General features: G+C 38.8%; 5 protein-coding genes, 1 non-coding gene and 1 pseudogene across 38 annotated transcripts in view; 3 read left to right on the forward strand and 4 right to left on the reverse strand.

The window, feature by feature from the left end:
- Positions 1 to 22,907: 22,907 nt before the first annotated feature.
- On the reverse strand, positions 22,908 to 183,889 carry RGS22 (regulator of G protein signaling 22). Of its 30 annotated transcripts, XR_010127331.1 has the most exons (30): positions 175,108 to 183,889; positions 174,585 to 174,613; positions 162,635 to 162,697; positions 149,348 to 149,569; positions 141,442 to 141,527; positions 140,661 to 140,829; positions 135,439 to 135,568; positions 132,713 to 133,340; positions 131,078 to 131,239; positions 123,322 to 123,387; positions 121,290 to 121,464; positions 116,841 to 116,974; positions 111,177 to 111,291; positions 109,341 to 109,466; positions 108,310 to 108,411; positions 77,725 to 77,919; positions 75,362 to 75,454; positions 73,234 to 73,406; positions 71,453 to 71,615; positions 68,526 to 68,684; positions 65,728 to 65,796; positions 56,779 to 56,940; positions 49,038 to 49,217; positions 44,787 to 44,945; positions 36,120 to 36,215; positions 33,669 to 33,762; positions 33,471 to 33,551; positions 33,177 to 33,226; positions 31,861 to 31,974; positions 22,934 to 23,064 (listed from the first exon to the last, which is right to left on the reverse strand). XR_010127331.1 is itself a non-coding variant. In XM_054497618.2 (29 exons), exons 1-28 carry the CDS (start codon positions 175,130 to 175,132, stop codon positions 33,222 to 33,224), a joined length of 3,825 nt encoding a protein of 1,274 aa, XP_054353593.2. In that variant the 5' UTR covers positions 175,133 to 183,889; the 3' UTR covers positions 26,477 to 31,974; positions 33,177 to 33,221. The 30 variants fall into 30 exon arrangements, 28 of the variants coding, with proteins under 28 accessions (XP_054353593.2, XP_054353592.2, XP_063525486.1 ...); XR_008504061.2 differs by lacking the exon at positions 123,322 to 123,387 and having other exon boundaries at positions 22,908 to 23,064; XM_054497618.2 differs by lacking the exon at positions 22,934 to 23,064 and having other exon boundaries at positions 26,477 to 31,974; positions 140,697 to 140,829.
- LOC129043320 (small nucleolar RNA SNORD77) lies at positions 73,915 to 73,981 on the forward strand. Its single transcript, XR_008504412.1, has one exon. It is a non-coding gene; the product is annotated as a small nucleolar RNA SNORD77 (small nucleolar RNA).
- An 18,696-nt stretch (positions 183,890 to 202,585) lies between the features above and the next one.
- FBXO43 (F-box protein 43) lies at positions 202,586 to 214,863 on the reverse strand. Of its 2 annotated transcripts, XM_054497636.2 has the most exons (6): positions 214,071 to 214,863; positions 209,700 to 211,185; positions 208,527 to 208,655; positions 206,603 to 206,705; positions 203,186 to 203,389; positions 202,586 to 203,075 (listed from the first exon to the last, which is right to left on the reverse strand). In XM_054497636.2, exons 1-6 carry the CDS (start codon positions 214,153 to 214,155, stop codon positions 202,827 to 202,829), a joined length of 2,256 nt encoding a protein of 751 aa, XP_054353611.1. In that variant the 5' UTR covers positions 214,156 to 214,863; the 3' UTR covers positions 202,586 to 202,826. The 2 variants fall into 2 exon arrangements, with proteins under 2 accessions (XP_054353611.1, XP_054353612.1); XM_054497637.2 differs by lacking the exon at positions 208,527 to 208,655.
- Positions 214,864 to 217,569: 2,706 nt separating this feature from the next.
- Positions 217,570 to 223,102, forward strand: POLR2K (RNA polymerase II, I and III subunit K). Of its 2 annotated transcripts, none has more exons than XM_054497639.2 (4): positions 217,570 to 217,649; positions 220,446 to 220,515; positions 220,921 to 221,013; positions 222,389 to 223,102. In XM_054497639.2, the coding sequence occupies exons 2-4, from the start codon at positions 220,455 to 220,457 to the stop codon at positions 222,409 to 222,411; spliced, it is 177 nt and encodes a 58-aa protein (XP_054353614.1). In that variant the 5' UTR covers positions 217,570 to 217,649; positions 220,446 to 220,454; the 3' UTR covers positions 222,412 to 223,102. The 2 variants fall into 2 exon arrangements, with proteins under 2 accessions (XP_054353614.1, XP_054353613.1); XM_054497638.1 differs by lacking the exon at positions 217,570 to 217,649 and adding an exon at positions 219,705 to 219,807.
- A 3,968-nt stretch (positions 223,103 to 227,070) lies between these two features.
- Positions 227,071 to 288,358, forward strand: part of SPAG1 (sperm associated antigen 1) — a 76,611-nt gene continuing 15,323 nt past the window's right edge. Inside the window, exons 1-14 of the mRNA XM_054497641.2 lie at positions 227,071 to 227,172; positions 231,305 to 231,446; positions 234,944 to 235,103; positions 246,966 to 247,091; positions 252,496 to 252,557; positions 253,077 to 253,183; positions 253,748 to 253,853; positions 256,231 to 256,361; positions 260,499 to 260,605; positions 263,232 to 263,391; positions 274,205 to 274,576; positions 274,967 to 275,066; positions 281,390 to 281,542; positions 286,278 to 286,444. Of these exons, the coding sequence (XP_054353616.2) occupies positions 231,307 to 231,446; positions 234,944 to 235,103; positions 246,966 to 247,091; positions 252,496 to 252,557; positions 253,077 to 253,183; positions 253,748 to 253,853; positions 256,231 to 256,361; positions 260,499 to 260,605; positions 263,232 to 263,391; positions 274,205 to 274,576; positions 274,967 to 275,066; positions 281,390 to 281,542; positions 286,278 to 286,444 (1,891 nt within the window). The 5' untranslated portion in view covers positions 227,071 to 227,172; positions 231,305 to 231,306. The remainder of the gene's footprint in view (positions 227,173 to 231,304; positions 231,447 to 234,943; positions 235,104 to 246,965; positions 247,092 to 252,495; positions 252,558 to 253,076; positions 253,184 to 253,747; positions 253,854 to 256,230; positions 256,362 to 260,498; positions 260,606 to 263,231; positions 263,392 to 274,204; positions 274,577 to 274,966; positions 275,067 to 281,389; positions 281,543 to 286,277; positions 286,445 to 288,358) is intronic.
- On the reverse strand, positions 233,852 to 234,606 carry LOC129042036 (ubiquitin-fold modifier 1-like; annotated as a pseudogene).
- Positions 253,403 to 288,358, reverse strand: part of RNF19A (ring finger protein 19A, RBR E3 ubiquitin protein ligase) — a 117,145-nt gene continuing 82,189 nt past the window's right edge. Inside the window, exons 11-13 of one of the 2 annotated variants that reach the window (XR_008504062.2) lie at positions 282,967 to 283,063; positions 256,192 to 256,346; positions 253,403 to 253,519 (exon numbers count right to left, since the gene is read on the reverse strand). Coding sequence is in view for 1 of the 2 variants with exons in the window: in XM_054497649.2 (XP_054353624.1) it covers positions 256,340 to 256,346; positions 282,967 to 283,063 (104 nt within the window). In the remaining variant the exon portion in view is untranslated. Of the gene's footprint in view, positions 253,520 to 256,191; positions 256,347 to 282,966; positions 283,064 to 288,358 lie in introns of those variants that run through there. The other variant, XM_054497649.2, reaches the window with a different exon arrangement.

Genomic DNA, 288,358 nt, shown 5'->3' on the forward strand with positions numbered 1-288,358 from the left:
ATGGTGGATACAAACAAGAACTCAGAAACAGCTTTTGTAACTTTTGGACCAACTGCACATGAATCAGTTTGTTGATGGCTATAATGATTACACAGTGGTCTTTGCTGAATTACATCTGAATTAAAACAGTCATTTTCTCTTAGGCTAAAATGTAATAATGAAGACTTATCAACAAGAATAGCCATTCTCCAAACACATACACCCACACACAGACTTATAAAAGTTTTTACACAGTATGTTACATTTTGTTGATATATCAAATTATTTGTCTTAACAGCAGTAATGCATAAGCTCTTGCACGCTAGCACATTCTTCCTGTATGACAATGTGTTTGTTTCTTGTTTGTTCTGTCATTTGTCTCATTTCACATTCTAGTTAATGACATGATTGCTCTTCTGTGTGCAAGAATTTTTTCTGAGAAGAGATAATTGCCTCAATTTGAAAAAAATATATATTTCTGGCAGGATGGGATCTTCAAACACATATGGCGTAAAAGGACTATGCCCATACTAGTCTTAATGGACAAAAAAAAATCCTTCAATTAAAATCACAATCCATTAAGTGCATTCTCCTTTTCTGCCAACAAGCCTTAAAATGAATAGTACACACAATGAAAAATGTACACTGATTTTTTGTAACAATTCATTTAAAATCCTCAGATAAAATAAGTGTTACCACTATGTTATAAAGTGTTTTTCTTATGAGCCAAATTAATTATTCTTTTAAAGAAATGTAAGCTATTTTCTTCTTTTCATGATAAACAGGAAAGTTCAGTAAATAGGTACTACTTTAACTTAGAAAGATACATAAAAGCTGAAACAGATTTGATTGAAAATACATAATCTCAGTATAACTTGTGATGAGAATTGAATATGTGGGTTAATATTTCTTTGTAAGATGTATATGTAAATAACAAGTAAGGAGATTCAACTAAGAACTATTCAGTTGGTGCCATTACCTTTAATGGCAAGACTATGACTACTTTTGCACCAACCTAATACAATGATAAGGAATAGAGTATCCCACATCTATAGTACAGGGTGACTCAATGGCAGCAGTACTGTGTTTAAACCCTAGAAAACAGTCAACAGAAGTAAGAAGAAACAGCCATTGCCACGATTTTCTGGTAAATAATTATAAAATTTCAGTCTCATTAAATTATTCAGTGTCCAATAAGTGCTAAGGATATAAGTAAGACATGTAAACAAAAAGTGCAATACTGTTGTTTAGTACCAAAGCAGATATATGTGTACCATGGCAAGACAAAAGGGAAAAAGATCAACTCGGTTAGAGAAGAAAAGGGAAGGGGTCAGGGACAGCTTTACAAAGGAAACAATTTTCAAGTTGGACTTTTGAAAAAATGGATAGGAGCTCTGCAGGTTAAAGAGGGAAGGAATTCCCAGACAGATGAACCAGTTATGAAACTGCCATAACCCACTTGTGAGCTGTAAGTAATTTATTTTATAATAGTACAGTGGTTCCCAAAGTATGGCCTGTAAACCTCTTATTCAGGGGTTCAATGAGATCAAAACTATTTTCTTTTTTTTCTCAAGTCAGGGTTTTGCCATGTGACCAAAGCTGGTCTTGAATCCTGGGCTCAAGCCCAGACTATTCTCAAGCTCAGCCTATTCCAGCTATTGTCAAACTCTTCCAAAAAACTGAAGATGAGAGAACACTTCCAAAGTCTTTTACGAGGCCATCATTATCCTGATACCAAAGCCAGACAAAGGCACCACAAGAATAGAAAACAATAGGCCAATATCCTTAATGAATATAGATGCAAAAATTATCAAAAATACTAGCAAATCAGGTTTAATTTAAAAGCATATTAAAATAATCCTATACCATGATCAAGTGGGATTTATCCCTGGGATATAAGGATCCACCTGCCTCAGGCTCTCAGCACTGGAATTACAGGCGTGAGCCACCATGCCCAGCCAAAACTATTTTCATAATAATACTAAAATATTACTAACAGTGTCTTGCACTGTCACCCAGGCTGGAGTGTAGTGGCACGATCATAGCTCACTATAACCTTGAACTCTTAGGATCATCCTCCTGCCTCAGCCTTCTAAGCAGTTGGGACTACAAGTGTGTGTCACCACACATTGTGAATTTTTTATTTTTTAGTGATGGGGTCTCACTATGTTGCCCAGGCTGATCTCAGACTCCTGGCCTAAAGCAATCCTCCCACCTTGGACTCTCAAAGTGCTGGGATTACAGGTGTGAGCCACTATGGCCATCCCCAGTGCACAAGTCTTTAACCTGCTTGGTTAGTTTTATTCCTAAATATTTTATTATTTTTGATGCTATTTTTTGTTAATGGGATTATTTTCTTAATTTCCTTTAGGGACAGTTTTTTGTCAGCATATAGAGGGGCAATTGATTTTTGTGTGTTGATTTTGTATCTCATAACTTTGTCAATTTCATTTATTAGCTCTAATAGTTTTTGTTTGTTTGTTTGTTTTGCTGTGTGAAGTGTTCAGGGTTTTCTACATAGAAGATCATGTAAACATATAACTTCACTTCTTTCCTTCTTGGATGCCTTTTATTTCTTTTTCTTGCCTAATTGTTCTGGCTAGATCTTCCAATATTATGTTGAATGGAAGTGGTGGAGAATGGGCATCCTTGCCTTGTTCCTGATCGTAGAAGGAAAGCTTTCAGTTTTTCCCTGTGAAGTATAATGTTAGTTGTGGGTTTGTCATATTTGATCTTTATTATATTGAGGTACCTTCCTTCTGTACCTAGTTTATTGCATATTTTTTACATGAAAGGGTGTCGAATTGTGTCAAGTGTTTTTTCTGCATCTATTGAGATGCTCATGTGATTTTTAGCCTTCATTCTATTAATGTGGTATATCACATTTGTTGATTTGCATATGTTGAACTATCCTTATATCCCAGGGATAAATCCCACTTGATCATGGTGTAGGATTATTTTAATATGCTGTCAAATCTGGTTTGCTAGTATTTTGTTGAGAATTTTTGCATCTATGTTCATTAAGGATATTGGCCTATCGTTTTCTATTCTTGTGGTGCCTCTGTCTGGCTTTGGTGTCAGGATAATGACAGCCTCATAAAACAGTTTGGAAGTGTTCCCCCAGTTTCAGTTTTTTGGATGAGTCTGACAATAGCTGGAATTAATTCTTATTTAAATGCTTGGTAGAATCACCAGTGAAGGCATAAGGTCCCAGGCTTTTTTTGCTACTGTTAGGAGGTTTTGATTATGGATTCAGTCTCCTTGTTATTAGTCTGTTCAGGTTTTCTATTTCTTCATGATTCAGTCTTCTTGGATTGTGTGTTTCTAACTTCAGGAGGCCGAGGTGGGTGGATTGCTTGAGCTCAGGAGTTCAAGATCTGCCTGGGCAATATGGTGAAACCCCATCTCTACAAAAAACTATATATATAAAAATTAGCTGGGTATGGTGGCACGTGCCTGTAGTCCCAGCTACTTGGGAGGCTGAGGTGGGAGGATTGCTTGAGCCTGTGAGGTGGAGGTTGCAGTGAGCCTTGATTTTACCACTCCAGCCTGGGTAAGACAGCAAGAATCTGTTTCAAAAAAAGTAAAAAAAAAAAGTGTGTTTTTAGGAATTTATCCATTTCTTCTAGGTTGTACAATTTGTTGGTGTATAATTATTCATACTAGTACTTATAATCCTTTTTATTTCTGTGGCATTAGTTGTAATGTCTCCTAAAATTCATATGGAACAACAAAAGACCTAGAGTAGTCAAAGGAATCTTGAGAGAGAAGAACAAAGCTGGAGGCATATTTCCTGATTTCAAAATATATTACAAAATAATTTAAAAAGTATGCTACTGGCATAAAGACAGACATTTAGACCAATGGAACATAATAGCCCAAAAAGAAACACACACATATATGGTCAATAGGTTGACAAAGGTGCCAAGAATACACACTGGGAAAAGAACAGTTTCTTCAATAAATGGTGTTGGCAAAAATGGATATCCCAATGTAAAAGAATGAATCAGACCCCTATCTTACACCATACACAAAAATCAACCCAAAATGGACTGAATTAAATTGATTTAAATTTCTTTAAAAGAATAATTAATTTGGCTTCTAAGAATTTTACAGTTTCAGTTTAAGTTTACAGTTTTTAGTTTACAGTTTCAGGTCTTATATTTAAAGATTAAACATAAGAAACTGAAGCCGTAAAATTCCTAGAAGAAAACATAGGGGGAATATTTATTGATAATGGTTTTGGCCATTATTTCTTGGACATGACGCCAAAAGCACAGGCAACAAATGCAAAAACAGACAAGTGAAACTACATCAAACTAAAACACTTTTACACCACAAAGGAAATAATCAACAGAACAAAAAGGCTACCTATAGAATGGGAGAAAATATTTGCAAGCCATATATCTTGTAATGAGCCAACATTCAAAACATATAAGAAATTCCTGCAACTTGGCCAGGTGTGGTGGCTCAGGCCTGTAATCCCGGCAATTTGAGAGGCCGAGGCAGGCGGATCACGAGGTCAGGAGATTGAGACCATCCTGCCAACGTGGTGAAACCCTCCCTCTATTAAAAATAAAAATTAAAAAAAACCTCAAAAATTAGCTGGGCATGGTGGCACTTGCCTATACTCCCAGCTACTCAGAAGGCTGAGGCAGGAGGATCGCTTGAGCCAGGGAGTTGGAGGTTGCAGTAAACTCAGATCACGCCACTGCACTCCAGCCTGGAGAGAGAGCGAGACTCTGTCTAAAAAAAAAAAAAAAAAGAAAGAAAAGAAAAAAGAAAAAAGAAACTCCCGCAACTCAAAAGAAAATTTGAAACTCAAACTGATTTTAAAACAGGCAGGGGGAGGAGCCAAGATGGCCGAATAGGAACAGCTCTGGTCTACAGCTCCCAGTGCCAGCAACGCAGAAGACGGGTGATTTCTGCATTTCCATCTGAGGTACCGGGTTCACCTCACTAGGGAGTGCCAGACAGTGGGCGCAGGTCAGTGGGTGAGCGCACCGTGCGCCAGCCTAAGCAGGGGCAAGGCATTGCCTCACTCGGGAAGCGCAAGGGGTCAGGGAGTTCCCTTTCCAGGGGTGACAGACTGCACCTGGAAAATCGGGCCACTCCCACCCAAATACTGTGCTTTTCCCACGGGCTTAGGAAACGGCACACCAGGAGATTATAGCCCACACCTGGCTCAGAGGGTCCTACTCCCACAGAGTCTCGCTGATTGCTAGCACAGCAGTCTGAGATCAAACAGCAAGTCGGCAGCGAGGCTGGGGGAGGGGCACCCGCCATTGCCCAGGCTCGCTTAGGTAAACAAAGCAGCCAGGAAGCTCGAACTGGGTGGAGCCCACCACAGCTCAAGGAGGCCTGCCTGCCTCTATAGGCTCCACTTCTGGGGGCAGGGCACAAACAAACAAAAAGATAGGAGTAACCTCTGCAGACTTAAATGTCTCTGTCTGACAGCTTTGAGGAGAGCAGTGGTTCTCCCAGCACGCAGCTGGAGATCTGAGAACGGGCAGACTGCCTCCTCAAGTGGGTCCCTGACCCCTGACCCCTGAGCAGCCTAACTGGGAGGCATCCCCCAGCAGGGGCAGACTGACACCTCACACGGCTGGGTACTCCAACAGACCTGCAGCTGAGGGTCCTGTCTGTTAGAAGGAAAACTAACAAACAGAAAGGACATCCACACCAAAAACCCATCTGTACATCACCATCATCAAAGACCAAAAGTAGATAAAACCACAAAGATGGGGAAAAAACAGAGCAGAAAAACTAGAAACTCTAAAAAGCAGAGCGCCTCTCCTCCTCCAAAGGAACGCAGTTCCTCACCAGCAATGGAACAAAGCTGGACGGAGAATGACTTTGACGAGCTGAGAGAAGAAGGCTTCAGACGATCAAATTACTCCAAGCTACGGGAGGATATTCAAACCAAAGGCCAAGAAGTTGAAAACTTTGAAAAAAATTTAGAAGAATGTATAACTAGAATAACCAATACAGAGAAGTGCTTAAAGGAGCTGATGGAGCTGAAAACCAAGGCTTGAGAACTACGTGAAGAATGCAGAAGCCTCAGGAGCCGATGCGATCAACTGGAAGAAAGGGTATCAGCCATGGAAGATGAAATGAATGAAATGAAGCGAGAAGGGAAGTTTAGAGAAAAAAGAATAAAAAGAAATGAGCAAAGCCTCCAAGAAACATGGGACTATGTGAAAAGACCAAATCTACGTCTGATTGGTGTACCTGAAAGAGATGGGGAGAATGGAACCAAATTGGAAAACACTCTGCAGGATACTATCCAGGAGAACTTCCCCAATCTAGCAAGGCAGGCCAACATTCAGATTCAGGAAATACAGAGAACACCACAAAGATACTCCTTGAGAAGAGCAACTCCAAGACACATAATTGTCAGATTCACCAAAGTTGAAATGAAAGAAAAAATGTTAAGGGCAGCCAGAGAGAAAGGTCGGGTTACCCTCAAAGGGAAGCCCATCAGACTAACAGCGGATCTCTCGGCAGAAACTCTACAAGCCAGAAGAGAGTGGGGGCCAATATTCAACATTCTTAAAGAAAATAATTTTCAACCCAGAATTTCATATCCAGCCAAACTAAGCTTCATCAGTGAAGGAGAAATAAAATACTTTACAGACAAGCAAATGCTGAGAGATTTTGTCACCACCAGGCCTGCCCTAAAAGAGCTCCTGAAGGAAGCACTAAACATGGAAAGGAACAACCAGTACCAGCCGCTGCAAAATCATGCCAAAATGTAAAGACCATCGAGACTAGGAAGAGACTGCATCAACTAACGAGCAAAATAACCAGCTAACATCATAATGACAGGATCAAATTCACACATAACAATATTAACTTTAAATGTAAATGGACTAAATGCTCCAATTAAAAGACACAGACTGGCAAATTGGATAAAGAGTGAAGACCCATCAGTGTGCTGTATTCAGGAAACCCATCTCACGTGCAGAGACACACATAGGCTCAAAATAAAAGGATGGAGGAAGATCTACCAAGCAAATGGAAAACAAAAAAAGGCAGGGGTTGCAATCCTAGTCTCTGATAAAACAGACTTTAAACCAACAAAGATCAAAAGAGACAAAGAAGGCCATTACATAATGGTAAAGGGATCAATTCAACAAGAAGAGCTAACCATCCTAAATATATATGCATCCAATACGGGAGCACCCAGATTCATAAAGCAAGTCCTGAGTGACCTACAAAGAGACTTGGACTCCCACACATTAATAATAGGAGACTTCAACACCCCACTGTCAACATTAGACAGATCAACGAGACAGAAAGTCAACAAGGATACCCAGGAATTGAACTCAGCTCTGCACCAAGCAGACCTAATAGACATCTACAGAACTCTCCACCCCAAATCAGCAGAATATACATTTTTTTCAGCACCACACCACACTTATTCCAAAATTGACCACATACTTGGAAGTAAAGCTCTCCTCAGCAAATGTAAAAGAACAGAAATTATAACAAACTATCTCACAGATCACGGTGCAATCAAGCTAGAACTCAGGATTAAGAATCTCACTCAAAACCGCTCAACTACATGGAAACTGAACAACCTGCTCCTGAATGACTACTGGGTACATAACGAAATGAAGGCAGAAATAAAGATGTTCTTTAAAACCAACGAGAACCAAGACACAACATACCAGAATCTCTGGGATGCATTCAAAGCAGTGTGTAGAGGGAAATTTATAGCACTAAATGCCCACAAGAGAAAGCAGGAAAGATCCAAAATTGACACCCTAACATCACAATTAAAAGAACTAGAAAAGCAAGAGCAAATGCATTCAAAAGCTGGCAGAAGGCAAGAAATAACTAAAATCAGAGCAGAACTAAAGGAAATAGAGACACAAAAAACCCTTCAAAAAATAAATGAATCCAGGAGCTGGTTTTTTGAAAAGATCAACAAAATTGATAGACCGCTAGCAAGACTAATAAAGAAGAAAAGAGAGAAGAATCAAATAGATGCAATAAAAAATGATAAGGGGGATATCACCACTGATCCCACACAAATACAAACTACCATCAGAGAATACTACAAACAACTCTACGCAAATAAACTAGAAAATCTAGAAGAAATAGATAAATTCTTCGACACATACACTCTCCCAAGACTAAACCAGGAAGAAGTTGAATCTCTGAATAGACCAATAACAAGAGCTGAAATTGTGGCAATAATCAGTAGCTTACCAACCAAAAAGAGTCCAGGACCAGATGGATTCACAGCCGAATTCTACCAGAGGTACAAGGAGGAACTGGTACCATTCCTTCTGAAACTATTCCAACCAATAGAAAAAGAGGGAATCCTCCCTAACTCATTTTATGAGGCCAGCATCATTCTGATACCAAAGCCGGGCAGAGACACAACCAAAAAAGAGAATTTTAGACCAATATCCTTGATGAACATTGATGCAAAAATCCCCAATAAAATACTGGCAAACCGAATCCAGCAGCACGTCAAAAAGCTTATCCACCATGATCAAGTGGGCTTCATCCCTGGGATGCAAGGCTAGTTCAGTATACGCAAATCAATAAATGTAATCCAGCATATAAACAGAACCAAAGACAAAAACCACATGATTATCTCAATAGATGCAGAAAAGGCCTTTGACAAAATTCAACAACCCTTTATGCTAAAAACTCTCAATAAATTAGGTATTGATGGGACGTATCTCAAAATAATAAGAGCTATCTATGACAAACCCACACCCAATATCATACTGAATGGGCAAAAACTGGAAGCATTCCCTTTGAAAACTGGCACAAGACAGGGATGCCCTCTCTCACCACTCCTATTCAATATAGTGTTGGAAGTTCTGGTCAGGGCAATCAGGCAGGAGAAGGAAATAATGGGTATTCAATTAGGAAAAGAGGAAGTCAAATTGTCCCTGTTTGCAGATGACATGATTGTATATCTAGAAAACCCCACTGTCTCAGCCCAAAATCTCCTTAAGCTGATAAGCAACTTCAGCAAAGTCTCAGGATACAAAATCAATGTACAAAAATCACAAACATTCTTATACACCAACAACAGACAAACAGAGAGCCAAATCATGAGTGAACTCCCATTCACAATTGCTTCAAAGAGAATAAAATACCTAGGAATCCAACTTACAAGGGATCTGAAGGACCTCTTCAAGGAGAACTACAAACCACTGCTCAAGGAAATAAAAGAGGATACAAACAAATGGAAGAACATTCCATGCTCATGGGTAGGAAGAATCAATATCGTGAAAATGGCCATACTGCCCAAGGTAATTTACAGATTCAATGCCATCCCCATCAAGCTGCCAATGACTTTCTACACAGAATTGGAAAAAACTACTTTAAAGTTCATATGGAACCAAAAAAGAGCCCGCATTGCCAAGTCAATCCTAAGCCAAAAGAACAAAGCTGGAGGCATCATGCTACCTGACTTCAAACTATACTACAAGGCTACAGTAACCAAAACAGCATGGTACTGGTACCAAAACAGAGATATAGATCAATGGAACAGAACAGAGCCCTCAGAAATAATGCCGCATATCTACAACTATCTGATCTTTGACAAACCTGAGAAAAACAAGCAATGGGGAAAGGATTCCCTATTTAATAAGTGCTGCTGGGAAAACTGGCCTAGCCATATGTAGAAGGCTGAAACTGGATCCCTTCCTTACACCCTACACAAAAATCAATTCAAGATGGATTAAAGACTTAAATGTTAGACCTGAAACCATAAAAACCCTAGAAGAAAACCTAGGCATTACCATTCAGGACATAGGCATGGGCAAGGACTTCATGTCTAAAACACCAAAAGCAATGGCAACAAAAGCCAAAATTGACAAATGGGATCTAATTAAACTCAAGAGCTTCTGCACAGCAAAAGAAACTACCATCAGAGTGAACAGGCAACCTACAAAATGGGAGAAAATTTTCGCAACCTACTCATCTGACAAAGGGCTAATATCCAGAATCTACAATGAACTCCAACAAATTTACAAGAAAAAAACAAACAACCCCATCAAAAAGTGGGCGAAGGACATGAACAGACACTTCTCAAAAGAAGACATTTATGCAGCCAAAAAACACATGAAAAAATGCTCACCATCACTGGCCATCAGAGAAATGCAAATCAAAACCACAATGAGATACCATCTCACACCAGTTAGAATGGCAATCATTAAAAAGTCAGGAAACAACAGGTGCTGGAGAGGATGTGGAGAAATAGGAACACTTTTACACTGTTGGTGGGACTGTAAACTAGTTTAACCCTTGTGGAAGTCAGTGTGGCGATTCCTCAGGGATCTAGAACTAGAAATACCATTTGACCCAGCCATCCCATTACTGAGTATATACCCAAAGGACTATAAATCATGCTTCTGTAAAGACACATGCACACGTATGTTTATTGCGGTATTATTCACAATAGCAAAGACTCGGAACCAACCCAAATGTCCGACAATGTAGACTGGATTAAGAAAATGTGGCACATATACACCATGGAATACTATGCAGCCATAAAAAGTGATGAGTTCATGTCCTTTGTAGGGACATGGATGAAATTGGAAATCATCATTCTCAGTAAACTATCACAAGAACAAAAAACCAAATGCCGCATATTCTCACTCATAGGTGGGAATTGAACAAGGAGAATACATGGACACAGGAAGGGGAACATCACACTCTGGGGACTGTTGTGATGGGGGAGAGGGGGGAGGGATAGCACTGGGAGATATACCTAATGCTAGATGACGAGTTAGTGGGTGCAGCGCACCAGCATGGCACATGTATACATATGTAACTAACCTGCACATTGCGCACATGTACTCTAAAACCTAAAGTATAATAATAATAAATAAATTTAAAAAAAAAATGGGCAAAGGGCTCGAATAGACATTTTTCTAAAGAAGGCATATCAATGGTCAACAGTTATCTTAAAAAGGATCTCAATATCACTAATCACCAGGGAAATGCAAATAAAAACTAAAGTGAGATATCATTTTATACCTGTTGAGGATGGCTATTATAAAAAAAAAACCACAAAAGATAATAAACATTGGCGAGGATGTGGAGAAATTGGAACCCTTGTTCACTACTTGTGGGAATGTCAAATGGTATACATTATGGAAAACAATATGGAGGTTCCTCAAAAAATTAAAAATGGAACTACCATATGATCCAGCAATCCTACTTGTGGGCATATATCTAAAATAATTGAAACCAATATCTTCAAGAGATATCTGCATTCCCATGTTCATTGTAGCATTACTCACAATAGCTAAGATATGAAAACAACTCAAATGTTCATCAACAGATGAACGGATAAAGAAAAGGAGGCCGGGCTGGGCGCAGTGGCTCATGCCTGTAATCCCAGCACTTTAGGAGGCCGAGGTGGGCGGATCACGAGGTCAGGAGATCGAGACCATCCTGGCTAACATGGTGAAACCCTATCTCTACTAAAAATACAAAAACAAACAAACAAAAAATTAGCTGGGCATGGTGGCGGGCCACCTGTAGTCCCAGCTACTTGGGAGGCTGAGGTGAGAGAATGGCGTGAACCCAGGAGGCAGAGCTTGCAGTGAGCCAAGATTATGCCACTGCACTCCAGCCTGGGCGACAGACGGAGACTCAGTCTCGACAAAGAAAAAAAGAAAAAAAAAAAAAAAAACCCGAAAAGAAAAGAAAAAAAAGGAGGCCAGCCACAGCAGCTCATGCCTGTGATCCCAGCACTTTGGGAGGCCAAGGCATGAAGATCATGACTCCAGGAGTTTGAGACTATCCTGGGCAAGAAAGAGAGACCCCATCTCTACAAAAAACACAACAATTAGCCAGGTGTGGTGGTATACGCCTGTAGTCCAAGCTATTCAGTCGGCTGAGGCAGGAGGACTGCTTGAGCCCAGGAGTTTGAGGCTGGGTGAGCTATGATTGTGCCATTGCACTCCTGCCTGGGCAACAGAGAGAGACCCTATCTCAAAAAAAAAAAAAAAAAAAAAAAAGAAAAGAAAGGAAGGAAAAAAGAAAAAGAAAATGTGGCTTATTTAGACAATGGAATATTATTTAGCCTTAAAATAGAAGAAAATCCTGCCACATATGTCAACATGGGTGAAAAGAAAGAAAGAAAGAAAGAGAGAGAGAGAGAGAGAGAGAGAGAGAGAAAGAAAGAGAAAATGTGGCTTATTTAAACAATGGAATATTATTTAGCCTTAAAATAGAAGAAAATCCTGCCACATATGTCAACATGGATGAACCTGGAGGACATTCTGCTAAGTGGAATAGCCAATCACAGGACAAGTACTGCGTGATTCTGTTTATATGTGGTATCTAAAATAGTCAAGCTCATGGGAGCAGAGACTAGAGTGGTGGTTTCCTGCTGCCAGGGGGAGGGATAAATGGAGAGTTGTTCAATGGGTATAAAGTTTTAGTTATGCGAGATGAGTAAGTTCTAGGGATTTACTGCACAATATAGTACCTCTAGTTAACAGTATTGCGCACTTAAAATTTTAAGAAGGTAGATCTCATATTATATATATATAAAAGAAACCAGGATACTTTTAGAGGTGGTGGCTGCTATGTCTATACCTTTATTGTGATGATAGTTTTATGGGTGTGTGCATATGTCCTAACTCATGAAATTGCATACATTAAATATGTACAGTTTTTTTTGTTTATTTTATACCCCAATAAAGCTCTTTTTTAAGCAGAGTCCTCATTTGTATAATGATGAGCAACAGATAAAGATTTTTTTAAAGCAAGGAAAAAAAAGCAAAAAAGACCTCAGATTTGAGGTCTGCCAGTTTCACTTAAGAATGTCTAAAAAATTTAACTTTATTAAATGTTGACCCTTGAGGACTTATCTTTTTAATATTCTGTGTGGTGAAATGGAAGCACACAGAAAGTATGTCTGCCACATACCAAAGTACAATGGTTATCTCCAGAAAAAGCACTTGTACAATTGTTTGAGTTGTCAGCTGGCCTAGCCATTTGTCTCACGGAACACCATTTTCACTTTAAGGACTTACATATGAATTATAGTTATTCAGACTTGGGTATTTGGCAGACACTTTCTCAAAAATGTACAAAGTGAGACTATCACTTCAGGAAAAACAACTGACGGTATTTTTCCCAGTGATAAAATACAAGGTTATAAGTGAAAATCAGAATTTTGGAAAACATATCTACCATTGTGAATCTGATAGCTTCCCAATACTCAAAGATTTTTCTGATGATATTGGTGGTGATATTAGCTAATGATTTTTTGATAGTGTACAATGAAACATCAACATTTGGAATACCTGCATAACTCAATGAACCTTTTATTTTCCCCAAAAGACCAATGATGTTACAAAATCATACATGAATAAAAGATGCATTCGAAGAATAAAACAGACTAATGGATTTTCATACGGCAGCGTATGGAAATTACTAATTACGGTTTCAGTTTCCACACTGCAACTAACCTTTAAAAATCGACCTCTTTTTCAAGTGTTGGTATAAAGAAGAATGTCCATTATTATATGAGAAGGCTATTAAAATATTCCTCTTTTTTCCAACTACATTTGTGTGAGGTCAGATTTTCTTCACACAGTGTGACCAAAACAAGATGTCATAAGATTGAAAGTAGAAGCAGATCATTTTTGTTGACTGAACATTGAAGAGATTTGCAAAGAGGTATAGCACATACAATTATGTATAGTACATAACACTCGATAATGATAATAAACAACTATGTTACTGGCTTATGTATTTACTAAACTTTTAATCATTATTTTAGAGTATACTCCTACTTATATAAATATTTTAAAGTTACCTGTGAAACTGCCTCAGGCAGGTCCTTCAGGAGGTATTCCAGAAAAATACATTGTTATAGAAGATGACAGCTCCATGCATATTGCTGCCCGTTAAGACCTTTCAGTAGGACAAGATGTGAAGGTGGACAGGGGTGATACTGATGATCCTGACCCTGTGTAGGATTAGGTAATGTGTGTGTATTACTTGGTTTTTAACAGTAACATTTTAAAAGCAATATATATATATTTTTTTCTATATATATATACACCCATATATATAGAAAAAAGCTTACAGAATGAGGATATAAATAAGATATTTTTGTATAGCTTATGATGTGTTTGTATTTTAAGCTAAGTGTTATTACAGAAGAGTCAAAACGTTTTTAAAAAATTAAAAGTTTATAAGGTAAAAAAGTTACGCTAAGGCTGGGTGCAGTGGCCCATGCCTTTAATCCCAGCAACTCGAGAGGCTGAGGTGGGGGGATTGCTTGAGGCCAGGAGTTCAAGCCTGCAGTGAGACATGATCACACCACTGCACTCTAGCCTGAGTGACCGGGTGAGACACCAACTCAAAAAAAAAAAAAAAAAGAGAAAAGTTACAGTAAGCTAAAGATACTTTACTATTGAAGAAACTTTTTTTGTAAATTTAGTATAGCCTAAGTGTACAGTGTTTATAAAATGTACAGTAGTGTACAGTAATATCCCAGGCCTTCACATTCACTCACCACTCACTGACTCACACCCAGAGCAACTTCCAGTCCTGGAAGCTCCACTCATGGTAAGTGTCCTACATAGGTGTACCATTTTATTTCTTTTATGCCATATCTGTACCATTTCTGGTTTAGATCCACAAATACTTACCACTGTGTTACAACTGCCTACAGTATTCAGTACAGTAACACGTTGTACAGACTTGTAGCCTAGAGCAATAGGCTATACCATATACCCTAGGCATGTAGTAGGCTATACCTTCTAGGTTTGCATAAGTACATTTTGTGATGTTTGCACAATGACAAAATCACCTAAGGATTCATTCTCAAAATATATCTCTATTGTTAAGTGACACAAGACTGTATTTGCCTGTCTTCTTTCACTTAGCATAATGTTTTTTGAGGTTCACATATGTTGTATCATGTATCAGGAGTTTGTCATTTTTATTGCAGAATGGTATTCTCTTCTATACATGTGCAACATTCTGTTTATCTATTCACCAGTTGATCGACATTTGTGTAGTATACATGTTTTAACTATTAAGAATAATGCTGTTTTAAACATCAACATACAAATCTTTGTGTTTCATTTTAAAAAATGAAAATACGTTTTCATTTTTTTTGGATAGATTCCCAGGAGCGGAATTGCTAAGTACTATGGTAAATATATATTTAACTTATAAAAAAACTGCCAACTTTTCCAAATGGCTGTTATATTCCCACTATAAATGTATGAGAGTTCCAGTTTCTCCACATCCTTGTCAACACTTGTTATCATCTTTTTCATTATAGCCATTCTAGTGAGTGTGAGGCGGTATTTCATTGTAGTTTTCATTTGCATTTCCCTAATGACTAATGATGTTGAGTATCTTTCCATGTACTTATTGGCTATTCATGTATGTTGTTTAGTGAAACATTTAGTCAAATATTTTGCTCATTTTTAAATTTTTTTTTTCTTATTGAATTGTAAAAGTTCTTTATATAGTCTAGATACAAGTTATTTGGGAGATATATAATTTGGCCATATGTTCTCCAAGTCTGTGGTTTGTCTTTTCATCTACTTAATGAAAACAAATTATCTTTTAAAGCACAAAAATTTTTAAATTTTATAAAGTATAATTTATCAATTTATTTTTATTGATATTTTAGTTGATTTGGTATCAAGAAAAATTTGTCTTCTCAAGGTCACAAAGATTTTTCTCCTGCATTCTTTTAAAATTTTTATCTCTTACATTTAGGTGTATGATCTATTCTGGGGAAAATTTTGTGTTTGATGTAAGATAATTTCCTCACTGAATTGCCTTGGTGCTCTTGTTGAAAAATCAGTTGACAATAATCATATGGACTTATTTATAAACTCTTAATTTTTTTCACATTGATCTGTATGTCTGTTTGATGTCAATACCACACTGTCTTGATTACCAAAATATTTTGAAATTGAGAAGTGTAAGTCCTCCAACTTTGTTCTTATCAAAATCATTTTGCCATGTATCCTTTGCTTTTCCTAAGCTAAATTTTAGGATCAGCTTGTCAATTTCTACAAAAAACCTAGGGAATTTTGATAGGGATTGTGTTGAATCCATTGATGTATTTCAGGAGAATTGACAGCTTAACAATATTCAGTCTTCCAGCTCATGATATGAAATGTATTTCCATTTATTTAGGTCTTCTTTAATATTTATCAGCAAAGTTTTGTAGTTTTCAGTATGCAAGTCTTGCACTTCCTTTGTTAAATTCACTCTTAAGTAATTCAATTTCATGCTATCGTGAATAGAATTGTATTCAGTGCACCCATTTTTGTTTCCTTATTGCTAGTATATGGAAATACAATATTGATTTTTTAATGCTGATCAATAATTCTGTGACCTTCTTGAATTTATTTATTAGGTCTAGCAGTTTTTGTGGATTCCTTGGAATTTCCTACATACAGAACCATGTCATCTTTACATCATCTGCAAATAAAGATAGTTTTACTTCTTTCTTTCCAATCTGTGTGCTTTTTCTTTTTCTTGCCTGATTGCACTGGCTAGAATCTCCAGCACAATGATAAATAGAAGTGGCAAGAGGGAATATCCTTGCATTGATTCCAATCTTAGGGGGAAGATTTTGGTCTTCCATCATTAAATATAAATGTTAGCTGTGGTTTTTTTGTAGAGGCCTTTTATTAGGTTGAATTATTTCAAGGTTTATTAATAAGCATTAGTTTTTTTTCAAATACTTCTTTGTCTATTGAAAGGATCATGTGCCTTTTGTCCTTTATTAGTATAGTGGTTTACATTAAATGATTTTTGGATATTAAACTGACCTTGTATCCAATTTGCTTTAAGGTTCTTGGATGTGACTAGTGTTTTACTTTAATTTGGGAATGTTTTTGGCCATTATATCTTCAAATATTTTTATTGCACATTTCTTTCCTGCCCCCATGCTGTGGCTCCTTTTGTGCAACACATTCTATGCTTGATGGTGTCCCTTGGTTCTCTGAAGTTCTGTTCATTTATTTTCATTCTTTTTTCTTTCTGTTATTCAGATTGGGTAATCTCTATTCATCTATCTCTAAGTTCTTTTTGCCAGCCCACATCTGCTGTTGTACTTATATGATGAATTTTTCATTTCAGTTATAGTATTTTACAACTTCAGAATTTCCATTTAAAAAAACTTCTTTTTACTGTTATTTGTTGTTTAATGAACTCTTGCCACCACGTTTTCTTTTATTTAAGTATGATTTCCTTTAGTTATTTAAACATATTTATAATAGCTGATTTGAGGTCTGTCTATAAGATCTAATATGAGGGCCCCCTGAGACAGTTTCTATTGCCTGCTTTTCTTCCTTTCATATTTATTTGCATGTCTTGTGTTTATTTTTTGTTTAAAACTGGACATTTTAAGCCAGGTATGGTGGCTCACACCTGTAATTACAGCACTTTGGGAGGCTGAGGTGAGAGGATCACTTGAGCCCTGAAGTTCAAGACCAGCCTGAGCAACACAGGGAGACCCCATCTCTACAAAAAAAAATTAAAAATAAAAATTAGCTGGGGGTGGTGGCATACACCTGTGGTCCCAGCTACTCAGGAGGCTGAGGTAGAAAGATTGCTTAAGCCTGGGAGGTCAAGGTTACAATGAGCTGTGATTGCACTGTTGTATTCCAATCTGGGTGACAGAGCAAGGCTCTATCTGAGAAAACAAACAAACAAAGAACAAGAACAACAAACTGGACATTTAAGATAATATGTTATAGCATTTCTGGATTCTGATTCACTTCCAATCCTGGGTAGTTATTGTAGTTTTGTTATTTATTTCAGTGACTTGCCTAGACTAATTCTATAGTCTGTCTTCCCTACATTGTGTAGCAACTTATGTCTTTGCTCAGTTGTTTTTTTCATTTTTTAATGTTTAAGTCTTGTTTCCTAGGGATCACCTCTGGGTTAGCACAGCTTAGTGGTCAGACAATGATTAGTCAGAATTTACACTTAAACACCCTGAGCTGGAGCTTCTGGGGCAGTGAACACGTGGAGGTGTTGCAAGTCTGGCATATCCAGTGAGGCCATAGAAGCTCCCCGTCCCTTCCCACACTCCTTGCTAGATCCATCTCTTTTAGAATTTAAGAAATGAGAGAATCTAACATGAATGATTCCATCTTGTTTCTAACCTCACAGGCTAAGTTGGTTTTTGGATTATTCTAGTGTGAAGACCATAAGAGAAATTTAAACTTTGAGGCAAGGAAAACTGACTACCCTCCTTGTTCAGAGACTGAAGCCACATTCATAAAACAAGGTTAGAATTATGGTAGGATCCTGAAATTTGCTAAAGAATAGGCATAGTTAAACAATAACCTGCCATAGCTTAGCTTGCTTTTCTACAGGTTGCTTACTGCCGTAGAGTCATATAACTGGAGGTCACAAGATTTGTAACTTCCTCAAATGCTCCTATAGGTAACATCACTATGTGAAACCTAAAGAACTACTCTTTGAGATATTTTTCAGATTTAGCATTTGGGCAGACCAAGAGATGAGTCCTGAGATCCCTTCTTGGTAACTGACTCAGCTGCGCAAAGACAGTTTAAACACTCCTCTAATTTCATCCCCAGCCAATCAATTGTTTAGTTCCCCAGACCCCTGCCGACCAGAGCACCCTTAAAAACCCTAGCCTTTGAATTCTTGGGCAGGCAGATTTGAGAAATGTCTTCTTTTCCCCTTGCTTGGCTGGCCCTATGATTATTAACTCTTTCTTTGCTGCAACACTTGCTGTTCTCAGTGAATTGGATTCTTTTCAGGGAAGCAGACAAGAATAACTCACTCGGCTGTGACATGAGGAAATGCAAACTAACAAGAAAATGGTGAAACATTCAATCTCTTGGTATTGTTATCTGTAATAACTGAAATGAAAAGAAAAGAGAGTGAACATATTTGGGATGATGGAGGACCCATAGCTCACTACTGAACAATCATCTATGGCTTTATGTGATCTAGACACCCAGGAGGTTAATCATGAGCGAGAAGCCTGGCTGCTGGATTGGATAAAAGCCGCTGTAAAGTATGTCTACCCTTTAGGGAGGAGGATTGCCCAACCCCCGTAAATGCCAAGTAGAACACCCTAGTTGAAATAGCTGATATTCTCATATGAAAGCTATGTGGCACTGGCTTTATAATGACCAGGATATTCACCTGCTGAAAATGTCCATTACTCAAGTCATAGTAAATGCTATAACTAAGGGGCTGCTTTTGCATGGATAGCCTATGTGATCTTACTGCTGCAAAACTGAGCAACAGACTAGGAAGCCTTATTGAATTTGCTGGCGCAGTTTCCCCTCAATGGTCTTACAGATGCTAATTAAAACATTAGATTAATTAACAAAAGAATGAGAAAAGGCAGAGGCGAAAGTCAAAGGACTCTTCTAAACTAACAAGGTGGAAATTTTTAAATGGTTTTTAAGAAACAGGTGAATATAGTAAATATTGATGGGTACAAAACAAAGACGAGAAAGAAAGGGGAGAGCCAAGAGACCTGTCCAGTCAGAGTGGAAATCTTTAAGTGGTTGTTACAATATTGCATGAATAAAATGAACATTGATAGGGTTAAAACGAAGGTCTCACTACAATGTTATGGAAGGTTGGTCAGGCTAAAGGAATGTCCGGCTGGTTCCCTAACATTAAAGAGTCTCAAAGAAGTCCACTCTATTATCACATATGAAGAAATTTTAAAAGGCAGAGGGCAAAGATGACGAGGAGAAACTTGACCCAAAATGGCTTAGGGCAATGCTTAAGCAGATAAGTCAATATGAAGACACAAAGATCAGGGTCTCCTGGCTCAAACCCCTGCTGGGGACCCAAAGCCTTTTGCCCATGAGTGGGAAAATAGGTCAGGGGGTGAAGAAGAGAAGTTTCTGGGACTCCTTGATATGGGAGCCCCACATACTATGGTACTGAAACCCATTTGTGAAGCCCTAATACAAGCTACAATTAGATTGAGAGGCTGGACAACCAAAATGAGTGACTGAGGCATAAGTCTCAAATCACTGAAGTTCACTGAGCCAGCTTGAGGGTGCACCCGGGAAAACGTGAGTCAGACACATCTGTGGCTCTTTTCTCCAAAGAGGTTCTCAGGAACTTCAGTATTTATACATTTTCCTTAAAAATAGTGCCTTGTAAATTTACATTTTAGGTAAGTTAAGGTGAACATTTGAAGAAAAAGAGAGGAAGTAGCTGTCTCAGGGAGGGATAAAGGATTGAGTAATCTCATCTTGTTTTTGTTCTGTACCTGGAAAGATAAGCTAGTAATGAACATTATCAGTGTGGATTCTGATAAACTAAGTTTAGCCTAAAGCTGCCTCCTAGCATACTTTAAGCTCAGCCTAAAGTTTCTTCGTACATAGTAAACTGAAACCTTAACTGCATGAGTACACAGACTAACCTACTCTTGTGCCAAACACTGAGTTTTCACTGATTAATGGTGGCCAACTGTTCAAACCATGTTCGAGTAAGGCAAACACTGAGCTGTAACCAATCCAGTGGTTTCTGTACCTCACTTATGTTTTCAGTAGGTCACCTGCCTTTTTCTGTCAATACATCTTCCATCATATGGCTGTTTCTCTGAGCCTACTTGGATTCAGGAGGCTGCCTGATTCGTGAATCATTCTTTGCACAATTAAACTTCTTTAAATTTAATTTGTCTAAGGTTTTTCTTTTAACAAGTCTTCTGAAAGGTTTGATTTCTGTCTAGCCCTTAGGAAAGAAGGTGGTTAGCAAGGGAAGGGATAGAATTAGGTGTGTCTGTGAACTCAACTTCCAAGATTTCTCTGACGTTCCTGTGGCCAGGAAGAGGTCCATTCAGTCAGTTAGGGGCTTAGAATTTTATTTCTCATGATGTAGAATCATAAGGGTTGATAGGATTCAGGTGCAAGTTTGGATGAAAATTGGAATGTTCAAACAGGTTTTATGTAAGGAAGTTGTCTCCTGTACCTGAATGTTATATGAAAATGGGTATTATGTCATACTGGGGAACATTTCCCTTACCTAGTATTGTAAATCCAAAACCTGCTGAAGTTCCAATGAAGGCTATGGTTAGGAATGAAAGGGTTGATGAGCTGAAGGTGAAAGTTTGGATAAAAACTAGTGTGTCTGAACAGGCTTTATGTGAAGTTATTGCAAGAGTGGATTTCTGATAAACCCTTTCTGAAAAGGGTTTGAACCCCTTTTCTCTCTCTGGCATATGCTCTCTCACCATGTGATGCCTTCTGCCAACGTTATGATGCAGCAAAAAGACCCCTCCAAGATGAGGCCCCTCAGTCTTGGACTTCCCACTCTGCAGAATCATGAGCCAAATAAATCTGTGTTCATTATAAGTTACCCAGTCTGTGGTATTCCATTATACCAGCACAAAATCAACTAAGACAGAGGATATTGACACAAATCAGAGGAGAGAATAGAAACAATATGATTATGATGCTTTGAAAAAGAATGAGTGGGCAACAAACACAGTAATCACAATTCATCTTCTGGGTAGGAAGTGTGAAGACACGATGTTAGACACTGAATCTACTCCATGGGAAAAACTCCCTGTCCCTAGTCCTCTGAGGCCCTTGGCTTTACCTTCAGGGAAAATTTTTATCTATTATTCTCTAAGCCAAGTTTGAGGTTAGCATTGGAGAGTGGGCCTCTTTGGGGACTGTACAAATTTCATTACTTGCTTTTTAATGATGCAAATTTGGGGACCTTGTGATTATTTTAGAGACTGAAAAATTACAGATACTTTTATGCCAGGTTTGTGGTTTTGCTGGGAATACAATTCTATCAAAATTTTAGTAAGCTTCAAGTCTATTTACTACCAGTCAGTTCCATGTCAAAATCTCTTCTGGACATAGTTCTTAAGCCTGCAAAGTCTCTTATTTTATTTATTCACGTTTGTGTTTAGCTCAGTTCCCTCTCTATTATTTAATGGTAGCTATTTTAAGGTCATCTAAAACAACAGGCTAGATTAGGAGGGCAACACCTTTACTTTGACCTTTATTACTGGGCTACCATTGTCCAGATGAAAGGTCTTACTGAGAAACTTTTGTAAAGGGCAACGACCAAAGGCTCAGCTTTACAGGGAATAGTTGCAATTGACTTTCCCAACTTTGAGGCTTCTAATTATTAGATTTTACATCAGTTTTAACTGCAAGCCACAGTCAGAGAATGTGCCTCCCTTAGTTGAGTTGTATTCTCTTCCATTTCTACTTGTAAACTAGTTAATGCTTGACTGATTTATCTTCATGATATGTTGCTAAAAGCAGAAAGGGGCAACCAACACACAAACACACACCAACATTCTTTTTTTTAACCTCTTCCTTTACAAAGGTATGGGCTTAGTAGTCACATGGTCTGCCTTCCAAATTATCACAAGTAACAGTTTTACCAAATATTTTGTCATAGTATTACAAAAGTCACCACCTTCACCTTTTTTTAATATTTATTTTTAGAGATAGGATCTCACTTTGTCACCCAGGTTAGAGTGCAGTGGCACAACCACAATTCACTGCAGTCTCGACCTCCCAGGCTCAAGCAATCCTCCCACCTCAGCCACTTAAAGTAGCTGGGATTACAGGTGGTGCACTACCATGCCTGGCTAGTTTTTTTTTATTTTTTGTAGAGATGGGTCTCACTATGTTGTCCAGGCTGGTCTTGAATTCCTAGGCTCAAGCAATCCTCCTGCCTCAGCCTCCCAAAGTGCTGGGATTAAAGGCATGAGCCATGACACCCCGTCTGGTCACCACCTTTCTAGCTTGCGATTATCTGTTGCCTTGCTGCCCACTGACTGACTGCTTAATCGATGCCACATATTTTAGGTTTTTGTTATGGTAGTTCCCTACTCCTGGAGGCAATTTTTGCATAGTTAAAGTACAGGATAAGCTGCTATAACAAAAGGCACAAGAATAAAGTGACTCAGACAAGAGAGGGATTTGTTTTTATCTCACATAGCAGTCCAGTGTGAGGCAGCTCTCTTTCATGAGGTCTTCCAGAGACCCAGGCTCCATAATTCCATAGGTGCTCCATCTACTCCATCTACACAGTGAAAGGTTGCCAGCCAGCATCATAACTACGACCCAGCTTACAGAAAGGGAAAAGAGAGAAAATGGTTGGCGATCATTTTCATTTACTTAAAAGTCTTGAACGGATATCATACACTTCTCTTCACAACTCCTTAGTCTGAACTTGGTTACATGGCTGTATCTACCTGTGAGGTAGACTGGGAAATGATAGTTAACTCCAGTTAGGTCACCTTGGGCACAACTAAAACTTGTGATTCCATTACTAAAAGGAGTAAGAGTAGAATATATGTTTGGAAACACATTTTCTGTCACTGTTACAATGGGGGTAAGGAGGGAGAGTACCACTTACTATTATCATGTACTGTTGAATTTTTTTTTCTAGAACAGTAACTATTTTAGAGCCAGGCAACACCCTAAGTATTTGACTCTGTAAAAGGAAATAGTATAGAAGTTGAATGCTTTTTTTTTTTTTTGAGACAGAGTCTTGCTCTGTCGCCAGGCTGGAGTACAGTGGCCCAATCTCGGCTCACTGCAACCTCCGCCTCCCGGGTTCAAGCGATTCTCCTGCCTCAGCCTCCTGAGTAGCTGGAACTACAGGCATGTACCATCTTGCCTGGCTAATTTTTGTATTTTTAGTAGAGACGGGGTTTCACCATGTTGGCCAGGATGGTTTCAATCTCCTGACCTCGTGATCCGCCCTCCTCGGCCTCCCAAAGTGCTGGGATTACAGGCGTGAGCCACCGTGCCCAACCGAATTATTCTTCTCAGAAAAATTTGATCTAAGGCTCTAATTCAAAATATAAAAATAAGTGCTCATTGAAAAATAGACCAAAACTCTATAGACAGTTATACATTAAAAAGCTTTAACGTTATAAACTCATAGAATCACATAATATTAGAGCTAAAAAAGGACCCTGAGTTCTTTATAAAAAAAATAAAATAAACTATGGCTTAAAGGGGTTAAATAAATGGCCCCAAATCAGAAAGGCAGCAACAGATCCAGGACCAGAATCAAGTTCTTCTTTTCTTTTGTCTTTTTTCTCTTCTTTTCTTTTTTCTTTTCTGAGACAGGGTCTTGCTCTGTCATCCAGGCTGGAGTGCAGTGGCGTGATCATAGCTCACGGTAACCCTGAACTCCTGGGCTTAAGTGATCCTCCCACCTCAGCCTCCAGAGTAGCTAGGACTTTAGGTACTCAACACTGCTCTTAGCTAATTTTTAAATTTTTTGTAGAGACACCATCTCACTATGATGCCTAGGCTAGTCTCAAACTCCTGGGCTCAAGCGATCCTCCCACCTGGGCCTCCCAAAGTGCTGGGATTACAGGTGTGAGCCATGGTGCCTGGTTCAGAACCAAATTCTACTGAATCATTGGATATATAGCATCTATTTTTTGAGGCAGAAATTTCACTGTAATTTTAAACAGTATGCCAATTTAAAAAGAAAATGCAATTTTTCCAGATTATGTACTATTAAGTAATTTTCAATTATATGACAAATGATGAACATATACATTTAAGAAATATAACATAAATCGGTCAGGCATGGTGGCTCACGCCTGTAATCCCAGCACTTTGGGAGGCCGAGGTGGGCAGATCATGAGGTCAGAAGATTGAAACCATCCTGGCTAACACGGTGAAACCCCATCTCTACTAAAAATACAAAAAATTAGCCTGACACGGTGGCATGCGCCTGTAATCCCAGCTACTCAGGAGGCTGAGGCAGGAGAATCGCTTGAACCCAGGAAGCGGAGGTTGCAGTGAGCCAAGATGATGCCACTGCCCTCCAGCCTGGGGAACAGAGTGAGACTCCATCTCAAAAAAAAAAAAAAAAAGAAAAGAAAAGAAAAAGAAATATAACATAAATTAATTTATGCCTTTAATACTAAATTTGCTTATTTTAAAAAATTATACACAAGCTGAATCTGATCCAACTGGCCACATTACTTTTGGATTATTTCACTATTGTATTTATTTCAAAATATACTTATTTCACTGATGTTTGGTTGGTTTAAAAAACTTTTAAAAATATACTTATTTACTTCAAATAATAATGTAAACACACAAAGTATGAGCTCAATTTACCCTGTTTTGAAGAGTATAAGTTGATACAGTATACCAGTACTTTCTGGGGTTGTTTTGTTGTTGTTGTTGTTGTTGTTGCTGTTTTGATAGGGTTTCCAGGCTGCAGTGCAGTGCATGATCATGGCTCACTGTAACCTCAACCCCCCATGCTCAAGCAATCCTCTCACTGCAGCCTCCTGAGTAACTGGGACTACAGGCATGTGCCACCATGCCAGGTAACTTTTTGTATTTTTTCTAGAGAAGGGGTTTCACCATGTTTCCCCGGTTGGTCTCAAACTCCTGGGCTCAAGCAATCCACCCGCCTTAGCTTCCCAAAGTGCTGAGATTACAGGTGTGGGCCACTGCACCCAGCCTTGTCTGTTTTTAAATCCTAGGAATATTCCAAAAGGGAGCTGTCTTTCTTCAAGAGAATTCATAATATTAAGCAGCACATCATATGCAAAAATATGGCACTATTATAATTTATTTACTTATATCTTTATACACACCCAAATCAGATTTAAGGGCACTTTTAAGATTACCTAAAATATAGTTTATGTTACAATAAGTGTAAATAGAAAACTTATTTTAAGTTTTATTAGTTTAACAAACATTGGCTGAGCATGTTAGGCATTATGTTTTCAAATACGATGTAAAAGAAAATAAATTATTCAAGTGGCTTTAGTATAGATATTCACTAAAAGAAATTAGTCATCACTGATTTAGAAAACACTGTTGGTAGTTTTATGGAGCTAGCAGGTATGATACTTTTAAAAGTATATGCTATAGAATTAGAATTTAAAGGTTCCATTGTCATCAGAGATTTCAAAAAATACAACATAAAAATGTCCAAAAGTCCAAAGCAGTGGTTTTCAACTAGGGATGATATAGCAAAATATCTAAATATATTTTGAGTTGCCACATATGAAGAGGTGCTACTGACATAATGGGTAAGAGGTCGGGGACATTGTTAAACATCCTACAATGCACAGCACAGCCCTCCACAATAAATAGTTATCTGGCCAAAAATGTCACTAGTGCTGAGATTGAGAAATGCCAGCCTAAAGTGATTTAATGTGACTTAATAAGCATTAATTTATTATCTGAGAGACATGACAAACACATAGGTATATTTTCACAGATATGAAAAATAATGTAGATAGGACAAAAGTTTTACACTTCACATAAAATTCCGTATTACTATATATTTATAATTATAAAGACTACTAATGGTACATTTTTATGAATAGCATTACATTGAACTTTCTTAGATGAGCAGTGATTTCTACCTTGCTGGAATTTTATAGTGGAGCTATTTCCTTCATCTTTTTCGACAAATATTTAACATACATCTATTTTTAAAATGTTCTATATAAGGTGATGGAATGGAAAGCCAAATAACAACAGTATTAGGGTATACACACATATAATTTAAAAATTACAATCATTGTGACTAACACTATATTACAGAACAGTGAACAAGACAGTGATAGAACAGAAGAGGATAACTTCTGTAGTTATTTGGGGCATCTGTAGTAAGGGAAGAATACCAAAGACAGCTTCCCAGAAGAACAAATGCCTGATCTGAATGTTTGTCTCAGAAGATAGTGTGTCCGGAATTGGTTCCTTCTGGTGGGTTCTTGGTCTTGCTGACTTCAAGAATCAAGCCGCGGACACTTACGGTGTTACATTTCTTAAAGATGGTATGTCTGGAGTTTGTTCCTTCAGATGTTCATATGTGTCCAGAGTTTCTTCCTTCTGGTGGGTTCGTGGTCTTGCTGACTTCAGGAGTGAAGCTGCAGACCTTTGCAGTGAGTGTTATAGCTCTTAAAGGTGGCAGGAGTTGTTTGTTCCTCCTGGTGGGTTTGTGGTCTCGCTGACTTAGGAATGAAGGTATAGACCCTCGTGGTGAGTGTTACAGCTCATAAAGGTAGTGTGGACTCAAAGAGTGAGCAGCAGTAACATTTGTTGTGAAGAGTGAAAGAACAAACCTTCCACGGCACGGAAGGGGACCCGAGAGGGTTGCCACTGCTGGCTCGGATGACCAGCTTTTATTCCCTTATTTGGTCCTGCCCACATCCTGCTGATTGGTCCATTTTACAGAGAGCTGATTGGTCCATTTTACAGAGTGCTGATTGGTCCATTTTACAGAGTGCTGATTGGTGCGTTTACAATCCTTTAGCTAGACACAAAGCGCTGATTGGTGCGTTTTTACAGAGTGCTGATTGGTGCGTTGACAATCCTTTAGCTAGACACAGAGCGCTGATTGGTACATTTTTACAGAGTGCTGATTGGTGCATTTACAATCCTTTAGCTAGACAGAAAAGTTCTCCAAGTCCCCACTCAACCCAGGAAGTCCAGCTGGCTTCACCTCTCAATAGGGGGGCCTTATATGTATATCTTGCCAAATAAAGAACTTCTATTTTACTAATAACAGGTTTACCAATCATCTCAATGAAGTATTTAGAGAAGGGAATTTCATAAGGTTTACATTTTAGAAAGATCACTCAGGATGGTTGTAAAGTGGCCAGGCAGGAGAAAGAGATACTAATTAGGACCCATATCCAAGGTAATAAGGCTCTGGAATAAGACAGTCATCCAATAATGAAGGGGAAAAAGGAGGAGATGCGTTGAAGAAATGTTAAGAAAAACTGGTAGAACTACAGATGATACTTCATGGGCACATTAATATAAGGAAATTGCCTCTGGTGGCAAAAACTAGGATAAGCCCATGCTGTGGGATGCTTTCAGGGTAGGCTAAAAAGGAATATGTAAATACTTATAATACAAAATTACCATTAATTTAATATGCATATATAACACAAAACTTTTAATTACTAAATTAACCTTTTTTTCTTTTTTTTGGAGACAGGGTCTCGCTCTGTCACCCAGGCTGGTGGGCAGTGGCATGATTGTAGTTCACTGTAACCTCAAACTCCTGGGCTCAAGTGAGTCTCCTGCCTCAGCCTCTCAAGTAGCTGGGACTACACACATGCACCACCACACCCAGCTAATATTTTTATTTTTTTGTAGATATAGGTTCTTACTATGTTGTCCAGGCTGGTCTTAAACTCCTAGCTTCAGGCAATCCTCCTGTCTTAGCCCCACAAAGCACTGGGATTATAGGCATAAGCCACAATGCCTGGCCTCTTAATTTTATCTTAAGCACAAAACTGACTACAAAATACTTTAAAAATAGAGGTATCAAACTTCAGGGCCCAAGTAAAGAATGTGGAGGTCATCATTACCATCTTCACAACAAGAAAAAATGCTGAAGAAACTGAAAATCAACAACTCTTCTTGGAACCATCAAAGAATTATGGTAATAGAGCAAACGGCAGCCACTAAAACTGGAGAGATAGACAGGCAGATACAGACAATCACAGCTTAGTGGGAGCAGAAGCCTGAAGCTGCAGCCACTATCTGGAAGAATACTTGAAACTGTAATTAACAAATTTCTGGAGGTTTAGTGTCAACTAACTTGAGAATTAAATACTCTGAGGAGGTCCAGTCTTAGGGGCGCACCCACACTTTCTTGAGTTTTACATGAGGCCCATCAGGTTCTCCTGTGAAGACCAGAGAAAAACCCCATCTGCTCTGGTAGGGGGAGGAGTAAAGTCACCATTTTGAAACACACCAAGAGTTTTCTATTCTTAGCAAGCCCTGCCTCAAGGGAAACTATTTTACCAGAACCTAACAGAAGGGGGTTTTACCAAAGCCCTAACAACCTGGGGGAAGAGAAATAAATACCCAACTTAGTTTCAATAAAACACTGAGAACCTAATCATGGGACTATAAAATGCTTTCCCCTCCTCCCGCCCTACCCACGACATCAATAGGTCTGTATAATAACAGAGATTTTAGCTAAGAGAACTTCAAGTCTCAGGCACTGTGTCAAGGAGTCTCACGAAAAGCCCAAAACAACAGGAGAGAGAAAAACAAAGGCATAGAGGAAATTTCAGCCTCTAATGCCACAGCTACAGCAAACAGTAAATACAGCCTAACTCCCAGCCAGAAAAACATGAAATTTTACACTAAAGACCTATTGACCTCATTTCCATTTATCTAATACATCATATCTTGCTTCCAAGAAGAAATTACAAGGCATGCAAAAAGGCAAAAAACAGTTGGAAGAGACAAAGCAAGCATCAGAACCAGACTCAGATAAGACAGAGATGTTGGAATTATCAGATCGGAAAGTTAAAATGAGTACGATTAATATGCTATAAGCTCTAATTTAAAAATTAGATAACATACAAGAACAGATGGGCAGTGTAAGCACAGAAAGGGAAAGTCTAAGAAAAAAATCAAATGGAAATGCTAGAAGTAAAAAACACTGTAATGTAAATGAAGAATGCTATTGATGGGGTCATCAACAGACTACATACAGCTAAGGAAAGAATCACTGCACTTGAAGAGAGATCAATAGAAACTTCTAGAACTGAAATGCAAAGAGAAAATAGAATGAAGAAGACAGAACAGAATATCCAAGAACTGTGGGACAAAAAAAGGGGTAAATATATATAATAGGAATACCAGAAGGAAAAGAAAGAGAGAAAGGAAGAGAAGAAATATTTGAAGTAATAATGACTAAGGATTTTCCAAAATTAATGATAGATATCAAACCATAGATCCAGGAAATTTTGAGAACACCAAGTAGGATAATGCCAAAAAAATCTATACCTAGGAATAGCATATTTGTGTCTGCAGAAAACCAAAGACAAAGAGAAAATCTTCAAAGAAGCCAGAGGGTAGCAGTGGAAACAATTACCTATAGAGGAGCAAAGATAAGAATTACACCTGACTCATCTTCAGAAACCATGCAAGCAAGAGGAGAGTAGAGTGAATTATTTTAAGTGTTAAAAGGAAAAAAAAAAACCCCACTAACCTAGAATTCTGTATTCTATGAAATTATCATTTAAAAGTAAAGGAGAAATAAAGACTTTTAAGGCAAACAAAATCAAAGGAATTTGTTTCCAGTAGACCTGCCTTGCAAGGAATGTTAAAAGTAGTTCTTCAGAGAGAAGGAAAATTATATAGGTCAGAAACGCAGACCTATAAAAAGAAAGAAAAAGCATCAGAGAAGGAATAAAGGAAAAAGGTAAAATAATGTTTTTTTTTTCATTCTTAACTGATTTAACAGATAACAGTTTGTTCAAAATGGTGATAGCAACAATGTGTTTAGTGAGTATAGCTTATGGATAAGAGAAATGAATGACAACATTGTGATAAGGGAGAGGAGGGAGGGATTGGGAACACTCTGTTATAAGGTACTTGCACTACTCATGAAGCACTATCATGTCATTTGAAGGTGGACTTTTATTAGTAGTAAATATATATTGCAAACTCTAGGGCAATGAATAAGAAAAATTTAAAAAGTATAATTGATATGCTAAGAGAGGAGAAAAAATGGAATCACATAAAATGCTCAATTAAAACCAGAGAAGGCAGCACAAGAGCAGAAGTCAGAAGAAAAGGAAACTTCATGGCCACTACACCACAGGGTATGTGGCACTGTAGGAGCACAGGAAACTACAGGGTTCCCATGATCAGAAAAAAAAAAACAACGAACTATTGAAAACCCACTGCTTTAGAAGAAAAAATGATCTCTGAAGTAGATCTCCTAATAGTTTACCCATTTAAAATATCTAACTCTTCAGAGAATCTGGAGTGGCAGTTTCTACTTTGAAAATGCTTTCTGGGATTATACAAAACTGGAAGTCCAGTGCTTCCAATCTGGTGATCTAGGTCATATCCTCAGAGCTCTCTTGAGTCATGAGGCCCCCAGATGATTCTCCCAGATCATTTCTTACACACTCTCCTTTTCCTCCAGGAAAAGCATAGGAGGGTATATGTCTGGGTTCTCTTTGCCACAAGTATAGTTCCAGTTAATAAGGTGGATTTTACCTTTTGACACTCTTTTCTTGCTACCCTAACAGTTTATTTCAAATAGTAGTTTATGGAACATTGCATCAGAATCACTTCAGGTGTCTGTTAAAGAGTGAGATTCCTGGGTCCAGCCCAAGAACTACTGAATGCGACACTCAGGGAGGGGGCTCAGGAATGTGCATTGCTAGCAAATGTCACAAGTGAGTCTTAAGCACACTAAAGTCTGAGAACCACTGCTTTAATATATAGTTCCTGGCAGGGCATGGTGGCACATGCCTGTAATCCCAGCACTTTCAGAGGCCAAGGCAGGCAGATCCCTTGACATCAGGAGTCTGAGACCAGCCTGGCCAACATGGCAAAACCCTGTCTCTACTAAAATACAAAAATTAGCCAGGCGTGGTGGCACAAGCCTGTAGTCCCAGCTCCTCGGGAGACTGAGGCAGGAGAATCGCTTGAACCCAGGGGACAGAGGTTGTGGTGAGCCATGATCATGCTAATGTACTCCAGCCTGGGCGACAGAGTGAGACTCCATCTCAAATAATAATAATAATAATAATAATAATAATAATAATAGTAATAATAATAATATAGTTCCTTTTATGTTTTGGGTCAATTTACCACTTGGAATATTTGTCCCCTAATCACCTGCTGAATACATCTGTTAACCAAATACAGCACATGCTCAACGAATATTTGTTGAAAGATGACTTGAGGAACATAGCATTATACTTCCTTAACGACTGTGATAAGCAAAACATTTTGGTTCTTCAAACCTAGATAGTAGTTGTTTTATTCTAAATAAATTAAACAATTCTTATAGTCTTGTATGTCATGTGTACAGAATAGCTATAATTTTAAAACTGCGAGAGTAAGACAAGCCAAATTTTCTTTATTTATTTCCCACCTGGATAATCCAGAATCAAACTTTATTTAGATGTTAGGCTTGCTCTGATACAGACCTTCAAAAAAACAAATCACTGGAGCTTCTCATGTCAGCAAAATCTGGTTTAAAGAATTCCTACAAAGGAAAAATAAATGGATGAAAATATAAACATCTATAGAAAATATAAATGCAAATATAAATGCAAAACAACAAAAAACTTATACAGAGTTGTTGATATGGTTTGGCTGTGTCCCCACCCAAATCTCATCTTGTAGTTCCCATAATTCCCACAAGTCATGGGAGGGACCCAGTGGGAGGTAACTGAATCACGGGGGTGGTTACCCTCAGGCTGTTCTCATGACAGTGAGTGAGTTCTCATGAGATCTGATGGTTTTATAAGGGGCTTTTTCCCCTTTTGCTTGGCACTCCTCTCTCCTGCTGCCTCTTGAAGAAGGACATGTTTGCTTCCCCTTCAGCCATGATTGTAAGTTTCCTGAGGCTTCCCCAGCCACATGGAACTGTGAGTCAATTAAACCTCTTTCCTTTATAAATTACCCAATCTCGGGTATTTCTTCATAGCAGCATGAGAACGGACTAATACAGTTGTCATAAGGATCAAAATGTGAGCAGGAGTGTCAGCAAATGTTAGAGGGACTATGAGGCTGGCCTGAGGGGTGGAGAAATGGGCAAAAGAGTGTAGAGGCTAGGGTAAACTAGAAGGGAAAAAAATGAGTAGGCTAAGAACATTAAGGCCTACTCATCAAACCTCCCAAGAACCAGAAAACTAAGGATGTTAAGAAACCAAAAAGCTAATCTACAAGCAAAAGATAAAAGAAACAGGACTTTTAACTGGGTTCTTCAAGTATTAGGTCAATGAATTACACATTGTACTACATTATACTACTAGACTACTTTGTAAGGCTTTGCTAAACTCTAACACTAGTATCCAATCAAAACTATAATCACCTCAGAATCTGCGTGAGAGAAGGGCCCTCAATTTTTAGTTCTTTTTTTTTTTTTAATTTTAAGTTCCTTCTAATATTCCCAGCTTAGAAAATCTTGGGAAAACTGAGCTATAGCCCATTCTTCCATAGATGTTCTTTACAGAAGAAAACAGACAAGGAGTAAATAAAAGCAATACATGATCACTCTCCAGAGGCCTTACTTCTTAGGAGACTGTGCCATTCAAAAGGGAGGCAAGGCTCTCCTCCTCATCGATTTATTAGTGGGACATGTTATATGTGTGGTATGCTGTGTGTGTGCATGCGTGCATGTACATGAATGAGTGTATTATGAGGACATGTGTGGGACCAACCAACATTCAGACTATCACGTACCTTGAACCTATCAGCAGCAGGATGTGAACACTCACATGAATGCTGTCACTCTGGAAAAGACATGAAGTTTTAGGTATATATGTTAGTCTTTCCTCCTTAGCAGAGGAGAGGAACAGAGACAGAGAGAAGCAGGACTCACACACACGGAGAAATTCTCCTAAGTTGGGGGGCAGAACAGGGTGGAGGGGTTGGTCCTCACCCCTTCCTCCCTGTACATTCTGAATGGCCAAGTGAGAGGCCGAACTCCAACAAAAAGAAAGAAAGAACTGAAGACAGACTACACTGGGAACTCACTCTGGCTGCTGTGGGCAGACATATTCTTTTTCAAAGACATAGTTGAAGCACTAGCCTTAAAATTTGTGAGAGGTTGCAAGCCTGCACGAAAATAAAAGAGATAAGAAAAACAGTAAAGTAAATATTGGCAAAGTCTTCTAAAATTAATCTGTGATAAAAGATAAAAAAGTAAACTTGTAGGCAAAAAGCAAAAATTACCTGCAAACAACTTTTTTTCTAGTTCTTCTTGGATCTTAAGAAGAATTCTCTCCTGTTCTAAGGCTTCTATATACTTTGAGTAGCACCAGGTTGGCTAAGAAAAGCAATTTTCAAAGTTAATTCTGAAATGTTTGCTTTAGGAAATAAACTGAAGGTAAGATGTCTTCTATCAGCCTCTTCATTTAAATTTGTATTAAAGTATAACACACATAAAGAAAAGTGCACATCACAAGTTTATAATAATATGAATTTTTACCAACTGAACATACCCAGGTCACCTTTTAACTGGGTACCACAAATTATTATCAACCTACCTTAGTCCATTTTCATACAAATATTTATGATAAAGTAAGTGTATTTTCTTCCATAGCCTTGACAAAATGTTTAAATTCCCTGGTTTGCAGGGAGGAGGTGGGGTGGGAACGTGAGGGTGGTCATATTCTATTTCTCAGTGAATCAATGTCAACAAAAGCTTTATAGATATCTTGACAGCTATTCAGTCATCTTTATATATTCAATTTGATTGTAAATTTAGTACTTAGGAAAGATCTTTATATATTCAATTTGACTGTAAATCAAGTTTAAGGGGAGAGCAACTTTGCATTTGGATTCATCATAATTCTTCAATGTGCAAAATCTATCTAAAACAAATGCATATACAGTTAGCCCTTCACATCCACAGGTTCTGCATCTGCAGATTCAACCCAATTGCAGATCAAAAATATTTTAAAAAATCAACAAAAAATAATACAAATAAAATATACAGTATAACTATTTACATAGCATTTACTTACGCTATAGCATAATACTTAGGTAATATATGTAATCTAGAGATGATTCAAAATATATGGGAGGATGTGGATAGGTTATATGCAAATACCATGTTGTTTTATATCAGGGACTTGAGCATTTCCAGATTTTGGTATCTGCAGGTAGTCTTGGAACCACCCCACAGTGGATACTGAGGAACGACTGTATAGGGCATCTACATTTACAAAATGTCAGTGTATTATTACTTTACAAATTGCTAAAGTAATTCAACATGTATACTTTAAACAGAAATCATAATAAGCTGCATTTATATTTATAAAATATCTTTGGTTTCTAAAAGTTTTTTAGTTTCCTACAAAAATCTTGAATATGACAAGATAGCATCATCATCACCACCATCATCATCATCATCCCTTTCTCTCTCTCTCTTTTTAACCAATAAGGTAAGAGGCTCAAAGGAAATTATGTGATTATATCCAGGTTTCAAGATAATACTCACTTGTGATAAAACAAAGATTAGAAGCCTGTTACCTCACACCTGTAATCCTAGCACTTTGGAAGGCTAAAGTGGGAGGTTTGCGCAAGCCCAGGAGTTTGAGACCAGCCTGGGCAACATGGTGAAACCTCATCTCTATAAAAAATACAAAAAATTAGCCAGGCATGGTGGTGTGCACCTGTAGTCCCAGCTACTTGGGAGGCTGAAGTGGGAGGATTCCTTGAGCCTAGGAAGTTGAGGCTACAAAGAGCCCTTGCACCCTTTAACCTGCAAAGAGTTATCGTACCACTGCACTCCAGCCTGGGTGACAGAGCAAGACCCTGTCTCAAAAAAAAAAAAAAAAAAAAAAAAAAAAAGAAGCAGCCTGATATCTCTAACTGGATGTTTCCCCCTTTCACACTGTGTTTCTAAAATTTAATGCTAGTCATTTGCTAATGAATGGTATTATTTGCTAGGTATCATATGCTTTTAGATATCTCTTTCAGTATACAGTTCCACAAAATTGGATATTTCTCTTCTCTCAATAATAGCTTCATAGTTAGCCAGTTATCTTAGCTGGGTAACTGAACTTATTTGACATTCCTAAATGCCAAAAAGATTGTTTCTTGAGTTAGTATTACCCTAAGATACAAATGCTTTCAATACAAGTCATCAAAAATAGACATAAGTTAAACATATGAAATTTCAGGGAAGTAACAGTAATGTACTAGTTATAAATGTAAATGTAAACACAGAAACCATAATGTATTGGTGGGTGGTCATGTATGGTTAATTTTATGACTACTTCAAAAAATTAAATATTTGAGACTAAGCATTTGACATTCTTCTGTCATTTTTTAACCCAAGAATACAACATCCTATATATATTCCATCTTGTTCTCTCTATTATACTGTATCTGTCTTATTTTCTTTTCCAACAAGATGATCACTTCAACTTCTGCAATTTAAGTCTTCCTCCTGTATCTCAAGAAGTTATTTTTCTTTATTAAACTATCTGGGATTGGCTGAAATTTTAATGCTCTCTGAAGGCTCAAAGAAACTCCCTTCAATCTCTCCTACTATTATAATTGTAGGCTTATTTTCAAACAAACACATTTCTAGTACTGTACAATGACTGAGTTACTGCATTCCACTATCCAGTGCTCTAGCGGGGAAATGAGGTCTGCACCATCTTGCATGCTTACCTGTCGGCCATATGGTTGGAGGCCTAGGAAGGAATCACTGAGTAAAGCAGTTTTGATAGCAGGCACTGAAGTATTTGCATATTGTTTGATTCCATCCTGTAATTATATTAAATTAAATTATTCCCCAGAAAAGATAATGCTATGTTAATATAAACTTATGGCTAAGGAGTTATAACATCATACGACATAATATTTCATAGTGAGTGCTGCACTTGAGGTTTCATCAAGTCAATATCACTAATGTGACAGAGTCTCCTGCTTTGATCTCTAATCTTATTTCATACTAATATAAAAATACTTTAAAATAAATGAGAGAAATGATTAAGCTGAATGTAAAAATCATTCCCAAATTCTGGAATCCAAGAAAAACCACTATAAACATTTTCATGAACATCCATCCACATTTCTCACTAGGGAAAATGCATAGATTCACAATTTTAATCTTTATATTTTATTATATAAATTTTATACAAATAGAATCTAACTATATTTGCTCCTTTTAAATCTGCCTTTTCATGTAGAATATGTTGTGAAAATGTGAATAAATATACAGCTGGAATGTATGCTGGGCCTTTGTATTTTTTACCATTGTTTATCTGCTGTAGAACAGTGTCTGCCACATAGTATGCACTCAAATATTTGTTGAATGATGAAATTAATAAATTACGTCACCATTTTCAGTGGATGAATGATCTTATGCACTAAAAGGTTTGCTGAATGATAAAATGAATAAATGTTATCATCACTTTCAACAGATAATATTCTAGAAAAAGGATGTACCATAGATAATTTAATTAACAACACTCATTAGAAATTTAGGTCATTTTCTTACTCAGCAACAGAAAGTCAAAAACCACATGTTCTCACTTATAAGTGGGAGCTAAATGATGGGTACACACAGACATATAGAGGAACAGACACTGGTGACTCCAAAAGTTGGGAGGGTGGGAGGCCAGTGAACGATGAAATACAACCTGTTGGGTACAACATACACTATTTGGGTGATGAGTATACTTCAAAGCCAGACTTTACCACACACAACATACCCATGTAACACAACTGCACTTGTACTCCTAAATCTATACAAATAAAAAATTAATTAAATTTCCTTAAAAAAAGAAAAAACACTTACCCAAACTTAAGAGGAAAACACATTTGAAGTAATTATAACAAAAAAGAACCATGTATAATTGTATTTCAATTAATACAAATCTTTAAGAAAAACAAATAAGCCAACAGATGAGTAAAGAAGAGACACAACAGAAACTTCCCCAAAGAGGAAATGCTACTGCTTAACAAAAATGGACAATTTTTTCAATATCCCTACTAATTAAAGCCATGAAAATAAGAACATTTCGTGCCTTTCAAATTAGTCTTTAAAAATGATAAAACAAGAGTTTCAACATATGAATTTTGAGGAACACAAACATGTAGTCTATACCAACTACTTTTCATTTCTAGAACTTCATTATCCAAAACAGAAGCTCTGTTCCCATTAAATAATAACTCTTTACTGCCTTCTCTCCCCAGTCCCTGGCAACCTCTATTCTTTCTGTTTCTATGAATTTGACTATTATAGATACCTCATCTGGCAAGATGGCTGAATAGGAACAGCTCCCGTCTGCAGCTCCCAGCAAGACCAACACAGAAGGAGGGTGATTTCTGAATTTCCTCCTGAGGTACTGGTTCATCTCATTGGGACTGGTTAGACAGCGAGTACAGCCCACAGAGCATGAGCAGAAGCAGGGTGGGGTGTTGCCTCACGCAGGAAGTGCAAGGGGTTGGGGAACTCTCTCCCCTAGCCAAGGGAAGCCATGAGGGACTGTGCCGTGAGGAACAATGCACTCCAGCCCAGATACTATGCTTTTCCCACGGTCTTCACAACCTGCAGGCCAGGAGATTCCCTCGGGTGCCTATGCCACCAGTGCCCTGGGTTTCAAGCACAAAACTGGGCAGCTGTTTGGGCAGACACCGAGCTAGCTCCAGGAGTTTTTTTTTCTTTTTTTGTACCCCAGTGGAGCCTGGAACCCCAGCGAGACAGAACCATTCACTCCCCTGGAAAGGGGGCTGAAGCCATGGAGCCAAGTGGTCTCGCTCAGTGGGTCCCATCTCCAAGTAGCCCAGAAAGCTAAGATCCACTGGCTTGAAATTCTCACTGCCAGCACAGCAGTCTGAAGTTGACCTGGGACACTCGAGCTTGGTAGGGGGAGGGGCGTCTTTCATTACTGAGGCTTGAGTAGGCGGTTCTCCCCTCACAGTGTTAAGGAAACCTCTGGGAAGTTTGAATGGGGTGGAACTCACTGCAGTGTGGCAAAGCAGCTGTGGCCAGACTGCCTCTCTAGATTCCTCCTCACTGGGCAGAGCATCTCTGAAAGACAGCCAGCAGCCCCAGTCAGGGGCTTATAGATCAAACTCCCAACTCCCTGGGACAGAGCACCTGGGGGACAGGGTGGCTGTGGGTGCAGCTTCAGCAGACTTAAACATTCCTGCCTGCCAGCTCTGAAGAGAGCAAAAGATCTCCCAGCACAGTTCTCGAGCTCTGCTAAGGGACAGACTGCCTTCTCAAGTGGGTCCCTGACCCCAGTGCTTCCTGACTGGAGGTACCTCCCAGCAGGGGTCGACAGACACTTCATACAGGAGAGATCCAAGTGGCATCAGGCGAGTGCCCCTCTGAGACAAAGCTTCCAGAGGAAGGAGCAGGCAGCAATCTTTGCTGTTCTGCAGCCTCTGCCAGTGATAACCCAGGCAAACAGGGTCTGGAGTGGACCTCCAGCAAACTCCAGCAGACCTGCAGAAGAGGGGCCTGACTGTTGAAGTAAAACTAACAAACAGAAAGCAATAACATCAACATCAACAAAAAGGGCACCCACAGAAAAACTCCATCAAAAGGCCATCAGCATCAAAGATGAAAAGTAGATAAATCCATGAAGATGCAGAAAAACCAGCACAAAAAGGCTGAAAATTCCAAAAATCAGAATGCCTCTTCTCCTCCAAAGGATTGCAGCTCCTCTACAGCAAGGGCACAAAACTGGATGAAGAATGAGTTTGATGAATTGACAGAAATAGGCTTCAGAAGGTGGGTAATAACAAACTCTTCTGAGTTAAAGGAGGATCTTCTAACCCAATGCAAGGAAGCTAAGAACCTTGACAAAAGGTTACAGCAACTGCTAACTAGAATACCAGTTTAAAGAAGAACATGAATGACCTAATGGAGCTGAAAAACACGGCACAAGAACTTCGTGAAGCATACACAAATATCAATAGCTAGACTGATCAAGTGGAAGAAAGGATATCAGAGATTGAAGATCAACTTAATGAAAACTCGTGAAGACAAGATTAGAGAAAAAGAATGAAAAGGAATGAACAAAGCCTCCAAGAAATATGGGACAATGTGAGAAGACCAAACCTACAATTGATTGGTGTACCTGAAAGTGGTGGGGAGAATGGAACCAAGTTGGAAAACACACTTCAAGATATTATCCAGGAGAACTTCCCCAACCTAGCAAGACAGGCCAACATTCAAATTCAGGAAATACAGAGAACGCCACTAAGATACTCCTCGAGAAGAGCAACCCTAAGATACATAATCATCAGATTCTCCAAGGTTGAAATGAAGGAAAAAATGTTAGGGGCAGCCAGAGACAAAGGTCAGGTTACCTATAAAGGGAAGCCCATCAGACTAACAGCGGATCTCTCGGCAGAAACCCCATAGGGTAAGCCAGGAGAGAGTGGGGGCCAATATTCAACAACCTTAAAGAAAAGAATTTTCAACTCACAATTTCATATCCAACCAAACTAAGCTTCATAAGTGAAGAAGAAATAATCCTTTACACACAAGCAAATGCTGAGGGATTGTGTCATCACCAGGCTTGCCTTACAGGAGCTCCTGAAGGAAGCACTAAATATGGAAAGGAAAAACTGGCAACAGCCACTACAAAAACATACCAAAATAGACCAATGACACTAGGAAGAAACTGCATCAAGTAATGTGCAAAATAATCAGCTAGCATCATGATGACAGGATCAAAATCACACGTAACAATATTAACCTTATGTAAATAGGCTAAATGCCCCAATTAAAAGACACAAACTGGCAAATTGGATAAAGAGTCAAGACCCATCGGTGTGCTGTATCCAGGAGACCCATCTCATGTGCATAGGCTCAAAATAAACAAATGGAGGAATATTTACCAAGCAAATGGAAAGCAAAAAAAAAAAGCAGGGGTTGCAATCCTAGTCTCTGATAAAACAGACTTTAAACCAACAAAGATCAAAAAAGACAAAGAAGGGCATTACATAATGGTAAAGGGATCAATGCAACAAGAAGAGCTAACTATCCTAAATATCCTAAATATATGTGCACCCAATACAGGAGATTCATAAAGCAAGTTCTTAGAGACCTACAAAGAGACTTAGACTCCCATACAATAATACTGGGAGACTTTAACACCTCCCTGTCAATATTAGACAGATCAATAAGACAGAAAATTAACAAGGATATTCAGGATTGAACTCCACTCTGGACCAAGTGGACCTAATAGACATCTACAGAACTCTCCACCCCAAATCAACAGAATATACATTCTTCTCAGCATCAGGTAGCACTTATTCTAAAATCAACAACATAATTGGAAGTAAAACACTCCTCAGCAAATGCAAAATAACAGAAATCATAACGAACAGTCTCTCGGACCACAGTACAATCAAATTAGAACTCAGGATTAAGAAACTCATTTGAAACTGCACAACTACATGGAAACTGAACAACCTGCTCCTGAATGACTATTGGGTAAATAACAAAATTAAGGCAGAAATAAATAAGTTCTTTGAAACCAATGAGAACAAAGACACAATGTACCAGAATCTCAGGGACACAGCTAAAGCAGTGTTAAGAGGGAAATTTACAGCACTAAATCCCCACATCAGAAAATGGGAAACATCTAAAATCGACACCCTAACATCACAATTAAAAGAACTATACCCTTTCAGCAGTCAATTACACATTTAAATGTATAGTTTCATGAAGCAACCCAAAACTTTGGTGATGGGCTGGGGTTGGGGAGGGGTGATTTTATCCAACAAGACCAATATTACAACAGCATAAGCAACAGTGAGATAGAAATGTTTAGATTTAAATGTTTGGTTAAATAACCCATGGCCATAACCCTTCCATGGAACATTTTCTAGTCATAAAATGCTACGCTCACAAAGAATGTTTAATGTAGACAATGTTTATGATACAATAGTAATGAGAAAAAAAGGATTAAAACTGCATATAACAAATGGATATAAGGCCAGATGCAGTGGCTCATGCCTGTAATCCCAACACTTTGGGAGGCCGAGGCGGGTGGATCACTTGAGGTCAGGAGTTCGAGACCAGCCTGGCCAACATGGTGAAACCCCATCTCTACTAAAAATACAAAAATTAGCCAGGTGTGGCAACAGGTGCCTGTAATCTCAGTTACTTGGGAGTCTGAGGCAGGAGAATTGCTTGAACCTGAGAGGCAGAGGTTGCAGTGAGCTGAGATCATGCCACTGCACTCCAGCCTGGATGACAGAGCAAGACCCTGTCAAAAAAAAAAAAAAAAAAAAAAAGTGGATATAATTATGTAAAACAAAAATAAAACCCTATGCACTAAAAAAAGTCTTAAAGGCCTGGCACAGTGGCTCACACCTGTAATTCCAGCACTTTGGGAGGCCAAGGTGGGCGGATTACTTGAGGTCAAGAGTTTGAGATGCCTGGCCAACATGGTGAAACCCTGCCTCTACAAAAAACACAAAAATTAGCCAGGCATGGTGGCATGCACCTGTAATCCCAGCTACTCCGGAGGCTGAGGCAGAAGAATTGCTTGATCATGGGAGGTGGAAGTTGCAGTGAGCCAAGATCACGCCACGGCAGTCTAGCCTGGGCAATAGAGCAAGACACCATCTCAAAAAAAAAAAAGCCCCAAAGAAAAGACATTAAAATGTAGTCACTATGCATAGATGGTATTAATAAAATAATAATAATAATATATTGGCATTAGATTAGAAACTTGTAATATTAAGATTTTTCTATGTTGTTGAACCGGAATCTGATAAATCTGTTTGCAGTGGTGACAGAATTTTAAAAGTACCTATTATTTTCTTATTACTAATAATCCTGAATTAACCTGGTGATATTATCAACAACACAGTTCACTCTTGCTTTAATAATGGAAATCCTGTATTTTATTTCTCAATTTCCTGTGTAGCTGGCTAGGGTTATGCTATACTCTGTAAAGGACAAGATATTTTGCCAGTGTGGCACAAATTTGAGAAGACCCAAGGCCTAGCATTTCATAGGATGAACTTGTCCTTGACTTTTTATATCCAGATGATAGTGTATATTGCCATTAAAATAATTAGATGACCAAAAAAAAAGAAATTTGGGTCATTTTCAACTTTTTACTATTATAAGTGATGCTGTGTATATACATCTTTGTGCATGTTTATGATTCTCTTATTTATTTATTTATTTTTAAATTATTTGTAGAGATGAGGTCTTGCTATGTTGCCCAGGCTGGTCTCCAACCCCTGGGCTCAAGCGATCCTCCTTCCCTGGCTTGCCAAAGTGCTGGGATTACAGGTGGGAGCTACCACACCCAGCTGATTCTCTCCTTTAGAATAAATTTCTAGAAGTGTATTTGCTGATTAAAAAGAATGAACATGGCCAGGTGCCGTGGCTCAAACCTGTAATCCAAGCACTTTGGGAGGCTGAGGTGGGTGGATCACTGGAGGTCAAGAGTTCGCGACCAGCATGGCCAACATGGTGAAACCCTGTCTCTACTAAAAATACAAAAATTAGCCTGGCATGGTGGCGTGTGCCTGTAGTCCCAGCTACTCAGGAGGCTGAGGCACAAGAATCACTTCCACCTGGGAAGCAGAGGTTGCAACGAGCTGAGATTGCACCACTGCACTCCAGCCTGGGTGACACAGCGAGACTCCATCTCAAGAAATAAAATAAAAAGAATGAACATGCTTTTTATGGCAGACTAAGCAGACTAATACAATATGATACCATTTATGTAAGTTAAAAAACATAAAAAATAGTACTTTGTATTGTTTATGAATGCATCCACATGCATGAAACACTGTCTTTTGTTTGTTTGTTTGTTTTTGAGACGGAGTCTGGCTCTGTCGCCCAGGCTGGAGTGCAGTGGCGTGATCTCGGCTCACTGCAAGCTCCGCCTCCCAGGTTCACGCCATTCTCCTGCCTCAGCCTCCCAAGTAGCTGGGACTACAGGCGCGTGCCACCACGCCTGGCTAATTTTTTGTATTTTTAATAGAGACGGGGTTTCACCGTGTTAGCCAGGATGGTCTCGATCTCCTGACTTCGTGATCCACCCGCCTCGGCCTCCCAAAGTGCTGGGATTACAGGCATGAGCTACCATGCCCGGCCGAAATACTGTCTTTAAAAAGAGCTGGACAAATATATCCCAAACTTAATGACTGCTTCTAGGTATAGGGAGGGTTATAGAACTCAGGGCTGAGGTTACTAGATCTTACTCTATTTGCAATGTTTTATTTCTAATGGGAAAAAGAAAAATAAGGCAAAATGTTAAAAGTGTTTATTTTGGCCTGCACAAATAAACGTGAATGTTCATTATATTACTTTTGTGAATGTTCATTATATTACATTTATTTTTAAAAATGAAATAGGCATAAGCTTATAAATAAGATGAAACATGTTATTTGGGAGCAATTACCCCTTCTTAATTAAAACATAAATATAAGGAGAGAAAGAGACCAATGAATGAATGAATGAATGGACAGATAGTAGACAAATACAGAGGCTAGCCAGTTTGTGACTTGTTTACATATTTCACAATGTATCATTCTGTAATTTTTCTTTTTTTTTTTTTAGACGGAATCTCACTCTGTCACCCAGGCTGGAGTGCAGTGGCATAATCTTGGCTCACTGCAACCTCTGCCTCCAGAGTTCAAGCAAATCTCCTGCCTCAGCCTCCCAAGTAGCTGGGGCTACAGGCGCACGTCGCCATGCCCGGTTAATTTTTTTTTTTTTTTGTATTTTAGTAGAGACGGGGTTTCACTGTGTTGCCCAGGCTGGCTGCGAACTCCTGAGCTCAGGCAATCCGCCCATCTTGGCCTCCCAAAGTGCTGGGATTACAGGCGTGAGGCACCGTACCTGGCCCATTCTGTAATTTTAATATTGAAAATGTTGCCCCAGCCAGTACATAATATTTGTTCATTCATTTCCTGATTTATTCAATAAACAACATTAATAATTAAGCATGTGCTGGACACTAGTGTAAGTGCTTATAAAACATGGATAAGGCAGATACTATCATTGAGGATCTTAGTCCAGTGAAGATGACAGACGTAAAAACTTAATCACAAGACTATATAAAGCATGCTCTACAAGGTGGAGGAACGTTATTGCAGCAGACGCAAGTTGCTTGCGTTGCCACAGAGAGTCAAGGAAGTCTTCACTTAGAAGAGATGACATTTGAAATGAATTTAGAGGAATTCCAAAAGTCTGAAGCCTCTGACTGAAGGCTTAAAATCCACTAATATCTGTATTCCATAACTTCTCTATATATATCCCCAGACAAAATTATTCTATAATTCACACATATCACATACCTTTTAAAAGTCTGATAAAACCCAAAATGAGTCTTGTCTCACCTTTCCAGATTTTTCGTCTTCTAGGACTGCCAATTTTTTTTTCTGTTTATTATATTCTTGTCTTCTTTCTAAAACACTCATAATATTTTCATCTGTTAAATTCTTCCTAAACTCACAGAACTGAGGCCAGAATTTAAACAGAACCCCAAAAATTGTCATCTGTATAAAAAAAAGTCTCAGATTACAATTTTATACAAAGGTACCAATTTAAACTCTATTCACCATAATAACAGATTAACTATTCTATCTTTAATATATACCATGTTTGCTCCAACTTATTGTCTCCGGACATCTTGGTATAGTTTTGCTCAGCACATGCTTATCATCAATGGTTTTTATTACCAATGAGAAGTCTTTCTTTAAAAAAAAAAAATACACTAAATACACTTAAAAGTCACTTTATTCTTTATGTTTCCCTAACCAATTGATTGTATTAATAAAGAATCCATTAGGTCTTTTAAAATAAGAAATTTATGTTTTCTTTTAAAACATATACTAGTTGATCTGCCATACACTCTGCTGTTTTATGCAAGTATTCCAAATATCCAGTTCATCAAGGAAACTCCCTCCTCCCTCTTTTCTTTCTTTTAGAGAAAGGAAATACCATTTTGCCTCTGGAAAAGCTCTTAAACAAAGCTGCAGATCTAAGAATAAATCTTGAGTAAATTTTAAATGATATAATCTCTTACTTTTATGTGAGAGCAAGAAAAGTAACATTTAAAAAGCAGAATGGTATCCTGGACAAATGCTTTCTATAAGGACACTTTAAGTGATTAATTGTGATATTTATAGAGATAAGAATAGTTGCTCTAATTCTCATGCCAAGTTTTTCCATTAGTTCCAGAGGCATACATTACTTCCAAGAAGGTAGGACTTGCCACATAAGATCAAGTCCAACATCTTATTGCTAGGAATGGCCTTTACCTAATACCCTGGAAAAAAATGAACCATCCCATTAGGCTCCAAGCCAACTCATAGGGGAAAAGAGGAATCTTTAAAAAGTAAATGCTGCAGTGATCAACAGAGACCTGAAATGGCATATTTCATTACTCCTCTTTTCCATACATGAATGCTATTAGTAATACTAAAATTATTCACTCCTTTTAAAATACAGTTTTGTTATTGAATTCTATAGCCTCTTGGGAGTGTAAATGTAAAATCTAGAGATACTTTATTTGATGAAATGCAGGCTTTTAAGACATTTTCATTTACATTTACCTGCCATACATTTAATTAAGTAATCCCCTGTTCCAATGTTAAGGGATCATGGCAGTTTTTATTATGAACTGAAGCTTAAATACTCCTCCTCCTCTATTAATCATACTTCTCAGTTATCTTTCCAAAACCTGAGTCAGTCCCAGTTCTTGAATATATATATTTCCATTTAGAAGGCTTTCTAAGTAAAAGTCACCCAATTAAGACACAATTTTTCAATAGATGGCATAAAACTACTCTATTGTTAAAAGTTGCAATTGAGATTGTAGGTTAATATATATTGTTAATTAAAATTACCCTGTACCTCTCTAATCTTAAAGATAACCAAATTGTGGGTAAGAAAATGTTTTAATAAATATAGAGCTACTTTACTCACTGCCAGTAGATAAATAATGGCTTTAGTATGAGCAAAAGGGGCCAGTGAAAATTTGGCTGAGTGATGCAAACTTTGAGGCTATTGGGAGTGGGAGTGAGGGACAGACAGAGGCTACACTGATACAATGCTAAAACTGTCAGCAGTTTTAAATTTACTATTCAGCCCTTCTGCTCAACTTTGCTCTCATTTCCAATTTGATCTTACTCCTTTCTGTCATGATATATTTCTTCTCACATCATTCATTTATGTGTCCAAAAAATGCCTTCTCTATGCCTGGCATTTGGACTGCAAAGATAAATAAGAACCATTCCCTGCCCTCAAAGAGGTTACAGTCTAATGGGAAAGTCAGACATGAGAATAATCACTTTCAATTTAGTGTGGTAAGTGTTACGACAGAGGTAAAAACAAGGGAGAGAAGATGATACTGCAAAAAGCTCAGGAGAGAAAGCAGTAAGGGCCACTTATGAAACTACAATTAGTTCAATTAGACTAGGGCAGAGACAGCAGGGAGTGGTAAAAGATGTAGCTAGAGAGATATCTAGGAGTATAGACTTCATTCTGAGGGCAGTGGGAAGTATCTGAAATATTTTTAAAATGATTATTTGTAGAGACAGGATCTCACTATATTGCCCAGGCTGGTCTTGAACTCCTGGCCTTAAGCAATTCTCCTGCCTTGGCCTCCCAAAGCGCTGGGATTACTTACAGGTGTGAGCCAGTGTGCTCGGCCGGAATTGAAATATTTTGTTCTTGCGATAGTTTACTGAGAATGATGATTTCCAATATGACGAGTTGGTGGGTGCAGTGCACCAGCATGGCACATGTATACATATGTAACTTACCTGCACATTGCGCACATGTACCATAGAGCCTAAAGTATAATAACAATAATAATAATAATAATAATAATAAAAAGAAAAAAAACTACTTTATACTCTTAAAAATTTAAAAAAAGAAGAAATAAAAAAAAAGAAATATTTTAAGCAGAGAAGTGACATGATCAGATATACGTTAAAAAAGGATTGCTCTGTCTGCCCTGAGTTGGATGGTTTGGAGAGAACCCAGAGGCAGGGAGTTTCTGTAATACGTTATGAGTCATGTTGCAGATCTAAAGTGAGGTAGTTGAGTGGAGGTGTGGATAGAATGACAGATAACGAGGAGACAACTAGGTAAGTTTTAGGAACGGATTAGATACGGAGGTAAGGAAATGAAATAGAGGGAAGACATGGAGATGGCCAACCAGATCTGTGGCTTGTATCCTAGGGTAGGAGGCAATGCCATTCTCTAAACTTCCTTGGGAAAACAGGAATAACAACAGATTCAGTGTGATGAGGCCCCTAAATAAAGATTATTTATTTTCAGATGCTCTAACGTCCATATTTAAGATATATCTAGGACTCCCTTTTAGAAAATCAGGTAGAAGTCATAGGCTAGAGGACTCCAGTAAAATTCTTTGGTTATAATCCCCGAAGAGTATACCAGAACTGAACGGTATTGGCAGCTCCAGACATTTACCGTCAGACTCAAGGCCTTTGATATCGATGGGTAAGTCCTGGCCTGGTTACTAGGAAACCCAGGATAGGCTAAGCTATCTCTAAGATCTTTTCATTAACAGATGTTACCATTCTGACACCATGTTTCTCTATAGCACATCCTCAATCATTCCTCTATATTTCTGCCTATTTTAATGCATAATTTGGATTGTGAGTCCACTTTTAGTTCCTTAGAGGACTTAGAACACAGCTGGCTCACAAATGAATCTAAGAATAATCGACTTTTTCCATGCTCAAGGGCAATAATACCCTAAATCTCTGTTTCATATCACTTCATTCATGACATGGCCTTCCCTATTACCCCTATTATAATTTATTTTTCTTAATCATTTTTTAGGAACAACATCACTAAAAGGCTTTTTAAAATGCAAATAAATTATATTCACCAAGTCACTGTTTTCTATTATTTATCTTAAAAAGAAGTAACTTGAGCAGGTTAACAGGAACAATTTTCCTTTCATGAGTTTGTATACTTTATGTTGGTAGAGTACTTAAATCTCCTCTCACTTATTTTATGAGCTATGTGAATATTCCAATCTTTAAAAATACACAAATCTTGGGACACACATATTTTACACATTTTTGTGGTAGCAGATATTTTAAAAGGAAATATGAATGGTGGAAAAGAAAGGAGGAATTAGCTGGAGTTTAACAAGTTAAAAACAAAAATGGTAACCATGGAAAGCCAAAAGGTAATATTTAATTTTATTTACTGTATATGATCACGAAAAAAATTGCATTTAAGTTACTAGCTTTTTACATTTCAGTTGCATACGCAAAGATTATTTAAATTAAATAGAATAAGTCCCAGTATTGGGAGGACTGGAACCTTGTCAAATATGAATAAAGTACAAGCTTTAAAAGGATATCTATCTTTTTAATTTTTATTTACTTTTTTTTAGTTTGTTTTTTTTTTTAAGAGACGGGGTTTTGCTATGTTGCCCAGGCTGGTCTCAAACTCCTGAGCTCAAACAATCTGCCTGCCTCAGCCTCCCAAAGTGCTGGGATTACAGGCATGAGCCACCACGCCTGGCCCAAAAGGATATCTATCTTTAAAAGGATTGTCAACCTATTTTAAAATATGCTTAGCCACATGCCCTGATCTCTTACCTGTGCCTCTCTAAATACATATGGTCCTAACTCCTTCCGGTGTTCAATAATCTTCTGGGCTTGCTCTACTGGAATGTCAATTTGTAAAGCTGGTGGAATACTGGAATTAATAAAGCAGTTGATAATAGTTGTAATCTTCTTCTGGATGACAGACTCATCACAGTGAGAATGGCACAAGTCCTCAACAGAAGGAAAGACAGAATGGTATATAATTAATGCATTACTAGAACACTTACTAGAACTGCATCAATATGTTTCAATTAATATACACATTTCAACTTTAGGTCAAGAAAGCAGTGGGATATTTCAAAGCTGTCTTTAAAAAATTATAGATTTTCTTTCTCTTGGATTTGAGGAACCTAAGACTTTGATATATCTACATTACATAAATACAGATTTCATATAATCCTGATCACTTATTCCTCTAGGCAAAGGAATGACATTAGTATCTACTTTGACTCAACCATATAATGAGGGCCTGTTATACACCAGACACTGAGCTCAGCCTCAAGACACAGCCCCTACCCTTTTAAGGTTCAATCTCCACTGGAGGAGAAGTGTGAGAACATGTTGCTCCAATTTTGGATAGTTAATAAATGTTATGATAGAGGTATACATAGTATCCTAGGAGAACATTGAGAATAGGCACCTAACTCTGCCTACAGGTGGATATAAAAGCTTTCCCGTCCAGTCCTGCCTCTACGCCAAGGTGATTTAGGCTCAAAAAGGTAGTGGGCATGCTGGTTGTCAACAGGTGTGCCATTCTATATTTTTTATTATCTATGTTGTGTAGTTACCCTATCGTATTATCCTCTTTACAGATAACCTAAAATTAATGATCATACATTAAAATGAGCCATTTAAAAAACTGTCAACATTTATTTTAGACACAGGGGGTACCTGTGCAAGTTTGTTATACAGGAATATTGCGTGATGCTGAGGTTTGGGGTACAGATTCTGTCACTTAGGTAGTGAGCGTAGTACCCAACAGGTAGGTTTTCAACCCACCCTCCCCTCACTACCTGTTCTAGTAGTCAGCAGTGTCTATTATTCCCATATTTATGTCCATGTGTGCCCAATGTTGAGCTCCCACTTATAAGTGAGAACATGTGGTTTTTGGTTTTCTTTTCCTGCATTAATTCTCTTAGGATAATGGCCTCCAGCTCCACCCACACTGCTGCAAATGACATGATTTCATTTTTTATGGCTATGTAGTATTCCATGGTGTATATGTACCACATTTTCTTTATCCAATCTACTACTGATGGGCACCTGGGTTGATTCCATGTCTTTGCTATTGTGAATAGTGCAGTGATGAACATATGTGTACATTTATCTTTTTGGCAGAATTATTTATTCTCCTTGGGGTATACATCCAGTAATGGGATGGCTGGGTCAAATGGTAGCTCTGTTTTAATTTCTTTGAGAAATCTCCAGACTGCTTTCCACAGTGGCTGGACTAATTCACATTCCCATCAATAGTGTGTAAGTGCCCCATTTTCTCTGCAGCCTCACCAAGCAGCTGTTATTTTCTGACTGTTTAATAATAGCCATTCTGATTGGTGTGAGATGGTATCTCACTATGGTTTTGATTTGCATTTCTCTGATGATTAGTGATGCTGAGTATTTCTTCATGTTTCTTGGCCATTTATATACCTTTTGAGAAGTATCTGTTCATGTCCTTTGCCCAAAATGAGCTAGTTTTAAAGTGACAGGTGTAGGACTATCATTTTTTTTAAATAAAGAGGTAGTTTAGCTTGAATTATGGCATTTCTCTGTCAAAGACATTATTTTCCAAATCATCAGAAAGCAAACAAATTTGGAAACTTCTCACTTTAGGCCCAGAAATGAACCAACATTTATTAAGTACCCAGTATATGCTGGGCATTGTAATAGCTCTACTATGGATGTTACAAAAGAAATAAAAATTCTGATGTCTTTCATGTAAAACTTTATATATAATTTGGTATAAGTTAAGTGTGAAAAAAGCTTAATATAATGTTACATTGTGACAATTAGCACTTCATACTCAATTTAGCATCACCTTAGAATAAAGCCTATTTAGGCCAGGTGTGGTGGCTTATGCCTGTAATCCCAACAATTTGGGAGGCCGAGGCGGGCAGATGGCTTGAGCCCAGGAGTTTGAGACCATCCTGGGCAACATGGTGAAACTCTGTCTCTACAAAAATATACAAAATATTAGCTGGGTGTGGTGGTGCATGCCTGTAGTCCCAGCTACTGGGGAGGCTTAGGTGGGAGGATCACCTGAGCCCAGGGAGGTCGATGCTGCAGTGGGCCATTATCACATCACTGCACTCCAGCCTGGGCAACAGAGTAAGATGGTGTCTCAAAAAAAGAAAAGAAAAGAAAAAGCCTATTTTATATTATTCAATTAGCCTCCTAACTATGGAATATAAGGCTTGTGAAATAAAACAAATTTGTGAAGCTATACAATTATAATTTTGAGTAAAAGGACAGCATTTGGACAGAATTATAACTGATTTTTTTTCTAATTGTTCTGCCCTGTTGTGCCATTAGCTTAGTTAACTCTTGCCTATTATTAAGGTCTCAGTTTAAGCATACTTTCCTCTAGTAAGCTTTCTGTGACTCTCAGTCCAGGAGAGATGTCCATCTCAGGTACTCCCATAGCACACTGTGCTTCTTCCTTTGTTGCACTAATCACACTCTTATAATTGCCTTGTCTACCACTCATTTGTCATTCTTCTGATACTATGTGCTCTAACAGGGTAGACTGTTTTGATCACAGTTGTATCCTCAAGATTTGGCCTGCCCCTTGGTAGGTGCTTAATAAATATTTGTTGCATAAATAAATCCTTCCAGTCTTTTCTTTATGGACACACACACACACACACACACACACACACACACTTTAGATTAAACCATACTGATTTTTAGTAGCTAGTTTTTAAAAAAGATCAATGAGCAGAACATCTTTTCCCATCATTGATTATTCTCCTGGAACATTTTTAATGGCTAGAGAATGTTCTACTATATAGATATATCATAATTTAGTAACCAATGTCCTTGTTGTACAACTGGGTTCTTTCCAACTTTTCACAATCCCGAGTAATGTTTGACTAAGATTACTCCAGCCATCTCTTTGTATATTACCACAATGAATACTGAGAAGCAGCACAGCTTAGTGGTTAAGGGCATGGGCTTTAGCAATAGAATGACCTGATTCAAAGTCTAGCTCTACCAGTTAATTAGCTGTGTGATGTCGGGAATTTCTTAGCCTTTCTGTGCATTAGTTTCATCTGTGAAGTGATGAGAATGACATCCTTGACCTCATGGGATTCTTGTGAGAATAAATTCATTATTACATGAAAAGCATTAAGACAATATCTGGCACATAGTAAACACTTAATAAGAGTAAGCCCTATAAGAGCTAGCTCGGTTAGACTTTATCAAGTGGAATAAATGCCTTCCAACTGGCAAACTCCCTCATGGTCCAATGCAAGTATCATCACTCTTGCTGAGTCCTCCCTGACCTATTGTCCCCGCACCCCATCATTCTCTCCTCTGTGCTAAAACTATACCTAGCCAGAGCATGGATCAGAATCAACATTATTTCCTAATATTTGTTCTCATGGATGTCTTCCTGCCTGAAAGAGGGCAGTGTGTTGTATTCACCTTTTTATGCCTACAATTTAGCATAATAACATTTGATACTTAATAAATGTTTGTTATATAAACAAATTTACTCCTACCTAGTATTGTAAGTCTGTCATGCTATATTGTAGAAAAGATATTAAAATGGAGACCAAGGGCAGCCTTAAAGGAGAAAGTCATAAAACTAAGGGTTCACTGTGTATAAGTCTATAGTTGGTTTTTAAAATACCTATTTTACAAAGTTTATCTCATTACCTCTTGTCCTAGCAAGGTTAGACTTGTTCATATTCATATTAGCTTAAAGATAGTTCCACCTACCCATAATAAAAAATTATCTATTGTGGAAAACACACTCTACCTCCTTTCTAATTCTCAAAAAAATTATTTTAATATTGCTCATGTGAAAGATTGTGAAAAAACTTCTCTCAATTTTTTTTTTACCAGCCTGGGCATCATAGGGAGACCCCATCCCTACAAAAAAATTAAAAATTAGCCAGGCATGGTGGTGCATGCCTGTACTCCCAGCTACTTGGGAGGCTGAGGTGGGAAGATCACTTGAGCCCAGCAGGTCAAGGCTGCAGTGAGCTGTCATTGTGCTACTGTACTCCAGCCTGGGCAACAAAATGAGACCCCGTCTCAAAAAAAAATTGTTTTTTAATGTTATAGTCTCAGCTGAGAATAGTACAAAAACTGTTGATAACAGAAAAGGGTAGAAAACAGTTTTACTGTATGTTGGAAAAGCTTGGAAATAAATTTTATTGAGCAACTACTAACTATATGTTGAGCAACTGTATTAGTGTCACATAATACATAGTTATAGGCCATTTGAAAGCATTATGCTCCTAAATTGTTAATTTTTATTCCTCACGTTTACAATGGGATGGAATAGACTGCTTGCAAGGAAATGAGCCTGCTACCTTTGGGAGCATTTAAGCAAAGACTAAAATACCTTTCAGTATTTCTAGACAACATTTCTTTATTCAAGTCTAGACAACATAACATGGAAAGTCCCTTCCTCCTCTTCAATGCAAAGATTCTGTATGATTAAACACTTAACCCTGAAAATAAACTGTCTTTGTACCTAGCCATTTCTCTTTTACTTACTTTGTTAAGAATTTGGCTATTCTTTTTCATCTCTAATTCTTTGTAATTCCTTTCTCTTATCTGTTGGTTTATTTATCCATAATCCAGTATCTTTGATTACTATTACTATAAATATGACTGGGAGGGATTCTTACAAAGAGATCTTGGTTGTATGGATACACCAAATATAGACATTGTTAGGAAAAAATATGTACAGTACATTTAAGAGATAATTGATGTGTAGAAATATAGTTAAAACTCTCTTCAGGAAGGTTCTCATTAAATCATATGTATGTTAACACCTGAAAAAAACCTAATACAGGTTGAGTATCCCTTACCTGAAATGCTTAGGACCAGAAGTGTTTTAGATTTTGGATTCTTTTTTTTTTTTTTTAATTAGGTATTTATTGATCATTCTTGGGTGTTTCTCGGAGAGGGGGATATGGCAGGGTCATAGGATAATAGTGGAGAGAAGGTCAGGAGATAAACACATGAACAAAGGTCTCTGGTTTTCCTAGGCAGAGGTCCCTGTGGCCGTCTGCAGTGTTTGTGTCCCTGGGTACTTGAGATTAGGGAGTGGTGATGACTCTTAAAGAGCATGCTGCCTTCAAGCATCTGTTTAACAAAGCACATCTTGCACCGCCCTTAATCCATTTAACCCTGAGTTAACACAGCACATGTTTCAGATAGCACGGGGCTGGGGGAAAGGCCATAGATCAACAGCATCCCAAGGCAGAAGAATTTCTCCTAGTCAGAAAAAAATGGAGTCTCCTATGCCCACCTCTTTCTACTCAGACACAGCAACAATCTGATCTCTCCTTCCTTTCCCCACACTTCCCCCCCTTCTTTTCAACAAAACCGCCATCGTCCTCATGGCCTGCTCCCGATGGTCGCTGTCTCTTCGGAGCTGTTGGGTACACCTCCCAGACAGGGCAGTCGGGCAGAGGCGCTCCTCACCTCCCAGACAGGGCGGCCGGGCAGAGGCGCTCCTCACTTCCCAGATGGGGCGGCTGGGCAGAGGCGCTCCTCACTTCCCAGACAATGGGCGGCCGGGTAGAGGCGCTCCTCACCTCCCAGGCAGGGCGGCCAGGCAGAGGTGCTCCTCACTTCCCAGACGGGGCAGCTGGGCAGAGGTCCTCCTCACTTCCCAGACGGGGCAGCCGGGCAGAGGCGCTCCTCACCCCCCAGACGGGGCAGCCGGGCAGAGGCGCTCCTCACCTCCCAGACAGGGCGGCCGGGCAGAGGCACTCCTCACTTCCTCCCAGACGGGGCGGCCGGGCAGAGACGCTCCTCACCTCCCAGACGGGGCGGCCGGGCAGAGGCGCTCCTCACTTCCCAGACGGGGTGGCCGGGCAGAGGCGCTCCTCACCTCCCAGACGGGGCCGCTGGGCAGAGGCGCTCCTCACTTCCTCCCAGATGGGGTGGCAGCCAGGCAGAGGCGCTCCTCACCTCCCAGACGGGGCAGCCGGGCAGAGGTGCTCCTCACATCCCAGACGGGGCGGCCGGGCAGAGGTGCTCCTCACATCCCAGACGGGGCGGCCGGGCAGAGGCGCTCCTCACTTCCTCCCAGACGGGGCAGCCGCCAGGCAGAGGCGCTCCTCACTTCCCAGACGGGGCAGCCGGGCAGAGGCGCTCCTCACCTCCTCCCAGACGGGGCGGCCGGGCAGAGGCGCTCCTCACCTCCCAGACGGGGCGGCCGGGCAGAGGTCATCACTTCCCAGACAGGGCGGCTGGGCAGAGGCGCTCCTCACTTCCTCCCAGACGGGGCGGCCGGGCAGAGGCGCTCCTCACTTCCTCCCAGACGGGGTGGCCGGGCAGAGGCGCTCCTCACTTCCCAGACGGGGTGGCCAGGCAGATGTGCTCCTCATCTCCCAGACGGGGCGGCCGGGCAGAGGTGCTCCTCACTTCCCAGACGGGGTGGCCAGGCAGATGTGCTCCTCATCTCCCAGACGGGGCGGCCGGGCAGAGGCGCTCCTCACTTTCCAGACGGGGTGGCCAGGTAGAGGCGCTCTTCACTTCCTCCCAGACGGGGTGGCGGCGGGGCAGAGGCGCTCCTCACCTCCCAGACGGGCCGGCCGGGCAGAGGTGCTCCTCACCTCCCAGACGGGGCGACCGGACAGAGGCGCTCCTCACATCCCAGACGATGGGCGGCGGGGCAGAGACGCTCCTCACTTCCTAGACGGGGTGGCGGCGGGGCAGAGGCTGTAATCTTAGCACTTTAGGAGGCCAAGGCAGGCGGCTGGGAGGTGGAGGCTGTAGTGAGCCGAGATCACGCCACTGCACTCCAGCCTGAGCACCATTGAGCATCGAGTGAGCGAGACTCCGTCCGCAATCCCAGCACCCCGGGAGGCCGAGGCAGGCAGACCACTCGAGGCCAGGAGCCGGATACCAGCCCGGTCAACACGGCGAAACCCCCGTCTCCACCAAAAATACAAAGACCAGTCAGGCGTGGCGGCGCGCGCCCGCAATCCCAGGCCCGAATCACAGGAGCCCGAGGCAGGGAGGTTGCAGCGAGCCGAGATCACGGCAGCACAGTCCAGCCCAGGCAACAGAAGGAGACCGAAAAAAGAAGGAGAGGGAGACCGAAGTGAGAGGGCAGAGGGGAGAGGGGAGATGAGATTTTGGATTCTTTTTTGGTTTTGGAATATTTGTATTATACCTACTGGTTGAGCATTCCAAATCCAAAAATCCAAAATCTGAAATACTCCAAGGAGCATTTACTTTAAGTATCACGTTGGCACTCAAAAAGTTTCAGATTTTGGAGCATTTCAGGTTTCAGATTTTCAGACTTGGAGTGCCCAACCTGTGTTATCATTCCAGGGCTCACTTTCACTCTTCACTGTATAATAATAAATGTGTCTAGAGATTGGACAATAAACATCTCAATATTTATATACTGGTAGGAAGAAGATAGCAAAATTGGGATATTTATACAAATCTTGTGCCTAAAGTTAGTTAAAAATCTGACATTTTAATGCATTTCCTCCTCAAAACAGGTGGTTTTCTCCAGCACCCAATACAATACCTTATATTTTTGTACTTCTTGCCAAAAGAGTAAACCATTTTCCAATAAATCTCCTTTTAGAGCCACAAAACGTTGAAATTGTCTTGAAGTAACTGGATTCAATAATGCTTTGCGAAAAGCAATGATTTTACAAGATGAAGAGATCCACTTACTCTCCACAGGCTGTCCAAAACAGAGAATATAGGTAATTAGCTCATTAATTAAGCTAACAATTACCAACTTCTATCTCCTATAATTTTGGCTGTTGAAATGCGTGGCACGGCTATAATAGAATTTTGCAACATTTTCATCTGTTCCTTTCTCTTTTGTCTCCTTTATATTTTTATGGCTTCATTTTTAGGAGGTAGAGTGAAAAAGAAATGAATAGATGATTTAGACCATATGACTACAATGTTTAAAAATGTTAACAGTTATTACAGCTTGAGATTATGGTGAAAAACTACTTTTTAGTGCATTGTATGAGTTCTGTGCTTAAACAGAACAAAGTAATCATAATGTTATGATTATATGTTATTACATTATTTATTTTATTATTATATATTATATATTAATATATAATTCTCCTGCCTTTTAAAAAGTAAAAGTAGTTAAACATTTAATATATTTCTCATTTTTTAAGAAAAAATTATCAGTTGATTCTATAAGTTAAATAATTTACTATAGAGCTTCACTATAATTTTATCCTGAAAATATTATATTTTTAGAAGAGACATCTTTATATTAATAAATTGTGATTTAAAATAATGATAACAATGATTATTAATAAATTATTTTAATAAAATTCCTTTGACTGATGGTTTACTTTACATAACATAAAAGCTAGAAGCACCCATGGCATTTTAGTAACACCTAAAGGTATTTTTATCAACATTTATTTTATATCTTTACAATTTGGAAATATAAAATATCTACTTTTTAAAATTTTGCCCATTTAAAATCACATATTCAACCCCATTTAGCCTTCCAGATTGAAAACATAAGAAATCGATTTTATTGAATTCACTAAATAGATTTTAATGTTTAAGTTCCCCAAAGCTGATTTTTAGCTTACAACCATGTAAGGAAGTATCATTCCAAAGACAATGATTTAGATGGATTTAGCAACACATAAAATAAATTCCTTGAAACAAATATGTGACCATCAATTTAAGTGTTTAGAGAGTTATACTTTTAAAAAGTGCCATGGTAACACAAAGGAAGGAGTAACTAATTCTGCCTGGAGGAGTAAAACCTTTACAGAGAAGGGCCTTGAGGATGACATCTGAGTTGGAAACTGAAAAGTGAAGGCAACTCCAGGCAGTCTAGATGAATGGTGGTGCCATTAACCCAGATAAAGTGAACAGATGTCCATCACTATCTTAGTGAGACACATGTCATGTTCTGTGGACAAAAAGTTAAGACCCTCACCATATGGTCCATATTAAAATTATAGCCCTATAAATAGGAACAACTATGTATTAGACTGGGATGTTTATTTAAAACCCACTCAGCAAATAATATTTTAAGATCTGCTTAAGATACTAAAACTTAGAAATTTAAAACCTGTAATTTAAACAAAATAATAAAATATATGTAATAAAGAATTATATAAAAATAATTCCATTCTACGTAATATTTCAATCAAAAGTATAGCAAAAAACAAACATTAAAAAAGTTTATTTCTTTTCAAGAGGAAAATACACAAAAGAGCATATTAACAGTTACATATATTCCTCCAATATTCAAATAAACATCTATTTTTGTTAGTTAGCAGAGGGTCACCTAGGTCTAGTTGGACATTTTGTTAGGACCTGCAGAAGGATAAACACACATAAACTTATAAACTCAAAAGGAAGACTATGTTTATCATGCTTGTTACAAAGTAAAATAGGCCATTTCTAGCCAGGTATTATATTGTAGTGGTTTTAAGTCACCAAAATGATAGTTATCTTAATTCTTTTAAAGCTAAAATTCTATCTTTTTGCTTTTAATATTTTTATTTCTATTTCAATTTGATTTGATTTTTTATGTGTGCTCCTGCTCGGCAAAGTGCCCTTGTAAGGATGCCTGAGAGCAGCGTACAGTTATGATTAAAATGCAGTTCTAAATAGAAGGGATAATGTGCCAGGCGTGGTGGCTCACGCCTGTAATCCTAGCAGTTTGGGAGGTCAAGACAGGTGGATTGCCTGAGCTCAGGAGTTCAAGACCAGCCTGGGCAACATGGCAAAACCCCATCTACACCAAAAATGCAAAAAATAAGCCGGGTGTGGTGGTGCATGCCTGTAATCCCAACTACTGGGGAGTTTGAGGCATGAGACTTGCTTGAACCTGGGAGGCAGAGGTTACAGTGAGTTGAGGTTGTCCCACTTCATTACAGCCTGAGCAACAGAGCGAGACTCTGTCTCTAGATAGATAGATAGATAGATAGATAGATAGATAGATAGATAGACAGACAGATAGACAGATAAATGAAAGTCATAATGTAAGACGATTTAACCTGCTGATTCTGCTGCATGCTGCTCATTTTTTGTGTAATTTACTCTCAATAATAAACTATCATATATTGGAATGCACAGCTTGTCTCAGTAAATCCATGACATGCAGAATAAAGAAAAATACACACTTAAGGCAATCACACACTTCTAAGGTTGAGCAGGTCAAGGATTTCTTTAAGAATAGAGCTCTTTATTCAGGAGGCGAAGGCAGGAGGATCACTGGAACCCAGGAGTTAGATGTGATAATGAGCTATGATCATACTACTGCACGCTAGCTTGGGCAACACAGCAACACCCTAATAATAAAAATATTTTTTTAAAAAAGAACAGAGTTCTGAATTCCAAGGGCCGACGGGAAGCCTCTAGCAGGGGACTCTGGCCTTGTAGAGGAACCCTGTTTCCCGTTTTTTCCCCCTGCCTTTCCACCCAATAAAACCCATCTTTATTCACCCTTTAAACCGTCTCCAAGCCTAAATTTTCCTGGCTGTGGGATGGACAAGAACCCAGTCTTTAACTGAATGAAGGAAAAGTCCTGCAACATTCTTGGCATGCAACATGGGGGCTCTTGAAGAGATGTATCAGAATTCCACAATGCATCTGGTTCTTGGGCAAGTCACTGAAACGTGGGTCAGATGTTGAAAGCTGCTGTACTATGATGTGAAAATAAAGCCCACCACAGCTCAACAAGGCCTACTGCCTCTAGACTCCATCTCTGTGGGCAGGGCATAACTGAACAAAAGGCAGCAGACAACTTCTGCAGACTTAAACATCTGAAGAGAGCAGTGCTTCTCCCAGCACGGCGTTTGAGCTCTGAGAATGGACAGACTGCCTCCTCAAGTGGGTCACTGACCCCTATGTAGCCTAATTGGGAGTCACCTCCCAGTAGGGGCTGACAGACACCTCATATAGGCAGCTGCCCCTCTGGGACGAAGCTTCCAGAGGAAGGATCAGGCAGCAATATTTCCTGTTCTGCAGCCTCCGCTGGTGATACCCAGGCAAACAGGGTCTGGAGTGGAACTCCAACAAACTCCAACAGACCTGCAGCTGAGGGACCTGACTATTAGAAGGAAAACTAACAAAGAGAAAGGAATAGCATCAACATCAACAAAAAGGTCACCTACACCAAAACCCCATCTGTAGGTCACCAACATCAAAGACCAAAGGTAGATAAAACCACAAAGATGGGGAGAAACCAGAGCAGAAAAGCTGAAAATTCTAAAAATCACAGCACCTCTTCTCCTCCAAAGGATCGCAGCTCCTCACCAGCAACGGAACAAAGCAGGATGGACAATGACTTTGACAAGCTGACAGAAGTAGGCTTCAGAAGGTCGGTAACAACAAATCTCTCTGAGCTAAAGGAAGATGTTGGAACCCATCGCAAGGAAGCTAAAAACCTTGAAAAAAGATTAGACGAATGGCTAACTAGAATAAACAGTGTAGAGAAGATCTTAAATGACCTGATGGAGCTGAAAAACACAGCACGAGAACTTCGTGACACATGCACAAGCTTCAATAGCCAATTTGATCAAATGGAAGAAGGGTATCAGTGATTAAAGATCAAATTAATGAAATAAAGCGAGAAGACAAGGTTAGAGAAAAAAGAGTAAAAAGAAATGAACAAAGCCTCCAAGAAATACGGGACTATGTGAAAAGACCAAATCTACATTCGATTGGTGTACCTGAAAGTGATGGGGAGAATGGAACCAAGTTGGAAAACACTCTTCAGGATATTATCCAGGAGAACTTCCCCAACCCAGTAAGGCAGGCCAACATTCAAATTCAGGAAATACAGAATACACCAGAAACATACTCCTCGAGAACAGCAACCCCAAGATATAATTGTCAGATTCACAAAAGTTGAAATGAAGGAAAAAGTGTTAAGGGCAGCCAGAGAGAAAGGTCGAGTTACCCACAAAGGGAAGCCCATCAGACTAACAGCGGATCTCTTGGCAGAAACCCTACAAGCCAGAAAAGAGTGGGGGCCAATATTCAACATCCTTAAAGAAAAGAATTTTCAACCCAGAATTTCATATCCAGCCAAACTAAGCGTCATAAGTGAAGGAGAAATAAAATCCTTTACAGACAAGCAAATGCTGAGAGATTTTGTCACCACCAGGCCTGCCTGACAAGAGCTCCTGAAGGGAGCACTAAACATGGAAAGAAACAACCAGTACCAGCCACCACGAAAACATGCCAAAAGTAAAGACCATTGATGCTATGAAGAAACTGGCATCAATTAACAGGCAAAATAACCAGTGAACATCATAATGACAGGATCAAATTCATATATAACAATATTAACCTTAAATGTAAACAGGCTAAATGCCCCAATTAAAAGACACAAACAGGCAAATTGGATACAGTCAAGACCCATCAGTGTGCTGTATTCAGGAGACCCATCTCACATGCAAAGACAAACATAGGCTAAAAATAAAGGGATGGAGGAAGATCTACCAAGCAAATATAAAGCAAAAAAAAGCAGGGGTTGCAATCCTAGTCTCTGATAAAACAGACTTTAAACCAACAAAGATGAAAAGAGACAAAGAAGGCCATTACATAATGGTAAAGGGATCAATGCAACAAGAAGAGCTAACTATCCTAAATATATATGCACCCAATACAGGAGCACCCAGATTCATAAAGCAAGTCCTTAGAGACCTACAAAGAGACTTAGACTCCCACACAATAATAATGGGAGACTTTAACACCCCACTATGAATATTAGAGAGATCAATGAGACAGAAAATTAACAAGGATATCCGGACCTGAACTCAGCTCTGCAACAAACAGACCTAATAGATATCTACAGAACTCTTCACTCCAAATCAACAGAATATACATTCTTCTCAGTACCACATCACACTTATTCTAAAATTAACCACATAATTGGAAGTAAAGCACTCCTCAGCAAATGTAAAAGAAAAGAAATCACAACAAACTGTCTCTTGGACCACAGTGCAATCAAACTAGAACTCAGGATTAAGAAACTCACTCAAAACTGCACAACTACATGGAAACTGAACAACTTGCTCCTGAATGACTACTGGGTAAATAACGAAATGAAGGCAGAAATAAAGATGATCTTTGAAACCAATGAGAACAAAGACACAATGTACCAGAACCTCTGGGACACATTTAAAGCAGTGTGTAGAGGGAAATTTACAGCACTAAATGCCTACAAGAGAAATCAGGAAAGATCTAAAATTGACACCCTAACATCACAATGAAAAGAACTAGAGAAGCAAGAGCAAACACATTCAAAAGCTAGCAGAAGGCAAGAAACAACTAAAATCAGAGCAGAACTGAAAGAGATAGAGACACAAAAAACTCTTCAAAAAATCAATGAATCCAAGAGCTAGTTTTTTGAAAAGATCAACAAAATTGACAGACTGCTAGAAAGACTAACAAAGAAAAGAGAGAAGAGTCAAATAGATGCAATAAAAAATGATAAAGGGGATATCACCACTGATCCCACAGAAATACAAACCACCATGAAAGCATACTATAAACGCCTCTACACAGATGAACTAGGAAATCTAGAAGAAATGGATACATTCCTGGACACATACACTCTCCCAAGACTAAACCAGGAAGAAGTTGAATCTCTGAATAGACCAATAACAGGCTATGAAATTGAGGCAATAATTAATAACCTACCAACCAAAAAAAGTCCAGGACCAGACGGATTCACAGCTGAATTCTATCAGAGGTACAAAGAGGAGTTGGTACCATTCCTTCTGAAACTATTCCAATCAATAGAAAAAGAGGGAATCCTCCCTAACTCATTTTATGAGGCCAGCATCATCCTGATACCAAAGCCTGGCAGACACACAACAAAAAAAGAGAATTTTAGACCAATATCCCTGATAAACATTGATGCGAAAATCCTCAATAAAATACTGGCAAATCAAATCCAGCAGCACATCAGAAAGCTTATCCACCACGATCAAGTCTGCTTCATCCCTGGGATGCAAGGCTGGTTCAACAAACACAAATCAATAAACATAATCCATCACATAAACAGAAGCAATGACAAAAACCAGATGATTATCTCAATAGATGCAGAAAAGGCCTTCAACAAATTCAACAGCCATTCATGCTAAAAACTCTCAATAAACTAGGTATTGATGGAACATATCTCAAAATAATAAGAGCTATTTATGACAAACCCACAGCCAATATCATACTGAATGGGCAAAAACTGGAAGCATTCCCTTTGAAAATCGGCACAAGACAAGGATGCCCTCTCTCACCACTCTTATTTAACGTAGTGTTGGAAGTTCTGACCAGGGCAATCAGGCAAGAGAAAGAAATAAAGGGTATTCAATTAGGAAAAGAGGAAGTCAAATTATCCCTGTTTGCAGATGACATGATTGTATATTTAGAAAACTCCATCATCTCAGCCCAAAATCTCCTTAAGCTGATAAGCAACTTCAGCAAAGTCTCAGGACACAAAATCAATTGCAAAAATCACAAGCATTCCTATGCAATATTAACAGACAAACAGAGCACCAAATCATGAGTGAATTCCCATTCACAATTGCTACACAGAGAATAAAATACCTAGGAATCCAACTTACAAGGGATCTGAAGGACCTCTTCAAGGAGAACTACAAACCACTGCTCAACGAAATAAAAGAGGACACAAACAAATGGAAGAACTTTCCATGCTCATGGATAGGAGGAATCAATATTGTGAAAATGGCCGTACTGCCCAAAGTAATTTATAGTTTCAATGCCATCCCCATCAAGCTACCAATGACTTTCTTCACAGAATTAGAAAAAAAACTACTTTAAATTTCATATGGAACCAAAAAAGAGCCCTCATTGCCAAGACAATCCTAAGCAAAAAGAACAAAGCTGGAGGCATCATGCTACCTGACTTCAAACTATACTACAAGGCTACAGTAACCAAAACAGCATGGTACTGGTACCAAAACAGATATATAAACCAATGGAACAGAACAGAGACCTCAGAAATAACACCACACATCTACAACCATTTGATCTTTGACAAACCTGACAAATACAAGAAATGGGGAAAGGATTCCCTATTTAATAAATGGTGTTGGGAAAACTGGCTAGCCATATGTAGAAAGCTGAAACTGGATCCCTTCCTTACACCTTATACAAAAATTAATTCAAGATGGATTAAAGACTTAAATGTTAGACCTAAAACCATAAAAACCCTAGAAGAAAACCTAGGCAATACCATTCAGGATATAGGCATGGGCAAGGACTTCATGACTAAACCACCAAAAGCAATGGCAACAAAAGCCAAAATAGACAAATGGGATCTAATTAAACTAATGAGTTTCTGCACAGCAAAAGAAACTACCATCAGAGTGAACAGGCAACCTACAAAGTGGGAGAAAATTTTTACAATCTATCCATCTGACAAAGGGTTAATATCCAGAATCTACGAAGAACTCAAACAAATTTACAAGAAAAAAACAACCCCATCAAAAAGTGGGCAAAGGATATGAGCAGACACTTCTCAAAACAAGACATCTATGCAGCCAACAGACATGAAAATATGCTCATCATCACTGGTCATCAAAGAAATGCAAATCAAAACCACAATGAGATACCATCTCACGCCAGCTGGAATGGCAATTATTAAAAAGTCAGGAAACAACAGATGCTGGAGAGGACATGGAGAAAAAGGAACGCTTTTACACTGCTGGTGAGAGGGTAAATTGGTTAAACCATTGTGGAAGACAGTGTGGCGATTCCTCAAGGATCTAGAACTAGAATTACCATTTGACTCAGCAATCCCATTACTGGGTATATACCGAAAGGATTATAAATCATGCTGCTATAAAGACACATGCACACGTATGTTTATTGCAGCACTATTCACAATAGCAAAGACTTGGAACTAACCCAAATGTCCATCAATGATAGACTGGATTAAGAAAATGTGGCACATATACAACATGGAATACTATGCAGCCATAAAAAAGGATGAGTTCATGTCCTTTGCAGGGACATGGATGAAGCTGGAAACCATCATTCTCAGCAAACTATCACAAGGACAGAAAACCAAACACTGCATGTTCTCACTCATAGGTAGGAATTGAACAATGGGATCACTGGGACACAGGGTGGGGAACACCACACACTGGGGCCTGTTGGGGGGTGGGGGGCTGGGGGAGGGGTAGCATTAGGAGAAATAACTAATGTAAATGATGAGTTGATGGGTGCAGCAAACCAACATGGCACATGTATACCTATGTATCAAACCTGCATGTTGTGCACATGTACCCTAGAACTTAAAGTATATATATAAAAAAAGAACAGAGTTCTGATAGAGTCACATTTTCCTCCAAATTAAAAACAGTATCAGTGCTCAGTTGTCAGTTTAGAAAACAGTGTGTCTTCAGTGAGGATTTCTGAACAAGAAGGGAAAAGAAAAACAATACTTTGACAGAGCAAAACTTACAAGAGGAAGAATATAACAAACATTACTTGCCTTCCAGACCCCGATTTTCTTTTCAGGCTTCTGTAGTAAGAGCTCTTCTGCTATGTCTTTCATCTGTAACTGAAAGCAAAACCAATTGTTTTATCCCAGTTATTCAGACTAAAGGTTTGAAATCATTTACTAATTAAGTAGCTAAAAAAATGAGATAAAGGTTAACTTGGACAAGAGATAGTGAACTTAGGAGAAAGAGGATCAAACTTAAAAACGGAAGCCCTGTGGTCAGGTACCAAATTTTTCTGAACACTCTATCTTCTGTAAAATAGAGATAATACTACCCGATTGTTATTGCCCAAATGATGATAGTTTCACTTGAGCTCACATGGGAACTGAAGCTGGAAAGACAATTATGACTTCTCAGACTTTTTAGCTATTTTCTAGCCATATACTTTCACAACTAATTTTAAAAGAGTACTAAAAGTTACTCAACACAGAAATATAGTAGATATTTCTTGGGGTTATTGCCTATTCATATCATTTCCCCTTTCTTGGGAACCACTCATAACAAATCTGTGCTATTGACTCTATCTCCCTGTCCATAGCAGATAGATCCAGAAGTAGATCTAGAGAAATAAGGAATAGAGTCACTAAGGCTAAGTCTTTATTGATAGACAGAGCCAGGAGGAAAGATCCGAGAATTCTTGCTGGGTTCCTAGGGCTGTCCTGGCCTACATCTTTTCTAAAGCTTGGATGTCAACTCTTAAGTGTGTGAGATGCCCCAGCAGCATTTTAGAATCAATCCTCACCCCTCCTTTTTGTCTTTGGTTCAAGGTTGCCAAAATCAGTTTATTTTGCTGGCCACCCAAAGAATGCTAAGTCAAGAAATGACTATGCATTACAATAAAATTACAGTGATAAACATAATGAGGAAACATGGTAAATGATATTAGCAAGCCAGATGCCCTTTTACTTGGCTTTGGATAGAGAATTGGAGTTAGCCTGAAGAAACAGAATGAGATTTGAGTTTTCCCAAAGCTTATTTCCAGAAACATTTTGCCTAAAGTCAATCCTTCTTCTTCATACTATAAATTCTGTCTTCCCAGCTGTACTGTGTTTTCCATAAGGTGCTCAGCTCAAATGACTAAGGATATTTCCAAATAGGTAGGCTACAAAGTGTTTGAGAAACTGAATATAGAACGAAGCTTTTCAGGTTCTTCCTGATTAGTATTAATGGCACGTGGCTTTGCATACTAAAGTCCAAAATTGCATGTTTTCTGACCCCTGTGTTATTTTTATAAAGATTGAGTTTGCCTGAAACCTAAAAACAAGGTGTGCTAATGACATTTTAAATTATCAAAGAAATACTTCTTATAAAATAAAAACAAGACAAAGCAAAGACAAACCCACTTTACAAAATAAAAAGTAAAAATCCTCACTCCCCAAACCCATTCCCAGGAGGCAGATCTTTTTAGGTGTTTTTCTACCATAAGCATAAACATAAACAGATGGATGGATGGATGGATATATATGCATAGACAGAGATGTAAGTAAATGTAATGGGATTATCTTCTATACATTGTTCTGCATCCTGCTTGTTTTGTTCAATAAATGACATCTTTCATATAGTACATGTGGAAATCTCATTTTTATTTTTTAATCTCATTTTTTAAGGAAATCTGCATATTTTTCCATAGTACAGAATTATCATAACTTATCTAATTCTTCTCCCATTTGATATTGCAATGAATATCCTTGTATAACCTTGTCCACTTGTGTGAAGACTTAATAATATTAAAGATAACACCTATATTAATAGATAACATTTGAGTGTTTGCCATGTGCCAGGCACCATTCTAAGAAACTAAGCACATGTTAATTTCACTTCATTTTTCAGAACAACCTTACTAAGTAATTACTATGACCAACTCAATTTTTCAAATGAGGAAACAATTTATGAAACTTAAAGGTGGTACAACTAATATGTGGCAGTGTTGAGATTAAAACTTGGCAGTCATAGCTGGGCACTGTGGCACTTTCCTATAGTCCCAGCAACTCAGAGGCTGAGGCAGGAAGATTGATTGAGCCGCAGTGGTTCAAAGCTGTAGTGCACTACGATTGTGCTTGTGAATAGCCACTGCACTCTAGTTTGGACACTGAGAAAAAAGGGTGACCCCTGACTCTCAAATAAACAAAAAACCAAAAACTTGGGAATTTTGACTCCATGCTTTTTTTTAAAAAAAAAATTATTATTATTATTATTTTAGAGACAGGGTTTCACTCTGTCACCCAGTCTAGAGTGCACTGATGTGATCATAGCTCACTGTAACCTCAATCTCCTAGACTTGAGCAATCCTCCTGCTTCAGCCTTCCAAGTAGCTGGGACTACAGGTGCATGCCACCACATGTGGCTGACTCCATGCTTCAAACCACTCCCAACAGAAGTACAATGACTAAGGCCTGGCATGGCATCTCACACCTGTAATCCCAGCACTTTGGGAGGCCAAGACAGGAGGACTGCTTGAGCCTAGGAGTTTGAGACCAGCCTGGGCACATAGCAAGACTCCATCTCTTCAAAAAAAATTTTTTTTTAATTAACTGGGCATGGTGGTGCATGCCTGTAGTCTCAGTTACTTGGGAGGCTGAGGTGGGAGTATTGCTTGAGCACAGGAGTTCGAGGCTGCAGTGAGCTAGGATCACACCACTGCACTTCAGACTGGGTGACAGAGAGAGCCCATTCCTTAAAAAAAAAAAAAAAAAAAAAAAAGTACAATGGCTGTGTCACCAGGTATGCACATTTGAAGTTTTGAGAGGTACTGACAACTGCTATCAAAAGATTATACTAATTTATATACCTTTATCTTTTGACGTGCTGCAAACTGTTCACTTGCAAGAAACAATGGCAGCCATACATTTTCTAGCCTATTTTGCACATGCTTCTGGATTTCAACTAGAACAGGTGCATCAAGCTGCTCATGAAGAATCTTCCCCCAGCCACCACTTAAATGCATTACCTAAGAAAATTAAAATGGAAACAGAAACTATTGTGCTTTCTAAAAGAAACACTAATAGTCATTAATTCATTCATTCACTACAAAACCATTTGCTGCACCCTGAGGGGCGCCAATTTTCATTTTCTGTATAACATCTCCTGGCTATACTGAGCAATAATTCCCCTAAAATCAGACAGACAATTGTGGTTTATGTGGTGGTTGTTTCAGATGTATGATTTGTGCTTACTTATGATATATCAAAAAGAACACAGAAGTGGGATTTTTATCCCGCGTGACCACAGCAATGGCATTTTTTTCCCTCCATGGACTCAGTATCTCCAATTGAAAAATGAGGACATTAGTCTATTAGTTTTCTAATATCCTATGAATCTGTGATTCTAGTCATATTGATCCATTTAAGAATTTTCTTCTGTGGATGAGGAAAATGTGTTAATTAGTTAAAAGACAACCTTGACTCAGATATTATAAATATGTATATTACCAACAAATGTTGGGTTGGAGATAGGATGATGGCAGCTGTAGTGCACTATGCACCCAGAACAGTGCAGCTGTAGTGACAGCAATGTAGGGCTTTTCCAACAACCTCTAAGCAGAAAACAGAGGCAACAGGAAGCAGAAAAAGGTCATGTTTTACAGATAATAAGTACCATTTGTAAAATACAACTTCTTTGTGATCTAAATTTTCCTTCTGCTTAATTATTGGCTTCAACAAGCTACTAATGGCTTTTTCCTGCCATAACTCATTCTGGTTTCTACCTGTTTCTGTGTACATACCACTCAAAATTTCTGGATTGCTCAGTGGAACAACTGCCCTCTTCTTTGTTCTCCTTTGAGCAATAATATTAATATAATACCACTACTAATACTATTGTTTTATATAAAAACAAAAAGGAAATCCTCTTCTTAGTCCTCCTTTAATAATATCAATTAAATAATATCAATACTAATATTTTTCTGTATAAAAACAAAAAAGAAAAAGAAAAAAAAAGACTACCTTGCTAATCAAAGAGAAAATTGGCTGCACAACTGAAATCTGGACTAGCACGATCTTTATAAAACAATGTGACGCAGACATCCTTAAGTATAAAATACATTTTAAAAGTAATGACAAAGACAAAGAAGGATCATTGGGGAAAATCCTCTGTAGTAAGCACATCCATTTGCTATGATAGCAATGGGTGACTTTCACTGACTTAGATTCTCAGCATGTTGTGTGTACTATGGAGGATTCACACAGTAGCATGAGATATCATGAAACCTCACGCAATGTAGCACAAGCCAAATAGAAAACAAATGCTTTCCATGTGTTTATTTCATACTTGTGCTTATTGAGACACCCAACCACTTTTCTAATGTGTCCCAGATTTGTATCTCAGGGAACTAAGGACAAAGCATTTTTGTCAAAGTTGCTTAATTCCAGAATTCCTGCTCCCTCTTGCTCCCAAAGACTTTTGCCAATTTCTCCTGCACCCCAAAGATCTAGCTTTTAAATTTGGTATGCCTTACTTGTGAGCCTCTCTGAGTTTTTCTTTAATTTACTGAATTTAGCATTAATCTGAAATTTGTATTTTATTAATATATACCATTAGAATATGCATTCTTGTAAACTACCAAACCAAAAAAATCATAAACTATACATTACATCTTTAGGTTATGAATGTAATATTAACAAACTTCAAGCTAAATAAATTATAATAATTATTTATATTTCAAAAGTATAAAAATTGAGTCATATTTCATGAGTAGTGTTACATGAACACAAACCTACTGCTGAATCCCAATTATATATATATATACATATATATATATTTTTTTTTTTTTGAGACACGGTCTCACTCACTGTTGTCCAGGCTGAAGTGCAGGGGCACAATCTCCACTCACTGCAACCTCTGCCTCCTGGGTTTAAGGGATTCTCCTGCCTTAGCCTCCCGAGTAGCTGGGATTACAGGTGTGTGCCACCACACCCGGCTAAATTTTGTATTTTTAGTAGAGACAGGATTTCACCATGGCCAGGCTGGTCTTGAACTCCTGACCTCAAACAATCTACCTGTCTTGGCCTCCCAAAGTGCTGGATTACAGGTGTGAGCCACCACGCCCAGCCCAATCTTATATTCTTGCTGTCAATCTAATGATACTGTAGTTATTTAGTTATTAATAAATTGTGATTAAGGCCATAGGACTTTGGTCCAACAAATGTTCAAACTGTCCTGGTCAATAAAAATAGTTTCTGGGGAAAATACAATTGTAAGGAGGATTTTCTATTCTTTCTTTTATAATATTTGCTCAAGGTTCCATAGTAAAGAGGATTTTCAAAGATCGATTATATTTGGAGTAATATCAGTTCACAGAAGAACAGAAAAGTGGTAGAGATTTAGCTTAATGGTTGATAACAGCTGTTTTCCTACATGTTGACAGGTGCAGGGAGCTTGTCCATCTTCTTCACCACTTTATCTTGAGCACCTAGAACAGTCTGGCATAGTGAAGGCACTCAAATTTGTTGAATGAGTCAATGAGTAGGTGAATAAAAGTTATTTTATTCTATAAACTACTTTTTAGAGTAACACATTTTTATACTATATAGTATTTGAGTATTAAAGACATTTAATTTATAGATGCTCATAAATACCTAAATAAATATCAAAGGTCTTTAACACATTAGTCATAAGCAAAAGAAAAGAAAATAAGAGACTTTCAGGTTGTTGGCAAAAATAGAAATAAAATACCGGTTTTCAAACATCAATTTAAAAAATAGGTTTGCATGTTGATACCTGGTTCTGCTGATACAGAGAAGCTGGACTGTTGGGTCCAAAGAAATATTTTTTATTAAGGTATTTGTTTTTAATGTATATAGATTTTGCCTTCCTTTGATTTCGATCTCTGTAAGTTATTCTCCGGAACTGCTCAATGTCTGTCCAGCACATAAGATCCATGCTAAAATGAAAACAAAAACAATGTATAGCTCTTCATATTTCTTCCTCTAAATTCTAGTAAACACTCGATTGTTGTTTTGACAGAACTTAGAAAGTGGCTATCTTGACTAGTAGCATTAGATCATGGAAATAACGAACCCAATATTGTATCTCTGATCCCTTTCTAGGCTAGTTCGCTTGACTCTATTACACTCCTAATCCTGGCTAAATATATGAATGATGACAAAGGATTTTTGTGATCAGAAAAAAAAATCTATCACCATTATTGGTAGGATCTCAGAGTTCTTTCACTAATTTCATCAATTTCAAAAATGAGAAAATTTCCACATATGTCATGTCATTTGACAAAAGGTCAAATTTAGAATAATCCTCATCTTGATGGGTACCAAAAAATAGAAAGCTTGAATAAGGGCCAGGAACAATGGCTCATACCTGTAATCCCAGCACTTTGGGAGGCCAAGGCAGGCAGGCAGATCACTTTAGGTCACGAGTTTGAGACCAGCCTGGCCAACATGGCAAAATCCCATCTCTACTAAAAATACAAAAATTAGCTGAGTGTGGCGGCACATGCCTGTAATTCCAGCTACTGCAGAGGCTGAGGCATGAGAATCACTTGAACCCAGGAGACGGAGCCTGCAGTGAGCTGGGATCATGCCACTTCAGCCTGGGCGACAGAGTGAGACCTTGTCTCAAAAAAGAAAAAAAAAAAAAGAATGAATAAGACCTACTATTTGATAGCACAATAGGATGACTATAGTCAATAATAACTGTACATTTTAAAATAAAGTATAACTGGATTGTTTATAACTCAAAGGATAAATGCTTGAGGGAATGGATACCCCATTCTCCATGATGTGCTTATTTCACACTACATGCCTGTATCAGAACATCTCATGTACCCCATAAATATATACATGGGGTATATATATATACCCCATAAATATATATACCCCATAAATATATACCCCATAAATATATACTATGTAGCCACAAAATTAAAAAAATTAATAAATAAAAAATAAAAAGATAGAAAAATCCTCATTACAATGAAGGGAAACCATATACAGTGAAATTTGGCTCCCAGATCTAACCAGTTTCTGTTAACTAGGGAGAATATTAATAGGAAAAAAATATATTGAACACTTCAGTTTATGTTAGATAAATATGTTATAAGGTTCCAAGATTCTGGGTAAAACTACAATGTTTCATTTATAAATCGGTTAATAAAAATTATAAAATATTATAATTTCAATATCTCAGTGAAATATAAAAAGGACACATTCCAGAAATAGTAATTAAAATACCAGCCTAGAGAAATATAAAAGAAAGAAACAGTAGAAAAGAGAAAAAATAAAGCACACTGGTATTTTAACTTAGCCAATGCTAAAAGTATCAACATTGTGTAACCACTTAAAAGAGCAATGTGGAGGTTGCTACAATCAAAATGTACTCCATCTTTAAAAAGTTACCCATACAGATTTCAGATAATCATGTTTGTCAGTTTTTATTGACATGAGTAAAATCTGTTACAGCACCAAATCACTTTTATAATATGTTGAATCAAAACTAGTAGCTTAGAAAAATGTTTTCAGTGAGAAATACTTGGTTATGTCCCTCACCTTGAAGAATGAGTCTCAAGAAACTGACGGAAATGTTCAAACTCCAGTTTGTTGTTAAGCAGATCACTAAACTTAAAATGCTTGTATTCTGCAGGAACATTATCCCAATATTCTGTTCGTTTAGAGACGTTAGAGAGTGATAAAATGCCAGTTCCAATTTCACAAGTGGTGTCCTAGTGAAATAGTACTTTTCAGAAAAAATCTCTTAAACACAACAAGTTGTTTACAATTTTAAGTAGAGAAACTGAAAGAAAAATCAACCATTAGGCCAAAGCCATTTAATAATTCAATGGCAGAGTGGGAAAAGACTTTAGAATCTGGTAAAGAATCTGGTTCAGATTCTAACAACCTGGATAAAGAATCTGGTTCAGATTCTAACATATCAAATTCTGTTCTGTTTATTTTCATTCCATTCCCTTCTTTTCATAAATATTTACTATACAAAGCACTTGCTTGTAAATTATTAACTTTAATAGATTTTTCTAAGTATAGAAGTAAAATGTCTTTTGTAATAAGAAAATAAAAATCATACATAATACTACCATTCAAAGATAACCACCATTAACACTTTTTAATGTATCCTTCCAGTCTTACTTATAGATATACATGTAGTTTACAAAAAATGAAGAAAAGCATAAAAATAAAAATTAAAAATAAAAACAAATAAAAAGTGAAGCTTAGATACTATGATGGTTGCATAGTTCAGCAGATTGAATTCATGAAGAGATTTACAGTGTCTGATGTAGTTTCAAAATATAAAGATAGGATTATGCACCTATTTATAGTTTTGTGACCTGGTTCTTTTTCTTAACAATGTATCATAAACATAAGACATTCTTTTATAACATAATTTTTAGAAGTTATAGAGTAATACAAGCTACTTATCTAATAATACATCCTTCAAATATAATATTAAAATATAATATAAGTATAATCACCTTCATATAAAAGTTAATTTTTAGGTAATTTTATGACCTCTGATGTTTTGTGAACAGTTTACAAGCACGAAAGGGCAAAGGGGAAAAGAGGCTTATTCTTTGTAAGGCCCTTCCTTATATAATTCCTTACATAACTAATTCATCTCCCTATTTGTTTTTGTAAAGGATCCATGAGATAAGCCACCAATGTTTTAAAAATTAATTCTCCTTATGTAGAAGGATTGTGGATAGTGTTATAAAGTTTAGTTCATAGAGTTTACAATACAACCTTACATCATGCTACCTTTATGGATTTTTATGTATCCTTTGCAAGCTAGTAGTAGTGTATCAAATAGAGAACTTCTGGATAACAATAAAAATTTCAGATATGTACAAAGAAGAAAGTTTAAAAAAAAATCACCTGAAACCTTACCACTCAGAGTTAACTATCTTTAATATTTTGGTGAGTGTCTTTTCAGATATTTCTTTTTATACATATGGATACATGCAGAAATACATATATAATTTTACATAAACAGGATCATACCATACCAGTGTTTCTGTTCCAAAAATTTTAATATATCTTAAACACTTTCCAGGTCAATTAACTGTCATTTTTATGTAGATGCACAAATTTAATTTTATGGCTTTAAGGATTTATTATGTTTACTTAGCCAATCCAAAAGATTCAACTTTATGAATCAAAATAACACTTTAATATCCCAATCAATCCTATGATCTTTTTACCGTCTTCCTCAATTCCTTCCCATACTTTTTCTTTATTGTTTTCCCTATTGCTGTCACGCAACAGTTTCTTTTCTGTTTAGAAAACTTAATTTAACTGTTTTGTAACCTGACAACAAATAGAAAGAGCAGCTGCCATATAGAAAATAACTGATAACATTCAAAGAAATATAACACAGTTGAAGGCTCCAATGTCTGGTCTTAGCCAAGGCAAATGAGTGGCCTGGCTCCCTATCAAATACCTCATCTGCTTTGTTTTTCTGGCTCCCTTGTCAAATATGTCAATAAAATGTAACACCTGTCAAATGCAGCATGCTAAGCAAAGGAACAGCAGAAAAATGAAACTGCCTATCCTCTACTCTATAATATACGATCTCCTCACTCTACAATCTCCCCCGCCCAATACATAAAGTGGCAACCCTCTCCAGGATAAAAAGTTTGTTTTTCTAAGTAGAAACTTGCCTTACCTCAGCTTTCTTGGAAAATGTCTCTTTATGCAAAGCCTGTAGCTTTCTGAAGTATGTGGAGTCTAACTGTCGAGTTTCTTCCACCAGCTCCACCTAAAAAAAATAAATAAAGCTTGTGACATCAAGAGAATGTATAATTTGCTAGTAACAGTGGGCTGAAAAACAAATACAGTTGCCAATAAAGGAAATTATTTTCAAAGCAAAAGCAGGAAGATAACATAGTTTAAAAGATTAGCTACAGCAGGGTCACACTTCAAAAAGATGCAATAAAAAATGCATACATTTCTATGTAATGATATAGTGCCACCAAAGATCATTCTTCCTTTCTGGAGGAATGTAAACTTACAAACGATGCAAATATATTAGTCACATTTCCAGCTTCTATTCAATATAACTTGATAATAGTCATGAAAGCAGATGCCACTAGCTTTAGGAACCAAATAATTCACAGAACAAGAAATGACGAGACTCCATGTTGTTATTAGTATGTGAGCAAAGGCTTTAATGCTGTAGTAAGAGAGGAGACGGTCAATCATCAAATAAAACCTCATAGCAGTTCTCTGTCTTCAGAGTCTGTAATGTACTATTTCATATAGTCAGGAGAACAAGACCATTTTCTATTTCTCTATTGCAGGGGAAAACCAGCTTGGCTGAAGAGCTGCCTGAGAACTTTCTGTATTTAATAGCTAGCTTTGGTAGTCTGCTGGGTTATTCTTTTCGGGAAAGAGTCTACAGAATACAGTCAGCTGATCTTTTAGATAAGTCCTCATACTTCCAGAAGGAAGTTTCTGGAACTAAGAGAGATTTATTTTTCCTCCTACTAAAAACTGTACAATTTGTTTCATCCATTTTATAAGAATCATGACTAATGCCGAAACTTTTTGGTTTAGGGAAGTTAGTTATAATTCCAAACCTTTTTTTTTTTTTTTAAACCATTGCATCCTCTATGGCATACACTATATTTAAAATAATGACTAGAGAGAATTTTTTAAAACTTCATCTGATATCCAAATTTTCCTACTGTAATAAATGCATTTTTATAATAAAAAGGATACTAGGCTAATTTTTCAGGACAAAGAGAAATCTAATTACTTTGGTCATTGAACTTAGTAAATCATAACAGTTGTTTCAGTCACAATCCAATAAGGTAACTCTATCCAAGGTGTTTTGGTATTAATTTTGTATGACGATCTAAGAAGTTGTTCAGGAGATATGAACAAAGAATAACAATGCAAAGGCAGCAGAGTTCCACCTGAAATTACCTCAGGTACAAAGTACATGCATTAACTTAATATAAAAAGTATACATAGATGGTTTTGATTTGTGATTCAAAGTAAATATTTAAATAAATTGCCTCCACCCATTAATAAAATAGTGAAAATATTCAAGCATTGAGGCTTAAAATGACCTCTTTCAGGATGACAAAAGACGTGCTGAAACTTGTATCCAGTCAAGCAGTCTGACCTGATGAACATCTGGGGGTACTTTAAAATAGAAGTACCGAAGTCAGAGGATCTGCTTTCCACAATACATATGAAACGTTTATGTTTTCCATAGATGTAATATTAACTGAAACTCATCTAGCATAAAATGAAATAGGCTTTTCTGTTAATCAAAATTCAGGCCACTGCTGAAAAGTAGCAAGAAGGGCATATTTACTTATTCACAGGAAACCAAAACTCAGATTTCTCCACTCTGACATACTTGTACGGAGAGCAAAAAATGACATAAAGTCTTTCGTTAGGCAACAATCAGAAAACTGGCAAAAAAAAAAAATCAAGTGATGCCACTGCACTCCAGCCTGGGCGACAGAGCGAGACTCTGTCTCAAAAAAAAAAAAAAAAAAAAATCGAGCGGGTTAACACTTTCCCTGCCCAAATTTTGAGGCCACCCAAATCTTAACTCTAAATCTTAGGGCCACGTGAGACCTTTTTCAGTTTTTCTGTTGCAAGTTAACAGTGCTGCTTATCATCAGCAGTAAACCTAACAATTTTTATTTTTATTTTTATTATTTTATTTTATTTTTTTATTTTATTTTTTTTTTAGACCGAGTTTTGCTCTTGGCATCCAGGCTGGAGTGCAATGGTGCGATCTTGGCTCACTGCAACCTCTGCCTCCCAGGTTCAAGCAATTCTTCTGCCTCAGACTCTCAAGTAGCTGGGATTACAGGCACCCACCACCATGCCTGGCTAATTTTTGTATTTTTAGTAGAGATGGGTTTTCAGCACATTGGCTAGGCTGGTCTTGAACTCCTGACCTCAGGTGATCCACCCGCCTCGGCCTCCCAAAGTGCTGGGATAACAGGCATGAGCATTGCAGTAAACCTGAATGGTTTCACACTCAATTTATTGGTGGCACGGTACCTTTTTATAAGCAATTTTGTCCGATTTTACCATCTTTGTCCATGGCTCAAGAAGGAGGAGAAGGATATATTCCTCTGCTGTGTCAAAAAGGTCTTCAAATGGTGGCTGTATTTTCATATAAATTTCTTTTTTCTTTTCCTGTTGGAGTCCAATGTCAAGAGTGGCAGAAGGAGCAACGTATGTGGCAAAAAGATACTGAAGGAGAAGAGGGAAGACGGGAGAGGATGTTGAGAGAAGCCACAATGGTTAGCAGACACCTCAACATAGGCATTTTTTAAAAACTAAGAGAAGGCAAATAAGCCCACATGATATTTTTCTTGAAAATACGGGTAAAACTACTTAACATGAAGCAATGCATCTATTCGAAAGACTTTGTTTTTCCTTTTGTTTTCTAATTTCTTCATCAGTAATTAGTCAATTTTTCTCAGATTACAAAAATCTGAGGAAGCACTAAATATTATTATGGTAAATTTGAGTTTATGTGCCTCTTTTTTTTCCTTTATGTTCACAACATTTCTAACACATTTGTGTTACTTTCCAAAGTGGCTTGAAATACTTTTTTTTGGAAACAAGAGGCAAGAATACACTAGGACTAAAAAGCTGGCTGTTAGTCTTCTGGAGACCCAACAGACTACCTGCCCTACCAAATTGAGCTGCAGAGTTCTTAAGAATGTTGCTAATTATCCCTTTCTGCCATTAAGTCTTTCCATCTGGTATCCAATGCTGTGGAAGACATAAAGAAAAGCATAAGAGCGAATGGAGGCCAGGTGCAGTGGCTCACACCTGTAATCCCAGCACTTTGGGAGGCCAAGGCGGGTGGATCACTTGAGGTCAGGAGTTCAAGATGAGCCTGGCCAAGATGGTGAACCCCCGTCTCTACTAAAAATACAAAAACTAGCCAGGCGTGGTGGTACACATCTGTAATCACAGCTACTTAGGAGGTTGAGGCAGAAGTAATTGCTTGAACCCGGGTGGCAGAGATTGCGGTGGGCCAAGATCAAGATCATGCCACTGCACTCCAGCCTGGGTGACAAAGTGAGACTCCATCTCAAAAAAAAAAAAAAAAAGTGAATGGAAAGATATACATAGAACCTCCAGCAAACCTGCCACAAATATCTGTTCCATTCTACTAATTGTCATGTCTCTCAATAATAGTTACATATATCTGAGAAGCAATTTAATAACAATTTGTTTAAAAAATGTTTGCATACTGGATATGTCATGCCCTGACATTTGAAATCAAGTTTTACTAAAAATCTCTAGTTAACTTATACTTTATTTCAATTTTATTTCACATACTTAGAATTTGAACCTGATAATATCTCGATCAACTCAGAATAGACAGATACAGATATAAATTTGTACCAAACAGCAAGTAATAGTCTTGTTTAAAATAATCTTTTAAAATACTTAAAGGGTCCATGTTAACAACATAAGCATTTACTGAGTACTCCATCCACTGCATCTTAGACACTTGGCTAGGTGCTATGTATGCAAAGATTAATGAACAAGAGTCAATGCCTATTCTGAAGAAGTCAATTTTGGTGGTGACATGGAGATAAATATCAATGGTTATAATACAGGATGGTAAGTGCTATAAGAGAGGTATGTATTATAAATAAGATCTTTAATAATTCTTTTAAGCTCATCTCCCATTAATCATCTTTCAAATTTTACATTCAAATACAAAGTTCCTATAATTTCCCTAAGTCTTGCTATTTTGCCATTTCATACCATTGCACATATTGTTCCTTCTATCTTGGATGTCTACACTACCCCACATACCTTGTCTGCTTGATAAACTAATTTAGAGTTTAAAACCAACATGAGGCCAGGCACAGTGGCTCACACCTGTAATCCCAGCCCTTTGGGAGGCCGAGGCGGGCAGATCATGAGGTCAAGAGATCCAGACCATCCTGGCCAACATGGTGAAACCCCATCTCTACCAAAAATACAAAAATTAGCTGGGCATGGTGGTGGGCGCCTGTAGTCCCAGCTACTCAGGAGGCTGAGGCATGAAAATCGCTTGAACCCAGGAGGCGGAGGTTGCAGTGAGCCAAGACCGTGCCACTGCACTGCAGCCTGGCAACAGAGTGAGACTCCATCTAAAAAAATTAAAAACCAACATGGATTTCCCCTCCTCTAGGAAGCTTTCACTCACATTCTCCCCCAACAATCACAATTTCTGCTGCTATGCCTGTCACTCTATAATGCAGTTATGTATTTATGTGTCTTCTCTTCTAGACGGAGATCCTTGAGGGCAAAGACTGTAGCTTATTCACTGGTGTATCTCCAATTCCTAGAACTGTTCTTGGCAGACAGTAGATGCCATAAACATTTATTAAATTTTCCAAATCCCTAGAAAAGACTCATTTATGTATTGGACTAGGGAAGGAAAGAAGTCTAGAAACTCTTCAGAGAGAAGATAATTCTTTTTTTTTAAAAAAGAGATGGGGTCTTGCTATGTTGTTCAAGCTAATCTCGAACTCCTGGGCTCAAGCAATCTGCCCATCTTGACATCCCAAAGTGCTGGAATTAACAGGTGTGAGCCACCATGCCTGGCCTCCAGAAGATAATTGTTAAGCTGAATCTCTAAAGATAAGTTGGAGTCAATAATCAGACAATAGAGGAGGGTTGATGAAAGATGGCCCAAGCAGAAGCAAAACACAGGTCAATGCATGGAGGCCTATGGGAGCTTTAAAACCTATGAAGAGATTTTAGGGTTCAAGCAGGTAACACTGGCTAAAGGAAAGAGGTGAATAAGAGAACATACTTTAAAGGGAGGCAGAGACCAGAGCATGAATATGATCTTTTATCCTTTGTTAAGGAATTTGAATTTTTACCTAAAGATATAATGGGGAATCTTTGAAGGATTTTAACTGAGGAGTGACATCATTGGATATGATAGTTTGAGTAAGATCAATATTTGAGGCAGTTTGGAAGTTATTTCAATAGTTAGACAAGAAATTATATGCCACCTTCACCTCTTGCTTGCTTTTTTGCAGTAGCCTTTTAACTGGTCTTCCCAGACTCCTCTTGGCTTTCTTGCAGTCTATTCTTACAACAGCAGACAGAAATATCCTTTTGTGCAGCACTCCTCTGCTCCAACTCTCTAGCAGCCTCCCATCTCACACATAATAAAAGTCAAAATCCTTATAATTACCTATAAACGGAGTTTTTGGAAGTCTCGCAATGATGAGGAGACAAGGATTATAGTTCAGGACCTGTCAGTGGGGAAGTCCCTGTAAACATCCTAAGCTCTCAAAACACCCTGAGAGCAGGAATGGACTAGATATTGACTCCAGCCTCGAGTTTTTAATGTGCCAAAAGAAAATAACTGCCAACATATAATTCTATGTCTAGCAAAAACACCCTTCCAAAATAAAAACAAAATAAAGATGTTATAAATCAACAGACAAAAACAGAGACTTCATCACCAGCAGACCTGTACTAAATGAAATATTAAATGGAGGCTCTAGACAAAAGCAGGATGGACTAGAAAACAATGGAAAGTACAAATATGTGGGTAACTATCAATAAATACTTATTGCAAAATAAAATGATAATAATGAATAAAGTCAGAAGAAATAGTAAAAGAGCCTGAGAAATAGAAGTCAGAGAGATAAGAGGTAAACCAAGTCAGAGTAATGCTACAGAAGCCAAATGAAGAGTTAGCTTAAAGACAGGAGACAGCAAAAAACGGTGTTAATAATATATATTATATACATATATATATGTAAAGACATTAAAGCAACAAAAGAATCAAAGGTGCTGGTTAAAGTGCAATTGAAATGACCTACTGTGAGGTCTATGACACGCAGGAAAGCAAACGAGGTAAGCAAACGCAGGAAAGCAAACGCAGGAAAGCAAAATCAGGGTAGTGATACAGTAATTTGCAGGGTAGAGTATCAAAGAACCAGTGATTAAGATAAGGGAGAAGGGCATGTAGAGTAGTTAAAAGGGAATACTAAAGTTCAGAATATAATAGGCATTCAATAGATATTTGCTGAGTATATAAATGAGAGATGAGTGGCTTAAAGTGAAACAGTGATTTGAAAGGGAAATTTCACAGGTCAAGAATTTAAAGCTGGCAGGGTGTAGTAGCTCATTCCTGTAGTCTCAACATTTTGGGAGGCCAAGGTGGGAGAATCACTTGAGGCCAGGAGTTCGAAATTACAATGAAATATGATGGTGCCACCATACTCCAGACTGGGTGACAAGAGTGAGGAGAGAGACAGAGAGGGAGAGACAGTGAGAGACAGAGAGAAAGAAAAGAAACAGAGAGAGAGAGAGAGAGAGAGTTTTTGAAAGTAAACTAATTAAAATAATGTCTTAGGTAAATTATGAAACTAAAGATTAAAATTATCAAATTAACAACATTTAAAAATGTAGGATTTGCTCCAATAATTCCAAATTCACTTCAAAGAAAAGAAAATTTAACAGCCTAAATTACTTACATTAAAAATCAGTTGTCAGGCTAAATTAGGGCAGAAATACTTTTTTTGAAATTTTTTTTTTTTTTTTTTGCAATTCAAAACTATAGTTTAAAAAGATCTGATGTGCTACATATCAAATTCTCATATGTTGAGCATTCTGGTTGGTAAAAGAAAAGTTCTCATATAGAAATCAGGATAATGCCTTTGATTTTTTTTAATTTTTTTTGAGACGGACTCTCGCTTTATCGCCCAGGCTGGAGTGCAGTGGTGTGATCTTGGCTCACCGCAAGCTCCACCTCTTGGGTTCACGCCATTCTCCTGCCTTAGCCTCCCAGACAGCTGGGACTACAGGTGCCCGTCACCACGCCCAGCTAATTTTTTGTATTTTTAGTAGAGATGGGGTTTCACCACGTTAGCCAGGATGGTCTCAAAATCCTGACCTCGTGATCCGCCCGCCTCGGCCTCCCAAAGTGCTTGGATTACAGGCGTAAGCCATCGCGCCTGGCCTGATTTCTTTTTTTAAATGAAAACAGAGAAGAGGGTAAAGTAGGAAAGAAGTTGAAATGGTGGCTAGGATAACAATGACAGCTGTTAGGATTGTCAGCTTCTGGTGGATGCCTAAATCTATTTCCCTTCTCTTTTACTCTCAGTCTTACCTTTACTCTTTAAGATTTAGTGCTACCCTCAGTTCCATGAGATAATCTACCTGTGATTTAGATAGTCTACTACTATATCTATACTATGGTGGACACTTCATGATGCCCTGTTGAAGCTAAGTTTCTGTATATGATTGTATCCAACTGCCTTGGGCTTTTTACCTTCTTAAATTTTGCTTTATGATTTTCTTCAAAATAAGTTTCTCTTTATTTTACCACTTACCATATTAGTAGAACAACTTCCTCTCTCTGGCCATACTTTTCATCTATTTGTATCTCCTCACCAAGTTTTTCTTCATCTTCAGCACAATCTGAAGGTTATTCTTGTCCTCTAAATAAATCATGCACCAGCTGCTTTATCTTACTTTCTTAGACAATTGGGACTGAGAACTGTCCATTATTTCAACTATACTCTTACCAACATCCATAATTCCTCCCCACTCTATCCTCAAGTTCCTAATAAAAACATAATGACTGACTCCATTACAAATAGACTTCAAAAAAAACTTAGCTGCAATCAAAAAGTTGGTTACATTTTTGCTTATTTCTAATCAATGCCATTTCCCATTTTAAAACTGCCATCCTCTTTAATGCTCCCAACTGTATTCTTACACTTCTTCACTTTCAGTAGACTTTATCTTCCACGTGACCGGGGAAAACCATGGGTATAAATGCCCTGAACTTTCCTCTCAAGAGCTCTCTTCTAAATCTTTTTGTTTCTCTGATGTCTCAAAGACATCTTTCCAATCCTAAGCCATTCAGGTGTGCTTGACCATGTTCCTCCAGAGCCTGTTAACACCAATTATTTTCTTAGTGCCTTGTTTCTTTAATCTACCTCTCCACTGATTCCATTTCCTTCTTTATGCTACAAAGTTGTTGAAATCTAGTGCCTCTCTCATTCTAAAATGTTTTTCCTGACTCTGTTTTGCCCCCTACTTCTTACCCTACTTCTCTCTTCCCTCTCTCTACAAGTCTCCATAGTCACTCCTCAATCTATGGAAGTCTGGCTTCCATGCCAATGACAATGATCTCAAAGATCACTAAAAACCACATAATCGCCAATTCAATAGCTTCTTTCCTTAATCTTCATTCAACCTGATCCCTTATGCAGCTTTAATAATGCTTATTATCTCCTCTCTCCTTGACTCTCTTTCCTCTGACTTCGCCAACCCTTTCTCTTGATTCTATGCCAATTTCCGCTTCTTCTCAGGCTCTTTGCTGATTCCTTTTCCTCCATTCCTCCCTTAAAAGATGACACTCACTAAAGTTCTATGCTCAACTACACCTTCTCAGTTCATGCCCCTGCAGTTTCTCACATGAGCCAAGCACTCCCTCACAGGACTTCTGTACTCTGCACTCTATCCCTTCTATGCTCTCTACCCTCATCTTCTTTTCCTCTTTCACTGAGCTTCTATTCATCCTAAAGACTCAGCTTCCTTGGCTCCTGAAGTCTGGCTTAAGAATCCATCCTGTGTGTTCCCATGGACCCTGTACTTTTATGTTTTTCCCATTGGACCCTACATTCTACAAAGACAGAGGCTGGGTCTACTTTGTTTATTACTGTATCCCTAGCATCTGGCATAATGAGAAATTTAGAATGAGTGGATGAATGGAAGACTTCATCTAGCCCCAAAAATTTAACAGTCAATCATTGCGGAAGAACTCCATATATTAATACTAATAGCTTTAGACCTGATTTCTTTCCTGAACTCAAAACCTTTGCTTCTAGCAGCCTACTTTGTTATAGCTACATGAATATCTTCCAGACCCTCAATGACTCAATAATATAGCAAATTATCCTTTCCTAACTTCTAAAGCCTCTCCCTTCCTCCTGTGTTTCCAGTTTTCTTTTCTCTTTTTTTTTTTCTTTTCTTTTCTTTTCTTTCTTTCTTCTTGAGATGTCGCCCAGGCTGGAGTGCAGTGGCATGATCTCAACTCACTGCAACCTCTGCCTGCCAGGTTCAAGCAATTCTTGTGCGTCAGCCTCCTGAGTAGCTGGGACCACAGGCACGCACCACTACGCCAGGCTAATTTTTGTATTTTTAGTAGAGACAGGGTTTCACCATGTCAGCCAGGCTGGTCTTGAACTCCTGATCTCAAGTAATCTGCCTGCCTTGGCCTCCCAAAGTTCTGGGATTACAAGCGTGAGCCACCATGCCTGGCCTCCAGTTTTCATTAATAATATACCATTCATAGTATAATTTTGGACTGTTCCCTGCACTCCCCTTTTTTATTCTCAAATGCAAATCCTATGAATTTAATCTCTCCAATGAAACAAGGAGAAACTAACAAAAGCAAATATAAAAATATCAGGAGGTAGTAAGTAGCATAACTTCCATCTCAAGAAACATCATAAAACTCAGTTTTCTGACCAAGCAAGGCCAGACCTTTCCCAGGTTACTGTCTGCTACCTTTCTTCCTGACCTCACACTCATATTTTGCTCTAGCCATGGGGATTCACGCATATTATTTAGCTACAGAGTCTGCAGTCTCTAGGAGCTATATAATTGGGACAGTCATGTGTCCCTACTCTGGTCTAAGCCTACTGTCTTGGCATAATTATTAATAGTTTCATTCTCAAAAGCATCTGGGTTTAGATGATAAATTATATGGTTCCTCTATATTTGATTGTCATCAGTTAGATAAATTCTGAAATTTCTCTAAAACAAGACTCCTAGAAACACTTGACACATATTTAAAGCTGAAAATAACGCAAAGAAAAGCAGAAGATGTTCTGTGATAAGAAACAGACATTTGTCTAATTCTCAATCATATTAATTGAATAGCTATACTCGAATGCCAACATCTCAAACCAATAATATACAATTTAGAACTTGGGTTGACGCTTCATAGACTTCCCTGTTAAAAATAAATAAACTAGAGAGGAGAGGGGAGGAAAAAAGAAATGAACTAAATGATTGCACCTAAATGTAGGTATTAATTTGCCCTTCCACTTTTTTTCTTTTGCTTCCTCACCACATTTATTGAATTGTCACCCAAACAATTTCTCTTTGTTCAAGAATATCAACCCCCATCTGACAACCAGCATAATCCTTAAGAATAATACACTCTCCTGCTGGGTGCGGTGGCTCACACCTGTAATCCCAGCACTTTGGGAGGCCGAGGCAGGCGGATCACGAGGTCAGGAGATCGAGACCATCCTGGCTAACACGGTGAAACCCTGTCTCTACTAAAAATACAAAAAATTAGCCGGGCACGGTGACGGGTGCCTGTAGTCCCAGCTGCTCAGGAGGCTGAGGTAGGAGAATGGCGTGAACCCGGGAGGTGGAGCTTGCAGTGAGCCGAGATCGGGCCACTGCATTCCAGCCTGGGTGACAGAGCGAGACTCGGTCTCAAAAAAAAAGTAAATTAATAATAATATACCTAATGTTAAATGACGAGTTACTGGGTTCAGCACACCAACATGGCACATGTATACATATGTAACTAACCTGCACATTGTGCATATGTACCCTAAAACTTAAAGTATAATTAAAATAATAATAATAATAATAATAATAATACACTCTCCCTACATTCCTGATTCCTTACCAGTCTTTTTTTTTTTTTTTTTTTTTAAACAGGGGCTTGCTCTGTCACCCACGCTGAAGGGCAGTGGCATGATCTTGGCTCACTGAAACCTCTGCCTCCTGGGCTCAAGCAATCCTCTTGTCAACTTTCATCACCATGCTCCACTAATTTTTAAAAAATATTTTGTAGAGACGAGGTCTCATTATATTGCCCAGGCTGGTCTCAAACTCCTAGGCTCAAGTGATCCTTCCCTCTTGGCCTCCCAAAGTACTGGGATTATAAGCATGAGCCACCATGCCCAGTCCTTTATTGAAAAATCACAGAACTGGAAGCATTAAAAAGGGGCTTGTGAGGTCATCCAATCCACGGCATCCCAAGCCTACATTACACACATTTGTTGTCTTTCGTTGAAGTTGTCTCTGCTGTTCCTCACCTCCCCAGGATGGTAGGGACACAGGTGGTTAAGGGAGTAAGGATGAGAAAACTGAATTCAGTTTGTCAATTCTTTATTAGCCCATACAGTAAAATTATAGTACATTTAAACTGAATTATGGTACTAAAATCTGAAGATGTCTTTCTAATAATCCAAGGCAATCTGTAAGTGGATAACTAACAACTGAGTATATATATATATATATATATATATATATATATATATATATATAGCAAATACAAGATATTGTAATTTATATTTAAAACAAAAGTTTAAAAAGCTAAACAACACACTTAAAATCTTTATAAAGATTATAAAATCATTTTAAGTTGATATAAATTGACAAGATGAAACGTAAAGATTATACTATATGATATATAAATACTATAGTCTGATTATGGGTTAGAAACATTGTTTAAATATCCAAATCATTTGCTTTTTTACTGGCCACCCAGTTCTTCCTTTCTAGCCACAGAGTAAATAACAATGTAGCTCATGTTAGAGAAGAAAATGCTCCCTTCATATTCCAGTCAGCTACTCTGATTCACATTCAAGCAGAGATTCACTCACACACAGCTGTGGCCAACATGAGTCCAATTTAAACATTAACCTATGATGCTTTAACAACCCAGCAGGAAAGTTTTTGGGAAGGGATACAAGCACTGCCTGTCTGTGATCAAACTGCCTGGCACTGCACACAACATGGCTCTAAGCCTCATCTCTCCTGGAGACACTCAAAGGTTATGTAATCAGGAAATGCACAATGTGCTGCTTGCCCCGCACCTCTCTACACCTGTGCCTGTGACTCACTTTCTTGGCATCTGTATCAAAAAAAAAAAAAAAAAAGCAATGCCCGCCTCTAAAAAATCTTTTACAGTCTTGAAATTCTGGGAGTTAATTTTCTAGCCTAACTGAACTGTTAATATTTCTCGAGAGTTAACAAGACTAGCAAGAAAAATGATGTAGGATGGATACCATGAGACAGAAGGAAGAGCTGAATTGGAGAGCAGAAAAAAGAATGGAGAAAAAAATTAGAATAAATGAAGACACACACAAAAAAAAGGGCAGGGGAAGAAAAACCATATTTTGATTAATGTTTTGCTTTCTAAATAGCGTTAAAATGAAGAACAATGTTTAATTTATTTTTAATACATATTAGTTTGCTGACATTATTGGGGGAAAAAGTGAACAAATATTCCTGTTTGCATCTTCAAGGAAATCTCAGCTGCTTCATTAATTAGAGACAATATCCTCTATATAATACCTACATTGTACTATTTATATATGAGATAGCTCAAACGATTTAAAATATGACATTTCCCACTGCAATTTATATTTTTCCAACAGTATGATATTTTTCATGCAAGATTTCCGCACCACTTAATAGTTTCCAAAATCATTTTGAAATTGTGTGTTAATAAGCATATTCTTGGACAGAAGTGAATCCCCATCTCCTTTCAAATGTATCATAATGCATGCCAGGCTTACTTTTCCCACATTAATGTTTTCTTATTGAATGATAAGGTCTAGATAAACATACCTGAGAAATGAAAACTGTGTGTTTATTGAACTTATTCTTGTTTTTAACAATGTCAAAAGCAAAAAAAAAATGGAAATATTTTCCACAACTGTCTGTACTATTTGGATTTCTCTTTGTATCAAAGGCTAAATGATGACAGCTATGGGATTAGATTCCAATTAGCATACTGCAGAAGCACCCAGCAAAGTATTCTCACTGTGCCAAAGGTGAGCACAGACTTTGGGAAGGCATCTTTTCCATAAGTAGGGGCCATTTGATGAGCTACAGCTTGACACTTATCTGCGTTCCAATGAAAACAAGAACAATTTCTCTGCAGCCTTAAAAGGCAAAGTCAGAAATAATACCAAATGTTATAACATGTGTTGATTTGTTATGTTACATTTCAGCTGTTAGTTATGTTAATGGAACAGTTTCACATACTTTGTTTTGATGTATTTATTTTAATGATCATGTGTATGTATCTTGCTATGATTGCCTGGTAACACTGATTACCTGATGTTCTGCTGTCACCACCAGGCCAGGACTGGAAGTAAGAAAGTGAAATGTAAAACTTTGGAACTGTATGACTTAAAATGAGTCCGTCAGTACATAAAGAATAAAATGTATTCAAAACCTATATACTATGAGATCTTAATACTATTTGACAGCACATCTCGTAGAGCATATCACCAGATTAACTAAAATTGATGACATTTTAAAAGTAGACTTCCAATATGGTATTCCAGAGATTAGGAGAAAACATTCATGCTTCAGCATTTTGTATCACTAATAAGTCCATTTTTTTTAGACCCATTACTTGACTACAAAAGTAAAAGAGGGAATTCTAATCATGTAATTAGTAAGGCAGCAGAAGGCATTTTAATATGTATCTTTCACATTCTTCTCATAATTTTCCAAGATGCTCACCAAGACAGTATAAGAACTATAAAACCATCTGCTGTTGCAAAAAAGTTCTTTTTTTTTTTTTTTTTTAAGACGGAGTTTCGCTCTTGTTGTCCAGGCTGGAGTACAATGGTGCAATCTCGGCTCACCGCAACCTCCACTTCCCAGGTTCAAGTGATTCTCCTGCCTCAGCCTCCCGAGTAGCTGGAATTACAGGCACCTGCCACCACGCTCAGCTAATTTTGTATTTTTAGTAGCGATGAAGTTTCCCCATGTTGGTCAGGCTGGTCTCTAACTCCCGACCTCAGGTGATCCACCCGCCTCGGCCTCCCAAAGTGCTGGGATTACAGGCGTGAGCCACCGCGCCCAGCCGCAATTTTCTTCTCCTTACCATCAGGTAGCACTAAGGTTCTGCCTGATGGACTGACAGGGTGGTATCAGCAAAGACCTAGCCAGCCCCTGGGAAAAAGAGATATTCCACAAAAGTCATGGCACTATTTCATACACTCTAAAGACAAAAGAAGAAAAAGCCTTTGGCTACTGAAATATACAAAGCTTTTTCATAAGCTCCTTCATGAAGTTCACAGTAAACTGTGCAGGACCTGGTGATTCTGGAGGAGGGATTATGTGCCTTCTTTGGTAAGTGTAAGTGAGTGGTTCATAAGCAGTCTCCAAAAGGTGGAAGAAACTTTTTAAAGGTGAAGAGTCAGGATCTCCAGCTGTAACATTAGAGAAGAAATGGAGAGGATTCACAGTGATGCTTTTCTTGTTATTACTTCTCTTCCTCCCTTATAAGCAATGGTCTACTGGAGCCAGCTTGTACCAGCTCACAAGAGCCGATTCATAAACATTCAGGAATTTTGTGAGTCAGTTGTTAAACTCTGTCATTACCAAAAATTAAATCACATAAACTTACAATTAAAGAAATTATGATTCAAGTCCAAAGGCCTCAGGAAAAAAAGAAGTTATATTAAAAACAAAAATAATGACTACTCAAAACTCATTACTTCCTGTTGATTTTACTGTTTTGCTATTAATATTACCCATGGTCTTGAGGTGTATCTGTATGGGGGAAATATTATATGATGGGGTGCTACTGCACATCTCTTCCCAACTCTGCATTCAGTGACGTCATGTTGGCAGCTTGAAATCATCCATGGTGAGAGTATTTATACCCAGAGATCAGCAAATGCTACAAATCAGGGCTGCCTTTTCCCCTAGAGATCTGGTTGTTAAACATTTCTCATCATAGCACTGATTATAAGGCAAATATACTTCTCTTCCTATCACGATCACTAAAGAAAGAGAAATAAAGTAGGAAAAAATAAATGACACCAGCTACTTCAAATATTTACTGGCAGCAAAGCTACATATCAGTATATACCAAGTCACACCAGAATATGCCAATTTGTAACACAGTTTACTTACATACTCTGTTTAACAGACATCCATTTAAAAAAATATACAGTAAAGGCCCTGTTAATAGTTAGAGTAAAGCTGAACCAGAAGAGGAGGGTCAACAGCTTTTCTTTAAAATTGTTTGTTTACATTCTGAATAGTCCTTATTTAGAAAGGGTCAAAACTAAGCTTCAAATATTAAATTTATCTTCAGTCTGATAAATTAATCTGAAGAGGTAAGAGTTTAGTGGGGAAAATCTTATTAGCTTGGCCTGATGAGAAAGTACAAGGAACATATTTGAAGAAGAAACATTAAAGCATTATGAGAAATAGAAATGGTACTAATGGATCTTGATTCAGTGTCTGGACCCCAAAGAGACCAAAATCACTTCACAGATCATCTTAAACATAACAGAACAGATGTCCACTAAACTGTAACAACAACAAAGAAACCATATTGCTGTACGTGATGACAAATAGCAAAGTAACATGGGATCTGCTCAACTGGGCTCAATAACTCTATGCTTGGACTTTATATAAAACAATGAGATGAACTGTCCTCCAAGAAGCTAAGGGTGAAAAATAAAAAAAAGAGTCCCCAGAGGTATTTATAAAAGAAATACAAATGCTGTGATACAGGATACTTTCAGAAATCACAAAATATTTACTTCAGCAAAAAGAGAAGTCTGTTTTCATAACCATTCACAGCTCTAGCAGGCATAGAACATTATTATCTGAGTTCATATGAGGCAGAAAAAGAAAATAACAAGCAAGTTCAAGCAATCCAATCTTTTTTTCTGCAAAAGGAGGAAAAAATGATGATTTTTAATGACCTCTCATATCCCACTAGGAGCTCAAAAACATTACTGAGGAGCTATGCCGAGAGGGAATAAATTACAGATGGAGCTTTCCACAGATGGATTTTCATGTGAAGGACCTTGGGTTTTTAAAATAGGAATCTTAAAGATGGGATCTAGGGATTGCAACATCTTGATACCAAGAGGCAAACTACCACAGAGATCAACACAAGATGGACTTGTACGAAAAAAGATAATGATGACAAACTAGAATTTTTGCCAATTGCTCAGATCCTACTAAAGAGAATTCAAAGCAAATGAGAGCCTAAGAAAATGCCAATAGGATAAAACAGTAAAACAATTTGAATCATTTGGGACAGAATAAAAAATCAGAAGGGGAAAATAGAATGTGTTAAGAAAAGATGAGAACAAACCAGGGACAAAAAAGGCTAGGTTTTTAAGATAGAGTTGGGTCATTGCTTAAGACATTTTAAGTAAAATCAATTGAGTGCATGATGAAATAAAATAAACAAGCACACAGAAAAAAAATGTTATTACTATGCAGTTTAAGGCAATCTAAGGAACAAATAAAGGTTTTATTTTATAAATTTTTGGATTTGTTTTTCAAAAAATCTTTGACAAAAGCAAGATATACATTTAAACTAATGGAATTATTTAACTTCTATTAATAAATAACTTCTTGGAAATCAGTGAACAAAAAAAAATTCAATTTACTTTATTTATTTATTTATTTATTTTGAAATAGGGTCTCACTATGTTACCCAGGCTGGAGTGCAGTGGCGCAGTCTCAGCTGACTGCAACCTCCTAGGCTCAAGCCTAGCCTCCTGAGTAGCTGGGACTACAGGTGCACACCACCACACCAGGCTAATTTTTGTATTTTTTTTGTAGAGATAGGGTTTTGCTATGCTGCCCAGGCTGGTCTCGAACTCCTAGGCTCAAGTGATCTACCTGCCTTGGCTTCCCAAAATGCTGAGATAAATAATTCAATTTTAAAAACATGATTATATTAAAATTTCTGGTTTGGGAAAAAAAACAAACCTGTTTCACCAGTATGATAATCTATGCTAACAAAGCTCACAAGACTGATACATGAAACCAGAATATCAAGTGATTGCTGTACAATGAAAAATGAGAAAATCAACCATCATTAAGGTTGTAGGTCTATGTTTACCAGCACACCATCTTGGAAAACAAGTTTACATAGTCAGAATAAGTGAAGGTAACTGTATGAACCCTATGAATATTCCCTCCATCAAGATCTATCAGGCTGACTAGATGCAAGGAGCAGACAGCTTAGGACAGCACTTCAAGGGCATGTCAAGGTCTGCTTCTGAGACACTACACCTTCTGGGATGCCACTGCCAAACAATATCTCTTCATGAGTGAAACATTCTTTTTCTTTTTTTCTTTTTTAAGAACTAGGGTCTCACTCTGTTGCTAATGCCGGACTGCAACTGGAATACACTGGTGCACTCATAGCTCACTGCAGCCTCCAATTCCTGAGCTCAAGTGATCTTCCTGTTTCAGCCTCCCAAGTAGCTAGGACTACAAGCATGGGCCACCATACCTGGCTCATCTTTTAAATTTTTTATAGAAATAGGGTCTCACCACATTGTTCATGCTGATCCTGAACTCCTGGGGTCAAGTGATCTTCCCAGCTCAGCCTCCCAAATGCTGGGATTATAGGTGCGAGCCACTGTGCTTGGCCTGGAAAATTCTTTCTTTATATGTGCTGGCATCTTCATTACAAATCTTGCAGGCCTGTGAAGCCCTTTTGTCTCTAGACAGCTGCTCATATCTGTTCTGATTTATTACACATTCATTTTCTAGTTTAAATTTCAAAAAGCAACCATATTTTTAGGTTCCTTGGGTGAAGTGGGAGGGGACAGGGAGATTTCATTGCTGCTCTAATGCAATTTATTAACAGCTCCCTTTTTGTTGTTGTTTTTTGGTTTTTTCCAAGAAAGAGTCTTGCTTTGTCACCCAGGCTGGATTGCAGTGGTATGATCTTGGCTCACTGCAACCTCCACCTCCCAGGTTCAAGCAATTCTCCTGCCTAGCCCGCTGAGTAGCTGGGATTATAGGCATGCGCCACCACGCCAGGTTAATTTTTGTATTTTTAGTAGAGATGGGTTTCACTATGTTGGCTAGGCTGTTCTCGAACTCCCGACCTTGTGATCCACCCACCTTGGCCTTCCAAAGTGCTGGGATTACAGGCGTGAGCCACCACGCCCAGCCAAGAGCAAACTGGAAAGACAGAATGTTGATCATTGCTGAAGCTTAGTGAAGGTATATGGGGGCTCATTAAACTGTTTTCAGATAAAATTTTTCTTAAAAAAATAAAAACACTCGGCTGGCTGTCATTTCCAAATAATCGATGACTATCTTTAATTAGGTTTATAATATGTTGCTACAAATATAAACATGCCAATGAGTTCATGAATTTTTTCAATACCTATCACAGCACCTTTTATATGGCACCTTCAGTCATGAGCAAACAAGGTAAACAGAGCAGACTGTCTTCATGGACCTACAGTCTCATGAAGAAAAAAAATATTAAAGGTGATGTTTGACATTTAATGTTCATAAAGATAGTTTAAGATATTAAAATGAAAGATTAAACAAGGTGATAAACAGATACTCTCTTTTCTAGAGATAATAATAAGAAAGCAATGGCTTAGAAGTTAAGAGTACAGGGTCTGGAGTCAGAATACTTGGTACTAATTCCAAGTTCACCAATTGCTAAATGGATGGCATTAGGAAAGCATTCAACTTCCCTAAGTCTCAGTTTCCAAATCTGTAAAATAAAGATACTAATCTACCTCTTAGGATTGTCTAGAATTAAATAAAATTATCCTTATAAAGTTATTACCACAGAACCTAACAGAAACATTAACGAAATGTCAGGCATAATAGATAATGGTGTTTCAGAGAAGTTCAGGTGTTGGCCCTTCTGGAAACAAGAGGATTAAAAGAGGATCTATAAATAAATAAATAAATAAATAAAAGAGGATCTTTGGAGATCCTTTTTTGGTCCATAATCCTATAGTATTCAAAAATCTTAAGACTCTATGCATAACTGGTGTAAACATCAGGAAGTGAGGAAATGAGTGGGTAGCTACAAGCCAGAAAGCTGGCTGCTGTGCTTGTTCTTCCTGAACCCACTTCACTAGCAAACATGACAAAATGCAATGCAACACGAGAACCCTGCTGATTCTGTGCTCAGTGATTCACAGTGTACATGAATCCAAGCCTGACCGCTAATTGGGACACCCTCTCTCTGGTAACAAAAACAAATAATGTAACAAAGCCTGAATAGTAATTGCCCAGCACTCCAGAAACAATCTAATTGTGAAGACACCAAAATTTACCATAAAGCTATAAAGAGGTACATGATTTTCCACATTCAATCACCAGCCAACCTCACCCCTCACCCATGCCCATTCATCTTTTAGAAAACAGAGTTTGATTCTTAATGCTGCTGCTGAATAGAGAAATAATGAGCTCTGTTAGTGCACCTGAAAATACACCATCAGCCTAGAGAAGGAGAACTTAGCTCATGACACTTTAATGAAAATGTCAGGACCACCCTGAAGTATTTAGGTCCTGTAAATGCCAAGTAAAGAGAGGAGCTAAACAATTAAGGTAATGGATGACAGTGAGCAAAGGAAAAATAAAGCTGATTATCAGAGAAAAATCTTCAACACTGCCCCTCTTATGCCATGAAGTTTTTTCAACGGAATTTGTGATTACACCCAAGGTTTTGGGTGTTACCTCAGACTTCAATGGAAAACACTGTAAGAACAATCCAAATTTTATGGCGGAGGAGCTACATGGTCTTAACTGGTTTTTTCTCTCTCAATCTTTCTAGGGTTCTCTGGAAAAGTAGGCAAAAGAAAGCACATTCTTGACCCTTGATAGAAAGAATGCTTGGGGAGCTGCACCTGTGCTTTGTTCACCAAGGTGTTCCCAGCACCAATCACAGCCTAAGGTAGTAGGTGTTTGGTAAATGTTTGTGGAAATAGCAATAACATGTTTAGGCTAGGAAAAATGTGTTCTCCTAACTGCTAGTCTAACTGCTATTCAGTTTATATTGATTTACTGGTTTGTACACTATAAAAGCAGGAGCAAAGGGGATAAATACATAGACATACTCAGAGAACCTTAAGGCAGGGCTACAATGCACAACCTAGTATGAACATCATTTGGATCCACACTGTGTCTCAGATCACCTAATAGGAGACTGAAATGACCTAGGGCCAGAGAGGATAACGATAGCAATAAATAATTACTGAATAATTTAATGAATTCTGCATTACAATTACATCACAACTTATGGGCTTCCTAAAAACACCAATGCACAACATGGATCTGGTGACATTTACTGACTCAGCTTTTGTGTTTTCTTTTTCTCTTGTGAAATTTTGCAAACACAAGAGTAAACATGCAACAGTACTAATAGTAGAAGTCACCTGGACTGACTTATTTGTCACGGGACCCATCAAGTGACTTCTTCATAGAAATGGGAGAAACAACAGGAGTCTCTCACTGGAGCATTACAGCAGAGTATTTTCAAGCTGTCATATCATTGGGTGGAGACGTCAGGAGCAGGACTTGCAAATGTTAAAATTTCATTTGGCTGTGGCTGAAGATACTAGAAAGATGTAAAATTGATTCTGAAGTTGTTAATCTGAATAAAATAGGACAGTGTCCTAAGAAGCATAAGACTAAAGGACAGCAGCTTTTGGCTCAAAAATGAGAAAAAAGGAAACAGTTCCCTCATTCCTGCAGGTATTTGAAAAGAAGCCAATGACTTAAAAAGTAAAACAAAACAATAACCAACTGTTTTCTGCCAGTAAAGTGAGAAATTATTTCATTATCAGTTAAGATGCTATTACCTGGTTGGGCATGGTGGCTCATGCCTGTAATCCCAACACTTTGGGAGGCTGAGGTGGGAGGATTGCTTGAGTACAAGAGTTCAAGACAAGCCTGGGCAACATGTGAGACCCTGTCTCTACAAAACATTAGCTGGGGCTGGTGGTGTGTCTGTAGTATCAGCTACTAGGGGAATCATAGGGGGCACCGAGGTGGTAGGATCACATTGAGCCCAGGAGGTTGAGGATGCAGTAAGCCGTGATCGTAAGCCACTGCTCTCCAGCTTGGGTGACAGAGCAAGATGACCTTGTCTCAAAAAAAAAAAAGAGAGAGACATTATTATCTGTTTTAAATACGACTGAAGTGCTTCGTAATTATCTCCTTCCCCCACTAGAGAGTGAGCCTTCTAAGTCAAGAACTTTGTCCTAATCATCTTTCTATCCACAGAACATTACTTGGCACATAGCAGGCTTCTCAGTGAATGTTCATTAATAAGTAACTGAATATTATAAAGGAGATTCTTAAAAGGTTGTGATTCAATGTAGTATTTTTATTTCATTTTATTTATTTATTTATTTTGAGATGGAGTCTCACTCTGTTGCCCAGGCTGGAGTGCATTGGCATGATCTCAGCTCACTGCAACCTCCATCTCCTGGGTTCAAGTGATTCTCCTGTCTCAGCCTCCTGAGTAACTGGGAATACAGGCATGCACCACCACATCCGGCTAATTTTTGTATTTTTAGTAGAGATGGGGTTTCACCATGTTGGCCAGGCTGGTCTCGAACTCCTGACCTCAGTTGATCCACCTACCTCAGCCTCCCAAAGTACTGGGATTATAGGCATGAGCCATCACGCCTGGCCTAATGTAGTATATTTTAATTTAAGTTATATTGTGGAACTGTTCCTCCACCCTAGTTTCTTCAAATTCCCATTTTCCTTCCTCATTATCCAGGTAATTGATAGAACCTTAAATATTGACCCTAATAATACTGTTTATTCCATTGAGTGCTCTGTACTATATGACAAAATACTTCCACCTGTATATGATCTTGTAAAATACATATTAAAAATAAATTTTTATAAATATATATATAGTCTTTTTTCACTCTGCATTTCACCTTGTGTATAACCCTTCATAGACCTTGGTAGATGTGGGGGGTCTTAATGTCACTTTTCGCCTCTAACTGCCCAGGGCCTTGTCTGTGCCTTGTGGCTCTTATAACCCACACTTCTTGGTTTATCCATGACAGTCCCATTGTCAGCTCATGCTTATCACTCTGGTTCTCAGTACACTTCTTAACCATGGTCCCTGGTGATGTCCCTTACTATCTCGGCCATGCACTTAAAAGCACATTTGTTATATTTTATCCAGCATTTCTAGGTATTTTTTAGATGAAGAGTTTTCAGGTAATCTAGGCTGCCAAGATACCAGAAAAGGAAATCTCTGCAAGAAGCAGTCGCATGTTCCCTTATTTAATACCCATAGTAAGCACCAGAAAAGCAAGCTTCTTTATACCTACCAAACCTAGGAGACAAAAAAAAAAAAAAAAAAAAGGAAAAAAAAAGCCTTGCTTCTATTGTCCTAGCCTCTTTGTAAAAGAAAGAAAACAACATATCTCCTGAGAATTTGGTATCGTGAGTTTACCATTATGTGGGCTTCATGTTCAAGTTTATACTTGGCTAATTTCTCATCTTGGAAATGATTACAAAATGTGCCTACCAGAAACAGCATAGATAAAAAACCCCACTGAAAAGCTCATAATTCAAAATTACAAAACACGCCAGAAAAGAATCCACCATGTCAGCAGAACTAATAAATAGCAGAATTAGTTCTTCCAAGAACTACAAATTACAGAATTATTGAATACTATAGCAGCCAGGCCCCCATGAAAACAGTATCTCCTGGTATTCATACCCTTTCATAATCCTCTCCCACCAAGTATGGGCATAACATGTGGCTGCTTCTAATCAAGAGAATATAGCAATGGTGATGATTTGTACGTGATTACATGTATGTGGTTACATTACATAAGATAGCAATGCCTGTCTTGCTAAGAAATTCTCCCCTTTGCTGGCTTAGAGAAGCAAACTGCCACACTGTGGGCTGCCATATGGAGAGAGCCATATGACACAGAACTGAGGGTGGCCTCTAGCTGACTGCCAACAAAAATCTGAGGCCATCAGTCTAACAATGTGTTACCCTGATGTCCAATCCAATTCTGATGCTAGAAACTGAATATTGCTAACAACCATGTGAACACTGAAGCAGATCCTTCCCCAGTCGAGCCCCAGATGAGACACTAGCCCTGGCTGAGACCTTACAGAAAACCCAACAAAGTTGTGCCCAGAATCCTGACCTACATAAACTATGAGATAATAATGTGTGTTGCTTTAAGTCACAAATTTTGTGATAATACTGTTATGACAGAAGAGATAACTAATGCAGCTACAAACTATAACACATGTTTAAAATGATTAGAGACATCAAAAAAGAAACTGTGGCAGGCCAAGCATGGTGGCTCATGCCTGTAATCCCAGCACTTTGGGAGACTGAGGCACACAGATCACCTGAGGTCAGGAGTTCAAGACCAGCCTGACCAGCATGGTGAAACCCCGTCTCTACTAAAAATACAAAACATTAGCCAGGCGTGGTGGTGCACACCTGTAATCCCAGCTACTTGGGAGGCTGAAGCAGGAGAATCATTTGAACTGGGGAGGCAGACGTTGCAGTGAGCCAAGATCATGCCATTGGACTCCAGCCTGGGCAACAAGGCGAAACTCCGTCTCAAGAAAAGAAAAAAAGAAACTATGGCATGTGTATACCTATGTAAAAAACCTGCATGCTCTGCACATGTATCCCAGGACTTAAAGTAAAATAAAAATGTTTTTAAAAGAAATTTTAAAATGAGGAAAAAGACCAAAAGCCCCAGGAAATTTTGTAAAACACAAATATAATGTTTAATAATACAAAAACATAATCTTAAAATGATTTAACTCAATGGGTAAGTTAAATAGCAGAATGAAATCTGAAGAATATATGAACTGAAAAACAGTACAAAGAAAATTGATCTATTTCAATCTAAAACATACATCACAGATATTCAAAGGTGGAAAAACCTGAAAGAGGGGTTAAGAGTGACATGAAATATACAGTCATGTGCTGCATAAAACTGTTTCAATCAATGGTGGACCACGTATACAATGGTGGTCTCATAACATAATGGAGCTGGAAAATTCCTATTGCCTAGTAACACTGTAGCACATATATTACTCACATGTCTGTGGTGATGCTGGTGTAAACAAACCTATTGCACTGCCAGTTGTATAAAGGTATAGCACACACAATTATGTATAGTACAAAATACCTGATAGTGATAATAAATGATCATATTACCGGTTCATGTATTTGCTACACTATATTTTTTATCATTTTTTTAGAATGTACTCCTTCTACTTATTAAAAAAGTTAACTGTAAAACAGACTCAGGCAGGTGCTTCAGGAGGAATCCCAGAAGAAGGCATTGTTATCATAGGAGATGACAGCTCCATGCATGTTACTGCCCCTGAAAACCTTCCAGTGGTAAACACACTGAGGTGAAATACAGAATGCCAAAGTCAAAGAAAAGACTGCAAAAGTAAACATGAGAAAAAACATCCTCCTACAAAGGAGCAACAGCATACTCTTCAATAATAGCAATGGAAGGCAGAAAACAATAAAACAGTATTTTCAAAGTGGTGAGAAGAAACTGTCAACCTAGAATTCTATATTCAGCTAAATCATCAATAAGAGAATAAAACAGACATTTTCAAACAAATAGGGTCTACCACTAGTAGGCCCTAATGGAAAAACTACTAAAGGATAGTCTTCAGGAATTAAACTGAAAGGAAGGAATATGACACAAAAAGCAATAGCAAGCAAGAAATTTGTGAATAAACTGACATAAACATTGACAGTATTAAAAAAGTAATGATGACTAGTAGGAGGGTAAAAGCCAAAATTAACAAAAATACTGTACAAAAATTATATGTAAAATGGGCAAGGTATGGTAGAATTAAAGTGTTCTAAGATCCTCGATTTATTTGAGAGAAGGATGAAGATAATGATTAATTTTAGACTTCACGGATTTCAGTATACATGTCAAAACTGTAAGGGTAAAAAGAGAAATATAATATGTAACTTCCAAACCAGTAGAGGGAAACAAAATTTAAAACATTATCACTATCCATATTTTACAGAACATGAAACCAAGACCTATTAAAACTAACTGACTTAACAAAGTTTACCCAGCTAGTAACTAGGAGAATGTAAATAATTCATGTCTTTCAATGCTACGTTCTGTGATTTTTTTTTTTGCCTTCTACGTCATATAGCCTCTGATCTAGGTGATATATTAAAATAACAGTGTGTTACCCTGACGTCCAATCCAATAAGACAAAAATCTCACACTGCTGAAAGAATTTCTTTATATTAAATAGCACTTTGCAGTAAAAGTGCTGTGGATTTACCTAGGAATTCTCTTATTTCTCATTTCCATTTCATTCTTACCTACCCTCTTCATTCGTTAATTACTACATTTTCCATATAATTCTTCTCCTAGACTCTAAGTTTTTTCCTTCTTCCCATTTTTTATTTTTAAAATTTGGTGTGTGTGTGTGTGTGTGTGTGTACTTAAACATGTTTAATATTTTTGTTTCATACGTTTACTTATTTTTATTTAAATATCATTATGTATGCTATGGAGAGTGATAGATTCTAAATGCATAATTTTTGTTAGGATATAGCTTATTTGAAAGATTTCACAAGTTACAAAAGACAGTAGTCCTCAGGTCTGTTTCATTCTCTAGTAGCGTTCTCTCACTGAAGCAAGTATGTAATGTCAAAAAAACTGTAGAACTCTCAGCAGAAACGCTATAAGCCAGAAGAGAGTGGGGGCCAATATTCAACATTCTTAAGGAAAAGAATTTTCAACCCAGAATTTCATATCCAGCCAAACTAAGCTTCATAAGTGAAGGAGAAATAAAATACTTTACAGATGAGCAAATGCTGAGAGATTTTGTCACCACCAGGCCTGCCTTACAAGAGCTCCTGAAGGAAGCACTAAACATGAAAAGGAACAACCGGTACCAGCCACTGCAAAAACATACCAAATTGCAAAGACCATCGATGCTAGGAAGAAACTGTATCAATTAATGGGCAAAATAACCAGCGAACATCATAATGACAGGATCAAATTCACATATAACAATATTAACCTTAAATGTAAATGGGCTAAATGTCCCAATTAAAAGACACAGACTGGCAAATTGGATAGAGTCAACACCCATCAGTGTGCTGTATTCAGGAGACCCATCTCACGTGTGGAGACACATATAGGCTCAAAATAAAGGGATGGAGGAAGATCTACCAAGCAAATGGAAAGCAAAAAAAAGGAGGGGTTGCAATCCTAGTCTCTGATAAAACAGACTTTAAACCAACAAAGATCAAAAGAGACAAAGAAGGCCATTACATAATGGCAAAGGGATCAATGCAACAAGAAGAGCTAACTATCCTAAATATATATGCACCCAATACAGGAGCACCTAGATTCATAAAGCAAGTCCTTAGAGACCTACAAAGAGACTTAGACTCCCACACAATAATAATGGGAGACTTTAACACCCCACTGTCAATATTAGACAGATCAATGAGACAGAAGGTTAACAAAGATATTCAGGGCTTGAACTCAGCTCTGCACTAAGCGGACCTAATAGACATCTACAGAACTCTCCACCCCAAATCAACAGAATATACATTCTTCTCAGTACCACATCACACTTATTCTAAAATTGACCACATAATTGGAAGTAAAACACTCCTCAGCAAATGTAAAAGACCAGAAATCACAACAAACTATCTCTCAGACCACAGTGCAATCAAATTAGAACTCAGGATTAAGAAACTCACTCAAAACCACACAACTACATGGAAACGGAACAACCTGCTCCTGAATGACTACTGGGTAAATAACGAAATGAAGGCAGAAATAAAGATGTTCTTTGAAACCAATGAGAACAGAGACACAATGTACTAGAATCTCTGGGACACATTTAAAGCAGTGTGTAGAGGGAAATTTATAGCACTAAATGCCCACAAGATAAATCAGGAAAGATCTAAAATTGACACCCTAACATCACAATTAAAAGAACTAGAGAAGCAAGAGCAAACAAATCCAAAAGCTAGCAGAAGACAAGAAATAATTAAGATCAGAGCAGAACTGAAGGAGACAGAGACACAAAAAACCCTTCAAAAAAATCAATGAATCCAGGAGCTGGTTTTTTGAAAAGATCAACAAAATTGATAGACTGCTAGCAAGACTAATAAAGAAGAAAAGAGAGAAGAATCAAATAGATGCAATTACAAATGATAAAGGAGGTATCACCACTGATCCCACAGAAATACAAACTACCATCAGAGAATACTATAAACGCCTCTATGCAAATAAACTAGAAAATCCAGAAGAAATGGATAAATTCTGGACACATACACCCTCCCAAGACTAAACCAGGAAGAAGCTGAATCTCTGAATAGACCAATAACAGGCTCTGAAATTGAGGCAGTAATTAATAGCCTACCAACCAAAAAAAAAAAGAGTCCAGGACGACATGGATTCACAGCCGAATTCTACCAGAGGTACAAAGAGGAGCTGGTACCATTTCTTTTGAAACTGTTCCAAACAATAGAAACAGAGGGAATCTTCCCAAAAAAAGAATTTTAGACCAGTATCTCTGACATCAATGCGAAAATCCTCAATAAAATACTGGCAAACCGAATCCAGCAGCACATCAAAAAGCTTATCCACTACGATCAAGTTGGCTTTTCATCCATGGCATGCAAGACTGGTTCAATATATGCAAATCAATAAATGTAATCCAGCATATAAACAGAACCAATGACAAAAACCAGATGATTATCTCAATAGATGCAGAAAAGGCCTTCGACAAAATTCAACAGCCATTCATGCTAAAAACTCTCAATAAACTAGGTATTGATGGAATGTATCTCAAAATAATAAGAGCTATTTATGACAAACCCACAGCCAATATTATACTGTATGGGCAAAAACTGGAAGCATTCCCTTTGAAAACCAGCACAAGACAAGGATGCCCTCTCGCACCACTCCTATTCAACATAGTGTTGGAAGTTCTGGCCAGGGCAATCAGGCAAGAGAAAGAAATAAAGGGTATTCAATTAGGAAAAGAGGAAGTGAAATTGTCCCTGTTTGCAGATGACATGATTGTATATCTAGAAAACCCCACTGTCTCAGCCCAAAATCTGCTTAAGCTGATAAGCAACTTCAGCAGTCTCAGGATAAAAAATCAATGTGCAAAAATCACAAGCATCCGTATACACCAACAACAGACAAACGGAGAGCCAAATCATGAGTGAATTCCCATTCACAATTGCTACTAAGAGAATAAAATGCCTAGGAATCCAACTTACAAGGGATGTGAAGGACCTCTACAAGGAGAACTATAAACCACTGCTCAACGAAATAAAAGAGGACACAAACAAATGGAAAAACATTCTATGCTCATGGATAGGAAGAATCAATATCGTGAAAATGGCCATATTGTCCAAGGTAATTTATAGATTCAATGCCATCCCCATCAAGCTACCAATGGCTTCACAGAATTGGAAAAAATTACTTTAAAGTTCATATGGAATCAAAAAAGAGCCCGCATTTCCAAGACAATCCTAAGCAAAAAGAACAAAGCTGGAGGCATCACACTACCCGACTTCAAACTACACTCCAAGTCTACAGTACTATGGTACTGGTATCAAAACAGATATATAGACCAATGGAACAGAACAGAGGCCTCAGAAATAACACCACATATCTAGAACCATCTGATCTTTGACAAACCTGACAAAAACAAGAAATGGGGAAAGGATTCCCTATTTAATAAATGGTGCTGGGAAAACTGGCTAGCCATATATAAAAAGCTGAAACTGAATCCCCTCCTTATACCTTACACAAAAATTAATTCAAGATGGATTAAAGACTTAAATGTTAGACCTAAAACCATAAAAACCCTAGAAGAAAACATACGCAATACCATTCAGGACATAGGCATGGTCAAGGACTTCATGTCTAAAACACCAAAAGCAATGACAACAAAAGCCAAAATAGACAAATGGGATCTAATTAAACTAAAGAGCTTCTGCACGGCAAAAGAAACTACCAACAGAGTGAATAGGCAACCTACAGAATGGGAGAAAAATTTTGCAATCTACCCATCTGACAAAGGGCTAATATCCAGAATCTACGAAGAGCTCAAACAAATTTACAAGAAAAAAACAAACAACCCCATCAAAAAGTGGGCAAAGAATATGAACAGAAACTTCTCACAAGAAGACATCTATGCAGCCAACAGACACATGAAAATATGCTCATCGTCACTGGTCATCAGAGAAATGCAAATCAAAACCACAATGAGATACCATCTCACGCCAGTTAGAATGGCGATCATTAAAAAGCCAGGAAACAACAGATGCTGGAGAGGATGTGGAGAAATAAAAATGCTTTTACACTGTTGGTGGGAGTATAAATTAGTTCAACCATTGTGGAGGACAGTGTGGCGATTCCTCAAAGATCTAGAACTAGACATACCATTGACCCAGCGATCCCATTACTGGGTACATACCCAATAGATTTTAAATCATGCTACTATAAAGACACATGCACACTTATGTTTATTGTGGCACTATTCACAATAGCAAAAACTTGGAACCAACCCAAATGTCCATCAATGATAGACTGGATTAAGAAAATGTGGCACATATACACCATGGAATACTATGCAGCCATAAAAAAGGATGAGTTCATGTCCTTTGCAGGGACATGGATGAAGCTAGAAACCATCATTCTCAGCAAACTATCACAAGGACAGAAAACCAAACACTGCATGTTCTCACTCATAGGTGGGAATTGAACAATGAGAACACTTGGACACAGGGCGGGGAACATCACTGTGGCCTGTTGCGGGGTGGGGGGCTGGGGGTGGATAGCATTAGGAGAAATACCTAATGTAAATGACGAGTTGATGGGTGCAGCAAACCAACATGGCATATGTAGACCTATGTAACAAACCTGCATGTTGTGCACGTGTACCCTAGAACTTAAAATATAATAACAATTTTAAAAAAGAAAAAATATAATTGAAATAAAAGAAAAATCTCCAAATTAAAAAAAAAAAAACTGTAGAATGATCTATAGTAACAATCTAGTCTCCAAATCTTAGCAGTGGTATATGGTAACTTGGCAAGCTGTTGCTAGGGTCAAAGATGTCTCTACAATATGGTGATGATTCCCTTTCTCCTTGCCAACACCATTTAAATTGGTTTCCAACTGTGTACTATTCTATCTTGAAGCCATGTGGTGAAATCTTCAGGGTGCACCCAAGACAGTATTTCAAACTCTTGTACTCTTTAGTCATGCTAATCACTGTTACTAATATACCCTTCCCCATCTAGTCTGAATAAAGATATTTCTGCAATATTTCATGGGGCAATAAAACTTCAGGGTTTATGTACAGAAAATCATGTAAGTCTCTTGAAATCAAATCTCAGTCTCCTAGCACACAACTTGGCAGATATTTGAAAACAATATAAAATCAAGTTCATAGAAACTTTATTTATTTATTTTGAGTCAGCGTCTTGTTCTGCCACCCAGACTGGAGTGTGGTGGCATAATCATAGCTTACTGCACCCTTGAACTCCTGGGCTCAAGCGATCCTCCCACCTCAGCCTCTCCAGTATCTGCGACTACAGGTGCACATCACTATGCCTGGCTAATTTTTAAATTTTTTATAGAGATGCGGTCTCACTTTGTTGTCCAGGCTGGCCTTGAACTCCTGGGCTCAAGCAATCCTCCTGCCTCGGCCTGCCAAAGTACTGGGATTACAGGCATGAGCCACCACGCCTGGCCCATAGCAATTTTAACATAGTCCAGCTTATTGTATTCTGCCATTGGCATTATCAATCCAACGATCTAAATTGTAAATTTACCCCTGAAGAGAGTCACATATCTATTATAAAGAAACAAATAGCATTTCATACCATAAAATGAATCTCTAGGATTATAGTATTACAGGCAGTTCTTCTATCTGAAGTCACAGAAACCTGGGATAATTATAAACCTAAACCAATTTAGACAATTGCTTCTCTAACCAAAAAAATAAAGTTGGGTGTGGTGGCGCATGCCTGTAATCCCAGCACTTAGGCTGAGGCAGCAGGATCACTCGAGCCCAGGAGTTCAAGGCTGCAGTGAGCTATGATCCCTCCACTGCACTCCGGCCTGCGTGACAGGGCAAGATCCTGTCTCTAAAAATGTAAATAAATAAAAAAGTAAGACAAAGTAAAATAACTACAGATGCAAAGAGCAAGTATGTAAAAAAAAAAAAAAACACACACACACATAGATCTGCTTCTTTTATCTTTCTTCATTCCTAAAAGCAAATGTCTCCATTGTTTTCCTCTCATCCTGCTTTAATTATCCAAAAGAGAACCTAGGAAAAGATAAAAACCTTATAGAGCTTGAAAATCCCAAAACAGAATAATCCACCTTCAAGTAACCAAAACTGTGTGGTTTTACAATCATTTATTACTAATAATTAACAAGTCAACCAAGCTCAAATAGAATTTCCTCTTTTACAAGGTCATGGAAATATGAAAATTGTTAAGAAAAAAACTCACTTAATTGGGCAGCTGAAGATTTTTGGAGGCATACTCTTTGTAGTAGTGAAAACATAATAAAAATAATGCATTGTACTTGAACAGACAGGGGCAATAGTTTAGGAGGATTAGGGCAATAGGTTATAGAGAATTACAGGTAAAGGATTAACAAACAACAGTCAACTGTGTGGTCTCAGAAATGGTGCTAGTAAATTAGAGAGATAATTTCATGATTTCATGGAGACAGATATGGGCTATGTAGAAGCTGAAGCCCTGATTCTCACAGTAAAAAGTACAAAGCTCTGTCAGCTGATTTACAAAGCATAGTTATTAATGCCAGAGTCAGGGTGGGGGAAGTAACAATGAACATCCAGTGGTACACTATGATACATCAAATAAGATTATAACATAATAAATAAAATGATGAAGCTAGTTTCCTTAGCACTGTTCATGGGGAGGTCCTCTGGAATGCAGTATTCTGGATTGTAAGAATCACTTAAGTGGTGAACAGATATAGAAGTGATTAGCACTTTTCTCGGCTTGGAGACCTGTCTCCATAAAAGATCAGAAGAGACTGAGAATAAAAAACTGCGAAAATAAGTCAGCTTGAGTCACAATTCTGCTCCCTTTCCTTCTTCCCCACAAAAGAGGCTATTCTCTCTGTCTCCTTTTACAGAGAATCCTCTGTTCTTTCCCCTCTATTTTTTTTTTCTTTCCTCCTCTATTTGGCTTCAGGGTGGTCTTGAAACATTCTTTCCTCCACTCCCTGGGTGTCTGTCTCCTATGACATGTAGAACAGAAGCCTAAACAACTACATGGGGCCTGCACTGCATAGTCAGTCAACATCTTTTCCTGCTCATACCAAGTCAACAGCCTAGTATGTCCAACAGCTGATATCTGCAGGAAGCTCAGAGAGCAACATTGGTCAATGTCTCTGTTCCCAATCACTTCAATGATGCATTACATGTCCATTCTCAGGGTCTTCTTTTAAATCACTCACAACCAAACCAAAAAGGTATAAATTAGAAAAAAAAAAGAGAGAGAGATGTTCTTTATGAGAAGAACAAGTAGTTGGCAAAAGAAAATAAAGCAAACCAAATAAAAGAGATAAAACTGCAAACTCACAAATCATATTATAAAACAATATTCTGCTGATTTCAAATAAAGTAATCCCATGGCAACAATTTAATTGCTGCCTTTTTGCCTGCGATCCCAGATTTCTCTTGTTTGGGACTGGACACAATTTTCATTTCTCTGTGTACTTAGTGCTTCACATTGAACCAATATTATTTACTACGTACTTGCGCTTGCTTGCATACTTTAAAAGGCTGAAGTGTTTCTTGGTAGAAAAGCTGATGATAAGCCTGCAGGTCAAACCAAAAGTACACACTGTTCTTCCACAACTACAGATGGAAAAAGTACATAAATTATTACCACCCAATTATTAAAACTCTTACAAAGCTCTAATTTCAAATATAAGTAACTGTTTAGCTCCTTGCTGTTACCATAAATGAGGTTCAATTTAAGATGGTTTTAATCTTCTATCACAAACTAGCAATACACAAAATATTTATTGATATCGTTTCTGGAAGATTATATTTTTGCATGTATGCCTCTCACATAATTAGTCATTAAAATGGTAAGTATTCTAGTTAACAGTTAAAAGAGTAGCCACGTATTTTGATATATATGGGTAATGTGTATTACAGCAGAACCAAACATTACTCTAGTAATTGAACCAGTTAAATACTTTTTTTTTTTTTTTGAGACAGTGTCTCACTCTCTCACCCAGACTGGAGGGCAGTGGTGCGATCTCGGCTCACCACAACCTCCGCCTCCAGGCTCAAGTGATTCTCCCACCTCAGCCTCCCGAGTAGCTGGGATTACAGGCATGCGCCACCACGCCCAGCTAATTTTTGTATTTTAGTAGAGGTGGGGTTTCACCATGTTGGCCAGGCTGGTCTCGAACTCTTGACCTCAAATGATCCACCTGCCTTGGCCTCCCAAAGTGCTGGGATTACAGGCATGAGCTACCGCGCCTGGCCAATACTTTTCATTTGAGAAAAAGTAAGACTGACTTCTTTTTTTTAATTTTGAAAAACCAACTGGAAATAATGTTGCCACTATTCATTGTAATTTGTAATTGTAGGATGAGCAAAAGAATTATAATTGAGATGCTTAAATATTTACTAAATATTAAATATGAATTTTCCTATCACAGATGGGAATTTTAACATCAAATATAATTATGTGAGCACTTAATTATTTCAATGTCTCTTATTTTTAAATGAAGTAAAATTATAAAATTAAATTTTAAATAATTATTTTCTACCTTGTTCCCTGAATGCTTGCAGAATTTAGTAAAGAAGAATCCAGCTCTATTTTCTACATACAAAGATTGCAACAAATTTTCCATGTCAAATCCTCCCAAGGCACCAACATCTGACATGGTTTTAACCTAGATAACAAAACAGAAGTCTATTATCCACCCAAAAACATTGTAATTTTTTTGTGGCATTACACAACAGGATTTCATAAACTCTACCATGCTGTCATTTTCCCACTGGACTATTTTATTTTTGTACCATATATGTAATTAATGCAGTATGTTTGCATTTGAGAGTCATATAACATTCATTTGTGGAGCCCAACTATAGCCACAGAATATATTCTATTATAAGCCAATCTGATTTTAAACTTAATGTTGAAGCAACTTCCCAGCCTCAATTATTTTCATGTTTCAGGCAAAGTAAGACCATTTTAGGAGTACTCCAAATCCTTGTTGGTGGCCTCTTTCATACATATTTAATGTTATTTTAGCCTTGAAGTGCTGCTGTTATAGCTACAGAGGGTTATGATGAGAACTATCTCCAAGGCCTCTCGGTGCTGCTCATTAACTATCCTTAGGGCGTCCCTCTTGGACAGTCTCACCCTGTATAGGTCATGGCCTGCACAGTGTAAATGGCAGTGTAAGTTCTCATAAAATTTTGCTGTTTATAGGCTTCTCTGCCAACAGTGCTGGCAACCCTCATACAATTTTTGAAACACAGAAAGCTGGCTATTTCTCCAAGCACAGGAGTGACTTCAGAATATGAAAGGGCATCTACTATTCAGTTTAACTCTTTGCTATTTGTTTTATAGAACTCATAGACTACTTCTTTATAAGAAGACAATAATGGTACAAAAAATTCAGAGTTTAAGTAAGGTTCTCACTCTCTTTTTGTCCTACTATCTCTCCATTTCTCCACCTCTCTATCGGTCTGCTAAACAAATTCTGAAGTGAGAATGTAATGTTTTTACTATGTTTAACTATCAGCATTCCAAACTAAAAAAAAAAAAAACATTATTTTAGTAGGAAAAAAACAATTAAAAGAAATGGGGTACTATTTGCATAGAATAAAATAAATAGTTACGCAAAATTATAGCTAAGTGTTCAGACTGCATTAGGACTGCCAAGGTTTCTACCTAAAGTATAATCCTTAGGGAATGTGAAGTTTTCATCTAGAACTAGTGCATTAAATCCATATTATCAGGGTAGCTGTACGGTGGAAACACCCTGCCCTTTAAAAATTCTAGGCTTCGGCCGGGTGCGGTGGCTCATGCCTGTAATCCTAGCACTTTGGAAGGGCGAGGCAGGCGGATTGCCTGGGGTCAGGAGTTCGAGACCAGTCTGGGCAACATGGTGAAACCCATCTCTACTAAAAATACAGAAAAATTAGCCGGGCGTGGTGGTGTGCGCCTATAGTCCCAGCTACTTGGGAGGCTGAGGCAGGGAATTGCTTGAACCAGGGAGGTGGAGGTTGCAGTGAGCCAAGACCATGCCACGGCACTCCAGCTTGGGCAACAGAGCAAGACTCCATCTCAAAAAAAATTCTAGGCTTCTAAAACATAACATCAAATACTATTTTTCTTTCAAGTGTCATCATATCAAAACCAGAACACCATTGTGTTTGAAAACAGTAATCAATGCAGTATATAGAACCATGGTACTACAAAAGAAAAACACAGAGGAAATATTTGTGTAAAAATCCTTTGGCAAGGAAAAAAATCAAATGTGTTGCTTAGTAAAGAAAAAATATTATGATAAATCAATACAAATTCTCTAAAATCAGGAGATATTGATCAGTTAAATGAAGAATCAGGTTTATTCAGTCCTCAAAACACTCACCTTAGGTTCTTCTGTATAAGCGTATCTTCTATCCAGCTGGGGCTTGAGACATTCAGAAATGTCAGTAAAAGATGTTAAATGAATAACTTTGCTGCTTTCTGACATGCGCTTTGACCTAAATTATAAGGATGAGAACTAAAATTATAAGAATGAGAACTAACTGATCAACAAACAAATTTTGAGCATTTTTGGTATACATAGCACCGAATCTTAAGAGTACTTCTGAGCAATGTGACTCAGGAAAAAAAAGATAAACATTGTTCTAGCCCTGAAGTGGTGGTTCAGAAAATGAGTCATAGTTATACAAAAAGACAGTTCTCAAAATAACTGCTGGTTAGATGAATCCAAGAGGGTTTATTATGGATGCCAAATGACTGGGATGCATAATAAATATTTTGAGAGGGCAAGAATGAGAAATTCCTTCAACCTATATTAGTAATTTAAAAATAAAATATTTATTTGTGTTTTAATAAAATTTAAAAAATTTTAATGTGTTTTAGAGGAGCTCTTTAGATAGGAAATTAGTGAGCAATAATTGAAGGTAGGTACGGAAATCCTTGTTTAAAAGGCAGCAAACATAATTTGCTTAGGGCAAGAAGACACTAACATTAAAAAGTGAACATTATATACTACATACCAAACACTGTGCTAGATATAATTCATATTATAATATTTAATCCTCACAGAGGTGAGATTCATAGAGAATTATATAGATTAGTTTGGGGTGACATAATGGAAGACTTTGGAGTTAGACTAATGACTTTGGATATTATCTTTTTCTATTTTTTTATCCAGCTCCCTCTCCCACACACACGCTGCAATTATTCTAAAGCCTTATTTTCTTGCTCCATAAAACATGCCTATTCTACCTTGCCAATATTCCTCCATTCCAATCCACCAGCAGATTACCTTGCAGGTTCTTCTCACACAAAATATATGTACAACATGCTTCAGTTTCCATTTCCTCATGTAGCCGAATGGCATGCTTCTATATACAGTACCACTGAGATTCTGAAACAGCTAAACATTAACCTTCTAAGACTCCCTTGCAGCGAGACGTAGCCATGAGACACAGTTGTGACTAATGAGATACAAAATGAAATGTGCTAGGGAGCTTCTGAGAAAGCTTGCTTTCCTGACAAGAGGGAGAGGGTTAATGGAAATTGCCCTTCCTCCTCCATTCTGACTTGAAAGCCTGATATTAGGAGCTGCAACACTGCTGACCATGAGGGAAAGGCCAACAGCCTCACAAAGATTCAGGCCCTAATCTTTCTGATCTATTGTACCAACACTGGCAGTTGCCTATTATCGGATTTCTTGTTATGTGAGAAAAATTAGGTCAATTCATCTAAGCCATTGCTAGTTAGGTTTCTGGTATTTGCAGCTGAAAGCATTCTTGGTATGAACAACAAACATATCCACCTGTACCCATCCTTACTTCTTTCTATGTTGTCTCAGGAAGAAGCGCTCCACCTCCTGCCCGTGGTTAATCTAATTCCCTTGGCTCTTGAACCTGTCCCTGTATTCTCCTTTGAATATGAAGACCTTTGTTTTTTCTCATATATCTTCAGCTTCTCCATTTCCTCTGGATTCTATTCTATGCATATCAACAGACTCAAGTCTTCACATTAAAATACTCTTTCTGATGAGAACAAAAACCTTTAGCTAGACTAACCAAGAAAAACTTTTAGTGGCTGGGCACGGTGGCTCACGCCTATAATCCCAGCACTTGGGAGGCTGAGGTAGGTGGATCGCTTGAGGTCAGGAGTTCGAGAACAGCCTGGTCCACATGGTGAAACCCCCGTCTCTACTAAAAATACAAAAATGAGCCGGGCGTGGTGGCAGGCACCTGTAATCCCAGCTACTCGGGAGGCTGAGGCAGGAGAATCACTTGAACTCATGAGGTGGAGGTTGCAGTGAGCCCAGATTGTGCCACTGCACTCCAGGCTGGGCAGAGTGAGGCTCTGTCTCAAAAAAAAAAACAAAATACAAAACAAAACAAAAAAAACACAAAAAACAACAAAAATCTTTAGCTAGACTAACCAAGAAAAAGAGAAGACTCAAATTACTTAAATCAGGAATAAAAGAGGATACCTCAATACCAACCTTACAGAAATTAAAAGGATTATGAAGGAATACTTAGGAATGAAGAACTATATGCAAAATTAGGTAATTTGATGAAATGAACAAATTCCTAGAGAGACATAAATTACCAAAAATTACTCAAAAAGAAAGAAAACCTGAATAGATCTATAACAAGTAGAGATTAAATCAATAATTTGATATCTCCCCACACAAATAAAAGGCCTGGGCCCAAAAGGATTCACTAGTGAACTCTTATCAAGTACTTGAAGAACCAATATGCAGTTCTTCCCAAATTCTTACAAAATTAGAAGGGGAGGGGACACTTCCCAACTCATTCTGCTCATTCTGGTTTTTTTGTTTGTTTGTTTGTTTGTTTTTTGAGAGCCTCACTCTGTCGCCCAGGCTGGAGTGCAGTGGCATGATTTGGGCTCACTGCAACCTCTGCATCCTGGGTTAAAGGTATTCTCCTGCATCAGCCTCCTGAGTAGCTGGGATTACAGGCGTGAGCCATCATGCCTGGTTAATTTTTGTATATTTAGTAGAGACGGGGTTTCACCATATTGGCCAGGCTGGCCTGAAACTCCTAACCTCAAGTGATCCACCCACTTCGGCCTCCCAAAGTGCTGGAATTACAGGCATGAGCCACCATGCCCGGCCTAAAATTCTTCCTTCCTTTGGCTTCTGTGACACCACTCTTTCCTTATTTGTACATCTCCCATCTCTCAGATTACCCTTTCCTTTTTTTTTTTTTTTTTTTTCAGATTATCTTTTCTTGGTCTTCTCTTCAAGTTCCTTATTCTCTGCCTTTACTGTAAACCTTGATAACTTAGTTCTCATTATATACTGCTCTTTCTCTCTCTCATGATCATCTCATCCATGCCCACAGCTTCAACTACCCACTAAAGTGTAATGCTTCCTCGATTTTCTACTTGTAATTGATCTCTCTCCTGGACTCCAAACCTAGATTTCAACTGTTTTGAACATGTATATCCCAATATATATCCTAATGTAGTTTTACATTTTTTATTGAGATAAAATTCACATTGTCAACACACAAAAAATTCGGATGTAGAGAAACTGAAACCCAACATAGTTTCATCTCATCCCTGGAGTACCGGCTGGGCTTGGTGGCTCATGCCTGTAATCACAGCACTTTGGGAGGTGGGAGGATTACTTGAGGCCAGGAGTTCAAGACCAGCCTGGGCAACATTGTGAGAATCCATCTCTACAAAAAAAAAAATTAGTCAGGCATGGTGGCACACACCTGTAGTCCTAGCTACTTGGGAGGCTGAGGTGGGAGGATCACTTGAGCCCAGAAGTTCAAGGCTGCATGCCATAGCACTCCAGTCTGGGCAAGAGAGTGAGATATTTAAAAAAAAAAAAAAAAAAAAAAAAAAAGAGTACCTTAGGCTCTATATTCCTTCAATCAACAAATATTAATTGAACACATACTATGTGCCAGATACTGTACTATACCCCGGAGCATTCACCTAGGAAGCACCCCAAATTAAAATCATCTGCCTCCTCCAGTCCTGCTTTTCCTCCTTCTGAGAATAACAAATACACAGAAAATAATGTAGAAATAGCTCTTAAACATATTTAAAAAAAGTTCAACTTCAGTCAAAATAAGAAATACTGTTTTTAAAATATATGTTTAGAAAGGGTAATGCATACTACGTTGGTGAAGGAATGGTTAAAAAAAGGCACTCTTATACATGCTGAAGGAAGTATAAGTTGTTATAACTCCTATGAAAGACAATTTGATATTATCTAGCAAAATTTAAAAAGCACATGAACTTTGACTCAAAAATTCTACTTTTAGGAATTTATCATATATATGATATATAATACATATAGTCAACAATATTAATTGTTGAATTAATGTTGAGTAATTCAACTTTTCTCTCAACTCATGCCTGTATGTCCTTTCACTTGTTTCATCACCTGAAAAATGAAGATAATGTTTTCTTTATGGGGATATATATATATATATATGAAATAGAGCAATGTATAAGAATATCCACTATAACATTGTTTGTAACAGAAAAAAATAGAAACAATGTCAGTCCATCAATAGAGTACAAATGCAAAATATGGTATAAAATGAAAGAAGCAGACATAGGACGAGGCAAGATGACAAGAATAAGAATCAAAATAGATTACGGTATATCTATTGCTATAGCACAATCGCTGCTATGGAAAAAAATCTAAGATATTTTAATAAAAATTTAAAATAAAAAAGACACAAAACAAGTGTATAGCATGTCACTATTTTTGAACTATGTTTATATTTCTAATTTTTAAAAATAAAACAATTTCAGTAAATGACACACAAAAAACTCTCCAGTTGTTCTTGAGTTCATAGAGAATAATCTCCAGATTCTTTAATATGACAGATAAGAAATTGCATTCTGAACCTCACTTATCTTTTCAGCTCATCTCCTACTTTTTCACTGTAATACTCTAGCCATAACAATATATAGTTTTCAAAATTCAACTTTTCTGTCAACTCATGACTATATGTCTTTTCACTTGTTTTATCACTTGAAAAATGATGATAATGCTTTCTTCATGGGGATGCAGTAAGAATTAACAGATACATGTGCCTTCAGAACGGCGTTGCAATTTAAAAAAAAAAAGAATTAATTTATACAATGCAAGCAAAGTGTCAATGCCACAAAAGCTCATTAACTGCTACTTTTGGAAATGGCAGAGAAGGTGATTTGGATCAACCTCAGGTAGAAGGCAACTAGATAAGCTGAAAAAACTTACAAAAATAAATCCACTTAAAGGCATCTGCGTGTTAACAATGTAGTCAAGAATAACTGAGTCAAAACCCAGAGGATAAGAATTCACAGAGGAGACTTCGGCATTTGAGGCTGCTTTTTCCTGAGGGTTTGCTTATGAGAGTCAAAGACACTGGTAAACCCTTCATACCTTTTTTTTTTTTTTTTTTAGATGGAGCCTCACTCTGTCGCCCAGGCTGGAGTGCAGTGAAATGATCTTGGCTCACTGCAACCTCTGCCTCCCGGGTTCAAGTGATTCTCATCCCTCAGCCTTCCGAGTAGCTGATACTACAGGCACGTGCCACCACACTCGGCTAATTTTTTAAAATTTTTGTAGAGACATGATCTCACTATATTACCTAGGCTGGTCTCAAGCTCCTAGGCTCAAGCAATCTGCCTGCCTTGGCCTCCAAAATGCTGGGATTACAGCTCTGAGCCACCGTATCTGGTCAGTAACAATGACAATATTCTTGAGAGTCTTGTAAGTTCTCAAATTTGAGAAATATAGAATTATTGAATAGACCCAAAAAAAATTAGAGGGCAATCTTCTCAAGAGAAGTCTTGAGAAGCTGGAGATGAGAGGCATCATCTCTTTAAAATTACTAATATCTGGAACTCTACTCCTAATTTAGAGTATTCATGCAAAGTATAAGCCTCTAATACATATCACTGAAAATTAAGAACCCATGTAAAAATATCAAAGTACTAGTTTTTAATTTCTGTTTAGTTTTTAAATTCTCTAAAACTCTTAGTATTGCAGAAAAGCACTTAACACACAAAAAGTTGCACCTACCCTTTCTCAATCACATCATCTTTAGAAGAACCTGGATACAAAAGCGCCCTCTTCCAAGGCTTTTGAGTTGCTGTTTTTACTTCAGGTGATTTATTGGGAGATTTAGGAGGTTGTGATAAGCTGAATTCTTCTTTCTAAAAGATGGTAACATGAGCAAAATGAAAATGAGAGAGAAAAAAGCACAGCTCTGCACCCATACCTCGAATTTGTTCTCATCACTCGATACTTTTTCTTTCCCTTTGCCTCCTACAATGCTTCCCATTAGAAAAGAAATTTTTTCCTTCTCCAGCTCCTACTTTTATGCAAGCTGCAAAGTGGAATCAAACAGCAATTTAGACTGTACAAAAGGAAGAGCCAAAGGCTTATATCCTTACTTCCACCATTGTGAAAGAAGACTCTTTCCTGGAGAAAGAACATTGTAAAAACTATTCTTTATTCTATAACTGAATAGGTATTAGAGCTAGATGTATGTATGTGTGGCGAGGGCTGTGTGTGTGTTGGGGGAGGTGCAGGTGTCAGCGGTCACAGGGCAGGTAAACAAAACAAAGATACCCTTGGTCCACATAAGAAGGGCTCTATATCTTAACAGCACTATTTGCTTTCATTTTGGGGCATTTACTTCATGGTTATTTTTCCCATTCTTAGAGTTATTTATGGTAAAAGTTAACAATTTAAATCCAGAATATGAGATGCATGGATTAAAAAAAGTATAAACAACTAAACGTCCAAATGGAGAATGGGATATACATAAATGTAACATTATATAATACTTAAAAGTAGTAGTTACAAAAATGATGACACACATGGAAAAATCCTTATGATAAAAGAGATAATCAGAAAACAAAAGTCTAAGTACAGTAAAACAAAAAATTCACAGAAGCAGCCTAAAATAAGTTAGTAGTTGTCCGGAAGTAGGTAAGATCAGAAGTGATTCGTCTCTTCTCCAGTTTCCAAATTTACAGTAGTTTTATTATTTTTATAATTTCAAAAACAAACATACAAAACTTTTCTAATACGTCAACTTCCATTAGAATACTATATACATTGCAAGAAAGCAAGGAATATACTTTTAATGTTTTATTATCCAGAACAAACAATAAAACCTTATATATACTCTATGTAATAACTACTAATAATTTTTTAAGAATTCTATAAAGAAAATTAATAACAAGTATATTCTATATATAACTTCCCATATATAACGGCTTACATCTGTTTTAGTAATTCAGAACACAGCATGACATTAAACAACACTCTATAAATGAGAGTTACCACAAGAGGCTGAGCTTATTATTAAAAGTATATAATACAAAAGTAGCCAAATTTATAGAAACAGAAAGTAGGGTGGTGGTTACCAGGGGCTGTGGGGATGGGAAAAAGGAGAGTTGGTCTTTAATGGGCAGAGTCATATTTGCAAGATGAAAAAGTTCTAGAGATCTGTTTCACAACATTGTGAATATAACTAATACTATTGAACCCATACATATGAAAAATGATTAAGATGACAAATTTTATGTGATGTTTTCTACCGCAATAATTTTTTTAAGTTTTCTTAAAATAAAAAAAAAATTAACATATCATATAGACAAAGGCCTATATTAGACTTTTTGAGCTTGCTGGCTTAGGTGAAAGCTAGAAGTAGCCAGAAAGTAACTGATGGGGATGGGTGGGGAAACAAAAACAAAACAAAAAAGCCTGAGAAAGGGTTACAGTGGATTGTAGCAGAGGGCGGTGTAAAGGAACTGCTCTCCAGCATGAGTGTGATGGTGGATACACAATGTATACTTTATCCAAATTTACAGAACTATACACTAAAAAGGGTGAATTTTGCTGTATATAAGTTATACCTTAGTTTCTGTAATGGAAAAATAAAATGGAATTGAGCTCTATTCCTTAGAGTATTTTCTGCCAAGGAGAGAGAGAGTGAGACCAGAATGAGTTGTCCAACTAGATAACATCAATGACAGCATATGGTAATGATTTTCAGGAAGTCAAATGAAAACAACAGATGAGAAGTCAGGTTTATACAACTTTTTCACACAAGCTAATCTCTACCCACTCCTTTGGCATTGTTCTCTTATTCGAGTTCCTTTCATCAACCACGTCACTTATTTTTTCTTCCCCCTTTCTTTTCAGCTTAATAACGTTGTTTGTACAAATGTTCATATGTTATCAGATGATGTGCTCCCTGTACTATAGCTCCAAGATGAGGAAACATTCGTGCACTAAAGTACATTAACTTAAAATGTGATCCCCAAAGCAGCAGCAAGAGCATCACCAGGGAGAGAGCTTGTTAGAAATGCAAATGAGGCTGGGTGTGGTGGCTCAAGCCTGTAATCCCAGCACTTTGGGAGGCCGAGGCGGGCAGATCACCTGGGTCAGAAGTTCAAGACCAGCCTGGCCAACATGGTGAAATCCCATCTCTACTAAAAATACAAAAAAATTAGCCAGGTGTGGTGGTGGGTGCCTGTAATACCAGCTACTTGGGAGACTGAGGCAGGAGAACTGCTTGAACCTGGGAGGCAGAGGTTGCAGTGAGCCAAGACCACGCCATTGCACTCCAGCCTGGGCAACAAAAACGAAACTCCATCCCCAAAAAAAAAAGGAAAAAAGAAAAGCAAATGAATCCTTGGGTTCTACCCCAGAACTACTGGATTTTGATCTCTGGGTGAAGCCCAGGAATCTTTATTTTAACAAGCTCTTCAGCTGACTTTTCTGAATGCTAAAGCTTGAGAACCACCAGTCTACAGCAGTGTTTCACATATGAATCACCTGAGAATCTTAATAAATTGCAGGTTCTAAAATGTGGCTCTAATGTTCAGGAAGGGTTGAGAACTTCAGTTGTAAGCCAACCCCCTGATTTTACAGAGTGACCCTGACCCATTCAAGATCAATTAAATCAGAATCTCTGAAGGCGGGACCCAGGCATTGGTATGTCTGAACAGTTCTTCAGGTGATTCTAATGTTTCCAGGGTTAAACCACAGACAGGGTTAAGGTCCCTCCAGCTCTAAAACACTGCTTGTGGAAGTAAAACTTTAAAAACCGCATTATATATCTTCTGCCTTTTAAAATAAGACATCCTGAATACAAAGCAATCTTTCCAAGAGGTTGTATGTGACTATAAGGCCAATAACAGTTAACAGGTGACACCTTTAAGGGCTACTATGATTAATAAGGCTCTTTACTTCTGAAACACAGGTCATATCTACAGCTACTGCAGCTCTATGCCAAAATGTAGGGTTATTTATTTCTTCTCTATAAAGTTAGTTAACTTTTCTTCTCTTTTTGAACTTTCCCCCTTTATATTTTTGTACTGTTTTCCCCATTTGAAAAAATGCTCATGACTTATAATTCAGCTATTGCTACTTCTCACTCATTCATTCAATTTATACTTACTCAGCAACTATTATGTGCCAGGCACTTTCTAGGCACTGGTGAAATGCACTTAAAGAAAAGTTCTTTACATTCTAGTAGGAGGTAAAAGACAATAAATAGATAAATCACATGGTAATAAATATAGTAAAGCAAAATAAAGGAGGGCAAAGGGTATAGATAGTGACGGAGGGTATGTGTGCTATTCTACGTAAGTGTGCTTACATAGAAACTATAAGCCTCAAGAATAGCCTCTCTGATTAAGCGGCACTTGAGCAGACACCTAAAGGAAGTGAGGGGGAAAGCCATCTGCATATCTGGAGGAAGAGTGCTCTAAGCAAGGCAAACAGCAAGCACAAAGCCCTGGAGATTTTTCTGTGGTGTCTTCAAAGAAGAGCAAGGAGACCAGTGTGGCTGCAATGGAGTAAGTTAAGAGTGGTAAGAAATGAAGTCAGAGGGTTAGCAGGAGCTTATACAACTGTGTAAAGACTTTGGATTTTATTCTGAATGAAAAAGAAGACCACTGGAGAATTTTGAGAAGATGAGTGACATGATTTTATATATTTTTTTAATCTTTTATTTATTTATTTTTTTTGAGACAGAGTCTCACTCTGTCCCCCAGGCTGGAGTGCAGTGGCATGATCTCAGCTCACTGTAAGCTCCACCTCCTGGGTTCACACTATTCTCCTGCCTCAGCCTCCCGAGTAGCTGGTACTACAGGCACCCGCCACCACGCCCGGCTAATTTTTTGTATTTTTAGTAGAGACGGGGTTTCATCGTGTTAGCCAGGATGGTCTTGATCTCCTGACCTCGTGATCCGCCTGCCTCGGCCTCCCAAATGCTGGGATTACAGGCATGAGCCACCGTGCCCGGCCATGATTATATATTTTTAAAGGCTCACTTTGGCTGCTTGGTAGAGAACAGACTGTAGGTTTTCTTATTTCCTAAATGTTGCAGCTTGTACATTAGCAACAATCACAACAAAGCTTATATGAAAATTATCAGTGCACAAACACTCAAGCATACATATTTTACTACAAACTTAGTAGAGACCACGGCATGAATGTACACCCTACCTGGATCTCAGGTATCTGTGGAATGCAAGATTTGGGTCTTAATGGCAAGAGGGTTGCCATTTGTGGAAAAGGGTCAATATCCTTCCTTGGTTTTGCTTGACGGAGGTGCCAGAATTTCAGTTCCGCACTAGCATATTTTGTTGAGGCTGAATGAGTAACACAGAATCTTGGTGCCCTGTTTATTGGAAAAATAAATGTAAGATTGAACTAAACAATAAGCCTCAAAAATGAAAAGCCTACAAAATACATAATAGCTGTGCTCACAATTAACAGTCTTGCCATACCTCTTTTCTAATAACTTTCACTTCTTTCTCTACTGCGTGGCCTTGAAAAAATATTTTTCTATGATATGTCAGCTGCCTGCAATCCCATTCACTCATACAAAAAGGCAATACACAGTGGGAAAAACATCATAAGTAAAATTATGTTAAAATTATTAGCTGCTTGATAAGAAAACTAAAAATATAAAAATTAGCTGGGCATGGTGACGGGCACCTGTAACCCCAGCTACTCAGGGGGGTGAGGCAGGAGATTCGCCTGAACCTGGAAGGCGGAGGTTGCAGTGAGCCGAGATTGTGCCACTGCACTCCAGCCTGGGCGACAAGAGCGAAACTCTATCTAAAAAAGGAAGGAAGGAAAGAAGGGAGGGAGGGAAGGAAGGAATCTGTCTATCCATAAAGGAATTTTTAAAACAACTTACAGTTTCTAGTAAAATAAATATAAAATGTACTTGGGATAATTTTAAAGCACTTTGGCATTTATCTATAATAAAAATTGTTAGAATAAAATTAACATTTAAAACATATAAACTTTTTTTTTTTTTTTTTGACATGGAGTCTTGCTCTATCGCCCAGGCTGGAATGCAGTGGTGCGATCTCAGCTCACTGCAACCTCTGCCTCCTGGGTTCAAGCAATTCTCCTGCCTCAGCCTCCCAAGTAGCTGGGACTACAGGCATGTGCCACCATGTCCGGCTAATTTTTTGTATTTTTAGTAGAGACAGGTTTCACCGTGTTAGCCAGAATGGTCTTGATCTCTAGACCTTGTGATCTGCCCTCCTCAGCCTCCCAAAGTGCTGGGATTACAGGCGTGAGCCACTGCGCCCGGCCTATAAACATTTTTATAATGCTTAAGTATGCTACTAAAGTAGGTTATAATACATACTATTTATTTTCAAGTCTTAAATTTGAAGGTAAGAATTAATTTTACAATAATTTATATAAATCAAAGACCAACATTACTGCCAGAAACTTAGGGAAAAGAATGTCTGGCACAATATTAAGGCCACACTTAATTGGATAGATATCATGGTATTCAGTATGTGGGCTAACACTTTATGGGATATAGGGTTAACTCCAGCTGTAAGAGCCTGCTGCTAATTGCTTCTTGGACCAGGTATTCCCCTTAATGCCACAGCCCAAAGACTAATTCTTATTCCATATTTCAAGGCCTGGTAGAAAATTACTTCCCTTTAAAATGGAAGAATGACTATGCATGATGGCTTATACCTGTAATCCCAGTATTTTGGGAAGCCATGGTGGGAGGATTGCTTGAGGCCAAGAGTTCAAGACCAGCCTAGGCAACATACTAAGCTTGTCTCTACAGAAAAATTTTTTAAATTAGCTGAGCATGGTGGCATGTTCCTGTAAGTCCTATCTATTTGGGAAGCTGAGGTGAGAGGATCACTTGAGCTTAGCAGTTCCAGGCTGCAGTGAGCCAATGACCATGCCACTGCACTCCAGCCTGACTGACAAAGTGAAACCTGTCTCTAAGAAAATTTAAAAAATTTTAAAAATAAAGTAAAATAGGAAAAAGATGGATATCTCTCCTGACATGAACACAGATTGGGAGTGAAAGAGAATCCAAAGTCCATAATTAGTTTAGGATCAGAAAGCATTTGGTATAGATCTCTGTGGTCATTCTATACTGTATTTCAGAACCTTTACTTGCAGACTTAGAAATATTCAAAATTACTTATTTGCATGTCAACCAGTAATGGGGCATATCTATAGACTTTTATCAAATAAATCATACATGGGATGGCTGGCAGAAGTCCTCATGGCCCACGGTGATGGTGGTTGTGGGGTAAGCCTCCTCCACCTTTGGAAAGGGAAAGGAACAGTGGGAAGCACTACAAGTTATGCTTTGAGTGTCAGTTCAGCCACAGTACAATAGAACACCAGGTAGACTTCTAAGATGCTTGACTCTAGTCCCTGACTCCTGGATGGCACCTCTGGACCCACCTACGGCCTGTGGGAACTTGCCACCCTGAAGGGAAGGACTCAAGCCTGGCTGTCTTTGCCACCTGCTAATTGTAGAGCCCAGGGCTTTCAGCAAACATACACAGTAGCCAGGGAGTGGTTACAGCAGGGCTTGGGCAAGACCCAGTGCTATGCTAGCTTCAGATCTGACCCAGCACAGTTGTAGTGGTGGCAGCTGCACTCTACTCCCACCTTTAGGTGGCTCAGAACAGAAAGAGAGACTCTATTTGGGAGAAAGTAAGGGAGGAGAACAAGAGTCTCCACTTGGGGTCCACAGGATTCTCCCAGATAGTGTTCGAGACCATCCAGGAGGTACTTCTATGAGTTTGCAAGAACAACAGCATTACTAACCTTAGGGTGCCCCCTAAAGCAGATACAGCCTATATCACAATACCCAAGTCCTTTCAAATACCTGGAAAGCCTTCCCAAGAAGGATAGGTACAAACAAGCCCAGGCAGTGAAGACTACAGTATCTACCTCATATGGTTTGGCTCTGTGTCCCCACCCAAATCTCACCTTGAATTATAATTCCCACATGTCATGGGAGGGATCTGATGGGAGGTAACTGAATCATGGGGGCAGGTCTTTCCCATGCTGTTCTCCTGGTAGTGAATAAGTCTTACAGTTCCCCTGCACAAGTTCTTTTGCCTGCTGCCATGTAAGATATCCCTTTGCTCTTCCTTTGTTTTCTACCATGATTGTGAGGCCTCTCCAGCCATGTGGAACTGTGAGTTCATTAAACCTCTTTGCTTTATATATTACCCAGTCTCGGGTATGTCTTTATTAGCAGCATGAGAATGAACTAATACAGTAAACTGGTACCAGTAGAGTGGGGTGCTGCTGTAAAGATACTGAAAATGTGGAAGCAACTTTGGAACTGGGTAACAGGCAGAGGTTGGAACAGTTTGGAGGACTCAGAAGAAGATAGGAAGATGTGGCAAAGTTTGGAACTTCCTAGAGACTTGTTGAATGGCACTGACCAAAATGGTGAAAGTGTGGACAATAAAGTCCAGGTTGAGGTGGTCTCAGATGGAGATGAGGAATTTGTTGGGACATGGAGCAAAGGTGAATCTTGCTATGTTTTAGCAAAGAGACTGGTGGCATTTTGCCCCTGTCCCAGAGATTTGTGGAACTTTGAACTTGAGAGAGATGATTTAGGGTATCGGGGGAAAAAATTTCTAAGCAGCGAAGCGTTCAAGGGGAAGCAGAGCATAAGAGTTTGGAAAATTTGCAGCCTGATGATGCGATAGAAAAGAAAATCCATTTTCTGGGGAGAAATTCAAGCTGGCTGCAGAAATTCGCATAAGTAACGATGAGCCAAATGTTAATCACCAAGACAATGGAGAAAATGTCTCCAGGGCATGTCAGAGGCCTTCACAGCAGCCTCTCCCATCATAGGCCTGGAGGCCTAGGGGACAAAAAATGTTTTTGTGGGCTGGGGCCCAGGGCCCCCCTGCTGTGTGCAGCCTAGGGACTTGGTGCCCTGTGTTCCAGCTGCTCCAGCCATGGCTAAAGGGGGTCAAGGCACAGCTTGGGCCATGGCTTCAGAGGGTGCAAGTCCCTCTGAAGCCTTGGTAGCTTCCACATGGTGTTGAGCCTGCAGTGCACAGAGGTCAAGAATTGAGGTTTGGGAAACTCTGCCTAGATTTCAGAGTATGTATGGAAACGCCTGGATGTCCAGATAGAAGTTTGCTGCAGGGGCGGGGCACTCATGGAGAACCTCTGCTAGAGCAGTGAGGAAGGGAAATGTGGTGTTGTAGCCCCCACATAGAGTCCCCACTGGGGCACTGCCTAGTGGAGCTGTGAGAAGAGGGCCACCATCTTCCAGACCCCGGAATGGTAGATCCACCAACAGTTTGTACCGTGTGCCTGGAAAAGACGCAGACACTCAATACCAGCCCATGAAGGCAGTTGGGAGGGAGGCCATACACTGCAAAGCCACAGGGGCAGAACTGCCCAAGACCATACGAACCCACCTCTCAGATAAGCATGACCTGGAGGTGAGACATAGAATCAAAGGAGATCATTTCAGAGCTTTAAGATTTGGCTGTCCTGCTGGATTTTGGACTTGCATGGGGCCTGTGGCCCTTTCGTTTTGGCCAATTTTTCCCATTTAGAATGGGTGTATTTACCCCATTCCTGTACCCGCATTGTATCTAGGAAGTAACTAACTTGCTTTTGATTTTACAGGCTCATAGGCAGAAGGGACTTGCCTTGTCTCAAATGAGACTTTGGACTGTGGACTTTTGAGTTAATGCCAAAATGAGTTAAGACTTTGGGGACTGTTGGGAAGGCATGATGGTGTTTTGAAATGTGAAAGGAACATTAGATTTCTGGGAGGGGCCGGGGAGGAATGATATGATTTGGCTTTGTGTCCCCACCCAAATCTCACCTTGAATTGTAATAATTCCCATGGGTCATGGGAGGAATCCGGTGGGAGGTAATGGAATCCTGTGGGTGGGTCTTTCCCATGCTGGTCTTGTGGTAGTGAATAAGACTCATGAGATCTGATTTTTATAAATGGGAGTTCCCCTGCACAAGCTGTCTTGCCTGCTGCCATGTAAGACATCCCTTTGCTCTTCCTTTGTATTCTGCCATGATTGTGAGGCCTCCCCAGTCACATGGATCTGTGAGTCCAATAAACCTCTTTCCTTTATATATTACTCAGTCTCAGGCATGTCTTTATTAGTAGCATGAGAATGGACTAACTCTTCAATGCCCAGACACTGAAGAACATCTACTAGCTCAACATCATCCAAGAAAAAACAACCTCACCAAATGAATGAAATAAGGCAACAGGGACCAGTTCTGGAGAAACAGAGATATGTGACCTTTCAGACAGAGAATTCAAAATAACTGTGTTAAGAAAACTCAAAGAAATTCAAGATAACACAGAGAAGAAATTCAAGATTCTATCAGATAAATTTAACAAAGATATTAAAATTGTTAAACAGAATCAAGCAGCAATTCTGGAGCTGAAAAATGCAATTTGCACTTTGAAGAATGCATCAGAATCTTAACAGCATAATTGATCAAGAAGAAGAAAGAATCCGTGAGCTTGAAGACAGGCTATTTGAAAATATACAGTCAGAGGAGACAAAAAAAAAAAAACAACAACAATAAGGCATGCCTAAACAGCCTCAAAAAGGCAAATCTAAGAGTTATTGGCCTTAAAGAGGAGGTAGAAAAGAGATAGGGGTAGAAAGTTTATTCAAAGGGATAATAACAGAGAACTTCTCAAACCTAGAGAAAGATATCAATATCCAAATATAAGAAGGTTATAGAACACCAAGCAGATTTAACCCAAAGAAGACTACTGCAAGGCATTTAATACTCAAACTCCCAAAGGTCAAAGATAAAGAAAGGAACCCAAAAGCAGCAAGAAAAATAAACAATATACAGGGAGCTCTAATACATCCAGCAGCTGACTTTTCAACAGAAACATTATAGGCCAGGAGAGAGTGGCATGACATATTAAAAGTAACGGCAAAAACCGCAATAACTTTTGCACCAACCTAATATTTAAAGTGCTGAAGGAAAAAACTTTTACCCTAGTGTAGAGTATATCCAACAAAAATATCCTTCAAATATGAAGGAGAAATAAAGACTTTTCCAGACAAACAAAAGCTGAGGGATTTCAAATAATACAAGACCTGTCCTACAAGAAATGCTAAAGGGAGTATTTCAATCAGAAAGAAAAGAATGTTAATGAGCAATAAGTAATCACCTGAAGGTATAAAACACACAGGTAATAAATAGCAAGTAAACAGAAAAATACAGAATATTATAACACTGTAATAGTGATGTGTAAACTACTTTTATCCCAAGTAGAAAGACCAAACAATGAACCAATCAAAATTAATAACTACAGCACCTTTTCAAGACATAGACAGTACAGTAAGAAACAAACAGAAACAACAAAACATTTAAAAGTGGGGGGGACAAAGTTAAAGAATAGAACTTTTATTAGTTTTCTTTTTGCTTGTGTGTTTATGCAGTGTTAAGTTCTCATCAGGTTAAAATAATGGGTTATAAGATAGTATTTGCCAGCCTCATGGTAACCTCAAACCAAAAAACATACAATGGATACACAAGAAATAAAAAGCAAGAAACTAAATCATATCAACAGAGAAAATCACATTCACTAAAGGGAGACAGGGAAGGAAGTAAGGAAACAAAGAACACCACAAAACAACCAGAAAACAATAAAATGGCAGAAGTCCTTACTTATCAATAATGCCATTGATGTAAATGGGCTAAACTCTCCAATCAAAAGACACAGTGGCTGAATGGATGAAAACACAAGGCCCATTGATATGGTGCCTACAAGAAACAACACTTCACCTACAAAGACACATACAAACTAAAAATAAAGGGATGGAAAAACATGTTCCATGTCAATGCAAACAAAAAAAAAAAAGCAGGAGTAGCTATACTTCTATCAGACAAAACAGATTTCAAGACAAAAACTGTAAGAAGAGGCAAAGAAGGTCACTATATAATGATAAAGGGGTCAATTCAGTAAGAGGATATAACAATTTTACATATATATGTATCCAACACTGGAGCACTCTGATACATAAAGGAAATATTATTAGAACTACAAAGAGAGATAGGTCCCAATGCAATAATAGCTGGAGACTTCAACCCCCGACTTTCAGCATTGGACAGATCTTCCAGAGAGAAAAAAAACAAAGAAATTGTATCAAAGTCAATGTCCTCATTGTGATATTGTACTATAGTTATGCAAGATGTTACCACTGGGGGAAAATATATGAAAGATACACAGTATATCTTTGTATTATTTCTTTTTAAATTTTTCTTTATTTAAAAAAATGGTTTTAATAAAATAGAGATGGAGTCTTACTGTGTTGCCCAGGCTGGTCTCAAATTCCTTGCCTCAAGCAATCCTCCTGCCTCAGTCTCCCAAAGCACTGAGATTACAGGCATGAGCCATTATGCTTAGACTTCTTTAACTATAAGTCTACAGTTATCTTAAAATAAAAAGTCTAGTGTAGATAAGTGACACAATCAGATTGATCACACTCACATGGAACAATTCACTGATCTTCAAATGGTATGTATTTTTTTCCACTATGCCCATTCTCTTTCCCTTGCTTCAAGTCCCTCAAGTTCCCAGGTAAAATATTACCTCCTCTCTATATCCTGTGCATTTACCACACTTTCTTTTATTATACTAATGTCACATGTATGTTCTTCCCATCACACTATGACCACAAGGATTTGATCATGTTTCACCCTTGTATTCTCAGCATAGCACTTAGCCTATAGTAATACTCAAAAAAAGTTTATTAAGATGATAAATCTGCAACTTTAGCTACATGTATATATACACACACACACACACACACACACACACATACCCCAACTTTATGAAATACCAATCATAAAAATGTCACATATAGAAGAATGTGCTCCAAGCTGACAGCCAAATCAGGAACATACCCCTATTCACAACTGCCACAAAAAGCATACCTAGGAATATAGCTAGCAATATAGCTAGGAATACCTAGGAATATAGCTAAGTAGGGGAGGTGAAAATTTTCTACAAGGAGAACTACAAAACATTGCTCAAAGAAATCAGAGGTGACACAAACAAATGGAAAAACATTCCATACTCATGGATAAGAAGAATCAATATAATTAAAATGGCTATACTGCCCCAAGCAATTTATAGATTCAATGCTATTCCTATTAGACTACCACTGAGATTCTTCACAGAACTAGAAAAAACTATTTTAAAATTCATATGAAACCAAAAAGAGCCTAAATAGCCAAGGCAATCCTAAGCAAAAAGAGCAAAGCTGGAGCCATCACACTACCCGAATTCAAACTATACTACAGGTCTATGGTAACCACAACAGCATGGTACTGGTACAATAACAGATACACAGACCAATCGAACAATAGAGAATGCAGAAATAAGACCACACACCTACAACTATCTGATCTTTGAAAAACCCAACAAAAACAAGCAATGGGGAAAGAATTCCCTATTCAATAAATGGAGCTAGGATAACTGGCTGGCCATATGCAGAAGACTGAAACTGGACCCCTTCCTTATACCATACACAAAAATTAACACAATAAGACTTATATGTAAAACTTAAAAGCTATAAAAACCATGGAAGACAACCTAGGCAATACCATTCAGGACATAGGCACAGGCAAAGATTTCATGACAAAGATGCCAAAAGCAATTGCAACAAAAGGAAAATTGACAAATTGGATCTATCTAAACTAAAGAGCTTCTGCACAGCAAAGGAAACTATCAACAGAGTGAACAGACAACCTATGGAATGGGAGAAAATTTTTGCAAACTATGCATCAAATGAAGATCTAATATCCAGCATTTATAAGGAACTTAAACAAATTTACAAGAAAAAAAGCCATTAAAAAGTAGGTAAAGGACATGAACACTTTCAAAAGAAGACATACATGTGGCCAACAGTCATATGAAAAGAAGTTCAACATCACTGATCATTAGAGAAATGCAAATCAAAACCACATTGAGATACCATCTCAAGCCAGTCAGAATGGCTATTAGTAAAAACTCAAAAAATAACAGAGGCTGATGAGGTTGTGGAGAAAAAGGAAGGCTTATACACTGTTGGTGGGAGTGTAAATTAGTTCAACCACTGTGGGAGATAGTGCGGCAACTCCTCAAAGCCCTAACAAGAGAAATACCATTTGATACAGCAATCCCATTACTGGGTATATACCCAAAGGAATATAAATTGTGCTATTATAAAGACACATGCACGTGTATGTTCATTGCAGCACTATTCACAATAAAAAAGATAAGGAATCAACCTAAATGCCCATCAGTGATAGACTGGATAAAGAAAATGTGGTACATATATACCATGGAATACTATGCAGCCATAAAAAAGAACAAGTTCATGTCCTTTGCAGGGATATGGATGGAACTGGAGGCCATTATCCTCAGCAAACTAACACAGGAACAGATAACCAAATATATCATGTTCTCACTTATAAGTGGGAGCTAAATGATGAGAACACATGGATACACAGAGGGGAACAACACACACTGGGGCCTATCAGAGGGTGTAGGATAGAAAGGAAGGAGAGGATCAGGAAAAATAACTAATGGATATAAGGCTTAACACCTGGGTGATGAAATAATCCATACAACAAACCCCTAATGACACAAGTTTACCTATGTAACAAACCTGCACATGTACCCCTGTACTTAAAATAGAAGTTAAAAGTAAATAAATAAATAAAACGTAAATTCTGCTGAAAAAAAAAAGAATATGCTCACCAAAGTTAAAAGGCAACTTAAATACTGTCCCGCCTTATTATGGATTTAAAGTCACCCAAACATCCAAATTATCTAAAGGACAAGTACCTTAAAGAAGGCCAAAGATATAATAGTCTTGTCATTTTAGGTTTCCATAAGTTATATATCCGTAAGACAAAAAAAAGTATAACTCATAACTGGTGTAAGAAAAGTGAAAGTAAGTAACTGATTCATGTTTTCTTACCAATACAGAAGTAAAGGTTTTAAAACTTCAGACTGAATATTTCTTAAATGCTCTTCATTCCACTGTGATCCATCCAACAGTTTAAATTTTGATAAGATTTCTGCAGAAAGGTAGTAATCTCCATTGCTCACTAGATAGCATTTTTTCATCTTCTCAAGATGTCTGAAAGAAAACACATTTCCACATATACACACACACATTGGTAGAATATTCAACTACCAAAATGTTTTCACTTCTGAAATGTTTCAGACAAGTAATGAACTATCTCAAAACCAACACTGAGTGTCAGAGGTACCAAAAATTTTTGTGGAGGTGAAGATATTTCTCACAGTTATGGAAATGGGAAGGGTATTTGTGACAAGCTGAATAAATGACCTTGCAAAGATGTCTACGTTCTAATTTCTAGAGCTTGTGACTAAGTTACCTTACATGTCAAAGAGAACTCTGCAGATGTGCTTAAGTTAAAGACTTTAAAGAGATATCCTGTATTATCTAGATGGTCCCATTGTAATCACAAGGATCCTTCTAAGAGAGAGACAAGAAGGTCAGCATCATAGAGAAAAGATGTGAGGATAGAGCAGAGGTCAGAGAGAAGATGCTGTGCTGCTAGCTTTGAAGACAGAAAAAAAGCCCATGAACCAAGGCCTTCATTAGATGGAAAAAATAAGGAATTTGTTTACCCCTAGAATCTTCTGACTTCCAGAACTGTCTGAGAATAAATAAAATTCTGTTGCTTTAAGCCACTAAGTTTGTGGTAATTTGTTACAGGAACAGTGGGAACTACAGTGTTGATCCTGAAAAACTTATGTAGACTACTTGCATATAACGACCCTGACATGTCTTCAAAAGTGGTAATGATCAATAAGGTCATGCTTCATAATCAACCATTTAGTGACCTCTGCTCTTATAACTATATACAACAACGAGCTTTGTGATCTGAATGTCATTAAAATAAGTGGAATTAACCAGTGACTAGTATATACTCAATCAAACCCTTTAAGGAAATTGCAATCTACTATAGTTGATCTGCTTCAGAGCAGATCAGGAGAATAAAGACAAGTTAAAGACTTTCCTAAAACAGGGTTCTCTTAAGGTTCTTCAACTTATAGTAATCTAAAACATACAGAGCTGACCAAAGACCTGAGCCCCATCAGACCTCCAAGAAGTTCTCTAGTGGAGAGACTCATCCAGATACCCAGCTACCTGGCATCCAACCAAAGATTATGGAATTTGTTAACCAAGCAGGCTGCTAGGGAGAGCAGGTGTCTATTTTATGCTAATATGGTTATATAACTGATAAATTATTTTATTCTATAAAAACTATACATCATTTTAATGTTATAAAAATGAAAATAGAATAATTAATTTGAAAGTAGTTCTAGAATGTATGGGCAGAAACATTACGCAAACCCAAATAACTGTTATCATTAGTATCTGAAAACTATGAAATCAGAAAACTAGTGTGATCAATATTTACTATTATAATAAAATAAGTTTTATTATCATTCATTCCTCCAAGAGTAAAAAATTACATTTTTTAAAATTTACTTCGGGCTTTCTCCCTGTGCTAAATAACCCAAATTAATATTCATAATTTGTTTTTAAAACTATTGAAAAATAAAAAAATAGAATTACCTTTGATGTCTTCCAGGGTCCTTAAGAACTTTTAACCTCTCAATATCCATCCATAGCCACCAATATCTCTCTCCCAATGTACCTTTTATAAATTTCTTAAATCTTTCAAACTCCTTTCTATTGCCAATGTCATAAGTCCTATGAGAAACACACCAGTCCGCCCTGCTCTCTGGTCCAGCACTCTCACTCTTTGAACTTAAACTTGTTTGTTCTATCTCTTCTGACCTCTCCTTTGTAGTTTGAACTAATTCACTTAAAAAATTCTTGCCATGAATAGACTCAAAACAATCATCAAATGACACTTTTGTTATATTGTTGAAGTTTATATAGTCTGGGGTTTCTCCAACTGGCTTTCCAACAATTTGCTGAATTGCTCCTCTCAAAATAAAGTATATATAGGAGCTTAAAAATTCTTCACATGTTGAGAAATGCATTGTCAGGCTTTCATCAACATCCTGTTTCTTTCCAAGGTATACTCTCAGAAGAGCTTGAGAAGGAGTGTCTTGTAGAGATACAGACACCTCTTCTTCTTCTCCTTCTTCTTCTTCAAATTCAGAAATCAATTTGTTGGTTTTAGATGGGTCCTTTTTTGTCCTAGGGTGAACTCCATCATCAAAGATAAAATTCTCTGTATTAAGTCATAAAAGGCTATTAGATTAGATATGAATACAAACCTTTCTTATTATTAAATAGATGCTATAGAGCCAGAATGGCAAATGGGTTTATCATAGGTAGTGACTGCATGGACCAGTGTCTTAAGAAGGATTCTGGGCCAGTCACGGTGGCTCACGCCTGTCATCCCAGCACTTTGGGAGGCCGTGGTGGGCGAATCACTTGAGGTCAGGAGTTCCAGACCAGCCTGGCCAACATGGTGAAACCCCGTCTCTACTAAAAATACGAAAATTAGCCAGGCATGGTGGCGCAGTAATCCCAGCTACTCAGGAGGCTGAGGCATGAGAATCGCTTGAACCCAGGAGATAGAGGTTGCAGTGAGCTGGGAGCATACCACTGCACTCCAGCCTGGGCAATAGAGCAAGACTCTGTCTCAGAAAAAAAGAAAAAAAAGAAGGATTCTGAGGCTACATTTGGAGCCAGTAGAAAAAAACTGCCAATGGGAATTAACCTCGTCTTCCCTGGATTTGGAAGAAAAGAATGGTGGCAGATGGACTAAATATTTGACATCCCTAACACACAGAAGATATTCAAAAATACATTATGTACTTTTAAAATGTAATATTCCAGACTGATATATAATATCAATATATAAGGGCCAAATCTATTAAGGAATTAGAATATGTATACTAAATGATTATATGTGCTTTGATATTTCATGTTGTATGATAAAAGAAAATTCACTACCATAGATTGAGACCATGTATGAACAGACCAGAACTGGAAACAATAATAGCAAGTTTTAAAATTCACCATTTCATTAAAAGATTCAACTACTATCAAACTTACAGTCTATCATTAAACTTACAAAATGGCATGAGATACTTATGAAGGTTTACAAAGGGATTATTTGTATGCTTTTTCTAAAGATATAGTATTCAGCTCCTATTTTCTCTTTCAAAAATCCGTGACATGTCTGACGTTAGTGCTTTATTTCACATAGTAAATCTGCGCCTTGAATTGCCACAGATCAGCTAACTGTTGTCATCCATGCCCCATTCTCAATGACCATTTTCTCAATTACCAGAGTTCAAATCTCAATGAACTGGAAACATTTCATTACAATTTTTATTGCAGGTAAATTCCCCAATATTGAGAGTAGACTTTGTAAATCTGTGAAAGGATGCTGGACATACACTCAATCCCATGGAACTGAAGGGAGGATGTCGCAGAGAGCGAGGCAGGCATTCCAGCTCACCATCTCCTCCCATCCTTCTCTTCCTGTATACTATTTTTATCTCCAATTATATACTTCAATATTTTGGGAAAACAATAAGAAGCCTATGAATCCAGCTATTTTCAATTGGGGAGATTATTTTCTTCTTTACCTAGACTCAGGTTCAATTCTAGGGAATCCAGATTTAACTTCCCCGGAGGTTGCTTATACTTCTTAAAGAGATTAGTTAAGAAATGTTAAGTGAATTCCTGAGTTCTTCTCCTGAGTCCTCACACCTAAGTTTTTTTCTCTAACAATTTCACTGTTAATGACTCCCATTTCTGGAAGATTCCTTTTATTTTTATGAAAAGTCAGTATATCCACAAAGCTCCCCACAGTAGAAATTTATCTGCTTTTTAAGGTGAAAAATAGTCTGAACTTAAAAACAGAAGGGAAACTCAATTTCCATCAATAACTTTTTTTTTTAGGAAGGGAAAAATGTTGTACCCACTTTATTGCAAAGACTTAACAAGAATTTGTAAACTGTGATAATTTGTAGACTGACTGCATATTAGGTACCAAGCACCAGGCCAGGCATTTTCTATCCATTTAGTATATATCATTATTCTAATCTTACAAATGAGAAAAGGCAAGGCTCCCAGAAGTGGAAAAACTCATCAAACATCACACAGCTAATAAATATCAGAGTTGCATTCTAAACCCATCTCCTTTTCACTATACAAAGTTGTCTCTCAAAAAACATAGGAAGTTGAGTGAGGCAAAGGGTATGTGGATAATTTTTTCTCCCCAACCACTAAGTACTGTACTGTAAAATTAGAACAAACAAACAAAAACTTAAAGAGAAGTTCTGAAGTCATTCTTGTCCTTTTCTGCTTACCAGAAACAGATGAAATAGCTGGTGATTTAAGTTTGTTGTAGGGTACACAACAGGGTAACGAAAAGGTTGATACTGTTTGCTGACTTTGTTTTGCTAATGCAAACCAATCTTTTGTTTGAGTATAGGAAGCCTAGGAAGAAGGGAGCATATTAGTTTAACATATGATTAGCAGTATTACTCTGATCACAAACCTGGAAAAATCATTATAATAATATTCAACTTGCACTGTACAATATGTAAAGTGAAAATTATCTTATGAAGGAAAACAAAATTCTACTCAAAAAATTCATTAGCTAAGAGGACACTGAAGGAAATTTCAATCCAGATTTTTTTTTCATATTTGATAACCAAAGGAAAATATGTGTCCAATACCTATAAATTCTCCACTCTCACTCTCAGGCTATTGTTGACCAAAGGCATGAAACCCTACTTCCTGGATTCACTACAATCCTGGTGATGGTCAGTCACCAGGCCCATCAATCCTTTTGCTAGCTGCTCCCCTTTACAACTTTCCCAATTACTTCAGGTCCCCCATTCTGTCTCACCTGGCTCAGTGTTTTTAACAACTGCTCCCCCAGTATGACAGAGACACTATTCTTAGTGCCACTGGAACCTCTCCAAACTCAGCTGCCCCTTTGCATTAGATTCAGTTTTCACAAGTTTGCTTAGATTGAATGCTTCTTGAAGACTGATTCCTGACTCCACCTGCCCCTGAATGGAGCATTCCATTTTTCCTTTCCTCTGTGTACCCCTGAACTAGCCAATTCAATTCTGAAGTTGATCCTTAGCTTCTAGAACCCCAGCCCTAAGAAGCTCCTATCCTAGCCTTCTTGGGAAGATTCCTCTGCCTGCCTCTCTCCGTAATGTCCTCTTTTATTTTTACTAGAGAATCCAAGTTGTTCAACAAGAGCAGAGAGTTTCCAGCATTCCTCTCATTTCTCATTTATCCAACTCAGTCAGCTGGTTGGTCAGCACTTAGTCTAAGAAACACTTGGAGAATAGGTACCTCAAATGGAAGAAAAATTACTCCCTATCTATTATGCAGAATTAACATAGCAAGTCAAGCCACATAAGAAGACCAAAGCAAGACTGAGAAATGAGAGGTGGCATCTATGTAGTCACCATCCCTCTCAGAGGTAAGGTTTCCTGGGTGCATAAAAGCTTTCAAAGACTAATTCACTTTTGTTCCCCTTTTTCTTTAAAATCAAGTTATTTATTATTAATTATACGTTCATCTAACATATAATTATCGAGTGACTACTTTATTGTAAGCAATAGCCTAAGCAGGAGGCCAAAATAATTAAGAAACATTCAAGGAGTTCAGAGAGACCAACATACAAGGTCCTTGCTATTTCAACTGCAAAAAAAGAATGAAGGAGTAGGACACAGGACAGAAAGAAGTCATCAGTCAGGCTTTAACATCTTTAACATAATTATTCCACTTTATACAATTTTTTTTTTTTTTTTTTTTTTTTTTTTGGAGACAGAGTCTCACTCTGTCACCCAGGCTGGAGTAGAATGGTGCAGTCTCGGCTCACTGCAACATCTGCCTCCCGGGTTCAAGCAATTCTCCCGCCTCAGCATACCGAGTAGCTGGGATTACAGGCGCCCACCACCATGCCCGGCTAATTTTTGTATTTTTAGTAGAGATGGGGGTTTCACCATGTTGGTCAGGCTGGTCTGGAACTCCTGACCTCATGATCTGCCCGCCTCAGCCTCCCAAAGTGCTGGGATTACAGGCGTGAGCCACCGCTCCCGGCCTATACTTTTAAGAGATGTGTCAATTGTTTTTTAGATGGTATAACTTAGGGCTCAAAGAAATATTACCAATTATCATGAAGATTAATCCCTATGTATAGTCATGACATAAATAATGTAAGCGTCCAAGAACTATGAATCTGCAAAATTCAAAAGCTATTGAAAAATGGTAATATATAATTAAAGTGGCAATGTGTGGTGGTTCATGCCTATAATCCTAGCACTTTGGAAGGCTGAGGTTGGAGGACTGCTTGAACCCAGGAGTTCAAGACCAGTCTGGGCAAGGTCTATGCCCTGTCTCTACAAATAATTTTTTAAAAATTAGCCAGGAATGGTGATGCACTCTTGTAGTCCCAGCTGGGAGGCTGAGGTGGGAGAATCGCTTGAGCCAGGGAGGTTGAAGGTGCAATGAGCCATGATTGCATCATTGCACTCCAGCCTGGGCAACACAGTGAGACCCTGTCTCAAAAAAAACATTTTGTATATATATATATATATATATATATATATATATGGTATTAAAGTACTACTCAAGTAATACAAAAGAGTTTTTTCATCTCAGAAAATAGCAAAGGTAAACTAGTTTGGATTTTAACTCCTTTATATTTAATTAAATTCACATATAGCAAATCAGAACTTACTCCCCAGATTGATTCTCCCCTTTACATGTTTATTAACCTCAACTATGAGTACATATTTTTTAGGACATTTCCAACATTTCTATAGCATATAAATTAAGGGAAAAAATATAGCCAGGCATAGTGGCTCACGCCTGTAATACCAACTCTTTGGTAGGCTGAGGTGAGTGAATTGCTGGAGCTCAGCAGTTCAAGACCAGCTTGGGCAACATGGCAAAACCCCATCTCTACAAAAAATATACAAAAATTAGCAAGGAGTGGTGGCATATGCCTGTAGTCCCAGCTACTTGGGGGGCGGAGGCAGGAGGATCCCTTGAACCTTGGGAGGTAAAGGCTGCAGTGAGCTGAGATTGTACCACTGCACTCCAGCATGGGTGATAAAGTGAGACCCTGTCTCAAAAAAAAAAAAAAAAAAAAAAGAAAAAAATCAGTAGAAGAGAGAAGAAAAATGTGCCTTAAATACACCACTAAACATTGGAACTGGCATAACTGCAAACATTTTTGACAAATATTGCTGATAGAAATGCTGAACTACAAAATTAATAGCAGATACACATGAAAAAAAAAAGTTCAAGTAACCTTAGCCTATCTATTCCAACACAGAAAGCAAAGAGGCTTCCTCTTGTATGATAATTTTGATCAATTGAAAGTGCCTTATTTGCAAGTAAGCCTTACAGTTTAAAAAAAAAAAAAAAAATTGGAAGTGCCTATCCAGAATGCTGTGTTGTAAAGAATCTGGAGCCAAATCCTAGCTCAGCAGAAAAAATTTCCACAATTGATTAACAATATCTGTCATAGGGAGTAGCAGCACAAGGGCTACATAATTGCCATTCCTGATTTTGTATAGAATTGTGTATTAGAAGTATAGTTCCAGAGATAACATCTAATAATTAGAGGCCAAAGATCAAACAACAGTTCTCACTACATTATGACTCTCCAAAAGGACATTTGATTCTAGGTTAAATCTCTTCAAATGCTCTCATACAACCTCACATTTCTGTAATCATGGAGGACAAATTTATCTGATAACAACTAAACAATAATGCATTTTACTACTAAGGAATAAACTAGAGAACAGGAAGGAAAAGACTCAAGTTATCTTTTTGTACAAAAGTAATGAATCCAAATTATAGCAATTTTGGAATGAACAATGAAACCATGGATATAATTCAAGTTACTCTTGCTTCCCAGGTGACACAGCATGTTCTTCAACCTTGTCTTTGTCTCTTCAGACACGAGGATAATATTTCTAACTACATTTCAAATTAAAGAGAGCAGAGCACCTGACCTCGTGATCAACCAGCCTGACCAACATGGTGAAACCCCATCTCTACTAAAAATACAAAAATTAGCCAGGCGTGGTGGCACGTGCCTGTAATCCCAGCTACTCGGAAGGCTGAGGCAGGAGAATTGCTTGAACCCTGGAGGCGGAGGTTGCAGTGAGCAGAGATCATGCCACTGCACTCCAGCCTGGGTGACAGAGCGAGACTCTGTCTCAAAAAAAAAAAAAAAAGAAAATCTAGGAGAGTCAACTAAGAAAAATAACAAATCTAAGTGATAAACATTCAAGAAATTCTCTAAATAAGAGATTTATTTACAATTTTAATATCTCAGGGTTCTTTTTAGGTTTCTAGGGGAAAAGAGCAGGATAACAGTGTAGAGACTGCTAAGTTGAGAATTTAAAACAAATGAGAACATAAGATTTTTAAAATTGCATTGTGAATGTAAAATTTTTATCAATCCTTTGCTCTCACTCTTCTAGACATATTGAAAAAATGTTAAATAGAAAAAATTAAGAAATTTTAATAAGATGTTTCAGATATTTGAGTATGAAAAATATAACAAAAAAGCCTAATTTCAAAAAACTATTTGAGATCAAGGGACAATGATGTGACCAATATGAAGGGTCAAGATGTATTCTTTATTATCAAGAACTCTACTTTCAGTTTTTTCTCAGACAGTTAATTTCAGCTTCATAGAGATTTCTGACCAAATTAAGGAACACTGTTTTCCTGGGTTTGTTTCGGGTATATGTCATTATAGCTATGTTATTTCTTGTTGAAATTTATAATTGTGGGTTTTTTGTATTGTTTTAGTATTTAATGGTGTATAATGTGTTATTAAATCATATGTAGTTATGCCAAAAAAAAGAGAGCAGAGCAAATTAGTTAGCATAAATCTACAATAATTATTGCTAAATCTGCTTTACATGTATTTGAAATCATTTTTTCTGTTCAGGTAATACAAATGCCTTAAAATGAGAAGTTCCTGCCAGGTGTGGTAGCTTACGCCTGTAATCCCAGCACTTTGGGAGGCGGAAGTGAATACCAAAAAAAAAAGAGAGCAGAGCAAATTAGTTAGCATAAATCTATAAGAAGTATTGCTAAATCTGCTTTAGATGTGTTTGAAATCATTTTTTCTGTTCGGGTAATACAAATGCCTTAAAATGAGAAATTCCGGCCAGGCGTGGTAGCTTACGCCTGTAATCCCAACACTTTGGGAGGCAGAGGTGAGTGGATTCCTTGAGCCCAGGAGTTCAAGACCAGCCTGGGCTACATGGTAAAACCCCGTCTCTACAAAAAATGCAAAAAAAAAGTTAGCTAGGTGTGGTGATGCATGCCTGTAGTCCCAGCTACTCAGGAGGCTGAGATGGGAGATCACCTGGGCCCGGGAGATGGAGGCTGCAGTGAGCCGTGATCATATCACTGTACTCCAGCCTGGGTGACAGAGTGAGATCCTGTCTCAAAAAATATATGTATAAAATAGAAAATAAAATCAGAAGTTTTAGTGAAGCGCTAAGTCATGAAAAAATACTCATACTTTTACCTCACCAAGTGATACATAGAACTTTTTCATAATTACAAGATTATCTTCTTCAGTGGCAGGAGGTGGTAGACTGGGTGGTTTTTTCACGATCCAGGGAGAAAAATTTGATCCTACTGTGAAATTCATGCCGGACTTGCTCCATCTTACTTGTGAGACCAATTTGGCTAACCTGCATTTTAGAAATCATACAAATTTAAAACAAGTTTCAAATATGGCAGAATTCAGGGAAAAAACCTAAAATTTTATTTTATGTATTCAAGCCAATCTCCTCTCCTCACTCTTAATGATGATTTTCTTTGGCTCTGATAAAATTAATAGCTTATTCATAAAACTACTAATTAGTTAATAATTATTCATTTTAATTGATTTTGACTTAAAAATTGTTGTTCAGAGGTCAAATTTTAGGTTCTTACATATTAAAAGTCAGGGAACATAAAGGAAAAACTTGGCTCTGGACCATGGCATTCTATGTTTTTCGTGTCACACTAGTATTCATTGTTAAACGCCCTGCACCTAAATACCATTATCACCAATAGATAATTTTTAAAATATGGCTGGTTGGAGAGGCTCACGTCTATAATCCCAGGTTTTGGGAGGCCAAGGCAGGAGGCTCTCTTGAAGCCAGGAGTTCGAGACCAGTCTGGGCAATATAGCAAGACCCTGACTCTACAAAGAATTTAAAAGATTTGCCACACATGGTGGCACACAGCTGTAGTCCTAGCAAATTGGGAGGCTAATATATATGTATTTAAAAATACATATATCGATGGGACTATAATACCTGTATTCAAAGTAACAATCACTTTCCAGAAATGCTGGAAGTCTTTCTTTTTTGATCCACTTAATACCTTCTTCACGACTGAGACACTATGAGAAGAAAGAGAAAAAGGAAAAGAAGGTCAGAGAAAATCACTTTTAGGATGATTAACGCCTAATCATGAGAGCAATAATGACCTCCAGCTGTAGCAGGAGCCCTACCCCTAGGTCTTCTATCTCCACTAGAGAGATCAATAAACCTGAGCCACAAATGTGAGGCACTTCTTGCCTCTGGTACACTTTTAATTCTCTTAACAATCCTATATTAACTATATATTATCTCCATTTTTACAGATAAACAAATCGAATCCAGAGAAGTTAAGTAACTTGTTGAAGGAGGGAGAATGAGGAAAAAAAAGCCAATGCATCTCAGTATTTTCACATTCATAAAATGGGTTAAAAATAATCACAAACAGAAAAAGAACCACCAAGAAAACTTGGTAAGGCCACCAAAGTCACTGCAGGCCCCTTGTTCTTCAAGTTTAAAAAAATGTTTTAACTATTTAACATCTCCAGGCGCTCTCTTACTGATACAAAAGTTAACAATGATAGTAGAGTGTTACAAATACCACAGTGTAGGCTTCTGTGGGAGCCTACAGAGACACTCAACTCAGGAGAGGTTTCCCACAGAGCACGCACTTCACTCTTTGACCCGAACGAAGCAAGGCTAGCTAGGTTGAGCAGGGAAGCAAAAGAGGAGACAAACCATAAGTGTAGCAGTATTAGGTCACAGGATGAGAGAGAGAAAGGTTGGAGAGGTAGAAAGGGTCATGATTGCAAATAGCCTTTTAAATAACATTAAGGAGTATAGATTTTATCTTGAGGTTGTGAGAGCAATACAGAATTACTGAAGAGTTACTGTTGTTCATCCTAAAATATTTACTAACTATTGATTCTACTTTTTCTTGTATTCACTTTTTCCAGAATTCTAAATAATATCAGTACCTTGGACACAAAACATATGTTACTAATAAATAAAACAATCTCAGTGAGGTAAATGTGTTTGCATTTATGTGGCTTCCATGGACAATCTAAGGTGATAGTTTTGCTATGATATTGCATAAGAGTTAACACATAGACCATTACTAACTCTAGTGGGGAAATTGAATGTCCATACAGAGTGTTGCCGACATCTAATGTGCTGATGCTCATGAGGGTGATGTGTGCTCATCATTGCTGATACGCGCAGAAGTCTTTAGGCATTCAGGATTGAAACATAAAATAGCAAAAAACAAAACAAAACAAAAACAAAAACAAAACATTGATTTGCCTTCACCAAACACTATCTTCTGCATAATGAAAGAATAGAAGAAAACCATGGAAATAGCCAGCAGCTAATCAGCAGCATCTTGTTGATAGTCTCACTGCTTATCAAGTGAGATCTGAAGGACATTTGGATTTTGTAGTTAGAAAGACTCTGCATAGGCTACACACTGACAAGCATGCAGGACTCCTGAACTCCCACTAGCGCTACATTCAATGTATCACAGAAAGATACCAAACTACATATAAAGATCCACATAAACCCTTAAAGAATTCTATAAGGTTGTCAAACTAGTCAGTTCATTCAAAACCAATTTGCTGAATATTCAGCTAGTAAACAGTTTACCTATAATTCATCCTCTTTTGAGTGTTTTTTGTACCTATGTGACCTAAAAATAAAATGAATAAAAAAGTTTAAAAGGAATAAAATCAAAAATTGAAGAACAGTCTTTAGCCAAGCTGAAAACAAAACTCTTCATGGTTTTAAAAAGTAACTAAATACAAAGACCAAAAACATACAAGACAATCCTGATCAACCATAAAATAACTTAATAAATACTTATAAGAAACACAAAAAGAATCTATCTAAGGTGAAATTATTTAAACCTTAAAAAAATTTCAAGTTGGTTAAGAAACAGAAAGGGATGACCAGAAGGTTAAGGGAAGATGGCTTTAGGTAAATCAATACAGAACCATTTCCAAATAATCACACACAAGCTGTCTAAAGTGCCTACAGAATTGGATTAATAAAAAATTATATTTAGATGTACAAGGCAAACAAAGCATGGCTATCAGCCAATAGTTCTTATTGGTTAGATTTATTGAGGTATAAATTACATACAGTGAAATCCACCCTTTTTAATACAGTTCTACAAGTTTTGACAAATGCATATAATCATGTAACCAGGACTACAATCAAGATACAGAATAGTTCCAACTCCCTCCAAATTTCCTCATGCCACTTTGTAGTCAGCAACTCCCTCCAACCCCAGGCTCTGGCAACCACTGATCTGTTCCATAGTTTTGCCTTTTCCAGAATGTCATATAAATGGAATCAATATAGTATGTACTTTTGATTCTAGTATCTTTCATTCAGCATAAAGCATTTAAGATTTATCTATGTTCTTTCATGTATAAATACTTCATTCTTTTTTGTTGCTGAGTAATATTCCACTGTATGGATATACCACAGTTTGTTTATCCATTCCCCAGTTAAAGGAATCTGGATAACTTCCAGCTTTTGTGATCATGAATAAAGCAACTATAGACATTTACATGCAGGATTTTTGTTTGTTTGTTTTTTGGTTGTTTTTTTTTTTTTTGAGACGGAGTCTCGCTCTGTCACCCAGGCTGGAGGGCAACAGCGCGATCTCAGCTCACTGCAAGTTCTGCCTCCCAGGTTCACGCCATTCTCCTGCCTCAGCCTCCCGAGTAGCTGGGACCACAGGCACCCACTACCAAGCCCAGCTAATTTTTTTGTATTTTTAGTAGAGATGGAGTTTCACCATGTTAGCCAGGATGGTCTCAATCTCCTGACCTCGTGATCCGCCTATCTCGGCCTCCCAAAGTGCTGGGATTACAGGTGTGAGCCACCGCGCCTGGCTGCATGCAGGTTTTTGTGTGAGTATAACTTTTCATTTCTTTTGGGTAATACTCGGGAGTAGGATAGATGGGCAGTGATAGGGTATGGATATTTGCCTCCTCCAAATCTCATACTGAATGTGATCCCCAATGCTGGAGGTAGGGCCTAGTGGGAGAGATGTCTTGGTCATGGGAGCGAATCCCTCATGAATGTCTTGGTGTCCTCCTCATGGTAATAAGTGAGTTCTCACTTTGTTAGTTCAGGTGAGACCTGGTTGTTTAAAGAGGCTGGTGCCTCCCCACTCTCTCCCTTGCTACCTCTCTTTCCATGTGATATGCCTGCTCCCTCTTTGTCTTCCACCATGAGTGGGAGCTTCCTGAGGCCCTCACCAGAAGCAGATGCTAGTGCCATGCTTCTTATACAGTCTACAGAACCATAAGCCAAATAAACCTCTTTCTTTACAAATTACCTGGTTTTGAGTATTCCTTTATAGCAACACAAATGGACTATAGGTGGTATGGTATATGTTTAACTTGGAAAGAAGTGCCAAACTGTTTTCCAAAATGGAATTCTCACCAATGAGAATGGACTTTTGGGTTGCTTCCACTTTTTGGCTATTGTGAATGATGCTGCTATGAACATTTGTATATAAGTTTTTGTGTGAACATATGTTTTCAATACTCTTGAGTATATACCTAGAAGTGGCATTTCTGGGTAATTTGATAACTCTTGGGCTAACCTCTTAAGAACTGCCTAATATTTTCCAAAGTAGCTGTACCGTCTTACAATTGCAGCAGCAGTGTATGAAGGTTCTAATCACTTCAAATCCTCACAAATGTTTGTTATTATTTGCCTTTTTTTTTCTTTTAATCATACCCATCCTGTTGGGTGTGAAGTAGTGTCCCACTGTGATTTTGATTCCATTTCCCTTATGACTAATGATGTTGAAAATCTTTTCATATGCTAATTGTTTATCTTATTCGGAGAAATGTCTATTCTAAACCCTTTGCACATTTTTTAATTGGGTTACTTGTCTTTTTATTTTTGAGTTTTAAGAGTTATATTTATAGTTTAGATACACATCCTTATAAAATATATGATTTGCAAATATTTTCTCTCATTCCGCGGGTTGTCTTTTTACTTTCTTGGTAGTGTCCTTTAGAGCATGAAAGTTTTGCGTTTTGATTTATCTTTTTTTCCTTGTGCATTTGGTGTCATATCTAACAAAACCAATGCATAATCCAAGGTTATGAAGATTTACACCTGTATTATCTTCTTAAATAGAATTATCTTTTTTGCATTGCTAGATTTAATTTGCTGATTTTTTGAGGATTTTTGTGGTCTGTGTTCATGAGTGATGTTAAGTTGTAGGTTTTTCTTTTCCTTCAAATTCCTTCATTTAGTTTTGGCATCAGTGTAATGCTCATCTCATTAAATGAATTAAAAATTGATTTCTTTTGTTTTTTGTATAAGTTTTTATAAATTCAAGGTTACTTCACTTCTAAGTGTTTGACAGAATTAACCAGTGAAGCCATCTGGGCCTAGAGTTGTCTTTGTGGCAAGACTTTAAACTGTGAATCCAACTTCTGTAACAGATGTAGGACTATTCAGATTATCTATATCCCCTTCAGTGACCATTGATAATTTGTGCCTTTTAAGAAATATGTGGGCCAGGCATGGTGGTTCATGCCTGTAATCCCAGCACTTTGAGAGGCTGAGGCAGGTGGATCACTTGAGGCCAGGAGTTCGAGAGCAGCCTGGCCAACATGGCAAAACCCCATCTCTACTAAAAATACAAAAATTATCTGTGCATGGTGGCATATGCCTGTAACCCCAGCTACCTGGAAGGCTGAGGCAGGAGAATCGCTTGAACCTGGGAGGCGGAGATTGCAGTGAGCTGAGATCGCCCTACTGCACTCCAGCCTGGGCATCAGAGCGAGACCCTGTCTCAAAAAAAAAAAAAAAGTCTATTTCATTTAAATGTCATGAGCTTATAGACATAAAGTTCTTTGTAAAATTCTCTTATTTTTTTTAACTGCCTGTAAAATTTGTAACGACATCCCCTCTTTCATTTCTGATATTGGGCATGTATATCTTTCTCTCTCTTTTTCTTCATCATTCTGGCTAAAAGGTTATCAATTTCATTGACTTTTTTCAAAAAACAAGGCTTTATTTTCATGGATTTTTCTCTCTTGTTTTCCTGTTTTCAATTTCATTGATTCTGTTCTTTATTTCTTTATTTTTGATTTAATTTTAACTTAATTTTTCTAGTTTCTCATAGTGACAAGTAGATCGTAGATTTATTTAGTCTTCTCTATTATAAGCACTTAATGGTACAAATTTCCCTGTAAAGACTAATTTAGTTGCATCCCACAAATTTTGATATGTTATGCCTTAGTTTTTATTCAATTCAACATAATTTTTAATTTCCCTTGGGACTTAGTCTTTGACCTATGAATTATTTAGGAGTATGTTATGTAATTAAGTATTTAAGGATTTTGTTACCAATTTATAGTTTAATTTTGAAGTGGTCTGAGAACATAGTTGGCAAGATTTCAAATCTTTTAAGTTTGCTGAAATTTATTTTATGGCCCAAAATATGGTCTATTTTGGTAAATATTCCCAGTGCATTAGAGAAAAAAATGTATACTCCACTGTTGTGGGATAAAGTGTTCTGTAAAGATCAATTAGATTTACTTGGTTGCTAGTGTTTTTCAGAACTTCCATTTCCTTACTGATCTGCTATCTTTTCTATCAGTTACTGAGAGAACAGTGCTTTAGTCTCCAACTATAACTATAAATTTATCTATTTCTCCTTTCATTTCTATCAGCTTTTGCATCATGTACTCTGAACCTCTGTTGTTAGATGCATACATATTATGAGTTATTAAGCTTTCTTGGTGAATTGACCCTTCCCCCTTTATCATTATGTAATGTTCCTCTTTATCCATAGTAAGGTTCCTTGTTCTGAGGGCTGCTTTGCCAGATATCAATATAGTCACTCCAGCTTTCCTTTAATTCATAATTGCATAGTATACCTTTTAATATCCTTTTTACTTCTAACCTATTTATATCTTATTTTTAAGGTTAGTTTCTTGTAGACAGCAAATAATTGGGATTTTTAAAAAATCATCCCTGACTCTGGCTTTTACTTGGGGTGCTTAGGCCATTTAAATATCATGTAATTATTGATGTATATTATTATTATCATTATTTTTAGAGATGAGGCCTCACTCTGTCACCCAGGCTGGAGTGCAGTGGCACCATCATAGCTTACTGCAGCCTCAAACTCCTGGGCTCAAGTGATCCTCCTGCCTCAGCCTCCCAAAGCTCTGGAATCAAAGGAATGAGACATCATGACAACTCAATATGATTAATTATATTATATTATTAATCATATACATGATTAATGTGATACTAATTATTGATGTGGTTTGTTTAAAATCACTACTACCATTTTCCTAGTTGTTTTATTCTTTATGTGTCCCATATATTCTTTGTCTGTTTTTTCCTCATTTTCTGTCTGCTTTCCATTTAGTACTTTTTAATTCCTTTGATCTCCACTATTGTTTTTATTTTTTTTTATTTTTATTTTATTTTTGAGACAGGGTCTCACTCTGTTGTCTAGACTGGAATGCAGTGGTGTGATCACAGCTCACTGCAGCCTTAACCTCTCCAGGCTCAGGTGATCCTCCTACCTCAGCCTCCTGGGTAGCTGGGACTGCAAGTGTATGCCACCATGCCTGGCTAATTTTTGTATTTTTTGTAGAGATAGGGTTTCGTCATGTTGCCCAGACTGGTCTCTAACTGCTGAGCTCAGGCATTCCACCTGCCTTGGCTTCCCAAAGTGCCGGGATTATAGGTGTGAGCCATTGCAGCTGGCCTGTTTTCATTACTTATGCCTCTTTCTAAAAACTTCTAAATTGCTGCTCCAGTTTTATAATAGACATGCTTAATTAATCAGTCTATCTTCAAATATATCAAATAAGATCATCCAGATCTTTTTGAGAAACTTGTGTCAAAGCACATAACTCAAGAATCTCCTAAATAGCTTTTGTTTAACAATAAATAAATAGGCTATAAAGACCTCCATACAATCAAAAATTTCTATTCACTGAAGGAAGTGAATAAACCAATAAATATTGTCCCACCTCGTAAAAAATTTTTAAACTAACAATTATATAGTACTGTGTAGCGCAGAATATATGTCCTTGTTCTGGCTTCGAAACAATGTTGTAACGTGGTTATTACTATTAGCATTTAGTTTGATGAAAGTTAAAGATAGAAACTATTTGAATTCAGTAACAGAAGAATTGAAGAACTTTCAGGCTAGAGTAGATCTATGTCTTAAATGTTAGACATACTTTAGCCTAGTTATACTAGACATTTTGAATCAATGTGAAATAGTATTGTTAAACATTCATTATTATTTTCATTTCATCCACACAAGAAACCTAAGTAGTAGGTAGTAAAGGCATCATTTGACAGATGATGAAAATCAGATTCATCAAAGTGACTTGTACACAGAGTCAGTAAGCAGAGGAGCCAATATTAGAACCCAGGTTTTCCGACCTCATGCTAAGGAGACAAAATCTAGAAGCTGAAAATGAAATTTAAGGCCAGGGAGGTCAGAGCCACACAATGCAACTTGAGGGTCAGAAGTCTCAATTCCAAACTGCTTGATAGGTTTGGTTCAAAACCCAAATGAAATACATTGCCTATATATCCACATTTTCAATAATGCATCAAAATTATAAAGGATACCTATATTTATATGACTCAAAACTAACCTAATATTCAAATATTCAAGGTAAATTACATGAATCTTCTCAAATTGATAAGTGAACATCAATAAAACTGCTGAACTGGCCATTGGATTTGAAAAGTGCTTAACAAATACTATATGTACGTACAACACAAGTTAATAAATGTAGCTACACTTCAAAAAGGGAAGCCTAAGGAAACTCGTGTTAATTTCACCAAATGCTTTATCTATCTAACAAGATAAAACAGTATACTTTCTTACCATAATATTGTAGTTGACATTAATGGTCTCATCTTCATCGGGGGCATTCATTTGAACAGGTTTAACCTCATTCTTTCCTTTCCTTATAACATCATAAATGGGATTTCGAGGTTGCTGGTTTTGTAGAATTTTTTTCAGTTGTTTTTCCAGAAGTTGTGGAGCATCATTAACTACTTCAAAAACTCCATAATCTGCATTAAATCTAATTGCCTCTGAAAAGGTCTGCAATATAAATTTGTGGAAATTAAAACATTTTTTAAACCTGGAAACTCATGGTCTCTAAGAAGACTTGTGGTTTACATACATGCATGCACACCTCACAGAGTTCTGTGTTTTTAATCATTCCCTCTTCCTTTTTAGGAGCTAGGAAATCCCTTAGGTAGAGGTCAGGGAACCCACTAAACTCTTCCTTGCCAATGCACTTATGCCACGAGTAAGTGTCAGGGTATGCTATGGCAGAAATTCCCTTTGTATAAACATCTTACCACTGTGATTATTTGAAACTGGAGAGAAATATATACCTGGCTCTACAAAGCAATGTTATTCTCTTAGAAGGAGGTGGATCACTAGGGAAGAATAAGTAAAGGAAGAAATAAATGCTCCCATTGTCTTTCATCCTTAGGAGCCATGAAGGCTAACAATCTCCCTTGTCCAAAAGGAGAAATTTAAGTACAAAATGTTCTTCAGTTAAGACTATTTCAACACCATCCTTTGCACTGTGACAAAAAAGAGAGAAGAAAATAACATTTCTGAGGTTTTTATCAGTAATTCTAAATGCTGCCAACTTTTATTTAAAGCCAGTCAGTTGATATACAACAGTCAGGAGTCTTGAGTTTGAATGCCAGCTTGCCAATAAGTACCTCTGTGACTCTAGGTAAATCACCGAACATCTTTGGGGCCTCCACTTCCGTAAGAAGTAAATGGTGAATTGGCCATGTCTTTTCCCATTTGTCTTCCAAATCTAGAATCAGGTCCCTTTTTCAGAATATTCATTTATTTTAGGGTACTTTCAGTGAACTGACTACTCATGTAGATTAACTTATACATGCTTAGGCAAGTGGTAGAAGACATTAAATTCTTCCCCTTGGATCAGTAAGTGTTCTAAGTAGAACATTAATTCAAGTTTTACTAACAGATTGCTAGATATACTATAGTCATAATTTAAAAAGTGGCAGAATTTCACAGTAAAATTGGAACTAGAAGTATGTGTATATATGTGTGTGTGTACATATATATATATTTAAATTTTAATGTCAGATAATATCACATCTCTAAGGTCTGACTGTCTACCCTTCTGAGGAATTTAAAGTACATGGATGATACAGTTCAAGACGAATGTCAGTCCACAGTCTCAAAAGCCTTAGGACTAAGAGTTTCTCCCAAAATGATAAGTATTGCTCAATGAGTAAGAAAGAATTAGCCATAAATTGCATATAAAGTTTCTTCGATAGATATATTTCATTAGTTGCCAACTGCATCTGTCTTTCAAACATGGGATTCAAACAGGCACCATTTATCTAAATGACATAAATACCATCCCTAAACTATGCTATCACTGAACTAAAGAGAAAAAAGAGTCTGCTGATATCGCAGATCAGATTTATCTGGTTGGAGAAACGAAATTAATTAAACTTGGTAGAGAATGACATCAAATATTAATGGGGGTAGGAGAAATTAAGCTGTATAAAGTGAAAGACCATCTGGAAAACATTTCTTCTAGTTCTGAGTATCCATGGAACAAGAGAACAAGCTTGACTTTTATTGTTTTCCTTTCTTTTTTTTTTTTTTTTTTTTTTGCCTCCTACCCTCTGACCTGGTAGACAGAGGAACACAAAGCTGTGATAATCCAAAGCAAAGAATGTTAATTAGTTAGTTCAATGGATAAATAAAACATTTCCTACTAATCAAGTAAAAAGTGCTCAAGTAAAAAAATTAGAAGGGGCTATTGATACTCCAAGACCCTAGTAATCAATCTCACTTAGTAGTAGTGAGTAGTTAAGGTATAGTTGGCAGAAATAAAGAAGATGATAAGGACTATTTACTGAATGTCTATCATGTGCTAGGCGTGTGATGGACACTTTATTTTTTTCTTTCCAACTTTTATTTTAGGTTTAAGGGGTACATGTGCAGGTTTGTTACATGGGTAAATTGCATGTTGCAGGGGTTTGGTGTACAGATAATTTTGTCACCCAGGTAAGCAGCATAACACTCAATAGGTAGTTTTTCAATCTTCACTCTCCTTCCACTCTCCATCCTCAAGTAGGCCCCTACAATAGTAGGTCTATTGCTCCCTTCTTTGCATCCATGTGTGCTCAATGTTTAGCTCCCACATATAAGTGAGAACATGTGGTATTTGGTTTTCTGTTCCTGCATTAATTCCCTTGGGTTAAAGGTCGTGATGGACACTTTAAAAGCCCTCTCTTGAATCCTTCCACATTCCTGACATAGCTCTTTACAAAAAACTGATGGTAGGGATGGCTAAGTGGTGGTCCATGGACTCAGAGCTATAAAGTGCTAGACGATCAGGATTATGGAAACAAGTCTGTCTGGTCTCAAAGACAGAGTATTTCCTCTTTAATACACTGCCTCACATATGACAAAACTAGTGTGTACTGACCACTTCCCTACACCAAGTACTTTGCTAAGCAATAATCCTATGAAGTTAGGGTAGCTGTGATTCAAACAAAGCGTTTTGATTCCAAAGCCTATACTCTTATCTACCCTGGTTTTACTAGTAAAGGCACAGAGGCATGAAGCAACATGGTGTATGTGGGTAACTCTACGCAGCCGGATTACAACAAGAATAGCCGTAGTTGGAATAGTTTAAGGAACAGAGAAAAAAGACTTGAAGTAGATAACACAGTATAACCAGATCATGAAAGGCTTTGCATGCCATTTTAAGAAGTACAGGCTTTATCTTAACCCTCTAGGAAACAGGGAGGCACATGAACACCCTAAGTAGGAAAGTAACATAGTTACTTCTAATCTGTGTTTTAGAAAGGTTCTGGAGCAGTCTGGAAGATGTAATGGTTGCTTGCCAGCTCATGAGCTGGTGGGGTTGGCCGCTCACATTCCAGAAGCAGAACCATCACCACACTCTGGGGAGACCGGCTGTTATCTCAGAGCTACTGCTATCACACCGCAACCAGGTTTTATGTAAAAATTACTAACTCTCTGAATGGGATACTGTCCCCGTCACATGCAGGGGCCAGGGCAGGATTTAAAGCAGGTAGTTACCAATTACTTTTGGTTTTTTTTGAAACTGAGTCTTGCTCTGTCCTCAGGCTGGAGTGCAGTGGCGTGATCTCGGCTCACTGCAACCTCTGCCTCCTGGGTTCAAGCGATTCTCTTGCCTCAACCTCCTGAGTATCTGGGACTACAGGCACACACCACCATGCCCAGCTAATTTTTGTATTTTTAGTAGAAATGGGGTTTCACCATGTTGGCCAGGATGGTCTCAATCTCTTGACCTCGTGATCCACCCGCCTTGGCCTCTCAAAGTGCTGGGATTACAGGCATGAGCCACTGTGCCCAGCCAACAATTACTTTTATATTTAACATAAAAAGCAAAACTGCAGCTGAGAAAGCCTAAATGAACTCTTCATGGCTTTACAGCAAGTCCCCTAATGAGCTTACAACAGAACTCTGGAGTTATGACTATGCAACTGCTTTAAACCTAGAACTGACCGTGTAATTTCTTTTCTTTCTTTTTTTTTTTTTTTTTTTGAGACAGAGTCTTGCTCTGTTGCCAGGCTGGAGTGCAGTGGCACGATCTTGGCTCACTGCTGCAACCTCCGCCTCCCGAGTTCAAGCGATTCTCCTGCCTCAGTCTCCCAAGTAGCTGGGCGCCACAACGCCCAACTAATTTTTCTATTTTTTAGTAGAGACGGGGTTTCACCATGTTGACCAGGATGGTCTTGATCTCTTGACCTCATGATCCGTCCATCTTGGCCTCCCAAAGTGCTAGGATTACAGGCGTGAGCCACCACACCCAGCCACATAATTTTAGTTAAGGCTTACTGTGGATGCTGTGGACTGGCTCACTCAGGATCCATTCCAACCTCCTGAAATGCAAAGCCTGGAAAAGTAAAAACTTTATTTCTCAGACTCCTTACAGCTACAATTTCATGTGTGATTTACGTTGTGCTACTCGTATGCACTTACAAAAATACTTGAATTCTGAACGGAGTTAGTAGGCAAAAAGGCAGTGTATCCATTCTAAGGAAGAAAGTGTATGTAAGTACATGAAAGTGAGGAGAGGAACGGTCAAAAAGAAGTACTTTACAGAAACAGCACAGTAAAAACAACAAAAGGAAAATTGGAATTATGTTTATAATAAAATGGTATTCAATGTTTCTATTTATTATAAAAAAAGAAATGTGAATGTATATGTAAAAATGTTTATACTTTTTAAACTTAAGAATTTCTTTCTATGGAATTAATTATAATAGAACAGAGATCTTTCCGGGGGTAAATAAGTGTTTTTGTATTTGAAAAGCCATGCATTAGCTTAGATCCTAGAAGGTCCTTAAAAGCACTACGATGCTAAGATGATAAAAGTGGCAAACAACTGTTTCAAAGCTTCTCTCAGTAATGCATTTTACCAATAGCAAAATGTTTGAATTACCAAGTGCCAATTATTGCCCTAAACCTAGAGGATACAAAGATGAATAAAACATTATTTCTGCCCTTGAAGGAACAAGTACATGATCTTTCATTTTTTGTCTATGATGAAGAGTCAACAAAATACCGAAATAAATTAAAACTTGTGTAAATGCAAATGCCAAGGGCAAATATGTCCCCAGTGACAAGGGTAGTAATACTAGAATATTATGTCTGGTCTGGTTATCACACTTTAAAAGGGATTTGGCTAAACTAGAAACTATCCAGAGAAAGATAAGCAGAATGATTAAAAATGAAAGAAATGTTGGGCAAATCACTGCCTTACTGAGACATATCAGTAAAAAGAAGTTGTAACTAGATAAATCCAAGGTGCTTTCCATGTTTGATACTCCATCGGTCCATGATAGACGTTCCAGGAAAAAAGTCTATATCTTCTGCTCTTTAGTAAGATCACTCAGCCCCACTATTCCTTTGTTAGCTCATTCATTTATTCAATAAGTATTTAATTATTATTATCATCATAATATCCTATTTAATATATTGAGTGAGCCAATACAGGGCATCCTCCACAAGGCCCCAAATGAAATGAAAAAGACACAGATCCTGCCTCAGAGCACACATAATCCAGGAGAGGAAGACAGATAAGTAAATATAAATAGGCAATAAAGACCCATCCTATGAGGGGAAGGGATATGAAAGTCAGCACATAAGGTGAAATCATATTTAGTCAAGATTATCCCTTGAAATCTTGAAAACATCCATAAAGTTGTCTTCAACAATGTTCTCAAAAAGTTCATGAGTCAGTTGTTCCTCTGGATTGAAATGGGTCACTGATTCTTCAGTTAGGGACTGGATGAAGGGATGGACTTGTATTTAAAGCTCACGCTGTACACAAAATATGTATGTTTAACACTAGAATCACCCTTCGCATGATGATATGACAACATACTGTAAGAGGCAGGAAGGATGACACTCATTGATGGAATGGCAGTTTCTCATCTTCCATCTCACTCCCTCTCCAGGGCACATATACATAGACTGGTACAACAGACAAAATCATTGTCACTCTTTAAATCACTCTTCATGTCACTCTTTAAACCTCACTCTCTCTGCAGAACATGAGTAGCTCAATTTGAATAGGAATGGATGTATATTGAACTCCAGTTTAACACAGAACAAGCACAATAGAAGAACGTACAAAGTAATGTGATGGCACAGAAGGATTCATTAACTATTAATATATTCTAGAAATTAAGGAAGATGTATAGGGAAAGTGGGCTGCTAGAGCTGAATTTTAAGAATGAACAGGCAATGTCAGGTAGACAAGGGAGAAGAGGTGAATTCACAAAAGTAATAGCCAATGCATCAAGATAAAGGAGCATGACACCTACCATGTACCCACAAAAATTAAAAATAAAAATAAAAGATACAAGAGCACAAAATAATAGGTTACATTTGGTGAACTGCAAGCAGTGAGACATATTCAACTTTAATATTTTAAGGGAGAATAGCAGAAATAAGACTGGAGAGAAAGGATGAGTTCATTGAGGACCTACTATCATATGCTGTAACCCTCAACTTACACTGTTGAACCAATGATTCTCATAGTGTGGTTCCTAGATCAGCAATACCACCATCACCTGAGATCCTGTTAGAAATGCAAATTCCCTCCTAAGCAAATTAACACAGGAACAGAAAACCAAACACCATATGTTTTCACTTATAAGTGGGAACTAAACATCAAGTGCTCACGGACATAAATGGCAACAATAGACACTGGGGACAACTAGATGGGAGAGGGAAGGATGGAGATAGGGCCTGAAAAACTACTGGGTACTATGCTCAGTACCTAGGTGAAGGGATCATTCATATCCTAAGGCTCAGCATGATGCAATATACCCAGGTAACAAACCTGCACATGTACACCCCTGAATCTAAAATAAAAGTTGAAAAGAAAAAAGAAAGATAAGCAACTTATCGGTCCCCTCCGTATAACAAAATCTCGGGAAGGAGCTCAGCATTCTGAGTTTTAACAAGCCCTCTGATCATTCTAACGCATGAACATGTTTAAGAATCACTGCTTTACAACAAGAAGGAGCCACTGAAGAGTTTTTAGCTGAGGAGAGGCAGAATCCAGATGAAGACAAACTGCAAAGCCACATTCTGTTGGTTACTTCATGCTGACTCTCATGGGTATTCGTATATGAGGTGGTGCCAGCCGTCTGTGTTTCATACCCAGGAGAAAGAGCCCTGGTCTTTCATTAGTACCCAAATTCCTGTTGTTTGCTTAAAAAGAAGCTCTCTTAAACATCAAGTCCTTTGTTTTAACCATTTCTAAGCTTATCTACAAAACTTCTATAGTTTAGTAGTAACAATACAAGACACATAGGGTATGGGAGACAGAAATGAATGATGTAGAAAGTCTTTTCTCCAAAATGCTAAGTTGGCTGATTTAGAGAATGCTCAACCTTAAATCATATAACAGGAAAAACTTTCAGTTTAAGCCTCAAACCCAATCCTCCACAAGCTGTTACAGACTGCTCTTTTCCTTACTTAATTTTCTTATTTCAAGGATATCATTTTCCAAATATTCCAAAATGAATTGACCTGAAGGTGGTGAAAGCTAACTTTGTAGTACTAGTCATCCATGTGTGAAAAATATTTTCACAGAAAAAGCAAGTGCATGAAAATATTTTTACCAGAGTAAATTGCTGGTTCCACATTTCTTTGAAAAGGGGAGAGAAAAAAAACCTGTGAATAATTAGTGACGTACTTAAACTGCCAGCCCAGCACCAGTGAAACTTACCGGGTGCCAAATTATTTAGCTGAACAGTATTTAAATTAAAAACTAATGACTAGGTTAATTTAATACATGTTCATCTCTGCTCCAACTCTGTCTTTACTAATTGAGCTCCAAAGCTATATTTTAAACATGCATCCCTAGTCAGTGAATGGAAAACATCTGACTACTTGAATGTAACAAGTCAGTTACCAATAACAACTTCTTTTAATCTAAGCTTTATTGTCATTTTAGATGTTTAACCATAAACTGTTTACTAGACATAATCACCAATGGGATGGAATGAATAATGTGCCACATAAAATGTATAGAAAATATCCTTAGTTAATAAATGAGTTAGGTAATTTGAGTGCTGTATTTTTGAGCTACAAGTCTTATCAAAACACCCAGAGGTATAAACACTGAACCAAGCAGTTTCCTAGAGCTTTATCAACACCTGTAAAAATCAATTTCTGAGTATTTAGATTTTGGCAAGAGAAGACCCAAACCCTTCATCCCCCTTCATCCCATGCATTCCTCCAAAATATACTCTCTCTCTCCCCACTGGCCCCCCACAACAGTCCATCTAGCATATAACTCCTTCATAAAGCTGCAAGAAATTATAATTGTTTACAGATTTTAAAAAGTGTGGAGAATCAGTCCAAAAAAAGAAGTTATGGTAAAATTCCAACAGCACATAGCTAAGCATGGTCTGGCAAACACATGACATACCTATCCTTGCGAGGAGGGTATAGAACAGGCCACCCCTTCAGCTTCTGCAAACTATAAATGTCACAAACATTTGAAACCACCCACATAGGACCAACCTAAATCTATGTGGGCTCATCTACTCAATCCCACAACAGTCACTAAGCATAAAACACACAAAACAAAGCCAAAAGGCAAAAAATGTTTTCACACTATAGCACAGAAGAAAACTTAATAAGCAAACACTTGTCCATAAAGAGTTGACAGCAAAAAACCTCCCAGACACCAAATGAAAACAATATCTGAATGTGAACTTGGCACAAGAACAAACGGAATGAAGTTATGAAAGCTAGGATTTGGAAAGTGCCATAATCATTTATAATAGCAGCAACTGTCCTGGATTCCCCTCATCAAAAAATAACATGGAGGCAGGCTACCAGCCACAAGTTTCAGGATCTTACAATGTGTCCCAAGGGTACAATGGTGTAATGGAAAGAAATAGTGTAGGGGCCAGAATGCCTGATTCCTAGGCCCATTTCTACCACAATCCAGTTATGGGACCTTGGGCATGTCATTACAGATAAGGAAAAAGTCTCAGAAGTCATCTCAGAGATGACCTAAGGGCCCTATAGTCTATATCTACGCTCTAGGGCTTAGGCTATTGCTTTTGGTGGGGGCTGAGGGTGGAAGTGGGTGAAGAAAGGAGGCAGGAGAAAAGATTAGAAGGTTTACTTGTTTATATTAAGGATCTTACATGGAAGATGTTGAAATAAAAACAGAATCATAATCAAGAAGCTTTGGGAGATACAGAAAAGACCTGTCCTTGCCCCAGGAAATTTACAATGTAGCTCCTGAGATAAAATAAACAGAGAAGGAAATTTTCTCTGGTCAAGAAAGTCCAATCTTCCACCATAGATATATATACATAGAGATACACACACACACACACACACACACACACACACACACACACACACGATATTCTCATAAGATGATTTTCTAACCTCTACTTGAATGCCTCCAAGTTTACTCCTTCACAAGTCAGCCCATTTAATTGTTAGAAAACAAATTCTAAAGTTCCTTCTTATGGTGAGTGAAAATCAAATCAATTTCTCTCATAAATGCTGGCCGTGGTTCTGCACTCTAGTTTCACAGAATATGTTAACCCTTCTTCCCCAATCAAATCGTAAAATATTTGAAAGGGACTACTCCATTTCACCCCTGCCACCCATTCCCAAGCCAGGTTAAACACCAAACTTCTTTCAACCCTTCATTTGACATGGTTTCCAGAGTGATCATTGGCTAAGTCTCCCTGAGTCTGGTTTGGCAGAGCAACTCTTAACATATGGCACCAAAAATGGAACACAACAGTCTAAGTGCAGTCTGACAATTCAACCCTATTCAAAGAAACATTTATTGAGTGCTTTCTGTGCTCCAGACTAATATTTTTCTTGATTTTGACTACATTTCTATTAATGACCCCTAAAACCACATTAGCTTTGTTTGTTTTGGTCCATTTCACACTATTGGGATAAGAGCAAGACCAGATTGTCTTATCCAAATCATTAGTTTACTCCTCTGCTACCAGTTCTATAGACATCATAGCATGATGGGACAATCAAAAGTTATCTGAACCTGTGTGGACCATTATTTACTAGATGAGTGACCTAATACTGGAACTTGCAACTTTTCATCCAAGTCTCTGATAAAAAGAGTTTTAAAAAGGCAAAGCCAATGACAGATTTGTTTGGCACATAAGATTATCCTCTAGATTGACCATCCACCAATCCCATTAAAGAGTGATTGCCTGTTATGCTGCAGGAATGGAGGATGAGATAGTCTAATTAGTGAAGGAAAAGAAAAGTGAAGCACTAAACCTATGCCAGGTGCTTAATATACATTACCTCACTTGATAATAATCTTGTAAGATAGTCATATTTCTTCACAGAGAAAGAAATTGGGGAATTAATTAAGCAAGGTTTCTAAGATCATGCTGGTAAGAGTGGAAAAGCTGGAATCAAACACAGTTCTCTCACTCCTAATACCAACAATTACATGGTGAGATTTGAGCATGGGAAGAATAAGTGTGGTCAAGGTGGATTGGTGGGCTAGCGGAGGCAGGAAAGAGTATGCAGGATGGCAAAAGTAATGTGAAATGAGATATAAAGGTAGAAAGATTAAGTTGAAGCCAAATTACGAACAGTCTTGAATTGTATACTAGCAAATTTGGAATTCAGTCTGTAGGTTATTAAAAATCAACCCCTGCTGGTTACGGCTAGTGAACCAGTTCAAATATCTGAAAACTAATTTCACAGATAATGATAAGGTCTTTGGAGACAAAGCACTATAAGTGGAGCATGTGTTGAGGTTGTTATTTTAGATAGGGTTGTTAGGGAAGGCTTTCTAAACAGAAGGGATTTAAGTCAGGGAGAAAGTGATACACGTATCTCAGAGAAGAGCATGCCAGGTAGAAAGACCCTGAGTACATTTGGCATACTCATGTTTGAGAAGCATAAAAAAAGTCAGTCAGGTTGGAAAGTAAGTAGAGAAAATAAGTAGAAAATAAAGATCAAGAGATAGCAAGAGCCAGATCACATAGGATTCTGGATTTTATTCTTAGTGTAATGAGAAGTCCCTAGACAGGGTTTTGAACAGAGCAGGAAGTAACATGATTCAATTTATTATTTTTATAATACTTTATTGAAATCATAATACATTAATTTATGGTTCCCTAAAATACCAGTCTATAACTATCCAAAAAAAGAAAGATTAGTTTGGCATACTTACTCTCAGTAAACCCATACTGGCTTCTAATTCTTAGCTAAGTGCTCATAAACCAAACATCACTAATCTGTTCTAGAATTCTGCCAGACACTTAGTTTGAGAATACATCATTCCTTCTCCTCCCTGTCCCCAGATTCTTTTTTGAAAACCCGTGACAACATTTTCTCTTCTCTTGTCTTGTAATGTGAAGAATGGGTAATTAATTGGTAGACTGTGTGATCCCGAATGTAGATACAAGAGGAACTCAAAAAAAAAGAGGAGGTAAAAACAGAAGGATTTGGAGAGATGGAAAACAGGAAAAAGGCAGCCCAGGTCAGTGCTTGGGACACACAAAGGGGTCAAACTTCAGGTCTTGCTCAGGAGGGATAAAAACATTACTACATAAAATTCAATCGAAATCACACTGTCATGTCACCTAAAGTCTAAAAGGAAACAGAAAAATGGCAATGTCTATTCTGACTGGGTGGCAGGATTATCACATTTTTGGTAAACTGTCTATAATATTATGTCATTTCTATAACCTAAAATAGATTTTTTGAAAAAGAAAGTTAAGAGAATTTATTTCTTTTCCAAAACAAGTCGATGTAATCACAAATCCCAAGACACTGAAATGTAAATGTTAAGAAACCGACATTAGATCTATATAGAGATTTTTCTATTTAAAATTTCACAAAAATGTACTTGTTTTGGAGGGAGAGTGGAGATTGCAGAGCCCACAGGAAAGACTACATAACCTGGAAAAGCAAAATTCTGGCAATTTTGTCATGCTACTGGGTCTTATATAATATACAACTGGACAACAAAAGTTAAAGAGTCAGACCAAACAAGAACTCCTTGAATATCCTGTGGTGTTGCTCAGGCTTGTTCTTGGAAAGGAAGCAGGAGCTTTGGTGTGTCAATCTAACTTCCATAATGGGTCCAGAGACCTAGCTATGCCCAATAGAGAGAGTACAAAATTATTTTAGAAAAAAAAAATCACAAAACAAACATGCATGCATGCATAGATACATATATATATAATATATAAAACTAATCTACACAAGAAAGTACTGAATAGTACTTTCCTTTCAAAGGTATTTCCAGTGTTTAGGCTTTAAGAGACTTCACTTTCATGGTACACTCCCTTTAAAATTACTTGTGATTTTTTTTAATGTTTCAAATTTTCCCTGGAAAACAGTTTCATAACACAATAGCAAAAACCTTTTCTTATATGTCTTTTAACCAGAATTCCTTATTAACTTTATTTTCATACAGCAAGATAGGTCTTTTTATGACCCCTCATTTCACTTTTCCCCAATTCCTTGATGTGGTTTGAATGTGTCCCCCAAATTTCATGCGTTGAAAACTTAATTCCCAATGCAACAGTGTTGGGAGGTGGGGCCTAAAAAGAAGTGATTAGGTCATAAGGGCTCTGCTCTCCTGAATGGATTAATGTTGTTATCTTGAGAGTGGGTTGGTTATCAAGAGAGTGTTATAAAACTTGTTTAAAGTTTGTTACAAAAGTGAGGTCAGCGCCCCTCTTTCTCCCTCATTCTCTTAATCTCTGTTTGCCCTTCTACCATGGCATGATGTGGGAGGAAGGCCCTCACCAGATGCAGCCCCTTGATCTTGGACTTTTCAACTTCCAGAACTGTGAGCCAAATAAATTTCCATTCCTTATACACTACCCAATCTCAGTTATTCTGTTATAGCAGCATAGACTATATGGACTAGGACATCCCTTAATACTCACAATACATGTTACTGCTGTCTATGACTGAAACTATTAATTGGTATCAATCTATGTTACACCAACGATAGTGTGCCAAGTCCTATTTACTACTGATATAAAACTCTAGTTGCCTTAAATACAAATTCCACTTTAAGATCTATCCAAGAGGATGAAAATAATTGCTTGAAAGCAAAAAATTAGTTCCTTGACTTTTTTGATATTTTGTCCTTATTATCTCTGTCAAAAGTCTCTTAGCTGGGCATCATGGCACATGTCTGAAGTTCCAGCTACTTGGGAGGCAGGAGGATCGCTTGAGTTTGAGAAGTTGGGGCTGCAGAGAGCCGTGATCATACCACTGCACTCCAGCGTGGGCGACAGAGCAACACACTGTCTCAAAAAAAAAAAAAAAGCCTAACATGGTGCCAAATACAGCTGAACCAGAGTTTGTACAGAATGCTTTGTAATGGTTAGGAAAACTCCAGATTTCTTCAATAAGAATAATTTCTAAATATGATTCAAATCCAAATGATTAACTACGTAAAAAGATAAAACCTTTACCTAAATGCTTTAATATTTTTTTAAAAAGCATTATCCCTGATAAATTGGTTTCACAAGATAACCCAGTGATTAAAATATTTTGCTTTGATAATATATATTCAATAGATCATAATAATAAACTCACTGGAAGGCTTAGGAATTCATTAAAGTAGTCTACAAGGAAATCATCTGTTGCCAGAGAATCTTCCTGCAAAAAAAAAAAACATAAAAACACAGTATTATAATTACACGTTTTAAATCATGCCTATATTATTCTCTAATTCTGCTATGAATTTATTATCACGTAGATCTTCAAATCTCTTTTAGTCAGTCAATAGTGAACTCTCACTACAAACCGAACACAGTTTATGGTGTTTTATAGTCTCCTTCCAATCTCTGAAAGGAAAAAATAAGAAAACAGAAGGGGGCATACTCTTAAAACACTTTGCTACTATATTTAGTTGGAAAACAGAACACATGAAAAATATAGCACAACACTTAAATGAAACATCAACAAATACAAAATAATACCACCACATGGTAAGTTTCACACAGACTTATTAAAATATATATATATATCATAAAAATAAAGGCAGAGTCAACAAGCAGCAGTGTCTGGAGCCCAAATGAAATTGAGAGTGTAAATTTCTTGAATTGCCCAGTGAAAGTGATAAAAGAAGTGAAGAAAATGTTCTACTGTCCCCCCACCCCAGAATGGGGTACATTTTTAAATCTGGATCCTGCTTCACTTTTGCATGAGGAACGTTTGACAATGCATGTGTTCTAAGAATAAAGATTGTATACATTTTTTCCATAACTATCTCATCCACCAACATAGCCACTTTTCAAATTGGCAAAATTGAAAAGCCACTGCCAAGAACAAAATTTCTCTTCCAAATCATAAGACACCTTATTTTATTAGTAATTGTTTCCATTATGTCAAAAGCACATCATGGCATACTGTTGTATGGTACATGTGTTTATTTTGTTATTCATAACTATACTTCAATTTTGCAAATCTAACATGAAAGTTAACAATATGACACAATGCTATTATTTCCATATGGCTGATTACTTTCTTTTTATACTGGCCAATTTTAAAAAATTTATTGAAGTATATAGTGCTATAAGGAAGACACTATAGCATATTGCATCTACTTTGGAAAGTAGATTTTCAGGGTAATTTCTTTAAGTAATTGCAGCATCAGAAGAGAGTTATAAACAATCACTTATAGAATTTATATCAAGAAACTTACTAGAAACCTTAAAACAAAAGGTTTAGTTTTCTAAAAATTTCAACTGATTAAAATAACAACAAACTAAGGATTTAATAAATTTACTACCTTAGTAGTAGTACCTTAGTAGCATGTGCTCAAAGAAAGTCCTGATTGGCAAAGTCTAACAAAGCAGAACAAGGCAGATATCCTTTTGGGGGAAGCTATAAGGCACTTAATAACCTATCAAACTTTACCTTTCAAAGTTAATTTAATAATTCCAACTGTATTTAGTGGACTATCTAGTTTTTGCTAATTCTTATGAGAAAACATGTGAATTCTGGGTAGAAGGCATTGTGCTACAATAAGGGTGGTCAAATTTGGCAGTACTGGATCACATGATCAAAAATCCACAGATGTGAACAGTGAATAGCTTAAATAATTTACAGTAGTGCAATACAATCCCTTGTTAGTTTTTCTAAAGTATACATTTCATTTTTAATTTTTAGCCATAATACAGAATATGTATTTCATTGCACCAGGTGGACGTATTGCCTAGAATTGCCACATTGCCTGAAATTTCTAATTTTCAGATTCATATGTTCATTTCCAGATGTCTTGCACTTCTAAAAGATTCTAACTCAATGAACTGTCTGAGATGAGATACCCGTTTTATTTTTGTTTTTGTTTTGAGACAAGGTCTTGCCCCGTCACCCAGGCTAGAGTGCAGCGGCGTGATCTCAGCTCACTGCAACCTCCGCCTCCTGGGTTCAAGTGATTCTCGTGCCTCAGCCTCCTGAGTATCTGGGACTACAGGCACATGCCACCGTGCCTGGCTAATTTTTGTATTTTTTTGTAGAGACAAGGTTTCACCATGTTGCCCAGACTGGTCTCGAACTCCTGGCTTCAAGTGATCTGCCCGCCTCGGCCTCCTAAAGTGCTGGGATTACAAGCATGAGCCACCATGCTCAGCCCTGTTTTGTTGTTGTTTTTTTCCTTAACGTATTTCAGATAGATAACTTTGAATGAATAATTAGAAAATGAAATAAAAGATACATATTGCAATCCCAATTTTTTGTTATTAAATTCAACAGATATAAATATACTCTGTCAAACTGCCATAAAGGTTCTAAAAGTTTACTCTAGATTGCTGAGCTCAGCTCATCTCACCACGGACTGATAAGAGTTCTCAGGTGGCAGCAGTAGCACTGCCCTTACCCCTTGGTGACTTGACATTTCCTAGGCATTCAGTCATATCCTTTGGTTTGCACTCTCAGAAAACTATGAAAACCTCAGGTATTATCGAATACATCAAAATCAATTATTTCTTTTCTAAAATTGTGCCTTAATTTCTATCAATATTAAACCTCAGCAATTCCATTGATATTGCGTAGCTCCACAACGGGAAATAAGTGTTGCCTCCAAGTGCGATCTGCTCAACCCACATGTGGCACTTGAGTGGAAAGGCTTGTCCTTCTCCTAGTAAATAAAGGATCCTATTTTCCCACTGCAGTTTCTAGTTCAATGTGTTCAAAATATCTTGTCACATCAGTAAGCAGTCTTGTAAACCCATGAGTATCTGATAAGCCCTTTACACCACAAACCCTTTAATTAAAAAAAAAAAAAAAAATTAAGGCCTTGAGCTGAAGAAGTAGCTCAGTTACTCTCAAAGAGTTTCCACAATCCCATTACTTGGCTATATTAAAATGCTCTAAGTCTCTATGCTTAGGTTTAACATCTTCCAAATAATCAATAAACTGGTGATGGTTAATGGTACAATCAAGAAGAAAACTGAGTTACAATCATTTCCTCCATTACATCATTCCATAAGCCTGACTGCAAAATTTGCAACACAGATTCTCTGTTGAATGAAGGTAGGAACACTTCTTCAGAATTGAATGTACTCTTGAAACCTGTTTTTTCATGTATTACAGGTGTTCCATCTGTGAAAATGAAGTCAGCTTTTCCATTTTTAGTCCAAACTTCTCAAATGTCTTACTGAAAGTGGGTTAACAAAATAGTTTATGTGTGCTTGCTAATTATGGCAGGTAAAATGTTTTGCTTAAAGTTATTTTGCTGCACCTTCAAATCAGATGAACTACAATTTTTTTTTTTTTTTTTTTTTTTTTTTTTTTTTTTTTTTAGACAGGGTCTTGCTCTGTCACTTAGGCGCTTAGCTAATTTAAAAAAATTTTTTTTTTTTTTGGTACAGACAGGGTCTCACTATATTGCCTATGCTGGTCTTGAACTCCTGGGCTCAAGCAATCCTCCCACCTAGACCTTCCGAAGTGCTGGGATTACAAGCATGAGCCACCACACCCAGACCAATTTCTTTACAACTCTAAAAGATGCAAGATATACAAAGACACTATAAACAAGGAAGAGGAAATAAGATACAGACAAAAAAACTACAGTTCAAGAAAGAATATGATACATGCCATAAGGGAATTACAATATAAACTGTTTCTTCCAAAGGAAGGAAAGACGTTATCTGGTAAGATGAATCAGAAGAGACTCAAGTGGGAAAAATGGCATTTGAAATGCATTTCAAATAACTTCAAATTCTGTATTTAGTAATATAAATATGAGGGACAATAATGCTGAGGACACAGATGAACACATGAGCAAAGAAGAGAGGCCAGAAAGCAAGACAGCATAGTAGGTGTCTCTGGGGAATGGGGGCAAGTATCAACTGAGAAGGAGCTTGAAGAACTTTCTAGGACTATGAAAATGTTCTACGTATGCATTGGAGTTTGGATTACACAAGTGTATACATTTGTCAAAACTCACCAAATTATTCTTTAAATGTTTGCATTTCAGTGTATAAATTGTGCATCAACAAAAGAATCATAAACTAATATTGAATATTATAATAGTTCATGATACTCACGAAGTATTTAGAGGTGAAGTTTATCAATGTCTGTAACTTACTTTGAAATGCACAAAAAAATAAGATGGACTGATGGATGGATGATGAGATAGGACAGCTGTGTGAAAAAGCAAATGTAACAAAAATTGTGAAATCTTAGTGGTAGGTATATCAGTGTTCACTATACAATTCTTTTAATTCTTATATGTTTGAATTTTTTCCTAGTAAAATGTTTGGAGGGGAGCTTTATGTACAAGGAAATAAGATCAAGTTTCTCTGCACGTTATGGACAGGCTTCTTAGCCTTCTGTGTATTAAATATCAGATTCTCAAATCAGCATCGTTGCCTCTAGAATAAATTCCTGGTTATCTGACCATCTTCTGACTACTACTCTGGAATCCTGTCCACTAAAGGACTGACCTCTGGTTCACCGTCCTGTCCATCATATGCCAAACCTCATCTTTCCTATTCCTTCTTATCCACACCACCCTATGGGTCAGTCTTCCTAGCCACACCTCATTTAATACAAGGAATCCATTTGTTCCCCCAATCTCCAACCCTTTTCTACCACAAAAAGGGCTTATGGTGAATGCAATTTGGCTCCTGCCCACTGTCCAGCCTTATCTCATACTACACGCTGTGGTCATAGCAATTTTTTTATAGTTCTGCACCTTGGCACATGCTGATTATTCTGCCCAGAAAAATTTTCCCCCTTATTCATGTACCTATCTTTTTTCTCCTCCAGAAGTCTGGAGTAGTGGTCATCTATATTTCCCCTATAAAAACCTTTATCACTTCATACTATAATTATTTACATGTCTCATCCACTGGATTGTGAACTGGAGGAAAAGGGCTGTTTCCTATTTATTCTTTTAATTTCTCAATGCCTTTAGATAGTAAACGTTTAGAACATTTTTACTGAATAACTGAATGATTACACTGAGGACACGAAACCTAAAGAGAAAAGACTAATAGCTTTAAAAAGACTCTAACGAATAATACTAATTAAAAGAAGAGATATTGTCAAAAGAGAAAAAGGTCAGAAAAAGAGAATGCGAGGTGAGACAAGCTCCACAACACATCTTGTTGAAAGTATAGCTTGCCTAGATCAAGGCATTTTTGAAATTTGAAAACCAAAAGCCCATATATCAGATCCCCACTGGTTTGCAAAATTATATTTTCTTAGAAATGAAGTCTCTGAAGGAGGAAGATATTAAAGTGGTTCATGCAATGAGGAGCAAAAGTATGGACTCTGCTTTTATCCTCCAAAGATTATCATCACAGATTACATCAGTATCTATCCAGAAGTACTTTTCCATCGGGTTTCTGTTCTCTTCTCCTCTCTTCTCTCTTCTTCTTCCCTCTTTCTTCCTTCTTCTTTTCTCTTCTCTTTTCTCTTCCCTTTCCTTCTCTCTGTCTCTCTCTCAACAAGTACCCAAAAGGCTTGAGAAGGTGAAGGAAGCTCTGGACGCTCCCCCGCCCCCTGCCCACTTTAATTTTTTTATTTTATTTTGGGTTTTTTTTGTTTTTTTTTTTAATGGAGTCTCGCTCTGTCATCAGGCTGGAGTGCAGTGGCACAATCTTGGCTCACTGCAACCTCCACCTCCCAGGTTCAAGCGATTCTCCTGGCTCAGCCTCCTGAGTAGCTGGGACTACAGGCGCATGCCACCAAGCCCAGCTAGTTTTTGTATTTTCAGTACAGACGGTGTTTCACCATGTTGGCCAGGATGGTCTGAATCTCCTGACCTCATGATCCACCCGCCTTGGCCTCTCAAAGTGCTGGGATTACAGGTGTGAGCCACCGTGCCTGGCCCAGACTCCCTTTTATCCAATCAATTTTATCCAATCCAATACTTTGAATTATACCTAGTAGGCTTAAGACAATCCATTAGGCACAAATACCCTAAGGCTTTCTCCTTGTACAAAGATCCTTACAACTCAATAAACTCATTTAAAGCAGAGAGTATCTCACACCCTTGGTCACCTTGTCTCCCATTCTATACTTTACGGGTAAAAAGGGGATGTGGCAAGCTTCTCTAAATCCCAATGTACTTTTAATTCAAACCTCACACTTAACTATAAACTGCTTATCCTTTTACTGTTTCACATTAAAGGCCATCTCTCTGATCAGAAGGTATGCTACTTTGGGGACTAATGACAATGTTTGTCCCCAGTAGTGTCTAATATGGACATACGTTGAAAAAATTGCTTAATAATATACTTATTTACTAACTTATCAATGGGACTGTTAACAGTTTCTGTAGTTCCAAAAAAGCATCAGAGAATTTTATTCCTACCCAGAGTAAAGGATTCCATAGAGATGAAAGAATTTCAAACAGCATAACACTTTACAAAGGACCTCTGGGACCTGTCTTAGTTTCCTAAAGACTTGTTCACAACACTTCTGGCCCCTAGCTCTGCAACCTCTTAAAGAAACAAGAACAGGAGAAAGTAGGGGTAGTACTTAGGTCTAGCCCTATCTTCCAGTGTCCATATAAAGCTGCCTAGTGTGTCAGCCCCAGTAGGCTCTCACTGTTCATTTAACCCAATCATGTACAATTTAACATATTTTATTTGAAAAAAAACCACCAAGTGGTCATTAATTGCCAAGTAACTAGTCTTGTTTACGAGGACTGGAATTATGGACTTTTATTCTATATAGTTGTCCCTTGGTATCCATAGGGGATTGGTTCCAGACCCCCCACAGATACTGAAATCTGGGGATGCTCAAGTCCCTCATATAAAATGGCATAGTATTTGCATATAACCTACACCCAACCTCCCATGTACTTTAAATCAATTCTAGATTTCTTACAATACCTAATACAATGTAAATGTTATGTAAATGGTTGTTATCCTGTATTTTTAAAGTTTGTATTTTTTTCCGATTTTTTTTTTTTTTTTTTTTTTGAGATGGAGTCTCACTCTGTCACCGAGGCTGGAGTGCAATGCCACGATCTGGGCTCACTGCAACCTCCACCTCCTGGGTTCAAGCAATTCTCCTGCTTCAGCCCCCCAAGTAGCTGGTACTACAGGCATATGCCATCACGTCCAGATAATTTTTGTATTTTTGGTAGAGACGCAGTTTCACCATGTTGGCCAGGCTGGTCTCGAACTCCTGACTCAGGTGATCTGCCCACGATGGCCTCCCAAAGTGCTGGGGTTACAGGTGTGAGCCACTGCGCCTGGCCTTTTTCTGAATATTTTCAATCCAAGTTTGGGTGAATCCACAGATGTGGAATCCATGGATATGGAGAGTCAACTATGTTACTGTATGTTAAAATAATGAGAATGTCTTCATGCTTAGGAAATACCCTATGTTTATTATCATTTCATTCAACCTGTAAAAATAACAAAATACAAATTTGAACAGACTAAAAATTAGTTAAAAATGAGTACCACTTTTAACAACTAAAATACAAGTAAATACTGCTTAAAGCTAAAGTTTATCTTAATTTGATGGTAAGATTACAAGGTAGTCTCTTTTTTAACTTTTCCTTTTTTAAACAGCTTTTAATCCACTTTTAAAGTTAACAAAACTGTGGGTTTTCTAAATCAGAAAACCTTCAACAAAATAGATCATTACACTACAATGTTTTTACTCCATAAAGAATTTTCTTTCCTGGATTCCATTTTTTGATGGAAGACTTGATAAAGACTTTTTTTGAAGCCCGGCACACTTACTTGCATAGTTGCAAACTAACTACTTTTAAGGCACAAGAAAAAGGTATTATTTTGAATGTAAAAGTCAGGTGCTTAAATCTTCGCTATTAATGCACTCTATTTTAATGATAAAAAAATTTAAGAGTCACTCTCACTTTAAACTTTCTGAATGTGTACTTTACACCTTACTTTAGCTGTAAGTTTAAAGTGACAGTGACTCCTAAATTTCTTTTTTTTTTTTTTTTTTTTTTTGAGATGGAGTCCTGCTTTGTTGCCCAGGCTAGAGTGTGGTGGCATGATCTCGGCTCACCGCAACCTCTGCCTCCTGGGTTCAAGCGATTCTCCTGCCTCAGCCTCCCAAGTTGCTGGGACTACAGGCATGCCCGGTTAATTTTTTTTTTTTTTTTTTTGGTATTTTTAGTAGAGACAAGGTTTCACTGTGTTAACCAGGATGGTCTCAATCTCCTGACTTCGTGATCCACCCACCTTGACCTCCCAAAGTGCTGAGATTACAATCATGAGCCACTGCGCCCAGCCCTAAATTTTAATGCGTAAATTTTGTAATTCACTCTCACTTTAAACTTTCTCAATGTGCACCTTACACCTAGGTAAAAAATTAAAAATATATACAAGGTATGTGTCCCTGACAAACAAATAATTTATTCTAAATGACTTATTCTATCCTTTGAGGATGAACACCCCATGTTGAGGTTCAAATATTATTTTGCAGATGTTCATAACAGCATTGTACTTTTAGATCCACTGAGAAAATACAATATGAAAAAAAAGCTAGTATGAACACGGGAGCACAAAACCAAAAAAAAAAAAAACTACTTAAATAAAACAATAAAGCATTTTTCTCATGTAATCAAAAGCAGTTGTAATCATAAGACATTAATCATAAGAAATTGTGGCTTCCCAAATACCAGGGACCCAGGCCCCTCTGATCTTATGTCTCCACCATCCTCAAGATGCCACATCCATCTCATAATCTAAGATGACTGCTTTAGCTCCAGCATCACAACTTTATTCCAGCCGGCAGAAAAGAAGAAAAAGGGCTCATTCTTTCCTTCTACACTTATGTAAGTATTAAAGTTAGAATAGCCCAGCTTCTAACTGTGGCTCAACTAATTGCTAGCTGTGGGACCTAAGGGTCCATTATTTGATCTCTATAAACATCAGCTCTCCAGAGAAGTAGGACACTTCTGCCTACATCGTATTGGCTAGAATTTGGTTCTGTGACCACATTTGGCTGCAAGGGAAACTAGAAAATGTAGTCTTAATTTGGGATAGCAATGGGTCTAATATCTACTATGGAAAAGGAGAGAATGGAGTTTGGGGAACTACAGGTCCCTGACACATTTTTCCTAAGAATATGTAATTTATTAATGAGAACAATACTTTCACACTTTTGAAAAACAGGGGTAAATGCATGTGCAAGACATGTTAATTATTTAATCTATAGACAATACTTGGTTGAGCATATAAATTTGAGAATCTGGTTATAAACTGCTCTCAGCTAAAAGCTGCTCAGAGCTCACAGGCAGTCTGGATGATGTTAGGTTGGAAAGGCTTCATGGAGGAGATTAGCTGGGCCTTGAAGAATGTTCAAGATTGTGAAATAGATGGGGAAGGGCAACTGAGACAAAATTTGACAGCAAAGGCAAGGAGACAAGTGGGGTATAGTTTGGCTGGGGCAGGAAGCATGTGGATGTACTTTATAAATCAAACCAAAAACAGTAAGAATGTTGTCTTTATCACAGAGAAAAGCATTGGGAGGTAAGGTTAAATAAGGCTGAAAAGTTATAGAAAAGGTTTTGAAGGCTAAAGCAAAGCATTTGACATTTTGGCTTTACCAGTTATGAGATATGTGGCCTCAGGCCCAGTTGGTTAACCACTGTGAACTTCGACCTTCTCTTCTGTGAAATGTAGGCAGTAATAACCACCTAATAGGGTTGTTTTGAGGCTAAATACTAGCATGTGGTTAGCATTCAATAAATATTAGCTATTAATAAAAGCTCTAAGCAAGCTAGTAACATGGTAATGATTTAAAAAATTAATAGCAATCTGATAGCCAGGGTAAGAGTGATAGGAGAAGGAAAAATCTGAAAGTAGACAGAGCAAAGGAATAGGAAGTAATCTAATACAACTGATGCTCAGGAGGTTGAATTTTATGCTTTAGACAAAGAAAAACTGGAGTTGGCAGAAGGAATATTGGAGGCAATGATATCAGTTAGGATTACTACCAAAGTCCAGACCCAGGGTGGGGGCCTGAAATGAGACAGTAGTTGTGTGGATAGAGAAAAAGATCTGGCTACGAAAGGAGCTTGGTAAATGATTGCAGGCAGGGGATGAAGAAAAGGGAAGAAAGAATTTGATATGAGTGACTGAATGGCCAGTGGCACCACAAAGCAAAATAAGAAGTGGAGGAAAGACAGCATGGTGTGGAGGGGCCTGGGGAGAAAAGTTCAGTTTAGACTGTTGACACGGACATTCAGATGATGAAGGGTCCCAATAACCCGCTGGCTATACAGAGCTGGCATTAAAAGTGGTGTCTGGCCTGGAGGTGTGGAGATGTGGAAGTCCCACGAAACAGGGGTACTGAAGCTATAGGAGGAGAAGAGGAGCTCACCCAGAGAAAGCCCAGAGAACAGAATCCTGAAGGTCAATACTTTCATGAGAAAAGAAAAAGAGAAGCCAGAAAGGGGGAATAATAATGAAAGATAAGAGAACTCGGAGACAGTGAAATCAAGCCAAGAGAAAGGGAATGCCTAAAGTCTTCAAGCTATCATGAGTTCAAGGATGGGGCCAACACCTAAAATAGTAAGTGGCGTGTTGTTGAGTAGTCTTCAGCAGTATGGGAAAAGATTTGCTGGCTTCAGAAATGCTCACCTCCTGCTGGAACTAAGAGTAAGTTCGGGAAGGCCTGGAGTAGCTTAAGGAAATTTCCCATGAAAAGCAGAGCTTGGCCTGGAACAGTGGCTCGGGCCTGTAATCCCAGCACTTTGGGAGGCTGAGGTGGGTGGATCGCTTGAGCCCAGGAATTCGAGACTGGCTTGGGCAACATGGTGAAACTCTGTCTCTACAAAAAATATAAAAATTAACCAGGCGTGCTGGCACGTGCCTATAGGGCCAGTGACTCAGATGGCTGGGACAGGAAGATCACCTGAGCCCAGGGAAGTCAGGGCTGCAGTGAGTTGTGATGGGGCCACTATACTCCAGCCTGGGTGACAGAGAGAGACCCTGTCTCAAAATATGTGTGTGTGTATGCGTGTGTGTGTGTGTGTGTGCGTATATGTATATGTGTGTATATATATATATATACATATTTTTTTTTTTTTTCTTAAAGCAGAGCTCTGCCAACATGGCCAGAAGATGGGAGGAATTTCTGACTTGTTCTGTGTTACCTCTACCTTCAGTGGCTCTGTGTGTGTATGTGTGTATGTGTAGGTGTGTGCGTGTCTGTCTGTCTCTCCCAGCAATGGACCAGAGCTCTGGAAAGGTGAATGTGAAAGCCACCAGCACACACAGCCTTAGCCCTTTCTTCTCTCTTAGACCCTGCTAGACTATGAACTTCTTGAGACTTAACCTCAGCATCTAGGACCACACTATGACTATACAATCACTCATGTTTGTTGATTGAAAGCCAAAAGCAAATAAGATAATTAGCCAACAAGAGAAGTAAGTGCTGGAAGACATAAATAAATAATAGAAGTGGTTAGAGCTCTTGGAATCAGACTCAGACCTTGGTAGGAATTAGGCTCTGACACCTCCTATTTGTCTGTGTAACCTCAGACAAGTTCCTGAAACACTGTCTACAATGGGAATTACAATGGAATCCACCCTAAATGTAGCACTCACCTAAATGACAATGTATAGGATATATTTAGCAAGTACTTTTATTACTTAACCTCTCTAGAAGTCTGAAATGGGAGTATTTAGTACATTTGTAAAGGAATGATAAATTGACCACTCTTTATCCATCAACGCCATTTACTTATGTTTACTGCAACCAGGAACTGCACAGCCACATCACAATACAGCCATGGAGATAAAACTTTCCTCTCATGGAGTCATTAAAGAGTTGAGAAATTAAATGAGGTCATTTATGTGAAAGAACTTTAATGATGAACAGCATCCACCATACAAATTAATTGGCCCCTTCTTAAAATTATGTGCCAGATAGAGACTTTAAAAAGATCTTCTACACAGTTATTACAATTGTTACTAAACCAAAACTCTGGCAAAAAGGAGGAAGGAAAACACACAGCTTTAAAGCTTCTATGATCTAATATTTGCTATTTTTTTAAAAGCCAAAGAAAAAAATAGCCCCTTGAAATCATACTTACAAATTCTTCTTCTGTAATAGTTGGTGGCTCTGAAACAAGACAAAATATTACATTATCTCCCTCAAATCTGATTTCCTTTGAGTAAATGAAATCATGGGAGACAGCACCTAGCCCTACGTTATACACAGGCAAGCGTAGTACATTTCTGGCCCTCTGTTCATTCTCTGTACGTGGCTTGCATTTTAAGTTGGAATTCAAGGTGGAAGTGGGAAGGAAAGGCCTCTGGAATCCTACCTGGTCACTAATTCACTGTGACCCAGGAGTTACCCTTCTTCATAGACGGAACCCTCTATTATTCTACGTACAATATGCAGAATTAAGCGAGATAACGCGGTGCCAGCATAAACCGGCGAGGATGTGAAATTCGTCATAAAATCCAACAGGAGGGCAGTGAAGCCCTTTTTCCTCATGTCTGGGAGCGGGGATACCGCTAGGAGGGCAGGAGGTAAAGTCCAGAGGCTGGCGCGTGGTGCAGCCCCGACGCCGCGGGCTGATCCTCTGTCCCTATGGGGCCGCCACTTACCCGCGGTGAGCCTCTTCTCGGGCATGCCGTCGCCGCTACCCGCGCCTGGAGCCCGCGCGGGCCGTCAGGGCCCTAGCGCGCGGGTCCAGCGCGGGTCAGGGCCTGAGCAACGCGGCAGCGGCGCGCGGACTCCGGAGCTACGCTGGCTAGCGTGGCCGGCGCCGCGCCGGGGTTGCTATGGAGCTTAGACAATGCGGCCGCCCCGGGAGGCCGAGGCCGGCCACTCAGGTGCCTTTCGGGGTTCCCAAGCTGCGACGGGAACACCCCCGCCGCCCCCTGCTCTCCCTTCCTCCTCCTTCTGGGCAGGGGCCAGCGCGGCGAAGGCTGGGGGCGGACGCGCGTGCGGACCCTCGGCGCGGTCACCCGGAAGGGGCGCCCTGGAGACGCCTGTGGCCCTCGAGACTCGACTGGCAGCGAATTCGTTACTGTGGTGACTGCGGCTCAGGCCGGTTCTTCTTCCACTACAGCCCGCCAGCAACGGCCAGCGAAACGCGGTGCTGCACGGGAGGGAGAGGCCGCGGGCACGCGGGGCGCCAGGCGGCCGGGACGGCTGGTTCCGGGAAGCGGAGGAAGCAGGGAAGTCAGGCCTCCAGTTTTCCTCATTCCTCAGGAGGCCCGCAACACACAGCTCTTGACGTCCATCACAGTTGTATGAAATGCTTGTGTAAAAAGTTAAATAATTCGCGGCCTATAGGAACCGCAAACTTCCCCAACACGTGTGTGCCAATCAGGACTGCTGCATTTTCAAGATAGCTAGGCTTAAAAATTACCGAGGAGGCCTCATGTTCACCTAACGTGGTACCTTCGTCTGTTAGGTTACTCAAGACTCAAGCCAGAAACCTAGAAGCTTTTACCTAAAACATACTGCCCGCCCCCCAAACCCTCTTATTCAGTCAAGCACTAGGTCCTCTTTATTCTGCCTTAGTGTTTCTGAACTCTGGAGTCTCCTTTGCACTCCTGCTGGTAATAACATCCTTAGTACAGGCTCCATCTGAACTGTTGTAAAAACTTCCTAACTGGTTTTTCAGTGGTTGCTTCCAGTGGAGTTCAGCTTAAGCCCATTCTCCATGATGAATGCAAAATCATCCATCTGAACGCAAATCTGACCTGCTTAAAACCTTTGGTGGCTTTACATTTGCCTCCTACATTGTGGGAATACTCCAAGGCTGGCAGGGGCCCCACAGGTATATGAATGCTTAAGAAAAGAAGGAATAAGACAATGAGTGCTTGTATTGCAAGGAAACGTAACTCCCATCTAGTTATATTCATTGCCTTTGCCCTATTACATAGGAAAAGACAAAAATAAACCACTATCTTGGCCAGACAAAATTAGACGACCAAATGAAGTGACGGGATACTGGCAGAAGATAATGGAGAGGTGGGGGTAGGGGGACAAATCACAAAGGGCTTTGTGGGCCCTTGGTAAGGACTCCAGGTTTCATTCTGAGTGAAATGCGAACCATAGCAGAGTTTGAACAGAGAAATGACATGACTTCTATTTGAAAGAATCACTCTGGGTACTATCTAGAGAATATATTAATATTAACATGACTGGAAGCGGGCAAGAGCTAATGGTAGCTCAGACCGGGTGGTTCAGAACAAGCAGTACAGGTTTCAGATAGATTCTGCAGACATTTTAACAATAGAGCCAAGAGGATTTCCTGACAAGTTGGACATGGGGGTAAAACAAAGTAGTTGAGAATGACTCCAGATTTGGTCTGAACAGCCAGAAAAGTTTAGTTGCCATCAACAAAGGTGGGGAAAGCTGTGAGTGGACCACATTGAGAGGGAGAGTTTAAGAAGTCTATTAGCCAAAACCAAGTTGAAAAACATGCTTCAGGATATCATCCAGGAGAACATCACCAACCTAGCAAGACAGGCCAACATTCAAATTCAGGAAATGCAGAGAACCCCAGGAAGGTACTCCATAAAAAGATCAACCCCAAGACACAAAATCATCAGATGCTCCAAGGTCAAAATGTTAGAAAAAATGTTCAGGGCAGCCAGAGAGAAAGGCCAGGTCACCTACAAAGGGAAGCCCCTCAGACTATCAGCGGACATCTCAGTGGAAACTTTACAAGTCAGAAGAAATTGGGGGCCAATATTCAGCATTCTCAACGAATTTCCAACCAAGAATTTCATATCCAGCCAAAGTAAGCTTCATAAGTTAAAAAGTAATAAAATCCTCTTCAGACAAGCAAATGCTGAGGGAATTTGTCACCACCAAACCTGCCTTGCAAGAGCTGAAGGAAGCACTAAATATGGAAAGGAAAAACCATTAGTAGCCAGTAAAAAAACAAACAAAAAACACTGAATGAAGCACACAGACCAGTGACACTATGAAGCAACCACATAAACAAGTCCGCAAAATAACCAGCTACCTTTATGAAGACAGGATCAAATCCACATATAACAATAGTAACCTTAAATGTAAATGGCTAAATGCCCGAATTAAAAGACACAGAATGGCAAGCTGGATAAAGAACCAAGACCCAGATTGCTGGCAAGATGGCCGAATAGGAACAGCTCTGGTCTGTGCTCCCAGCGAGATCGACACAGAAGGAGGGTGATTTCTGCATTTCCAACTGAGGTACCCAGTTCATCTCATTGGGACTGGTTGGACAGTGGGTGCAGCCCACAGAGGGCAAGCCAAAGCAGGGTGGGTTGTCACCTCACCCGGGAAGTGCAAGGGGTCAGGGAATTTTCTCCCCCAACCAAGGGAAGCCGTGAGGGACTGAGCCTGAGGAACTATGGCACAGATACTGCGCTTGTCCCACGGTGTTCGTGACCCGCAAACCAGGAGATTCTCTCCAGTGCCTACCCCACCAGGGCCCTGGGTTTCAAGCACAAAACTGGACAGCCATTTGGGCAGACACCAAACTAGCTGCAGGAGTTCTTTTTTTCCATACCCCAATGGCACCTGGAACGCCAGTGAGACAGAACCGTTCACTGCCCTGGAAAGGGGTGCTGAAGCCAGGGAGCCAAGTGGTCTGGCTTGGGGGTCCCACCCCCACAGATCCCAGCAAACTAAGATCCACTGGCTTGAAATTCTCACTGCCAGCACAGCAGCAGTCTGAGATAGACCTGGGACACTAAAGCCTGGTAGGGGGAGGGGCATCCACCATTGCTGAGGCTTGAGTAGGTGGTTTTACGCTCCCAGTGTAAACAAAGCTACTGGGAAGTTCAAACTGGGTGGATCCCACTGCAGCTCAGAAAGGCTGCTGTGGCCAGACTGCCAGATTTCCCTTCTCTGGGCAGGGCATCTCTGAAAAGCAGCAGCCCCAGTCAGGGACTTACAGATAAAACCCCCATCTCCCTGGGACAGAGCACCTGGGGAAAGGGATGGCTGTGGGCACGGCTTCAGCAGACTTAAATGTCCCTGCCTGACAGCTCTGAAGAGAGCAACAGACCTCCCAGCACAGCGTTCCAGCTCAGCTAAGGGTCAGACTGCCTCTTCAAGTGTATCCTGACTGGGAGACATGTCCCAGTAGGGGCCGACAGACACCTCATACAGGAGAGCTCTGGCTGGCATATGGCAGGTGCCCCTCTGGGACGAAGCTTCCAGAGGAAAGGTCAGGCAGCAATCTTTGCTGTTCTGCAGCCTCCGCTGGTGATACCCAGGCAAACAGGGTCAGGAGTGGACCTCTAGCAAACCAGCAGTCTTGCAGTAGAGGGGCCTGTCAGAAGGAAAACTGACAGAAAGAAATAGCACATCCACTCAAAGACCCCATATGAAGGTCACCAACATCAAAGACCAAAGGTAGATAAATCCACAAAGATGGGGAGAAACCAGCACAAAAAGGCTGAAAATTCCAAAAACCAGAACGTCTCTTCTCCTATAAAAGATCACAACTCCTTGCCAGGAAGGGAACAAAACTGGATGGAGAATGAGTTTGACAAATTGACAGAAGTAGGCTTCAGAAGGTGGGTAATAACAAACTCCTCTGAGCTAAAGGAGCATGTTCTAACCCAATGCAAGGAAGCTAAGAACCTTACAAAAAGGTTAGACGAATTGCTAACTAGAATAACGAGTGTAGAGAAGAACATAAATGACCTGATGTAGCTGAAAAACACAGCATGAGAACTTCATGAAGCATACACAAGTTTCAATAGCTGAATTGATCAAGCGGAAGAAACGATATCAGTGATTGAAGATAAACTTAATGAAATAAAGAGAGAAAACAAGATTAGAGAAAAAAGAATAAAAAGGAATGAACAAAGCCTCCAAGAAATATATGTGAAAAGACCAAATCCACGTTTGATTGGTGTACCTGACAGTGACGAGGAGAATTGAACCAAGTTCAATTCTCAAACCAAGATCAGGATATTATCCAAGAGAACTTCCCCAACCTAGCAAGACAGGCCAACATTCAAATTCAGGAAATACAGAGAACACCACAAAGATACTCCTCGAGAAGAGCAACCCTAAGACACATAATCATCAGATCGCCAAGATTGAAATAAAGGAAAAAATGTTAAGGTCAGAGAGAGAAAGGTGGGGTTACATACAAAGGGAAGCCCATTAGACTAACAGCAGAGCTCTCTGCAGAAACTCTACAAGCCAGAAGAGAGTAGGGGCAATATTCAACATGCTTAAAGAAAAGAATTTTCAACCCACAATTTCATATCCAGCCAAACTAAGCTTCTTAGGGAAGGATAAATAAAATCCTTTACAGACAAGCAAATGCTGAGAGATTTTGTCACCACCAGGCCTGCCTTACAAGAGAAGGAAGCACTGAACATGGAAAGGAACAACCAGTACCAGCCACCGCAAAAACATGCCAAATTGTAAAGAACATTGACACTTTGAAGAAACTGCATCAACTAATGGCCAAAACAACCAGCTAACATCATGACAGGATCAAATTCACACATAATAATATTAACCTTAAATGTAAATGGGCTAAATGTCCCAGTTAAAAGACACAGACTGGCAAATTGGGTAGAGCCAAGACCCATCAGTGTGCTGTATTCAGGAGACCCATCTCACATGCAAAGACACATATAGGCTCAAAATAAAGGGATGGAGGAATATTTACCAAGCAAATGGAAAGCAAAAAAAAGGAGGGGTTGCAATCCTAGTCTCTGATAAAACAGACTTTAAACCAACAAAGATCAAAAGAGACAAAGAAGGGCATTACATAATGGTAAAAGGATCAATGCAGCAAGAGGAGCTAACTATCCTAAATATATATGCACCCAATACAGGAGCATCCAGATTCAGAAAGCAAGTTCTTAGAGACCCACAAAGAGACTTAGACTCCCACACAATAATAGTGGGAGACTTTAACATGACATATCAATGTGACAGAAAGTTAACACGGATATTCAGGACTTCAACTCAGCTCTGGACCAAGCGGACCTAATAGACATCTACAGCACTCTCCACCCAAAATCAACAGAATATACATTCTTCTCCGCATCTCGTTGCACTTATTCTAAAATTGACCACATAATTGGAAGTAAAACACTCCTGAGCAAATGTAGAGAACAGAAATCATAACAAACAGTCTCTCAGATCACAGTGCAATCAAACTAGAACTTAGGATTTAAAAACTCACTCAAAACCACACAACTACATGGAAACTGAACAACCTGCTCCTAAATGACTACTAGGTAAATAACAAAATGAAGGCAGAAATAAAGATGTTCTTTGAAACCAATGAGAATGAAGACACAACGTACCAGAATCTCTGGGACACATTTAAAGCAGTATGTAGAGGGAAACTTATAGCACTAAATGTCCACAAGAGAAAACAGGAAAGATCTAAAATTGACACCCTAAAATCAAAATGAAGAGAACTAGAGAAGCAACAGCAAACAAATTCAAAATCTAGCAGAAGACAAGAAATAACTAAGATCAGAGCAGAACCGAAGGAGATAGAGACACGAAAAACCCTTCAAAAAATCAGTGAATCCAGGAGCTGGCTTTTTGAAAAGATCGACAAAGTAGATAGATGACTAGCCAGACTAATAAAGAAGAAAAGAGAGAAGAATCAAATAGATGCAATAAAAAATGATAAAGGGAATATCACCACTGATCCCACAGAAATACAAACTACCATTAGAGAATACTATAAACACCTCTACGCAAATAAACTAGAAAATCTAGAAGAAAATAAATTTGTGGACACATACACTCTCCCAAGTCCAAACCAGGAATAAGTCAAATCCCTGAATAGACCAATAACAACTTCTGAAATTGAGGCAGTAATTAATAGCCTACAAACCAAAAAAAGTCCAGGCCCAGACAGATTCACAGCTGAATTCTGCCAGAGGTACAAAGAGGAGCTGGTACCATTCCTTCTGAAACTGTTCCAAACAATAGAAAAAGAGCAAATCCTCCCTAACCCATTTTATGAGGCCAGCATCATCCTGATACCACAACCTGGCAGAGACATAACAAAAAAAGAAAATTTCAGGCAATATCCCTGATGAACATCGATGCAAAAATCCTCAATAAAATACTGCCAAACCAAATCCAGCAGCACATCAAAAAGCTTATCCACCACGATCAAGTCAGCTTCATACCTGGGATGCAAGGCTGGTTCAACATATGCAAATCAATAAATGTAACCCATCACATAAACAGAAACAATCACAAAAACCACATGATTATCCCAATAGATGCAGAAAAGGCATTCAACAAAATTCAACACCACTTCATGCTAAAAACTCTCAATAAATTGGGTATCAATGGAACATATCTCAAAATAATAAGAGCTATTTATGACAAACCCACAGCCAATATCATACTGAATGGGCAAAAACTGGAAGCATTCCCTTTGAAAACCAGCAAAAGACAAGGATGCCCTCTCTCACCACTCCTATTCAACATAGTGTTGGAAGTTCTGGCCAGGGCCATCAGGCAAGAGAAAGAAATAAAGGGTATTCAAATAGGAAGAGAGGAAGTCAAATTGTCTCTATTTGCAGATGACAGGATTGTATATTTAGAAAACCCCATAGTTGCAAAGCAAAATCTCCTTAAGCTGATAACCAACTTCAGCAAAGTCTCAGAATACAATATCAATGTGCAAAAATCACAAGCATTCCTATACACCAATAACAGACAAACAGAGAGCCAAATCATGAGTGAACTCCTATTCACAATTGCTGCTAAGAGAATAAAATGCCAAGGAACATAACTTACAAGGGATGTGAAGAACCTCTTCAAGGAGAATTACAAACCACTGCTCAAGGAAGTAAGTGAGGACCCAAACAAATGGAAAAACATTCTATGCTCATGGATAGGAAGAATCAATATCGTGAAAATGGCCATACTGCCCAAAGTAATGTATAGATTCAATGCTATACCCATCAAGCTACCACTGACTTTCTTCACAGAATTGGAAAAAACTACTTTAAAGTTCATGTGGAACCAAAAAAGGGTCCGCATAGCCAAGACAATCTTGGGCAAGAAGAACAAAGCTGGAGGTATCACACTACTTGACTTCACACTATACTACAAGGCTACAGTAACCGAAACAGCATGGTACTGGTACCAAAACAGATACATAGACCAATGGAACAGAACAGAGGCCTCAGAAATAGCATCACACATCTACAACCAACTGATCTTTGACAAATCTGACACAAACAAGGAATGGGGAAAAGAATTCCCTATTTAATAAATGTTGTTGGGAAAACTGGCTAGCCATATGCAGAAAACTGAAACTGGACCCCTTCCTTGTACCTTATACAAAAATCAACTCAAGATGGATCAAAGACTTAAACGTAAGACCTAGGACAATAAAAATCCTAAAAGAAAACCTGGGCAATACCATTCAGGACATAGGCATGGGCAAAGACTTCATGTCTAAAACACCAAAAGCAATGGCAACAAAAGCCAAAACAGACAAATGGGATCTAATTAAACTAAAGAACTTCTGCACAGCAAAAGAAACTATCATCAGAGTGGAGAAATAGGAACGCTTTTACACTGTTGGTGGGAGTATAAATTAGTTCAACCATTGTGGAAGACAGTGTGGCAATTCCTCAAGGATCTAGAACTAGAAATACCATTTGACCCAGTGATCCCATTACGGGGTATATACCCAAAGGATTATAAATCATTTTACTATAAAGACACATGCACACATTTTTATTGCAGCACTGTTCACAATAGCAAAGACTTGGAACCAACCCAAATGTCCATCAGTATAGACTGGATAAAGAAAATGTGGCACATATACACCATGGAATACTATGCAGCCATAAAAAGTGATGAGTTCATGTCCTTTGCAGGGACATTGATGAAGTTGGAAACCATCATTCTCAGCAAACTATCACAAGAACAGAAAAACCAAACACCACATGTTCTCACTCATAAGTGGGAGTTGAACAATGAGAACACATGGACATAGGGAGGGGAACATCACACACCAGGGCCTGTCAGCAGATGGGGGTGCTAGAGGAGGGATAACATTAGGAGAAATACCTAATGTAGGTGACAGGTTGATGGGTGCAGCAAACCACCATGGCACATGTATATCTATGTAACAAAACTGCACGTCCTGCACACGTACCCCAGAATTTAAAGTAAAAAAAAAAAAAAGAAAAAAAAGAAAAGAAAAAGATATTTTTAGAATAATAATAAAAAATTAAAAAAGAGATCACACACACAAACAAAAACGAATGAAGACCCATCAATATGATGTCTTCAAGAGACCCATCTCACATGCAAAGACACACGTAGGCTCAAATAAAGGGGTGGAGTAAAATTTACCAAACAAATGGAAAACAGAAAATAGCAGGGGTTGCAATTCTAGTTTCTTATACAAAGGACTTTAAACAAAGATAAAAAAAAAAAGACAAAGAAGGGCATTACATAATGGTAAAGGGTTCAATTAAACAAGAGCTAACTATCTGTGATGGTTACTACTGAGTGTCAACTTGATTGAAGGATACAAAGTATTGATCCTGGGTGTGTCTGTGAGGGTGTTGCCAGAAGAAATTAACGATTTGAGTCACTGGGCTGGGGAAGGCAGATCCACCCTTAATCTGGTGGGCACAATCTTATTAGCTGCCAGAGAAAATAAAGCAGGCAGAAAAATGTGAAAAGGAGAGACTGGCCTAGCCTCCCAGCCTACCTCTTTCTCCCATGCTGGATGCTACCTGCCCTCGAACATCAGACTCCAAGTTCTTCAGTTTTGGGGCTCGGACTGGCTCTCCTTGCTCCTCAGCTTGCAGACAGCCTATTGTGGGACCTTGAGATTGTGTAAGTTAATAATTAATAAACTCCCCTTTACATACATATATATGTGTGTGTATATATATATATCCTAATAAGCTCTCCATTATATATATCCCTTTATGTATATATATGTTTATGATATATATCCCTTTATATATATATGTTTATAATATATATCCCTTTATATATATATAAAAGGGAGCTTATTAGGAGGTATAGGGATCCCTATACACCATAGGGATATATATATATACCCCTATATAAAGATACATACATATATGGGTATATATATATATACACACACACCCCCCTATATATAGATACATATATATGGATATATATATACCCATATATAGATACATACATATATGGGTATATATATGTATCTCTCCTATTAGTTCTTTCCCTCTAGAGAACCCTAATACACTATCCTAAATATATATGCACCCAATACAGGAGCACCCAAATTCATAAAGCAAGTTCTTAGAGAACTTCAATGAAACAAACTCCCATACAATAATAATGGGAGACCTTAACACCCTACCGACAATATTAGACAGATCACTGAGATAGAAAATTAACAACGATATTCAGAACCTGAACTTAGCTCTGGATCAAGTGGACCTGATAGATGTTTACAGAACTCTCCACCCCAAAACAACAGAATATACATTCTTCCCATTGCCACACAGTACTTACTCTAAATTTGACTACATAATCAGATGTAAAACACTTCTCAGCAAATGCAAAACAACTGAAATCATAACAGTCTTTCAGATCACCGGGGAATCAAAATAGAACTCAAGATTAAGAGATTTACTGAAAACCACACAACTATATGGGAATTGAACAACCTGCTTCTGAATGACTCTTGGGTAAATAATGAAATTAAGGCAGAAATCAAAAAGTTCTTTGAAACTAATGAGAACAAAGATACAACATACCAGAATCTCTGGGATGCAGCTAAAGCAGTGTTAAAAGGGAAATATATAGCACTAAATGCCCACATCAAAAGGTAGAAAGATCTCAAGTTAACAACCTAACATCACAACTAAAAGAACAAGAGAACCAAGAGCAAACAAACCCCAAAGCTAGCAGAAGACAAGAAATAACCAAGATCAGAGCTGAACTGAAGGAGATAGAGACATGAAAAACCCTTCAAAAAATTATCGAACCCAGAAGCTGATTTTTTTTTTTTAAGTAATAGACCACTAGCTAGACTAATACAGAAGAAAAGAGAGAAGATTCAAATAAACACAATCAGAAATGTTAAGGGGGCTATCACCACTGATTCCACAGAAATACAAACCACCATCAGAGAAGACTATAAACACCTCTATGCACATATACTATAAAATCCAAAGGAAATAGATAACTTCCTAAACACATACACCCTCCCAAGCCTGAACCAGGAATAAATTGAATCTGTGAATAGACCAATAATGAGTTCTGAAATTGAGGCAGTAATAGCCTAACAACAACAACAAAAATGCTGAGGACCAAATAGATTCACAGCTGAATTCTACCCAGAAATACCAAGAATAGCTGGTACCATTTCTACTGAAACTATTCCAAACAGTTGAAAAGGAGGGACTCCTCCATAACTCATTCTATGAGGCCAGCATCATCCTGATACTAAAACCTGGCAGAGATACAACAAGAAAAAAGAAAACTTCAGGCCAATATCCTTGATGAACATCAATGCAAAAATCCTCAATAAAATACTGGCAAACCAAATCCAGTAGTACATCAAAAACTTATCCACCATGATCAAGTAGGCTTCATTCCTGGGATGCAAGGTTGGTTCAACACACATGAATCAATAAATGTGATTCATCACATAAACAGAACTAAAGAAAAAAAACCACATGATTATCTCAATAGATGTAGAAAAGGCCTTTGATAAACTTCAACATCCCTTCAGGTTAAAAACTCTCAATAAACTAGGTATTGAAGGAACATGCTTCAAAATAATAAGAGCCATACATGACAAACCCACAGCCACTATCATATTGAATAGGCAGAAGCCAGAAGCATCCCCCTTGAAAATCAACACGGATTTTGTTGAAATCAACAAGGATGCCCTCTCTTGCCACTCCTATTCAACACAGTATTGGAAGTTCTGGCCAGGGCAATCAGGCAAGAGACAGAAATAAAGGGTATTCAAATAGGAAGAGAGGAAGTCAAGCTATCTTTGTTTGCAGATGACATGATCCTATATCTAGAAAACCCCATTGTCTCAGCCCAAAGGCTTCTTAAGCTGATAAGCAACTTCAGCAAAGTCTCAGGATATAAAATCAATGTGCAAAAATCACTAGCATTCTTATACACCAACAACAGGCAAGCAGAGAGCCAAATCATGAATGAACTCCCATTCACAATTGCCACAAAAAGAATAAAATACCTAGGAATACAACTAACAAGGGAAGTGAAGGACCTCTTCAAGGAAAACTACAAACCACTGCTCAAAGAAATCAGAAATGACACAAACAAATGGAAAAACATTCCATGCTTATGGAAAGGAAGAAGCAATATCATGAAAATGGCCATACTGCCCAAAGCAATTTATACATTCAGTGCTATTCCCATTAAACTACCATCAACATTCTTCACAGAACTAGAAAAATATAAAACCAAAAAAGAGCCCAAATAGCCAAGACAATCCTAAGCAAAAAGAACAAAGCTGGAGGCATCATGCTACCTGACTTCAAACTATACTACAGGGCTACAGTAGCCAAAACAGCATGGTACTGGTACAAGAACAGACACATAAACCAATGGAACAGAATAGAGGCCCAGAAATAAGATCACACATCTACAACCATCTGATCTTCAACAAGCCTGACAAAAACAAGAAATGGAGAAAGGATTCCCTATTTAATAAATGGTGCTGGGATAGCTGGCTAGCCATATGCAGAAAATTGAAACTGGACCCCTTCCTTACACCATATGCAAAAATTAACTCAAGATGGATTAAAGACTTAAATGTAAAATCCAAAACTTGGCCAGGTGTGGTGGCTCACGCCTGAAATCCCAGCACTTTGGGAGGCCAAGGCGGGTGGATCACTTGATGTCAGGAGTTCAAGACCAGCCTGGCCAACATGGTGAAACCCTGTCTCTACTAAAAATACAAAAATTAGCTGGGAGTGGTGGCACACACCTGTAGCCCCAGCTACTCGGGAGGCTGAGGCAGGAGAATTACTTGAACCTGGGAGGCAGAGGTTGCAGTGAGCCAAGATCATGCCACTGCACTCCAGCCTCGGCAACAGAGTGAGACTCTGTCTCAAAAAACAAACAAACAAAGCGAAACTATAAAAACCCTGGAAGACAACCTAGGCCATACCATTCAGGACATAGGCACCGGCAAAGATTTCATGACTAAAACACAGAAAGCAATTGCAACAAAAGCAAAAATTGACAAATGGGATCTAAGTAAACTAAAGAGCTTCTGCACAGTAAAGGAAACTATCATCAGAGTGAACAGACAACCTACAGAATGGGAGAAAATTTCTGCAATGTATTCATCTGACAAAGGTCTAATATCCAGCATCTGCAAGGTACTTAAATAAATTTACAAGAAAAAAACAACCCCATTAAAAAGTAGGCAAAGTATATGAACAGACACTTCTCAAAAGAAGACATACATGCAGCCAACAAACATGAAGAAAAGCTCAACATCGCTGATTACTAGAGAAATGCAAATCAAAACCACAATGAGATACCATCTCGCACCAGTCAGAATGGCAATTATTAAAAAGAAGAAACAATAGACGTTGACAAGATTGTGGAGGAAAAGGAACACTTTTACACTGTTGGTGGGAGTGTAAATTAGCTTAACCATTGTGGAAGACAGTGTGGCAATTCCTCAAAGACCTAGATGCAGAAATACCATTTGACCCAGCAATTGCATTACTGGGTATATACCCAAAGGATTATAAATCATTCTGTTATAAAGATATGTGCATGCATATGTTCACTGCAACACTCTTCACAATAGCAAAGACATGGAACTAACCTAAATGCCCATCAATGATAGACTGGATAAAGAAAATGTGGTACATATACACCGTGAAATACTATGCAGCTATAAAAAGGAATGAGATCATGTCCTTTGCAGGGATATGGATGGAGTTGGAAGCCATTACCCTCAGCAAACTAACACAGGAACAAAAAACCAAACACTGCATGTTCTCACTTATAACTGGGAGCTGATTGATAACACATGGGGGGAAACAACACACACTGGGGCCTGTTGGAGGGTAGAGATGAGAGGAGACAGAACATCAGGAAGAACAGCTAATAGATGCTGGGCTTAATACCTAGGTAATAGGATGATCTGTATAGCAAACCATCATGGCACACATTTATCTATGTAACAAACGTGCACATCCTGCACATGTACCCCTGAACTTAAAAAGTTTGAAAAAAATAAAAAAGTCTATTAGTCATCCAAATGAAGATTTTCAGTTTGCATTTGACATAGGAACCCAGAATTTGGGAGATAGCAATTTGAGAGTTAGCATGTATGTGGGCTTTTCAGGCATTTGCTTGTGCTGTTTCTACCACCAGAGAAACTCTCCCAGCCTTTCTTTACCAGGCTAAATTTTCTCATTCTTCAAAACTCAGCTTGGGTCTCATCTCCTTCAGTATACCTTCCCATAAATTATTTTCATTTGTCTCTCCTCTTGCTCTTGAATACTTGGTGCAAAACCGTATCTCAAAAATGTATTAAAATCACTGGTACGAAGAGGTACACCCTCTTCCCCTAGTGCCACCCACCAGACAGTAAATTCCTGGGGGCTGAGGGAGCTATATTTTATTTTAACCTCCTCCCAGCCCCACCACATCCCCTGCTGAGTGCCTACCACTCACTAGATCTTTGTTTAAATGAACTTCTGGAGTTGCTCTCCATTGCGATCATTCTGCGTGGTGCTTTGCTCACAGGCAGGATTTGTTCATCCCTATTTTAGATAGCCCATGCTGATGGGAAGTCAATCTGTTTTAACATTAATAGTAGCTAACACTTATTACATATTTGCTATGGGATCCTAACAATAGCCCAAAGAGATTGATATTAGTCTCAATTTACAGTTTAGAAAACTTAGAAAGGTGAGATAATTTGCTCAAAGATACATAGCTTGAAAGTGCTGAAGCCAAAAGTCTGATTCCAAAGCCCTTGCTCTTTAACCACTATGTTATGTGGCCTTTCTCTCTAAAAGCAATCTCACAAGGTTAAAGAATGGCATGAGAACCACAAAGACAGTAATTTGAATCCAAATGCCTAGGTTATAAACTGTTATAATGTTTTGCTAATTTCTTTGGTAACGACTTCATTGAGATATAATTGACATATCACAGTTCACCCATTTAAAGTACACAATTCAGCTGGGCACGGTGGCTCACGCCTGTAATCCCAACAATTTGGGAGGCTGAGGCAGGCAGATCGCCTGAGGTCAGGAGTTCAAGACCAGCCTGGGCAACATGGTGAAACCCCATCTCTACTAAAAAAAAAAAAAAAAAAATTAGCCAGGTGTGGTGGCACATACCTGTAATCCCAGCTACTCGGGAGGCTGAAGCATGAGAATCGCTTGAACTATTTACTTTTAGCACATTAGATTCTGTCTTTGCCCCCCAAGTGATAAACCCTAGCCAGTTTTTCTTTTTTTTTCTTGAGATGGAGTCTCACTCTGTCATCCAGGCTGGAATGCAGTGGTGCAATCTTGGTTCACTGCAACCTTCACCTCCTGAGTTCAAGCAATTCTCCTGCCTCAGCCTCCCGAGTAGCTGGGACTACAGGCATGCACCACCATGCCCAGCTATGTTTTGTATTTTTTCTTAGTGGAGACAGGGTTTCACCATGTTAGCCAGGCTGGTCTTGAACTCATGACCTCAAGTGATTCACCTGCCTCAGCCTCCCAAAATGCTGGGATTACTGGCATGAGCCACTGCACCCAGCCCCTAGCCAGTTTTTCTAAAACTGTGGAAAAGCCTTTTTTCTTTATCATTGTTGAAACCAAGATAGTTTAAAATCAAAGTCTTTAATGGCAAATAGAAATATAAACATAAATGGAATTAAGCTTCTCTGTTTATTCTCTTCTAACTCTGGACATATAATCAGCAAATTTGGAGGGTTTGTTTGGTATGTTCTTACATAGATTTTTTTGTACACCTGAAATTCAGCTTGGGGAATCCTGGAGAGCATCTCAGGCAATCACCCTGCAAAACAGCTAAAACTATGATATGAGAAACCAGTATAATTGTGGGACAAAAGTGATATCATATTAAGCTGCTACAGATAGAGAAAAAGACCGTAGGCTTTCCAACATGAGCCTCAAACCAAAAACCACAAGGGCTGACCTTCTGAAGTACAATGATTAATTTGCTTTGGGGTATTTTATGTAGCTCGTTTAGGGTGAAAAACTACAGGGATTTAATGATTCTCCCAAGTTCTGTTGGAGAGACTGGCTAGTATATGTATGTGTAAATATCTCCTTGACAATCAGGAGCATATTTTCAGGCATCCTACCTATTGTTTAATGATTTTAAAGTGTCAGTCCTTCTCTGAGTTTGGTGTGGTAGGGTCCAACATAAGCCAATGTAAGCCTTGTTCTTAACTTTTCTGAATGTGAACAGGAATAGCACCGATAGACAAAATTCATATTATCATTGTGATTTTAATTTTTGATGGAAATTGGATATTTTATATGGCTGGGAGTCTGAATATACAAATGGACAGTGGCCATGCCATGTATGACAAAACTCTGGCAGCAGTCAGCCTTGGAAGCCAAACCACAACTTTTGCAGCAATAGGCTCAGAATGGTATGGACTTGGTAACTGCCAGCTTCCCTAATTTTGCCCTCTCTTCCCACTCAGGACCAACCAAAAAAAAAGCCAAGTATGTTCCCTAAATCAATCACATAGGATGCCCACTAGATTCTAGTTAACTCATTTTCAGCTTCCTATGTTAACAGGCTCCAATGGGAGTATGCCTAAAATCTCTTTTTTTCACTATAAAGATTTCCCACTACTTTGCCTATATTTGAGTCTCTGCAAAATACAAGTGATGGAGGCTGACTCCCTGGCTATAGCAAGCTCTGAATAAATAGCCTCTGTTCTTATTAGGGCTGTCTTCATGTATTTCCACATAGCTAAGGCATACTTTAAATTTGTATACACAAATTAATCTGAATGACAGGACAGTGCATTAGAGTGTTTTTCCTAGGAGATGGATGGCAACTCCCCATGGAATGATATGTGGTACCACCCCCACATTCCAACCTCTAAAGTAACTGCATGTGGTAAGGAGATTTAGAAACATGGGTTATAAATTTTATATATTGCTTATTTCCATTTTTTAAATAATCATTGGTTATTTTTACTTTTGTTAAATTATGTATCTTATCTATACTGGATAACAACTACCCACATCATTATTACATTTAACTGGAAAACGACTTTTTTCCCTTATTTCCTAACTTAACAGTTCATACTTTTTTTGAAAAAGGAACATAATTAGTTTAATATATTCATTAGGCAATTTCTTAACTTATCCAAGATAACTACCATCTGGACCTGCTGGTTTAGATTTATTCTAATTGTCAATATATTCCATTACATTGTTTTGTTTCTTGCACAGACTGATGAGATAATTCAATTTTTAACCCTTCCCTAGTCAAAGTTTGAAAACTCTTAATATTGCCTTAGGACGTTATAATTTTTACTAGTAGATAATAATTTATTTTTCTCTTCTCCTCCTTTGTTTCTTCTTCCTCCCACCTCTTTTTTTAAAATGGATTTTAGCTCTAAGGAATTTTTTTGACCTGTGTTGGTCTCTCCTGTAGCCCCAGCACCTAGAACAAAGCCTGGCATAATGCAGTAAATGCTCAATAAATATTTGTTAAATGAATTGACATATTTAATTAAGAAATAAAGATTATGTTATTAAAACTTATAAAAGAATATTAGATTGGTCAAAATAAATGATCTCAACTTTTAATCCCCCAATCAGGTATCGGTGGTCAGAAAAAAAGAAGTCCAATAACTTGAATTTCTAATCTCCTTACCCAAGGCCAAACCAACAGCAAGTGATTCTTTAATAAATCAGGGGTTAGCAGCACCAAAGTTGGGCTGATGCAGGAGAAGAGTACTATTCAGGGCAGTATGAGCAGGCAGAAAGCCAAGGTGAAATATTTGAAATCAAACAGCCACCATTTTTTTCATTCCAGCTCTGAATTTACTAACGTGGAATGAACATATTTTTAAGCTCCTCTAAGCCTTAGTTTCCTTCTCTGGAAAAGAAATTGCAGATAATAATGGTACCACCTCATAGGTTTGCTCTTAACATAATAAGATAATGTCTGTAAGACATATAGTTTACTGCCTGGCCAAACTGAAAATTAGCCATCAATGATAAAGATATATAAAATGTATGCATACTGACAGCAAGGGGAAAGAAGGGAAAAAAGATATATAAATATTTTTAATTGGTGTCACTGTTCAGGTTTCTACAGCCCTTTTAGTCAACATTTACTGTGTCTCTATCTGATTATAGTACCTGTAGCAGACACTAGAGCACTGGAGAGAGGTAAGCACAGCCCTTGCCCTTGGGATATTTACACACCTCATAAAACAATTCAAGAGTACTTATAAAGTAACTGGAAAATGAGTGCAAATTATACTCTGTATCAGTACATAAAGAGGGAGGTAGCAGTTTATATATTTCTCACAGCACAGAAGAAAAAATGAGATCTTTCACATCAGCAGCCTTGACGTCTCTTTATTTTTTATTTTTTTTCTTTGAGACAGAGTCTCACTCTGTTGCCCAGGCTGGAGTGCAGTGACACAATCTTGGCTCACTGCAACCTCCGCTTCCTGGGTCCAAGCAATTTGGCTGCCTCAGCCTCCCGAACAGCTGGGATTACAGGCATGAGCCACCATGCCCAGCTTTTTTGTATTTTTAGTAGGGAGACAGGGTTTCACCATGTTGGCCAGGCTGGTCTCGAACTCCTGACCTCAAGTGATCCACCCGCCTTGGCCTCCCAAAGTGCTGGGATTACAGGCATGAGCCACCATGGCTGGCCTACATTTCCTCATTTTTAACAACAATAGGGAAGAACTGTTTGACTTAGGTGCTCCCTCTTTGCCCCATAGCACTGTGTGTATACCCAACTTAGACTGGGAACAGAAGAGGTGGCAGGGAAGCCTTTTGCCAAATTGAACATCTGTTCAGTGCTGAGACACTAAACAAAATAAGTACTGGGGACACAGACACAGGTCAAAGGAAATCACTGTCGAAGAAGGAAAACATAAAAGAGCTAATAAATGCTGTGATAACACAGTATAAAGGGGCTCCAGCTGTGTTGAGGAGAAAGATACAACCAGCCTGGGGAGGTGATCAATTGAATGACCCCTGAGTAGTCTTCAAAGCCAAGTTAGATTGAGACACATGGGGTAGGGAGAGAACAACAATCCAAGAGGGAAAACAGCATTGGCAAAGGCAAGGAGGAATAGAAAAATGGAATGCTGTCCAAACTCCAAGTAATTGGAGGGTTAGAGCAAAGGGAGTGTGAAGAGGGTGGTGTCTCTATTTTAGCTCGCTCAAAAACAACTGTATTTCAAGTTCCCCATGATACCAGCTGAAAAAGTAAAGAAAATTGAGATTTGGATGAAATTTGTCATATCACATGACAACCAGTCATCATTACTTCAGCAATTCAATGAACACTTGCTGCACATTTTGTCGTGCACAAGATACCATGCTAAAGGAGGTAGAAAGAGAAAACAGTTTGGCCCTTAAGGAACTTGCTAATGGTAGAAGACAAGTAAAGAATTATCACAAATAAAATATGCCAGAAATACCATAAGAAAAGTATAAATAAACACCAGATTCAATGAAGGTAAATATCTCATCTTGTTGGAGAGATCAGAAAATGATTCATGGAAACAAACTAAGGATTAGCAGGATTTTTATGTGATTTAATATGGCAAGGAGGAAGGAAGTAGAGAAATCACATGGGAAGTTTAGAAAACAACAAAGAATCTAGTTTGGCTAGAACAAAGTGTACAGAGTAGAATGATGGGAGAGATTGCTAGAAAGTTAGGACCATTAGGAGATTCTAAATTCTGCTACATTTTTAGTAGGAGGCAACATGACTGGGGCCACATTTTGGTACAAATAACCAGGCAGTGGACGTTTAGGAGAGATTCAAATGGGGAGAATTTGAATCTCCCCAAATTCAAATTCTCACGTTTGAAACATGAGAAGAAAGAAACAAACGTGTCAGGAGGCATTTATAATAATCTAGGCAGGATGAGATTAGGACCTGAACCAAACACTACCTTTCTGCAGGAATGAGAACGCCAGAGGGAAATGACTGGTAGCACGCCACCACCATTCACAACAGCACTCACCTGCCAGGTTTCCATTGCTCCTTCTACTCCTCTGGCTGCACAGTCCATGCTGAGGGAGCCAGGAGTGCAGAGCTGTTGGGCAAGTAAACACAGATGGCCAAAGCACAAACCAGGGCCCACCAATAGGTGTTCTGGGGAAACCAATAAGGTGTTCCAGGAAAACAGTACACTCCTGCAAGCCAACTAAAATATTTTAATTACCAACTCTAAGTAATAACTATTACCAAAATTTATTCTATATACACTTTAAAAATTAACTCAAGGAACATTTCCCCTATTTGGCAATGTCACAGCACATCAGCGTCAAAGCTACATTTACTTTTTTGAAGAAAAGCCAAAATCATCATAAATGAGTCTTTGGTGCCCCCTTGTGAAATGTTCAGTGTAATCCTTGAAATACCCTCCATACAGAAATAATGGGTATTTCAATTTTTTAAAACACTTAAAGCATTTTCTATTTATGGTACACTATTTTTAATGGAAACAATTGAAAATAAAGCCATAATAAATAACTTAGTGCAAACCAGGAACATAACAGATAACATTTTTTAAAGTTCAGTAAATTTTTGTGTCATACAATTATGACAATTTTGCTTTGTGTTGAAGACTAAGCAAAGGTAGTGAAAAAATGTAGCTTTACACAGTGCTAAGTATCAAAATATTTTCTCAAGAGCAATTCAATCCTTAAATTATTGCTAGGAAATCCATAATAAGACTTAAGTCTTTCAATAGCTAGGATAAATGTAAATCCATATTTATGCCCATAGAAATGCTAGTATAAAATTATCAGATAGCTCTTAAAGTGTTGTTTCTCTTTACATTATTTGCCACAAGTTTCTGGCAATTTTTTCTAAACTATGGAGTTAGAAACAGCAAATACCTGCCCTTCCTAAAACTAAGTAGAAGTCAAATAGGAAGAATAATCTTACCCATTAGTTAGCAAGACTGTCAAGGCAACAGACCATAAGGAGAAAACATTAAGAGGTTATTACCCCAAATCAATAGAAGGTAAAACATTTATTGGCTTTCCTCTTAATTTTCATTCTTTTCTTTTCTTTTTCTTTTTCTTTTTTTTTTTTTTTTGAGACGGAGTCTGGCTCTGTCGCCCAGGCTGGAGTGCAGTGGCGTGATCTCGGCTCACTGCAAGCTCCGCCTCCCGGGTCCACGCCATTCTCCTGCCTCAGCCTCCCAAGTAGCTGGGACTACAGGCGCCCACCACTACGCCCAGCTAATTTTTTGTATTTTTAGTAGAGATGGGGTTTCACCATGTTAGTCAGGATGGTCTCGATCTCCTGACTTCGTGATCCGCCAGCCTCGGCCTCCCAAAGTGCTGGGATTACAGGTGTGAGCCACCGCGCCCGGCCAGTTTTCATTATTTTCTTATATCCTTATTAAGAAGTGAAGCAAACCACAAAAATAAAGTGCTAAATTTAATCATTCCTCTTGTTTTGGAACTTCCTTGGGAACCCACAGTACATCCATCAATAAATGTTTGGTCAATTTTTCTTATTGCTTTCCCTCACCTAATAATAAAAAACTGATAAGAACGTAGCAATAACTGGAATGTAGAAATACTTTCTCTTGTTTTCATGCCATGTCTTTATAAAGACTTTGGAACTGGAGCAGTTTTCTTTCTTTTGAGCCGAGCTCTTGGATAATAGTATACTTATTTCATTCATTTAGATTTTCAAGTAATGAAGTTGTTTAAGCTACTCATGAGCTAAGGAACTACTTTATTCAAGCAAAATTATTCTCAGTTAGAATTGTTTTTTCCCTGAGTAGACCAACTTATTTTTAAAAATAGGAAAACAATTTTCCATTTATGACATTGTAATTACATGTGTACTGAGTTTACCAATAGCTCTACAAGGAGTTTTGTTATGTACTAATGGCAGACTGCTTGTTAGAATACTGGCCCCTACTTTCTGTGTGATTTATTTATTTATTTATTTATTTATTTTTGAGACAGCGTCTTGCTCTGTCTCCTAGACTGGAGTGCAGTGCTATGATCATGGCTCACTGCAGCCTTGGCCTTCTGGGCTCAAGTGATCCTCCCACCTCTGCCTCCTGAGTATCTGGGACTACAGGCATGCACTACCATGCCCAGCTAGTATTTTTTAAATTTTTTAAAGACAGGGTCTTGCTATGGTGCCCAGGCTGGTCTCACACTCTTGGGCTCAAGTAATCCTCCTGTCTCAGCCTCTGAAAGTGCTGAGATTACAGGTGTAAGCCACCACGCCTGGCCTAAGCCAGACATTTTTTTGCAAGCTGGTTAAATGTTGATTTTATAGTTTCATTTGGCATGAAGATAATGATATCAAGGTTATGTGTTCTATCCCCACAAATGCTATTTCATTTTATTCTATTCACATGCAGGCAAATGTGTAGTAACACAAATTGGTGTAAGAGTTTCCAGAGCGAGTTCACAATACATCATGCCTTTTAACTTTCCATTTACAGATAAAGGAAATAGGCTCAGATGCAATAAGTAACTTGCATAAGGGAACAACTAGTAAGTAGCTCAGGAGACCAACCCAAGCTTTTTAACTTCTAGCCTAAGGTTCCTTCCATTATACCCTAAATGGTTCTAAGAAAGATCAGCTAAAAGAATGAGTAGACCAAATATATTCATGACTATATGTTTACATGGAATTTAAGAAATCATTTAGATCCCACTTTTTGTATATTAAAGCATTAATCACTGAAAATCAAACATTAAGAAATTAACGAATTATTAGGATAAAATTGTTTAGTTACCATTTTATAGTGGTTTACTTGGATGAAAGCATCAATAGCACCAAAAAAAGCAACTCGTTCAATAACTATTTACTAAGCACCTTTTACTTGGCTGGCACTATGCTAGGTGCTAGGGACGCAATGGTATTTACATCAAACATGCGATACTCTAGGACTTCACAGAGGTTACCGGGAAATAAAGTTAACAACTGATTTAAATAAAGTGAACTAAGTGCCATGACAGAGGATGTATAAGCTGCTATGGAAGTACACAGTTGGGATAACTGGTCCAGTCGGTTATGACAATACACAATAACAATAGTGTCGCTTTTTTCTGGGTAGCTGAATCCTCTGTTTGATAAAGTTGTACACAATACTGTATGATTTTCTTCTAGTTAACCTATCTCTTGACCCCATCACAAATATAAAACCCACCAAAAAGAAATGCCTTTTGAATTCCTACTCTGATCTTTTTTCTTCAGAGTTTTATTACAAAATCATTAAAATACGGGTATTCAGTCTTAATACTATTTCATTCACATATACTTGATTGTAATATTTAAACCCCAAATAAAATCAGAAATTTAAAAAACATCCATTTCCATTGTTTCACAGTACTTGTAGTAAAGAGAACCACTTATTTATTGTTGATTTCTAAAAGTAAATGTGATAAAATATTTTTCACCACCAAAGTGAAATAAAAGATTACATTCTAACGGGCTGGTGTATTAGTCCGTTTTCATGCTGCTGATAAAGACATACCCGAGACTGGGAAGAAAAGGAGGTTTAATTGGACTTACAGTTCCACATGGCTAAGGAGAACTCAGAATCATGGCGGGAGGCAAAAGGCACTTCTTACATAGAGGTGGAAGAGAAAATGAGGAAGAAGCAAAAGTGGAAACCCCTGATAAACCCATCAGATCTCCTGAGACTTATTCACTATCCTGAGAATAGCACAGGAAAGACCTGCCCCCATGACTCAGTTACCTCCTCCTGGGTCCCTCCCACAACATATGGGAATTCACGTTGAGATTTGGGTGGGGACACCACCAAACCATATCATTCTGTCCCTGGCCCCCCCAAATCTCATGTCCACACATTTCAAAACCAATTATGCCTTCCCAACAGTGCCCCAAAGTCTTAACTCATTTCAGCATTAACTCAAAAGTCCAGTCCAAAGTCTCATCTGAGATAAGGCAAGTCCCTTCTGCCTATGAGCCTGTAATACAAAAGCAAGCTAATTACTTCCTAGATACAATGGGAGTACAGGTATTGGGGAAATGCAGCTGTTCCAAATGGGAAAAATTAGCCAAAACAAAGAGGTTACAGGGCCCATGGAAGTCCGAAAACCAGTGGGGCAGCCAAATTTTAAAGCTCCAAAATGATCTCCTTTGATTCCAGGTCTCACATCCAGGTCACGCTGATGTAAAAGGTAGGTTCCCATGGTCTTGGGCAGCTCTGCCCCTGTGGCTTTGCAGGGTATAGCCTCCCTCCTGGCTGCTTTCATGGGTTGGCATTGAATGTCTGCAGTTTTTCTAGGCACATGGTGCAAGCTGTCAGTGGATCTACAATTCTTGGGTTTGAAGGATGGTGGCCCTCTTCTCACAGCTCCACTAGGCAGTGCCCCAGTAGGGACTCTGTGTGGGGAATCAAACCCCACATTTCCCTCCCTCACTGCCCTAGCAGAGGTTGTCCATGAGGGCCCCACCCCTGCAGCAAACTTTTGCCTGGGCATCCAGGCGTTTCCATACGTCTTCTGAAATCTAGGCAGAGGTTCCCAAACCTCAATTCTTGACTTCTGTACACCCACAGGCTCAACACCACGTGGAAGCTGCCAAGCCTCTGAAGCCACAGCCCAAGCTGTACACTGGCCCCTTTCAGCCATGGCTGGAGTGGCTGGGACACAGGGTACCAAGTCCCTAGGCTGCACACAGCACAGGGACCCTAGGCCAGGCCCATGAAACCACTTTTTCCTCGTGGGCCTCCAGGCTTGTGATGGGAGGGGCTGCTGTAAAGGTCTCTGACACGGCCTGGAGACATTTTCCCCATGGTCTTGGGGATTAACATTTGGCTCCTTGCTACTTATGCAAATTTCTGCAGCCAGCTTGAATTTCTCCCCAGAAAACGGGTTTTTCTTTTCTATCACATAGGCTGCAAATTTTCCAAACTTTTATGCTCTGCTTCCCTTATAAAACTGAGTGCCTTTAATGACACCCAAGTTATCTCTTGAATGCTTTGCTGCTTAGGAACTTCTTCTGCCAGATACCCTAAATCATCTTTCTCAAGTTTAAAGTTTCACACATTTCTAGGGCAGGGCCAAAATGGCACCAGTCTCTTTGCTAAAACATAACAAGAGTAACCTTTACTCCAGTTCCCAACAAGTTCCTCATCTCCATCTGAGACCACCTCAGCCTGGACTTTATTGTCCATACTGCTATAAGCATTGGGGCAAAGCCATCCAACAAGTCTCTAGGAAGTTCCAAAATTTCCCACTTTTTCTTGTCTTCTTCTGAGCCCTCCAAACTGTCCCAACCTCTGCCTGTTACCCAGTTCCAAAATCGCTTCCACATTTTCGGGTATCTTTTCAGCAACACCCCACTCTACTGGTACCAATTTACTATATTAGTCCATTTTCACACTGCTGATAAAGACATACCCGAGACTGGGAAGAAAAAGAGGTTTAATTGGACTTACAGTTCCACATGGCTGGGGAGACATCAGAATCATGGTGGGAGGCAAAAGGCACTTCTTACATGGTGGTGGAGAGAAAATGAGGAAGAATCAAAAGCGGAAACCCCTGTTAAACCCATCAGATCTCCTGAGACTTATTCACTATCCCGAGAATAGCACAGGAAAGACCTGCCCCCATGATTCAATTACCTCCTCCTGGGTCCCTCCCACAACACGTGGGAATTCTGGGAGATACAATTCAAGTTGAGATTTGAGTGGGGACACTGCCAAACCATATCAGCTGGGTAACCACAAAATGACAAAGGTGATCAGACCAAGAGATCAGTATGACTGCAATATATAAAAGACAATAACAGAGTGTCTCATGATGGACTAGAAATAGGATTCCAGATTCCTTCATCATACTACTGACATTTTTCACATGTAAAGTAAATGTTTCTGTTTCCTTTTGCATTATTCTGTAATAAAATAAGAAAAATTCATAAGATATTGGGAAATGTGAGTATTTAAAATGACCCATTAAACTGAATAGACAACATTGCATTTCATTTTTTAAAAATATGTCAAGGAACTGGATCTTTGATTTTTAAGATCTAAAAAGTCACTGAAGGAATGTCATTTAGGCCAGGCAGAAATCAAGAGTATAAAATAGCAATACTGTTCATATGACAGATGAAGATATGGTTTGATCTGAGCCACAGAAAGAGAGGGCTTAGGTCGGGCACAGTGGCTCACACTTGTAATCCCAGCACTTTGGGAGGTCAATGCGGGCAGATCACTTGAGGTCAGGAGTTTGTGACCAGACTGCCAAACATGGTGAAACCCCATCTCTACTAAAAATACAAAAATTAGCCGGGTGTGGTGGCAGGCACCTGTAATCCCAGCTACTCAGGAGGCTGAGGTAGGAGAATTGCTTGAACCCAGGAGACGGAAGTTGCAGTGAGCTGAGATCACACCACTGCACTCCAGCCTGGATGACAGAGTGAGGCTCCGTCTCAAAAAAAAAAAAAGAAAGAAAGGGCTTAAATAAATTAAATAATTAAATTAATCAAAGAATTAACTTCATAAATTAAGAGAATCAAGACTGAAATAAATTTCCTAAAAACAAATTAACTTCTCTTATAGAGAAAAAAAGTTAAGACTAAGTGAAGAATATTAACTAGTAAATTGATCCTGATGTGAAAGATGTCTCAGAAAATTTATGAGTAAATATAATTTACATAAATATAATTTAGCCTCCAAAAACCCTTTGTGGAATTAGAAAGGATATAGATGAAAATTTAATATTTAGCAGCTAATCAAAATTTTATAGCAAGTTAAGTAAGAAGTTAAAATTTCAGGCAGATTTCCCTCACATATGTCTATATCTAACTCATACTTTAAATTGCTTTGTTAAAATAACATATAAGAGCTACATTTAAATCTATGCATAGATTGTGAACACAGATACGTATATATATCAGTTACCCATATACAAACAAAAAAATTATGAAACTATCTTCAAATTTTCTCCTGGTATTAGTAATTTGTTCAACAGTAGAACTTATCTCTTTCTTAGCCTGGCACAGTAGCTCATGCCTGTAATCCCAGCACTTTGGGAGGCCCAGGTGGGTGGATCACTTGAGGTCAGGAGTTTGAGACCAGCCTGGTCAACATGGTGAAATCCCGTGTCTACTAAAAACACAAATATTAGACAGGCATGGTGGTGCGTGCCTATAATCCCAACTACTCTGGAGGCTGAGGCAGGAGAATCGCTTGAACCTGGGAGGCAGAGTGTGCAGTGAGCCAAGATCCTGTGAGATCATGCCACTGCACTCTAGCCTGAGGAGACAGAGCTAGACCATGCCTCAAAAAGAAAAAAAACAAAAACAAACAACAACAACAACAACTTATCTCTTTCTTGCTGTTCTATGAATGGAACATGCAAACTCAAATCATTTTTGGAAACGATTTATAAATCGTTTAAGTACTTTGTAAATAACTTAGTAAATCTTCTTACTTAAATCTGTCTTTTCCAAGCAGCCCAAATTTGTCAGAATTTCCAGATTAAAGAAATGAAATCTGTGCCTGTAGCTCTAGAATTTTTTAAAGTATTTATTTGAAATGTGTTACTTATAAGGGTATATTAACTAAGACTCCCATTATGAATAACTATATACTTCCAATAATTTACTCTTTATGTCTTCCTAGTTATTAATATTCAGTAAATTTTACTTAACCAGAGACCGAAATTATAGAATAAATTCAACAGAACTTCTGAAAATATTTTATTTATATTTCATTTCAGTCAAGTACTCATTTTCCAAATCTATAAGGCCATCTGTCTAGAGTTCAAAATCTTTAATATTATTTGAAAAACTATTTTTTTAAAAATGATTGAAGAAATGTCAAGAGTGATGAAATGCACAAATTTAAAATGTTACATAAAACAATAAAATACATACATATAACAACAATGAAAATTCTTTATTTAAAATACCAAGTTATTAAAATGGGTAAAATGACACAGTAAAATTTTTTCAAAACAACTTTAAAGAAAACATACAATGACATGGATTATAATATATACAAAATAGGAAATTAATCATCACCTGTCATTAATGGGAAGATTTGCATGTATTCAAAATATTCATAATTTTAAGTCAGATAAATAGAACACTGCATGGGGGAGTTCTATATTTAGTCTCTTCAGAGGCGTTTTAAATTCCGCTTACTCTGGGCACTTCCTGGGAGAGCATCTTTTCTATTTCTTGGCTTTGCTGCTCCTCTACTACATTCTTCAGACCCATGATAAGCACACAGACATAACACACAAAAGTCAAAACCACAGGCTGTTCGGCTACACAGTCCCCTTTTCTTATATGGCTGGTACTTAGCAGGGGACTGGCACCTTGGGCAAGGTTTTAATGCTTCATCAGTAAAAAGTGTTTTGGCAACCTGCAGTGAAAGCACACACACTAAATCTTCTGGTTTCATATAGAGGAGCACTTTATTTCAAGCTCTGTAAATATTTATTTCTAATAACTTATGACATAATAAATACTCACCTTAACATATTCTTCCTGTTTACTACTTAAGTGAGTAACAGAAGAGCTTGCTAGAGGTGTCAAAACTTCTCCCCAGGGAGATAATGTTGACCCTTGCTCTCTCTGAGAACCAGGTATCCTAGCCTGTGCCTGCACAGATCTTAAAGCTGAGCGATTTAAAAGCTGGAGCCGAGTGGCAGCATCCTCGACATTTAATACAGCCCCCTGTGGTAAAGGACAAGAGGCATCAATACTGCAATACCAAAACAGTTCCAGGATAGCTTTCTGATGCACACGGATTTATATGCTTTGAAGAGGTTTTTTGCCATCAGAATTCTCTCCCTAGGCCATTCCTTTTCAGGGGAAAAAAAAAACAAAAAAACAACCAACCAACCTTTTCTCACCTAACATATAAAAGTTAAATAAATATAAAAAGAAAAAAATTTAAATTAAATTCTACATCTAAGTTTGTATGGCTGGTTATTTTTCCATTTATTTTAAACTTGGTTCAGCAAACCTTTCCTGTAAAGGACCAGATAATATAATATATAATCTGGACTTTGTGGGCCATGTAGTTGCAGCTACTCAACTCTGCGGTTGTAGAAAAAGCAGCTGTAGACAAGAAGTAAACAAAAGAGTGGAGAAAACCATCAAATAACTTTCTTTTATAATTTTTTTTGTTTTGGTTAATAATACATTAGAATAGTTCAAGTAGAAAGCAACCAGTCTATGTTGGAATAGGACAGCAAAGGGCCCCAGGAAGGATGTCTCTGAGGAAAAGAAGGAACAGGTAGAATACCTGATTTGTTTGGACTTACACAGAGGAGACTTTCAGTTCTGGTGGATAATGGGAGATGAATCAGGGATCTGTATAGAGAAACACTAAGCAAAAATAAATAAATAAAAGAGAGAGAGAAAAAACTATGCAATTATTAACTCTGGAGGGAAAAAGTTACACTAGAACAGAAGTGTAATCATAGTGTACAACATACTACAGCTGTGAAAAAAGTTATAATAATCTCAACACAATCTTTATAATGTCAGCACCTAATTCTGATTCATTCCCAAATGGTGGTGTAATTATAGTCATAAGACAGGAGAAGAGAGAAAGGAATTCAGAGAGAGAGGGGTTATGTAAGTAGTGGCAGTAGTAGTGAGAGGTTAGAGAACCTAATCCTTCTATAGAAAATAGTAAAGAAATGACAGGGAAATATAATTATTTAGAAATATGGAGCTAAACACTAGAAGAAAGTGTTGAAAATGATTGTCTTGATGGAACAAGAATCAAGAGTATGAAGGCATAATGGTATATTTTGTTATGATAGTCCAGTTTGACTTTTTAAACCATGTATTACTTTGAAAAAGATTTTAAAAAGCAAGTCAAAATAAGAAAAAGAGCATAAGAAAGGGGGAAAAGTACAGTTCTTTAAGAAACTGAGTTTCTAAAAAAGTGATTGCTAGAATATGAGGATAGATTTTTTTTTTTTTTGAGACAAAGTTTAACTCTGTCATCCAGGCGGGAGTGCAGTGGCATGATCTCAGCTCACTGCAACCTCCACCTCCCAGGTTCAAGCGATCCTCCCACCTCAGCCTCCCAAGTAGCTGGGATTACAAGCCTGCACCACCACACCCAGCTAATTTTTGTATTTTTAGTAGAGACAGGGGTTCCACCATGTTGGTCAGGCTGGTCTTGAACTCCTGATGTCAAGTGATCCACCAACCTCGGCTTCCCAAAGTGCTGGGATTACAGGCATGAGCCACTGTGCCTGGCCAAATATGAGACTATTTCTTTTCTTTTTTTTTTTTTTTTTTTGAGAATAGAACATTTCATTATTTGGAGTTACATGGAGGGTTGCCAGCACAACAATATGCTTCTTCCTTAGAGGAGTTAAGGAGTATATGGAGCCAAATGTTTAAATATTAATAAGTGCATGCTTAAACAACTGTTTTTTAAGTCTGTCCCTAGCATACAGGGCAGCATTTGAAAAAGAGATGTTAAGAAGGCAATTAATATCTTCCCTATGACAAACTCCCAGAGCCAGCAGCTGCAGAAGCAGCCAGGAGCTCTGAACAGGTGAAAAGGTAAAGCTTTTCTTCAAAATAAAAAAGAAAGTCAAAGTTTTAGTTAATAGCAGTCCCTGATAGTTCACTTTAATGAGAAACCTGCCAATCTATATCTGGGTGTTCATATTTGTTTATGCCACGCTTTATTCCAATTATTATATTTAGTCAAATTAGAAATTTACTTATAGTATGTTATTAAATATTTTTCACTAGATCAAGAATGAATTAGTGAACTCTCAGAATCTTTTCTGGCCTAAAGTTGAATCTATAATCAAACATGGGTGCTAGTCATCAGATGCCTATTACACAAAATAGCATGCCTGAGAGGAATCCATCAGCTTCTATAGGACTTTTCTTGTAACTTTAAAGCCAGAATTCAAATCCTCAAGGGAGTGCAAGTTTATGTTGCTTCACAGGTACTGATGTGCTTTGCTCACTCACCTTCAGGCTTGTACATATGCTACTTTCTCTGCTAAAACCCTCTTCTCTATGTTCACCTGGCTAACTGCTAACTCATTATTCAGGTCTCAGTAGAGATGCACTTCTCTTGATTCCCAAGTATCAGTCAAAAACTCCTTTAAATAACTCTGGGCTTCCTCTAACACACCTGGATTGTAGTCACCTATTTACCTATATCACCCTCAAGGTGTTATGCTCCAAAAGAGCAGGAACCATGTCAGAAATGTTCACCATTGTAATCTGAGCACTGGCACAGTTACTAACATGTAATGTCCACTCAAAAGACTGAATTAAAAATGCTATAAGGGTATCTCATTATCATTAGGATCCAGCATATCATTGGTATTCAAATGCTGTTAAGAGTACACCCACGTAAGCAGCAACAAAGCCCAACAAGATATTCTTTTTTTTTTTTTTTTTTTTGAGACAGAGTCTCACTCTGTCACCCAGGCTGGAGTGCAGTGGTGCGATCTCGGCTCACACTGCAAGCTCTGCCTCCTGGGTTCACGCCATTCTCCTGCCTCAGCCTCCCAAGTAGCTAGGACTACAGGCGCCCGCCACCACGCCCGGCTAATTTTTTGTATTTTTTTAGTAGAGATGGGGTTTCACCGTGTTCGCCAGGATGGTCTCAATCTCCTGACCTCGTGATCCGCCCGCCTCGGCCTCCCAAAGTGCTGGGATTACAGGCATGAGCCACCAAGCCCGGCCAACAAGATGTTCTTGATGCTTATGTTGTTTATTCCATTTACAGACTGGGTGAAAATTGAGTCTGGGAAAACTAAAGAATTTATGAGTGAATGTTTGTTAAATGGAAAAGGTTAAAAGATAGTAGGAAAACCAAATTAGGTTGTCTAGCAACATGAGATAATTATGTATTTATACAAATCCATTTTAGAGAAGTATTACATACATTACCTCAGAATCTGTTTTCAGTTGTGTGATATAAAACTTCCTCCTCCGATTTGCATTTTTATCTTGAACAACAATTTCACGCCAATTTCTGCTTACTTTCCAAACACTATAACAAAAAGATCCATCCTTATATTGCATACATTCTATAGGATTAACATTTTGTTGTATATGCTAACTAATGAGAAAAATTTGTTTTAAAGATTTCGGGCAGTAAATTTAAACCTAAAAATTTACATAAAAGTATGACGTGGTCAACATTGTTATTTCATATTAATTCATCATATAAAAGAATTCCAATTAAAATGTAAAGTATATGCCAGCATTATATAGATAGATTACTTTTATAAATGGTCATATAAAGCCAGTATGAGTCCACTGGGAGACTGATTAAGAGGATTTAACTTCAAATGTAACATTAAAAATTTGGAACAAGAGATGCAGGAAATGATTGTCATCTATAACACAAGAGGTTTCATCAATTTCTCCTATTCCTGTGTTTAACAGATCTGTCATTTTGATTACATAAACACAAGTACAATTAATCCTTCATTGGCATTACTAAGTGCCAACTATAAATACTATTATGGGTCGCACCACAGAGTTCCTATTTCATTAACCAAAGTTTATGAAAATGAAGCAGCTAAAGAAAAAACACAATTTTTGTCCAGTGATTGCTGATTTATCAATAACTTTGATAATATTATTATTAAAAAGTAATATTTTGACTGTTAATCTCATCTTTTTTTGTTATTCTAACAAATCGAAAGGAGTAAGGTCAGAAAAGATTGAAATAAGTCACTTCATACAGAGGGTCCCAGTTGTCAACGCTACTATTCTTCCAGCTACCATGCCCACTTCAATTGCCACTGACTCTCTAGGCTGATATATGTGCCCTATATCAGAGGGAAGGAAAGGAACAGGCAGAAAGTCACCCAATAATGGGGAAGAAATGAACTACATAATTGGGTATTTGCCACAGATATTGCAACTGATCAACTCTCAAGTTACTAGGAACAGTACTGCCAACATAGTTACATACTTTGCAGTACAAATACTGTATGTTTGGAGAGATGGGAAGGAGAGGTAATTGTTGAAATATGACTGAAAATCAACTGCTCACATAAGCAAGCACCCAAAAGTGTCACCCAATTTTAATTTTAACTGGTCCAAATACTCCAGCATATAAAAATAGCATTCCTGGCCGGTCACAGCGGCTCACACCTGTGACCCCAGCACTTTGGGAGGCCAAGGCAGGAGGATTGCTAGAGCCTAGGAGTTTGAGACCAGCCTGGGCAACGTAGTAAGACCCCATCCACACCAAAAATATTTTTAAAATCCTATATCTCAGCCATCTCCTTAATTTTTTAAACAGTTTATCGTTTGAACATTTTTAAAAGGCACACAATATGGGTGCACTAATCTGTTTATTATCCTACTTAAGATACACCAAATACATTCTTGATCAAATCTATTCCAGAAAGCCTTAAATCTTAGTAACAGTTTATGGAAAAATACTGCATTAGAAATCAGAGGACTCATTATAGACCTAGATCTATGCCTGTCTCCTTGAGTGGCTGTTAGCAGGTCACTTCTCTGGGGCTCATTTCCTCATCTGCAAAACATGTGAACTAGATACCTTAGAAGACTTCCAGCTAAGAAATCCTACAGTTCGCTACAATAGACATATAATTAATGTATGGAGGAAAGATAAAGGGCTTTGATAGAAGTAGTGGCCATAAAAACAAGGACAGAACAGGCAGTGGCTCACACCTGTAATCCCAGCACTTTGGGAGGCCGAGGTGGGAGGATCACTGGAGCCCAGGAGTTGCAGACCAGCCTGGGCAACATAGTGAGACCCCATCTCTACAAAAACTAAAAACAAAACAAAAAAACCAAGGACCCTGTAAAAAACTCTTTTGACATATACCTATCAAGAAAGAGGCTCACTAACTTCCCGCATGTTCCTCCATAACCATCATCTTGCAGAAATCCTGTTCCACATGACTTCTCTCCTTCATTGCCATGGCATTCCCATGGGTCTTGTCTTCTGATAGTCCTGTAACTCCCCCAAATTGGCATGAACAGAGTCTCATTTTAGTCTTTGTAACCTTAGTTCCCACCCTCAATATTCTGAAATGTATTTCTCTTTATTATGTAGCAGCATTCAGTCTACTGCAACATCTATGAACACAAATTCTTCAGTTTCTAATTTCTTGAAATTCCCCAAAGTAATTAACTTTCACCTCTGTGTTAACAATAAAAATGAAATAAGCCACATTCCCCTGGTCTCTGGAAAGATCAAACCCTAAAATAAAAGCTAACGATTGTTTTTAAATTTTAGAACTTAAATAATTAAGTGGTATTATTTGTACACTGTCATTTCTCAGTCACCACAATGCATTACATTATTTCTGACCAAGTGTCATAACTTTAATACTGCTTGCAATCTGACAATATGATCTGAACTATTAAATCATTAAACAACTTCCATGGAATAGAGCTTGCCATCTTGAAAATTTAAAATTCAACTTTTAGCAACTCTCTTTCCAAATGACAGTGATAAGAACTTTATTCAGAAAAAAAAGACTATATCATTGCTACTTAAGCAGGCTTTTAAACAGAAGGATCAGCAGGCGCGGTGGCTCACATCTCTAATCCCAGCACTTTGGGAGGCCGAGATGGGCGGATCTCGAGGTCAGGAGATCAAGACCATCCTGGCGAACACGGTGAAACCTCGTCTCTACTAAAAATACAAAAAATTAGCTGGGCGTGGTGGCGGGCGCCTGTAGTCGCAGCTACTTGGGAGGCTGAGGCAGGAGAATGGCGTGAACCCGGGAGGCAGAGCTTGCAGTGAGCCGAGATCATGCCACTGCACTCCAGCCTGGGCGACAGAGCGAGACTCTTGCTCAAAAAACAAAAACAAAAACAGAAGGATCTGTACTAGGTAGCTCTGTTGGGAAGTTCATTTAAACTACCTTTGATATAAGACAACAAAAGATAGAGATAATAAAACAAAATAAAGGACAACGACTCAAGTCACAGAAAAAATTTCCAACTTAAAAAAAGATGTTTTATTTCATAAACAACTCTTACTTCTTACCTGCATAGGCTCTCTGCAGTCAAGGAATCTAAAACCATAGCAAGAATATGCTTTAAATTTCTATATTTTAATTCTGTTAAGATGTCCAGTTTTTCTATACCCATTTTCTTGCCAATCAGTCCTGCAAGTATACACTGCAGTACAGCTATTTTCTCCCCATCCCCTTGCTCTAAGAATTCATGTCCACTATTTTCCTGGAATCTTTTCCTCTTGCTTTTCATGAACAGCTCATGTACCAATTGCAAGGCTGGGGTCTTTGATAAATTCTTTAAGCTAAAGGTCAAATCCCCACTCTCATCACTACTCAGCTGACCCTCTGAGATGGCAGAAGCAGCTGCTGCTCTTTTTTCAGAGTCAGGGTGGACAATCTGCTTTTCCTCTTCTGTCTCTGACTGCGAGCTTTGCTCCCGAAGGGTGGACAGTCTTCTCGACCTTCCAAGATGTCTTGTCTTTCTTATGGTGTCCCCAACTTTGGGAGTCCCCTTATGTTTCTGCAGTAGTTCTTGAAAAGAACCCTCCTGGTCAGAGAGGGAATCTTCTGATTTCTCCAAGCTAAGTGAGTTAAAACCACTGTCTTCAGGCGTTGAAATATTGCCTCTCACTTCAGGTGAAGGAGAAAGTATTTGACTTGCGTTAAATCTAATGTTTGCCACAAGATTACTTATCGGAGTCACAAATATGTCCTCATCTGTTCCACAAGTTGTCCCACTAACAGAGGAGCCCAGGAGCTCTGGACATGCATTCTCATCATTAATGCATAAACTGCTATCACTAAAGTCATGTGTGATAGAGTCTTTAAAATTATTGCCCTGAATTGGAGATATACATTCAACTTCAAATAGGCTACAGTCATCTTTGGAATCATCAATTGTGGAAGTCTTTTGCTGAGAAAAATTAAGCCTCAATTTTTGACTGCATGAAGTCACTTCTTCTGTTTTTAAAGTGCTAGTAACTAAAGGGCTAAAATTATTTGCCCTGGAAAAACCTGAGGCACTGCTTGGAATATTTTTTTCTAAGTTGATAACTTGGCTTATACTACTTTCTAAAGAACTATTTTGTGATTCAAAGTCCCCCTTTAGAAGAGCGAAAGATACATTCAACCTTCTGCGAGGTAAACATTTTTTCCCACTGATTTTAGGTGTTTCACAAAGTTCTGGGGTTTTATCCTTTTCCTTCCTAGGCAAGATACATTTCTTTTTTTGAGTGGGAGACTCTAAAGGATGTTTTAAGCCCAGGCCTGAAGTTTCAGGGTGCTCATAGAGTAATGGTGGGCCTTTTTCTTTCTTTCCAAGATATTCTTTATCTATATTATCAAAGCTACAAGATTTTAACTCATTGTAGCCACTATCTTGAAATGAAGATGTGGAACAAAAATCTCTGAAGGTGGAGTACTTGGAGTTGACAATTGGAGGAGAGTCCGCCCCATTTCCTGCTTCAGTGCCAGCTTGACCTGAGTGCCTTTGTGACATCTTCAAAATCTCTGTTTCTGCAAAGTGACAACAAAGTTATTCTGCCTTTGAAATGAGTATCCAGGCAGCTTATACCAAAATACATTATTTGTTATGAGTACAGATAATAATGGAAAATTGTATGACAATTTTTGAAAAGTTACTTTAATAAAACAATTCTACTCCATAAAAAACTGATGTGTATCCTACTTAAAACGAGTTCTTGACATCACAAAGCCAAAATGTTCAGGTTATAAATATTCAAAGATCACTTGATTAATCATAGGCTAAGCATCATGCACACATATTTTATTGAACTACCCTAAAGAGAAAAAAACCTAGAAGCATTATTTTTAGGTTATTTTATTACCTTATGATTTTCACAGAACTAAACGATTTTGATTTTAATATTCCAGCTTATTTGTGTCAGCCTATATTAGTCTACTCAAAAAACGCTATATGCTACTTTTTAAACACCTTGGGGAATGTGTCAAATAATGAGTGCTGTCTCTAGATCTACCTGCAATCAGGCTGAACAACTCAAGTAATGTTCAAACATGTAACGTAGACCTGTTGTAGAAACCTAGTCCCCATAACCATTCACAAGGTGTGAATTCCCAAACTCAAGCCTTTGCAAAGACTGGCTCATTGATGAACTACTAACACATTCTTCTTGAGCTAACCATAATGAACCACTGCACCACAGATAGGGCCATTTCAAAGTTGGCATGTTGTACTTATTCATATCTCACTTTCTAAATATTTTGTGATGCAAGGTCCAGTTTCAGCCTTGAATTCACAGTTAATAGGCAATTATTTATGGGAAAACCACAATTTAAAATATTCTTGAAGTTGCAAATAAAGAATGCAATTCAATTACTTAAAGAACAGTTACTCAGTAGTTACATGAGCAAGGAATGACACTAAGAAATATTTTACTCCTTAAACTTTTCAACAGTGTCATCACATTCCTTCTTTTTAGAAACTTGAAATAAATCTTAACTCAAAGAAAGCTAACAAATTTGTTTTGACAAAAACAGTGTTAAGAAAAAAATTTATTATAGTTTTTGATATTTTTCATATCATTCCTTCAAATTCCTTTTCATGTCATTCCTTCAAAGTTTTCTCCAGGACAAATGCACAATTTTTCTCCATTAAAAGATCCTGGGAAGATCTATTTATTGGCTGTAATGTGACAGTAATTTATTTATGCTTAAATTTAATCAAATACATGAGTGAATGATTTTTGTTACAAAAGCAAATTGCTAAACACAAAATATTTCTTTATGGTTTGATGATCATTAAAAGATTATTTTTACTAAACAAAGTCTAAGTATTTTTTAACCTTTTAAATCTATACTCATTTTTGATAAATGTCATACATGTCCCCTTCTGATCTACATCCTCTCAGATCACTGCTAACTTCTGCACATGGTCACAAACCAAATAGATTTATCAAACTGCTTTTTATAATTTTGTTATATTTTTAAACAATTTTGTTTTACAAATATTAAATTAATAAAGTAGAATGCATATTCAAATTACATCTCCACCCATGAACTGTTTTCTCCCTCTCTGAAAGTAATTCTGTTAAATAACACTTTTCACTCAATTTGGGTCACAGACCTTTTATTTTTAATTTTTTATTTTATTTTTTATTTTTTTTTGAGACGGAGTCTCGCTTTTTCGCCAAGGCTGGAGTGCAGTGGCGCGATTTCGGCTCACTGCAGCCACTGCCTCCCGGGTTCAACCTATTTTCCTGTATCAGCTTCCCCACTGACTGGGATTACAGGCGCCCACCACTACGCCCGGCTAATTTGTGTATTTTTAGTAGAGATGGGCTTTCACCATGTTGGCCAGGATGGTCTCGAACTCCTGACCTCAGGTGATCCACCCACCTTGGCCTCCCAAAGTGCTGAGATTACAGGCATTAGCCACCGCGCCCAGCAGGTCACGGTCCTTTTAATAGGTTATGGCAATTGTACTGCTACTTCACCACTAGGTGTCTCACAATGCTAGAATTTGGGAAACTCAGAGGCAAATTGTTAAAAACAAAGTGGGGAATGCAGATATAATCTCTTTCCCCTAAAATGTTATCCAAAAATCTATTCTGGCCAGTGGCTCACGCCTGTAATCCCAGCACTTGAGGAGGCCGCGGCGGGAGAAATGCTTGAGTCCAGGAGTTTGAGACCAGCCTGGGTAACATAGTGAGACCCCATCTCTTAAAAAAAAAAAAAAAAGTTTCTGTTCACCTACACACTTGAAGTTGCCTCCAACGTCCTTTCTCTGCTATCATTTTCATCTTTCTACTACCCCAAGACGTTGGTCTCAAACGTGGTTCTTCGCAACTGAATTTTAAAATTATTCATGTAAAATCATGGACTGTCTGTTGTATTTTACGGACTCAACAGTTCACGGATAAATCAATCAAGCCTCTTCGATATTCATTTTTAAAAACTAGGCTTCTGATAAAAGGCTGAGAAAACTTATTCCTAAAGTGTTCTTTAAGGAAAAAAAAAAAAGCAGCGGCCGGGCGCGGTGGCTCACGCCTGTAATCCCAGCACTTTGGAAGGCCGGGGCGGGCGGATCACGAGGTCAGGAGAACGAGACCATCCTGGCTAACACGGTGAAACCCCGTCTCCACTAAAAATACAAAAAAATTAGGCGGGCGTGGTGGCGGGCGCCTGTAGTCCCAGCTACTCGGGAGGCTGAGGCAGGAGAATGGCGTCAACCCGGGAGGCGGAGCTTGCAGTGAGCCGAGATCGCGCCACAGCACTCCAGCCTGGGCGACAGAGCGACTCCGTCTCAAAAAAAAAAAAAAAAAAGAAAAAGAAAAAAAAAGAAAAAGCACCTACCACATCAGAGAATGAAATACTTACATTAAACCCAAATGTCCTTCATTTGTTAAAGTGGAAACTCTTACCATCAGTAAATCTTGAGCTCTTAGATGTCAAAGTTACGTAGGCTTCCAAACAAGAAATTCTCTCATCTTTGTCTTTAAAATTCATGCCAAAATAATGCCACTTAAAGAGGAAAACTTTAGTTTGCACAATTAATTGAAAGGTGCAGCAGCATCATGATTGCTCAAAGTCGAAGGGTACACAGGGTGCATGCCGCAGGGATTATTCCTAACACTTGAGAAGGTCTAAATCATTTTGAATTTCCTTCAGCCCTCCAGAAAATAGTTATCTTAATATCCTTGTTTTCTCCAGCTGGACTTAGACATGAGTAAACTCCCCAAATTCGGGTTCCTGAAAAGGCAGTGTGTGCTGCAGCCTGGCACTGACTCCCCCGAGGAGCTATGGCGGGTGGGTGGGTAACGGTCTCACCAGAGCGTCAAAATATCCGCTAGGCCCAGAAAGCCAAGGGCAGCAGGGGATGGGCTGGCGTCACCGGGAACGGAGGAGTGAGGGCTGCCGCGCGCCTCCCTACGCCCAGCACCTGGAAGACACAGGGCGACGCGGGGCCGGGCCGCCGGGAGACCCGCTAACGGGCACTCGCCTGGGGTCCCCCCGCCGCCCGCCTGGAGGCCGCGGGGCCGGGCGAGGCGCCGAAACGGACAGGTGGGAGAGGAGCCGGGCAGCAGCCGCTGGATGCGCCGGGGAGGAGCCTCGGCCTCGCCCCCTGGGATGTGGGCTATGGCAACCCCAACGCCAGCTTCGCGTGGGGCCGCTGCCTTTACCTCCTTAGGTTTGAACGGCCCGCCCGGAGTAACCGCTACGCGCAGCCCCGCCCCGCGCCGCGCTGTCCCGCCCCTTCCTCCGGCTCTGCAGCGCTCCCGCCCGGCCGTCCGCAGGCCTGGGTCCTCGCTTGAGCGGGAGGAGCGCCCCCTCTCTCGCTCACCCCTGCACCCGTCCCGAGGCGGATCAGAAAGGCTCTGCCTCTCCCCGTTCCCACTTTGGGAAGCATTGCCGTATTTAGGAATGCTAACGTGGCCTACAGTGGGATGCCATTAGAAATCATGTATGAGAATGTTCGCTTGGAAATGTTTCTCCAAACTGTCAAATGCAAAAAGCAAGTTACAAACTGACCCCTTTTAGGTTAAAAATATGGGTATACACAGGATGAGGTCTGAAAGGTATGAATAACTTGGATGGATACGGTACCTTTGTACAGGATTATGTTTGCTTTTTAGTTGTGTCTTTTTATCTGTGTTTTCTTCTCATGTTTCAACAATGAATATATACAGATTTTGTGATAATAAAAAAAAGCTGAGCCAGGCCTGATGGCTCACGTCTGTAATCCCAGCACTTTGAGAGGCAGAGGTGGGAGGATCACTTGAGCCAAGGAATTCGAGACCAGCCTGGGCAACATAGTGAGACCCCCATCTCAAAAAAAAAGATGTAAAAAAAATGTATTCATAAAAACCAGAGTGAAATGTGTTCATTGTTTACAAACATCCCTTTTTGGGCATCATGAACTCCCAAGTACCCTCAAAGCCAAATAAATTTTTTAAACCCTAATTTTTTCATTCAATAAATATTTACTGGGCATCTATTATATGCCAGGGACACTCCTGCTGCTCTTGGCAGCTTCTTCCTAGTCTCCTTTTTCTGGCTTCTTTTACTTGGCCTACTCCCTAAATGAGAGGTCCTACCTCAGCATTTTTATTAGTTTATCATCCCATGCTTATGTAATTCTTATTCAGAACTTCAACCATCACTTTTAAGCCAATAACAGGCACTACCACCACTCTTCTCTGACTGGACATTTCTCCATCTGGATGTCCCTCAGTCATCCAAAACCAAACTCACTAAAATTATTATTATTATGAGACAGGGTCTTGCTCTGTCACCCAGGCTGGAGTGCCGTGGTGCGATCTTGGCTCACTGCAACCTCCACCTCCCAAGTTCAAACAATTCTCCTGCCTCAGCCTCCCGAGTAGCTGGGACTACAGGCACCTGCCACCACGCCTAGCTAATTTTTGTATTTTCAGTAAAGACAAAGTTTTGCCAGGTTAGCCAGGCTGGTCTCGAACTCCTGACCTCAGGTGATCCACCTGCCTCGGCCTCCCAAAGTGCTGACATTGCAGGCATGAGCCACTGTGCCCGTCCACTAACAGTTATTAAATTCCAACTATGTGCCAATTACTGTGCTAGGTACTGGGAATACAGAGCTGACACAGCCACAGTTACTGCTGTTAAGGAGCTCATTGGTATAGAGCAAGTGCTGTAACAGAGGAACAGTAGCAGCACAAAGGAAAGAAGAACCAGCTAACTCTACTGGAGAACAGAGTGCATGAGATAGATTTTGATGTACAAGTGGCAATTTAAAAGGCAGACAACAGGAAATTCCAAACTTAAAGTGTACAAGAGCAGGAAAATTTCAAACTCAAAACAAAATGTGCAAGAGCAGTTGGGCACATGGAGAAACTGCAAATAATTTGTTATAGGCAGAAACTAAGAGTTGTTGGAGGAAAGGATTAGAGAAAATTCTTGAGAAGCGAAGAAGCTAAGTCTTGGAAAGTTCTGGATGCACGTTAAGAGTCTGAAGAGCATTTTAGAAAGTCCACTCTGGTGGCAGAATGGAGGACAGAATGAAGAGAGGCAAGGGTGGCTGCCAGGAGACCAGTAGGAAGCTACCGCATTTCTCCAGAAGGCAGTGGGGGTGGAGCAGAACCAAGACGTGACATGTTCAGTTGGCAGAATCAACTGCATGGGGCAAGGAGTGAGGGAATGAAGAGTATAGGCTTGGGAGAAAATAAGATGCATTTACTGTGAGGTTGTTAAGTTTGAGGTACCTGTAGGATTGTAAAGAATTAATGAATTACACATTCTTCAAGACAGCACCTCTCTGAAGCCTACCCCCACACTCCCTGGTAGAGTGAATAGTACCCTCTCTAGCTCTTCAAACAAATCTCTATTACAGCCATTTTACCCTTTCCTGCCCCACATTTGCAATTCTCCTGCAGAATTCTACTGAATTTTCTCTGTGTAGTTTACTACCTTCTAAAATCCCATATTATCTACTCATTTTTGGTTAATGTCTGCTCCCCATCTCCATCCCAATGTAAACAGGGCAGGGAATTTTGCCTATGGTTAAATAAAATCCACATAACCCCAAAACCATTTAAACATTGCCCTTTTCTTTTTTCTCCAGTTAATTTATTTTTCTTGAGATATTTTATTATGTCTGAGGAGTAAAAGACTATATCATATCTCCTTTATATTGTTCAAGGAAGAATCATTGTCACCTCTCCCCACCTAAAAATGGGCAAAAAGACACCTAGTTATATGTAGTTTGCCTGAGCTTTACTTACATACCCCAGATTGAAGCCACTGAGCTGTAATTTCATATTCTTTACTCACCACAGTCTTTTGCCTTTTTGCTTCCCTTTTTTTTTTTTTTTTTTTTTTTTTTTTTTTTTTTTTTTTTTAGAGACAGAGTTTCACTTTGTCACCCAAGCTGAAGTGAAGTGGGGCAATCTCAGCTCCCTGCAACCTCTGCCTCCCGGGTTCAAGCGATTCTTGCACCTCAGCCTTCCAAGTAGCTGAGATTACAGGTACGTGCCACCACGCCTGGCTAATTTTTTGTATTTTTAGTAGAGACAGGGTTTCATCATGTTGGCCAGGCTGGTCTTGAACTCCTGACCTCAAGCAATCTGTCCGCCTCAGCCTCCCAAAGTGCTGGAATTACAGGCGTGAGCCATGGTGCCCAGCCCTTTGCTTTCCTTTCTTGCATTGGGTGTCATCCCATCATTGACTTCAGAACTCTAAAACCTACCTGCTTGCCACAAAATCTGATGCTTCTTTTTGGGACCATCCAATAAAATGTAATGGGAGATTTCCCAAATTACCACGATATTCAAGCTATCTGGATATATTTAAGTGAATATAATCAAGGAAAAAGGAAAGACAGAGATTCAGGGAAAAAAATAGCAACTTCCATCTCCATAACCTTCTTAATAAAGAGTTAAAAGCACTGTTGTCCAGGATGGCAAGACAACTACCCCCATTAAAACAGAGCAATGCAATGATGTCTGGCATGTAGCACATGCTCAGAAAAAGTTAATGCTATCATTGATAATAGTGTAGCTTACACAGACCAAACTCCCAAGTGATCCTAGAACTACCAGTCTTTGCTGATAGGAAAGAGCATGTTAGATTGGGAACTAGCACCAACATGAATTCTTGTTGAAATTCTGGATCTTCTTGCTATGACTTGTCACTACTTTGCCCTTTTGTAGGACCTCAGGACCCATTTGTATTCTACATATGTTGATCCATTCTGATCTCCATAAATTGTTCTGCACGAGAATTATCTTGATATTTCAACTGGAGAGTTAATATACAAGATAGCTTGTAAATATGAAAGTCTGACTTTTGGGATCACTCTGTCATCTTTCTCTTAGGATAACAATGGTTCCATCTAATAGTTCTTACAGGGAAGCCTATTGTGCCTCTTGTATTAGATCACCTCTTTGGTTAAGAGGAGAGGTACTTTGTAACAGGGCTAATGGTTAAAATATTTATGCTCTGTTAGCCTGTCTGTGAAGAAAGAAGCCAGGAAGTGCTGTGTTTCCCTGAAAGGTTTGTAAATGGCATCTTCTTGGAAAGATCAACTTAAATCTCTCAAGCTGGTCTGGGGAGATGCAATCGAAGGAGTTTGAACTTCTGGAAGTGAAAGGTGAAGCTCAAAGCTCTCAGATTTCTGGATGGAGAGCCAGAAAGGAGTATAACCTGCTTAATAAAATATCAGACATAGTACGTGTTGGAAGAAAAAACGCCTACTTCTTTCATTAACTTTAAAATAGTTATTAACAAGTTATTTTAAAAAATTTTTTTTAAGTAGCTTCATTTTCTTCACCCTACTAAGTAAAATATCTTCCGGGAAAAAAGGAAACAAATGTAAACGTTCTGAACCCAACTGATCCATCATATTGAAATTTTGATATTTGAAAGAACGCACCTCCACTGAGCAGGGCGTTTTGTTCTTCTATGGTGGAACACATAGAACGGAGGGCGGGTGAGTAGACAGCGAAAGCTACCAAAATCTCTTAGATTTAAGTGGGAGTTGTTCATGTAGCTACCGTCACACTAGCCTTTGCTTTAAAACAAGTAAACGGACTGGGCGAGGGATGTGACAGTAGCCTATGAGAGAAGGGGCCAGAAAGCAAAAACAAAATCAAGAGAAAGGTAGGAGGCAGCTGCCCCACTGCCCCAGTACAGATATCAAACAATTTTTAAAAACAATCTGGAAAAGCGTTTTTCTACGTGAAAATCACTGGTGTAGTCGATTCTTCTATGTTCGTCCGAGTAACGACTAGCCTAGTACTTCTCGGACACTGTCATCTCGGTTTTTCTTCTAACCCTCTACTCTTCTGGAAAAGCGTTACTTTGTATGTACCACTACGTTAGTCAGAAACACACACCGCTTTGTACTTGCGTAACTGTTAAAATGCTCTGCTTTCCTGCAAAATTAAAACAGCTGGGGACCAGGCACTTAAACCCGTAGAATCTAATAGACAGAAAGCCCCTGCTCTACCGCCTTTGCGCAATCCGGGCTGTCTGGCCACGCCTGCGGCGGAAGAGGCGGGGAGAAAGGGGGGGAGGGGAACAGCATTGTGCGTCATGTACCAGCGCCGGAAGTTGGTCTCGACACCTAGGCTAGCCGGGTTGTATTTGGAAACGCGGAGTGAGAAGTTTTTCCGTGCTGTGTAGGTAAGCGAATTGGCGGGTTGGGGTTTATGGTGGATATTTGGGCCAAAACTGGAAAGACACCTGGGGTAAAAAGGTCCAGTATGGGGGTAGAGTTGAGAGTGGCTGGGGATACAGTCCATGCTATCGCTTTTTTCCCTATTTTCTTTTAGTTTAGATGTTTAGCCAATAGGAGTTATTTCATTGTTCTTCCCTCGGTGAGCCTGTTCACCTGTTGAGGGATATAATTTTTTTTGGCTAACTTCTGCTAGAGTTTGGGAAAATAGAACTTGTGTTAAACGAGAACGCGAGCTTTACAGTCAGATCTGTATCCCTTTGACTTTTAGTAGCTGAGTGATCCTGCGGAAATTAACATGTCTAAGTATCGGTTGCTTCATCTGTAAAATAAGAGTGATGTCTCCTAGGATTGTTATGAAGATTATAATGGCCTAACACGTATGAAGTAGTTATTATGTCCAGTTTGGGGTAAACGCTCAATACTTGTGTGTGAGCGTTTCGTCCTTGAGACCTAACCCATAGGATTTGGGGAAAGGAACAGATTAGGAATTGGGATCTTTTTAGCTTTTCCTGAGAAAAATGGGCCCGGATGGACTTGTGAGAAGCCCTTTTGAGATATTCAGTATTTGAATCTGTGATTTCAGGAGCTAACAATGGACACCCAGAAGGACGTTCAACCTCCAAAGCAGCAACCAATGATATATATCTGTGGAGGTAAGAGTAGCACTTACATAAAGTAAGAATATTTTATTTAAGTTTTTTTGAAATTGTTACATTTATTCTTTGCTTAAATGAGTTACTGGTCTTCAGAGTTATAAAGTAGAACACTTTAGCAACCATAAAAAAAAAAATCTCGTTGAGGTCAGTAGACCTGGGTTCGTCCTTGGTTTTCTGTTTACTAACAGAAAAAAACAAAGCTCGTTGAGATTTCATTCTCTCTCCTGGAAATGTGCATGGCTTACAACCTTCTTTCTTATTTAATATATTTAATAAAAGCAGCAGACCCTTGAGATTGAGTATATTTTAGTGTTTTGGATTGCCTTAGGTGAAAAATATAGTTAAGATAATTTGTAATATTTTCCTCTTAGGCATTGAGTAATTTTTTTTTTTTAATTCTAGAGTGTCACACAGAAAATGAAATAAAATCTAGGGATCCAATCAGATGCAGAGAATGTGGATACAGAATAATGTACAAGAAAAGGACTAAAAGATGTATCCTTTTAACTGTGCTTTCTAAATATGAGGTAGGAGGAAATGAATAATGCTGGGGTTGATAAAGATTAATTTCTGGTTAAAATGATAACGTCCTGGATTACAGTACTTAAAAAACAAACATGATTAGCATTTTCATGGACCAATGCATAGGCTCTAAATAATCTAAATAATACTAGTTGATTTTGGTTCTCATAAATTTATTTTTTAGGGATTCTGTACAGTCAAGCTTGAGGATAGGGATACATTCTGAGAATTGTGTCCTTAAGCAATTTCATCACTCCTACAGAAACCTAGACCATATATCCTACTATACATACACATCTAGGCTATATGGTATAGCTTATTGCTGCTAGGCTACACACCTGTACAGCATGTTATTGTACTGAATAGACAATTGTAACACAATGTTTTTGTATATCTGAACATAGAAAAGGTACAGCAAAAATAGAGTATAATCTTATGCGACCACTGTTTATACGTGCTCCATCTTTGACCAAAACATCATTATGGATGCATGACTACATTTATATAAGTATTCATTCTTGAGCTTGAGTTCATGGACAAGCTAAAGTTCACAAGGAGAAATACAAATATTGTGTATACTACCTAATGGAAAAAGTTGGGCATACAAATTGTTCAAATACTGACAGTAGGCCCAGCATGGTGGCTCACACCTATAATCCCAGCACTTTGGGAGGCTGCAGGAGTTCAAGACCAGCCTGGGCAACATAGTGTGACCCCATGTGGAAAAATAAAATACAGAGTAAATTGTTATGATATAACTAACACATATTTTAAATTGGCAGATTATCACCTTTAACATTACTTTAGTGTTTTTTTTTGTTGTTGTTTTTTGGTTTTTTTGAGACGGAGTCTCGCTCTGTCACCCAGGCTGGAGCGCAGTGGTGCAATCTCAGCTCACTGCAAGCTCTGCTTTCCGGGTTCACGCCATTCTCCTGCCTCAGCCTCCTGAGTAGCTGGGACTACAGGCACCCGCCACCACACCCGGCTAATTTTTTGTATTTTTTAGTAAAGATGGGGTTTCACCATGTTAGCCAGGATGGTCTCGATCTCCTGACCTCGTGGTCTGCCCACCTCAGCCTCCCAAAGTACTGGGATTACAGGCGTGAGCCACTGTGCCTGGCCTGCTTTAGTGTTTTTTGATACATTTTATGGAAAAGGTGGTGATAAAAATTGAAAGTGTTTTTAGTTTATTTAAAAACCAGTTGTCATAGTAAATAGTGAATTCCATTCTTTTTTGCATTTTAAGTTAAATAACAAACCAGCTTATTGCAAACAGTAAGTGACTTTGAAACCTTCAATCTTAATAACGTTTAAGTACCGTTTTTGTCCTTAACTGAAATTAATACAGTGGTTGTTTTTGATGCTCGATGAATGCTGGGAATTCAGAGGAATGTCTTCACTTATATTTGGATTTGTTCTCTTCACATTTCTGATTGTTGTATAGCTTTCGATTTTGCTTACAGTAGTTCCCCCTTATCTTCGGGGGATACATTCCAAGGCCCTCAGTGAACTCCTGAAACCTCAAATAGTACCAAACCTTTATACACTGTTTTTTCTATATATATAATACCTATGATAAAGTATAATGTATAAATTAAGCATAGCAAGAGATTAATAATAATGTAATAGAACAATGATAACATACTGTAATAAAAGTTATGTGAATGTGGTTGGTCTCTCTTGCTTTCAAAATATCTTCTTGTACAGTACTCACCTATTTTAGAATGTGGTTGACTACAGGTAACTGAAACCACAGAAAGAGAAACTTTGGATGAGGGGGCACTACTGTACTTAGGAATACAACTATATACATATGATTTTATTTTTAAGACCATATTATGTTTGGGTATCTACTAATATTTTGTATAAAGCAATTTTTTGTTCCATTACATGACTTTTTGTTTTATTGTATATGTAATCTGACACACAATAAAGGGTAAAGTTCCTTCCCCAAACCACACTTTTAATCAAAACCTAGAATCATCTGCAGTCCTTCCTTGTTAAAAATGCAGGTTTCTAGAACCCTCTGAAGTTCTGATTAAATAAATTTATTGCAAACCACTGTCCTGTGTCACTGTATCATTTGATATGAAGTATACCATTGTGCTTGGTGTCAGTATGCACGTGTCTTCTTGAGTTCAGTTTTTCATTTATTACTAGGTATAGGCCTTTCTGTATTTTCATATAATGCTTGATTCTCTTTTAAATCTCAGAATAATGAAGGGAAACTTTAATTGTTTTCTGTAAGGCAAAATCAACCCCAAGCAAAGTGAATGAAGCAGGCTATTAAGCCAAGTGCAGTTTCCCAGGTGTAATCACTCATTAAGGTCAACAGTTCTGCTTTTAGGATATAAAAAGAACAGGCAGTGACTCGGGAGCCTGAGGTGGGAGGATCACTTGAACCCAAGAGTTTGAGGCTGCAGTGAGCCATAATCACGCTACTGTACTCCAGCCTGATGGACAGAGCAACACCCTGAGTCAAGGGCTGGGGAGGGGAGCATTGGTTTACACTGAATTATTGGATAAATGTTTAAGTCTTCAGCCTTGATCTTTGGGATGTAGAATTAATGGCACACCTATACGCTATTCTGTTCAAGGATTCCATGGTTGTGGAATGTCATGTTGGCCAGCCTGATGTGCATTTTAAAGATTAGATGTATTCCAACTTTATTAATAGCTATGTCTGTCTTTGACATTCAAAATATTGTCCGTAATATTTTGTTAAAAAAAAAACCTGTATTTTTACCACCATCTTCATATATTAAATTCTATAAATTTATTACATGCTATATGAAATACTTCCATGCTCAGATTTTGTTTTGTTTTGTTTTTTTAAGACAGGGTCTCCCTCTGTTGTCCAGACTGGAGTGCAGTGGCATGATCATAGCTCACTACAGCCTCCATCTCCCAGGCTTACGCAATCCTCTCACCTCAGCTTCCTGAATAGCTGGGACTGCAAGCACACACCACCACGCTGGCTGATTATTTTGATTTTTAGTAGAGATGAGGTCTCACTACATTGCCCAGGCTGGCAATGAAATTGAGCTTTCATAATTTTATAATTTTAGTATATTCCTTCTTGAACTTTTTAGATATGGGAGTCCCAATACATGGTATTTCTTTATGACAGTTCCCTAAACAGATAAATCCCCAACTTATGGGATAATATAGTTATACTTCTCTTAACTCTTCTAATTTTAGACTAAGTCCTTTGCATATCAGTAGTTTAATTGAATATTGTTATCTGGTTAACTGGACAGAATAACTTCATGCAAAAAGTATTACAGCTGGAACTCAGACTGCTTTCAGTCAGCCACTTAACTTTTTGTGCTCCCTTCATGTATAAACTAGATGTAATTTTACCTCTTGCCTACCTAGACAGTTTCAAGGAAAAAACTGATATAAAATTGCTTTTAAAACATTCTTTTGACTAGTGCTCTGTCAATATGAAAATTAGTAAGCTTGAGCTGGATGTTAGCAAATCACTTGGTACCCTATAAACTGCTTACTGACTACACACACTGAAAAGCACATCCTTGTCCATGGGAAAAGCACTGAATGGAGATTTGTTCAAATCCAGCCCTGCCCCTCAATGACTGGCCAATTCACTTTATTTCTTTTAACTTCAGCTTCATTATCAAAGGGAGGAATTACGATTATAAGTAATCACAGGGAGTATAGAGATAACAGTGCTTTAAGATAGCTATCTTAAGAGATTGGAGTTATGAAAAATTCAAAAATGAAATCAGAAATGAAGCCAGGAGTGGCGGTTCACACCTGTAATCCCAGCACTTTGGGAGGCCAAGGCGGGAGGATCACTTGAGCTCAGGAGTTCAAGACCAGTTTGGCCAACATGGCGAAACCCTGGCTCTACTAAAAATACAGAAATTACCTGGGTGTGGTGGTACATGCCTGTAATCCCAGCTAATCGGGAGGCTGAGGCATGAAAATTGCTTGAACCCAGGAAGTGGAGGTTGCAATGAGCCAAGATTGCACTACTGCACTCCAGCCTGGGTGACAAGTTGCCTCATAATACGTAATACACACATGTCCTCACCCTTAAAATAAGCTCTGTGTAATAAGTTTAGATGGCGTGGTTATTTGAACAGAGAGGACTGAAGGATGAGAAAGAATATTACTGAAACAGGGAAAACACTCCATGTAAAAGTCATGGGGTGGAAAGCGAGCTTAATCTTGTTCCCACTTCAGAATCAAGCCCATGTGACTCAAACTTCATGACAGGAGGGATGGTGGGAGGAGATAAGGTTGCAGAGGTGGGCAGAGGCCAGCTCACTTAGGGTGTTGTGATGCAAAGCCATTGGGACGGTAAGCAGGAGAGTGACCTGGTCTGATGTGAAGAATTACTAGGCTGTCGTGTGAGAATAGACTATATAGGACAGGTGGCAACAAAGAAACAACAGACCGTCTGTAATAGTTAAAGTTAGTGGTAATGGTGGCTGGGCCAGGGCTGTAGTTGTGGAGGTGGTGAGAAGTATCTGGCTGTGGGTTACATTTTGAGATTGAGCCAATGGGACTTACTGATGGATTGGTTAGTAATTAAGAGCTCAGTAAACAATATGGGCTTTGGTGTAAGGCTTTGGGTCCAAATACGTGCACCACCCCTTGTTACCTGGCTAAGTGACCTTACCAGGCCTCACTTTATCTCCTTGTTTCTTGGATGGTATCTTCTTTTATCTCTATGAAGACTAAAGTGATTTTTTTTAATTTTTTAATTTATTTTATAGAGCCAGCCTCTCACTATATTGCACAGGCTGGTCTGAACTCCTGGGCTCAAGCAGTCTGCCCGCCTTGGCCTCCCAAAGTGCTGGGATTACAGGCATGAGCCACCGTGTCCTGCCGAGCATTAGAATTTATGCCACTAACAGTGCTTGGTGGCAGACTGCAGGTCTGTAATTTAAGTGCAAAAGGGAAAGAGAAATACATTTACAGAACTGCCAGGCACTGTAAATGAACTTTGATCTTCATCATCTATTTTAACTAGTTTGAAATTATAAAACTGAAATAAATTTCCTGACAAGTAACCTCTATTGTTTTATTCATCTGAATTGTATTAGTATTTTGTCTTATTCACCTTTTCATCCCTGTGCTGAGTATGGTGCCTGACTCATAACCAGTACTCAGAAAATGTGGAATTCATGAAAAGGAAGAGGGAATCTTGTCTTTCATTTACTCTTTTGTTTAAAGAGGAAGAGGTAAGTAAATCTTGGTTGCAATGCACTCTGAAATTTTAATTACATTTTTTATAGTTAAATAGGAGTAATCAATTTACTTAGCAGAGAATACAGCAGTCCAGGATAACAGAACAGTAACAGCATTTAAAAAAAATATTTTATTTATGGGCCAGGTGTGGTGGCTCACGCCTGTAATCCCAGCACTTTGGGAGGCCGAGGCGGGCAGATCACTTGAGGTCAGGAGTTCAAGACCAGCCTGGCCAACACGGTGAAACCCATCTCTACTAAAAATGCAAAAAAATTAGCCGGGCATGGTGGCGGGCGCCTGTAATCCTAGCTACTCAGGAGCCTGAGGCAAGAGAATCGCTTGAACCCGGGAGGCAGAGGTTGCAATGAGCCAAGATCACGCCACTGCACTCCAGCCTGGGTGACAGAGTGAGACTCTGTCTCCAAAAAAAAAAAATACATAAATACAATAAAAATTTTAAAAAAGTATAAATATATATATATATATATATAGTAGAGGCAGGGTCTCACTGTGTTGCCCAGGCTGATCTCGAACTCCTGGCCTCAAGCCATCCTCCCGCCTCGGCCTCCCAAAGTGCTAGGATTACAGGCGTGAGCCCCCGCGCCCGGGTGACGCCAGCGTTTTAACTCTCTACAACAAACTGAAACTCAAACGAGAGGAAGTGGACCTCTCACACCAACTCTTAATGCCCGATTGGTCCTCTGCCAGTGAAGGCGGGGAAGGTGAACCTGGTGCCGTGGGCAGATCTGCTGGACTGCGGGTTGGGGCGTGGCAGAGGCCTAGTCCCCGCCCCGGCCGTCAGCCTGTCGCCTCTGGCTCGGGCCGGGCGACCAGCCCCCCTCTCAGCACCTGCAGCGCAGCCAGAGCCGGTGCGGCGGCCGCGACTTCCCCGAGGCGGGGCGCTGAGAAGCAGTGAGTGCCTGTGTGTACCTGCCGGCCGGGAATATAGGACTTGTCGCATCTCAGCCCTTCCCTCCCGGAGCGGGAGCGAGAGGTCGAGGCAGGGAGGCGAAGGGGCCGGTGGGCCGCGAGGGAGAGGGAGCCATGGGGTGGACGTCCTTCAAGGCCGGGGAACACACGGGGCTTTCCAGGCCGCGGGGGACGGTGGCGGGTGTCGGGGCGTGGTGGCAACGCTGGAGTTCCCGGGTCCACCGGCGCAGTCAGCCCTGGTGACCCAAGCCAGGGGCTGGGGAGCAATCTGAGACCATTGTGGCTGGGCTGTGGGGCTCCCCAGTCCCGGCGGGTCCAGGCGCCGCTGTACATAGAAACCGTTGCCACGGCGGGAGGATGCCGTTTCTTTTCGGTCTCCGACCGCAGGGGGCGCTCGGCCCTGTGGATGCAGGAAAGGGTGCCTGGGTGGGAGAGACCCAGCTTTTCGCGTTAGTAGGCCCGAGCAGTTTGAACTGGAGGTATTACTAAGCTGGCTACGAAATATGGGAGGTGGATGTGGATCAGGATGATGGAGAAATTAAATCCAGCTAGGACCGAAAGTTTTCCCAATCAGAGACAAAGACTTTGCAAACAGAGGTGGAAGAGTTCTAAAGTATTGTATAACTTGTTTTTTGGAACTTGAGATGAACATTCAGTAGTCTTGAGAAAGTGTATCCTACAGAAAGAAAGAAAAAAAACCATGGTAGTTTTCAAAAAGGATTCTCAGAGAGACTTGGTCCAAAGGTAGTGAGTTCTCTCACTTGATTGTTCAGTTATAGATCCAACTCCTCGTTGTACTCTTTCTCCCCTTCTCACTACTGCACTTGATTAGTCAAAAAAAAAAAAAGATTCTCAGAGAAATGTTAAAACGATGTTCAGAATGAAATTCATTTGATTAGGTAAGAGATGGCTCTATCATTTCACGTGTTTTTAATCACATTTTATTGAAATCATAAAATCTCAGGGGTTGCAAAATACCTTCAATTCAGGGTAATCTATTTTAATCCCATTAGATGCTTACATCTCTCCCACCAAAGATTCCTCGCTCTTTGGAAAAATCCTCCTAAGGTGACCCATTCTATTGTGGGCAGCATCAATAATTTACGAGTTCTTCATCTTGCTTTCCTGTAACTTCTACCCTTAAGGTTATCCTTGTCATGGGAGCCATTCATCAGTAGGCCCTGCAGGTATGGTGTGAAAGCCACATCTAACTTCTCAGCTAGATCTCATCCTGAAGCCTAAGAACTGTCGTCTATATCTTATACCTAAGTCAAAGCCGGCAGGAATTTGGAGAAGTGGGCAATGTCATCCTTTTCTGCAGAGGTCTGATATATGACCAGACTCCCAGAGGGCTGAAAGAAATACTTCTATGAATTAGACCCATTGCTACTTCTTGTTTTTAAAATCATTGCCCAAGTACAGTGGGTTTTCTTTAACCTTTGACAGTGACCCACAATAAGAAATATAGTTTACTTTGTAACCTCGTGCATTTATATACACACATAATTTCCATTTATATAGACATGAAGTAAAAGTTTTTATAAAGCAATATTTACTTTAATATTATATGTCAGGTAGTCTATTTTTTATTCTGTTCCATCTCATTATAAAACAATGTTAATTGCAACTCACTAAATTTATGGGTTGCTACCTGCAGTTTGAAAATCACTGGTACAGTGGTTAAGTATGTGGGCTCTGTAGTTAGCCTATTGAGACTCGTATCCTTAGTTCACTTGTCGACTTGCTCATTTGTAAAACAGGAGTAATTATTAATATCCTTTATGAGAGAGGTTTTGAAGATTAGGTGAGATAAGCTATGGCACATGGTAATTTAGCTCTGTAAATGTTAACTGTTATTACTAATGTCACTTAAAACCTACCCGATACAGTAATTGAGGGATTAAATGAAGTAATATATGTAAAGTACTTAGAATGGTGCCTAGCACACATTAAAAACTATATATTTGTTGCTATTATTATTATCATTAGCATTAGCAGCAGTATCTTTAAAGTGATGTTCTCCAAGCCCTCCTTATTCCCAATTCAATTAAATTCAGCGAATGTTTCTGAAGGGGTATAGGCAGTACTTATTATGTTAGCCCTGGAGCTGTGAGGATAAATAAAGTAAGTTCTTTCACAAACTAGAAGGGAAGACAAATAAACATAATTCAAATTTGTGCTAAGAGAGAGGTATGTATAGGGCCTGGCACGGTGGCTCACGCCTGTGATCCCAGCACTTTGGGAGGCCAAGGCAGGCAGATCACTTGAGGTCAGGAGTTCAAGACCAGCCTGGCCAACATGGTGAAACCCCGTCTCTACTAAAAATACAAAAATTAGTTGGGCGTGGTGGCCCACGCCTGTAATCCCAGCTACTCAAGAGGCTGAAGCAGGAGAATCGCTTGAACCCAGGAGGAGGAGGTGGCAGTAAGCCAAGATTGTGTCACTGCACTCCAGCCTGGGTGAGAGAGCAAGACTCCAACTCAAAAAAAAAAGAGAAGTATGTACAGAGTGCCCTTAGAACACAGTTCATTGTGTGGTAGGGAGAAGAAGTAGGCAGGGAATGGGAAAAGGGATTGTGTTAAGGCAAGTTACAGAAAGGATGTTATTATTTATGTTTATGGTGAATCACAAAGAATGATTGGGATGTTAACAGCTAAACCAGCAGAAGGTCATTCAAAATTAACATTAAAAAATCTTAAAAAGCAGTTTGGGCACCACAACCTTCTCTGTCATTGTATTCCAACTTTGCTTAAGTGAAGATTAAGTGAGGTAATCTGTGTATGGCACACAGTAATTTAACTCCATAAATGCCAACTGTTGTTATCAGGGACAGAGAATTCAAAATTAGTTGACTTCCTCCATGGAAAAAAACCTCTACCTTCTTTTTCTACAGAAGTACCTAGAAGGGCTGGGCATGATGACTCACACCTGTAATCCCAGCACTTTGGGAGGCCAAAGCGGGAGGATCACTTGAGTCCAGGAGTTCAAGACCAGCCTGGGGAAAATGGCAAAACCCCATCTCTACAAAAAAACTAAGAAAAATTAGCTGGGAGTGGTGGCACGTGCCTGTAGTCCCAGCTACTCAGGAGTCTGAGGTGGGAGGATCACCGAGTCCAGAAGGTCAGGCTGCAGTGACCCACGATTGCACCACTGCATTTCAGCTTGGGTGACAGAGTGACACCATCTCAAAAACAAAAACAAACAAAACACTCTACCTCCTTTTATACAGAAGTACCTATGTGGCAGGCCAGGTCTCACTAACACAGGCCTCCATAACAATGATTTCAGTACTGACTGAGTGGTTAAGTTAAATATTAAAAGCCAGTGCCCTTATACAAAGGCTGGGATGTAACAAAAGCCCACCAAGAGTTTTGCCTAGGCCTTAAAGCATGACAAAATAGCAAAGGAATTTTTAACGACCCATTTAGGATTAAACAAGTTTTACTGTGGGTCTGAAGAAACTCCCCAGACCTCCACAAGCAAGTTTATGGAGGGTCTGAAGGAACTCCCCAAACCTCTGTGATTTAGCAGGAGACAAGAAAAGGGTAATTGCCCCAGCATCTGGACCCATTTAAATTAAGTGAATTTACTGAGACCCCAGAGGAAGGTCTTCAGGACTCAGACTTTAGATATAGATTAAAAGAAGTTAATCACTTATGTCTTTAGATGAATGCACTCTTACACATGGACATATGGCTTAGAAGGTATATAAGCTCTGGAAAACTTTGTAATTTTGAGTTGGTCTGGCAATAATTTCCAGGCCTTCTCCCTGTAACCAGTTGCAGAAATAAATACTGTCTTCCTCCTCAGTTCATCTGCGTCTCGTTATTGGGCCACAAAACTAGCAGGCCAACTCTCAGTTTGGTCCAGGAACACCTAAGCAGGACAGGCACAATGGCTCATGCCCATAATCCCAGCACTCTGGGAGGCTGAAGCAGGAGAATTGCTTGAGGCCAGAAGTTAGAGACCAGCCTGGGCAACATAGGGAGACCCTGTCTCTACAAAAAATTTTTAAAAATTCAAAAAATACAAAGAAGTACCTACATGGTTACCACTATCCAAATTGAGTATTATTTATACATTAGATCAATAACTTTTAAATATTGTATTTCAGCTATGACCACCAAAGATTATCCATCATTGTGGGGCTTTGGAACAACAAAAACATTTAAAATTCCCATTGAACATCTGGATTTCAAATACATTGAAAAATGTTCAGATGTTAAACATCTGGAAAAAATTCTTTGCGTGCTCAGGTAAGCATTTTAAAATCATTACATGTTTTAGTATGACAGTTTTAATTATCTTGTTGTTACTTTCTAAAGGTAAAAGCTACATTAGAAATATCAAAGAAAATTCTCAAATATTGAGATTGTTGTTTTTGCCCATGCATGGTAGGTCCCAAAACTGGTTTTGATCCTATGGTTAGTTTGGAGAGTTCCACATAGGTCTACTGCCAGCATGAGCTTAGGCTAATTAATATCCAGGAGAGCATTTTTCTTGCCTTCTCTACATTTTCTAGGAGAAGGTAAAGTAACTGTGAAAGCAGCCATTAGGATGGGGTGTGATGGCTCACGCCTGCAACCCCAGCACTTTGGGAGGCTGAAGCAGGTGGATCATTTGAGCTCAGGAGTTCAAGACCAGCCTGAGCAACAGGGTGAAATCCTATCTCTACAAAAAATACAAAAATTATCTTGGCCTGTAGTCCCAGCTACTCAGAAGGCTGAGGTGGGAGGATTGCTTGGGCCTTGGAGGCTATAGTGATCCCTGGTTGTGCCACCGCACTCCAGCCTGGGTGACAGTCTCAAAAAATAAAAAAATAAAAAAATAAAAATAAAATAAAATAAGCTATTAGGAGGTAAGCTTATCTCACCAGACTAGGCTGGTGGCACTTTCCCACTTCATATCACCTGACAACAAAGGAGGGTGACCCGCCACATGCTGATCACATGGAGGGTGGTGGGGAGGCCTGCAGGTAATACCAGAAGGAAGGGAATTAGGACCTTTTCAGGATAGAGCCCCATTCTAGTGACTGTCCAACTGAATATACATCAAATGTGGTTGTTAAAAATGCACATTTGAGGGCCCTATTCCCAGCGATTCTGCTTCAAAAAATCTGGGGTAGGGCCAGGGAACATGTGTTTTTAACAATGGAGCTGGCTGATTGATATGCAGGTGTTCAAGGAACCCACTTGAAGAAACACTGTCCTGAGTACCACCAACCTGTGACACCTCTTTTGGATTTCCTTCCTTCCTTTCTTTTTTTCTTTCTTTCTTTCTTTCTCTTTCTTTCTTTCTCTCTCTCCCTTCCTTCCTTCCTTCCTTCTTTCTTTCTTTCCTCTTTTCTTTTCTTTTCTTTCGTTTTTTAAGACTGGATCTCACTATGTTGTCCAGGCTGATGTCAAACTCCTGGACTTGAGCAATCCTCCTGCTTTGGCCTCCCAAAGTGCTGGGGCCTCTTTGGGTCTCTTGAGCTATTTTCATTTGGATACCAGAGTTCTATTGCAGAAGACACTTGTGGAGCATGAGCTATTTTCCAGGACATCTAGAATTCCTCTTACCCTGTGGTGGTTCTTTATTTCCTCTATCCCTATTCCTTATCACTGGGTTCTTTCCTTTTTCTCTTTCATCACCTTTAGCTTCCTGTCTTCCCTGTTGGTTCACAGCCAGATCCTGATGTGATAACAGCATCATTTTTAAAATGGAAAGTGAAAAATTAATATCAATTGTTTTCCCTTTTTTAGCAGAATATTATCATGTATACTTGGTAAAGGACGGATAAATAAAAATGAAAAGTTTATTGGATGAAACAGTTGGAAAGCTACAGTTATAATAATGTTGGTTCCAAGAAATTTTATGAATAGCCTAATTCAGTGATAATATATTGAACTTGGAATTGGTTTTTAAAATTTAATTTGGAAATGAAATTTATTTATATTTTTCTAGAAATGTAAGAGTGAACAGACCTAAAAAAGAATGGGAAAAGACTGATTTTCCTTAAAATAAAAGGAACAGATGTCTCCATTTAACTCTCTAAGGAAGGAATTCTGTTCCTTGAGTGGTTGAATTTCAGGGTGTTTTGTTTAAGCTGATCTGCCATTTTCTTCCTACCTCTTTGAAATAAAAAAATTTATGAACAGAAACTCCTTGTTGAAAAGGAAGTCCAAATTCTCTTTCTGCCAGTCTCTAATATTGAATTTATGAGTTTAATATCATGTACAAAATGAACATATGAACATATATATGTTGAAGAGGAAATATTATTCTGTTTTTGTTAGATTAAAATTTTGTTTCTTTGGTTGATATTAAACTGAAATTTATATGATACATGAGATTTGAAACTTAGAAAAAGTAAATGATAAAAAATTTTTTTATTTTTATTTTTTGAGATGCAGTCTCACTCTGTCACCCAGGCTGGAGTGCAGTGGCGCGATCTCAGTTCACTGCAACCTCTGCCTCCCAGGTTCAAGTGATTCTCCTGCCTCAGCCTCCTGCATAGCTGGGATTACAGGTGCCTGCCACCATGCCTGGCTAATTTTTGTACTTTTAGTAGAGAGTCCGTTTCACCATGTTGGCCAGGCTGTTCTCGAACACCTGACCTCAAGTGATCCGCGTGCCTTGGCCTCCCAAAGTGCTGGGAATACAGGCCTGAGCCACAGTGCCCAACCTGATAAAAATTTAATATAGTTAACTATTCATTGATATGTTTATTGACTTCATCATAAGCTATATATTTAACTAAAAATCAAACTATGAGTCTGCAAACCAGATGCTATCAAGCAAATTACCATCCATGATCCATAATTCTTTTTATATTTTTAACTCAGACAAATATGTAAGATTCAGTAAGTTTTAATGTTTCAAATGTTTTCCAAAAAATTATCAGAAGCTCCCAGTTATAAAATAGTTGGATAATCCATTCACCCCAAATGAACTACCTGTTTGTGTGTGAGGTAGCAATCTTCTGTGACACTATTACCCTTAATTCATGTGCATTCCCTCTTCACATGAAGAGTACAGACAACAAAAAGGGACAGATGAGTCTCATTATTCATTGACTCTTGGTGTTTTCATAGTGTGTTAAATGCCTGATTTCAATTTTACGGCGACAAAAAATACCAACATTTATTCTGAAAGGTAATTGTATGTTCCAAGCAGCCGATATTAACTTCCATCACGACTCTAGGAATAATTCGTAGTTCTGAACCATGTTTTACAAAAACATTTCCAGCGGTCTGTGCAGGATTTTTTCCTATTCCATCATTGGTAATAATTGTACTTCTTGCAGCAGAGACTTGAAATTCTTCTGTTGCAAACTGTAAGACTGCTGTGAAAGGTGTACTTTCAGGAACAGAGTACTTTGTACGCCAGCCGCGGGTCAGACCTCAGAGTGATCTTAAAGGAAACCTTTGACATGGTGGCGCCGGGAGGAACCTAGAACCCACGCCAACTCCGCGGAGCAGCCCCACTTCCTCCACGGTGCCGGGGACCGCCCCGCCCCACTCACCCTTATCCAGTTTTTAAAGTGTGTGATGAAAATTGGTTTCTTTGGAGTTCCTTTTTTTCTTCTTTTAATCATTCCATAGATCAACGGGTAAAAATGGAGACTGTGCGGGTTGAGGAAAGAGACTGAGAAGCAGCCCTTGAGATCTCCACAGAACCTTAGGGTTCCATGGAACCCAGCCTGCAAATCGCTGGTCTAGATGATCCTAAATAAGGTGCTAACTCTAAAACTTATTTATTTCTTTTTAAGGTCTGGTGAAGAAGGATATTATCCTGAACTTACAGAATTTTGTGAAAAGCATCTTCAAGCCTTGGCCCCTGAAAGTAGAGCTTTGAGGAAAGATAAACCAGCAGCAACAGCAGCCAGTTTTACAGCTGAAGAATGGGAAAAAATTGATGGTGATATAAAGGTATATAGTTATACCAATTTTCCATAGATATTGTTGAGACATTCTAAATATGTTTACTTCACTTATCTGAAATCCTAGGCTTCTTATTTGTCCGTAAAGGGCTTTTAGTGTCAATTAGGCAGGATTGGTTGCTTTTTACACCCAGGGGAACATTGCGAATTTGCGTGTGTGTGTGTGTCCATACATGTGTGTATTTAAATTGACTGAATAATATTCTGTCCTATTAAAAAACCTATAATTTAATCATCTTCAATAAATAGTGCTGTATAAACATGTTTATTTGTAATTTTTTTTCTTTTTTTTTGAGATGGAGTCTCGCTTTGTTGCCCAGGCTGGAGTGCAGTGACACGATCTTGGCTCACTGCAACCTCTGCCTCCCGGGTTCAAGTGATTCTCCTATCTCAGCCTCCCGAGCAGCTGGGATTACAGGCGCATGCCACCATGCCTGGCTAATTTTTGTATTTTTAGTAGAAATGGGGTTTCACCATGTTGGCCAGACTTCTTGAATTCCTGACCTCAGGTGATCTGCCCACCTCGGCCTCCCAAAGTGCTGGGATTACAGGTGTGAGCCACCATGCCTGGCCTATTTGTAATTTTTTTGCACCTCCCTGATTATTTCCTCAGGATAAATTATTAGAATTCAAATTGCTTGGTCAGATGTGGTTGCTCACACCACCTGTAATCCCAGCACTTTGGGAGGCTGAGGCAGAAGGATCACTTCAGGCCAGGAGTTTGAGACCAGCCTGGGCAACATAGTTAGAGCTGTCTCTACAAAAATATAAAAATTAGCTGCACGTGGTGGCATGTGTCTGTAGTCCCAGCCATTCAGGAGGCTGAGACAGGAGGATCGCTTTATCCTGAGAGACCGAGGCTGCCGTGAGCTGTGATGGTGTCATTGCACTCCGGCCTGGGTGACAGAGTGAGACCCTGTCTAAAAACAAAAAGCAAGAGAAAGAGAAAAAGAATTTAAATTGTTTAATCAAAGGATTTGAATATTTTTAAGCCTTTTCAAACATATGTTCTCAGAAAAGTTGTACCTTCATACACCACCCCCAACAGTGTAAAAGAATGCCCAAGCCAGGTGCAGTGGTGTGTGCCTATAGTCCCAGTTACTCAGGGAGGATTGCTTGAACCCAAGAGTTTGAGGCCAGCCTAGACAATACAGAGAGACCTGGTTTCTTTATTTAAAAAAACAAAACAAACAAACAAAAAAAAAACAATGCCCATTTTTAGGTACTCTTTGCTGGATACTGTAATCATTTTTAGTCAATTAAATAGTTGAAAAAATGGTAGTACCATAGTCCCTTCTTATCTTTGGGGCATACTTTCCAAGACCCCCAGTAGATGCCTAAAACTGCAAATAGTACTGAAGCCTAAATATACCATGTTTTTTCCTCTATATGCATATCTATGATAAAGTTTAACTTATAAATTAGGCACACTAAGAGATTAACAATAAAAAACAGAACAATTATAACAGCATACTGTTGTAAGAGTTATGTGAATATGAGCTCTCTTTCTCTCAAAAGATCTTACTGTATTGTACTCACCTATTTTTGGATGGCAGTTGACTGTGGGTAACTGAAACCACAGAAAGCAAAATTACAGATAAGGTGAGGACTATTGTAGTATATTTTTTGATTGCTAGTAAAGTTGAGTTATTTTTCATGAATCTGTCACTTAAATTTCTTCTTAAATATTTACAGATTTCTTTTACTCAGCTTTATTGAGGTAAAATTTACATTCCATACAAATTACCAACTTTATAGTGTACATTTCACTGAGTTTTGACAAACGTATATGATACAGAACATTTCCATCACCACTAAAAGTTTTCTCTTGCCCATTTGTGGTCAGTGTAGATCCCACTGCCTGACCTTTGGCAACCACTGAACTGTCAGCATAGTTTTGCCTTTTCTAGACTTGTGTATAAATGTAATCATACAGTATGTTGTCATTCCTGTGTGTCTTCTTTCACTTATATAATGCTTTTGAGATTCATCTATGTTGTTGCATGTGTCCATAGTTCGCTCCTCTGAGTTGCTGAGTAGTATGGAATTGTATGAATATCCCACAGTTTGTTTACCCACTTACCTTTGATAAGACCCCCAGTGGATGCCTAAAACCTAGATAATACTGAGCCCTAAATATACTATGTTTCAACTGCCAAAATGTTTTCCAAAGTGGCTGTACCATTGTGCAATCCTGACAGCAATATATAAAATTTCCACCTGCTTTACATCCTGGTCAGCACATAGTATTGTCTGTTTTGTTAGTTTTAGCCATCCTACCAGGTATCTCATTGTGGTTTTAATTTGCGTTATCTCTAATGACTAATGATATTGAGTGTCTTTTCATGTAACTTCTATTGTGAAGTGTCTTTACATCCTTTGCCCGTTAAAAAAAAAATTGCCTTGTGTTCTTATTGAGTTGCCAAATAATTGTTCTTTATCAGATACGTTGCTTTGTTACCCAGGCTGGAGTGCAGTGGCACCATCATGGCTCGCTGCAGCCTTGACCTCCCAGACTCAAACGATGCTCCCACTTCAGCCTTCAGAGTAGCTGGGACCACAGGTGTGTACCACCACGCCTGGCTATTTTTTTTTTTAAATTGTTTGTAGAGACAGGGCTTCACTATGTTGTCCAGGCTAGTCTTGAACTGCTGGGCTGCTTTGGCCCCTCAAAGTGCTGGGATTACAGCATGAGACACCATGCCCTGCCATCTTTTCTTTTTTTTTTTTTTGAGACAGAGCTTTGCTCTTGTTGCCCAGGCTGGAGTGCAATGGTGCAGTCTCAGCTCATCGCAACCTCCGCCTCCCAGATTCAAGCAATTCTCCTGCCTCCGCCTTCTGAGTAGCTGGGATTACAGGCATGCGCCACCATGCCCGGCTAATTTTGTATTTTTAGTAGAGACGAGGTTTCTCCATGTTGGTCAGGCTGGTCTCGAACTCCCAACCTCAGGTGATCTGCCCGTCTCGGCCTCCCAAAGTGCAGGGATTACAGGTGTGAGCCACCACACCCGGCCTCTTTTCATTTTTTTTTAACAGTATCTTTGGAAGAGTAAAAGTTTTAACTTTTGATGAAATCTTTTTTTTATTGTTTGGGCTTTTGTGTTTTATCTAAGAAATCTTTGTTTAATCCAGGACGTCTAATTTTTCTCCTAGGAAGTTTATAGTTTTAATTCTTATATCTAGATCTATAATCAGTTTTAATTTTTGTATTGGTGTTTGAACAAAAAGTGTTCAAGCACCGTTTAATAAAATATTATCTTTAAATTTCTTGATACCATTGTCAAAAATCAGTTGACCAAAGCTGGGTGTGGTGGCGCATGCCTGTAGTCCCAGTTTCTCTGGAGGCTGAGACAAGGGGATCACTTGAGCCCAGGAGTTTTAGGCTATCATGCACTATTACCAAGCCTGTGAATAGCTGCTTAACTCTAGGCTGGACAACACAGCAAGACCTCATCTCTAAAAAATCTTTTTTAAAAAATCAACTGGGCTGAGCACAGTGGCTCACGCCTATAATCCAGCACTTTGGGAGGCTGAGGCGGGTGGATCACTTGAGGTCAGGAGTTTAAGACCAGCCTGGCCAACGTGGCAAAACCCTATCTCTACTAAATACCAAAAATTAGCTGAGCATGGTAGCGTGTGCCCATAGTCCCAGCTACTCAGGAGGCTGAGGCTCAAGAATTGCTTGAACCCAGGAGGCAGAGGTTGCAGTTAGCTGAGATGGTGTCACTGAACTCCAGTCTGGATGACAGAGCAAGGCTGTCTCAAAAAAAAGAATCAATTGATCTTATGTGTAGGTCTATTTCTGACTCTCTCAATTCTGTTTCATTATTTTATTTTTTATATTTATTTATTTATTTTATACTCCTTGATGAGCAAGGCTACCCCCTAGGCAGTCTGCCCACAGTAGCCTGTTTCATTATTTTAAATGTCCATCTTTACTCCATTACCTTCTTGTCTTGATTGCAATAGTTTTACAGTAACTCTTGAAATCTTACTGTAATAAGAGGCTGGAAAAAAAAAAGAGGCTGGAGGTAGTACAAGTCTTCCACCTTTGTTCTTTTTAAAAGTTGTTTTGGCTATTCTAGGTCTTTTGCTTATTACAAAATAACTTGCTTGTGTTTGAATTGGGATTGTGTTGAATTAATGGATCAATTTTGGAAGAACTGACATCTTAATATTGAGGTTTCGGATCCACGAACATTGTATATTTCTTCATTCATTTAAGTCTTCCATTTTTTTTACAGCAATGTCTTATAGTTTTCAGTATGTAGTTCTTGCATATTTTTGCTAAACTTATTCCTAAGTTTTATATGTAGCTCATGCTATTATAAATGTTAATATTTTTGTAATTTCAATTTTTTGCTCATCCTGTCATCTCAGTTACGAAATTTTGTTTTTTTCATTATAGTGAAATACATATTACATAAATTTATTATCTTAACCAATTTTGAGTGTACAGTTCAGTAGTGTTAAGCATATTCACATGGTTGTGCAACCACTCTTCAGAACTTTTTCATCCTGCAAAACAAACGCTATACTCATTAAACAACTCCCCATTTTCCCCACTCCCCTGTCCCCTAGCAACCATCATTCTATTGCTGTTCCTATAAGTTTGACTACTTTAGATACCTAATTTTAATTTCAATTTTTAATTGTACAAGTTTATATTTATCTAATTGCTTTTTCATATTGACTTCATATCCTGCAATTTTGTTAAATTCATGGATTAGTTCTAGCAATGTTTTTGTAGATTCATTGGATTTTCTACCTGCCATCTGTGAAAAATAAGAGATGTGCTTCTTTTCCAGTCTGCCATTTATTTATTTATTTATTTATTTATAAATAATTCACAAGCCATCTGTGATGGCTTGTGATCATGCCATCTGTGAAAAATAAGAGATGTGCTTCTTTTCCAGTCTGCCATTTATTTATTTATTTATTTATTTATTTTTTACTTGCTTTATCGAATTGGCTAGAACCTCCAGTTCAGTAGAAGTGGTAAGAGCAGATCCTTGCCTATTTCCCAGTCTTACAGGGAAATCGTTCTGACTTTCACTGTGAAATATAACGTTAGCTTTAAATTTTGTGTAGATGCCCTTTATCAAGTTGAAGTTTTCTTCTGTTCCTTGTTTGATGAGAATTTTTATCATGAATGGGTTTTGAATTTTGTGAAATGCTTTTTCTGCATTTATTGAGATGAACAGATGATTTTCTTTGTAGTCTGTTAATAAGGTAAATTATGTAGATTGTTTTCAAATATTATACCAACCTTACATTCCAGGATAAACTCTACTTGGTCATGATATATCTTTTACAAATATATTCCTGGATTTGATTTGCTAAAATTTTGCGAAGGATTTTTGTGTCTATGATCATGAGAGATATTGGTCAATAGTTTTATTTTCCTGTAATGTGACTGTCTGGTTTTGGTAGCAGGGTAATGCTGGCCTCATAAGAGGAGCTGGGAAGTATTGTCTCCTCTTCTGTTTTCTAAAAAAGTTGGTGTATGATTGGTATTATTTCTTTCTTAAATGTTTTCAATTCACTGTTGACACTGTATAGGCCTGGGGTTTTCTTTGTAGGAAAGATTTTAACTGTGAATTCAATTTTTCAAATATATACAAGGCTGTTCAGGTTATCTTTAGAGCTCTCTTTCTGTACGGCTTCTTCCTTTCTGATATTTTTTCCCCCGAATCCTCACAGTCTTGGCCTCCCTAACGTCCAAACTTTGTCTGCTGAATTCAGCAAGACCACAGGGTTCTGTTTGGGTACTTTTCCTGTGCTGCAGCCTGGAAACTGCAGTGAGTTGGAGCAAATGTAGGGCTTACCTCATTTGTTCCCCCTTCTTTCAAGAATCACGATTGTCCTGTGCCACCTGTTGTCTAGTGTCTGAACACCATCACTCCATATATTTTACCCAGTTTTCTAGAATTTAGGTAAGAGGGTAAATCCAGTCCCTGACTCCATCAGGCCACAAGAAGTCCCTTTATTGATTTTTCTTTTTTTTTTTTTCTGAGACAGAGTCTCGCTCTATCGCCCAGGCTAGAGTGAAGTAGCGCAATCTTGGCTCACTGCAATCTCTGCCTCCCCAGTTCAAGTGATTCTCCCGCCTCAGCCTCCTGAGTAGCTGGGATTACAGGCACGTGCCACTGCGCCCAGCTAATTTTTGCATTTTTTCTATTAATGTGTTTCTCATTGTTTTGTAAGAGTTCTGTACTGTATATTGTAAATTTTCCTCTAGCTTGTTGTTTACCTTTTAAATGTTGTGTGTGGTGTTTTTTATTTTTTTACATTTTTATGCTATCCTCTTAATTTTATTCTTTAAGATCTTTTCATCGGCTTTTATAGTTAGGAAGGTTTTCTCTCCACCAGATACATATTTACTTATATTTTCTCAGAGTTTCTTCAGTTTCATTTTGCTTAAGAAATTATTTTTGGGCTGGGCACGAGTGGCTCATGCCTGTAATCCCAGCACTTTGGGAGGCTGAGGCAGGTGGATCACCTGAGGTCAGGAGTTCGAGACCACCCTGGCCAACATGGTGAAACCCTGTCTCTACTAAAAATACAAACAATCAGCCAGGTGTGGTGGTGCATGCCTGTAATCCCAGCTACTCAGGAGGCTGAGGCATGAGAATCACTTGAACCCAGGAGGTGGAGGTTGTAGTGAACAAAGATGGCACCACTGTACTCCAGCCTGGGAGACAGAGCTAGACTCTGCCTAAAAAAAAGAAATATATATATATGTGTGTGTGTGTGTGTGTGTGTGTATATGTGTGTGTGTATGTATGTGTATATATATGTGTGTGTACATGTATAATATATACCTCGCAGATTCTAGAGAACCAGTTTTTTGGTTTATTTTATTTATATTTTTCTGGGGTTAAAAACAATTTTAAAATATCTAAAAACAATGTTGAGGTATATGTATTCTGTAACTTAGAATGCTGCTTTTTAAACTTTCAGCCTTCTCATTTTATTGGCTTGAGCTCAAAAATATGATAATTAATCTACCAGTCAAAAATAGCACTTTATGTCCAGACTTTTTGGCTTTGTTTTCAGGACGTAGACAGCTTGATTTTAGTTGAAGAGCGTACGTTTTTCCCCATTGTGTGTCTTTGCTCTTCTTGACCACTTCTTTTTTTTTTTTTTTTTTTGAGTTGGGGTCTTGCTCTGTCACCCAGGCTGGAGTGCAGTGGCACAATCATAGCTCACTGCAGCCTTGAACTCTTGGGCTCAAGTGATCCTCCTCATTCTCCCAAGTAGCTGGGATTACAGGCATTAGCCACCACACTCAGCTAATTTTTTTGTAGAGACAGGGGTCTTGCTGTGTTGTCCAGGCTGGTCTAGAACTCTTGTTGGCCACTTCGCAAGTTAGTCTCCTTCTCACTTGCCTTTCCTTCATACTTTGTTTGCCACTTGTCCCCTTTTCTCCATTCTTTCTTGCTCCCTTCCTCCTCTATAAGTCTTCCTCTTATCTTTTACCTTTCTTACCTTATTGCTTTTCTTTTTCTTCTCATATTTCTTCTCTTTGCTCCTTTTCACCCTCCCTGCCTTCTATACAGATAGAACAGATAATATAGTTGTTGTTTTTTTGCTGTATCCCAGTGCTTTTAAGAGTGTCTAACAAATATTAGAACCCTCAATACATCTTTTCTGAATAATAAGTAATACAATTTCACAGATAATAAATCTCTTACTCAATTTTTTTTCTGGCATCTGTGACAATTTAATAAACGTTAAGAACCTACTATATGTCAGACACTGAATCACAAAGATGAAATTAAGACATAGGCCCTGCCCTCAAGGAATTTGCAGTATAAGAAGAGAGACTAACAATAGATGATTTTTAAATCTTTATGCTAATGTATTATGGAGGAGAAGCAGTTTTAGCCCAACTAGGAAGTTCTGGGAAATCTTGCTGAAAAGAATGATGAATAAGGTCTTGCAAGATAAATAAAAGTAGGAAGGGCAATAACAATGTATATATACTTAACAAGACTGAACTGTAGACTTAAAAATGTTTAAGATGGCCAATTTTATTATGTTATACATATTTACCACAATTTAAAATAAAAGGTAGGAAGTATGTTCCAGATAGTGAGGATGGCATGGATCACATTGTCTAAAAAATTGACTCATAGGAAACTATGATAAATATAGCTGACTCTTGAACAGCACAAGGAGTTAGGGGTGCTGGCTCCCTACACAGTCAAAAATCTACTTACAACTTTTGACTCCCCCAAATCTTAACTATTGACAGTCTATCGTTGACCAAAAGCCTTACCAATAACATAAACAGTTGATCAACATATATTTTGTATGTTATATAGATTATATATACTGTATTCTTACAATAAAGTAAGCTAGAGAAAAGAAAATGTTATTAGGAAAATCATAAGGAAGAGAATATATATTTACTATACATTAAGTGGAAGTGGATCATCATAAAGGTCTTTATCCTCATCATCACATTAAGTAGGTTGAGGAGGAAGAGGCATAGGAGGGGTTGGTTTTGCTGTCTCAAGGGTAGCAGAGATGGAAGAGTTGGAGAAGATGAAAGGAGAGGCAGGTGCACTTGGTGTAACTTTATAGAAATCAGTCATAATTTCTGTCTGACTTTTGCTTTTTCATTTCCCTAAAAATGTTACTATATGGTACCAATCCTTTTTCCACTGTTTAGTTTTAGTCCCCATATCACAGAGGGTAGATGTTGTGAAAGAAGTCAAAAACAGTCTTGAGTAATCGGAGCCCTTCTGCCAGATTGTCTAATGTTAGTTTATTTTCTGGCATTGCTCCTTCTATGTCTTCTCATTGTCTGGCACTGGTTCAGAAGCACTTACCTTCATGAAGTCATCTTCTGTTAATTACTGTGGTGTGGCGTTACCACTTGAATTTCTCCAACTTCCATATCTTGAAACACTTCACCCCCAACTTTTTTTGGTAGATTCATAATCTCTTTTGTGATTTCCTTGATTTACTCTATTGTAAATCCTATGAAATCCCGGACAACATCTGGACAGTTTTTTTCTAGCAGGGATTTATTATTTCATGGCTTTTATTTTTCTTAGAGATGGGATCTTGCCGTGCTGCCAGGGCTGGAACGCAATAGCTATTCACAGGCAGGGTCATAGCACACAGTACAGCCTATAACTCTTTGGCTCAAGCGATCCTCCTGCCTCAGCCTCCTGAGTAACTGGGGCTACAGGTGCATGTGCCACCACTCCTGGCTTAATGGCTTTTTCTATAATAATGATGGCATCTTCAATGGTGTAATCCTTCTAGACATTCATGATGTTCTATCAGGGTTCTCTTCTGTTGTGTTGACAATCCTTTCCATAGAGAAGGGCATGCAGTGAAGTTCTTTTTTTTTTCTTTTTGAGACAGAGTCTTGCTCTGTCGCCCAGCCTGGAGTGCAGTGGCTCAATCTTGGCTCACTGCAAGCTCTGCCCCCCAAGTTCACACCATTCTCCTGCCTCAGCCTCCCAAGTAGCTGGGACTACAGGCGCCCGCCACCATGCCTGACTAATTTTTTTTGTATTTTTAGTAGAGATGGGGTTTCACCATGTTAGCCAGGATGGTCTCAATCTCCTGACCTCGTGATTCATCTGCCTCAGCCTCCCAAAGTGCTGGGATTACAGGCATGAGCCACCGCACCTGGCTAGCATGCAGTAAAGTTCTTAAAGATCTTTGTGACCCCCTGATCTAGAGGTTGAATTAGAGACATTGTGTTTAGGGGTAAGTAGACCACTTGACCCCTTCGGTCTTGAACTCATGGAGTTCTGGATGGCCTGGGACATTGTCCAACATCAAAAGAACTTTAAAAGGCAGTCCCTTAGTGGCAAGGTACATCCTGACTTCAGGAACAAAGCATTGATGGAACCAATACAGAAAAAGGGTTCTTGAACAGGCCTTCTTGTTGTACAGCCAAAAGACTGGCAGCTGATATCTATCTTTTCCCCTCAAGGCTTGAGGGTTAGCAGCTTTACAAATAAGGTCAGTCCTGATCATAAACCCAACTGCGTTTGCACAAAATAGTCGAGTTTCCCTATCCCTTCCTGCCTTAAATCCTGGTGCTTGCTTCTGTTCCTTACTAATAAATATCTTTTGTGGCATTTTTTTTCCCTGAGAATACAGCACTTTTGTCTGCATTAAAAACCTGCTCAGACAGATACTCTTTCTCTTTAGTGATTTTCTCAATGGTGCCTGGAAACTTGTCTGCTGCCTTTTGGTTGGGAGAAGGTGCTTTTCCTGTTCTCTTGACATTTTAAAAGCCAAACCTTTTTCTAAAATTCAAACCATCCTTTGCTGGCATTCAATTCTTCAGCTTTATTGGTCCATCATCTTCCTTTTGCTTTAAGTTGTCATATAATGACTTTGCTTTTTCTGGAATCATATTACAGTCTATAGGAATGTCTTTCTTTTTTTTTCTCTTTCTTTCTTTTTTTTTTTTTTTTTGAGACTGAGTCTTGCTCTGTTGCCCAGGCTGGGGTAGAGTGGTGCAATCTCGGCTCGCTGCAACCTCCGCCTCCTGGGTTCAAGCAATTCTCCTGCCTCAGCCTCCCCAGTAGCTGGGATTACAGGTGCCCGCCACCACGCCTGGCTAATTTTGTATTTTTAGTAGAGATGGGGTTTCACCATGTTGGCCAGACTGGTCTGGAACTCCTGACCTCAAGTGACCTGCCCGTTTCGGCCTCCCAAAGTGCTGGGATTACAGGTGTGAGCCACCACACCCAGCCAGGAATGTCTTTCTTACACTAATCTTGCACCCACATGAAGGCTGCATTTTCAATACAAGATAAAAAGGCATTTCACAAGAAGTGCAAAGTCTGCACCTGATGATGTAGCCGCAGTGATGCAATGATGGCCTCATAAATTTCCCTCTCCTCTCCTCTCCTCCCTCTCCCCTTCCCCCTACACCTCCCTCTCCCTCTCCCCCTCCCCCTCCCTCTCTCCTTTTCCCTTCTCTCTTCCTCTCCCTCTCCTCTCCTTCTTTTTTTCGTTTCTTTCTTTTTTTTCCCAATGATCCTTACTCTGGATTCATTTATTTTGAAATGGTGGGCAACTGCAACTGTAGCTTATGCCAGATCTTAATCTCTGGCACATATCAAGCAATTCAGCTTTTTCTTGTAATATCATGTGTTATCTCTGCTTCTTGGGAGCACTTCCAGCATCACTAGTGACACTTTGTATGGGTCCCATGGTGTTATTTAAGGTTTACAGTATTGCACTAAACATCATAAAAATATGTGAGAACTGTGAGAGATCACTTTTTATGGCAAAATGCAGTTTACTAGAGACAAACTGCTCCTGCAGAGATGACTAGTGTCACAAGACATTTTAAGCAGATACTTGTAACTCTTAAGCTTACCACAACAGCAACAGGAGGTGGCTGTGAAATTACATATTATAGTGTCTACTACAGTCAGTTTTATGCAGTTATGATTTAATACTGCATCTTTATGTCTTTTTTCTTACATTTCTCTTTACTGTGAATGGTGCCATTTATGGTCTGTGTTTGTGTGGGTAAGTTTTGATAAATTTTAACTTTTTATAACTTGTGTATACTTTATGGTAGTAAATGATAAAACAGACCAGTATCTACACATATTTTATGCATTCATGAAATACCTAACTTTATCTTAATTTTTTTGATATTTCTAATTTATCTGTGAGTTTTTTCAAATTGTCACAAATCTCCAAAAATTTTTCCAATATTTTTACTGAAAAAAATCCACATATAAGTGGACCAATGCAGTTCAAACTTGTATTGTTCAAGGGTCAGCTATAGTTCTCTCTTATGCTTGGTTATAATTATTTCAAACTATATATTTACCCTTTTCTCTATTCTCAGAGTTGGGTATCAGAAATTAAAAAAGAAGAAGATAAAATGCACTTTCATGAAACTGAGACATTTCCAGCAATGAAAGATAATTTGCCTCCAGTTCGTGGTTCAAACAGCTGTCTTCACGTAGGAAAGGTAGGCCTTTTTGATATCTTTGTGGGTGGTAGTGGGAGAGGATTGCTGCTGTTTATTAAGGGGCAATCTCAGTTTAATTGGAGCAGCCTATGTGTGATGTCCTCTAGGAGAGTTGGGGAGTTTGTTCAGCTGGCTGGGAACTATCGGCTGGGAACTATCACATTCTTTACTATCTCATTACTTGGAAATCAAAATGAAACAGTTTTTTCCTTTGAAGTCTTGCATCTTGGGCTTATTTACTGCCTTTAGTCTTTTTTTTTTTTTTTTATACACCCTGTCTCTTCTGTCCAGTTTTGATGAGAGCAAAAGGTCTGATTCAGTGTGTGAAAATTTCAGGGAACAATTGTATATATCTAGTAGGGCTATAGAGGGTATATCATGTTACATAATTTAATTATGGATTTAAAACAGTAAACAGATACTTTCAGTACTTATAAATGTCATTCCTCTGTTTAATGCATGTTTTTTCCCATTATTCCCATTTCTCTGTGGTTGGTCCCTATTTTGTCACATAGACCTCTCCTTTTTTATCTGTGGGCTCCATAGAGAAGGGGCCTGTTGAAGTTCCAGGCCCATTCTATTTAACTTTAGGTTGAAACTGGGGTTCCTGGCATCCATCTGACCTTGTAATTTCTCAGATGACTCCCCAAGCCTTTTCATTCTAGGTTAACTCATTCTTGTTATTCTCATCTTTTCTTTGAATCAATTTTATTTTAAAAACATCCATGGCTCTTCATCACTCTGCTCTCTGATAATTTACCTTCCTGGATCTTTTTACTCCTCATTAGGAATTACGCAGGTAACGGAGGTGTACAGTAATCTGGTGAGGATGCCACTATCTGCAATCAATGAAATTGTATTTATTGAATAGTTGGCCAGGCACGGTGGCTCACGCCTGTAATCCCAGCACTTTGGGAGGCTGAAGTGGATGGATTACTTGAGGCCAGGAGTTCGAGACCAGCCTGGCCACATGGTGAAACCCCATCTCTACTAAAAATACAAAAACATTAGCCAGGCATGGTGGCATGTGCCTGTAACCCCAGCTTCCTGGGAGGCTGAGGCACGAGAATTGCTTGAACCCAGGAGATGGAGGTTGCAGCAAGCTGAGATTGTCTCCTCTGTCTCAAAAAAAAAAAAAAAAAAAAAGTCTGGGCATGGTGGCTCACACCTGTAATCCCAGCACCTTGGAAAGCCGAGGTGGGTGGATCACTTGAGGTCAGGAGTTCAAGACCAGCCGGGCCAACATGGTGAAACCCCATCTCTACTAAAAATACAAAAATTAGCCGGGCATGGTGGCGGGCCCCTGTAATCCCAGCTATTTGGAAGGCTGAGGCAGGAGAATCGCTTGAACCTGGGAGGCAGAGGTTGCAGTGAGCTGAGATCATGCCACTGCACTCCAGCCTGGGGGAAAGAGTGAGACTCCATCTCAAAAAATAATAATAATAATAGTCCCTGTGTACTAAGACTGTTGCCCTGAAAATATAACAATGAACAAGCATTGCTGAAGGAGCAGTGGGGTAGATGGACTAGTGGTACAGTCGTTCTTGAAGTATGGTCTAGGAAGCCCTTGAGGTCCCAGAGATTCTTCCAGGGGGTCCAGAAAGTCAGTGCTATTTTGAAAATAATACTAATGCTTTGTCCTTGTCACTGTGTTGGTATTTGCCCTGAGGATAAAGCTGCTATTGCTTTAACATGAAGCAAGGCAGGCACCACGTTGTATATACAGTAAAAACAAATTCCAATTTTACTGAAAAATACCTTTGATAAAATAATGGAATATTTACTTTGTTAGATCTTGAACTTCCAGGACATGTCATTTTAGTATTTTATGTGACAAAGTGAGAAGTATGCAGAAAGCACTTCCCTGTATAGTCAAATATGATGGTTATGATATGATGCATAGCCACGTTTTCCTGGAATGCTGTTTTTACTTGAAATAATGGTTGACAAACTGTCATTATTCAGACTTAGGATTTTGGCAAAAATTTTGTTGGAAGTGAATGAAGGAGGCCTGTCACTTTAAGAAAAACAACTCACAGTATTTGTTGCTAGTAAGAAAATCTGACCTTTCAAGTGCAAATTAGGTCCAGGCACAGGGGGGCAGTGGCTCATGCCGGTAATCCCAGCACTTTGGGAGGCCAAGGCGGGTGGATCACTTGAGTCCAGGAGTTCGAGGCCTGGGCAACATAGCGAGACCCCATCTCTACAAAACATTTTTTTTTTAAATTAGCGTGGTGTGGTGGCACATGCCTGTAGTTGTAGTTCTATCTATTCAGGAGACTGAGGTAAGAGGATTGCTTGAGCCCTGGTGGTCAAGGCTGCAGTGAGCCATGATGACACCACTGTATTCCAGTCTGGGCAACAGAGCAAGACCCTGTCTCTAAAAACAAAGTGCAAATTAGGGCTTGAGATATTAAAAATTTAGTTTAATATAATAATATCTAATAATTTAGATACTATGTGTTTCTCAAATATCTGCTTGCGACAGAAAATAGCCCTTAAGGGGGATACTTGTCAAAGGACAAAATTACAACAAATTTCAAGATCTAATTGGCTTCTATTAACAATTCATGAATCAGGATGGCATCTCCTCTAAAAATTTAGAAATGCTCCAATGGCCATGGCAGAACAGCTGGTTTTTATAAGGTAGCTTGAGCAGGGACAAGGAATACAAAAAATAGACTATTTAACAACAAGTTACTTTCCTTATAAGGGTTAAAGCAGAAATTTGGCTATTATCTCTGTCTCTTGATTTCTCCAGTCAGATAAGCAACTTAGTTTTGGTTTGGTGATGTGGAACTTGAGCACTAGTGACTGTATTTAAGTCTGCTGGGGCCTAGTGCAGGAGCTTAGTCCAAATCATTTACCTCCTATAAATTTTATTTAACATACTTGAAAGTCTTTTTTGATGAGCTCCATGTAGATATTAACAAATTGTGATTTTTAAAATTGCATAATGAAATCTGTGAATATTTGGAAAATCTGTATAACTCCAATGACCAATAATTTTGAGGAGTGCGAGAGTGTCGTGATTCTGAAAAGTTTGAGCCCCACTGATGTAGCATATAATGGATTATGACAGTAAATACGCAGTGTTATGAGAATACATAGAAGGCACATGTCCCAGCCTTTCAAAGTCAGGGAGCATTGCCTTCTTAAAATATCCAAATATAATATTACACATTAGAATTTATCACATATACTGAGTCCATGTCTTGAGACTTTTATTGCTCCACATTCATTTTTTTATTGGAAATTTTCTTCTTCTTTATTCAGTTATAATTGATAAAACTTGCATGTATTTATGGTGTGCAATGTGACATTTTGATATATCTACACATTTTGAAATGCTTACCACAGTCAAGCCAATTCATGTCCATTTCTTGATCCCTAAAGGGGGATATTTTTTGTCACAGGTAGGTATTTGAGAGCCACATATGAATATTAAATACCCCTGATTTCGAATCAATGACCTTTTGAAACTAAGTGATACCACTTGTATTAGTTTCCTAGGGCTGCTGTAACACCACAGGAGGTGGTTGGCATAAAACAACAGAAATGTATTGTTTCACAGTTCTAGGGGCTAGAAGTACAAAATCAAGGTATTGGCAGGGCCTTGCTTCCTCGAAAACCTGTAAGGGAAGATCCTTCCTTGGCTCTTCCAGCTTTTGGAAGCCCCGGCCTTCCTTGATTTGTAGCGGCACAACTCTAAGCTCTGTTTTCATTTCCACACCGCCAGCTTCCTTCTATTGGAACTTCTTCTCCTCTTTGTATAAGGACACAGTCATACTGGATTAAGGCCCATCCTAGTGACTTCATCTTCATTTGATGACATTGCAAAGACCCTATTTCCAAATAAGGTCTCATTCACAGGTACCAGGGGTTACGACTTCATTATATTGTTTTTGGGAGACACAATTCAACCCATAACATCATCTTAGCATTGAGAACATTGGCTTTATGAGCAGGAAATCGAGTTCAAGCATCAAATGATACTTTTTGAGCCTGTAAGGACTGCATAGTACTGATTTATGTAGTCCCTAGTATTGCTATTAGCAAACCTGAGCCTAATGAGAATGAAGATACATAATAGTTTGAAAACAAATCAGTACCTACTTTATTATTATAAATTCTGCTATACTTCCCTTTCTTCAGACTATATAGATAAATATTTTAAAGTTAATATTCCTTAGTACTTATCTAGCAAAAAATTGTACCCTCTCTGGGAGACTGATTATTTGCGAGCATTATGGCTATTGTTTGCCTTTCTCTCATTCTGTTCTGGTGCAGAACCTGCCCTCTGTCTTTAGCAGTGGGAATGTGGCTACTTTGGGCCACTGTTAGTGCTTGGTTAGGATGGGCCCATGACCCAAGCTAGCCAATCAGTCCTTCCTTGGAATTTCTCTAACTGAAGATGGAGAGAAGAATCACTCTCCTTTTCCTCTGGTGGAGACAGCTGTGAGGTTATAATTCCAGAATGCTTGTGGTGATGTTTCCTGCCACATGGAGAAAGCAAGTACTCATCAGGGAAAGTGAAATCAGTAGGTAGAGAGGAGCAGAGCCTGGGAGGGGCAGGGAGAGCTGGAGAAAGGGCATAGGAATCCCCTCATCCAGCAGCACCCCTGCCCTTCCATCAGTTTAGTTATATAAGCTGATAATGTCTTCTTTTTTAATGTAATTATTCCAAATCAGATTACTATCATTGCAACCTTCTGACTAATATAGCAATTATTCTTGTTTCTCCAATGCCTAGGTTTGAAAAGAATGAATCAGAATTTAGTACTTTTTTATTATAAGAAAATCAGTAATAATCATATTCACACATAAGTTTTAAAATTTTATATGTATATACTTAAAAACTTATAGATTGTCCCCAGAATTAACTACAAATTTAAAATTCTTTCTTTTACATGCTGTATTTTATTATGTTAATAACTATAATACTGAAGTTATTATAACTTCCAGGGTACCTATTTTTCTTATCCATTCCATTTGTATATCTGTATTTTATTTTTATTTTTTTGAGACAGTTTCTCTTTGTTACCCAGGCTGGAGTGTAGTGGCTCGATCTCTGCTCACTGCAACCTCCACCTCCCAGGTTCAAGCAATTCTCATGCATCAACCTCCAAGTACCTGGGATTAAAGGCGTGCGCCACCATGCCCAGATAATTTTTGTATTTTTAGTAGAGACGGGGTTTCACCATGTTGGCCAGGCTGATCTGGGACTCCTGGCCTCAAGTGATCTGTCCACCTCAGCCTCCCAAAGTGCTGGCATTACAGGCGTGAGTCACCACACCCGGCCTCCATTTGTATATCTTAACCCAATACTTTCCATTGCATTTACAGTAAAACCTGATAATCTTATATTAAATATGTCTCATAAAATATGATTTTATTCTTTTAGGGAAAATATTCTAAAAGACCAACTAAAAAGAAAACTCCAAGGGATTATGCGGAATGGGATAAGTATGTTTTACATGTCTTTATATAAAATCTATCACTAAAAAAGTTATCTACCACAAAATACTGCAATAATTTCTTAAATAATTATTATAAACCTGAACATGTCAAGAATACCAAATTACTTCAATAGAGTACTGAGAATATCTGGCCTCAGCACTTTTGATGTTTTTTTCAGTAAATAAAAAACTACTACATCCTATTTTTTTATAAAGCCAGCCAAAAAAGCTAATGTAATTTTTATACCCATCCAAACTAAAAAGGAACAAAAATTTAAAATTGAGATAAGTTAGTCAGAATTTTAATTTCAAAGTTCTGACCAGTTTAGATTTGATTAACATTTAAGTTCTCACCAAATTGTATGTTTTTTAAGAAGGAACTCAGATGACTTGAACTATTAACTTACTACGTGTTTTTGAATATGTATCCAAAGGCATACTTTTACAAATATAAGAATATCAATGATAAATTTATTTTCTTGCCTGTATTGTACTTTTTTTGGTTTTTATTGTTCTTTCATTTAAGATTTGACGTGGAGAAGGAATGTTTAAAAATTGATGAAGATTACAAAGAAAAGACAGTAATAGACAAGTCACACTTGTCTAAAATTGAGACAAGAATAGATACAGCAGGTAATTGGAGAAAAAATGGTAATTTAGTAGTCTTTAAAGTTTTTCAATTATAATAAAAAGTGTCAATCTAGAAGACATTGTCTTTGAGTACTGCACAGATTACCATGAAAAGTTTATGGATTTTCTCTTACAGTTGACCACTCAACAAATTCACTTCTCTCTTTTACTCACTTAATTTTTAAATGTAGTAAGGCTTTAAAATATAAACCTATTTTTCTTACTGTAATTCATTTGTTTTTAATTCCTTTTTTTCCAATCCTCTTTTTCCTCCAAATTCCTCAATTGTTTTCTTTTTGCTTCAAAACAAAAAGATGGGGCAGTTCATTGGACTAGCACCTATAAAGTGAAACGAAATCAATCATTAAAAAATTCTGAATCCTCAAAACTTGTGAATGATTTAAAAAGAAAACATCCCTAAGCTTGGGGAATCTTTTATTTTCTTTTGTTTATTTTATGATCTTTCTGCTTTCTTCTGCTTCTGTTAAAATAAGCATTCTTAGATTTAAACTTTAAAAATTCTGTTAAATTATATGTTTACATATAGCAGATAACATTTATTTCTAGGTCTAACTGAGAAAGAAAAGGATTTTCTTGCCACTCGTGAAAAGGAGAAAGGAAATGAAGCTTTCAACTCAGGAGATTATGAAGAAGCAGTGATGTATTATACCAGGTGAGCAGATGTTTGTTGGGGTTTAAACTTGCCTTTTAAAAAATGATAATGTTTTAATTGTTGAAACAATATAAATAAGCGAAAGTCTATGTCAGAATCTCTCAATGTATTGTACTTGTGATTTATCATATATTCACTTGTGTTTCTCCTATTTTTTCAATAACTTTTCTCAAACCTCTAAGCTCCCACTCCACTCCTACTTTTGACAGAGGACTTAAGTTCCTATCTTGCAGAGAAAATAGAAGGCATCTGACAGGAATTCAACAGAAGGCCCATATGATATAGAAGTGAATAACTTGGATTCCATTGTAGACTGCCTGGATTTACTTCTAGTACTTTGGTGCTCCTGCCTACCACAGGGCCTTTGCACATGCTGGGTGCACCATCAAAAATGCTTTTCCCATGGCTGGTCTGAGTACAAGTGGTGTTTACAACTAATTGATCACAACCAGTTACAGATTTCCTTGTTCCTTCTCCACTCCCACCGTTTCACTTGACTAGCCTTTAAAAGAGAAAAGGAAATTAAGAAAAAAAAAAATGCTCTTCCCTCCTCCCATTATCTAGTTAATTCTGATTTATCCTTCAGATCTTAGTCTTCACCTTACTTCTTTGGAGAAGTCTTACTTGACCTTCCAAACTAGGTTAAATCTCCATCCCACCCCACCCACCTCACCTCCCAATTTATAGGCTCTTATAGCAGTCTTACCTCTCCTTTGTAGCACTTGTCAGAAGTATAATTTAAGCTTGTGTGATTTGATAATAACTAGAATGTAAGATTTGTAAGAGCAGAACCCATTTGTCAAGGATTTTTACACCACTGTATCCCCAAGGCCCAACAAAGTACCTGGTTCATAGTAGATGTTCAATAAATATGTATATGAACTTCTGAAGTTCTTAACAGCCTAGGAAAAGTAGACTAAGTTTTTAAAATGTTGTTACAGATAAACTGTTCTTATAGAATCACTAATGCTACCTTAGCACTAAACTCTGTACAATCTTTTTTCCACCTTTGGAAATAAGATAGATTTTTTTCAATGTTGTTGGTGTCTCTAAAGAAATTTTCTCAGATTGTTTAAAGGAAGATACGAGGTAAAGAGGATATATGATGGATCATTCCTTCAGTACAGCCTCCCCTGTTCAGTCAGGTGGATGTCAGCCTTGATAACTGTTCTTTCTTTTCTTGTAGGTTTATACCAGAGATTCTCTTGTCTATTACAGGTTACAAAGCTCTTTTCTTCTTTTTTGGAGTCATATAGTTGAAGAATTAAAGCAGCATAGTATGATGGTTAAGGGAATTCAGACTACCACTTTCTGACCTTGGGCAGATTCTTTTTTTTTTTTTTTTTTTTTTTGAGACAGAGTCTCACTCTGTTATCCAGGCAAGAGTGCAGTAGTGTGATCATAGCTCACTGCAGCCTCAAACTCCTGGGCTCCAGGGATCCTCCCACCTCAGCTCCTGAGAATACTGGGACTACAGGTGTGAGCCACCACACCTGTATAATTTTCTCTTGTGTTTTTTGTAGAGACAGGCTCTCATGATGTTGCCCAGGCTGGTCTCGAACCCCTGGCCTCAAGCCATGCTGTCACCTCAGTCTCCCAAAGTGCTGAGATTACAGGGGTGAGCCACCATGCCTGGCTTCAAAAAATGTGTTTGGTATTTGATATTTGATGTTAACTTACATCAACGGATTTTTTTAAGTGATCTATAGGTATTTATCTTTTTCTACCTTCATTTTTTATTCCAGTAACTAAAGCTCAGATTCCAGATCTATGAGTATTTAAATTCCCATAATGCCTCTAAAGCCTGAGTTAACTTTAAGGCTATTAACTGGATATTTAAGCATCTGTTTAAATATTGATTTAGTAGCTTGTAGAATTGTATTTTATTATTTTTTATAATATTGGCTGTATTTGTTTGCTAAGGTTGCCGTAACAAAGTACCACAGACTGAGCAGCTTAAAGGAGAGAAATTTCTTTTCTCACACTTCTGGAGGCTGGAAGTTTGAGAACAAGGTGCTAGCAGGGTTGGTTTTTTCAAGGCCTCCCTCCTTGGCTTGTAGGTGGCCGTCTTCTCCCAGAGACTTCACAGTCTGTCCATACATGTATGTCCGAATATCTTCTTCTATACATTTTTATGGGATCTGGGCCCCCTCTCATGACTTCATTTCACCTTAATTAGCTTTTTAAAGACCCTATCTCCAAATACAGTCATGTTCTGAGATACTGTGGGGTTAGGACTTCAACATATGAATGTTGGGGCATACAATTCAGCCCATAGACAGGTTATAATTGTTTTATGTATAACTTAAGCTGAATTTCTCTACATTCTTATGTTTACCTTAGGCTTGCTTGTTGCCAGTAACTGTTTCTTTTCTAGGAGCATATCAGCGCTTCCCACTGTAGTTGCCTATAACAATCGAGCTCAAGCAGAAATCAAATTACAGAACTGGAATAGTGCTTTTCAGGATTGTGAAAAGGTCTTGGAGTTAGAACCTGGAAACGTAAAGGGTAAAAAATATTATAGAATTCTTTTACATTTACTGCAGGATCCATTAATAAAGACCATTTGTAGATACTTGTAATGTTTACATTAAAAATATTTCAGATAAACGCAAATTTCTATATGTGAATCACCAACTTCATAAAGTTGCTTTTAAGTTGAACTTGTAAGTTAAGCCCCTGATTATTTGTACTGAAGTAGCTAATAATCCCAGAGGATTTAATAAAATACATATATATTTTAAAGAAGTATCTCAATAAACAAAAAACCAACAACAACAAAAATAAAATAAAAGAGAAGTATCTTGGCCAGGCACAGTGGCTCACACCTATAATCCCAGAATTTTGGGAGGCCGAGGTGAGACGACTGCTTGAGTCTAGGAGTTTGAGACAAGCCTGGGCAACACAGCAAAACTCTGTGTCTCAAAAAAAAACTCAAGCTTGCATTTGAACATTCTTTTTCTGCAAAAAAATTAAGTATAACTTAATGTAGATTTTCTGGTATTTATAAATATAATAAAATAATAAGCCCACACTGGACCTCTAGAACCTTCTCCCAGCTTCTTTGTGGATATTTCCACCTAGGTGGCTATATATAATTTTGTTTGTTTGTATGTTTGTTTTTTTGAGACCGAATCTCATTCTGTCACCCAGGCTGGAGTGCAGTGGTGTGATCTCGGCTCACTGCAACCTCTGCCTCCTGGATTCAAGTGGTTCTCCTGCCTCAGCCTCCCAAGTAGCTGGGACTACAGGCGTGCACCACCACGCCTGGCTAATTGTTGTATTTTTAGTAGAGAGACAGGGTTTCACCATGTTGGCCAGGCTGGTCTCGAACTCCTGACCTCAGGTGATCCACCTGCCTCGGCCTCCCAAAGTGCTGGGATTACAGGCGTGAGCTATCGCTCCCAGCCTGTTTTTTTTTTTTTTGAGATAGGGTCTCATTCTGTCACCCAGCCTGGTGTGCAGTGGTGCAATCTTGGCTTACTGCAACCTCCACTTCCCAGTCTCAAGTGATCCTCCCACCTCAGCCTCCCAGGTAGCTGGGACTACAAGCATGTGCCACCACACCCGGCTAATTTTTTTTGTATTTCTTGTAAAGATGGGGTTTCACTATGTCGCCCAGGCTGGTCTCAAACTCCTGAGCTCAAGTGATCTGCCCACCTCGACCTCCCAAAGTGCTGGGATTACAGACATGAGCCACCAAGCCTGGCCTGCTATAAATAATTTAATTTTCATTTTAAATTAATAATTTGAATAACTTAACTCTAAATTAAATTTGTCCAAAACTGACTCTTTCTGCCAAAAACCTGCACTCTATTTTGATTCCCTGTCCCTCTGACTGACCACCTTGTCATGGTTCAGGCCTGAAATATGCAAATCAGACTCTATTCTCCTTTTCTGTTATCAAGAAGGAGTCATTCCAAGAGGGAGTGACATACATTATAATAGACACATTATATTTCTTTAAATTTTTATGGATTCAAATAAATATAAACACTTTTTTCACATGGAATGTATCCCTTTTTGCCTATAAACATGGTGGAGGTGGCAGAAGCCATGGGAGTGCTAAGGGGAAGCCTGGTGCATCACCTGCCACTGTCATTGTCATGGATTGCCCTCCATTTACCGATAAAGTCCTGTTGAGCCTGTGTTTTATGCAAGCTGGTCTCTGTCACAGAGTATGGCTGGGCTCCCAGCTTTAGGCAGCAGCCCACTGAAGGTTTTGCCAACCCCATACCACTGCTCTGCCAGGCCCTGTGCCAAGCACTTTACATGTATTAACTCTGTTAATTTTAACAAAACTCACAGCCGGGCGCAGTGGCTCATGTCTGTAATCCCAGCACTTTGGGAGGCCGAGGTGGGCAGATCACCTGAGGTTAGGAGTTCAAGACCAGCCTGGCCAACATGGCAAAACTCCATCTCTACTAAAATTAAAAAAAAAAAAAAAATGGAGGGCTGCAGTGGCTCATGCTTGTAATCCCAGCACTCTGGGAGGCTGAGGTGGGTGGATCACTTGAGGCCAGGAGTTCAAGACCAGCCTGGCCAATGTGGCAAAACCCCATCTCTACTAAAAACACAAAAAATTAGCTGGGCATGGTGGCAGGCACCTGTAATCCCAACAACTTGGGAGGCTGAGGCAGGAGAATCACTGGAACCCAGGAGGCGGAGGTTGCAGTGAGCCAAGATCACGCCACTGCACTCCAGCCTGGGCAACAGAACGAGAATCCATCTCAAGAAAACCCATAATAAATTAAAAAAAAAATTGCTAGACATGGTGGTGGGCACCTGTAGTTCCAGCTACTTGAGAGGCCAAGGCAGGAGAATTGCTTGAACCTGGGAGGCAGAGGTTGTAGTGAGCCGAGATCACGCCACTGCACTTCAGCCTAGGCGACAAAGCAAGACTGTTTCAAAAAAATAAATAAATAAAGAATATGTTAGCATTAGGTTAAGCTGAGTTAAGGGACACAGGAACTCTCTGTACTATCTCTGCAACTTTTCTGTAAATCTCCAATTATTCCAAAGTAAAAAGTTTTAAAAAAGGATAATCATTATGTCATGAATATTTCTTCATGGAAATTCCCGTCAGAAATCTGCGTAGCAATAGCAATAGCTAAATTATATTTAAAGTGCAGTATTACAATTTTAATTAAATTCATAACAAAATGATTTCTCATTTAAATTTTCATAGCTTATTCTAACACTAAAATTCAAATTGGTCAAATTTATAATTATGTTTTAAAATAGCATATTAAAATATGTCAGATAAAATTTCTCACTTTTCGGGTGGGCGCGGTGACTCATGCCTGTAATCCCAGCACTTTGGGAGGCCGGGGCAGGTGGATCATGAGGTCAGGAGATCGAGACCATCCTGGCTAACATGGTGAAACCCCGTCTCTACTAAAAATACCAAAAAAAATTAGCTGGAAGTGGTGGCATGAGCCTGTAGTCCCAGCTACTTGGGAGGCTGAGGCAGGAGAATCGCTTGAACCCGGGAGGCAGAGGTTGCATTGAGCTGAGATTGTGCCACTGCACTCCAGCATGGGCAACAGAGCAAGACTCTGTCTCAAAAAAAAAAAAAAAAAAAAAAAAAAAAAAAAATTCTCACTTTTCAGAATTACCAAACTTGATTCTTTTTCAAAGTAATGACTTATCACACAAAGTTTTCCTTATATAATAGTTAATGACGAGTCTAGAGAGGCATTCATTGTCAGTATTAAATAATTATCAAATTATACATTGAAACGTACCCAAAAAATCAAATGCGAATTATCAAAGTGCTTAATTTCTGGACCTAACTGACTTAATCATCAGGATTCTCTCAGTTCCCTATGCTAAGTAACTCCTTCTAATCATTTTAGAGATTGTTATACAGATGTCACTAATGAGCCATATTCTGACCTAGATGCTGGTCAGTAATATACTTTTTTTTTTTTTTTTTGGAGACAGAGTCTTGCTCTGTCACCCAGGCTGGAGTACAGTGGCACAATCTTGGCTCACTGCAACCTCCACCTCTCAGGCTCAAACAATTCTCCTGCCTCAGTCTCCCAAGTAGCTGGGATTACAGATGTGTGCCACCACGCCAAGCTAATTTTTTTTGTATTTTTAGTAGAGATGGGATTTTGCCATGTTGGCCAGACTGGTCTTGAACTCCTCGCCTCAAGTGATCTGCCCACCTCAGGCCCCCAAATTGCTGGGATTACAGGCGTGAGCCACTGTGCCTAGCCAATATACTAAATTTTGATAAGGGATTTTATGTTTTCAAAAAGTGGCTAAATAATACTCGCCATAATTATAAGAAGGAAAGGATTATTATCAGTGAAAATCATTCCGATATTGCAATACAATGTGTTACCTGTGAAGGGTTGAGGTATGAAATCTCTTAGTCCTTGGAAAAGCTGGCGGGGCCTGGGGCTGCCAGAGGGCCAGAGAGTTGTTATAGAGAGGACAGCTGGCTGATGTAGCCTCTTTTATGTACCTCAGTGTCATCTCCTATGTGTGTATCAACATGAAAAAGGGTGTAGTTGAGCTTTGGGTAATTACATCCTAAAGTATTCTGTGCTGCTCATATTCTTCCACTTGCAAAATATGTTGTAACCATAATGCCACATATTAAAAAACATAACTTTTATTTTGGTAAATTTTCAGCTCTTCTGCGTCGTGCTACTACATATAAACATCAAAACAAACTCCAGGAAGCTATAGAAGATTTGAGTAAAGTACTAGATGTTGAGCCTGATAATGATTTGGCCAAGGTCAGTATAGAACGTGATTTCTCACCTAATTCTGTAGTTGACTGTTTCTGTATTTATTTTAAAGTGGTATCAATCTTGCCAAACAAATTATGTTGAAGATCAGGTCACAGCTTTAAAAGGTAGGTATATTCCAGACACCCCAAAACATTAACATCTATTTGAAGTGGAAGAAAGCAGAATCTTAAAATTTTTTTTCAAAACTGTAAACCTTCCTCTGAAAGACAAATATCAATTTTTCTTTTTCCTATAGTGTTGTAGGCAATGTTTTTCTCTGAGCCATGTGGAGTGGTATAGAAGGTACTTTCCTAGGTAGGATTAGGGGTGAACTCCGTGGCCATTGAAGAGCGTTTCAATGGCCTGTCTGTAATGAGCATGGTAGCATGTGCTACCTGACTGAGCAGACTGACTCAGTTATACACTTAGGGGATCTGTATTCACACCTAAAGAGTAGAGGTAAGTGTCAAGAACTGAGATTTTCCCCTGCTTACAAATGAACAAGGTGGCCTACCAGAGGATACAAGATATCCTGAGTCAAAAACAAAAGACTTTGTTACTCCAAGCAGATGAGCTTCACGTTCATGTCAGTTCCCCTTGCTCCCAAGTCCCACAGGGGTGACACAGAGTGGCCCAGATGGATGTTGCACACTCAATGGATTTATGTGATGGCTGACAAATCAAAAATTTAGGAAACCAGCTGGGTGCAGTGGCTCATGTCTGTAATCCCAGATCTTTGGGAGGCTGAGGCAGGCAGATCACCTGAGGTCAGGAGTTCGAGACCAGCCTGGCCAACACTGCACTCCAACCGGGGCAACAGAGTGAGACTACATCTCAACAAACAAAAATTTAGGAAACCCGCTTCTTTTATGATGGGGTATAAGCAAACCTGCCCAATCTCTGCTCCATAGGGAAGCATCACCTTTATTACACTGGAGAGCCAACACACCTGCCCTCTCCGCTGCAGATGAATACTATTCCTGTTTGCCAAGGTTGTTCTCAGTACAAACATCCTTAGAGATGTCCAGAAAGAAGGTGGTTTAGTGCCTCTGCTGGCAGTATAGTCAGAAATAAGAGAAACCCATGGAGAAATTGTTACTAAGTTTCCACATACACCTATTGGGTTACCTATCCCACTGTCTCTGAGTGGCAGCTAATGTTCCTAGAATATCAGCTGCTTTTGTCAAGTCAACATTTTAGGTTTAGGTTTAGGGCCTGGCTTAGTATTTCCTTTTTGTAATGGTTATGTTTATTTATTTTTGAGACAGGGCCTTGCTCTGATGCCTCAACTGTGGTGTGGTGGGAACATGGCTCACTGCAGCCTCCACCTCCTAGGCTCAAGCAATCCTGCCATCTCAGCCTCCTGTGTAGCTGAGACCACAGGTGCACACCACCTCCCAAAGTGCTAGGATTACAGGCATGAGCCATTGTGCCTGGTTTCAAATGCATTTTTATCTTAACCATATGCAAAGATTAACTCAAAATGGATCATATACTTTTTGATGTAAGATATAAAATATAAAAGTTCTAGAAGAAAACATAAGAGAAAATCTTTATGACCTTAGACAAATATTTCTTATGTAAGACATGAAAAGTACAATCCATAAAAGAAAAAGTTGGTATATTGGACTTCATCAAAATTTAAAACATCTACTTTTCAAAGACACTATTAGAAGAATAAAAGACAAGCCACAGCTGGGCATGGTGGCTCACACCTGTAATCCAAGCACTTTAGGAGGCTGAGGCAGGCAGATCACTTGATCCCAGGAGTTTAAGACCAGCCTGGGCAAGACAGCTGAACTTCATCTCCACAAAAAATTTAAAAGTTAGCCAGACATGGTGGTGTGAGCCTGTAGTCCCAGCTACTCGGGAGGCAGGGGTGGGAGGATAATTTGAGCCTGGGAGGTCAAGGCTGCAGTGAGCTGTGATTGCACCACTGTACTCCAGACGGGGCAGCAGAGGGAAACCCTGTCTCAGAAACAACAACAACAACAAAACAAAACAAACAAGAAAGCCACAGACCACAGACTGGGAGAAAATATTTGAAAATCGTGTATCCAACAAAGGATGATATATCTATTTTTCATCAGAGTCAGCATAAAATATTTCAGAATTTTCAGCATTACACTAAAACAGTAATGCGGGCTGGGTGTGGTAGCTCACGCCTGTAATCCCAGAACTTCAGGAGACTGAGGTGAGAGGATTGCTTGATCCCACGGGTTTGAGACTAGACTGGGCAACATAGTGAGACCTCATCTCTATATTTTAAATAAACAAACAAACAGCATATATAGCATGATTTCATTTGTGTAAAACTATACATCTCTGTGGGTATATATTCATAGAAACATCTAGAAAGATGATTATCAAAATGTTAATAGTAGTATCTGAATGGCAAGATTTTAGGTGATTTTTTTCTTTATTTTTAATACTTGTTACACTGCTTTTTGTGTGTGTGTGTGTTTTTTTTTTTTTTACAGTGGACATGTATGATTACAATCAAAGGCCACCAAAAAAAAGCCTTGTCTTAGTTGTATTCATTTTTCAACATCTTTATGTTTTTAACCTGAAAGAATGGTTATATTTATTATTAAAGGAAAATATTTTCTTTAATATGGTAATTATGTTGCAGAAAACCTTGTCAGAGGTTGAAAGAGATCTGAAAAATTCTGAAGCTGCATCTAAGACTCAAACCAAAGGGAAAAGGATGGTTATTCAGGAAATAGAAAACTCCGAAGATGAAGAAGGAAAAGACAGCGGAAGAAAACATGAAGATGGCGGTGGAGATAAGAGTAAAATATCTTTTCTATATAGATTATGTAAAAAACTGCCTTTTTATATGATGAGCTGGCTCAATTTTTCTATTTGTACAGAAATTCGTAATCTATCAAAGTTTTTCTAGCTTTGCCTTGTAAATTCACAAGCCGGCTTCGCTCATCTTTTTCTTAATACAGCTTGGTAGAATCTCTCAAACTCATTTTCCTTCTTAACCTGTCACCTTTTTCTAGTGCTCAGTTTAATTTCTGGTCACCACCTTTAAATGTAAATGGCTGTGTTTATTTGACGCAGACCATTTGCAAGTTAACCTTAAATATCTCTCTTTGATAATTGTTTTGTATATATCTACTTGATTGCAAACAAATGTGTTGGTTTCAAAACAGGTATGTGTAGCCCCATTTATATGCCAAAAATGAATGCATTACTAGAACATTGCTATGTGTGTTTTTAAAAAATATTTTAAATATGCAAAAGAAATAAGTATAATTTAACACTTGAAACAATATTTTAAGAGAATCTAGACTAGATAAAGGGTTATCTTCATAATATAAAACATAGAAAGTTATTTCAACTTTGAGGGGAAAGATTTGCCTCCTCACTTGACAAGGGACATAAAAACTTTTCCCTCCGTCAGCTGGGCGTGGTGGCTCACACATGTAATCCCAGCATTTTGGGAGGCCGAGGCGGGTGCATCATGAGGTCAGGAGTTCAAGACCAGCCTGGCCAACATGGTGAAACCCTGTCTCTACTCAAAATACAAAAATTAGCTGGGTGTGATGGCATGCACCTGTAATCCCAGTTACTCAGGAGGCTGAGGCAGGAGAGTGGCTTAAACTCGGGAGGTGGAGGTTGTGGTGAGCCAAGATGGTGCCACTGCACTCCAGCCTGGGCAATAGAGCGAGACTCCATCTCAAAAAAAAAAAAAAAAAAAAAAGATTTTTCCCTCCGTCTTGAGAACACCTGAGCAACTGGCAGTGGTGGGGCAGTGGAGGGGGGAGATATTATCAATTTTGAAAATCATTCACAAGTAAAAATTAACTTGTAAGTAATTTGACAGAATATTCTAATTTTAAGAGAGATACAAAATGTTCAGTTCATTCAATTTTAAAAATAAAGAACGAGTTTTAATTTTTTTAAGTGACAAAAAATAATGCAATGTATACACTTCAGATTAAAATACAATCAGTTAAGATTGGATAAAGACAAAGGAACAGAAAGGGAGGGAGCGAGAAAGAGGAAGGCAATCAGAGAGGTGAGAAGGAAGAGAGAACATAATAAGGATTCAAAAGGGAGAAATTAAGGTAACCAGTTTTTCAAGGATTCAGGCTTGCCTTTTAGCCAGATTGTAAATACGATCTGGCAGCAAATCTTCTTAGGGTTTATATTTAGCTTTGCATAATTAACCATATGTCTTACAGTTAAAGGAAACCATTTTATATCTTATATGAAGTGAAATGAAGTATAAACTATATTACTTCCTATTATTTTAAAATTGTTATTTTAAAATTTTATATATAGTAAAAATGGACCTTTTGAATATACAGTTCTAATACATGTATGGTTTCATGTAACCATCACCATATTCAGGATACAGAACAGTTCTACCACCCAAAAAGGCCTTCTTGCTGTCCTTTCAGTGAAACCCTTCCCTCACCCCAGCTCTTCTCTATTCCTATAGCTTTACCTTTTCCAGAATGTCCTATAAATGGAGCTGGAAAGTATGTCACCTTTTGAGTCTAGCTTCCTTCACTTAGCATGTCACTGAGATTCATTCATGTAGCTGCATGTATCATTGTCTCATTCCTTTTTACTGCTGAGTAGCATTCCATTAATAGTTGTACCAAAGTTTATACATTCGGTTATTCAAGGACATTCAGGTTATTTCCAGTATTCGCTAATTATGAGTAAAAACTGCTATACACACTCATGTGCAGGTTTTTGTGTAAACATATGTTTTCATTTCCCCTAAGTAAATAGCTAAGAGTGGGACTGCTGGGTCATACGGCAAGTATGTGTTTAACTTTACTGGAAGTTGCCTGACTGTTTTCCAGAGTGGCTATATCATTTAGCATTGCCATTAGTAACATATGAGAGTTCTAGATGCTTCTCGTCCTTGCCAGCATTTGGTATTGATTTTTTTCCCTTTTTACCCATTCTATTAGGTGTATAGTGGTTTCTCATCAGTTTTAACTTGCATTTTCCTGATGAGAATCTTTTTATGTGCTCATTTACCATCTCTATGTTACTTTTTGTGAAGTGTCTCTTCAAATTATTCCACCAATTTTCAAAAATTGGGTTGTTGTTTTCCTACTGTTAAGTCCTGAGAATTCTTTTTATAATCTTGATGCAAGCTCTTAAAAATTTTTTGTCTGTAGCTTTTTTCATTCTTTTAACAGTCTTTTACAGAGCAAAGGTTTTTCATTTTGTAGAAGTACAATTTATCCAGTTTTTAAAATGGACTGTGCTTTTGATGTTATATCTATGAACACTTTGCCTAAGTCAAGTCATGAAGATTTTTTCTTGTAAGTTTTTCTTTTTCAGAGATAGGGTCTTGCTCTGTTGTTTGGGCTACAGTGCAGAGGTGTGATCATGGCTCACTACAGCTATGATCACTCTTTATTATTGTCTTCCTTCTGCTTGTTTTTATGTTCATTTGCTTCTCTTTTTCTTTTTTTCTTTTTGAGATGGAGTCTCGCCATATTGCCCAGGCTGGATTCAAGCTCCTGGGCCAAAGATTCTCCCACCTCAGGCTCCCGAGTAACTGGGACTATAGGCACGCCACTGCACTCAGCTTGCTCCTCTTTTTCTTAATTTCTCAAGACAGAAGCTTGAAATATTTGAGAATTTCTCCTCCGAATATAAGCAGTGGATGCTGTAAGTTTCTTTCTGACAGAAAGAATATAATTTTTAAGCCAGGCACAGTGGCATGCACCCATAGTCCCAGGGAGCTCAGGAGGCTAAGGGTTGCTTAAGGCCAGAAGTTCAATCCCAGCCTGGGCAACATAACGAGACCCCATCTTTTTTTTAGAAAAATAATATAATATAAATTTTAAGACCAGTAAGCTCCCTTTTATCAGAAAAGTAAATTGAGATGAAGTAGAATAAATAGCCGAAAACTCAGACATAATCTTTTCATCTTAAAATGAAATGAAATCAATTGAACTAGTTTACATTCACCTCTAGTTACATTGAACTAGTTACATTCAAACAAGTTACATTGTTTGATAGAGTGTGAAAAGAGGTGCTAGAGCCTTGGACACAAAAGAAGCAACCCCAGACACTTTTAGGAAAATCATGTTAAAGCCCAGAGGAAAGTTATCAAGTTGGAATCTTTACATGTGGTTCTCCATCTCATCACATTCCAGGAAAGAATTCCCAGTCATTATGGGGTATGTTCCAGGACCATGGAAAAAGGCAACAATTTGTGTTTTGTAACCTTGGCTGGTAATGCTGTCCCTTTATGAACTCCACTCGGGTTGGCCAGGCCCAGTTCATCCCGACTGGGGTATAACATAACTGATGAATTTAACTTAACAACTGACAATTATTGAGCACCTACTCTGTGTCAGGTGCTGAGATAAGACAATTGATAGGCTTTCTTTGCTTCTCCTTCTAAGGGCCAGGATTAACAAATTGCCTATTGGCCAGGATGATTACACCTGGGGATTTGAGTTCATGGGCTTTTTCCTGGAAGCTCCCTATCTGTTTGCCTTCTCTAGTAGAGATCATTTAGAAGGAAGAAGTGGCCATCACCATACAGCTGTAGCTGTCGAAGAGTTTGGTATTTATTCCATCTATCTCCTTACAGAGACGCAATCAGAGGAAAGTGAGCATCTACCCTCCCTTGCAGTGCTGTTGGTGTTGCTACTTAAAAATGAAAGCTAAGAAAATTAAAGTCACTCACAAACAGAAGGATAAAATATAGATCAGTATTTCTCTTGTGCTAGAACTGGCAGGATCAGGAAGGTGGAAGTCAGGGATTTCCAGGAGTTCAAACAATCAACAAAATCATAAAGGTGAATAATTTTGATTATGTGAAAATGAAAAACATGTATATGTTAGGCGCCATAAAAAAAACTAAAAGACAAATGATAAACTAGGAAAGATGGCAAAGGGTTGATAACCTTATAATATGAAAAGTTTCTACAAAACAATAAGAAAAAGATGAGGTGCTAGTACAAAACTGGGCAAAGCATACAAACAGACAAATCACTAATGAAGAAATAGAAAGGATCAGTAAACTTTGTATTACTCATAAAAATGAAAATTAAATAGATTCTTTTTCTTTCCTATCAAATTGGCTGAGATAGAAAAAATAGTACCCTTTGTTATCAAAAGTGAGGTAAGATAAGCGTTAAAAATATTTTAATATAATTCATATATAGTAAAATCCATCCTTTTCAAATTCAGTGAATTTAGTATATTCATGAAGTTGTACAACTATCACTGATCTAATTTCAGAACATTTTTATCATCCCCAAAAGAAATTCCATACCCACTGGCAGTTACTGCCCATTTTACCCTTCCCCTGGCCCCTGGCAACCACTAGTCTACTTTTGTTTGTATGGATTTGCCTATCTTGAGTATTTCATACAGATGGACGCTGCTGTGCAAGCTGCTCTGCCACTTGGGCCATATGACCCAGCAGATCCAATGGTGCTTGAGGTGTCAGTGGCAGATAGGGATGCCGTTTGGAGCCTTTGGCAGGCCCCCATAGATGAATCACAGTGGAGGCCTCTAGGATTTTGGAGCAAGGCCCTGCCATCTTCTGCAGATAACTGCTTTCCTCTTGAGACAGCTCTTGGCCTGTTACTGGGCTTTGGTGGAAACTGAACATTTGACTATGGGTCATCAAGTCACCATGCGACCTGAACTGCCTATCATGAACTGAGTGCTTTCTGACTCATCTAGCCATAAGGTGGGTTGTGCACAGTAGCCTTCCATCATCAAATGGAAGTGGTCTATATGTGATCAGGCTCAAGCAGGTTCTGAAGGCACAAATAAGTTACCTGAGGAAGTGGCTCAAATGCCCATGGTCTCCACTCCTGCCACCTTGCCGTCTCTCCCCCAGCCTGCACCGATGGCCTCCTGGGGAGTTTCCTGTGATCAGTTGACAGAGGAAGAGAAGACTAGGGCCTGGTTCACTGATGGTTCTACACAATATGAAGGCATCACCCAAAAGTGGACAGCTGCAGCACTACAGCCCCTTTCCAGGACATCCCTGAAGGACAGCAGTGAAGGGAAATCTTCCCAGTGGGCAGAACTTCAAGCAGTGCACCTGGTGGTACACTTTGCATGGAAGGAGAAATGGCCAGATGTGTGATTCTACACTGATTCATAGGTTGTAGCCAATGGTTTGGCTAGATGGTCAGGGATTTGGAAGAAGCACCCAATGCTTCTGCCAGGACTACCATCCATGGACTCATGGAATGCCTTATCCGCCATCATGTTATTCCACACGGCATTGCCTCTGACCAAGGCACTCACTTTATGGCTAAAGAAGTGTGGCAGTGGGCTCACGCTCATGGAATTCACTGGTTTTACCATGTTCTCCATCATCCTGAAGCAGCTGAATTGATAGAATGGTGGAATGGCCTTTTGAAGTCACAATTACAAAATCAACTAGGTGACAATACTTTGCAGGCCTGGGGCAAAGTTCTCCAGGAGGCCATGTATATTCTGAATCAGTGTCCAATATATGGTACTCTTCCCCCCATAGCCAGGATTCATGGGTCCAGGAATCAAGGGGTGGAAGTGGAAGTGGTACCACTCACCATCACCCCTAGCAATCCACCAGCAAAATTATTGCTTCCTGTTCTTGTGATATTACATTCTGCTGGCCTAGAGGTCTTAGTTCCAGAGGGAGGAATGCTGCCACAAGGAGACACAACAATGATCCTGTTAAACTGGAAGTTAAGATTGCCACCTGGATACTTTGTGCTCCTCCTACCTTTAAGTCAACTGGCTAAGAATGGAGTCACAGTGTTGGCTGGGGTGATTGACCCAGACTCTCAAGACAAAATCAGTCTACTCCACAATGGAGGTAAGTAAGAGTATGCATGGAATGCAGGAGATCCATGAGGGCGTGTCTTAGTATTACCATGCCCTCTGATTAAGGTCAATGGGAAACTACAATAGCTCAACCCAGCCAGGACTACAAATGGCCCAGACCCTTCAGGAATGAAAGTTTGGATCACTCCATTAGGAAAAAAACCACGACCTGCCGAGGTGCTTGCTGAAGGCAAAGGGAATACAGAATGGGTAGTAGAAGAAGGTAGTCATCAATACCAGCTATGACCACGTGACCAGCTGCAGAAATGGGGACCGTAATTGTCATGAGTATTTTCTCCTTTTGTTAAAACATGTTTGTGCATGTATACGTTTGTACTAAGAAATGTCTTCATTTTATTTCCTTTTTTCTTTATCATGTGACATAAGATTTATTGACTTCATATCAGCATTTAAATATTAACTTTATATTATAGTATTTGGGTTGGGGATTGGTGCATTTCTGGTTGTACAAAGGATAGTTGTATTATGTTAGGTGTAATTATGACCTTATTATTGTCTTTATTTGAAGATTATGTATAATCTCAGGAAATGTATAGGGGTTCAAATTGACAAGGGGTGGTTGAAATGGTTAATACTGAGTGTCAACTTGATTGGATTGAAGGATACAAAGTATTGATCCTGGGTGTGTCTGTGAGGGTGTTGCCAAAGGAGATTAACATTTGAGTCAGTGGGCAGATCCACCCTTAATCTGGTGGGCACAATCTAATCAGCTGCCATCGAATATAAAGCAGACAGAAAAACATGAAAAGGAGAGACTGGCCTAGCCTCCCAGCCTACATCTTTCTCCTGTGCTGGGTGCTTCCTGCCCTTGAACATCACACTCCAAGTTCTTCATTGTTGAGACTTGGACTGGCTCTCGTTGCTCCTCAAGCTTGTAGACAGCCTATTGTTGGACCTTGTAATCATGTAAGTTAATACTGAATAGACTCCCATATATATATATATATATATATATATATATATATATATATATATATATATATAAAATCCTACTATATATATATAATCCTACTAATATATATATTATATGTCCTATTAATTCTGTCCCTCTAGAGAGAACCCTGACTAATATCATTAGAGTGAGACCCTGTCTCAAAAAAAAAAAAAAAGAAGAAGAAAAGAGAGTCCTTTGATTTTGCTCTATTTTTTCAGGATCTTTTTGGCTATTCTGAACTCCTTACAATACTGTATGAATTTAAGGATTCTCTTTTCCATTTCTGCAAAAAGTTTTGATAGGATTGTGTTGCATCTGTAGATTGCTTTGAGTAGTATTAACATTTTAACCTTAATAACAATAAGTCTTCCTATCCATGATTACAGGATATATTTCCATTTATTCAAGTCTTTTTAAAAATTTCTTAAAGCAATACTTTCATCTCCTTGGTTAAATTTATTCCTAGGTATTTTATTCTTTTGGATGCTATTATAAATATAATTGTTTCCTTGATTTCCTTTTTGCTCTGTTCATTGCTAGTGTATAGAAACACTGATTTTGGCTTGTTGATCTTATACCCTACAACTTAGCTGAATTTGTTTATTGCTCTAGTTTTTTTTGGTGGGGGTGGTGAAGGGGGTGGATTCTTTTTTTTTTAATATAAATAGGATCATATAATTATGCATAGAGATACCTTTACTTTCTTTCCAATTTGGATGCCTTTTATTTCATTTTAGTGCCTAATTGATCAGTCTACAACTTTTAGTACAGTGTTGAATAGCCGTGGTGAAAATGGGCATCCTTGTCTTGTTGCTTATGTTTAGGGGAAAGCTTTCATTACTTTTATCTTTGAATATGATGTTGGCTCTGGGTTTTTTCATAAATATACTTTATTATGTTGAGGAATTTCACTTCTATTCCTAGTTTTCTGAGTTTTTTTTTTTTAAATCACAAAAGCATGTTGGATTTTGTCATGCCTTTTCAGCATCAATTGTTGGATCATGTATGCAATTCTTTACTTTTTCTGTTAACGAGGTATGTTGGCATTGATTGATTTTCTAATGCTGAACTAGCTTTGTATTCCTGGGATAAATCCCACTTGGCCATGGCGTATAATCCATTCAGTATGCTGTTGAATCTGTTTGCTAGTATTTTGTTGAGGATTTTTGGTCTATCAACTACTCACACTACCCTACTTGAGGCTACACTGTTGGCCATTCATTCCTTTGATAGTTGTTATTATTGTCTCCTTTCTTCCCAAACTACTGTTGGTGTTTCTGAGGCAGTATGCGCTCCTGTTTTTTTCTCTCATTTCTAGGCATTTCTGTGCCTACACTGTGGATTTTTCCTCTGTTCATCCTTTAAGTGTTAGTATATCTCAGGGATCCTTGTGAGCCTTTGAGTGATCCCATCCACATCCAAACTTTTATTTTTTGTAGAGATGGAGTCTTGCTATGTTGCCCAGGCTTGCTTCAAACTAGTGGCCTCAAGCAATCCTCCTGCCTCAGCCTGCCAGAGTGCTAGGATTACAGGGGTGAGCCACCTTGCCAGTTCCACACCCAAACTTTTTTTTTTTTTTTTTTTTTTGAGGTGGAGTTTTGCCCTGTCGCCCAGGGTGGAGTGCAATGGTGCGATCTTGGCTCACTGAAACCTCCACCTCCCGGGGTCCAAACGATTCTCCTGCCTCAGCCTCTTGAGTAGCTGGGATTACAGGCACCCGATACCATGCCCAGCTAATTTTTGTATTTTTAGTAGAGACAGGGTTCACCATGTTGGCCAGGGTGGTCTCGAACTCCTGACCTCGTGATCCGCCTGCCTCAGCTTCCTAAAGTGCTGGGATTATAGGCATGAGCCACCATGCTCGGCCCCAAACTTTTATATATTAGTAACTCCCAAGTCACTGTCTCTGGATAAGGCCACTTCTCTGATCTACATGTGGAGCCACCGCCTGAACAGCTCCATTGCATTGTCCCACAGGTATCCCAACACCCAAAAGAACTCACAAGTCTTTCATGTTTGGGCCTCTGTTTACCTGTCCAGAGACTATCAAAGTTGTTCAGAGCCATTTCAATCTTAAGGAAAGAATGCTTTGCATTCAGTTCAAATCTGGGTTATGGCTGGGCACAGTGGCTCATGCCTGCAATCCCAGCACTTTTGGAGGCCAAGGAGAGAGGATTGCTTGAGACCAGGACTTTGAGACCATCCTGGACAACATAGCAAGACCTCATCTGTATAAAAAATTTTAAAAATTAGCCAGGCATGGTGGCTGGCTCTCACCTGTAGTCCCAGCCACTCTGGAAGCTAAGGGGAGGATTGCCTGCCCCAGAGGTCAAGGCTGCAGTGAGCTATGATGGCGCCATTGCACTCCACCCTGGGCAATAGAGCAAGACCCTGTGTCAAAATAAATACATACAAATAATAAAAATAAAAACAAATCTGAGTTATGCTGGCTTCTAGCTCTGTGTACTAGAGTGCATTCCTTAGCTTCTTGTTTCTCTGTTGCCTCATTTGTAAAGTGGGAATGATAATACTTGGTATTAGGATTAATGTGACCCATATTAAGTTCTAAATGAACTGCAGCTCTTTAGTGATAGTATTGGTCAGACCTGAGGGGATACTGTGCAAAGGGGTGGAAAGTAATAAGCTGACCATTGTTTCTGCCGACCCTGACTTTTGTGCTTTCACCCAGTTTCTGGTGGAGAACCTGATTGACAGAAACCAGATTTAAAACTGGAGCCTTACTCTGATAACCCTACTGGGTTTAATCTGCAGATTTATCTTTATAGCAAAATCTTTTTTATTGTTTTAATAGTTAAGATCCCTTTGGCTGGTGATCCAAATTGGATGTTATTCTGCTGTATAGAAAACAGTATTTATTAATGTGTTTTTATACTTGATGTTTGTCTTAAGGTGATCATCCACTGATTTTCACTTAAATAATTGTGCTTTTCTATTCCCTCTGTCTCTGTGCTTAAAATCTTGGCTTTACCATTCATGAAAAAGAATGGAAAATATATCCATTAAGAATCAGATGAGAATTCGTTAAAAGAGAAAGCTTGGAAATCTCTGTATTTAAGTACTTTTTAACAGTGCTTTGAAATTATTAATTGCTTTGTTTTAAATATTGATAAGACACCATAAATTAAATATTTATACATCCTTTTCATATTTAAAAACAGATTCAACAATTATTAAAGCTATTAATACCTGAACTCCTAATCAAAATCAAATAAATTTTTAGTTTGAATAAGGCAATGGGATGGGAAATTTGCTGTGTTTTTAAGGCTCCCTTTAAGCTTAAAAACTAGGTGCCTAATTTGTGACTTTTTCGCTAAATTCACTTTTAAAATGACTTAAAAATCACTTACGCTTTATTTTTCTTTCAAATCTTTTTCTCCTAATCTTTTAAAATAAGGAAAGGTGCCTCCGTGTTGGGTATTATAATTGTATTCAAGTTTTCGCAACTCCATTCAAAAAAAGTACGTATTTTGTAAGCTCACCTGGACAGGTGGACTTGATGAAGGGGATGGCTCTGAGATGCCGGTTTTCAGCCACAGGCCGTTCAGCGCTTAAACAGTTAGAGACAGGGTAGGTTTCTGGCCGAAGCCCGGGAGCCGAGTCCTCACGAAGCCGCAGGGGCCCCGAGAGAGCGGACTGGGCCGACTGGCCCTAGAGGTCGGGCAGCACCGGCTCCGCCCGCAGGGGCGGTGCCCAACCCGGCTTCCCCAGAGCCCGCCCTCCGCGCCGGGCGCCCCCGCGGCCTCCGCGGCAACTGCTCCCGGTGATGCAAACCCTCACTTCCCGCATCCACTTCCTCACAGAGCCCGCGGAGCCGGCGGGAGCCGCGCGCGCCGCCCAGCCGTGCGTCATGGGCAACATCCAGAAGAAGCTGACTGGCAAAGCCGAGGGCGGCAAGCGGCCGGCAAGGGGCGCGCCGCGGCGGGGCCAGTCCCCGGAGGCCGGCGCGGACAAGCGGAGCCCGCGGCGGGCCTCTGCGGCGGCGGCGGCGGGCGGCGGCGCCACCGGGCATCCGGGCGGCGGGCAGGGCGCGGAGAACCCCGTCGCGCCCCCACCCGCCGCCCCAGTCAGCCCCGCCGGCCTGAAGAGCCAGGGCAACGAGCTGTTCCGAAGCGGGCAGTTCGCCGAGGCGGCCGGCAAGTACTCGGCGGCAATCGCGCTCCTGGAGCCGGCAGGTAGGTGCGCCGCGCCCCGCCGCTTCCCGGGCCCCTCGCGCTGCGGTTCACCCGACCCCCGGGGGCCCCGTGGGAGAGGCGCTGCCGCCTCCTGAGTGACAGGCGCCGGCATCGGTGCATTCCTCCCAGGTGACTAAGAGCGCCGTGCCACCTGACCTCAGTGAGTAGCACCTTGGAATGCAGGCATGTTCCCGGCCAGGCACGTTTGCCTCCGTCCCCGCTGGGCTTTCCCTTGGTGGCTATTGCGGGTAGCAGCTCCGCGGAGTTCTGCATGATCAGTCTGCAGGACTGCAGTGCCACCCCACTGGAGACCTCGGCCGTCTTGTAATTCTGGTGAACTGTGATCTTGCTAATGGATTTTAACTGTATTTAATTAAATGTGATTTTTAGGAAGTGAAATTGCAGATGATCTAAGTATCTTATATTCAAATAGAGCAGCATGTTACCTAAAAGAAGGAAACTGCAGTGGCTGCATTCAAGATTGTAACAGGTAAACTGCACGTTTTCAGGTTTGTCAAGAGATTGTTATAATTTCATTATGGTGAATGCAATATCCAAGATCCTAAATTTTCTGCTTAAGGATCTAATTTCTTAAGAGCTTTACGGTATGTTAATTGATTGATGCATAAAAATAATAAATTATCTCACGTATATGAAGAGAGTTATAGAAGATTGTGCAAACTTTTTTCATTTCCACTGCTACTGCCCTAATTCGTGCTCTTTTCATATCGCTCCTAGACTACTGGAGAAGCCTGATAACTAATTCCAATCCACTGCGGCATCAGAATAACTTTCCTGAAACATTATTTTGTTCAGATTGTTTCCAACAGGCCTTTAATGGCTCAGTATTGGCTTCGAAATAACTGTAAACTTCTCTGTCACTACACTGCCTCCAAGCAAGTTTCTCCTTCCATTTGGTCTACTGGACCACTTGCTTACTCTCGCCCACCCTGTTCTCTGAGCTCTTGCCCATGTTGCCCCTAATGGTGGTAATGCCCTTTGCACATCTTAGCTTCTGAAGTTCTTGCTCAGCTACCCCTTCTCTCTACCTTCTTGGGTGCCCCAGACTTCCTGGTCATCTGCAGGCCTGTAACACCTACACTGACACTCGGTCACACCTCTTAAGTCCTGTTATCCACTCAAGGGGGTTTAAACACATCGAGGTTAGAAACTAGGTCTTTTCTTTTTTTAATAGACAAATAATCACTGTACATATTTATGGGGTACCGAGTGATGCTTCGATATATATGATGTGGCCAGGCACAGTGGCTCATGCCTGTAATCCCCGCATTTTGGGAGGCCAAGGTGGGCGGATTGCTTGAGGTCAGTTTGAGACCGTCCTGGCCAACATGAGGAAAGCTGGTCTCTACTAAAAATACAAAAATTAGCTGGGCGTGGTGGCACACCCTTATAGTCCCAGCTACTCGGTAGGCTGAAGCAGGGGAATTGCTTGAACCTGGGAGGCAGATGTTGCAGTGAGCAGAGATCCCACCACTGCAGTCCAGCCTGGGCAACAGACAAGAGACTCTGTAAACTTTACTCATATATATATATATGTATATGAAACTATGTACCATTGTTAACTATAGTCATCCTACAGTGCTATAGAATAATAGAACATGTGCCTCCTATCTAGCTGTAATTTTGTATCCTTTAACAAATCTTCTGCCTGTCCCCCACTTCCCCCTACCCTTTCCAGCCTCTGGTATCCTCTGAGGAACCCTGTCTTATACAGCTTCATACCCCTCGAAGCATAATAGTCACCCGTGGTACTCAATAAGTTACCTGCCTGGATGGTAAATATCTACATAAATAAAACATTGTTTTCCACCATTAAGTAATAAGAAGCCCTTTGGCAAGAAGCTACTATTAGTACATCTAAAAAAGAAGTGATGTCCTAGTTTGACTAACACAGCTCTGGCTTACTCCTGTTGTCTCATATAACACTCTCAGAAACTCTAGTTTGAACAGTAAATTATGTGGACACTGTTTATAAGGTGAGTAATTTATTATTGTTTTCATTGGCTGTATCATTTTATTTTGTTTTTGTTGTTGTTGTTGTTGTTTTTTGAGACAGAGTCTCGCTCTGTCGCCCAAGCGCCATCTCGGCTCACTGCAAGCTCTGCCTCCCGGGTTCACGCCATTCTCCTGCCCTAGCCTCGAGAGTAGCTGGGACTGCAGGCGCCCGCCACCACGCCCGGCTAATTTTTTGTATTTTTAGTAGAGACGGGGTTTCACAGTGTTAGCCAGAATGGCCTTGATCTCCTGACCTCGTGATCCACCCGCCTTGGCCTCCCAAGGTGCTGGGATTACAGGCGTGAGCCACTGCGCCAGGCCCAGTTTATTGATATGGGTAAAGCTTGCTAGTATCTGTGCCTAAGTTTAAAAAGAAGGCCTTGAGGCACTTGAATTTTTTTGCCAGTTTTACATATTTAAATTTGAAGTGAATAATACTTATATTCTCTTTGGCCTGACATCAGACCGCATCCTCAGTTGTGCTGGCTCACACTCGCTAATCATTACATTTTTCAGGATTTTGTGAGCTGGTTGATGTCAAGTTGATATTTTGAAATCTGCCATGGTGGGATACCATTTAATACCATGAAATGAGCAAATGCCACAAATCTGGGCTTCCCACCCCTCCTTTTTTCTTTACCCAGAGAGCCGGTTGTTAAGGGCTTTTACCAGTGCTCTTAACTAACAGACCAGACCATGTGAATTTGTTGGATACCAAGCCCGTGGTGATTTGCAGCCAACATCCTTTCAGCTCAAGTGTCTGTTTCTAATACATTACCCTTCAGACTTGTTTTAGGCCTTTCCACAGTGAGGGAGGTCAGGACACTTTAGTTAAAACTTGAGACCCCTAACATTAGAGCTGCTGCAAAAGAGTGGGTTTGTGTTGTCCTTACCTGAGATCCTCTAAGGTGATTAACATTTACTGGCTAAAATTGGCTGTGTTTCAGTGTAGACATAGGAGGAAGTCAAGTATGGGACTCCAGCCATGGTGTCCAGGGAGGCTAGAGTGGGGGCTTGTCCTAGGGGAGGGCAGGAGATGGCTCACCCGAGAGGGAAGTGGGCGTCGGTTTAGGTAGGTTGTGCTAACCTAAGAGCTGTTTTCTAGGCAAGGAACCTGGCCTTGCTGGTTGGTGCTGACCTCCGTAGAGACTGACCTACTCAGATGTTTTCTTTGATAGCTGGCCTACCAGTCCCAGTGTAAGAGAAATGGAGATGAGGCCCAGCAGGGGTGATTTTACACTAAAGCAGTGATTCTCAATCTTGTTGTAATGCCAGAGAAGCCACTCTGTGCTTTTGTGAACATCTTTTCAGCTCAAGTGACTATATTCAAACAGATTGCATACATGTTAAAGGGAGTTTTTGTGTTTTTGTTTTGTTTTGTTTTAGTTTTTCAGTTAATTATCTTTGCTCTTTGGAGAGTTCCACGAATTCTTTTTTTTTTCTTTTTTTCTTTTTTTTTTTGAGACCGAGTTGTGCTCTGTCCCCCAGGCTGGAGTACAGTGGTGCAATCTCGGCTCATTGCAACCTCCGCCTCCCAGGTTCAAGTGATTCTCCTGCCTCAGCCTCCCGAGTAGCTGGGATTACAGGCACTCACCACCGCACCTGGCTAATTTTTCATATTTTTTGTAGAGAAGGGGTTTCACCATGCTGCAGGCCAGGCTGGTCTTGAATTCCTGACCTCAAGTGATCCACCTGGTTTGGCCTCCCTAAGTGCTGGGTTACGGGGATGAGCCACTGTGCCTGGCCCAAAAGTTCTTATTACCAGATAAGTGGTATCAGGAGTCAAACACTGAGAAAGAAAAACAGGCAAAATTTAAAATAAGAGGAGAAAATTTTACCTATGAAAATAATTTTTAGATGTATTTTGGGAAAAACTACCATTTGATTTTAAATGTCTTAACCTCTGAGGAGCATTGGTTGTTTTCCAGGGGTGTGTTTGGAGAGTGGCCATTTGGAGTGCGGGGTGGGGGTTGGGGGGGGATTGAAGATCTTGAAGGTCTCTAAGCCTGGCCTCTCCCCTCATCACAGCATCTCCTAACTGTCTTTTAGACCTCCAGGTGAAACATGAAAAGGGATTATGATGCTTAAGTTTGAAAGCCATCATTTTACAACTTTTAAAATACTCATAATTGTTTATAAGCTAAAATACTTCACTTTTCTCATCTATCAGAACCTTTTTGGTTTATCTAAACCACACCAAAAATCTTTTGGTGACTTTCCATTGAGGACATTTCAACAGACTAAATACAAATGAATGTTGCCTAGTAATTCTCTCCTTTTTCTTTTCTTTTCTTTTTTTTTTTTTTTGAGACAGAGTCTGACTCTATCACCCAGGTTGGAGTGCAATGGCACGATCTCGGCTCACTGCAGCCTCTGCCTCCTGGGTTCAAGCAATTCTTGTACCTCAGCCTCCCAAGTAGCTGGGATTACAGGTGTGTACCACCTAACCCAGCTAATTTTTGTATTTTTTTTTTAGTAGAAACAGGGTTTTGCCATGTTGGCCAGGCTAGTCTTGAACTCCTGGCCTCAAGTGGTCTGCCAGCCTTGGCCTCCCAAAGTTCTGGGATTACATACAGGCTTGAGCCACCGTGCCTGGCCAGTTCTCTGCTTTTTCTTATCTTTGCTACTCTCACAGTCTTGAAATTGGAAGATTTTTTAGGGTCTTAACTGTGTTACCTTGAATAGATAGCCTCTTTTGTAAGCTCTGCTTCAAAAGTTCTCTGTGCTTATTTTTATGCATGGGTGGTTTTTTTCCTTAATGGAATTTCCATTCATAAGTTCATATTCATTTTCAGGATTGTGGTTAAAGAAAAAAGTCTTGCATTTACTGGGCAGAAAGTGCTAAAAATTAAGTACAGCATCTCATCAGTTTTAGATCCCAAGCTTGGCTTAAGGCCATCTTGAATAGATAAATGGCACCTTGGTCATTGGAAGTCTTCTGTGAAGTGAAGGTAGTCACATGGTTGTGACTCTGCTCATAGAGTTAATATTACCTAAACATTAAACTAAGCTAAATTTAAGGCAGTAGTACAGGTGACAGATCCTGATGCCCACAGATCTGTTGTCTAGTGTTGAAATATGTTTACTTGATTTTAATTTTATATTTTAAATAACATTTACTGTTTTAAAAAACCACCTACCTATTATAGAAAACTTAAGAAAAAACTAGCACAGCACAAAGATGATCATTAAAATCACTCACAATCCTAACACCTAGGCAGAGTGAAATTGGTTATTTTTTCAGAGAAGTGAAGCAGATTAGGTTTAACAGCATTTCTAGAATAACTTCTATGATACGCCAGAAGGGCTCCCACAAGTGCAGCTGAGTATCTGTATGATGTGGTCTGAGTGGCAGATGACTCAGAGTTCCTTCATTTGTAGTGTTTGTGTGTGTACTGTGGTAGGCAGAGTGTAGGCTCTTGAGGGCTCACAGACAAGTTTGCTGAGTGCCTCTCATGACCCAGGTGATCTAGGACTGGGAATATAGTGGTGCTCTGGACAGGCAATGCCCTTGCCCTCACGAAGCTCACATTAGAAAGAACTGACCTGTGGGCACATCACTCCTCATGTTTCTGTTTCTTCACCCACATAATGAACATATTAATATTTACCTGACAGGTTTGTTGTGAGATTAGATGGGGAAGTCTACAGTGACTAGCACATAGCAGATACTCTGTCAATGTTTCCTCACTACTGAATCATTGTAGACAGGAATAGACAGCAGATTTCTAAGACTATTGGAAAAAAAAGCAAGTTAAAGAAAGCAGCCCTTGCTCATGCTTTCCTGGAAAGTTAAATACTTGATATATTAACTGCTTATAGCATGAGTTGAAAGAATAAATCCACAATCTTCAATGTGGACAGTCTGGTGCAGATGCTAGTTAGTAGGTTATATAGAAAGGAGGCTCTTCATAGGATCTCTGCATGGAGGACTTCTTTGCAGCTTCTGTTGATTTTGTTAAAACCAAGAGTACTATAGTTTTCATTCATAAATACAGATTTGTGATTCTTTAACCAAAGACTCTGTGCTGCCTTTTGACTTAACATATTTTCAGTTTACCATGGGATTATTGGGACATAACCATATTGTAAATCGAGGATTATATGTACAGTTTTTTTATTGTTTTACTTCAGAATATAATGAAGTACGTTAAATGCTGAAGTAGCTTTAAACACTTCAAACAAAACCAAAAAACACAACCATGAGATACATCTTTAGTGATATTGGAAACACTTCATAGACTAAAACGTGCAAGATGAAAATTCATAACTTAGAAGAAATCATTGTAGGTTTAGTTCCTTGATTCCCCTTTGGTCTGTTTTTGAAGCTCTTTTGCAGCAAGTGAATCATAATAAACTAATAAGTTTAGAGTGCTGATTTTCAAAATGTGATGCAACTTTTATGGTTCTGTACTTTATTATTAAATACATAGGTGCAAATAAGAATTTTCTTTTTAATCAGTCAACGACAAGAATCTGTTGAAACCCTGCTGTGTGCCTTGTGCCATGCTGCTCTGTTAGGGGACTGGGGAGGCCAGGGCATGCTGCCAGGGAGCTCCCGGCTCAGTGGGAAAGAGTAAATGCAGAGTGCTTTGCTACTGGTTTAAAAGAAAGGAACACAAATATGATTGCTTTCTTACTCTGGGTTTGCCTTTCTGGCATGTTGCCTGGTTCCCAAGGCGAAGTCTCGAATGTGTACATATTTGAGAGTTCAGTACTGCAGTATCTATTCAGTGAAGTATAAACGAAAGAGCATTTTTCAAAACAAATGGTATGTAATATTTTTGTCTTCTTTAGGGCTCTGGAACTTCATCCATTCTCAATGAAACCTCTTCTGAGGCGGGCGATGGCCTGTGAAACTCTAGAGCAGTATGGGAAAGCTTATGTGGATTATAAAACAGTATTGCAGATAGACTGTGGACTGCAGCTAGCAAATGACAGTGTTAACAGGTAATTAATCTGAGGCAGCTACCTAAAACCTAGTTGTTTTATACTGTTTTTCCCTTCCCCTCCTTCAAGAACATGTCAAAGTATAGATGTGTTCTCAGTTACTTTTATCACCTGAATGATTGCCTTCTTTTATTCCATTACATCAAATGGTTCTCTCCCTTAACTTAATTTCTGACTCTCCCTTAATACATTCTGACTTGTCCTCTAATGCCTTTGTATTTGTTTTCTGATCCATTTATTACGGTTCAATCAATATTTTTTTTGGTCTTAGTAACACAGGATATAACTCATATGTGCTGCTTAAATATATGTGGTGATAAGAGGGTATTTACATTGATATCATAAAATCAGTACTAGTAGCTGGGTGCGGTGGCTGATGCTTGTAATCCTAGCACTTTGGGAGGCCGAGGCGGGTGGATCACTTGAGGTCAGGAGTTCGAGACCAGCCTGGCCAACATGGCGAAACCCCATCTCAACTAAAAATACAAAAATTAGCCAAGTGTGGTGGTGGGCGCCTGTGATCCCAGCTACTCAGGAGGCTGAGGCAGGAGAATTGCTTGAACCCAGGCTGCAGAGATTGCAGTGAGCTGAGATCATACCACTGCACTCCAGCCTGGACAACAGAGCAAGATTCCATCTCAAAAAAAAAATTAAAATTAAATAAATAAATCAGTACTAGCTATAGAATAAGATCCAAAAATGTGGTGAAAACTGCTGTGTTGAATCCTCTCCTCCCAGAGGATTTGCAGGTGTTCATTGGCACCGTATCTGTCAGTGGAAACATATCTCTTGTTTCTCCTGCGGAGAATGGATGTCTTCATGAGCCTGCCAGATATTTCTGTTATATGCCCTTGTAAATAGACACTTATCTAGGATGAATAGTAATTTATAATGGCGAAATAGCAAAGAATTTGGATCTAATTTATGTTATGACCTATTTACCCCCAGCGTGAGAATGGGAAGGTAAAAACTTCCAGACTTCATCAATTGCTTTCTGTTGAAATTTGAAAATTACTAGTTGGATAACATTTCTAGTTATATATGATATTTTCTGATCCCATTTGCTTAAAGTGTAACTTCTGAAATATTTATATGTTACACTGTACCCTGTGCTGGTCTAGTGGACCAGGCCTTGCTCCCCTCAAAAAAAAAAAAAAAAAAGCGGGGGAAAATGACATGGTCTCCGTCTTTAAACATACTAGAATATAGTTGGGTAGAAACAGTGTACAGCAGTTTATCCCCAGGCTGGGGGAAGGGGATCACAGACAGGCCAGGCCACCTGTGTCTATATGGGCTGAACTTGTTGCAGAGAGAGCACTTGAGGGGGGGCTTTGAAGGACACTGAGAGAACGTGAAGAGACCTTAAACAAAATTGTCGAAAATGAGAATGGTAATTCAAGGTAAGTTTTAAAATCAGACCTTACCTTCCCATGTGGTCCCAGCCCTGCTGGAAAGATATATAGGCAGAGCTGACAACCGTTCTCTTGGTAGTCACAGGGAACATGTCTGATCCCAGCCTGCCTAGAAGAAAGGGACATACATCCATTATCTGTGATGGGGTGAGATGAGACTGAACCTCTTGCACCCACAGCCTCCTTGACCTTGAGCTTCCTTGGCCTTGACCAGGCAGTCTCACCTGGTGCTGCACAGCCACCCCACGGCGCGCCATCTGCTGCCTCCTTTTATGTGCCTGCAGGCCCTTTCTCCTTTTTGTCTTTGAATTCCTTCTCATCTATCAGGAGAGGACTTGCCTCCTCTAGGAAACTACTTTCCCTGATCCACTGTCTCCCTACTCCATAGGTGCACCTTAGGTTCCCTTTCTCAGTGCCTCCATAACACTGGGCCCTCTTTTATTACCCAGCTTCTATATTGTTTTCACGTTTGCTGTCTCTCTGTGTAAAATTCTTTTCCTGTGGCCCTAGCCGGTATTCCCTGAGGTCAGAAATTGTGTTTTTTCATCTTTGTCACTGCACTGCCTCCTGTGTCTGCCTCCAGTAGACGTCCTCAATAAAAATGAGTGCATTTTCAAACAGAGAATGCAGGGTTCACTCCTGTGCTTTGGGGCATTGCTTGTTGCTTTTAATTTGCCCCATCCTCGGCTTGGTAGTTTTCAAGGTAGAGCTGGAGAAAGTAAGATCTTCTCACAGTGTTAGAGGTTATCGTGAAACGGCAAGTGGGGAGACACCGGAAGTATCAGGCAGAGGAGGGCCTGATGAAAAGGTATTTTAGGAAGTCTAATTAATAGTAGGCTGAATGGTTGAAGGGAGAAATGGGTCTGAGAGACCATGATTACTGACATTTCTGACCTTTTTGCATTGTAGTTTTTCTAAAAATTTGAGGTAGAATTCATGTATATAAAATTAACTAAGATGTACAATGCAGTGGTATTTTGTACACTCACCATCTTGGGCAGTCATCACTTCTTTCTAGTTCCAAAACATTTCCACCATCCCAAAAGGAAGCCCTGTACCCCGTAAGCAGCCACACCCCATTTTCATTTCCCCCCAGCCCCTGGCAACCACAATCTGTGTTCTGTCTCTAATGGGTTTATCTGTTCTGATGTTTCGTCTAAATGGAATCATATATGGCCTTTTGTGTTGGGCTTCCTTCACTTAGCATAATGTCTTCAGGGTTCATCCACGGCATAGCATGGATCAGTACTTCATTGCTTTTTATGTCTAACATTCCATTATATGCATGTATATATCATATCACATCTTGTTTATCCATTCACCAGTTGATGAAGATTTGGGTCATTTCCACCTTTTGGCTATTGTGAACAGTGCTGCTGTGAACATTCATGGACAAATTTTTGTTTGCATACTTGCTTTCAGTTCCTTTTCGTATATGCCTAGGAGTAGAATTGCTGGGTAATTCTATGTTTAACTTTTTGAAGATTGTATTATATTTGTTATATGTACTCAAGAAGGTTCATTTAAAGTAATTGACTTTTAAGACTCAGTCATTTTTTTAATTGAATGGTTCTTGTTGATATTTTGTTGATGAGGAGGCTTTGGTTTACCATGTATATTTTTATATACAATATCTGTTTAAAATTGTTCACTATTTCTTATTTGTGAATCCCACATTTATGCTTGCTTTTCCATCTATTCCAATTCATTATGGAAAATTAAGCAACAGAAGCTTTTTTTTTTTAAATTTAAACATCTGTATTTATTTTGTTTCTGTCTTCCATTAACCATATGCCTCTCTTCCTCTCCAGGAATCTTATATGTTAAGTTTCCCTGCATATACTTATTTATTCCCTGGCAACACATCATCTCTTTTCAGCTGCTTCTTCCTTCCTCTCTGCTGGTAATATAAGTTTTGCTTGAAAATTCTTTTTTCTGAAACTTCTTTTTCTTCTGCAATTCTGGGTGGTTATACATTAATTTAAATTTTTTTTTTACATTAAAGCATAAGATTCAATTATTATAACCAAAGATCACTATGGGAATTTAAGTTTAAGAAACTGTAGGGAAATTATGTGCATTACATTTGTCTATATATAAATATAAAAGTTTTTCACACAAAAAGTATGTGCGACTAGATTTAACTAACTTGAATTTATTCTGCTAATTGCCAGTAAACCAATTCAGTCTTAGGAAGCAGTTCTTTTTAACCAGATTTGTTCAAAAGACGTAATTTTTAATTTTGTTTTTACATCTAATTATGACATTCTGTATGTTTAAAATAGTGAAAAAGTGATCACTGAGGATATTAATCTAAATTTTATGATGGCCATCAGTAAATGCCATTAATAAAAAAGCCCTTGTAGTAGAATCCAGTATCTTGTTTTTTCATCTTTATTCATATGAAAAGAGAATAAATGGGGCTGGGTGCGGTGGCTCACGCCTGTAATCTCAGCACTTTGGTAGGCTGAGATCACCTGAGGTCAGGAGTTTGAGACCAGACCGGCCAACATGGCAAAACCCTGTCTCTACTAAAAATACTAAAATTAGCTGGGCGTGGTGGCGCGTGCCTGTAATCCCAGCTACTTGGGGGGGCTGATGTAGGAGAATTGCCTGAACCCAGGAGGCAGAGGTTGCAGTGAACCGAGGTCGCATCACTGCACTCCAGCCTGGGCGACAGAGTGAGACTCCATCTCAAAAACAAAACAAACAAACAAAAGAATAAACTGATAATTATAGAGATGAAAAAAATACAGATCAAGAAAGAGTATCTTAACCACGTGTAAATGTTTTGAGAAAAAGCATTATTCACATGACAGCGAGCCCTTACCAGTGTTGGCAACCAGTCTTGTACACCTGTTGTCAACCACAGTAGTTGGTAATGTGGTTATCATAATGTACAGTTTGGGCACAGAAATTCTAAAATACTTCTGATCATTCTCAAGAGTAATACATTATCAATTTAGTAATGATTTTAAATATTACAGGAGACATTTCTTCTAGGCCTCCTAAATTTTAGTTTCATTAATATATTTAACTTTATCAAAAAATACAATTTTATTATGTATATGTTAAAATTTTTTAACAAATTAAAAAGTCTTAATTTTTTTTTGATTAAAAAATAGTCTAAGTTGCATCATTTATGACAACTTGTAAAAATCTTTTTGAAAACAGTTTATATAGACAGAAAATGCTCAGGATTGCATGTTTTCTACAAGGAAGTACACATTTGCATAGCATTTGTAAATTTTGTTCTTAATCTGACCTCAGTAATATAAAAAGCAAACTAAATGATCAACAGAGAAAATTCATTTTCTCTTCAGGCTATCAAGAATTTTAATGGAGCTGGATGGACCAAATTGGCGGGAGAAGCTGTCACCTATTCCTGCTGTGCCTGCTTCTGTGCCACTGCAAGCTTGGCATCCGGCAACAGAGATGATCTCAAAACAAGCAGGAGACTCCAGCAGCCATCACCAGCAGGGCATCACAGGTGGGGGATGCCTGCACTCATTTCTTCTCAAGGTTACCTTGAGTTGTGTGTGTACTTTCACAGTAAAGCAGAGAGATAAGAGCATTAATTTTAGAATCAGACCTAGGTTTAAGTGAAGTCCCTGTTCTCCCTCTTTTATTTTATTATTATTTTGAGACAGGGTCTTGTTCTGTTGCCCAGGCTGGAGTGCAGTGGTGCAATCTTGGCTCTGCCTCCTGGGTTCAAGCAATTCTCCTGCCTCAGCCTCCTGAGTAGCTGGGATTACAGGCATGTACCACCACACCTGGCTAATTTTAGCGTTTTTTTTTTTGTTTTTCTTTAGTAGAGACAGGGTTTCACCATGTTGGCCAGGCTGGTCTCGAACTCCTGACCTCAAATGATCTGCCTGCTTTGGCCTCCCAAAGTGCTGGAATTATGTTCTCCCTCTTTAAAACTACATGGTCTTAAGAAGTTGCTATATACCTCCTGTGTCCTACTAGTATACATGTAAAAGAGTTTTTTGTTTTGTTTTGTTTTGAGACAGGGGCTTGCTCTGTCACCCAGGGTGGACTCCAGTGGTGCAATCACGGTTCACTGCAGTCTCGACCTCCCAAGCTCAAGCAATACTCCTGCCTCAGCCTACTGAGTAGCTGGAACCACAGGTGCACACCACCATGCCAGCTAGTTTTTTTTTTTTTTGGTGGAGTCTCACTTTGATGCCCAGGCTAGAGTGCAATGGTGTGACCTCGGCTCACTGCAACCTCCACCTCCCAGGTTCAAGCGATTCTCCTGCCTCAGCCTCCCGAGTAGCTGAGATTACAGGCGCCCGCCACCACGCACAGCTAATTTTTGTATTTTTAGTAGAGACGGAGTCTCCCTATGTTGCCCAGGCTGGTCTCAAACTCCAGGGCTAAAGTGATTCTTCTGGCTCAGCCTCCCAAAGTGCTGGGATTATAGGCATGAGCCACCATGCGTGGTTTAAGGCAGGGGAATGTATCAATAAATGTCTCACAAGGAGGTTGTCAGAAATAAATGGAGGTGTGTATATAAAATACTATATTCTGACTTTGTAAACCTGTAGTAACCTCTTAAACATTGTTAACTAAGAAAGCCAGGTGCAGTGGGTCACTCCTGTAATCCCAGCACTTTGGGAGGCAAGTGGATCACTTGAGCCCAGGAGTTCAAGACCAGCCGGGGCAACATGACGAAACCCTATCTCTACAAAACAATAGAAGAATTAGCCAAGCGTGGTGGTGCATGCCTACAGTCCCAGCTACTTGGGAGGCTGAGGTGGGAGGATCCCCTGAGCCCAGGAAGGTTGAGGCTGCAGTGAGCTGTGATGGTGTCACTGCACTCCAGCCTGGGTGACAGAATGAGATGCTGTCTCAAAAAAAAAAAGTTAAATAACATGTAGCTCTACAGTAGACCCTGTATGTGATGAGGCTAAAGGAATAAGACTGATATGTTTAAAATAATAAAGTAAAGCCCCACAACATAAATATAGTTATGTGCTCATAATGGTATTTCAATCAACAATGGAGCACATATATGACAGTGATCCCATAAGATTATATACTGTAACTTTACTATGTTTTTACTATAAAGGTGCTATACTCTTACTGTACCTTTTCTGTGTTTAGATACACAAATACCATTGTGTTACAGTTGCCCACAGTATTCAGTACAGTAACATGCTGTTACAGGTTTGTAGCCTAGGAGCATTAGCTTACACCATACAGCCTGGATATATGGTAGGATATACCATCTAGGTTTGTGTAACCACACTCTATGATGTTTGCACAACAGCGAAATTGCCCAACGACAAATTTCGTAGAATGTATCCATTGTTGAGTGATGCATGACTGTGTAATGCAGGTGCTTCCTTCTGTCTTTATCGTAGTTGTTAAAAAATTTGTATTCCCTTAGTGCCTACAT

This window comes from Pongo pygmaeus, chromosome 7, assembly GCF_028885625.2.
Source record: "Pongo pygmaeus isolate AG05252 chromosome 7, NHGRI_mPonPyg2-v2.0_pri, whole genome shotgun sequence".
Taxonomy (NCBI): Eukaryota; Metazoa; Chordata; class Mammalia; order Primates; family Hominidae; genus Pongo; species Pongo pygmaeus.

Bases quoted from the DNA above. Each gene is read 5' to 3' on its own strand.
- POLR2K (XM_054497639.2), top strand. From the start codon at position 220,455: ATGGACACCCAGAAGGACGTTCAACCTCCAAAGCAGCAACCAATGATA. The intron at 220,516-220,920 runs GTAAGAGTAGCA...TTTTAATTCTAG, and splicing joins AATGATATATATCTGTGGAG to AGTGTCACACAGAAAATGAA. The intron at 221,014-222,388 runs GTATCCTTTTAA...AAATTAATACAG, and splicing joins CAAGAAAAGGACTAAAAGAT to TGGTTGTTTTTGATGCTCGA.
- FBXO43 (XM_054497636.2), bottom strand. From the start codon at position 214,155: ATGAATTTTAAAGACAAAGATGAGAGAATTTCTTGTTTGGAAGCCTAC. The intron at 208,656-209,699 runs GTAAGAAGTAAG...GGGGAGTTACAG, and splicing joins ACTGCAGAGAGCCTATGCAG to GACTATCAGAAGACAAGACC. The intron at 203,390-206,602 runs GTAATGTATGTA...CCTTTACCACAG, and splicing joins AACTGAAAACAGATTCTGAG to GGGGCTGTATTAAATGTCGA.
- RGS22 (XM_054497617.2), bottom strand. From the start codon at position 175,132: ATGCCCGAGAAGAGGCTCACCGCGG. The intron at 121,465-123,321 runs GTATGATTTATT...TCCAATAAACAG, and splicing joins ACTTCTGCCAGCCATCCCAT to GGCACCAAGATTCTGTGTTA. The intron at 77,920-108,309 runs GTACGTAGTAAA...CTTCTCCTTCAG, and splicing joins AAGTATGCAAGCAAGCGCAA to TATCTTTTTGCCACATACGT.